Source organism: Ranitomeya imitator, chromosome 6 (assembly GCF_032444005.1).
Source record: "Ranitomeya imitator isolate aRanImi1 chromosome 6, aRanImi1.pri, whole genome shotgun sequence".
Lineage (NCBI taxonomy): Eukaryota > Metazoa > Chordata > Amphibia > Anura > Dendrobatidae > Ranitomeya > Ranitomeya imitator.
The window spans coordinates 119943735-120232092 of NC_091287.1; the positions used below are offsets into that span (position 1 = coordinate 119943735).

Here is a 288358-nt window from a genome sequence, read left to right on the forward strand (position 1 = left end):
ATGCAAATGAATTACTAATCTGCAAAAGATGAGCGATAAAGATAAATATGTGCTTCGGATACATTGAGATTTTCAGTGTTTAAGACTAAATGTATGGATCCGTGATCAGAAATGATTAAACTGTTCACCTTGCCGGCACTAAGATTGCGCAAACGTCTCATTCCTGAAACCTCAGATTAGAAAACGAGTCGGGTGTGGGAGGGGTACGTGAATTAATTCACAAACTGAGATTCGGACATTAATCATTCCCTGAAGTTTACACTAGATAATCTTACACACCCAAAAAAGAAAAAAAAGAAGAATTTTGGTTTCGAAACATCTGGTAATCCAGATTCTGTATAGAAATGATATCCTAGCTGGTGTTAGATTGCCAGGTCCCTCAGTAGTTCTTATTCTAACTAAAGCAAAGTAAAATAAGGCCAACCTATTCAAATAAATATCTCAACTTAAATATAGATAAAAAAAAGTAAAATCTATGCAGATAATAAATACAACTTTATTAACTGATTGAAGAAAACAGAACTCTGTGACCCACCAATGTAATCCATGCCGGCTAGTGCAGAGCTGCACACAGTAGACAAATCCCAGACAACACAGAGAAGCTAATCTTACAAAATAGTCATGTAGTGCTTGCAGTCAATTGGTAATAGAACCGGCCCATACCGTAGGTCATTGTGGAGTACAGCAGCAATATTTAGCAATGACAGTTTTCATTACTGAATTTTGTATTCTACAAAGCGCTCAAAAGATTTATTTGCCCCCTCCATTTATCCGACAATTTTTTTTTTCTTGTTCTTACCATTTTCCACAATTTAAGTGGAAGCCTATTAAATTGCATTTTTGTTCGTGTTCATTTTTGGTAAGCAACTGCAAAGTATTGCAGTTCTACCAAGCAGTGGTGGCCTAACAAGATAAGAAAATTACATGAACGGAATAAAGGAAAATCTGTGCCGTAAAGAAAAAAAAAAAAAAACTATATATTTATATATCTCAGTCCAGTATTGATTTCTATTATTCCACAGCTATATTTTGTTAACTTGGGAAATATCAAAACAATGTGTTAATTTTTTTTTTTTTAGGAAAATAAAGAAAGGGCGAAAAAAAAGTTTCTGTCTCTGCTGCCCCACAATCACTGAGAAAGTAAAATGCAGAGGCAAATTTACAGAACTCAGAGGTTGTCTGTGCAATCTTCAAGATGCTTCATTTTCTGTAGGGGAGGTTGGAGATGTAGGGGATGGCATGTCAGGTTTACGGGAGATTCTCTCCAGCTCAGCTTGAACATCTGTTAAAACCGGCTTCTGGCCTAAAAGACAAGATTAAATAGGTTTCAGCACATGAAGTCTACCGAATCTACTCAAACCTGGGAGGTTGTCCAATCTGTCCAATATCATCTTACCGTGGCACTCATTGAACTAGATGGAGAGGTTGAACCTGCCAGAGACAGTTTGAGATTTCTGTCCGTCAGTGCAAAAGCTATATGCTACAAACCAGCACAGCTACAGATATGTGCAGAGTTGTTTTATTTTTTACACTTTGTTTTCATTGAATTCAAAAATTTTGTCTTACATACATACATACATACATACATACATACAACAATGCAGAAGTTATTCAAAGCATATACCGAATTTTTCACTTTATAAGAAGCTCCGGATTATAAGACGCACCCAAAATTTTGAAGTAAAATAGGAATTTTTTTTTACTAATATAGTGGTGCTTCTTATAATCCATGCGTCTTATTGCTTACCGGGGGTGGTGGCTGCGGTGAAGCGGGGACCCAGAATCGCTTCTGGAGGAGGCAAGAGTGGGGTGATGCTGCAGGCCGCAAGCTGGGATGAAGGGGTGTTTGGCAGTGCTTTCCCCCAAATTTGGGGGGGGGAGGAAAGTGCGTCTTATAATCCGAAAAATACAGTATATCAAAATCTCTATATTGGAAATTGCATTGGAGGGGAAAGGGAAGCATGATAGAAACAGGTACGGTTTTTACCCATTAGACACTCAGCATATGTGCCCAACGTTAACCTCAGAACCCACCGACACCATAGTACATCCCCATCACCGAGCAGTGTCTCTCCGTAGCGGATTGTCCAAAGACAGCGCTATACAGGTGTCTCCCCCAGTAGTAGCTGCTCCTGATACCAGACCGTTGGCCGAAAACAAGTCTCAATGTCACTCCAGATGTGTTGGGGAAGCAGAGAGATGAAGCTTTCTCAAGTTTCAAAAAAAAGTCCTGTACCCTTCCCTCCTTTTGCAAAGAGGCCTCAACCCAGTCCATCTGAAGCAAAAATGACAGTTTTTCCAGAAAGATTTTGAAGGGAGGGGCATGGACGTGGGTCCATGTCTGCAAAATGGCCTTAGTACCAGCCGCCGCCACCACCAAGTGCAATAGTTTACGGGCCCGTGGAGAGCAGGTGTATGTATCTGATTTTAAGTATCCAAATATGGCCCATAAGGGTTCCTCAGGAGCAAAATTTGTCAGATGTGTAGTGTAAAATTGCCGTATTTCTCTCCCAAAATGGCCTAATGACTGGGCATGTCCACACGCAACGAAACAAGTTGGCTTCTGGGGAATGGCATTTAAACACCTGGAAGTTGTGTACAGCCCTATTCTATGACCCCTCTGTGGGTATATGTTGAGTTCTAGAATAAAGACGGAGAGCAGTCACTACTGGTACCAGCACTACTTTGCTTTTGACTGCGGCATTCATGCAATTAAAAAAGATAAAAAAATAAAAATAACCTGGAAATACTAGCCCCTAATGATGAAGAATTACTACAACCTCATGACTCTGCACATGAATCTTCTTGTCCTCACAAAATCAGAGAAAAACACATGCCGAATACAAAAACAATCTTGTGGCAAAACCCGACTCAAGTTTCACCTATTTCAGCTTCTTCCAGGGCAGACGCTCTACAGTCCCATCAACCATTATCTACCAAGCCACATCCAATGCCTTCTTTTAACTCTTCAACATGACTTCCTGTATAATAGTTAATGGGCACACCTACGTGTACAAGCTATTAAGCCAAGAGAAGACATTCGATGTGGCTTAGTATATGACGGCTTATAACACTGTAGAGGTTATGCCTCAGAAGAAGCCAAAATAAGTGAAACTTGAGTCAAGCTTTGTCATGAGATGGATTGTTTTTTCGAATTCTACAAGGGTTTTTTTTGCCTCTGAGACTTTGTAATTATAATACTTTAATGTGTGGAGCACCAAGGCTACCGCGGTTCGTCACCACTGGAGGTAAAATACCTACACTTTTGTAGTATAGTATGAAGTGGTGCAGTTTCCCATGGTATACAGATCACGAAGTACCGTCACTGTCTTACAACTTCAGAGAGTTTGTCTGGGATTCTGGCCATCTGTTATGGGAACCTTTTGTTTTTGCAACACAAATAGTTCTGGTTTGCCAGGTATTTTCTGGTCTATTATCCACCCCTTATATCCATTGTCATCATAATCTATATAGAGATTTTTTTTTTCCAGCTGAGCCATTAGCTACACCTTACATACAGATGTCACACAAATTTATTTTGATACACTAAAAAGTGGGAGTACCTGTTTTTTTGGTAGATGTTGGCAGACTATTACCTCCTGAATTGCCTGCAGGGTTGCCTGTACCACCTGGCCCAGGTGACCCAGTCTTCTTACTTAACAAGCTGTTAAAGAAATTTGCAAGTACACCTTCGCTTGTTGTTCCAGCTGGGATGAAAATAAATGAAATGGTTAATGCTAACATTTCAGTGGCAATTGTGTGCTGATAGTAGAGATCGGCATGTCCGGTACCTTTCATATTGGGATCAATTTTCTTTGTACCAGCAGGCACTGGTGACACGCTGGCAACATTAGAAGTTCCTGATCTACTGGGTGTCCTTGGAGAGCCACCAGGTACCCGGGGAGATGCATCCTGCAGGACATTGACGGAGGAGTTAGCAGAGACTCAAGCAGTTTTATTAAACAGCAGGTCAATGGTACTTACTGTACATACTAACTATATATATTTATTTAGAGAGAGAGCATCTGCATATGAGAATCTTCTCTTCAGTTTGAACAGATTACTGTCTCTACTATAATCAAACCTTCTCTTCCTTGATTGACATCCTAGTGGAGGTAGACATTTTGGGGTGCAAAAGACTTTTAGCTAACTTGTGCGCAAAAAAAGGACTGAGAACAAGTAGATAATGAGATCACATAGAAAGGTGACCTTTTGTGAGCTATTCAAATAGTACAGTGCTGTGGTTTTGTGACTGAGGGGCTGTGTGGTCCAGAGCCAAGGGGGCTTAGCCTAGCAGCAAGGATGCTGGATGACTACCCCTGGAGGGTACAGTTTTGTGATGGTAGCAGATGCCACACAGTGCTGCGCCATAGAGAAAGCGGTCATTTTTACGTGGGTCCTACCACATAGTGGGCTTATACAATTTGAACCAAAAGGTGCACTAAGAACCTCATGTTCATTTCTACGAATTAACAGCTACATATCAATAGAAATTGAGGATGTTTGGCCATGACTTTTTTTTGTATTTGTGGCACAAAGCATATTTTAGCTTTTATCGTTTTTCTACATGCCATTACAAACGTGGCAGTGACAAATTGGTATATTCCATACCATCAGATATTAAAATAGCTCTACTTACTGGACGGCCTGCAGAACTTGGTGGTTGTTTTGCCAGTTGTGACTAGAAGGAAACACTACATTAGAGGGAATGTCATAATGGTAAAAAAAAACAATACGTAAAGCCCACACGGATCAATATAAAATGATTGTGGACACATACATTGTCTCCTTGTTTCCTGCGGAAAGCCAGACAGACACTCACCTGCTGCTTCATAAGGAATACTTGGTCATCCTCTGCAACAATCTCTTTCTCATGAACAAACTGAAGGATGAAAAAAAAGATGCAATATAAGTACAGTATGGAGCAAACATCTTTATATTTATTGCAAAGAAATAAACAATATTAACCCCTCACTTTACTCCTTAAGACACATGCCTGTGAAGGAGAGGGTCAGACGTTAAACCCACTCCCCATAAGCTAGAAGCAACCGGAGTTACCTCTGATCGCAGTTCTTAATCTCTTACATGGCATTGTCAATCATTGACAGCGGCATTAAAACCACACAATCCTGCTTGGGCATCCATATGACTGCAGCAGTGCTGTGGCGTCAGTAAGCCAAACCTCCTACTCCTCAATTTCCCTGACTTCTGATCCCACAGCACTGGTCACTACTGAGCATGTACAGAGGGTACGGAAAGTATTCAGACACCTTTACATTTTTCACTTTATTTAATTGCAGCCATTTGGTAAACTCAAAAAAGTTCATTTTTTTTTTTCATTAATGTACACTCTGCACCCCATCTTGACTGAAAAAAACAAATGTAGACATTTTTGCATATTTATTAAAAAAAAGAAACTGAAACAGAGTGAAAAATTTAACCCCTTAATCCCATATGACGTACTATCCCGTTGAGGTGACCTGGGACTTAATTCCCAGGGATGGGATAACACGTCAATCAGCTGCGCTCACGGGGGGGGGGGGGGGAAGCGCAGCCGATCGCCGCCGGGTGTCGGCTGATTATTACAGCTGACATCTGGCACTATGTGCCAGGAGCTGTCATGGACCACTCCCGACACATTTACCCCCGGAACACTGTGATCAGACAATCGCAGCGTTCCGGCGGCATAGGGAAGCATCGCACAGGGAGGGGGCTCCCTGTGTGCTTACCCGAGACCCTCGGAACACGATGTGATCGCGTTGTTCAGAGGGTCTCCTACATCCTCCTCCCTGCAGGCCCCGGATCCAAAATGGCCGCGGGGGGGGGCCTTCCGGGTCCTGCAGGGAGGTGGCTTGCAAGCGCCTACTCAGAGCAAGCGACAGTAAGCCTCCTGCAGTGCCTGTCAGATGGCTGATATGACACAGTGCACTGCAAAGTGTCAGATCAGCGATCTGATAATATATAGTGTTAGTTATAGTGTATACATATATCTACAATATAATTATCTAAAGGTCACTTACGTCTTTCTGTCTGTCCTTCTGTCTGTCACGGATATTCATTGGTCGCGGCCTCTGTCTGTCATGGAAATCCAAGTCGCTGATTGGTCGTGGCTGTTTTGCCACGACCAATCAGCGACTGGCACAGTCCGGAAGAAAATGGCCGCTCCTTACTCCCCGCAGTCAGTGCCCGGCACCCACATACTCCCCTCCAGTCACCGCTCTCACAGGGTTAATGCCGGCTTTAACGGACCGCGTTATGCCGCAGGTAACGCACTCCGTAACCGCTGCTATTAACTCTGTGTGTCCAACTTTTTACTATTGATGCTGCCTATGCGGCATCAATAGTAAAATAATGTAATGTTAAAAATAATAAAAAAAATTAAAAACCTGCTATTCTCACCCTCCGTAGTCCGCAGAGCCGCTCGCGCCTGCCGCCATCTTCTGTTCCCGGCGATGCATTGCGAAATTACCCAGAAGACTTTGCAGTCTCGTGAGACCGCTAAGTCATCTGGGTAATTTCACAATGCATCCTGGGAACGGAAGATGGCGGCAGGCGCGAGCGTATCGCCGGAGCTTCGGTGGATCCCAGGGGGTGAGTATATAACTATTTTTTATTTTAATAGGGATATGGTGCCCACACTGCTGTATACTACGTGGGCTGTGTTAGATACCGCGTGGCTGCTATATACTACATAGGCAGTGTTATATACTATGTGGGCTGTGTGATATACTCCGTGGGCTGTGCAATATATTACGTGGCCACTGTTATATACTGCGTGGGCAGTGTTATATACTACCGTACGTGGCTGCTATATACTGCGTGGGCTGTGCTATATACTGCGTGGCCAGTGTTATATACTGCGTGGCTGCTATATACTGCGTGGGCTGTGTTATATAGTACGTGGCTGTATTATAGTATATAACAGTGCCTATGTAGTATATAACACAGCCACGTACTATATAACACAGCCCATGCAGTATATAGCAGCCACGTAGTATATAACACTGCCCACGCAGTATATAGCAGCCACGTAGTATATAACGCTGCCCACACAGTATATAACAGTGGCCACGTAATATATAGCACAGCCCACGCAGTACATAACACAGCCCACATAGTATAAAACAGTGCCTATGTAGTATATGTGGGCTGTGTTATGTACTGTGTGGGCTGCGTTATATACTACATGGCTGCTATATACTGCGTGGGCAGTGTTATATACTATGTGACTGCTACACGCACACACCCGTGTACTCAGGACGGCGCGGTGCCCTAAGGTAATATCCACTAATATACACTATTTTTCCCTGAAATCTGTTATAGTTCTGCACTTAGCACTTAGTCTCTATCAGCACTGTGCAGGGTCTGGAAATAACCCTGATGGTTAAAACAATTGTGTTCTTTGAATTTATTTGCACTTCAGCACTTTTTTGCATATATTGCACATCAATTTTGGAGTTTTTATTATTTTTTATTATTGTTTCCACATTGTGTCACTCAATTTTTCAGGGAACTAATATACCCCGATTGTGGGTAATATTTACAATGCACGGATATATAAATTATTATTATTGTGCGGTTGGGTATCCGTATATTCATTTTTATATGCCGTCCCATGCTGCACACTTTTTTGTATGATTGTTTTGTATTTTTATCGTATATTTTTTAACGGTAGGGTTTTATATATTGCATCGCTGCTTGAGAATTAAATAATAAAAGAATATATCTTGATCCAGTCTGGTCTTCGTGGTGCATCCTTTGGTTTGGCGATTGGTTTTGGTTCATGGCTCCTATATACTACGTGGCCTGTGCTATATACCATGTGGCTGCTACATACATACATAAATACATATTCTAGAATACTCGATGCGTTAGAATCGGGCCACCATCTAGTATATATTTTACTTTATAACTAACCAACACTATATAGTATATATAGTGTTAGTTATAAAGTAAAAAAAAAAAAATATTTACATGTGTAAAAAAAAAAATCGTAAATAAAGGAAGAAAAAAAAATATTGTTCCAATGAATACACAAAACACAAAACAAAAAGTACACATTTAGTATTGAGGCATCCGTAACGACCCGACCTATAAAACTGTCCCACTAGTTAACCCCTTCAGTGAACACCGTAAAAAAAAATAAATAAATAAAAAAAAAAGGCAAAAAAATAACGCATTGGTATCATACCGCCAAACAAAAAGTGGAATAACACGCGATCAAAAAGACGGATATAAATAACCATGAGAAATAGAATGAACAGCGCTCCATCCGGGTGTAGAAATCTTTGAAAAGAGGTTTATTGAGCCATAGTACAGCAACGTTTCGACCGATAAACGGTCTTTGTCATACTATGGCTCAATAAACCTCTTTTCAAAGATTTCTACACCCGGATGGAGCGCTGGTCATTCTATTTCTCTTGGTTTACTATATCCGGGACGGTTCCCTGGATGTGAACGGGCGCCCCAGGACTGTGAGTGCTGTCAGCCTTTTGCTTTTTGTACTGGATACAAATAACCATGGTACCGCTGAAAATGTCATCTTGTCCCGCAAAAAACGAGCCGCCATACAGCATTATCAGTGAAAAAAAAAAAAAGTTATAGTCCTCAGAATAAAGCGATGCAAAAATAATTATTTTTTATATAAAAGAGTTTTTATCATATAGTCGCGCCAAAACATAAAAAAATGATATAGATGAGGTATTGCTGTAATCGTACTGACCCGAAGAATAAATCTGCTTTATCAATTTTACCAAACGTGGAATGGTATAAACGAACGGATCCAACGAGCAATTGTGGACTTGAAGGCGGGGAGCCCCTTTTGCCACCCTTCCGAGACGATGAACAGAGAATCAGCCTGACGAAGAGAGACCGTTCTGGCGACAAATTCGGATAGCCCTGACCACATCCAACTTGTGAAGAGATTTCTCCAAGGAATGAACCGGGGAAGGGCACAAGGAAGGGAGGACAATATCCTCATTGATGTGAAAAGCCGAAACCATCTTTGGTAGAAAGGAAAAAACTGGACGAAGAACCACTTTGTCCTGATGCAGGACCAGAAAGGGAGAACGACAGGATAATGCCGCCAGCTCCGACACTCTATTAATGGAGGTGATGGCGACCAAAAAGGCTACCTTCCAGGATAGAAACGAGAAGGAAATGTCCTGAATCGGTTCAAAGGGCGCACGCTGGAGGGCGTCCAAAACGAGGTTGAGGTCCCAAGGCTCGCCAAGAGGACGATAAGGGGGAGCTATATGAGCGACCCCCTGGATGAAGGTCCGCACCTGAGGCAGGGAGGCCAGGTCTCTGAAAAAGAATGGACAGAGCGGAAATCTGACCCTTCAAGGTGCTAAGGGAAAGACCCGAATCTAGACCCGCTTGAAGGAAACGGAGAAGAGATGGAAGGGAAAAGGTCATAGGAAACAGATTGTTGTCCTGACACCACCGGAAAAAGGCCTTCCAACACCTGTGATAAATACGCGAGGAAGCCGGTTTTCTCGCCCTTATCATAGTCTGGATGACGCTATGAGAAAAACCCGCGTCTTTCAGGACCGCGGCCTCAACGGCCATACCGTTAAATTCAGAGACTGAGAATTCGGGTAGAAGAGGGGCCCCTGCAAAAGAAGGTCCGGACGATCCAGAAGCCTCCACGGAACGTCCGATAGCATGTTCACCAGTTTCGTATACCAGGCCATGCGAGGCCAATCTGGAGCTACCAAGAGTACAGGGACCCCTTCTGGCTTGATCTTTTTTACGACCCTTGGGATCAAGGGGAGGGGTGGGAACAGATAGGGCATCTGGAACTGAGTCCACGGGATCACGAGTGCGTCGCATCCGACGGCCATTGGATCCCGAGATCTGGAGACGTACTGGGGAACCTTGTGGTTTGCCCGGGAGGCCATCAAGTCGATGTCTGGGACGCCCCACCGCTGGCAAGTCTGGCTGAAGATTGAGGGGAGAAGAGACCACTCGCCCGCCACGATGCCCTGGTGACTGAGAAAGTCGGCTTCCCAATTGTCCACCCCTGGGATGTGGACGGCTGACAGAGGGAACGTGATTCTCCGCCCAACACAGAATTTTTGCTACTTCCGCCATGACTTCTGTGCTGCGAGTCCCTCCCTGATGGTTTATGTAAGCCGCGGCCGTGGCGTTGTCCGACTGAATGCGGACCGGTTTCCCTGAAAGGAGAGACTCCCAGCGGATGAGGGCTAGGAAGATTGCTCTGATTTCCAAGAGGTTGATAGGGAGGCGCGCCTCCTGAGCAGTCCAGCGGCCCTGGGCCGTGAGGTGGAGAAAAACTGCTCCCCAACCTTGGAGACTGGCGTCGGTGGTGATCACCTGCCAGCGGGTAGGGAGAAATGACCTCCCGCGCAGAATGGAGGTGGACAGCGTCCACCAAGAGAGACTGTTTCACTCTGGGGGAGAGGCGAAACGGGCGATCCAAGGAAAGTGGATTCCTGTCCCAGGCCGACAGAAGGGCCAGCTGGAGGGGACGAGAGTGGAACTGGGCATAGGGGACCGCTTCCATGGAGGCGACCATCTTTCCCAGAACCCTCATGGCAAGGCGGAGAGACGGAGGATTCGGGCTCTTTAGTGCCCTGACCCCGCGACGGAGAGAAAGGAACTTCTCTTTGGGAAGAAAGACCTGAGCCTGAGAGGTGTCGAATTCCATGCCAAGGAACTCCAGCCGCTGAGATGGAATCAGGGAAGACTTCTGGTAATTGATTATCCAGCCGAGGCGAAGAAGCGTGTCCAGAGTAAGCTGGAGGCTCTGGCTGCAATCCCGACGGGACGGACCCTTGATCAAGAGGTCGTCGAGGTATGGGATTACCAGAATCCCCTTTGAACGTAGGATGGCCATGACAGCTGCCATGACCTTCGTAAAGACCCTGGGCGTAGACCCCAGACCAAAAGGGAGGGCCGTGAACTGATAGTGATGACCCTGGATCGCGAACCGGAGGAATCTCTGATGTCGTACGCAAATAGGGACGTGAAGGTACGCATCTCGGATATCCACGGAACAAAAACTCTCCCGTTTCCATGGACGCGATCACCGAGCGTAGAGATTCCATCCTGAAACGGCAAATCTGAATATGGCGGTTCAGCCGCTTGGAGATCCAAAATTGGACGGAGAGAACCGGCCTTTTTTGGAAACACGAACAGGTTTGAGTAAAAACCCAAAAACCTCTCACGATGAGGCACCGGAACTATGACTCCTGAGGCGAGGAGCGACTCGACGGTCTGGAGAAGTCCTGAGAGGTGGGAGGGCTGTTTGAGAGGACGAGAGAGCAGGAAACGTCTTCCTGGGGGCGAAGAAAATTCTATCTTGTAGCCCGAAGTGACGATCTCCCTGACCCAGGCATCGTCGACTACCGATAGCCACACCTCTGAGAACAGGAGAAGTCGGCCTCCCACCCTGGAGGGATTTCCAGGTGGGGCGACTCGTCATTTATTAGAGGACCTGTGGCCCCGAGATCCAGATGGTCTTGCGGGGTGGCTCTTAGCTCTCCAGCGCGGTGGAGGCCTGAAAGAAGGTTTTCTTCGGACTCCTTGCGAGGAAGAACGGTCCTGGTTGGGGTTTCCTGAGGAGGCGAAGGACCGAAAGGGACAAAAGGACTGGGGGCCCCTCCGGTTGAAGGGACGTTTCGGCTTGGATTGGGGTAAGGAGGTACTCTTACCACCCGTAGCGTCCGAGATCATTTGATCCAACTGCGTGCCAAAGAGTCTAGAACCCTGGAAGGGCAGACCAGTGAGAGATTTTTTAGAAGCGGGGTCAGCGTTCCATGCCTCTAGCCAGAGAATCCGGCGAATGGCCACAATGTTGCTGTTAGCCCTGGTGGAGCAGGCCGCTGCATCAAGGGAGGCATTCATGAGGTATTTTCCCGCAAGAGAAATCTGATCCGCCAAATCAGACAGTTCCTCAGCAGGAGCAGAGGCCAAAATGCCCCTGCGCAGGGTTTTGGCCCAGGCTGACACAGCCTTGGCTACCCAGGATGAGGCAAAACTAGGGCAGAGGGAGGCTCCGGAAGCCTCAAATGCAGATTTGCCTGTCCGTGGGATCCTTAAGGGAAGCCGCGTCCGGGATAGACAGAACAATCTGCAAGGATAGCCTGGAGACGGGCGGGTCGACCTTAGGAGACTCGGACCATTTGGAAACAAGGTCGGAGTGAAAAGGGTATAACACGTCAAGCAGTTTCCTGCCAGGGAAACGCTTGCCAGGGTTTTCCCAGTGTGCAGAGGTAGTATTGTCAAACTCCCTGTGATTAGGAAAAAAGCTAGAGGGACATTTAATCCGTTTAAACGCAACGGAGACGTCCTGAGAGCTCGCTTCATCCTCCTTAAGATCAAGCGTCTGAATGATAGCCGAAATAAGGCTATCAACCATCTCCTGTGTTCTGGAAGTCTGATCTGCATCAGAGTCAGATTCCGACTGAGAGGATAGATCAAACCCGACGTCCACCTGCGAGGAGGGGGAACAGGCAGATAGAGGAATCCCGTCCAGGGGACTGGACGAGGATCTAGATAAGGTCCGTTTTCTGTCTCTTGTCTGGTCTGCCTCTGAGGGTCTAGGACAGGTGCGAGCGAATCGCTGTGTGAGGCGTTCGTGGCACTGGTGGCATTAGAGAGAAGCGGGATACGTTCAAGTGCCTGGACCAGGGACTGCGAAACCTTAGTCAGGTCAGACACTGATTGAGACATTGCAACAGCCCACTCCGGGGGATGGGGGGGGGGGGGTGCACTCATCCCGGGACCTAGGAGCTTCCTGATGGATGGACATGGTGGGAGGAATGCAGGACGGGCAGAAAGGTGAAGGCTGACCTGAGGCCCACTTTTTCTTACAGTGAGCGCAGGCGTAATGGATGGCCGTAGTGGCAAAGGCCGGGGTGGGCTCGGACATAGGTGGATATTACCTTGTCCTGGAGCGGAGAAGTACTGCCAGGAGGAGTTGAGCCCGAGAGAGCAGTAGCGCTGAGCCTGCCGAAAAAAAAAGCGACAGCGGCAGCAGGTGCCCGTGTTCCCCCAAAAATCTTCTGTCCCACGCAATAATGCCGGCCGCCACCAGAGGGTGCTCAAGCGCCAAAAAGAAAGTGAAGAAAAGCCTGGAGATGAAAAATAAAAACTCCTGGCCGCAATAATGCCGGCCGCCGCCAGAGGGCGCTCAAGCGCCAAAAAAGGAGAAAAGCCGGGAGAGAGTGAGACAGACAAAAAAGGAGGGAAAGAATGCCTGCGTTATGTGAAGCCTTTCGCCGCGGTTTAGCGTGTCCCAGCGCCTGAAAATGCAACCCTCTCTCCTATCACAGGGGAAGCAGGGTAAGCTATATGGAGATCGCTGCCAGGCAGGGTGAGGGGAGGAAGGGGGGCGGGGAAGCTTTGTTGATTGAAGATCCCTTAGGCTAGGTTCACATTGCGTTAATGGGTTAACGCTAACGGACAGCATTGCACGGCGAAAATGTCGCAATTAACGCCGTGCAACGGGTCCGTTAGGGCACCCATTGACAGCAATGTTATTTCTGCCTGTATTGCATCGCTAGCGTGTGCCATTTTCGGCACGCGCTAGCGATGTGCCGTTCTTTTGTGACGAACCTCGGACGCTGCATGCAGCGTCCGAGGCATGTCCGAAGTCCGGTCCTCACTAGCGCAGATCGGGGATCTGCGCTAGCGGGGACAGCGAACGCGGACCAAAAAGAAACATTGCGTTAGCGCAATCCGCTAGCGCTATGCGCTTAATGGATTGCCCTAACGCAATGTGAACCTAGCCTTACCTGGAGATGAGGAACCATCAGGATGTCTTGTAGACTAGAGGGTCCTGGAAGAAGTCCTCCTTCCCGTGCCACGAACTCTCCGGCGCAGAAGACGGGGGGAGAGGGTCACTGGCAGTGACCGCCGTCTTCCTCTCAGCCCACTCCGAGGAGAGGGATGAGGAGGGGAAACGGGCATTACCGACCACCGAGGAAGAAGGTCACCCTGAACACCCGAATGGGTGACAGGGGACAAGTCCTGCCCAGCGGGTCCGAGAGGGTGCGATGTGGGTGATACCACACTGCTCTCTCGGTCGCTCAAAGTGGGGAAAACAGGGTGAGAAAAACTGCATCCTGTTACCCTGAAGGAAAAATCTGAAAAAGAAAAGGAAAAGGTTAATAAACAAAACAAATCCCTGTAAAAGAAATGCGGATCTGGTGTGAGATCCAGGTCCGCCTCCTACAGACACTAAGCAAAAACTGAGTTGCCTGGTGCCTGTCGGAGGGTATATATTGCTGGGGAGGAGTTACTTCTTTATTTGCATAGTGCCAGCCTCCTAGTGACAACAGCATACACCCATGGTTACCTGTGTCCCCCAATGAAGGCGAGAAAGAAAAAGAATTTTTAGTTTCACGGCTCTGCGTTATAAACTGTAGTGAAACACTTGGGGGTTCAAAGTGCTCACCACACATCTAGACAAGTTCCTTAGGGGTGTATTTTCCAAAATGGTGTCACTTGTGGGGGGTTTCAATGTTTAGGCACATCAGGGGCTCTCCGAACGCGCATGGCATCCCATATCAATTCCAGTCAATTTTGCATTGAAAAGTCAAACAGCGCTCCTTCCCTTCCGAGCTCTGCCATGCGCCCAAACAGTGCTTTACCCCCACATATGGGGTATCGGCGTACTCTAGACAAATTGCACAACAACTTTTGGGGTGCAATTTTTCCCGTTACCCTTGGTAAAATAAAACAAATTGGAGCTGAAGTAAACTTTTTGTGAAAAAAAGTTAAATGTTCATTTTATTTTAACAACATTCCAAAAATTCCTGTGAAACACCCGAAGGGTTAATAAACTTCTTGAATCTGGTTTTGAGCACCTTGAGGGGTGCAGTTTCTAGAATGGTGTCACACTTGGGTATTTTCTATCATATAGACCCATCAAAGTGACTTCAAATGTAATGTGGTCCCAAAAAAAAAAAAAAAAAAAAAAAAGTGTTGTAAAAATGAGAAATTGCTGGTCAAATTTTAACCCTTATAACTCCCTAACAAAAAAATTTTGGTTCAAAAATTGTGCTGATGTAAAGTAGACATGTGGGAAATGTTACTTATTAAGTATTTTGTGTGATATATCTCTGCGATTTAAGGGCATAAAAAATTCAAAGTTTCAAAATTGCGAAATTTTCAAAATTTTCGCCAAATTTCGGGTTTTTTTTCACAAAAACGCAGGTAATATCAAAGAAATTTTACCACTATCATGAAGTACAATATGTCACGAGAAAATGTCAGAATCACCAGGATCCGTTGAAGCTTTCCAGAGTTATAAACTCATAAAGGGACAGTGGTCAGAATTGTAAAAATTGGCCCGGTCATTAACGTGCAAATCACCCTTGGGGGTTAAGGGGTTAAAGGGGTATGAATACATTCCGTACCCACTGTACATAAAGTGCAGCACAGAGTCATCTCCACAGCACTACTTCACTACTGAGCATGTACATAAAGTGCAGCACTGAATCATCTCCAGTAAAAGCCAAGATTCTTAGATCAGGAACAGGTCAGACATTTATAGGACATTTCATAACTTTCCCAAATTCTTATGAAAAAAAATATACTACAAAATTTGCATTGCACTACTGTACCCAATGTATTATATATCTTAGGAGTCGGTACATTTTATACAGACTACCAAAATGGACAAAGACTTCACAGCCATGGATTGCAGAGTGCCAGTGGCTTGCAGCGATAGTTGAGGGCCTGCTGAAAGTTCCCATCAATGCCATATTGGTACTCTTGAAAAGTTCAGTCTGAGGCCAGGCTTCATAGGAGTCTGTGATTAGTACTATGTACTCAATAATGAGTAAATGAAGAAGTGGAAACAAAACAGTTTTTTCACGAACATCTGAATTTTCTAAACCACCAATATGTACTCAAATTTAGGATCACCATAATCGTACTGATCTAGAAAATCATGTTGCCAGGTAGTTTTCAAGACAATAAAAAGCTAAGAAAACAGAACTTGAAAACCAGTTGCAAATTTCGAGGGTTTCACCTCGTTTATTAATTTTACCATTTAATATGTTTGAAAAAGATAATAGCGCTATTCTAAAATGACAATGCACCCTGTCTTCATACCATTATGTTGACTGAAAGAAAGAAAGAAAAAAAAGTTACGGCTCTTGAAAATAAAGGGACTTTTAAAAAGTATAATTGCAAGTTATTTTATTTTTTTTTCTTCTCAGTGCATCCAGCTTCACATACTGTAGCTGAATGGATAGTCATCTCCTTATCTGCTAAAACTGCAATTCCCAGCAGTACCCCCTGCTTCTGCTTGGTGCTGTAGACCCTGCTTCATGTGTGCTTCCTGGTAGAGATAGCCCATGTTGAGATCCATTTATATTTCTATGGATGAGGCAACTGTTGAATGTAGTAAATGTGACCCAGGTTTATTACTAATTAAAAGCTTCGCATTTTTGTTGGGGGTGAAAAAGGATCTTTGGTGGGGGGGAGGCGGGAATTCTGCCCTCCCTTTCCACCCTTGTTAGGTCACTGGTGTGCCAATGGGTTCCTATTGGAAATAGACGTGTAAATGTCCCTAGGCTGCCAAGTATGGAAACCTAAGGCCGGGGTCACACTAGAGTTTTACGTATGAGAGGCGCAATAATAATGCATTTCACACGGACCAATGATTCTCTATGGGGCAGCTCCTATCTGCCGTATATTTCACAGCCGTATTTTACGGGCGTAGAAAATCGTAGCATACTGCGTTTGTCAGTGTATTGCGCAAAAAAATCCGCCAAGGAAAGTCTATGGGGGTGAGAAATATACGGATTAATTAATCGCGGTGTACAGTAAAATCACACTGACAGGTTAGACTAGAATAGCTAAAATAAATGTCTACACATGGTATAGGAGATATATATATATATATACACACACACATATATACATACATACATATATATACACACACAGTACAAAGTTCGGACACACCTCATTTAAAGATTTTTCTGTATTATCATGACTGAAAATTGTACATTCACACTGAAGGCATCAAAAAAAAAAAAAATTATAATATATATATATATATATATATATATATATATATATATATATATATATATATATATATATATATATATATATATATATATATATATATATATACACACACTGTATTTATGTTTTCACGAATGTTTTTTTAAGAGAAAAAAGATTGCATCCTCGCGATGAATACGGATCACTGTTCAGGAACTTTTCTGCATATTACGCCTGTAAAAAACGGAGCGTATTTCCCTACGCTAAGTGTGACACCGGCCTAGTAGTCTACTTTACAAGCTTTGACCCTTTGCTGGACCTTAGAGGCAGTTGTAATACACTGCATACATAAATACAAAGAACATCCCACCTCCGGGAAACAAATAAAATAATAGAAAAGTTGCATACACTGGAAAAATTTTTAATCCAAAATAGTCCACACAGCTCCATAGACTCAGAAATAAAGTTAGAAAGACAAAAAAGACCAGAGGCCGGCAAGTCCAGTAATGGGCTGCTGTGGTTAAATGGAGCCAGGACATCACTGCTGTATCCTGACTCTACAGAACCAGAGTGATGTCACTATTGCTCCCATCTGAATTCACAAAAATGGTGACATCAGTTTCAGCATTATGGAAAATGGACATGTGAAAATTAGTATCACTGTGACAGCAAATAAGTCAGTTCTGATTCACTCCTGAAATATCAAAAGACTTACCGTCACTTCAAAATAGTAAACTGGTGTGGACAAGTGTGTAGCAAGAGTAGCCATCTCCATGCATAACAAATAAAGCTGCACTCTAACACTAAACCAAGTAAATATGAAATATATGAAATGTGAATTGCATTACTGATCTAGAAAACGGGAAAACACAAAGATACTTAGAGCATAATTTCGTAAATACATGCATGTCCAGCAGCCACAGATGGCTACGCTTAGTAAGCACCTGTACACACCAGTTTTCTGTTTGCTGTTTGGAATTGACGGTCAGTCTTGATTTTATACATAGGCTCTTTGACTAAGCACTCCACCCATCAGCTCGTGGTTGTTTTAATTCCAGCATGTATACACATAAAATGTAGGCTTCAGCCTAGGAGAGGATTCACATTAGGCAGGTTCCCAGCAAAGAAGGTCGCCTTGCCATGGCTGTTGGGCATGCATGAACTGATGAAATTGTGTGCCAAAAATCTTTGTTTTTCCTATTTTCTAGTGCATTAATTCAAATTTCATATATTTCATGTTTACATGCTGTAGCACTACAGAGAGCAAATGTAATTGTTAGTACTGATTCACTCCTTAAGGTACCGTCACACTAAGCGACGCTGCAGCGATACCGACAACGATCCGGATCGCTGCAGCGTCGCTGTTTGGTCGCTGGAGAGCTGTCACACAGACAGCTCTCCAGCGACCAACGATGCCGGTAACCAGGGTAAACATCGGGTTACTAAGCGCAGGGCCGCGCTTAGTAACCCGATGTTTACCCTGGTTACCATCGTTAAAGTAAAAAAAACAACCACTACATACTTACCTACCGCTGTCTGTCCTCGGCGCTCTGCTTCTCTGGTCTGGTTGTGAGCACAGCGGCCGGAAAGCAGAGCGGTGACGTCACCGCTCTGCTTTCCGGCTGCCCGGCGCTCACAGCCAGAGCAGAGAAGCAAAGCGCCGGGGACAGACAGCGGTAGGTAAGTATGTAGTGGTTGTTTTTTTACTTTAACGATGGTAACCAGGGTAAACATCGGGTTACTAAGCGCGGCCCTGGTTTACCCTGGTTACCAGCGAAGACATCGCTGAATCGGCGTCACACACGCCGATTCAGCGATGTCTGCGGGAGAGCCAGCGACGAAATAAAGTTCTGGCCTTTCTTCCCCGACCAGCGACATCACAGCAGGGGCCTGATCGCTGCTGCCTGTCACACTGGACGATATCGCTAGCCAGGACGCTGCAACGTCACGGATCGCTAGCGATATCGTCTAGTGTGACGGTACCTTTAGACCAGATTCACACATACATATAACTGCCAAGTTCAGGTCAAGAGACCGGTCATGCAGTCTGTACTCGGACAGTGAAAGACAGATGTGTGAATGATGCCTTACCCATGGAAGCTGACCACAATGTCAAAACCCATGTAATTGACATGTGCAACTGTACAGCATTATGCAAAACCTAAAATATAAGGAACACAAGACTTCGCTGTTAATTACCTTCCGCACTGGTGGCTTAGTGATAATATCTTCAAAAGTGTCATCAGGTTTTAGCGTTTGAAAATTTTCATGTAAAATTCCTATTTTTTTGTCATTGTCCCATCCTGCTGGACTGAAGAAACACATTTGAATGTCAGAACCTTAAAGACACTCCTTGGGTGGAAAAAAAAAAATATATATATACCTTACATATATTATCCCCCACACCTCAATAACCAGTACATACATTGCTGCCACAGACTCACACAATACACAAAATGGCAAACAAAAAAAATTGTGGGGAGGGGTAAATGATGCCAGAAATCCAGATATTAATAGACGGCAGTTGGTGAAGAGCAAACTTTTTTAGTTTTTTACAAAATAATGATTTCTGCAAATTTACATTTATATGCAGGTCTTTAGTGTTTACAGTCTTTCCAATATCCAGGTATTTTTATTTATATAATTTTTGAAGATTGAAGCATTGATTGGTTTCAGAAACCTGCAAATCTTAGATGCCTGGCACCTATAAAAAAAAAACCTGCATGCTCTCCTTTCTATCAGAATACAATTTCACAAGTCAGGTCATTGATGGTCCCAAGGCAATTTATATTTTATATAAAGTGGGGTAGGGATTTGAATTAAATATGATTTGGGCACTTACATAAATACTGCATCCTTTTCCACAACAACAGCAGGCATATTGAAAGGAAATCCGTATAATTGCTGAACAATATATTTATATACAAGGTCAATGTTTTTGTTCTCTTTTATGGATGTATAAATTAGTGCAGCACCATCTAAAAGGAGCAGGTCAAGGAATAAATGAGGGAAAAAGCAATAGTTCAGCCAAAATACAGCCATATGTGAAAGGAACAGTTTTCATGCTAACAATCTATAGCAGTGATGGCGAACCTATGGCACATGTGCCACGCAGAGCCCTCTCTGTGGGCAGGCATACCAGGCCTGCCGCCGCACACACTCCACTCCTTTCCGATGTTCAAATGTATTTACATCTTTTAGAAGCCAATACATTTAAAACCAGGGGTGGGGAACCTGCGGCCCTTGGTGACTTTTCATGCGGCCCGCGGGCAGGTCCCCAGAGTCCGCAATGCTCGATCTCTGTGCTGGCAGCCCCGTGTCTGTGTGCTGGGGGTTTCTGTGCCCGTAGCTCTGTGCCCCTCAGCTATGTTCCCCCTGTGATCTCTGTGCCCCAATATGATTTGTGCCCCCAAATATATGCCCCCGGCAGCTATGTGCCACCCTGTGATCTGTGCCCCCTAGCTATGTGCCCCATGATTTCTCTGCCCCCCAGCTATATGCCCCCCTGTGATTTGTGTCCCCCAGCTATGTGCCCCCTGTGATCTATGTGCCCCCTAGCTATGTGCCCCCTGTGATCTATGTGCCCCCTAGCTATGTGCCCCCTGATCTCTCTGCCCCCGTGATTTCTGTGCCCTCCAGCTATCTGCCCCCTGTGATTTGTGCCCTCCAGCTATATGCCCCTGTGATTTCTGTGCCCTCCAGCTATATGCCCCCCCCCCGTGATTTCTGTGCCCCCCAGCTATATGCCCCCCCATAATTTCTGTGCCCTCCAGCTATCTGCCCCCTGTGATTTATGTGCCCTCCAGCTATATGCCCCTGTGATTTCTGTGCCCTCCAGCTATATGCCCCCCCGTGATTTCTGTGCCCCCCAGCTATATGCCCCCCCGTGATTTCTGTGCCCCCAGCTATATGCCCTGTGATCTGTGCCCCCCAGCAATGTGCACCTCTGTGATCTGTGCCCCCTAGCTATGTGCACCCCTGTGATCTGTGCCCCCTAGCTATGTGCGACCCTGTGATACGTGGCTCCCAGCTTTGTGCCCCCCTGTGATCTATGTGCCCCCTGTGATCCCTTTGCCCCCCTATGTACTCCCCTGTAATATTTGTGCTCCCATGTGATCTCTGTCCCCCCCAGCTATGTGTCCCCATGTCATCCTCATGCCACCCTCCCCCGGTGATCTCTGTGCCTCCCTGGTGATGCTGTCAGCCCCAGGTTCAACATTGCTGCGTTTGTCACCGTATTGCGCAAAAAAAACGCCAATGAAAGTCTATGGAAGCCCCAAAAATACGGATTACACACGGACCAGCAGTGTGGCTTGCGAGGAATACGCAGCGGTGTTAGAGAGAAAAGCCGGCAATTCAGTGCGGTGTACAGTAAAATCACACTGACAGCTTACATTAGAATAGGTAGAATAAATGTGTACACATAGAATAGGTATATATATATATAGATAGATAGATAGATAGATAGATAGATAGATAGATAGATAGATAGATAGATAGATAGATAGATAGATAGATAGATAGATAGATATAGATAGAGAATATAGTAGCAACCAGTTCACCTGCAAGTGCAATGTCCATCCCACTGCACTTGCAAATCTACCACAGTCAATTATAGAACTCAAAACAGCTTTCTACAGGAAGGGTAAGGATTTATCCGCATTAAAGCACCGTTATATGCAGTGTGGAAAATAAGTATTTGATACATTACAGATTGCGTCAAGAGTTGTTGCCTTCTCACCAAGCTGCTTGCCTATTGTCCTGTAGCCCATCCCAGCCTTGTGCAGGTCTACAATTTTGTCCCTGGTGTCCTTTGACAGCGCTTTGGTCTTGGCCATGGTGGAGAGGTTGGAGTGTGATTGTGTGGACAGGTTTCTTTTATACAGGTAACAAGATCTAACAGATGCAATTAATACAGGTAATGAGTGCGGAGTAGGAGGTCTAACAGGTCTGTGAGAGCCAGAATTCTTGCTGGTTTGTAGGCAAATACTTATTTCATGCAATAAAATGCAATTTAATTATGTAAAAGTCATACAGTGTGATTTTCTGGTTTTTATTTTTAGATTCGGTCTCTCACGGTTGAAGTGCACCTATGATAAAAATTACAGATCTCTGTTCTTTGTAGATGGGAAAACTTGCAAAATCGGGAGTGTATCCAATACTTATTTTCCCCACTGTCCATGCCATTAAGTTTGCAATATAAAATCCTGATGACAGGTTCTCTTTAGGGTCATCTGTGAAGCGAAGCTCTGAATGTAAAAAGGATACATTGTAAACAAAACTTCCTGATATATGACTGAATAAAGTCAAAGTGCTCATCCGTGTAGTCATGTTCCTTTTCCAAAATACTAATAGCATCACACTGCAAAGGTAATGAAATTATTGAAATTAGCAATTCGCAGGGAAAATTACAGAGCCAAAATCATAACAGTAGAAAACCAGAAAAGAAAGTGTAATTCTACAAATAACATAATAGTTTGGAAAAACTTAACAAGAGCTTCTCTGGCACAACACCATTAGTGATACATATATATAAGCCTAAAGATTGAGGGGTTATATGATCGTCTGGAGTCCAACCTCTGGGACCCCCATGGATGCCAAAGTCCCCCGTATGAATGGAGCAGTAGTGAGCATGTGCGACCACACAGGGGATACTAGGCTCCATACCACTACCTCATTATCTACCTTATGGGACAACCCCTTTATAAAGGGCAGATTTTCTGAAAATTGTCTTAAAAGTAAATCCACCAGAATGAGCGCAACTTCAGTTTTCTAAAAATGAAACTAAAGAAGATCTGTGATTGGTTGCTATGGGAAACAAGGTTTTCTTTGAGACCGTTTCTTGAATCCTGGTGCGTTTCTGCTCCTCACGGTGACGATCTGCCCGATGGCTGGACGCACTAGTCCATAAGCTGCACACAGCCATACATCAGTGTATAACTATAAGCTGATAATGCACAGTACCATCTGATCACCACTACACTACTGGACCATTTCTCTAGTTTTACGTTTGCTCGGCATCATCATGTGTATATATATAAAAAAAAAAAAAAAAAAAAGTCAGTAAAATGGAGTGTCGCCCCTCAAAAATCAAAATAAACCACTTTATTGCAGTGATTGCCTCAATACGTCGTGCAACAAAATATTACGTTAAGGGCACCATCATTTCTATCCAGGCCTATTTCAGGAGTTTGTTTTTTTTTTTTGTTTTTTTTTAATTCTGTGGAAGCATGGTTGAAAAGCAATGCCTGACTTTCATTTGTTAATTTTCATAGAGTTATTTATTATTACTTTTGTCAGATTCAAGTTATTTCTGTGACCATTGTGGGTTTTTCTGACATGAAACGAGGGGTACCAACAATTTTGACCACGTGTGTAAGCAGAAAATTGCAGCTCAACAGTAACATTTACAGAAAATAGCTGAAAAAATGATCCATTGATCTAAATTTCTTGTGTCATTGGCTTCTATTAATCCTCCAGTTCTAGATCAAAACACATGAAACTAGTGTAGATAAATATATTAAAAAAAAACAGCGAGTTATCAAAAAGTCCCAGGTCAGTAATTTTATTATACCCAAGATATTATCTAAAAAATACTGCAGTACGAGAAAGGTAAATGAAGCCGGCCCTTCCATTAGATTATGGCAGTGTAGATGGTAAGCAATAATTCACCAATGCCTCAGGGCCTGCAGAACTGGTGCCTAAAGTGCCATCCCAGCAACTGACCTTTGTGCAAACAACTACTACAGGAATGCCAAGGTTATGGGTAAGAGTGTCTTCTCCTAGGGGCAAAATCACACTTTCATCCAGATCATCCTGTGAGGATGTATTCCTTCTTTGAGGAGAAGCAGGGAACTCATCTCCAGGCTCTACATACTCCTGGAAACTTCTAACCACTGGCGAAACAAAAAAAAAATATATTAAATTTGGAGAAACTATTTGGACTTGGTGCAGAACATTTTTAGACATTTCACAAATTACTGAAACTCACAAAATGTGATTTTCTAAAGTCATGAGCTGGGACCCGAACCAATGATTAGAATGCAGGACAGGGTCTTTTCAGCTTTAAAGGGAACCCAATAGGTCCCACGAGACACCAAAAACTGCTACCATCATCTTTCACAGTTGTATTCTTGCATTTTAATCAAGTATGTGGTGTGAGAAAACCGTGCCGCAAAAACATTGACATTGCAGGATATGATAATTAGCCAGGACTAGTCTGCCGAAGCATCTATTGCCCTGGACAAGTACTGGCATCACGATCGGTAATCAGGCCCACTTGGCATGATTGACGTCTCCTTCGCGGTCCCTGTCAGAGCTTCAGTGCAGCATGTTGTGCCCTTGTGTGAAATCGCCTGCACTAAAGCTGTGAAGGAGGAGATGTCAATCATGCCGAGGGAACACTAAAATCCTGACGGCAGTTTGGGGAACTTTGAAGGTGAGTTAGTGTGTCCCCCATTACATTATGTGACATCCTAATGCACCGACCGCACTCATCTTCGGAAATATATGAACGTCCCAACAGTGAGTGATAAAGGGAAGCTTCATTTAATATTAATAATCCATCACACTGTAAAATAACTCTACACTTACTTTTCTCTTCCATCTCTTTTATTTCCTCCGGGGGAATCTTCAGCTTGTCCACGTGTTCCCGGGTAACACTAGCCCATTTGTGAAGGGAATCCAAGGCTAACCACGGCCGTGACATGTCTACAACCAACATTACTAATGTGTCCTTAACACTACTGGCATCCATCGCAAACTTCAATAACCCTTTGTGGTACAGATCACCATCCAAGATCCACACATTACATCTGGTCTGATCTAGAATAAGAGACAAGCAGTTACTACACGGACCATGCGACACCATGAAATACACTGTGATGTACCCGAAGAACAAAACAAAATCTCAGAAAGCAATTCTAACGACTTCTCAGATAATCCTTCCAACGTCAATGTGTAGTTTACAGCGGATCATCTTTCGATCTACATTAGATTACTCATGATCATGTATTACACTTCAAAGCTGCAATCACAATTCTGCTCACCTTCTAGAATATATAATGGAGTGAATGGATCCATTTTATCAGCCATCTGAATGTTATAAAGTATCTAGCATATAAGCAAAACATTTTAAAGCACAAATCATAAGGGAAAGTGGTACCCCGGCATTCAGCCTGCAAGGAGCGCTGGGAAATGTTTAGCCCCAAAGCTGCAGATGTATTCACCTCCAAATTAGAAGAATACAATGCATTTACAAAACTTTGTGTAGATTAAAAGGTGTTATTAATTACTAAATAAACCCTTACAAATATCGAGACTAAGCTGCCTAGAATAAAAAAAAAATTAAAAAAAAGTCAATTACCTACTGGACTGGCAGCACTGGGTCTCCACCAGCTGTGACACAACATTATGTCACGTGATCACTGTGACCTCTGATCGGCTGCAGCCTTCACTAGTCCATCAGAGTGCACATTGTTATGTCATGTGACCCCTGCAGCCAATCAGCTCTGATGGAAAAGCGAAGGCTGCAGTGGTCACATGACATTACAAGGTCACGTGAAGAAAGGGGAGCAGAGTTCTTACATCAGAAGAATGACAACTCTCTGGGAGATAGTCTGCACAAACTATTCATAATGGTTTGTTTGGTAGCGGACAGGCCCTTTAATTGTAAATGCAAATTGTATAACTGTGTTCAAAGGTAAATATAAAAGTGAAACGGACAGACCAATTCAACACACCTTGGCGTGCAGTATACGTGACAAGACTAGTGGGACTAAGGTAAAAAAAAATAAATAAATAAAAAATCACGACATTTTCCAAATAAAAAAAAAAAAAAAATACATAATAGGCTGTCTGTAACTAGATCGAACTATTAAAGAAGCACAATATTTAACCCACGTGTAAGAAAAATAAGTCATGTAGTATCAATAAAATCTACAGCTCACATCACACACAAATAGAAAAGAAACAAAGGAGAGAAAGGAGAAAAGTATGATGAGCCTTATACAACGGCTAGTAAACACCACTCTGCTTTATTTAGGCCTCTAGTACAACAGAGCCGTCATTGAAGTGGCTGTACTGAATTAGAAAAACATGGCTGCACTTTCCAAAAACCAGTAGCAATCCTGTCCACACGCCGTGTATGGTACTGGATCTGAGCCCAAAACACGTCAATGTCCTTCAGCTGCATTACCAGACACTACAAACTGTACATAGGTCTGGGGCTGTTTTTTTTTTTTTTTTTTTAATTAAAAAAAAAGGTTTTATAAAATATATCCATCTTATTATTTATATTAGGTGTTAATTTACAATTATGTATCCCCTTTAAAGGGAAGCCTTCATCAGAAATAAGCGATCGTTAACAAATCAGTTTTCTTTGTTAACTATTTATTTTTTATTTTTTTTGGCAATGTTTTTTTCCTACATTGGTCTATAATAAAAAATAGGAATCTTGTAATTTTCACACTGTCCCCTGGTGCTTTATTAGATTATCTTTCTGATTCATGAAAAAACACATATACATTAGCAGAAATTCGCAGACTGACATCTTTTGTATTAAAGCATCAAATAAGCATATGCAAAGGTCATTGTGAAGGGAGGGGTGCAGGTGAGCTGTGACATCACCTATTGGGATTGGTGGATCCAGTGTTCTCCTCTGTGTATAGAGGTGTTATCAATCATTGTAATCCTGCTTCTGATGAGGAACTTTACTAAAAAAAAAAAAAAACTCTAAAAAGATAGCAAGGAGTTTAACAAGAAAATTCCAGTAACTAGTGCAAAAATTACTACCGTATATACTAGAGTATAAGCCGACCCGAGTATAAGCCGACCCCACTAATTTTGCCACAAAAAAACTGGGAAAACTTATTGACTCGAGTATAAGCCTAGGGTAGGAAATGCAGCAGCTACCGGTGAATTTCAAAAATAAAAATAGATGCTCCATACCATTCATTATTGCCCCATAGATGCTCCATATAAAGCTGTGCCACATAATGCTCTGCACCGTTCATTATTGCCCCATAGAAAGCTGTGCCATATAAAGCTGTGCCATATAGTGCTCTGCACCGTTCATTATTGCCCCATAGATGTGCCATATAAAGCTGTGCCATATAGTGCTCTGCACCGTTCATTATTGCCCCATAGATGTGCCATATAAAGCTGTGCCATATAGTGCTCTGCACCGTTCATTATTGCCCCATGGCTGTGCCATATAGTGCTCTGCACCGTTCATTCTTGCCCCATAGCTGTGCCATATAGTGCTCTGCACCGTTCAGTATTGCCCCATAGCTGCGCCATATAGTGCTCTGCACCGTTCATTATTGCCCCATAGCTGCCATATAGTGCTCTGCGCCGTTCATTATTGCCCCATAGCTGCCATATAGTGCTCTGCACCGTTCATTCCTGCCCCATAGCTGCCATATAGTGCTCTGCGCCGTTCATTATTGCCCCATAGCTGCCATATAGTGCTCTGCGCCGTTCAGTATTGCCCCATAGCTGTGCCATATAGTGCTCTGCACCGTTCATTATTGCCCCATAGCTGCCATATAGTGCTCTGAACCGTTCAGTATTGCCCCATAGCTGTGCCATAGAAAGCTCTGCCATTACTGCTGTTGCTGCTGCAATAAATAAAAAAAAAAAGCCATACTCACCTCTCTTGCTTGCAGCTCCCAGCGTCCGGTCCCGGCGTCTCTCCGCACTGACTGATCAGGCAGAGGGCGCCACGCACACTATATGCGTCATCGGGCCCTCTGACCTGAACAGTCAGAGCGGAGAGACGCCGGGAAGATGGAGCGGCGCCCGGCGTGTGGAACGGGGACAGGTGAATATGACATACTTACCTGCTCCCGGCGTCCCGCTCCCTCTGCCTGTCACACGGTCCTCGGTGCCGCAGCCTCTTCCTGTCAGCGGTCACCGGCACCGCTGATTAGAGAAATGAATATGCGGCTCCACCCCTATGGGAGGTGGAGCCGCGTATTCATTTCTCTAATGAGCGGTCCCACGTGACCGCTGAAGAGGAGAAGAACTGCAGCACCGAAGACCGTGTGACGGCAGGGGGAGCGCCAGGACTAGGTGAGTATGCCTCAGCGCCCTCCCCCCCTTCACCCGCCGACCACCGTGACTCGAGTATAAGCCGAGAGGGGCACTTTCAGCCCAAAATTTTGGGCTGAAAATCTCGGCTTATACTCGAGTATATACGGTATTTAAAAAAAAAAAAAAAATCAGGATATGAAAAATAATCATTGGCAAAATGAAAGAAAAAAAATTGCTTCACTAAGGCAAACTGTTAATAGATATAAGTCAGAGTGCTATTAAAAAAAAAAAAAATCAATAAAAAACATAGTCCTCTTAATAAAAACGTTCGCATAGCTCAAAGCAAGGAGAATCCACTTATTATTGTATATTCCGTCCTACTTTTACATCACATCTACGGTACTTGCCATCTCTGTCTTCATCGTGAACATTAATGTACAGGTACTCCATTCCTCTTCCTTTCTTGTATTCCTCAATTCCCTGGAGTTTTCCTATCAAGCTTGTCTTGCCAGCTCCATCCTCACCTATTTAAAAGAAGAAAAAAAAGTTGATTTACTCTTTGGTTACTAAAACACACACAAAAAATAAAAACTAAAATAAAAATCTCACCAGTTGCAGACTGCATACACCTTTACTCACCAAGTAGCAGCACATTCTTCCCAGATGGCAGCTTGGAGCGAGAGCGTGTGGAGACTTCACTTAGGATGGACGACCTGCAGAGATACAGATGTGATGATATAACATAGGGGCTACGTACAACCACTGATCTGAGAATCCGGAGTTCTATAGTGAAGGTTATATGCATATGAGCATCAAAGGCTTAGCGAAAGGGTTATTCACGGGGATTTCAGGGAACTCAGACGCCTACATTTTACATGGACAGTAGACTTAAATTAATAAAACGAAGAAAAAAAAAACCACCACCTGACGACCCCTCAACACTGCCCATGCGAGGTCACATGTAGGAAACAAACTAACCTGTGGACAATAGTTGGCTTTCTAAGGCTAGGTATAAACTTGTCTCGCTCAGTAAATGGAAAGGGTCCTGGTGAAGCTAGTCAGTTTTTAGACTGCCAATCCATTTGTCCCCGGTGAGTTAAGCAGTGGCTAGGGTCTGGCGGAGGCTCTCGGAGCGCAGGAAGTGAGCGCTCCCATGCATGGAGGCGTCAGGAGAGATCGGTGCCGACTAAACAATGGCCGAATGTTCATTCAATGGACAGCTATTTACTACATAAGGATCCCCTTATATTCAGAAATATACAAACAGCAAAACAAATCTTATAACAAGCAGGGATTGTAGAAATAGTGAGAAACTGAAGCAACTGCAGCCTAGCCTCTTGATCAATGACCTTGTATTTTGCAGATAGCTGTTTTTTGCTGTCTCAGTGTAACCACTATACGGAGTTCCAGAAATACGTTCCCCTTGAGGCCGAGTCCACACAGCATATTCTGCCGCATTAACATCTGATCTTACTGTGGATTTTACGGCTTCTCTAAATTGGGCTGAATCTGGGAAAATCCACAGCAGAAGTGGTCATACGTTGGAGTTTTAAACCTGCCCCAGAAGTCAATTAATATGTTAAAGAAAACAAATCTGGCTATGAATGAGCTCTGAGGTGTGCCCCAATGAATGTCCTGTGTGGACATGCTCTTACACAGGGTACACAGTGTTTGGATCAATCCCATGACAGCTGCAAAAGGGGTTAGAAAAAACCCACAATATTCTAACAATTATAGAGTGCAAATGTAGACAAGACGATCTTAACATGCTCAGTGTTGAGGGCCGTCTATCTTGGAGCACAAGTGCTGAGCTAAGTGGCTGCCTAGAGCAGTGACTTATGCCACTGATGTGACCTCACAACTGTAGTGAAATCACCGAGATAATACAAGTGGTGGGGATCCGGCACTGGTGCCAGGGAGGCAGAGTACCTGCTGAGTCGCTGGGTCATGCTGAGCTACGCAAGATCCAGAAATAGTGAAGAGCGGTGACATCAGTCTCACTGCGCGCAGCATGAGCCAGATTCGGGGAACGTCGCGCAAAACGCTGAACTATGCAGACCGGCATGGGAATTTTTTTTTTTTTTTTACTAAATTGGTGAACGAGGGACAGTGTCTTGTTTTCATTTCTTTTTAGGTTTCCATTTGTCGACTACATCTGATTCCCTGAGCTATGGCAGACCTGTATGGTAATTTTTAAAATAAATTGGTGAACTAGAAAAAAAGTGTGGGGGAGTGTTGATGTAAATATATATATATACATACACACACACACACACACACACACACACACACACACACACACACACACACATACACTTTATTACTGGGTTAGTTAGTAATGGGGGTCTTTGACACCTCTCCATTACTAACACCAGGGCGTAATGCCAGCTGTGTTTTCAGACAATTCACAGTCAACATTAACCCCAAGCCCCATTACCCCAATTGCAAAATGTGATGTGATGTACCAATTCTGGGGCACTTGCAGGTTGGTATTTTTAGGCTGGAAAGGGCCCGATAACCATGGACCTTCCCAGACTGATAATATCAGCTGACAGCTGTCTGGTTTACTTTTGCTGGATACCAAAAATAGGGAGAGGGGCGCTCATTTTTTTCAATTTATTTGGTCAATGCATGTACAATAAGCTCCACACATGGCATTAATTATATATCTCAGATGTCCATTTATCTATCATCTATACCTTTGAAGAACCTTAACACCTAAAAGATTGTCACTTCTATTCCAGTACATGTCACATGGATGACACAGACAGTACACACACACACACAAAGAAAAAAAAAAAAACCACACAGATAGTAAAAATGGACAGTCTCAAGCGTTCTTTTTTTAAGCTACTTTTTTCTACTTTCAGGACTTGTGTGAAAATCTGATGTAGTTTAGGTACAATTTATGTAACAATATGGAAAATTCTGAAGGTTCTCAAGCTCCACTGCACAATAAAAATCCGATCCCGTTAAAGTCATGAGCTGGAACCACATTTTACTTACCGTAAACTGATTTGTCCAGTGGTGCTCCCTTTCGCAACGGGTGGTAACTAGTGATGAGCAAGTACGGTACTTGAGCTCGGGTTTTCCCAAGCACGCTCGGGTGACCTCCGAGTATTTGTTAGTGTTCGGAGATTTAGTTTTCCTCACCTCAGCTGAATGATTTACGGCTGTTAGCCAGCTTGATTACATGTGGAGATTCCCTAGCAACCAGTCAACCCCCACATGTAATCAAGCTGGCTAACAGCTGTTAATCATTCAGCTGAAGTGATGAAAACTAAATCTCCGAACATTAACAAATACTCGGAGGTCACCCGAGCGTGCTCAGGAAAAACCCGAACAAGAATACTCGTTCATCACTAGTGGCAACACGTGGTGATGTCATATCTGCAAAGATTAGTGCACAATTGCGAGGTACAGCGGCTTGTGACAGTATTCACCCCCTATTGGCATTCTTCAAGTTTGCTACCTCACAACCTAGAATTTCAGTTTTTTGAGGGTTGCCAGTGGGGCAATAGGGTGGGGTGCGGTGGCAAGTGGGGTAAAAGGCTTAGGATTGATGTCCACCGTTTTACGGCCAAGGCATTCTAATGCCCAGTAAAGGCTTAGTAGACAGCTTTGAGCTGATACCCTTTCCAAGCTAGAAACATCAGTCCCCAGCTGTCTGCTTTCCCTCAGCTTGTTATAAAAAATTTGGGGGACACCACGTCTTTTAAAAAATTATATATCTCTTCTATAAAAAGTTGTTTTCAACCACATAATATGAGGTGTCTGTACTCAGAAGAAATTGCATAACAACTCTTGGGGTCCATTTTCTACTTCTATCCCTGTGAAAATGAAAAATTGGGGTCCAAAAACATTTGTGCGAAAATATATATTTTTTCACATTTTCATAGATCAATGTTGGAAAATTCTGTGAAGCACCTATAGGTTCAAGGTGCTCACCACGTCTAGATAAATCCTTGAGGTGCCTAGTTTCAAAAATGGGGTCACAGTGGGCTTCCACTGTTTAGGCACATCAGACGACATAACATCCACTAATGATTCCAGCAAATTTGGCATTCAAAAAGACAAATGGTGCTCCTTCCCTTCCGAGCCCTGCCATGTGCACAAACAGTAGTTTCCCCCCTCATATGGGATATTTGTACACTCAGGAGATAATGCACAACAAATTGCATGGTGCCTTTCTCCTGTAATTCATATTAAGATAAAAGATTTGGGGATAAATTAACATTTTTGTGAAGAAAAAAAAAAAAAAAAAAAAAAAAAGTAAAATGTTCATTTTTTTCCCGATACATTCCATTAATTCCTGGGAAGCACTTGAAGGGTTAGTTAATAAACTTCTTAGCCCCTCTCTGACACGAGACGTACTATCCCATTGAGGTGACTAGGACTGTATGACCATCGATGGGAAAGTACGTCATTTGTGATCAGCCGCGATCTTCGGGGGGGGGGGGGCTAGTTGTCAGCTGATTACCACAGAAGACCTCCGGCACTATATGCCAGCAGCGGTCACGGACCACTCCCGGCACTTTAACCCCCAGAACACTGCGATCAAACCAGATCACAGCGTTCCAGTGGCATAGGGAAGCATCGCACAGGGATGGGGGCTCCTTGCGTGCTTCCCTGAGACCCACAGAACAATGAGATGTTATCGCCTTGTTCTGAGGGCCTCCTCCATGCAGGCCCCCGTATCCAAGACGGCCGCATGGTCCTTCAGGGAGGAGGCTTCCCAGTGCCTCATGAGAGCAGGCACCGGCAAGCCTCCTGAGCTGCCTGTCAGTGCTCTGCAAAGTGTCAGATCACTGATCTTACGTTATATAGCAATGTCCCACCCTGGAACAAAGTAAAAAAAAATAAATACAAAAATTAGTGTAAAATATTTTTTTTAAATTCCAAAATAAATTAAAAAAAAAAATAATAATATTATAATTATATATATATATCCAATAAATTTCTTTAGTAAATAAAAATAAATGTACACACATTTGGTATCCCCGCATCCCTAACATCCTGTAAAACTGTCCTGTTATGAAAGGCAATTCAGAATCACAATGGACATGGAGGTCAGAGCACATACAGTGAACTGACAATAACCCAAAATAATAGAACGAGCTCTGAGACGTGGGAACTCTGCAGACCGCAATCCCTAAGCCTATCAAACCACACTAAAGGTAGCCGTGGAGCGCTCCTGACCAGAACCTAGGCGCCTCGTCACAGCCTGAGAAACTAGCTAATCCTGAAGATAGAAAAATAAGCCTACCTTGCCTCAGAGAAATTCCCCAAAGGAAAAGGCAGCCCCCCACATATAATGACTGTGAGTAAGATGAAAACACAAACATAGAGATGAAACAGATTTAGCAAAGTGAGGCCCGACTAGCTGAACAGAACGAGGATAGGGAAGATAACTTTGCGGTCAGCACAAAAACCTATAAAAAACCACGCAGAGGGGACAAAAAGACCCTCCGCACCGACTAACGGTACGGAGGTGGTCCCTCTGCGTCTCAGAGCTTCCAGCAGGCGAGAAAAACCAATAAAGCAAGCTGGACAGAAAAATAGCAACAAAATAACATAAGCAAAACTTAGCTTTGCAGAGCAGCAGGCCACAGGAATGATCCAGGGAAAAAACAAGTCCCACACTGAAACATTGACAGGAAGCATAGATCAAAGCATCAGGTGGAGTTAAGTAGAGAAGAAGCTAACGAGCTCACCAGATCACCTGAGGGAGGAAACTCAGAAGCTGCAGTACCACTTTTGACCACAGGAGTGAACTCTGCCACAGAATTCACAACACTGTCCCACTAGTTAACCCCTTCAGTGAACACAAAAAAAACACAGCAAAAAACAATGCTTTATCATACCGCCAAACAAAAAGTGGAATAACGCGCGATCAAAAAGACGGATATAAATGAACATGGTACCGCTGAAAATGTCATCTTGTCCTGTAAAAAATGAGCTGCCATACAGCATCAGCGAAAAAATTAAAAAAAAGGTATAGCTCTCAGAATAAAGCGATGCAAAAACAATTTTTTTTATATAAAATAGTTTTTATTGTATAAAAGCACCTAAAACATAAAAAAAAATTATATAAATGAGGTATCGCTATAATCGTACTGACCCGAAGAATAAAACTGCTTTATCAATTTTACCACACACGGAACGGTATAAACGCCTCCACCAAAAGAAAATCATGAATTGCTGGGTTTTGTTCATTCTGCCTCCCAAAAATCGTAATAAAAAGCAATCAAAACACGTTATGTGCCCGAAAATTGTGCCAATAAAAACCTCAACTCGTCCTGCAAAAAACAAGACCTCACATGACTGTGGACCAAAATATGGAAAAATTATAGCTCTCAAAATGTGGTGATGCAAAAACTATTTTTTGCAATAAAAAGCGTCTTTTAGCGTTTGACAGCTGCCAAACATAAAAACCTGATATAAAAAACCCCTATAAATAGTAAATCAAACCCCCCCATTATCACCTCCTTAGTTAGGGAAAAATAATAAAATAAAAAAAGTATCTATTTCCATTTTCCCACTAGGGTTAGGGTTGGGGCTAAAGTTAGGGTTGGGATTATGTTTACAACTGGGATTAGGGTTAGGGGTGTGTTGGGGTTAGGGTTTCAGTTAAAATTGGGGGGTTTCCACTGTTTGGGCACATCAGGGGCTCTCCAAATGCAACATGGGGTCCGATCTCAATTCCAGCCAATTCTGCGTCGAAAAAGTAAAAAACAGTGCTCCTTCCCTTCCGAGCTGTCCCGTGTGCCCAAACAGGGGTTTACCCCATATATGGGGTATCAGCGTACTCAGGACAAATTGGACAACAACTTTTGTAGTCCAATTTCTCCTGTTACCCTTGAGAAAATAAAAATTTGGGGGCTAAACCGGTTTTTACGTACCGGTAATAGGATTTTACAGAGTCCACGACAGCACCCATACGAGAGAGGGGATCCGCCCACCATCTGGACAGGAACCTACGGGATTTAAAGGGGCGGTCCCCCTCACCACTCCAGTTTGTGTTTCAGAGTATAAGGGACACCGCCATTGAGTTAGTACACAATCATAAATACTTAAACATTATGAAATACCATCACCTTCTAAAGAGTGATTTTTTAACAAGCACACTTTCCCCAAAGGGTGCAGAAACCAGTGATTAACTACGGGGGGGAATGTGCGGGTGCTGTCGTGGACTCTGTAAAATCCTATTACCGGTACGTAAAAACCGGTTTTCCTATCGCCACGACAGCACCCATACGAGAGACTTTCAAAGACTAATCACCTGGGAGGGACTACAGCACTAAGTACTGAACGGCCAAAGTCTAAATTGGCCTTACATGATAGATCAAGACGGTAATGATTATAAAAGGTGGAAGGAGATGACCACGTTGCCGCCTTACATATCACGTCTATGGAGACGTCCGTTCTCTCCGCCCAGGATGAGGCCATGGCTCGGGTGGAGTGGGCCTTGATGCCTTCTGGTGGAATTTGACCTTTGGCAGTATAGGCAAGACATATCGCATCTCTGATCCATCTGGCAATAGAGCCTTTTGTAACACTCGCCCCCTTCCTTGGGTTCTGAAAGGAGACAAACAGAGCCCTACTCTGCCTCCAAGGTTCTGTTTTGTGCAGGTATTCTAATACTGCTCTTCTAACGTCTAGCATATGACATTTCTGCTCCTCTGCCGAAACTGGATTATCACAAAATGATGGTAAATATATTTCCTGACTTCTATGGAATTTAGAAGCTAACTTTGGCAGATATGCTGGATCCGGTTTTAAAACTAACCTATCCTGAAAGACCATTAGATAAGGAGGGTCTACCGACAAGGCTTGCATATCACTCACTCTTCTAGCAGAAGTCAAGGCCACTAGCAGAGCCGACTTTAAAGTTAAATTTTTAATAGAGACAGAATCTAATGGCTCAAAGGGGGGTTCTGTTAAAGCATCCAAAACCAAATTTAGATCCCATGGCGGTAATCTAACAATATGAATGGGGTTACTACGTTCCATAGCTCTCATGAATCTAGATACCCATCTATTTCCTGCCACATTGCTATTATATAATGCCCCCAGGGCAGATACCTGAACTCTAAGGGTATTTACCGCCAAACCCAATTCTCGGCCTTTCTGCATGAATTCCAGAATAGCCGGAATTGGAATTTTATCCGTAAAGGGCTGTTGATAAAAAGGCAAGGAATTTTTTCCAGATCTTACAGTAAATTTTAGTAGTGACTTCTTTCCGGCTACTTAAAAGGGTAGATATTAAAGCGTCAGAAAAACCCCTCCTTTTTAATAATTCCCTCTCAAATTCCATGCCGTCAAATGCAGAGATTCCACATTCGGATAACGAAATGGGCCCTGAGAAAGAAGTTCCGGACTCACAGGCAACACCCAGGGGTCAGTTACGGACATTGCCCTGAGTAAGGAGAACCATGCCCTTCTGGGCCAGAAGGGGGCAATTAGGATTACTCTCGCCCCCTCCTTCCTGATCTTCCTGAGAACTAGAGGGATCAGACATAGTGGTGGAAATGCGTAGGCTAGAGGGAAATCCCAATGAATCTGAAGGGAGTCCACTACAGAAGGTTTGTCCGCTACCCGAAGGGATGCAAACTTCCTGGTTTGTCTGTTTTCCCTCGTAGCAAACAGATCTATGACGGGTAATCCCCAGAGACCCACTATCTGTTTGAAAACTAGCCGATTTAGGACCCATTCTCCCTGACGCAGAGAATGACGGCTGAGGTAATCTGCCTCTATGTTGTGTTCCCCTCGTATGTGAACCGCTGAAAGAGAATGAAAATGAGCTTCGGCTATGTTGAATATGTCTGCGGTGGTGATCATCAGAGACTTTGACCTCGTTCCTCCCTGATGGTTGAGATATGCCACCACTGTCGTGTTGTCCGAATGAACTCTTACATGCGAGCCCCGCAGGAACGGTAGCCATCTGAGCAGGGTATTTTTTATTGCCATAAGCTCCTTCCAATTTGAGGATTTTTGGGCCTCTAAGAGAGACCATTGCCCTTGAGCCCAAACATCTCCTATGTGAGCTCCCCATCCTATTGGACTGGCATCGGTTGTGACCGTGTTGTCTGGAACTATTTCCCAATGTACCCCTTTTGCCAGATGTTTCATATTTAGCCACCATTCTAGACTCTTTAGAGTGGAGGTAGATAGCTTGAGTCTTCCGCTTAAGTGACCTTGAAGACTCCTCTCTGTATCCAGGACCTGGGCTTGCAATATCCGAGTGTGGAATTGAGCCCACTGAACGGCCGGTATGCATGATGTTAACGATCCCAATAGGGACATTGCGTCTCTTGAGGTCAGATCTGGTTTTTTTTATCACAGCCCTGACTTTGTGTATAATCTTCTGCTTCTTTTCCTCCGGAAGAAAACACAGCTGATCCTCTGAATTTAGCAAAATACCCAGGAAAGTCTGATTTGTTGATGGCTTTAGTTTTGACTTCTCTAGGTTGACCAGCCAACCTAGGTCCTGTAGAGAAGATATTATACAGTTTAGGCGATCTTTACACTGGACAAACGAATTACCCACTACTAGGAAGTCATCCAAGTAGGGTATAACTAATGTATCCTGTTCTCTGATAGGAGCCATTACTTCCGCAATGACTTTAGTAAACACCCTTGGCGCCATAGATAATCCAAATGGCATTGCCGTAAACTGAAAGTGCCTGACCTGATTGTTTAAGCGCACCGCCATTCCGAGGAACCGTTGGTGATCTTCGTAAATGGGTAGATGGTAGTACGCATCTTTTAGATCCAGGACTGTCATATAACACCTGGGAAAAAGAAGTTTAGTCGCCGATTTAATTGATTCCATTTTAAAAGGCATGGTATTGTAGAAATTTGTTCAGTTTCCGTAAATTTATGATGGTTTGAAAGGAACCATCAGGTTTGGAGATTAAAAATAAAGGGGAATAGAACCCTTCCCCCTCCTGCTCTTTTGGAACCTCTACAATAACTTCCTTCTGTCTCAGTGTCTGAATCTCTTTTTCCAGGGCCTTCTGTTGGTCTAAGGAACCAGGGGCAGTCAATATATAATAATCTGAAGGTTTCTCCCGGAACTCTAATCTTAATCCTGACCTAATTATACCCAGGATCCAATTACTGGAAGTTATTCTGGCCCACTGAGTATAGAAATGTCTTAGTCTGCCCCCTACAGGAAGATGTGAATTAACGATAGTTTTGCCTACGTCTTGAGGGAGATGATGTATTGAAGTCTGAACTTCTCTTCTTCGGCTCTGACGCCTCCCAACTTCGGGCTGAGTAAGGTCTCCGGTACGGGAAGCGTCTCTTGAAGGTATTCCTAAAGGTAGGATTGAACATTTTAGGAAAACCTCTATTCCTATCCTCAGCCTTAGCTAGGATGTCATCTAGCACCGGGCCAAATAGGTACTCACCCCTACATGGAATGGTACATAGTTTAGATCTAGCCTGTGCGTCTCCTTTCCAGGTCTTAAGCCATAAAGCCCGCCGGGCAGCATTTGAGAGTCCTGCTGATCTGGCTGCAAGTTTCAAGGAATCCACCGAGGCATCCGCCAAATACGCCACACCATCCCGAATCTGGGACAGTGAATCCAGCAACTTATCACGAGGTACTTTAGTTTTAAGCTGCTCCTCCAGCTGGGCTACCCAGACCATAACTGATCTGGCTGTGCAGGTACCTGCGATTGCTGGTTTAAAAAGCACCTGACGATGCTTCCCAAACTTTTTTAAGGAACATGTCTGCTTTTCTATCCGAAGGGTCTTTTAGAAGACCTACATCCTCCAGTGGTAAGGTGCCTGATTTAGATGTGGATGCCACAGCCGCATCCACTTTAGGTATTTTCACCCACTCCGCTAGGGCCTTATCATCAAAAGGGTATCTCCTCTTTGCTGATGATGGTAGGAAACCCTTATCCTGTTTGTCCCACTCACGTTTAATAAGGTCCTTCACCGTATCTACCACAGGAAACGATTTACGGCTTCTCTGGCACAACCCTGCAAACATTAAGTCCTGGGTTGACCTTGGCTCTTTGTTCTCTACAACCCCCATGGTTGTGCGAACTGCCTTAACCAATACATCCATTCCATCCACTGAAAAACAAGGTCTCCCTTCTTCGTCCGAAGAGGACCGTGACAATGAACGAGAGCATTCACCTTCCTGCAACGACGGACTGGATCCTGGTGATACTTCCCTGGATCTCTCATGCCGACTGCTTCTAAGGGAACAATCAATTTCCTCCCTTATAACTGCTCTGAGATCTGATGCACGAAGGGGAGCCTCCTCTTCTAAGGTCTGGCAATTACAAGTTTGGCAGAGCCTTTTTTGATAACTATCAGGTAAGGGCACTGCACATAGGGCACATTGCCTGTGCTTAGATTTAGCTGATTTCTTAGCCTAAATCAAAGCACAATGACAAACAGACTATATCAGCCACCAGGTGATTTTCTTCATGACACTCACCAAGGCTGAACTGAGCAGTACCGGTCTCTGAGGGGAATCCGCATGTGACGTTGGGGCACCCGCATGCTGCTGCCCCCGTACCACGCTGCTTCTGCTTCTGGAGCGGCTGCTGTCGCTCTTCTTGCGCTGGTCAGGCACCTCCACCTGAAGGTGCTCTGTGTCCGCAACCGAGGACATCTTTGCCGCACGTTGCTATGCAGCCTCTGCTGCTTAATACCAGCAGCCGCGCTTCCTTCCCCAGCCTCCCCCGGAAGTCCTACCTTCCACTTCCGGGTCATCAGTATGAAGGGACGCTGAGCCGGCTTCGCGCTCACGCGACCCAGAGCGGCACTGCCCGACCCCTGGGATCGCATCCATACGGCCAAACGAGGAGGGTCTGAAAAAGAACACCCCCGACGCTGCTTCCAGAGTCCCCGATTCTGCCGTTCTCATGGATACCGCGCAGAGGCCTGGTGGACCTGGGTAAGAGACATCCTGCAGGTTCCTACCATCCGGACAGGAACCCAAACTGGAGTGGTGAGGGGGACCGCCCCTTTAAATCCTGTAGGTTCCTGTCCAGATGGTGGGCGGATCCCCTCTCTCGTATGGGTGCTGTCGTGGCGATAGGAAAAAAATTATTTTTTATTTTCACAGCTCTGCATTATAAACTTTGGTGAAACACTTTGGGGTTCAAAGTTCTCACAACACATCTAGATAAGTTCCTTGGGGGGGTCCAAAATAATTACACTTTTTTTATTTACTGTTTAGGTACATCAGGGGCTCTGCAAATGGAACATGATACCCGAAGACCATTCCATCAAAGTCTGCATTCCAAAACGTCACTACCCTTCCGAGCTCTGCCGTGTGCCCAAACAGTGGTACCCCCCACACATGGGGTATCAGCATGCTCAGGACATATTGGACAACAACCTTTGTGGTCCAATGTTGCCTGTTATCCTTGGAAAAATGCAAAATTGGGGGCTAAAAAATCATTTGTGGAAAAAAATGATTTTTTATTTTCATGGCTCTACATTATAAACTTATGCGAAGCACTTGGGGGTTTAAAGTGCTCACCACACCTCTAGATAAGTTCCTTAGGGGGGTCTACTTTCCAAAATGGTGTCACTTGTTTAGGCACATCAGGGGCTCTCCAAACGCAACATGGTGTCCGATCTCAATTCCAGCCAATTTTGCACTGAAAAGTCAAACAGCACTCCTTCGCTTCCGAGCTCTCCCATGCGCCCAAACTGTGGTTTACCTCCACATATGGAGTATCGGGGAACTCATGCGAAATTGCACAACAACTTTTGGGGTCCAATTTCTCCTGTTACCCTTGGGAAAATAAAACAAATTGGATTTGAAGTAATTTTTTTGTGAAAAAAAGTTAAATGTTAATTTAAAAAAAAAAAAAGAAAATAAAAAAACATTCCAAAAATTCATGTGAAGCACCAGAAGGGTTAATAGACTTTTTGAATGTGGTTTTGAGCACCTTGAAGGGTGCAGTTTTCAGAATGGTGTCACTTTTGGGTATTTTCTATCATATAGACCCCTCAAAGTGACTTCAAATGTGATGTGGTCCCTAAAAAAATGGTGTTGTAGGTGTTGTAAAAATGAGAAATTGCTGGTCAACTTTTAACCCTTATGACTTCCTAACAAAAAAAAAAATTTGGGTTCCAAAATTGTGTTGATGTAAAGTAGACATGTGGGAAACATTACTTTTGTGTGACATATCTGTGTGATTTAAGGGCATAAAAATTCAAAGTTGGAAAATTGCGAAATTTCCATTTTTTTCACAAATAAACGCAAGCCATATCAAAGAAATGTTACCACTGTCATGAAGTACAATATGTCACGAGAAAATGTCAGAATCAACGGAAGCGCTCCAGAGTTATAACCTCGTAAAGGGACAGTGGTCAGACTCGCGGGCAGGGTCCTCTCTCCTCCTGTACCAGTTGTGACTTGTATTGTTCAAGATTATTGTACCTGTCTTTATTATGTATAACTCTCCTCACATGTAAAGCACCATGGAATAAATGGCGCTATAATAATAAATAATAATAATTGTAAAAATTGGCCCGGTCATTAATGTGCAAACCACCCTAGGGGGTAAAGGGGTTAAACGTGGTTCTAAGGAGTGCAGTTTTTAGAACTTTTGGGTATTTTCTGTCATATAGGCCCCCTCAATCATTTTAAATGTGATGTCGTCCCCAAAAAAAAAAAAAAAAAAATGGTTTTGTAAATTTTGTTGGAATGATGAGAAAATGCTGGTCAATTTTTAACTTAACTTCCTGACAAAAAGAAGTTTAAAAAATGATGCAGATGTGAAGTAGACATGTTGCACATGGTATTAACTATTTTGTGTGAAATGACTGGTTTTACCGCATAAGGATTAAAAGTTTTAAAATTACAAAATTGTAACACAATTTAGGATATTTTCACAAACACACGCAAATTATATCGAACAAATGTTACCACTATCATGAAGTCCAATATGTCACGAGAAAACAATCTCAGTGAGATCCATAGAAGCGTTCCAGAGTTATTACCTCATAAAGGGACAGTGGTCAGAATTGTAAAAATTTACCTAGTCATAAATGTGAAAACAGGCTCGGGGTGAAGAGATTAATGGTGTTACAGCCTCTGTGGCCTTTCAGTGAGGCTATGTGCACACGTTGCGGATTCGTGTGCGGATTTTTCACAAATCCACAGGTAAAACGCACTGCGATTACCTGCGGATTTTGTGCGGATTCCACCTGCGGATTTCTATTATGGAGCAGGTGTAAACCGCTGCAGAATCCACACAAAGAATTGACATGCTGCGGAAAAAAACGTTTACATGGTACTGTACACCTCATGGAAAACTGCTGCGGATCTGCAGCAAAATCCTCAACGTGTGCACATAGCCTAACGGTGTGCCTATACTCCAAAAGTTTATGATGGCTAGCACTCAACTGAGGTGAGGGTGACGGTGCTAGTGAAGGGAACCAATAGTTCCAAAGTCACTGAATATAAAGATCACTGCACACGTACAAAAGAAAGGTATGCTTGCAAGTGGAAGTTTATTTATAGTGGTTATGAGGTCAAGCGACTGGTAAATTTTGACGTTTCGGCCAATACATAGCCTTGGTCACAACGTCGCTGCAAAAAAACATAAAGATACAACTATTTACAATATAATATTTACAAAAGACAATGAAAACATATTATGTACACTATATACAAGATGGAAACTAAAGGGTATGGATGATAATCATGTACAGAGAAATGACTCTGAGACTAAGTAGCGAAGTGTGCTAAATTGTGGTGAATTATTACCAAGGGTTGTACATAAAACAAGGGGACCAACGTTTAGGCTTCCTTCTGGTTCGACATAACCTTACACCTCTTGAAAAACAAGCACTTGCCTCACTCAAGGACAATAACCACATTATAATTAAACCTGCGGACAAAGGTGGGGCCACCGTAGTGATGAACAAAAATCAATACACAGCTGAGATTAAGAGACAACTGGCAGACACCACCACGTATAAGAAAATCCAATCGGACCCAGTGTACAACATTCGGAGAAAGATAGATACTATCTTGACCAAACACTCACAACTACAAACCATTGACGCCAAAACCAAAACATTTCTAAAGGTACCTTCACACATAACGATATTGTTAACGATATCGTTGTTATTTGTGACGTAGCAACGATATCGTTAATGAAATCGTTATGTGTGACAGCGACCAACGATCAGGCCCCTGCTGGGAGATCGTTGGTCGCTGAATAAAGTCCAGAACTTTATTTCGTCGCTGGATCTCCCGCGGACATCGCTGGATCGGCGTGTGTGACACCGATCCAGCGATGTCTTCACTGGTAACCAGGGTAAACATCGGGTAACTAAGCGCAGGGCCGCGCTTAGTAACCCGATGTTTACCCTGGTTACCATGCTAAAAGTAAAAAAAAACAAACACTACATACTTACCTACAGCCGTCCGTCCTCCAGCGCTGCGCTCTGCTCTCCTCCTGTACTGTCTGTGAGCCGGAAAGCAGAGCGGTGACGTCACCGCTCTGCTTTCCGGCTCCCAGACAGTACAGGAGGAGAGCAGAGAAGCAGAGCGCAGCGCTGGAGGACGGACGGCTGTAGGTAAGTATGTAGTGTTTTTTTTTTTTTACTTTTAGCATGGTAACCAGGGTAAACATCGGGTTACTAAGCGCGGCCCTGCGCTTAGTTACCCGATGTTTACCCTGGTTACCGGCATCGTTGGTCGCTGGAGAGCGGTCTGTGTGACAGCTCTCCAGCGACCAAACAGCGACGCTGCAGCGATCCGAATCGTTGTCGGTATCGCTGCAGCGTCGCTAAATGTGAAGGGGCCTTTATAAACAACTATCCGGTAACTCCGGTTTTATACATTCTCCCAAAAATCCATAAAAATCTACAGAATCCCCCTGGACGCCCCATCGTGGCATCCACGGACTCCATCCTTAATCCCATATCCATTTATCTTGAAAAAATACTCACGCCCTATACCCACAAAACTAAATCCTTCATTCTGGACACAAGTGATTTCCTTAGAAAGATTCAGGACATCAACACAGTCCCAACCAATAGCATTCTATGTACCTTCGACGTCAACAGTTTATACACCTCAATCACACACGACACGGGCATAGAGGCTGTTTCCCTAACCTTATCTGAAGCGGGAGTGGACACACGCTCATAAGATCTCTGCCTCGAACTACTTAATCTAGTACTCAGAGAAAACTATTTTCTCTTTGAGGATGACTTCTATGTTCAAGTATGCGGAACCGCCATGGGTTCGAACGTAGCGCCCGCATATGCAAATCTGTATATGGACCGTTTCGAAAGAGATTTCATTTATCCCAATATACTATTCCAACAGTATGCTCGTCAATGGTATCGTTACATAGACGATATTTTCTGTATTTGGCAGGGTGACCACAGCTCCTTAACCGCCTTCTATAATACTATCAATGAAATCAGACCGGAGCTCAAATTCTCCATTTCGTACCACACGGAAGCCATCACATTTTTGGACACCAAAGTATGTAAGGATATTCATGGTTCCCTTACCACTGACATTTACACCAAATCTACCGATCGGAATAACCTTTTACTGTATAATAGTTGTCATCCCAAATCTACCAGAAACAGTCTCCCTCGTTCCCAATTTAAAAGAGAATTTAAAAAATTTAAAATACATAGACCAAGGCTATGTATTGGCCGAAACGTCAAAATTTACCAGTCGCTTGACCTCATAACCACTATAAATAAACTTCCACTTGCAAGCATACCTTTCTCTTGTACGTGTGCAGTGATCTTTATATTCGGTGTGCCTATACTGACAGACCATGGGAGAGATTGCACACAGGTGGACTTCCTTTCAGTAAGCATGTGGCTTATGAAGGGAATTTTTTGGACCAGAAGTTTTTAGGGGCTTCATAACAAAAGGGGTGAATACATATGCACATGCCAATCTTTTATTACTTAATCCCATAAATTTAATTTTTGCCTATATTTTTCTCACTTCACGTCACCAACTTACCGTAGACTATTTAGTGCTGGGGGGGAGAAAATCACACACAAATCGCATTACACAAATATTCAAACACAGGTTGCAATGTAACAAAATAGGTAAAAAGCAGAGGGGGGGGTGGATACTGTTGCAAGCCATTGTATCAAATTCATTAGTATAGAATATGTGCAGTTGTCTGGATGTGTGTGGACACAATGGCCCCGATTCATCAAGACTGGAGTTGTTCGCGCCGCTCCTGGCGGAGGGCCGGGCTGGAGCGAGACACTCCCAATGTCATCAGCGCCATTCATCTCCAGATGTAGAAGTGAGCGCCGCCGGACAACCCCTTTCATGTTTATGGCCAGCTTTACACTTCATCAATCTACCAACCATCTCATGTGTGCACAAAACACTGTATGACCTGATTGCACAGGAGTTCTGCTTAAATCCGAACATAGCATATTGGAGACAATGGCAAGTCAACTGGCCACCATAAAATACGCTTCAGATGTTAATATGGGGGAACATTTACCCTGTGAATAATACAATACCCATGTATCTGTTGGGGAATATTAACAACACCGCTCAATCTCAATGACAAAATTTGTAGACATAAAATTAAAGCCTCCCATACACATTAGAATAAATGCTGTCCAGCCTACAGCTACCTAATGTGTATAGGGGCCTTATAGAGAATCTGTCAGCACAATCGCACCCCCCAAACTATCTAAATAGTCATGAAAGGGTACCGTCACACAGTGCCATTTTGATCGCTACGACGGTACGATTCGTGACGTTCCAGCGATATCGTTACGCTATCGCTGTGTCTGACACGCAGCAGCGATCAGGGATCCTGCTGAGAATCGCACGTCGTAGCAGATCGTTTGGAACTTTCTTTCGTCGCTGGATCTCCCGCTGTCATCGCTAGATCGGTGTGTGTGACACCGATCTAGCGATGCGTTCGCTTGTAACCAGGGTAAACATCGGGTTACTAAGCGCAGGACCGCGCTTAGTAACCCGATGTTTACCCTGGTTACCAGCGTAAATATAAAAAAAAAACACCAAACACTACATACTTACATTCCGGTGTCCGTCAGGTCCCTTGCCGTCTGCTTCCCGCACTCACTGACTGCCGGCCGTAAAGTGAAAGCAGAGCACAGCGGTGCTCTTTACAGCCGGCAGTCAGTGAGTGCGGGAAGCAGACGGCAAGGGACGGACACCGGAATGTAAGTATTTACTGTTTGGTTTTTTTTTTACGCTGGTAACCAGGGTAAACATCGGGTTACTAAGCGCGGTCCTGCGCTTAGTAACCCGGTTTACCCTGGTTACCCGAGGACCTCGGCATCGTTGGTCGCTGGAGAGCTGTCTGTGTGACAGCTCTCCAGCGACCACACTACGACTTACCAACGATCACGGCCAGGTCGTATCGCTGGTCGTGATCGTTGGTAAATCGTATAGTGTGACGGTACCCTTACTCTGAAAGCAAGCCAACCATGACTACACAACTCGTGAGTTGTCGCTCAAGCAGAGTGAGGTGGGATTGGGCAGGAACGAGCCATAAGAGGCAGGAGCTTTGGAAGCACTTCAGCCTCATTTGCATGTTGATTAAGAGCAATTTGTCAGTCAGGGGCCAAATGATTGAATAAATAAAGTCATGGATGCCATTATCTGTCAGAGAGCAGCATGGCTACATACATAATTTGATGAGATAGCAGTGGATTGTTCCCACTAAAGAGGAGCGGATCCCTTCACACAACCCTGATCCGTCCATGGTCCGGGTCAGTAGTCTCTGGCCATGAACAGGAGATGCGCGAATTTCCTTACCACTCCACCACCGAATCTCAGGCTTGGCTTATTAGCCGGACTGGGGAGACGTCACCTGTGCTCTGCACACCGCACGTATCACATCACAGCAGGGAACCTTGAAGCTCAGGTTATTAGCACAGCTCCTGTCCACAGCCAGAGAGCACTGCCCTGGACCGAGCATGTGCTAAGTGATCTGCTCATCTCTAGTTCTGACAGATTCCATTTAAAGAGAACCTGTCACCAGGTTTGGCTGACACGAGTTACAGCCATCACTTTTCAGGGCGGATATTCTGCATTCTATAATGCTGTATATCTGCCCCCTACCCAACCTGCAAAAGAAAAATAACTTTTATTATAATAACCTGCGGGGTGGTCTGGTCCGATGGGTGACGCTCTTCTTGGTCCGGCATCTCTTCTTCTTGAGATGCCGCCCTCCTGCTTGCTTCATGTGGATGACGCGTCTCCTCGACCCAGCGCTCCAGCACACTCGTACTTCTCTGACCTGTTGAGGGCAGAGCAAAGTACTGCAGTGCGCAGGTGCCAGGAAAGGTCAGAGAGGCCCGCAGCACGAGCACTGGAGTACTGTGCTCTTGCCTCGACAGGGCAGAGAAGTACACCTGTGCAGGGGCGTGGTACAGAGGAGACTGTATGGTTGACGAAGAGACACATCATCCACACAAAGTAGGAACACGGGAATCGTAACATAGGAGGCGCCGGACCAAGACCAGAGATGCCCATCGGACCACAGGCAAGTATAAGAAGTTATTTTTCTTCTCTTGCAGGTCGGGTTGGGGCCTATATACAGCATTATAGAATACTGTACATAAGCCCTGAAAGGTGATGTGGCCATATCTCATATTGGCCAAACCTAGTGACAGGTTCCCTTTAAGGGACTGTGGGCCTTGAACCTGCCATTATTTTATCCCATGTACTATATATTGTAAAACCAGTTTTGTATTGTAGAGTGAATTAATGATCTTCTCTGATGCCTAGAAGTATAAATATGGCGGTGACTGGGGCCTTCTATAGTTCCCAGCTTCCAAAGCAACCCTGGTGCGCTCTGCCTTACTAATAGACCTTTATGATCACATCTTATCGCTTTACATGTGTGCAGTGGGCACGGCCTATGGCGGGTGAGCTGGGTGCAGTGGGCACGGCCTATGGCGGGTGAGCTGGGTGCAGTGGGCACGGCCTATGGCGGGTGAGCTGGGTGCAGTGGGCACGGCCTATGGCGGGTGAGCTGGGTGCAGTGGGCACGGCCTATGGTGGGTGAGCTTGGTGCAGTGGGCACAGCCTATGGTGGGTGAGCTGGGTGCAGTGGGCAGGGCCTATGGTGGGTGAGCTGGGTGCAGTAGGCACGGCCTATGGTGGGTGAGCTGGGTGCAGCCCTCATTATCTGTGATGGCAGAGTCCTGAGCAGATACTGGCGGAAAGGCTGCAACTCCAGGCAATTAATAATTAGTAAATGACAGTGGAGGATGTTGCACGGGGATCTTGCCCCACAGTACACGGATTTCTGGAGTGCGCCGTATCCTTGAACTAGTTGGCTGTCTTATGTCCTGTTCACATTGCGGTTCTTGAGCTGGGTAAGTTCCTGATGTACAGACATAAGGCGCAGACAGACAGCCATAGTTGGCATGTGAGGGTCGCATCGCAGTCCTCGGACTGATGGTCGCCTCTCCTGACCTTGCCAGCTGCAGAGTAGTAACATCCCACTGTCAGGAGAGGAGCTGGGCCAGGCCGTGCACTGTGACGAGGAACATGGGCGTCTGTCTGCGCCCTGTCTCCTGTCAGGAAACCTCGCCTGATACATATAGTTCACAAAAAGAATCCAACACAACACTGTTTTACTAACTCTCCCAGGATCCAGAGTCTCTGCACTATCCCAGCCTCTGTTACTTGGCTGCAGCGGTGATATATCATCAACACTGCAGCCAATCAGCTGGGCTCAGCGAATGGCTGCAGTGCAGTCAGGGATATCAGTGCTGCAGCCAAACAGCGAGCTCAGGGGCTCTGCCATGTGCACAGCATAAGCTGCTCAGGGATAACGCTGCAGCCAGTCAGTGAGCTCAGACGCTGTGCTTACTGACCGGCTGCAGCGCCGTACACCTGACTGGGGAATGGATAACCCTCCGTGTGTGTACATCAGCCATGTCCCCGGCACACTATAGCGTGGAACATCCTCCCGGTCACTAATCACTGGTGACTGCCTGCGGGAGCAGCCATTGTTCTGTGGGCTGCAGCCATCGCCCAGTGTGTGGTCAGGACTCTGCCGCCGCCGGTAATGAGCTCCTCACAGCACGGGCCGCGCATGCGCACACAGCTCACACACAGGTACACTGCGCCGCGCCCACTCCCACACACAGGTAGCGCGGCCTCGCGTCACCACGCCCGTGCAGTCATCTGTCACCTAGCGCGTCTGGCCCCGCCCGCAAAGGGTCAACACTGGGCATCTTCACTGCACCGCGATGTTGAATTTGGACGAAAGCCCGAACCACGAAAGGGTTAATGAGCCGCGAGCCCTCCCCGCAGTGTCACGGGCGCCTTCTAACGGTCCCGGCCTCGGCTAATGAATGAGCGGCGCGGCTGTGCACGAGGCTCCCTGCCCCCACCCCACACAACACTGACCAGAGGTTCTGCCCGTCCTCGTCCTCACTGGCCGCCGCCCCGCTGTGGCTGTTCCCATAGCCAGCATTGAAGCTGGAGGATGGAGACGAGTAAGAGGCGGCTCTCCCCGCTGCCATCCCAGTACTCCTCTTTACTATGGCAGCTTTCAGTATGGTTATAAGGACAGCTTGTCCCCCCTCTCTTGGTTTTGGTCCCGGCCACCCTTCCGCTTGACAGACAAGGCGCGGTCCCTGGGAAGAAGAAACAGGAGCCGTGGAGAGGGGGGAAGCGAGAGGACGGCGGGAGACAGGAGGAGGGGCGGAGCCAGGGCTCGGCGGAGGTGACGTAGTGGCGGGGATTGGCTCCACCCCCTGATGTGACAGATACAGACAGTCAGACTCCAGTCCTCAGTGTACCTGCTGTGTGATCACGCTCCACAGTGTGAGGCTGCGTCCTGTCAGCGTCCCCCCGTGTGTGCTAGCGAGGGCAGGGCGTACTGCGGGGACATCGGCCCAATACACGACAGCAAGGAACCATGAATAGTCAGAAAAAGTGACCAATTAAAAATAACGCACACAATGTAAAGAGCCTTTCAGGCTGTAGTCACACATAGCATGAGCTATTAGTATGCGTCACTATTAATTCCACATTTACACACATTATCATCACTGGGGCTCACACTCTAGATTCCCTATCAGTGAGTATTGGAATGTGGGAGGAAACCGGAGAACCTGGAGGAAACCCACGCAAACACGGGGAGAACATACAAACTCCTTACAGATGTTGTCCTTGGTGGGATTAGAACCCAGGACCCCGGGGAGAACATACAAACTCCTTACAGATGTTGTCCTTGGTGGGATTAGAACCCAGGACCCCAGCGCTGCACGGCTGCCGTGCTATCCACTGAGCCACCCTGCTGCCGTTATTAGAGACTGTTAGTTTTCTGCTAGAAATTAAAGGGGTTGTCTAGGACTATATTATTTTTATACTATGAACCAAAATACTCACAGGCAGGTAGTCGGGGTAACTAGTCAGGATCTACTTACTGCTCAGGGAGGTCACTGACTGCTCCCTCCGGCTATGCTGTGTCTCCACATCACAGCCAGCTGTTCTTCCAGGCTACCCTCGACTGAGCGCGACTGCCGGCGTCTCACAGGAAACGAGCCAACTGTCACTATGGCGTGATCAGTCACGCAGCGTCGACAGAGCTGAGGGAAGAGAAGGACCCACTCTGACAACATGACATCAGCGGAAGCCACAGAACGCCGGCAGGAGCGGTCAGTGAGAGCTCTGCCAGTAGAGACCAGCGCCAGGCAGAACAGGCAGGTAGTTAGCAAGCGTTGTTGTAGCCTCTTTACTAAACATGGTATTTAATTGCTTAATTTCCTATTCAGATGCCTAGGGAAATTAGCACAAAAAAATACCTGAAAAAACAACATCTTGTATTGAATATACAGTATTTCTGTTGACTCCACTGTGGCGTAGAATATAAGGGTACGAGTACTATCCATGAAAAATATAAACCAGAGGCCTCATTTTTTTCTGTGTTTCTCAAGGATAGTACAAGTACCCATTATAATCTATGCCAGGAATGGCTATGGAGGACACCTGTGTAAAAAAAATACTGAGAATTCTCCTCTTCCATTCACCTTTGGCTTCAAAAACTAGAAAACGCAGCCTAACACTAGGCCAAAGCCAATTGTCCTAAACTACAAACTACACATTTAAAGGGAACCCACAAAATGGAAGATGAGCTAAGCCCACCAGCATTATTCTGTAATGCTGTAGATAAGCCCCTGATGTATCCTAAAAGATGAGAAAAAGAGGTTAGATTATACTCACCTGGTGGGGCGGTCCAATCCAATGGGTGTCGCGGTCCGGGGCCTCCCATTTTCATAGGATGACGTCCTCTTGTATTCACACTGCGGCTCCGCCACAGGCGTACTTTGCCCTGTTGAGGGCAGAGCAAAGTACTGCAGTGCACAGGCGCCGGGCCTCTCTTACTTTTACCTTTAGCACAGCAGTACTTTGCTCCTCCCTCAACAGGGCAGACAAAGTACGCCTGCGCCGGAGCCGCAGCGTGAAGAGAAGAGGACGCTATCGTAAGAAGATAGGAGGCCCCCGGACCGCGACACCCATCGGACTGGGACCGCCCCTGGGTGAGTCTAATATAACCTCTTTTTCTCATCTTTCAGGATACATCGGGGGCTTATCTACAGCATTACAGAATGCTGTAGATAAAACCCTGATGCTGTTGGGCTTAGTTCATCTTCGATTTTGGGGGTGACAGGTTCCCTTTAATATGCATCAAAATTAATCATCGATAAAGACAACTAAAAAGCGCTTGATATCATAAAGAATGAACTCATGTAAAAACGACTTGCTGTGCTTATGTTAAAAAAAAAAAAATGAACGTCTTCTTTCAGTAACAGGCAGCACCAGCAGAAGTGATGGCACAGGCTCGAAAAAGTCTGGACACCACAAGGCCCAGCACAGAACAATATAATTACCCTTCTGAAAAATCGCCAAGCGGTCCTTGTGGGGTCGGATCACATCACTGCACTCTGATGAGGACAATTTCATCGTCCGATTGCACCAATCAGAGCTAGCCCTGGTGACTCCGTGCTTGCCTGTTACAGCACCGATCATAGGCTGCACATCAGTGTTTCAGGCAATTTCATTGCCTTAAACATTAAAATCATGTTATGGGGGTGGATGAAACGTGTTGTGATGGTAGTTGTGGGGGTTGACGACGAGCCCAGATACCCTGCAGTTAGAAACAGCAAGCACCTTAATGCGATCACTGCGACTGCGGTCGCTATGCCTCATTTTAGCATTGACGAATCCATACATTCAAGGTGTTGAAATCTTACCCTTGCATGACGTACTGGGTACATTCAAGGTTGGGAAGGTGCTAAAGGGGTGTTTTCAGGTTTAAGCCAATCACAGGTTCAGTTGGACCCCAAGATGACCCCAACTTTGACCGAATTTTCAAAGTTCAGCCGGTCATTGACCACTTCATCAACAAGTTTGCTGAGGTGTACAACCCCCAAAGGGAGAATTGTGTGGATGAGTCCCTAATCCAGTGGTCCCCAACTCCAGGCCGCCAACAGTGCAGGTTTTCAGGATTTCCTTAGTATTGCACAGGGGTTGGAATAATCACCTGTGCAGATGATCACATTACCACCGATGCAATACTAAAGAAATCCTGAAAACCTGCACTGTTGGCGGCCCTCGAGGCCTGGAGTTGGGGACCCCTGCCCTAATCCTTTTCAAGGGGAGCCTCAAATTCTGACAGTACCTGCCAGTAAGAGGGCCAGATACGGAATTAAACTCTACAAGCTGTGCAAGAGTACCTCAGAGTACACCCACAGGTTTAGAGTTTATGAAGGGAAGGAAACTTGGATTGAACCCCCTGAATGCCCCGTGTCCTGGGAGTGAGTGGGAAAATTGTATGGGATTTGGTGCACCCACTGCTGGACCAAGGTTATCACCTCTACGTAGATACGTTTTATACAAGCATCCCACTATTCAAGTCCCTCTCGGCGGAAGCTACCGCAGCATGTCCCCAAAAATCAGAGAGGCCTCCTTAAGATGCTAATTAGGCAGCTGCTTAGGGTGAGACCTCCAATAAGGGGCTTGTAGCATTTTGCATACTACGTGTCTTGGGGGACACTCGCTTGGCACGGGATTCAAGCCCTTCCTGCAGGGAAAAGGGGTACAGTAAGCACCCTCACCCAGAGGTGAGGCATGTGGGTAGCCAGACCCTCCCATCTCTCATAGCTACCCGCAACCCGGACCCAGGTGCACTAAACGACATCTTTAGTGCTCACATGCACTAAAGACAAAATACTCCGGGTTGCACCGCAGGGAGCATCCATCCATGTGACACATTCCTCCCATTAACCACGCAACCACCAGTCACACCACATATTCCCCCCCTCTGTTCAAACCTGTGGGGTTGAACACTTGTCCTAAACCGACCAGAGTCCCTTCTCAGTCGTCCCTGACAGTCAAACCGTCTGTCTAAGTCAGGGCCTGTTACTGAATCCTTTCGTCGGCATTCGTCAACCATTTCCGTCACATCCTTTGATAAAGATGACCCCCTGTCATTTCGTCTGCTGGACAAAAGGCAGGGAGCCAGCACACCGAGGAAATACAGGAAGCACGGATCTCCGTCCTGACGTGACGTGAAGAATATCCCAAAAACGAAAAGATGATCCAGCTTCCAAATAAAATATAAAAGTTTAATCCAACATATTAAAATAAGGAGACAACTCCTGGGACGGCATCATACACATAGTAAGGCGAGCGACGCGTTTCGACCAAGCGGTCTTTATCACAGCTCTGATAAAGACCGCTTGGTCGAAACGCGTCGCTCGCCTTACTATGTGTATGATGCCATCCCAGGAGTTGTCTCCTTATTTTAATATGTTGGATTAAACTTTTATATTTTATTTGGAAGCTGGATCATCTTTTCGTTTTTTGGGCATTTCGTCTGCTACAGGATCTCCCGCTTAGGTCACTGAGCCCTGAGCTAACTGAGGAGTCACTATTTCTAGCTCTTCCATCTGGCCACCTTTGGTTCTCCCTCTGTTGGTGATCTCCCCTATTGTCTTTCTTCGGAGAGCAGTTCTTCCCTTTATCTCTATATCCTCTGTTAGCTTGAGGACTTCCAGTCTTTAGAGAACTTCTTCGTCTCTCTCTATACCGCAAGTTGAAGGTGGTGGCAATCTGTTTGCCAATTCCCGCAGCTCTATATTGATCTACTCCCTCTTACGTCTTAGCTACTCTATCTGTTTCAGGTATACCACGCGATACCCCAGGAGCATTCGGATATTCCCAAGGCTCTCCATGGATCCAACGACCAGGAATGGAACCATCCCATCTTCACCCACGACCTGGACTTCATCATCAGCCGGACTGCTCACTCTCATAACACCGGACCTATTCACCATCTGCTGCATCACCTTCCCAAATCTTCCGATGACTTTCCTCACCAGACCTCTGGGCACTTGCACGATGTCTTCTACAATACCCAACTGACTTTGAGCTTCTCTCGCTAGCTCCAGACGTCGAGCGGCTTCCTCATTCTTCAACGTGATCATTTGTTTTATGCATTGTAGATGCATCTCTCTCAGGACAGCCACCCGCTTCACTGTGACTTCCCTAGTCGACAGTATGACCAGTTGATGAGTCTCAGGTGCCCAGTGCACCCTACACGCTTCGACCTCCTTTTTAAAAGCTTCATGCACCTCCTCACTTTCACACGCTTCTTGCATGTCTTCGGGTACGTCTATTACGCACTTGAAAATCGAAGTCTCACCTTCCTGGTCATATCGTTGGATCTCCTCATCCTTAGCGTCAGTGCAGTTTTCCAAGACCTCAATGTCCTTTGTTCGGCCATCTGCGTGGCACTTCCCTTGCTGGAGTTCTTCCTCCGTGGAGGCCCCTTCTTTGGTCAGCCTCTCCAGCTCACACTCCATATTTTTCAACATGGCCTTGTTCATGTTTTGACACGCTGATAGGTGACCTCTGAGCTCAGAGACTTCCTTCTCTAGGTCACCCACTCTGTGCTCAATTGCTTGCCTCAGGACCCTTTCTCGTTCGACTGTTTCTTTAAGCAGCTCTATGTTATGGTCCTGCTCTCTTTTGGCTAGCACATGTCGCACCACCAGTTCTTTAATTAAAGTTTCAGATGGGGTCTCTTGCTCACCCACACTCTGCCTCTTCAGGGTTCCACCTGTTTCTGCACCCACATCTATGGTCTCTGCAGGGCTCTCTGTTTACTCTTAGGTACCTCTTGACTCTTGGTAACTTCAGAGTTCTCCATCTCTTCAGCATCAGGTACTCTGTGGAGCCTTCATCATACTGAGCCACTTCACCCTTTCCGGGCATTGCAGATGTGGGTCTACTAAAGGTCTGTTCTAACCCCAGCCCGTCACCAACTACCTCAGTGCTAGGGTTTGTCAGAGATAAAGTGACCTCCTCATCAAGGACAATAACGTGATCTGCACCTGACCGTGTCTCCTCATCATCCCTCTTCTCAGAGGGTGTAACCTGTCCCGCCTTTCTGCGCCCCCCGCGACGAGATGAAGATCTGTGATTTTTACTCAGCTCCTCCTTACTGCATTCTTTTTCCCTTGCGCTCGAGTCACAGTCTGAATAGGAGTCACCCCCTTTCACTCTGTCATCCTGGAACAGCAATTCCCCACTTAAACAAGTGTCAGACCCACACTTTCTTCCAGTCACCCGGAACTCTGGACTATCTACCTTAGGTGTCGCTATCTCCTTTTCACACATCACACGATCTGGAATCACTACAGCCGCCTGTTGTGGTGGGGCTCCCTTAGGGTCATTCTGGATCCTTTTTGAGCAATCAGGCACTCCCCTTTCCTCCCACAAGTCCCAAAACCTTTCAAAGTCCTGGCTTATTACTACAGAAAATGGCAAGTCTGGGACTACAGGTACATCATGGCTGGAAAAAATAGTGGGCGTCTCAATGATTACCCTGGACACCTGATAATTCCTAGCGACCCCATGAACGCAGTGGACTTCCATCTTCCTTCCGGGAATCAGATAGACAGGGAGTGTGGCGCTCACCAGCGTCACCAGGCTCCCTGAGTCCAGAAGTCCAGTCACGCACACTCCATTGACTTCTACAGAACAGCTCTGTGACATCTTGTCAGATGGAAAGTCAGTACAATATTCTGGACATGCGCTGTTCAAACACTGAACCCGGCAACAGTTCATCATTGAATTCACCGCCGGCCCTTTTTGGGCCACCACCCCTATTTGGGTCGCCACCCCCTTTTGGGTTACCGCCCCTTTGTGGACCATTTTCTCCTTTAGGGCCACCACCCATTTTAGGGACTCCACCCCCTTTTGGGCAACTGCCCCTTTTTGGCCAACCATAATTATTTGGGGTCACTGCTCCGTTTTGGGACTCCATCCCACTCTGGGGTACACCCCGTGGACACCCCCACGGTACTCTCAGGCCCCAACTGTACCACAGTATATGTCTCTTTAGGTCGGCACTGGCCCTTTAAGAGTCTGCACGACCTGGTCCAGCAATGTCTTTTCCGACACCTCACCAGTTCCTACTGGTGCTACCACAGCTCCCGCTGCAGACACAAACCACCGACAGCGGCTGCTGCAGAACCTCTTGCTGCAACTGCACTGCATGTAACCACCGCAGACTTCGTGGACCCGCCGATCCACAGCAAACTTTGTAACCTCGCCGAGTTACCGCCAGACGCCTTCAGTCTTCATGGCCCCGCCGAGCCACAGCAAGTTGATCAGAGAAGAAAAAAAACACATGGACCTGCCAGTCCACAGCAAACACCTGCACACCTGCTTTATAAGAAAAACAGTCTCTCACTGCCCCTGGTCAGCACAGCACAGACTCCTGTCTGTTACACACCCGGCTTTACAGCCCAAACATAGTTTCTCACTGACCCCGGTCAATATCACACGGACTCCTGTTCGTTACCTGTTGGTGACGGCCACACAGGTTCCTGGAACCCTCTTCTCCTCGAAGGTATCCCACAAACAACAGTTCTCACTGACCCCGGTCAGTATTAAGGTACCTTCACACTGAGCAACTTTACAACGAGAACGACAACGATCCGTGACGTTGCAGCGTCCTGGATAGCGATCTCGTTGTGTTTGACACGCAGCAGCGATCAGGATCCCGCTGTGACATCTCTGGTCGTAGCTAGAAGTCCAGAACTTAATTTGGTCGTCAGGTCGGCGTGATTCGCCATGTTTGACAGCAAAAGCAACGATGCCAGCAATGTTTTTACATGGAGCTAACAACCAGAGAGAACGATAAGTACGTCACTGGATCGCTCCTACATCATTCTGGTGTTGCCGTGTTTGACGTCTCTACAGCGACCTAAACAGCGACGCTGCAGCGATCGGCTCGTTGTCTATATTGCTGCAGCGTCGCTGAGTGTGACGGTACCTTAACTCATGGTTGTAAGACCGTCCACTCCTCTGGTTCAGACCAGCCAGCGCTGCAACATGTGCTTTTTGGACCGTTGCTCGCAGTCTAGCACCAATTGTAGCATTTCGCATACTACGTGTCTTGGGGGACACTCGCTTGGCACGGGATTCAAGCACTTCCTGCAGGGAAAAGGGGTATGTACAGTAAGCACCCTCACCCAGAGGTGAGGCATGTGGGTAGCCAGACCCTCCCATCTCTCATAGCTAGCCGCAACCCGGACCCAGGTGCACTAAACGACATCTTTAGTGCTCACATGCACTAAAGACAAAATACTCCGGGTTGCATCGCAGGGAGCATTCATCCCTGTGACACATACCTCCCATTAACCACGCGACCACCAGTCACACCACAGGGCTCCACACAAATGAAGTAACGGCATGCTCAGGAGAAATTGCACAACAATTTTTGGGTGCCATTTTCTCCTGGTACTCTTGTGAAAATAAAAATAATTGGGGCTAAAAGAACATTTTTGTGGAAAAAATATGATTTTTTTTATTTACACAGCTCATCGTTATAAATTTCTGTGAATCACCTGAGGGTTGAACGTGCTCACCACACACCTAGATAAGTTCCTTAAGAGCTCTAGTTTCCAAAATAGGGTCACTTGTGGGGGATTTCCCCTGTTTAGGCACGAGAGGCTCTCCAAATGCGACATTGTGACCGCTCACGATTCCAGCCAATTTTGCACTCAGAAAGTCAAACAGTGCTCCTTCCCTTCCGAACTCTGCCATGCGCCCAAACAGTAGTCTTTCCCTTCATACGGGGTATCGGAGTACTCAGGAGAAATTGCACAATGGTTGTTGTCCATTTTCTCCTGTTAGAACAACTCAGCACAGACGGCGACAACCGTGGCACACGCTGCAAACACGTTTCCTACAGCGGGGCTCCAGGTGCGCCGAACGTCTGTGGAGAAAATCTAATCTACCCGAAGATTTCATCCATTATAAGTTCATGCTAAAAACATACAACTCTGCCCTTCACCTCTCCAAACAAACCTATTTCAACACCCTCATCACCTCACTGTCAAATAACCCTAAACGTCTCTTTGACACTTTCCAGTCCCTACTCAACCCAAGAGTGCAGGCCCCAACCACGGATCTCCACACTGACGATCTGGCCAATTACTTCAAAGAAAAAATTGACCACATTCGACAGGAAATCATCTCCCAATCTCTTCATACCATGCACTGTCCTACCTCCCTCACTGCATCTAGTTCACTCTCTGACTTTGAACCAGTTACAGAAGAAGAAGTAATCAGGCTCCTTGCATCTTCTCGCCCAACCACTTGCACCAGTGACCCCATTCCGTCACATCTCCTCCAGTCCCTTTCCCCGGCTGTCACCTCTCACCTAACAAAAATATTCAACCTTTCTCTCACTTCCGGTATTTTTCCCTCCTCATTTAAGCATGCCATCATACATCCATTACTTAAAAAACCATCCCTCGACTAAAACTGTGCCGCTAACTATAGACCTGTCTCTAATCTTCCATTCATCTCTAAACTCCTCGAACGCCTGGTCCACTCCCGTCTTATTCGCTATCTCTCAGATAACTCTCTTCTCGACCCTCTTCAAGAGAGTAGAACAATAGTAGTGGACAGTATAAAATCAACCGGGCAAAATTTATAGACTCAATAAAAATAGTGCGTTTGTGCCCAAGGTGCCGGATAAAATGCACGTAAAGAACCGTCCCCACTAAGTAAATGAATGGCAGACCATTCGGTTATGAATACAACAGGAAAACCTACGTATGGAAATCAGTGTATAAATAAATACAGATAAAGTACCAATGAAAAAAGGCCAAAAATTATTATAATGAATGTGATAATAGAAAATAATAATAAGGAGACGAAGTCAAACGGTGACAATCAAATAAAATGCCTTTATTAAAAAATTAATTAATATGAGTATACATATTTATTTGGGCAATAGTTGGCAACAATATGTGCCTGTAACTGGAGGAGAATTAATACAAAAAATATATAATAATAATAGTAAAATATATAACAGAAACGGACGCCACAGGAGGTGAGGTAAGTATAAAAGATAATTAGATACCCCAAAATGTCTGGCTCTGCATAGATGGTACGAGGTAGAATGTGTATATAAAAAAAATATATATATATATATATATATATAAAAATATATATATAAAAATATATGTGTATAGGAAAAGTATATATGTATATACAGTGGGGCAAAAAAGTATTTAGTCAGTCAGCAATAGTGCAAGTTCCACCACTTAAAAAGATGAGAGGCGTCTGTAATTTACATTATAGGTAGACCTCAACTATGGGAGACAAACTGAGAAAAAAAATCCAGAAAATCACATTGTCTGTTTTTTTTAACATTTTATTTGCATATTATGGTGGAAAATAAGTATTTGGTCAGAAACAAACAATCAAGATTTCTGGCTCTCACAGACCTGTAACTTCTTATTTAAGAGTCTCCTCTTTCCTCCACTCATTACCTGTAGTAATGGCACCTGTTTAAACTTGTTATCAGTATAAAAAGACACCTGTGCACACCCTCAAACAGTCTGACTCCAAACTCCACTGTGGTGAAGACCAAAGAGCTGTCAAAGGACACCAGAAACAAAATTGTAGCCCTGCACCAGGCTGGGAAGACTGAATCTGCAATAGCCAACCAGCTTGGAGTGAAGAAATTAACAGTGGGAGCAATAATTAGAAAATGGAAGACATACAAGACCACTGATAATCTCCCTCGATCTGGGGCTCCACGCAAAATCCCACCCCGTGGGGTCAGAATGATCACAAGAACGGTGAGCAAAAATCCCAGAACCACGCGGGGGGACCTAGTGAATGAACTGCAGAGAGCTGGGACCAATGTAACAAGGCCTACAATAAGTAACACACTACGTCACCATGGACTCAGATCCTGCAGTGCCAGACGTGTCCCACTGCTTAAGCCAGTACATGTCCGGGCCCGTCTGAAGTTTGCTAGAGAGCATTTGGATGATCCAGAGGAGTTTTGGGAGAATGTCCTTTGGTCTGATGAAACCAAACTGGAACTGTTTGGTAGAAACACAACTTGTCGTGTTTGGAGGAAAAAGAATACTGAGTTGCATCCATCAAACACCATACCTACTGTAAAGCATGGTGGTGGAAACATCATGCTTTGGGGCTGTTTCTCTGCAAAGGGTCCAGGACGACTGATCCGGGTACATGAAAGAATGAATGGGGCCATGTATCGTGAGATTTTGAGTGCAAACCTCCTTCCATCAGCAAGGGCATTGAAGATGAAACGTGGCTGGGTCTTTCAACATGACAATGATCCAAAGCACACCGCCAGGGCAACGAAGGAGTGGCTTCGTAAGAAGCATTTCAAGGTCCTGGAGTGGCCTAGCCAGTCTCCAGATCTCAACCCTATAGAAAACCTTTGGAGGGAGTTGAAAGTCCGTGTTGCCAAGCGAAAAGCCAAAAACATCACTGCTCTAGAGGAGATCTGCATGGAGGAATGGGCCAACATACCAACAACAGTGTGTGGCAACCTTGTGAAGACTTACAGAAACGTTTGACCTCTGTCATTGCCAACAAAGGATATATTACAAAGTATTGAGATGAAATTTTGTTTCTGACCAAATACTTATTTTCCACCATAATATGCAAATAAAATGTTAAAAAAACAGACAATGTGATTTTCTGGATTTTTTTTTCTCAGTTTGTCTCCCATAGTTGAGGTCTACCTATGATGTAATTTACAGACGCCTCTCATCTTTTTAAGTGGTGGAACTTGCACTATTGCTGACTGACTAAATACTTTTTTGCCCCACTGTATATATGTGAAAAGTATACCAACAATTGTGCAAAAATCCAAAAAAGGAAAAAATTAAAAAAGTGTGAAAAAATATGTGTTCAAAATAATAAATAACCAATGTATGTGAAATAAAACAAAAATTTATGTGTTCAAAATAATAATTAACCAATGTATGTGAAATAAAATAAACAACAATAAATAAGGTGAATATGTGTATATATTGATGTGAAGATAACAAATGGTGTGGTATAAGAACAATGGTGGTACACTACAATAAATAAATAAGGTGCACAAACAGGTATACAAGATCAGAAAAGCCGGTAAAACCAACACATGCGGTAAATATGCCGGAATATACCGTAATGGCAAAAACAATCAAGTCTGCATCACCAGAATGTACGAGAGTAAGGTGCAATGTGCATATGTGCAGAGTAAATGGCGTATATACCTGGGAACGCCAGAGCCATAGACTGAGGAAGCAAAGCACAGACCGTGGAGTACCAAAAAGCGAGACACCAATAGCAACAAATAGCAAATTACCTCCTCCTGAAGCCGCCCGATCCTCCAGGTACAGCGCACCCCGACGCGCGTTTCGGACTGTGTCCTTCATCAGGGGGTGATGTACAGGAGGAACCGGAGGTGTATTTATATCATGGGGGATACCGCCGATGAAAGGAGCTGAAGCTCAGTGGCGCATGTGCCACCCAGAGACCCGGAAGTGCACGAAAAAAACGTCATGCGACGTTTCATCGGCGCATATTTACCGCATGTGTTGGTTTTACCGGCTTTTCTGATCTTGTATACCTGTTTGTGCACCTTATTTATTTATTGTAGTGTACCAGCATTGTTCTTATACCACACCATTTGTAATCTTCACATCAATATATACACATATTCACCTTATTTATTGTTTTTTATTTTATTTCACATACATTGGTTAATTATTATTTTGAACACATATATTTTTGTTTTATTTCACATACATTGGTTATTTATTATTTTGAACACATATATTTTTTCACACTTTTTAAATTTTTTCCTTTTTTGGATTTTTGCACAATTATTGGTATACTTTTCACATATATATATACATATATACTTTTCCTATACACATATATTTTTATATATATATTTTTATATATATATTTTTTTTTATATACACATTCTACCTCGTACCATCTATGCAGAGCCAGACATTTTGGGGTATCTAATTATCTTTTATACTTACCTCACCTCCTGTGGTGTCCGTTTCTGTTATATATTTTACTATTATTATTATTATATATTTTTTGTATTAATTCTCCTCCAGTTACAGGCACATATTGTTGTTGCCAACTATTGCCCAAATAAATATGTATACTCATATTAATTAATTTTTTAATAAAGGCATTTTATTTGATTGTCACTGTTTGACTTCGTCTCATTATTATTTTCTATTATCACTTTCATTATAATAATTTTTGGCCTTTTTTCATTGGTACTTTATCTGTATTTATTTATACACTGATTTCCATACGTAGGTTTTTTTGTTGTATTCATAACTGAATGGTCTGCCATTCATTTACTTAGTGGGGATGGTTCTTTACGTGCATTTTATCCGGCACCTTGGGCACAAACGCACTATTTTTATTGAGTCTATAAATTTTGCCCGGTTGATTTTATACTGTCCACTACTATTGTTCTACTAATTCTCTGTGTTTTGCACAGGCCTGTTCTTGTTCCTTAGTATGGATTTCAAAACTAGAGAGATGTCTTGGAAAGGCCAAATTAACAAAGTCTTTGGTAACAACAGTACTAATATGTCTACACCAAATGGTTCACAGTTTGATCATCTGTTTAAATCCATCAAAAATTTGACCTATAGAAGAACTCGCACATGGTGGAATCAGGCTTTTTTAGATAATTACATTCAGAAACAACTGATCCCCAGGGGCCTCAGGATCCAAGTTAGGCTACGTTCACATTAGCGTTGTGCGCCGCTGCGTCGGCGACGCAACGCACAATGCACGCTAAAACGCACGCAAAAACGCTGCGTTTTGCGACGCATGCGTCGTTTTTTGCCGAAATTTGGACGCAAGAAAAATGCAACTTGTTGCGTTTTCTTGGTCCGACGCTTGCGGCAAAAAAGACGCATGCGTCGCACAACGCAGCACAAAAAGACACATGCGTCCCCCATGTTAAATATAGGGGCGCATGACGCATGCGTCGCCGCTGCGTCGCCCGACGCAAACACGACGCAAAACGGGAAACGCTAGTGTGAACGTAGCCTTACACCTGCATTTTTGGTAAATGATGATGATTTTATCAAAGACTGGGAGAAAATCTGTAATGATACCTCCAAAAAATTGATGGAGCTTTTGATCAAATTCCATCTGAACACCATATCGGAGATTGATAACACCTTAGACGCCACATATGGGGATGCTAAGACTACACTGTCTACAGAACAGTTGAATTCAATTGACACTCAGCTGGACAAACTTATTACTCAGTGGGCCAAAGACATACAAACAAACCAAGCTAGCAAGCTTGCTCGTGATCAAAAGGACTTCAACCAGGGAAGAATATATAAATGACGCAAACAACCATCTAGAGATGATACACACGACCTTGGTGGAAGCCGGACTCCCTCTGTATCATCAAATCCCTCGATGAGCGATATGTCTGACACTTTGTCTTCTGCCTCACGTTTGAACCCTACGAGCTTTACTCCTAAACGAAAACGTAATCTACGCTTTCCACCGTCTAAGGCTACGTTCACATTAGCGTCGCGTCGCTGTTGCGTCGGCGACGCACGCAAAAACGCGCGCGTTTTGCGATGCGTGCTTCGTTTTTTGCCGAAATCGGACGCAAGAAAAATGCAACTTGTAGCGTTTTCTTGCGTCCGACGCTAGCGTCTAAAACGACGCACGTGTCGGAAAACGCGTGCAAAAAGACGCACGCGTCCCCTATGTTAAACATAGGGGCGCGTCGCCGCTGCGTCGCCGCTGGACGCGACGCTAATGTGAACGTAGCCTAAGAGATCCTTCAGATATTCTCCAGAGAATTATAGGAGTAACCTTAAGGTAATTAATTTGAGCACACATGCTATCTCACCTGTAGAAAACGATTTATTATGTAAGGGCCTTATGTTTTGTCCAACTGCATACTTTGACCAGTTTCAGGCTATTAAGGATTTACATCTCTTCGCCCGGAAACTCATCTTTAAGCGTCACTTTCATGATGAAACTCTCCTTAAATTATTTCCAACAGAAGCAGAACAAGAGACGCTAGCTATTCTTGAGGAATTGAAACGTGATCATGATACTCCCCCAGGAGGTAAGATTCCCCCATCCATTAAACCCAGGTCCAAAAAATTTCCTCCATTGTCGTCCTGCCCCACTGTTGAAATATTTGTCAGGACCGTTAGCAGAGATTTCGAGAGCATTCCTCGCTATCCGGAGGCCACTAACCTGACTAGAGATGAGAATCTTGCTCTCAAAAGACTCCAGGGACTGCAGGATGTGGTTTACAAACCAGCAGATAAGGGTGGGAATGTGGTAATCTGGCCGAAATCTCTATATGAGACCGAAGCCTTTCGCCAACTACACGATACTTCTTGCTATAGAAGATTGACATACAATCCCCTCATCAAATTTCAAACAGAATTACTCACCATCCTGAAGAAGGCTAAGGATGATAAATTTATTACTAATGAAGTATTCAACATTCTACAAATACAAGAGCCTTCCATTCCCACCCTTTACTTGCTGCCCAAAGTCCACAAAAATCGGACAACCCCTCCTGGCAGACCGATTATCTCCGGTTGTGTAAATTATTTGGAGAATGTCAACAAGTTCGTTGAATTTGAACTTCAGCCGTTAGTGGAAACACTACCTTCATTTATTAAGGATACAAATGACTTCCTTAAGAAAATTGATGGTTTGCACATTGGCACAGACACCCTTTTGGTTACATGTGTTATAGAATCCCTGTATACCAATATCCGCCATGAGGATGGTCTAAGGGCAGTTCATTTTTTCTTGCAGTCTTCTACAGTGTCTACTCACATTAGTACCATGGTTGAACAGTTATTGGCCTTCACCTTAACACATAATTTTTTTCTTTTTAAAGGGTCCCTCTACCTGCAGCTCCAGGGGACAGCAATTGGTGCTTCTTTCGCACCTGCATATGCTAATCTCTTCCTGGGGCTGTGGGAGAGGGACCTTTTCCTGTCAGATCAGTCACCGTCAATGGACCTTGTCCTCTTTTGGGCACGGTACATTGACGACATTTTTCTGATCTGGCAGGGGTCCATGGAAACCCTTAATGAATTTTTACTTTCTTTGACTCAAAACCCGTATAACATTCGCCTGACTCACCAGTGCAATAGGGACCAAATTGATTTTTTGGATGTTAGGGTCTACAGGGGAACTGATGATTGTCTCCAGACTGATCTATATCGTAAGACGACATCAGTAAATTCCTTTTTACATGCGTCCTCATCACACCCACCAGCAATGATACACTCGATTCCCATAGGTCAATTTCTAAGACTTCGTAGGATTTGCTCCACCAACGAAGATTTCATTAAACAAGCTGCTGATCTCAGATTGAGGTTCTTGGAAAGAGGTTACAGTCATCGCTCAATTAAGAGAGCATACAATCGTGCCAAGAATACCACCCGACATCAGGCTCTCTATTCCTCGAGATCCAGTACACCAAATCAAACAGTCAGATTTATTACACAATATAATGGACAATCTGAACTGATGATGAAATACTTGAGAAAATCATGGCCTATTTTGCAAGCGGACCCTGTACTATCCCAGTATATTGGGATAAAACCCAGTATGACTTTTAAAAGGGCAACCAATCTTGGCGATAAACTAGTAAAAAGCCATTATGTTAACGAACCACGTTCTTTCCTATCCGATTTTAAACCGCCAATGGGATGTCGCCCTTGTGGAAAGTGCGTAGCGTGCCCGAATGTGGAGAGGGCCCAGAGTTTTACTAGTTCTGATGGCCTTAATACCTTTCAAATTATGTCCTCTATTACCTGCACCACCAAGGCGGTGATCTACTATGCTACTTGCCCGTGCTCTCTGATTTATGTTGGCTTAACCACTCGCCACCTTAAAGTCAGAGTTCGCGAACATGTCCTTGGCATTATTGCCGCTAAGGACACCGAAGATTTATCTATGCTTAAGACCCTTCCTAAGCACTTTAGGATACATCATGGATCTGATGCTTCTTTACTACGGGTCATTGGTATTTATGTGATTAAACCCTCTCCTAGGGGTGGGAAGGTAAGTATACCATTGGCGAGATTAGAATCCAAATGGATTTGGACCCTTAAAACAGTTTCTCCATTAGGCCTCAATGAGAACTTTAACTTTGCTGCTTTTTTGTGAACCTTTTGGTGGTTTTTATTCCATTTTTTATTCTCTTGTAGTTGAACCGGTTTCATTTTATGTGCATTTTTGCACTCATTTTTATTTTATTATCTATTTATTATATATATTTTTATTTATATTTTTTATTATTATTATTTTTCATTACATTTATCATTTTTCCTTTTTTCTGTGTATGCATATACATATATATACTGTATATATATAATTGATTCAAAATATTTTCCTTTACATTTTAGTATGATCCTTGTGATATTATGTATGTATTATATATGTATTGATTTTAACAGCGTTATTTTTACTCTTCTTGTCTAGTTGATCCTTTGTGATGATTCGATATTCCACTCACCTTGTTATTATGTTGCTCATCCTGGACCTCCTGGTGCATTTCTACCGATCCATCTGATATTCCCTCTGATGCATCCATGCGACATTACATCACTTCCAGGACTATTATGGCGCCATATTGTTTATTTAACTCATCACCTTTATGTCCTTTCTATGTCTTGTTTTTTCATTTATTATCATTATTTCTATTGATTCATTATTTACTTTTTTCATATATATTTTTCTGTTGTTTCGATGTTATTATTAAGTTTTGTCCTTGTCGCCTATATATGTGTATGTAATTTTGTTTGTGCTACATCGGCATATATGCAGCCCCTCTATGTCATCACAATCTTGATAATATTTGATATTTAATCATACCTGTAATAATTTGACGCTGGTACTCTTCAGACATTAGTTACTTTACATACCTTTTCATTGTCCCATGATTGGCTGCACTCGCTGTGCGCGTGCGCCGCCTGTGGCCCGCTGGCTGTGCGTCCTGTGTGTGTGTCATCATGGCAGCTTTTCTCTGCATGATGTCATGGCACGGGCTCCGCACGCCTCCGTGTCCTCCTGGCGGCGCATGCCGCTATGCGCCTGCTCCACTCATCGGCATTTTGGATACGTACGCTATTTGATGATTTGGTGCCGTCGCTGTGCGCATGCGCGGCCTGGGTCCCTCCAGTGGCGCGGCTGGCGTCATGGTTGCCTTGGCAGCCACCAGGTCGCATGATGTTTTTTTCGTGCACTTCCGGGTCTCTGGGTGGCGCATGCGCCACTGAGCTTCAGGTCCTTTCATCGGCGGTATCCCCCATGATATAAATACACCTCCGGTTCCTCCTGTACATCACCCCCTGACGAAGGACACAGTCCGAAACGCGTGTCGGGGTGCGCTGTACCTGGAGGATCGGGCGGCTTCAGGAGGAGGTAATTTGCTATTTGTTGCTATTGGTGTCTCGCTTTTTGGTACTCCACGGTCTGTGCTTTGCTTCCTCAGTCTATGGCTCTGGCGTTCCCAGGTATATACGCCATTTACTCTGCACATATGCACATTGCACCTTACTCTCGTACATTCTGGTGATGCAGACTTGATTGTTTTTGCCATTACGGTATATTCCGGCATATTTACCGCATGTGTTGGTTTTACCGGCTTTTCTGATCTTGTATACCTGTTTGTGCACCTTATTTATTTATTGTAGTGTACCAGCATTGTTCTTATACCACACCATTTGTTATCTTCACATCAATATATACACATATTCACCTTATTGTTTTTTATTTTATTTCACATACATTGGTTAATTATTATTTTGAACACATATATTTTTGTTTTATTTCACATACATTGGTTATTTATTATTTTGAACACATATATTTTTTCACACTTTTTTAATTTTTTCCTTTTTTGGATTTTTGCACAATTATTGGTATACTTTTCACATATATATATACATATATACTTTTCCTATACACATATATTTTTATATGTATATTTTTATATATATATTTTTTTTATATACACATTCTACCTCGTACCATCTATGCAGAGCCAGACATTTTGGGGTATCTAATTATCTTTTATACTTACCTCACCTCCTGTGGCGTCCGTTTCTGTTATATATTTTACTATTATTATTATATATTTTTTGTATTAATTCTCCTCCAGTTACAGGCACATATTGTTGTTGCCAACTATTGCCCAAATAAATATGTATACTCATATTAATTATTTTTTTAATAAAGGCATTTTATTTGATTGTCACCGTTTGACTTCGTCTCCTTATTATTATTTTCTATTATCACATTCATTATAATAATTTTTGGCCTTTTTTCATTGGTACTTTATCTGTATTTATTTATACACTGATTTCCATACGTAGGTTTTCCTGTTGTATTCGACCCTCTTCAATCTGGTTTCCGCTCTTTACACTCTACTGAAACTGCCCTCACTAAAGTCTCTAATGACCTACTAACAGCTAAATCTAATGGTCACTACTCCATGCTAATTCTCTTGGATCTCTCCGCAGCATTCGATACTGTGGATCATCAGCTCCTCCTCAATATGCTCCGCTCCATCGGCCACAAGGACACCGTTCTCTCCTGGTTCTCCTCCTATCTCTCTGACCGCTCCTTCACTCTATCTTTTGCTGGTTCCTCCTCTCACCTTCCCCTTACTGTTGGGGTTCCTCAAGGATCAGTCCTAGGCCCCCTTCTCGTCTCTTTGTATACTGCCCCTATTGGACAAACAATCAGTAGATTTGGTTTCCAGTACCATCTCTATGCTGACGACACCCAATTATACACCTCTTCTCCTGTTATCACGCCGACCTTTTTAGAAAACACCAGTGATTGTCTTACCGCTGTCTCTAACATCATGTCCTCCCTCTATCTGAAACTGAACCTGTCAAAAACTGAACTCCTCGTGTTTTCTCCCTCTATTAACCTACCTTTGCCTGACATTGCCATCTCCGTGTGCGGTTCCACCATTACTCCAAAGCAACATGCCTGCTGCCTTGGGGTCATCCTTGATTCCGAGCTTTCATTCACCCCCCACTTCCGATCACTGGCTCGCTCTTCTTATCTGCATCTCAAAAACATTTCTAGAATTCGCCCTTTTCTTACTTTCGACTCTGCAAAAACTCTTACTGTTTCACTTATTCATTCTCGTCTGGACTATTGTAACTCTCTACTAATCGGCCTCCCTCTTACCAAACTCTCCCCGCTCCAATCTGTGCTGAATGCTGCAGCCAGGATCATATTCCTCACCAACCGTTACACCGATGCCTCTTCCTTGTGCCAGTCATTACACTGGCTACCCATCCACTCCAGAATCCATTACAAAACTACTACCCTCATCCACAAAGCACTCCATGGCTCAGCACCACCCTACATCTCCCCTCTGGTCTCAGTCTACCACCCTACCTGTGCCCTCCGCTCCGCTAATGACCTCAGGTTAGCATCCTCAATAATCAGAACCTCCCACTCCCGTCTCCAAGACTTTACACGTGCTGCACCGATTCTTTGGAATGCATTACCTAGGTTAATATGATTAATCCCCAATCCCCACAGTTTTAAGCGTGCCCTAAAAACTCATTTGTTCAGATTGGCCTACCGCCTCAACACATTAACCTAACGATCCCTGTGTGGTCTATCATAAAAAAAAAAAAAAAAAAAACAATCAGGTTCCTCGTATCATGTTCTCATACACTTTATACAGTTAATAGCCCTCTGTGTCTGTACTGTTACATACTTAGGCAGTTAACTGGTTCATGCAGCTTTACATGAACACCCGAGCCCTACACTATGGCTTGTTCGAATAAAGCAATTGTTACCATCCACCTCTCGTGTCTCCCCTTTTCCTCATAGTTTGTAAGCTTGCGAGCAGGGCCCTCATTCCTCCTGGTTTCTGTTTTGAACTGTGATTTCTGTTATGCTGTAATGTCTATTGTCTGTACAAGTCCCCTCTATAATTTGTAAAGCGCTGCGGAATATGTTGGCGCTATATAAATAAAATTATTATTATTATTTATTATTACCCTTGTGAAAATAAAAAATTTGGTCTAAAAATAAAATTTTTGTGGAAAAAAAATGTGATTTTTTTTTTTCACGGCTCAACGTTATAAATTTCCGTGAAGCATCGGGGGGTTCAAGGTGCTCAGCACACATCTAGATAAGTTCCTTGAAGGGTCTAGTTTAAAAAATGGGGTCACTTTGGGATGTTTCCACTGTTTAGGCACATCAAGGGCTCTACAAACGCAACATGTCATCCGCACTTGATTCCAGCCAATTTTGCATTCAAAAAGTCAAACAATTCTCCTTCCCTTTCGAGCCCAGCCATGTGCTCAAACAGTCGTTTTCGCCCACATATGGGCTATCTCCATACTCAGGAGAAGTTGGACAGCAAATTTTGGGGTCCATTTTCTCCTGCTACCGTTGTGAAGATAAAAATAATTGGGGTCTAAAGTAAATTTTTTTGTGAAAAAAGTAAAATGTTCATTTTTGCTTCCACATTGCTTCAGTTCCTGTGAGGCACCTGAAGGGTTAATAAACTTCTTGTATGTGGTTTGAGGCTATGTTCACACATAGTGTCCTGTCCCCGCGAGTTCTCCCGCAGCGGATTTGATAAATCTGCAGGGCAAACCCGCTGCGGTTATCCCTGCAAATTTATCGCGGTTTGTCCTGCGGGTTCCGCTGCAGGATTTTACCCCTACTATTGATGCTGCATATGCAGCAATATGCACTATCAATAGTAATGTTAAAAATAATAAAATCATGATATACTCACCCTCTGACGTCCCGATCTCCTCGGCGCTGCAGGCGGCGGTCCGATTCCAAAGATGCTGTGCGAGAAGGACCTTCGTGACGTCACGGTCATGTGACCGCGACGTCACCACAGGTCCTGCTCGCATAGCAAACCTGAGACCGGACGGCCGCGTGCAGCGCTGAGACTTCAGAGGTGAGTATATCATGATTTTTTATTTTATTTACCGTATATACTCGAGTATAAGCCGACCCCCCTAATTTTGCCACAAAAAAACTGGGAAAACTTATTGACTCGAGTATAAGCCTAGGGTGGAAAATGCAGCAGCTACTCGAAAATTTCAAAAATAAAAATAGATGCTCCATACCGTTCATTATTGCCCCATAGATGCTCCATATACAACTGTGCTATATAGAATGCTCCGCACCGTTCGTTATGGCCTCATAGATGCTCCTTATAAAGCTGTGCCATATATATATTGCTCTGCACCGTTGATTATGGCCCCATAGATGCTCCTTATAAAGCTGTGCCCCATATACGGTATATTGCTCTGCACCGTTCATTATGGCCCCATAGATGCTCCTTATAAAGCTGTGCCATATATAATGCTCTGCACCGTTCTTTATGGCCCCATAGATGTGCCATATAAAGCTGTGCCATATATAATGCTCTGCACCGTACGTTTTGGCCCCATAGATGCTCCTTATAAAGCTGTGCCATATATAATGCTCTGCACCGTTCTTTTTGGCCCCATAGATGCTCCTTATATAATGCTGTGCCATATAGAATGCTGCTGGTGCTGCCATAAAAAAAAAAATCACATACTCACCTCTCTTGCTCAGAACGCCAGCGCTTTCAATATTTACCTGCTCCTCGTGCGGCTCCGTCTCCAGCACTGACGCTCAGCAGAGGGCGCGCACTGACTACGTCACAGCGCCCTCTAACCTGAGCGTCACTGCTAGAGGACGCTGCAGATGGAGCCGCACCGGAGCGAGGAGCAGGTAAATATCGTGCAGCGCCTTGCTCTCCCCTTACCTGCTCCTGGCGCGGTCCCTACAGTCCCTGGCTTCCCCGGCGCTGCAGCTTCTTCCTGTAATTGAGCGGTCACAGTTACCGATCATTTACAGCAATGAATATGCGGCTCCGCCCCTATGGGAGGTGGAGCCGCCTATTCATTTCTGTAATAAGCGGTGCCATGTGACCACTCAGTACAGGAAGAATCTGCAGCGCCGGGGAAGCCAGGGACTGCAGGGATCGCGCCGCAGCAGGTAAGTATAATTACACAGCCCCCGCTCCCCCTCCCCTGCTGACCTCCCGGTATATGACTCGAGTATAAGCCGAGAGGGGGACTTTCAGCCCCAAAAAGTGGGCTGAAAATCTCGGCTTATACTCGAGTATATACGGTATTTATTTTTTTTACTCAAATATGATTCCCGGGGCCTGGAGGACCGTCTCCTCTCCTCCACCCCGGGTACCACCCGCACATTATCCGCTTACTTCCCGCATGGTGGGCACAGCCCCATGCGGGAAGTAAGCGGATCAATGCATTTCTATGGGTGCAGAATCGCTGCGATTCTGCACAAAGAAGTGACATGCTGCGGGTTGTAAACTGTTGCGTTCCCGCGCGGTTTTTCCCGCAGCATGTGCACAGCGGTTGCGGTTTCCATAGGGTTTACATGTTACTGTAAACGCTATGGAAACTGCTGCGGACCCGCAGCTGCAAAATCGCCGCACCTGGAGGGGTGCAGTTTTTACAATTTTGTCACTTTTGGGTATTTTTTGTGATATAGGCCCCTCAAAGTCACATCAAATATGATGCGGTAAATTTTGTGGGAAAAAGTAGAAATCGCTGGTCAACTCTCTTATAACTTCCTAACAAAAAATGATGTTTGAAAAATTGGCCTGTTGTAAAGTAGATATGTGGGAAATGTTATTTATTAACTATTTTGTGTGACATATCTTTCTGATTTAAGGGCATAAGAATTAAAACTTTAAAAATTGTTAAATGTTCTACATTTTTGCCAAATTTCCATTTTTTTCCCCACAAATAAACTCATATCGAACAAAATTTTACCACGACCATGAAGTAGAATAGGTTACGAAAAAAAACAGTTCCAGAATCACAGGGATATGTTGAAGCGTTCCAGAGTTATTTCCACAGAAAGTAACACTGGTCATAATTGTAAAATTTGGCCTTGGCAAAAAGGTGAAAACTGGCTTGGGGGTAAAGGGATTAAAGAACACCATGCCAGTCTTTTCCTTTCTTCTTCTACTTGAAAAACTTGGAGGGTATGCTAGCGTCTAAAAGGTGTGTGCACATACCCTTGGGACTATGCCTGGACTTGTTTTTTTATTCATCTCTAATTAATTGCAAAAGAAGTAACACACACAAAAGTGACAAAATCGAAAACAATAATCAAGTAACGAAACATTAATATAAGCTACTGAGAGAAATAGGAAAGGCTCTTGCTGTGCACTGCAGTACACCAACCCGACGAACAAGGCAACAGGAACAAGAGGTAACTGAAAGTACCAGGCATACAAACATTCACCCTCATATAACAGAGGAATGCATCGGGGACTTGAAGATGGGGGAAAAAACAAAATAATAGGAGGGAAGGAAATTATCACTCTTAGGCCAGGATCACACTTGCGAGAAACTCGCATGAGTCTTGCGTCTCAATACCCGGCTCTGCCGTTGGCACTCGGAACCGGACTGTGCGGCTGCATGTATTTCTATGCAGCTGAGTGCTCTGGTCCAACTGCCGGTGGCAGTGCCGGGTATTGAGATGAGAGACTCATGCGAGTTTCTGCAAGTGTGATCCAGGCCTTACAAACCATGTAACAATTACAGATAACTCCTCCAATACTCCTCATATTAACACCTCTCTACTAAGCCATGCAGCATAAGGTAGCTCTGACGATGTGTTTGAATCAGGACTCAGATTATGTAGGCAGGGTCGGTTTTAGACAAAGTGGGGCCCTGAGCAAAAGTTTAAAGTGGGGTCCCAAATGCTGACATATTGCACTATCACGTAGAAACATTTCTGTTGTATTTACTAGCGCTAAGTTCAGGCCCGTAAACAAGCCTGATCGACAATATTGAAGTAATTTGACTCTTGTTTCCCGGCCTCTTTAGGGTAGGTGCACACGTTCAGTAATTGGCAGCGCTTTCGACGCAGCTCATGTCCGCTGCGTCCAAAGGGCTGCAGGCTTTCGAACGTAGGTGAATCCACATGTGTTCATTGAACCGTGCAGATTCACGGCATCCCATACATTGTACGGGTGAAATTTATGCGGTCTGGAGACGCACCACATTTCTATCTCCGCGATTGAGCTGCGGGCATCTGTGCACACAGAGTGGCCATGGGATTTCTTGAAATCACATCCACTATGTAACATTAGGATGCTGCACAAGGATGCAGCGTCCAACCCGCATTGTTTACTGACCATGTGCACCTACCCTTACTCCAGCTGAGGAAGAATGATTGATATAGCTAGTCCTCGATACAGTATAATTCATGTCCCATATAGTACATATGATAAAATGCACTCCCTATGTCCTTGATAGAGTATAATGCAGCCCCTTCAGTGTATACTGCAGCCTCCTCATAGTATCCTGTAGCACCATCACAGAGTATAATACAGTCCCCTCATAGAGTATAATGTAGCCCCCCTCAGAGTATAATGCAGCCCCCTAAGAGTATAATGCAGCCCTACAAACAGTATAATGCAGCCCTCCACGCACACAGTATCATGGTGCATGGTGTATACTGCAGCACCATCATAGAGTATAATACAGCCCCCCTCAGAGTATAATGCAGCCCAAAAACACAGTATAATGCAGCCCCTTCAGAGTACAATACAGTTGTTATGAAAGGCAATTCAGAATCACAATGGACATGGAGGTCAGAGCACATACAGTGAACTGACAATAACCCAAAATAATAGAACGAGCTCTGAGACGTGGGAACTCTGCAGACCGCAATCCCTAAGCCTATCAAACCACACTAAAGGTAGCCGTGGAGCGCTCCTGACCAGAACCTAGGCGCCTCGTCACAGCCTGAGAAACTAGCTAATCCTGAAGATAGAAAAATAAACCTACCTTGCCTCAGAGAAATTCCCCAAAGGAAAAGGCAGCCCCCCACATATAATGACTGTGAGTAAGATGAAAACACAAACATAGAGATGAAACAGATTTAGCAAAGTGAGGCCCGACTAGCTGAACAGAACGAGGATAGGGAAGATAACTTTGCGGTCAGCACAAAAACCTATAAAAAACCACGCAGAGGGGACCAAAAAGACCCTCCGCACCGACTAACAGTACGGAGGTGGTCCCTCTGCGTCTCAGAGCTTCCAGCAGGCGAGAAAAACCAATAAAGCAAGCTGGACAGAAAAATAGCAACAAAATAACATAAGCAAAACTTAGCTTTGCAGAGCAGCAGGCCACAGGAATGATCCAGGGAAAAAACAAGTCCCACACTGAAACATTGACAGGAAGCATAGATCAAAGAATCAGGTGGAGTTAAGTAGAGAAGAAGCTAATGAGCTCACCAGATCACCTGAGGGAGGAAACTCAGAAGCTGCAGTACCACTTTCCTCCACAAACGGAAGATCCCAGAGAGAATCAGCCGAAGTACCACTTGTGACCACAGGAGTGAACTCTGCCACAGAATTCACAACAGTACCCCCCCCTTGAGGAGGGGTCACCGAACCCTCACCAGAGCCCCCAGGCCGACCAGGATGAGCCACATGAAAGGCACGAACAAGATCGGGAGCATGGACATCAGAGGCAAAAACCCAGGAATTATCCTCCTGAGCATAACCCTTCCATTTAACCAGATACTGGAGTTTCCGTCTTGAAACACGAGAATCCAAAATCTTCTCCACAATATACTCCAATTCCCCCTCCACCAAAACCGGGGCAGGAGGCTCAACAGATGGAACCATAGGTGCCACGTATCTCCGCAACAATGACCTATGGAATACGTTATGTATGGAAAAAGAATCTGGAAGGGTCAGACGAAAAGACACAGGATTAAGAACCTCAGAAATCCTATACGGACCAATAAAACGAGGTTTAAACTTAGGAGAGGAAACCTTCATAGGAATATGACGAGAAGATAACCAAACCAGATCCCCAACACGAAGTCGGGGACCCACACGGCGTCTGCGATTAGCGAAAAGTTGAGCCTTCTCCTTGGACAAGGTCAAATTGTCCACTACCTGAGTCCAAATCTGCTGCAACCTGTCCACCACAGTATCCACACCAGGACAGTCCGAAGACTCAACCTGTCCAGAAGAGAAACGAGGATGGAACCCAGAATTGCAGAAAAACGGTGAAACCAAGGTAGCCGAGCTGGCCCGATTATTAAGGGCGAACTCAGCCAAAGGCAAAAAGGACACCCAGTCATCCTGATCAGCAGAAACAAAGCACCTCAGATATGTTTCCAAGGTCTGATTGGTTCGCTCGGTCTGGCTATTAGTCTGAGGATGGAAAGCCGAGGAAAAAGACAAGTCAATGCCCATCCTACCACAAAAGGCTCGCCAAAACCTCGAAACAAACTGGGAACCTCTGTCAGAAACAATATTCTCTGGAATGCCATGCAAACGAACCACATGCTGGAAGAACAAAGGCACCAAATCAGAGGAGGAAGGTAATTTAGACAAGGGTACCAGATGGACCATCTTAGAAAAGCGATCACAGACCACCCAAATGACTGACATCTTTTGAGAAACGGGAAGGTCAGAAATAAAATCCATAGAGATATGTGTCCAAGGCCTCTTCGGGACCGGCAAGGGCAAAAGCAACCCACTGGCACGAGAACAGCAGGGCTTAGCCCGAGCACAAATCCCACAGGACTGCACAAAAGTACGCACATCCCGCGACAGAGAGGGCCACCAAAAGGATCTAGCCACTAACTCTCTGGTACCAAAGATTCCAGGATGACCAGCCAACACCGAACAATGAAGTTCAGAGATAACTCTATTCGTCCACCTATCAGGGACAAACAGTTTCTCCGCTGGGCAACGATCAGGTTTATTAGCCTGAAATTTTTGCAGCTTTTTCAGAGATGTCGGCTGAGTCCAATCATGGATGGCTTGGACCTTAACAGGATCCATCTCGATAGTAGAAGGGGAAAAGATGAACCCCAAAAATGAAACCTTCTGCACACCAAAGAGACACTTTGATCCCTTCACAAACAAAGAATTAGCACGCAGGACCTGAAAAACCGTTCTGACCTGCTTCACATGAGACTCCCAATCATCCGAGAAGATCAAAATGTCATCCAAGTACACAATCAGGAATTTATCCAGGTACTCTCGGAAGATGTCATGCATAAAGGACTGAAACACTGATGGAGCATTGGCAAGTCCGAACGGCATCACAAGATACTCAAAATTACCCTCGGGCGTATTAAATGCAGTTTTCCATTCATCACCTTGCTTAATTCGCACCAGATTATACGCACCACGAAGATCTATCTTTGTGAACCAACTAGCCCCCTTAATCCGAGCAAACAGATCAGATAACAATGGCAAGGGGTACTGAAATTTAACCGTGATCTTATTAAGAAGGCGGTAATCTATACAAGGTCTCAGCGAACCATCCTTCTTGGCTACAAAAAAGAACCCTGCTCCTAATGGCGACGATGACGGGCGAATATGCCCATTCTCCAGGGATTCCTTCACATAACTGCGCATAGCGGTGTGCTCAGGCACGGATAAATTAAACAGTCGACCTTTTGGGAATTTACTACCAGGAATCAAATTGATAGCACAATCACAATCCCTATGCGGAGGTAGGGTATTGGACTTGGGCTCATCAAATACATCCCGGTAATCAGACAAGAACTCTGGGACCTCAGAAGGAGTGGATGACGAAATTGACAGAAATGGAACATCACCATGTACCCCCTGACAACCCCAGCTGGACACCGACATGGATTTCCAATCTAATACTGGATTATGGGCTTGTAGCCATGGCAACCCCAACACGACCACATCATGCAGATTATGCAACACCAGAAAGCGAATAACCTCCTGATGTGCAGGAGCCATGCACATGGTCAGCTGGGTCCAGTATTGAGGCTTATTCTTGGCCAAAGGCGTAGCATCAATTCCTCTCAATGGAATAAGTCCACAAAATAAGAAAAAAGCAACACATCCGCACCGCTGTAATTCGTTAGACCCTCACAAGACTCCTTCACTGCACTGTGCTGCCGTAGATAGCCTCACATATAGCATCACATGCCGGGGTGCTCCTCTGGTAACAGTCCATATAAAATTCCACAAAAAATAAGAAAAAAAAGAAGAGAAAAGAGCGCACTCACCGGTAGTGAAACGTCAGGTTTATTCGGACATATACATAGAAAACGCAGGGAGGGAGGGTAGTGAATGCACCCGGACGACGGCCGTTTCGTGCTCAATACACTTCAACTGGACCAGTTGAAGTGTATTGAGCACGAAACGGCCGTCGTCCGGGTGCATTCACTACCCTCCCTCCCTGCGTTTTCTATGTATATGTCCGAATAAACCTGACGTTTCCCTACCGGTGAGAGCGCTCTTTTCTCTTCTTTTTTTTCTTATTTTTTGTGGAACTGTCAATGGAATAGGACACTGCAAGGGCTCCAAGAAAAACCCACAACGCTTAGCATATTCCAAGTCCATCAAATTCATGGCAGCGCCTGAATCCACAAATGCCATGACAAAATATGATGACAAAGAGCAGATCAAGGTAACGGACAGAAGAAATTTTGACTGTACAGTACCAATGGTGGCAGACCTAGCGAACCGCTTAGTGCGCTTAGGACAATCAGAGATAGCATGAGTGGAATCACCACAGTAGAAACACAGACCATTCAGACGTCTATGTTCTTGCCGTTCAACTCTGGTCAAGGTCCTATCACACTGCATAGGCTCAGGTTTAAGCTCAGGTAATACCGCCAAATGGTGCACAGGTTTACGCTCACGCAAGCGTCGACCGATCTGAATGGCCAAAGACATAGACTCATTCAAACCAGCAGGTATAGGAAATCCCACCATGACATCCTTAAGGGCTTCAGAGAGACCCTTTCTGAACATAGCTGCCAGCGCAGATTCATTCCATTGAGTGAGCACTGACCACTTTCTAAATTTCTGACAATATACCTCTATCTCATCCTGAGCCTGACAAAGAGCCAGCAAATTTTTTTCTGCCTGATCCACTGAATTAGGCTCATCGTACAGCAACCCAAGCGCCAGGAAAAACGCATCGATATTACTCAATGCAGGATCTCCTGATGCAAGAGAAAACGCCCAGTCCTGAGGGTCGCCGCGCAAAAAAGAAATGACGATCCTAACCTGTTGAATTGGGTCACCAGAAGAGCGAGGTTTCAAAGCCAGAAATAGTTTACAATTATTTTTGAAACTCAGAAATTTAGTTCTATCTCCAAAAAACAAATCTGGAATAGGAATTCTCGGTTCAAGCAAAGAATTCTGGACCACAAAATCTTGAATATTTTGAACTCTTGCCGTGAGCTGATCCACACATGAAGACAGACCTTTAATGTCCATTGCTACACCTGTATCCTGAACCACCCAAATGTCTAGGGGAAAAAAAAGACAAAACACAGTGCAAAGAAAAAAAAATGGTCTCAGAACTTCTTTTTTCCCTCTATTGAGAATCATTAGCACTTTTGGCTTCCTGTACTGTTATGAAAGGCAATTCAGAATCACAATGGACATGGAGGTCAGAGCACATACAGTGAACTGACAATAACCCAAAATAATAGAACGAGCTCTGAGACGTGGGAACTCTGCAGACCGCAATCCCTAAGCCTATCAAACCACACTAAAGGTAGCCGTGGAGCGCTCCTGACCAGAACCTAGGCGCCTCGTCACAGCCTGAGAAACTAGCTAATCCTGAAGATAGAAAAATAAGCCTACCTTGCCTCAGAGAAATTCCCCAAAGGAAAAGGCAGCCCCCCACATATAATGACTGTGAGTAAGATGAAAACACAAACATAGAGATGAAACAGATTTAGCAAAGTGAGGCCCGACTAGCTGAACAGAACGAGGATAGGGAAGATAACTTTGCGGTCAGCACAAAAACCTATAAAAAACCACGCAGAGGGGACCAAAAAGACCCTCCGCACCGACTAACGGTACGGAGGTGGTCCCTCTGCGTCTCAGAGCTTCCAGCAGGCGAGAAAAAACAATAAAGCAAGCTGGACAGAAAAATAGCAACAAAATAACATAAGCAAAACTTAGCTTTGCAGAGCAGCAGGCCACAGGAATGATCCAGGGAAAAAACAAGTCCCACACTGAAACATTGACAGGAAGCATAGATCAAAGCATCAGGTGGAGTTAAGTAGAGAAGAAGCTAATGAGCTCACCAGATCACCTGAGGGAGGAAACTCAGAAGTTGCAGTACCACTTTCCTCCACAAACGGAAGATCCCAGAGAGAATCAGCCGAAGTACCACTTGTGACCACAGGAGTGAACTCTGCCACAGAATTCACAACATACAGTCCCATAAGAGTATAATATAGCCACCTAAGAGTATAATGCAGCACCCTCAGAGTATAATGTAGCCCCCTAAGAGTATACTGCAGCCCCCTAAGAGTATAATTCAGCCCCCTAAGATTATAATGCAGCCCCACACACAGTATAATGCAGCCCCACACACCGTATAGTACAGCCCCACACACCGTATAGTACAGCCCCCACACATACACAGTATAGTGCAGCCCCAACACATACACAGTATAATGCAGCCCCAACACATACACAGTATAATGCAGCCCCCACACACAGTATAATGCAGCAGACACACAACACAGTATAGTGCAGCAGACACAGACAATACTTCTCATTCCCTCACTGCTCTGGCTTCTGCAGAGCGTCTCTATCTCATCAGCTCCCCTGCTGGGACATGCAAATATTTAAAGTGGGGTCCCAAATGACAGACTCTCGTATCTTTCATCCTGCCACTGACATTTCTGGATTGTGAGTCATGGGGAAAGCAAAATAATTGTCAATGGATCTATGGGAAAAGGTAGTTGAACTGTATAAAACAGGAAATGGATGCAAAAAGATATCCAAGGAATTGATAATGCCAGTCAGCAGCGTTCAAACTCTGATTAACAAATGGAAAATCAGGGGCTCTGTAAAAACAAAACCACGGTCAGGTAAACCAACAAAAATGTCGTCCACAACTGCCAGGAAAATTGTTCGGGATGCAAAGAAAAACCCACAAATAATATCAGCTGAAATATAGGACTCTCTGTAAACTAGAGGTGAGGCTGTTTCAAGATGCACAATAAGGAGACACTAGAATAAAAATGGGCTGCATGGTTGAGTTACCAGAGGAAAGCCATTACTGCACAACTGTCACAAAGTATCTCGCATACAGTACACAAAACAGTACAGAGACAAGCCTCAAAACTTCTGGAAAAAGGTAATTTGAATTTAATAAACGTTTAGTTTGGAGAGAGGTCAACAAGGCCTATGAAGAAAGAAACATTCCATTTTCAGGACCACAGTGAAATTCAGTGACTTCTTTAGGCCGAGTCCACATGTTGCAGCTGTGTTGCTTTTTTATTGGCCACATTTGCAGCAAAACGTATTGTTTTACAATTATTCTTTTAAATTCCTTTTATTGCAAACAAGAAGAAACCACGACATTGCTTCAAGGTGTGAATACAGTCTTAGAAGAACCCATATTACTCAAATGTTTGGCAAGTTGATTGATTTTATATAGTTGTGACTGAAAGAAAAATCTGAAAACGTTGATGGAAGGGGTTGTCCAGTGAAAGATATGACCCATCCTATGGATAGGTGATAATTTACTGATTCGTGGGGTCCAGCTTCTGGGCTCCGCAAAGATTGGCATAATGGGTAATTTTCATTTAGCATGGGGTGCTTCTATCCCTGTTACAAAATGTAGCAGCAGGTCTAATGCTGTCGGTAACAGCTTTTCGGCAGCCCCATAGGGAATTAATGCAGCGGTGGTCGAGCTTGCGCCACGACCTCTCGTAAAACGGGGGGAAAAAGTGCCCTTTTCTGCAGATCGCTGTGGGTCACAGTTGTAGGACCCCCACATATCAATGTTGTCACCTATCTCTTTGATATGTAATAACTTGTTTTCATCAGACAATGCCTTAAAGAGTGTCCCAAATCCTTTTGTCCATTTAGTGCATTTTGGTCATCATTCTGCATCGGTATTCACACCTCTTACATATTTTGGGCTCACTCCTGGTTTTGGCTAATGAATACTGATGGTGCCAGTAGTCTCCTCAACTGAATAATAGTGCCAGCAGAGTGTTTCCTTTCAGTCTAACTAAAATGAAATGCTAAAATTCTGGCTACCTGCATCATCCACAGGGGTGAAGAAATAAGCCTATGCAGTAAGCTTTCCCTAGTGGTGATCGTTATCGAGGTTCTACTATATTGTATAGGGGCCTCCTAACAAATCTCATGCCAAGCACTTCATGGTCCTGAACTGAACTTACAAAGCTCATTCCATAGCACAGGAACATTTCACAAACTACCACCACCAATCTGTTTCAAATTTGTCTCAGATCATTTTGCCCTATACTGCTGTTATCCAAAAAGGAACTGATATCCTAGAGATACCAGCTGGTGGAGCTCAAGGCCTGTGTGGATCTTAAATCCTGTTTTGCTTCAGTTCTGGTTCTCCATCAGTTGGATCCTAATAGGTATTTTTTACCCATAACTAATGCCTTTTCCATTGAAGTATAGCTAAAAAAAAGTATTTACGTTTTATGTACAGGTGAAACTTAAATGACAATGAGAGAGATTTGCAGTTGCATAATATTTTATTACAAAGTTATCATGATAAGGAAACATAATCACACTATTCAATTCTTACGCAGTATACTTTTTTCCCTTTAAAATATCATTACAAAAAGCCTCAGTTGGTTATTTGCTGTTCAAGGCACAACTAATTCATGTCAAACTAAGTGCCAGATTTCATCCATTTAGCACTAATCTCTGATAAGCCAGTATAATAGATTAGTCGCCTTTGCAGTAAGGTGTGGGAAGATTTCAGTAAAGTGAGTGTTGTGCAAATCCTGAAGACTTAAGGTACCGTTACACTAAGCGACGCTCCAGCGATATAGACAACGATCCGACCTAAACTAGATCGCTGGAGCGTCGCTGTTAGGTCGCTGTACAGGCGTCAAACACAGCTACTCCAGAACGATGCAGGAGCGATCCAGTGACGTAACGGCGACTCAGTTATCGTTCTCGCTGGTTGTTAGCTCCATGTAAAAACATTGCAGGCATCGTTGCTTTTGCTGTCAAACATGACGAATCACGCCGACCTGACGACCAAATAAAGTTCTGACCTTCTAGCTCCGACCAGCGATGTCACAGCAGGATCCTGATCGCTGCTGCGTGTCAAACACAACGAGATCGCTATCCAGGACGCTGCAACGTCACGGATCGTTGTCGTTCTCGTTGTAAAGTTGCTCAGTGTAAAGGTACCTTAAAAGAATCTTCCTCCTGTCAAATACAGACATGGAGCTTCACACAAAGCCCAATTACCAGGTTACAGAGAACGACTTGTTCAGTGGGAAAACATCAGTATAATCAATTAAATTCTATTAAGGCCTCTTTCGTACGTCCTGATAATTTTGGTACCGGAGAAATCCGTACCGGAGGTGTCCGTGTGTCCACGTAGCACATCAGTGTGGCACACGGGCGGCAGCCGTGTGCCGCCCTTGTGCCGACTGAGGACCACACGGACCGTGCAGGAGACAGTTAAGCACTGTCCACCCTGCGTGTGGTGCTGAAGCCGGCATTCATTCTTTCTCCCCAGCAGCGTTCGCTGGAGAGAAGGAATGGAAAATCAAGGTTATTTTTTTTGTGCAACCAGATATGGCTGCAGAACAGACTACAGCGTGAGCTGCACTTACACACAGAGAGCTTGCAGACAGCCGTGAGCAGCGCTGCAAGGCTGCAGAAAGGCTTCTCTATCTACTCCTATATATTGTGTGCACACAATCTAGCTGGATACGGATGGAAACACACTAATAGGAGAAATCAGCAAAAATGTGCAGCAGCACTAAAGCAAAAAAGGACAATTGAACAATATGAGGCAGTGACGCACGCTGAGCGGACTACAACCAGATGTGTCCATTGGCCCATTGGGTAAATGTTGTGGAGCCGGGTACAGATCTTGAGAGTGGCGCTGTATGTGTTCTGCCAACCAGTCCACGGATTGCAGGAATCCAGTCTGTACACATTGACTCCTCCTCATACTCCAGTTCCTCTGAATCAGCACTGCAGGAGCCGTCACAGTCTACCTCCACATGAACCCGTGAACGCTTACCTGTTACGACCGATATGAGCACAAATGTGGCCAAAAGTCAACAGGCCATATTGAAATTAACTTCTTTGGGGAATCGAAGCCACACAGTGCAGGAGCTCTGGAATGCCATCAAGCAGGAGAGCAACGTGTGGTTTGTGCCAGCGAATCTCCAGCCAGACATGGTAGTGTGTGACAATGGCCGAAATCTGGTGGCAGCTCTGGGCCTAGGCAACCTCACTAACATCCCATGTCTGGCACATGTGCTCAACTTGGTCGTGCAGAGTTTTTTGAGGGACTATCCGGATCTTGATGCACTGCTGCACAAGGTCCGCCTAGAGTGCGCTCACTTGCGGCGTTCCAGCATGTCTAGATCGCGCATTGCAGCTCTGCAGCGCCGATTCCGCCTTCCGGAACATCGCATCATATGTGATTGGACAAACATTTAACCCAAAGGCATTTAACCCCTTAAAAACATCAGCTACTTATTCAAATCTGTGAAAATGGGCCATTTGCCCACTTTGATGCCAGTTCTGGTGCCCAGAACCCCTTTGGGCCAGGCTGGAGGGACCTGGGTTTGATGCAGGGCATCACTATCTGTATATTTTAAGTGTCAGATCAGTGGCCCAAAGGCATTTAACCCCTTAAAAACATCAGTTACTTATTCAAATCTGTGAAAATGGGCTGTTTGCCCACTTTGATGCCAGTTCTGGTGCCCAGAACCCATTTGGGCTAGGCTGGAGGGACCTGGTTTTGATGTGGTGCTCCCTGTTCTTTATGGATGCATTGTGGTATCAGTGGCCCAAAGGCATTTAACCCCTTAGAAACATTGGTTACTTATTCAAATGTGTGAAAATGGACTGTTTGCCCAGTTTGATGCCAGTTTTGGTGACCAGAACCCATTTGGGCCAGACTGGAGGGTCCAGGGTTTGATGCAGGGCATCTATATCTGTGTATTTTAAGTGTCAGATCAGTTGCCCAAAGGGATTTAACCCTTGAAAACATTAGTTACTTATTCAAATGTGTGAAAATGTGTTACGACCGCTGCACATACTTACCCGGCTTCTCCCATCCCTCGGCGCACTCGCGATCCTTTCCCGTGCCGCTCTGCTTCCTCCTTCGCCGGCTCTCGGCGTCCGGTCTCTCTGCGCATGCGCGGTCGCGTCTCCTCCGTTGCACAGCCTTCTGGGAGGTCGCGACTCGGTGGCTCCGCCCCAACATGGCGGCGCCCATCGGGTATTTCTTCCCGGCGTCTTTCCAGGCAAGACGCCTTTGCTTTGTAGGTGCACTGTCTGCTGTCAGTGTCCCTATGCCCTAGGCTCCCCTATACCAGTATCTTTTCCCTGCTTAGTGTTCGCTTTGTTTCAGTGTTGTGTCCTGCCTAGTCCCGTGTTCATGCTGTGTCCTGCCAAGCTCCGTGTTCCTGTTGTGTCCTGCCAAGTTCTGTGTTCCTGCTGTGTCCTGCCAAGTTCCGTGTTCCTGCTGTGTCCTGCCAAGTTCCGTGTACCTGCTGTGTCCTGCAAAGTTCCGTGTTCCTGCTGTGTGCTACCAAGTTCCGTGTACCTGCTGTGTCCAGCCAAGTTCCGTGTTCCTGCTGTCTCCTGCCAAGTTCCGTGTTCCTGCTGTGTCCTATCAAGTTCCGTGTACCTGCCGTCTCCTGCCAAGTCCTGTGGTCCTGCCGTGTCCTACATCGTCTCGTGTTCCTGTCATTATCAGTTAAGTCCTGTTTTCCTATTATTCCCCGCCATTCTAATAGCTCTGTAGTCTCTGTCTTTATCTTGGGTCGTCCCTTTAGCTCTAGCTGTTGTGTCTCCATTCCCCCGAGGTCCTGCTCCTAACACTCCCTGTATAGGGGGTGATTCCATCTGGTCCGCTCGACCCCAGGGGCTCTAGAGTCACGACCCAGAGGGTACACTCTCGGATTTTTGTCCGAATCCCTACAAAATGGGCTGTTTGCCCACTTTGATGCCAGTTCTGATGCCCAGAATCCATTTGGGCCAGGCTGGATGGACCTGTTTTTGATGTGGGGCTCCATGTTCTATATGTATGCACTGTGGTATCAGTGGCCCAAAGGCATTTAACCCTTTAAAAACATTAGTTACTTATTCAAATCTGTGAAAATTAGCTGTTTGTCCACTATGATGCCAGTTTTGGTGCCCAGAACCCTTTGGGCCAGGCTGGAGGGACCTGGGTTTGATGCAGGGCATCAATATCTGTGTATTTTAAGTGTCAGATCAGTGGCCCAAAGGCATTTAACCCCTTAAAAACATCACTTATTCAAATCTGTGAAAATGAGCTGTTTGCCCACTTTGATGCCAGTTCTGGTGCTCAGAACCCATTTGGGCCAGGCTGGAGGGACCTGGTTTTGATGCGGGGCATCACTGTCTGTGTATTTTTTGTATCAGATCAGTGGCCTAAAGTCATTTAACCCCTTAAAAACATCAGTTACTTATTCAAATGGCTAAAATTGACTGTCCACTTTGATGCCAGTTCTGATGCCCAGAACCCATTTGGGCCAGGCTGGAGATACCTGGTTTTGATGTAGGGCGCCCTGTTCTATATGTCTGCAGTGTGAGCTCAGTGGCCCAAAGGCATTTAACCCTTTCTGAAACGCTCTTTGGTGCCCACTTTGAAGCCCATTATTGTGCCAGTTTTCGTAGCCGTTTTTAAGTGTATTCACATCAGGGCACCTCACTGCATTGTCTTTTATTATTGTGATGCTTATTTTTTTGTTGTTAAACCTATAAAAAACAGAAAAGAAAAAATTGCCAAGTAAGAAACCAACTTCAGCATCATCACTAGGAGGGGACTAGAATGGAGGGGTGTTGAGGACCTCACTACAGCGACTCCATTCTAGTCATGAACCGTCTGACTGGAGTCTGCGGTGAGACCCTCAGAAAACCACCTCCATTGTGGAACAGCCTCCGGCAGCCTCCGCACCGCGCTGCTGCCTGGTACCATGTCATTGTCGGCACTGGAACAGCGGACAGCCCAACACGGGAAACGGACTTCAGAAAAATGGCGGAGCACGGAAGTGACGTTCTGGAGACGGAAACGCAGAATTTCTCCGTGTGCAAAGGGGAGAGCAGTGCGCAGGCGCAGATTGACAGCTGGGGTCCGCTCGGCGGGTAGTCTCACCGGTAAGTTATGGTTATGTCAGGGGGTGGACCGAGGAGGGGGTGTGAGGAGGGCGCTCCTTAGTACCGGGAAGGCCGGGGTGACAGCTGCGTGCTGTATTACTGCGCCGTGTGTCGGTGCCTCTCCCAGCAGTGCTGTCTTCTCACCGCTCCCCTGTTACACACTGAGGGCTGCCCGTGCCATCTGTCTGTGCTCACTGTTAGTACCAACTGCCCTCTGTGAGTAACTTCAGGTGTGGGGAGAGTCGCCCCAGACTCCCGAGGGACAGGTGCTTGTCATCCAAAAGACCTTGATGCTCCACTCTGAGGGCGAGCGACCGCTTCTCTCCGGCGTCTGAGGGCGAGCGACCGCTTCTCTCCGGCGTGTGAAGGCGAGCGACCGCTTCTCTCCGGCGTGTGAAGGCGAGCGACCGCTTCTCTCCGGCGTGTGAGGACGAGCGACCGCTTCTCTCCGGCGTGTGAGGACGAGCGACCGCTTCTCTCCGGCGTGTGAGGACGAGCGGCCGCTTCTCTCCGGCGTGTGAAGGCGAGCGACCGCTTCTCTCCGGCGTGTGAAGGCGAGCGACCGCTTCTCTCCGGCGTGTGAGGACGAGCGGCCGCTTCTCTCCGGCGTGTGAGGACGAGCGACCGCTTCTCTCCGGCGTGTGAGGACGAGCGACCGCTTCTCTCCGGCGTGTGAGGACGAGCGGCCGCTTCTCTCCGGCGTGTGAAGGCGAGCGACCGCTTCTCTCCGGCGTGTGAGGACGAGCGGCCGCTTCTCTCCGGCGTGTGAAGGCGAGCGACCGCTTCTCTCCGGCGTGTGAGGACGATCGACCGCTTCTCTCCGGCGTGTGAGGGCGAGGGACCGCTTCTCTCCGGCGTGTGAGGACGAGCGACCGCTTCTCTCCGGCGTGTGAGGACGAGCGACCGCTTCTCTCCGGCGTGTGAGGACGAGCGACCGCTTCTCTCCGGCGTCTGAGGGCGAGCGACCGCTTCTCTCCGGCGTCTGAGGGCGAGGGACCGCTTCTCTCCGGCGTCTGAGGGCGAGCGGCCGCTTCTCTCCGGCGTCTGAGGGCGAGCGACCGCTTCTCTCCGGCGTCTGAGGGCGAGGGACCGCTTCTCTCCGGCGTCTGAGGGCGAGGGACCGCTTCTCTCCGGCGTCTGAGGGCGAGGGACCGCTTCTCTCCGGCGTCTGAGGGCGAGGGACCGCTTCTCTCCGGCGTCTGAGGGCGAGGGACCGCTTCTCTCCGGCGTCTGAGGGCGAGGGACCGCTTCTCTCCGGCGTCTGAGGGCGAGGGACCGCTTCTCTCCGGCGTCTGAGGGCGAGGGACCGCTTCTCTCCGGCGTCTGAGGGCGAGGGACCGCTTCTCTCCGGCGTCTGAGGGCGAGGGACCGCTTCTCTCCGGCGTCTGAGGGCGAGGGACCGCTTCTCTCCGGCGTCTGAGGGCGAGGGACCGCTTCTCTCCGGCGTCTGAGGGCGAGGGACCGCTTCTCTCCGGCGTCTGAGGGCGAGGGACCGCTTCTCTCCGGCGTCTGAGGGCGAGGGACCGCTTCTCTCCGGCGTCTGAGGGCGAGGGACCGCTTCTCTCCGGCGTCTGAGGGCGAGGGACCGCTTCTCTCCGGCGTGTGAAGGCGAGCGACCGCTTCTCTCCGGCGTGTGAAGGCGAGCGACCGCTTCTCTCCGGCGTGTGAGGACGATCGACCGCTTCTCTCCGGCGTGTGAGGGCGAGGGACCGCTTCTCTCCGGCGTGTGAGGACGATCGACCGCTTCTCTCCGGCGTGTGAGGGCGAGGGACCGCTTCTCTCCGGCGTGTGAGGGCGAGCGACCGCTTCTCTCCGGCGTGTGAGGGCGAGCGACCGCTTCTCTCCGGCGTGTGAGGGCGAGCGACCGCTTCTCTCCGGCGTGTGAGGGCGAGGGACCGCTTCTCTCCGGCGTCTGAGGGCGAGCGGCCGCTTCTCTCCGGCGTCTGAGGGCGAGCGACCGCTTCTCTCCGGCGTCTGAGGGCGAGGGACCGCTTCTCTCCGGCGTCTGAGGGCGAGGGACCGCTTCTCTCCGGCGTCTGAGGGCGAGGGACCGCTTCTCTCCGGCGTCTGAGGGCGAGGGACCGCTTCTCTCCGGCGTCTGAGGGCGAGGGACCGCTTCTCTCCGGCGTCTGAGGGCGAGGGACCGCTTCTCTCCGGCGTCTGAGGGCGAGGGACCGCTTCTCTCCGGCGTCTGAGGGCGAGGGACCGCTTCTCTCCGGCGTCTGAGGGCGAGGGACCGCTTCTCTCCGGCGTCTGAGGGCGAGGGACCGCTTCTCTCCGGCGTCTGAGGGCGAGGGACCGCTTCTCTCCGGCGTCTGAGGGCGAGGGACCGCTTCTCTCCGGCGTCTGAGGGCGAGGGACCGCTTCTCTCCGGCGTCTGAGGGCGAGGGACCGCTTCTCTCCGGCGTCTGAGGGCGAGGGACCGCTTCTCTCCGGCGTCTGAGGGCGAGGGACCGCTTCTCTCCGGCGTCTGAGGGCGAGGGACCGCTTCTCTCCGGCGTCTGAGGGCGAGGGACCGCTTCTCTCCGGCGTCTGAGGGCGAGGGACCGCTTCTCTCCGGCGTCTGAGGGCGAGGGACCGCTTCTCTCCGGCGTCTGAGGGCGAGGGACCGCTTCTCTCCGGCGTCTGAGGGCGAGGGACCGCTTCTCTCCGGCGTCTGAGGGCAAGCGATGCTCGCTGCCCTCCACCCATCTCCTGATGCTTCCCAGGTCATTGCTTTCTGCTCCCACCGCAGCACACACGTAATGCCCGGTCAGATGATCCGTGATCACAGCAGTGACCCCGTGATTGGGCATTTGCCATGTATTTAGGTGGAACCACGTAACCTTTGGATCAGTGAGGAGCGTATCGCTATTAATCGGGGGAGGTCCCACTCCTCACACCTTTATCCTGTCCATTGTGGCATAAACCATCTGAAGTGGATGAAACCCTGTGTCTCAGTCTCTCCATGAGCAATCTATGGGGGTTTCAGGACAGAGACCCCATTTTTAGGTCATTGTGCACTTTTGATGACTTGTTGAATGACATGGAGCCTTCTGTTTGAAGATGGTGGCGATAGTCACATTTTCAGAATTTGCAGTAGAATTAGGAGCGTTGTGTCTTACCGTTTTCTTCTTCATTTCCAGGTTGGGAGAGCACAGTTTAATGCTAATCAGAATTCAGAGATTACTTGAAGGACAAAACTGATAATCTGGAATCTGAAGAATGGCTGCAGATAAAGCCGGAGGTAAATGATTTTTTTTTCGTACCTTCCAATAGTTTACACGGTTACATGAGGTTGTTTTCTTTTGCCAAGAGAAGTACCGCTTTTGTGTACAGTTTAACCTGAGAGCAGCTCACAGACGTGCATTGATTTCCATACATTCACACTGAGATATTGCACTGCGGAAAGTGACTGAGCCCCAACTCAGAGAGGGTCTCCTAAAAGTCTGAAACTTTGGACCTTCGCCAAGTCGGTGACTGTGGTCATTCTGAAAATGCTAATATTTGTTTTTTTAACCCCCTCCTCTCGGAACACTTGTCCATAGTCACCCGTTGATTTGCGTGTACAGGGTGACCTGCTGTCTCTGCAGGTGATCACTCGTGCCAATCACTGGGTGTGTCAGTCACCTGCTGTTCATACTGAGATTTTAGTTAATTGGTGGAAAGATTCTGTGCCGTTAATACACATGAGCACTCCTACAATGCAAACTGAAAATGGTAGGAAGCAATAAACCATGTGTGTCATATGTAGATAAATTATTTATCGCTTCATTGGGGGGTCACAGGTAACCGTGGTAGTATGCTGCTGTCACTAGGAGGCTGACACTATGCAGAAAAAAGGAAAATATCTCCTCCTCCACAGTATGCACCCACCAACTGGCACAAAGCTCATCAGTTTAAGCTTAGTGTCTGTAGGAGGCAGACCTGGATCTGATCTGTCTTTTCCTTTTCAGGTCACCTGTTGTGTTTTTATTAATCTTTTCACCCTTTTCTTCCAGGTTTACCTTTTACAGAGTAACAAAGTGTCATTTCTCACCCTATTCTCCTGCAATTGTGCGACCGAGAGAGCAGTGTTTTGTCACCCACATTGCCCACTCTCGGTCCCACAAGGCAGGACCTAATCCCCTGTCACCTCACGGTGCTTCAGGGTGATTCCCAGTGGCCAGTCCTAGCCTTTTCCCCACCCTACAACCTCTCCTCGGACCAGGCTGGGAGGAAGATGGGGGTCACCGCCGGTGGTCTTCCCCCATCTTGTAAGGGGTTGACACCATTTTCTGCACCGACTGGATCCACGACGGTGGAGGAAGGAGGATTCCATATCCCAGTGACTCGTATCCTTATCCCAGTGTCCTCCCCGTTGTCCTTTTTACAAACCTTCCGTGTCCTCCCTGTGGTACCTACGTTCAGGCCCTGACCCAGCAGGCACCGATGCACCGTGAGATTCATCAGCTCTCTCTCAAAATTTAGTCTCTGCTTTTGGCCTTCTCTCGGGGCAGCCACCATCTTGTTTTATAAGCCATGTCCCCTTCCAGCCGATCAGCGCGCGCCTTATGGTGAGCGCGCTGTTCTTTATCCAATGAGAGCTCTCTTCTCCTCCCTCACTGAGTCACACCCCCGCCATGCGCGTCACTGTGCGAGTTATAATCGCCCACTTTTCAAGCCTATCACAGGGCCTCTTCCTTCAGCAAAGTCCAAGCCCTTGGCGGGATGGCCAATCAGCAGGCGGGGGCGGGACCCTTGCACGTACACTCCCCAACTCGTACAACTGCCGGCTTACCTACAAGCACCAGTCCCTGTTTCTTTCCCCACCTCCAGCTCTCATCAGACAGCCGGCACCCAGCTCTGATTCGCATAACAGCCAACGGATCCAGGGGACACAGCATGCAGCTACAACTGTACCGTCACTGATTTCATGACTGATCCTACCCTCTTTCTTTCTCCTCGGGATTAACCCTTCACAGTAGTACCTTCATTTAACCCCTTTCTGCGATTGGATGAATAGTACGTCTGATGGCAGAACCCCCGCTTTGATGTGGGCTCCGTCAGTGAGCCCGCATCAAAGCCAGGATATGTCAGCTGTTTTGAACAGCTGACATGTGCCCGCAATAGGCACGGGTGGAATCACGATTCACCCCCACCTATTAACTAGTTAAATACCGCTGTCAAACTCTGACAGCGGCATTTAACAAGCGCTTCCGGCCATCGGGCTGGAAATATGCGCACCGGTGACCCCCGTCACGTGATTGGATGTCTTCGGCGCGTCGGCACAACAACCAGAAGCCTCCTTGACACCTCTATGGTTGATGTTGCCGGATTCCTATGAGCGCCACCCTGTGGTCGGCTCTCATAGCAATGCTGTAATTCTACTACATAGGGGCAATCTGAGCATCGCCTCTAGGTAGAAGAGCCAATCAAGTTGTGCCAGCTTCTAGTCTCTCATGGAGGCTATTGAAGCATGGCAAAATAAAAAAAAAAAAAAATTAAAATATGACAAAAAAATACAAATATAAAAGTTCAAATCACCCCCCTTTCGCCCTATGCAAAATAAAGCAATAAAAATAAAATGAAACCTACATATATTTGATATTATCGCCGCTTTCAGAATCGCCTGATCTATGAATAACAATAAAGGATTAACCTGATCGCTAAATGGGGTAGCGATGTAAAAATAATTCAAAACGCCAGAATTAAATTTTTTTTGGTCATCGTGACATTGCTTTAAAATGCAATAATGGGTGATCAACAGATTGTATCTGCACCAACATGGTATCATTAAAAATGTCAGCTCGGCATGCAAAAAATAAGCTCTCACCCAACCCCAGATCACGAAAAATGGAGACGCTACTGGTATCGGAAAATTGCACAATATTTTTTTTTTAAGCAAAGTTTGGAATTTCTTTTCACCACTTAGATAAAAAAGAACCTTAACATGTTTGTTGTCTATGAATTCGTAATGACCTGGAGAATCTTAACGGCAGGTCAGTTTTAGCATTTAGTGAAACTAGCAAAAAAGCCAGTGTTGGATTGCACTTTTTTGTAATTTCACCGCACTTGAAATTTGTTTCCCGTTTTCTAGTACACAGCAAGGAAAAACCAATGGTGTTGTTCAAATATACAACTCGTCCCGCAAATAATAAGCCCTCACATGATCATACTGATGGAAAAGTAAAAAAGTTATGGCTCCGAGAAGGAGGGAAGCGAAAAACAAAAACGAAAATACCCCGGGTCATGAAGGGGTTAAAGGAGGCTCCTTTTCTATTTTACGGTTCGCCTGTGCCCTCTGTAAAATAGGTGGCTTTCAGGCTAGTCTTCTTTTGCCAGACTTGCAGCCTTTTCTATCATCCCCGCATCATAGGATCTCTCTGCTGCCCGGGACGAGAGCACAGCCCCTCCCCAGGAGTGGGCTGTTGCTAGGTCACAATCTTTTTTTTTTTTTTTTTTTTTTTTTTTCCTGACCTGACCACAGTGTCTCAGTCCTTGATCCATGTTCTAGGGCGCATACCAACTTGTCCACTGCCACCAGTGCTCCGAACGCCTCCCACTGTGATTTGCATACACCTAAAAACATCACACTCAGAAGGGCAGATCAAGAACAGCGTCCAGGACGTTGGCCCACTCCAGCTCTTTGTCCAGTGCTCCGGGTCCATCTAGATTCTTTAGGATGCCTTTGTTATCTCTCGCATCTTCCGAGGTGGCTTTGGAGTCCAACCCTAGTCAGTCTCCGATCGGGGAACTCCAAGACTACAAGATACGATTGACAATTTTCATATGTCTGTTAACCATACCCTTAATATTAGGGACGATGAGGTCTGCTCTCAGGGCCTCGCCGTCAAGAAGAAAAGACATCCTTCCCGGACGTTTTCCAACCACAAGGAATTTTAGCCAATCTTCGTCAAACATTGGGAACATCTAGAGAAACCTTTCCCCTGTAGGAAACATCTGTATATTTAACTGGGTAGAACTCCTGCGACAAGGTATTTTATCGGCAACACCTTCTGAGTGCTAACTTACCTTGTAGGTTATATCACGCACGCTGACAAAAATTTTCTGACAGTATTTTTGGATGCTGCCAGTTGCTCCACTATGGTTACCATCAATATCTTTGCCATACGGAGGAGTCTTTGGCTGAGGGCCTGGAATCTGTCCCTTACCAATCTCCCTTTCCAGGGTTCTAGGCTGTTTTAGGTCCAGGTTGGTCCAGATAATCTCAGACACTACTGGCGGTAAGAGCACTTTCCGTCCTCAGCCTAACCCAAGATACCCCTTCACCAGGGGGCACTCTCTCAGGTTTTCTTCCTTTCATCCTTTTCTTTCCCCTCCTGGGCCTCCTCCCATCCGGATCTTTCTTCCACCCACAGTGAGAAGAGAAGGCTGTCCTGCAAGCCAGCTTCTCACTGATGTCAAAGGTCAATCCGCCTCCCATTTAGGATTCTCCCAGAGTGGAAGGCCAGTTTTCTCTTCTTCAGAGAGAGTGTTACCTCAGGTTGCAAGATCGAGTTTTCTTCCCCACCGGGCAGAAGTTCTTTTCCACTCCCGTCCACCAAGGTACCCGGCCCAGGTCACAGGCTTCTTCAATCTATTTCCTCCCTCCTTCATACAGGGGTATGTTTATCTGTTCCCTCTCGTGAACACTTTTCAAGGTTTTATTCCAACCTCTTTATGGTTCTCAAGAAGAACAGCTCCTTTCGTCCAATTCTGGATCTCGACCGGTTGAACCGTCGAGTCCGCCTCTGTTACTCCCAGATGGAGTCCCTATGCTTGGTTATCGCCTCTATGGAACTGAGAAGTTTTCTCTGCTCAGTGGACACTCAAGGTGCTTACCTGTATATCCCGATTTGCAACCCACTCCAGAGTTTTCTCCGGTTTTGTGATTCAGGAGTAGCTCTACCAATTCATATCCCTTCCTTTTTGAACTGGCCTCTGCCCCCAGGGTGGTTAAGAAGGCTATGGCAACCGTCAGAGCCCTTCTTCATTCCTATGCAATGCTTATCCATTACGTGAACGATCTGTTGTTCAAGGGTCCGTTCTACCGCTCAATTTTCATCGCCAGAGTCTTCAATCTTCTCTGACACTCTTGCCCATTTTGGTTGCATAGCCAAAGTCTTCCCTGATACTGTCTCTCTGCCTGGTGTTCTTGGGCATGCTGTCCGACACAGCTCGTGCCAAGGGCCTTCTTACAGAAGAAAGGTTCTCATCTCTCTGCCTAATGATCCGTTCCCTGAGAAGGTGCTCTCCACATCCCTGCGACTCTGCATGAGAGTACTGTGAAAGATGATTGCAACCATGGAAGCTGTACCCTTTACTTAGTTCCATGCTCATTTCTTTCAATGGGCTCTCCTGTCAGCTTAGGACAAGAAGTTCTCTTCTCTGTGCCCTCCCATTCGGCTACCACTCCGGGTGTGACAGTCTCTGACATGGGGGACCCTCGCTGTCCTACACAGAAAATATTTCCATACTATCCACTGGACACCACGTTCCAGCTAGATTCTGGGTACGGACAATTGGGCCACCGACTTTAAACAGATCTGTCAGAGATGAGGCACCCCAGACATCAATCTGATGGCGTCTCGGACAAATCACAAGGTGTGTTGTTTCATAGCCTGGTCCCGCAAACCTCTGGGCATCGGGTACGATGATAAGGTCATTCCATACTCTCAATTTCAACTGTCCTTTTTCTTTCCCTCCTCTTCCGCTGATTCTGGTAATTCCGGATTGGCCCAGAAGGGCCTGGCACATGGAGTTAGTATACCTCCTCGTGGACGTCCCCTGGAGGCTTACAGACCATCAAGACCTCTCACAGGACCCTCCCTTCCATCAGAGTACTCGGTCTCTGAATTTAATGGCACGGCTACTTAGGCTGCCATTCTGAGGGAGGTCGGGTTTTTCCCCATCTGTAGTCTGGCCTTGATTCTGGTCTCCACACTTTCTGTTCCTTTCTAGTGAAATCTCGCCTCTCGTCCCCAGGTCAAGACCTTCCTTCAGGGCTTTGTTCGTCTGGTGCCCCTATATTGTCCACTGGTAGAGCCATGGGATCTTAAACTCATATTAGGCATTCTTTAGAAACCTTTTTTCGAACCCATTCATGACATTACGTTATCCTTTCATGGAAGGTTGCATTTTTTGATAAACCACCCATCGCCTGCTGGATTCGCTTGTCGATCCGGGAGGTTTATCTTGCCGTGGACTGACATCCCCCTCAGGGTGTAAGGGCTCACTCCACCTGGGTGGGGGCTTCCTGGGCCATTCGCCACTAGGCCTCTGCTTATTAGATTGGCAAGTCTGCGACCTGGTCGTCTTTGCACACTTGTGCAAGGTTCTACAAGGTTAATACCCGTGCCTGGGCTGAGGCTGGCTTGGGCAGAATGGTGTTGCAGGAGGCGGTCGCCTGCCATCTGACTTAATTTGTTCTACTTATTTTGTTTCCCGCCCTCAGGACTGCTTTAGGACGTCCCATGGTTACCTGTGCCCCCAATGAAGAGATAAAGAAAGGGGGATTTTTGGTACTCACCGTAAATTCTCTTTCTTGGAGCCTTCATTGGGGGGACACAGCACCCTCCCTAGTTTTGTGCTTTGTTTGGGCCTACATGCCTTTTTTTTGTAGGGTTTGTACATAGTTTTTCTGTAATTGTAATTCTCCTACTGCTTTACTACTAAATGACGAGCTTTGTGCCAGTCGGTGGGTATATACCGTGGAAGAGAAGCTATTTTCCTTTTTATGCATAGTCAGCCTCCTAGTAACAGCAGCATGCACCCATGGTTACCTGTGTCCCCCAACAAAGGCTCCAAGAAAGTTTATGGTGAGTACCAAATCCCTCTTTTTTTTTTTTAAAGCCTGAAAGACCTGTTTAATGATTTATCGGCCATTAAACGAAAGAATGTCATCTTTGGCGTTTGAGTGGAATATAAAATATATGCATACACATAACTCGATTGAGAACTTTATTTTCTTGGCTTTTCTTAGTTATAACTTGTTGGTTTTAAATTGCCTTTAGATCAGAGCACAGAAAAGAATGAGGGTTCTGCAAATTGCTCTGGTGTCTCCGATCAAGAAAAGGAGCTTTCCAGGAGTTCTTTCCAGACATTCACGGTAATTTAATTTTTTGCCCTGTAGTTCAGAGGAATGCATGCTGCTCTTCTTGGTTACTTTAGATAGTGACTTTGCATGCAGTCTGCAAAGCTGGTCAATTTTTGTGTATCAGACAACTTTTATGAGACACTTGCCCAATGGTAAAAATACAGATATAAAGATAGAAATTGTTTACTTAGTATTAAAAGGTCACATTCAGAAAAACATTCAAATGTCATATTTTCCTTTGTTTTAATTGGTCCTTGGATGTCTGTGTAGACTGCTCGCCTATGGAATGAGTGTGATAAGATATTTTACACAGTGCGGTTATTTCAAAATATCACCCCTCCAAAAATGTGGTGTGTGACTAAATCCCTAGTGTTGGTTCATGTAGGGGGTGAAGTTGGAGCCCCCTTGCCACCCCTTGCTCTCTAACCTTCTGCCACCGAGCACTGATCAGTTGTTGAGCACTCGATTTTCAACACTTTTTTTTTTTTTTGTGCATCCTGCAGGCGCCGAGCTCTGCTCAGTGATGCAATTCACTGATCCACACTTGTACTCGCTGTTTTCCTGGAGTTTCTTTCCTTCTGTCTATTCCCCCCCCTTCTCCTTTGCACAACCTCCTTGCGTGCATCTTGCAGCAGCCGTGTACTGATCATTAACACAAATCACTGATTATCACTCGTGTTTGCGCTTTTCCAGGACTTTTGTACCATTCCATGCGTGCGTACTGCAACTTCTGATCAGACGCACATCGCTGATTTGTTCCCCTTCTCACTTTTGGCAAGGTCTTTTTTTTTTTTTTTCCTTCCCTTTTTGCGTTACATCCATGGGTGCATCCTACAGCCATTGAGCGCTTGTCGAATATCACCGAAGAGCCTTTGGTGGTTGTTTTTGTTTTTTGAATAAAAAAATTGATAAAAAAATAATTTAGATTAGTTGCTAGGTTTAGATTAAGGACAGTAAAAATATATCGTACTAATCAGCCTATACCACAGTATTTTATACCGATTTTAGTCGGGGTTAGTGTCAGATAGCAAACCGGAAAAAAGCACACAAAAAAATGTTTGTTAGTTGATAGGACTAGTTTTGGGACAGTAAAAATATACCGTAGTATTCATTGTCTATTACAGTATATTTTTTACAGAATTTAGTCAGGGCTAGTGTCAACGCGTAAAAAAATATCGCTGATCAGTGACATCGGTTGTGTTTGTTTTTTTTTGTGTGAAAAAATTGATAACTATTTAGATTAGTTGATAGGACTAGATTAGGGATAATAAAAATATACTGTAGTAGTGTCTACTACAGTATTTACTGAATATAGTCAGGGCTAGCGTCAGATAGTTGCGGATGCTCAGTATTTTAATTGATGTCAGTATAGTAAGTTATTTTGTTTTATCAAATTTTTATATTTTTATTTTGTTCTTACTAGATTCTTTTATTCTCCCTTTATTTTTTCACGCAGATGCCCCAGGACTGAAAATTAACCAGTGCCCGCCATTACTAATCCCATGCGGACCTCCCCCCCCCCCCCCCCCCTGAAGATTGAGCCACAGATTTATGATTTTGTGGCGGAATCAAAACTTGACACCACTGGCCTCACAGAAATTGACTTTTTCACAGTCTTTTTCTGTGAGGATTTTGTAAACCTCGTGGCTACCCAGAAAAATTTGTACGCCTAGCATCTTTTGGCACTAACCGGCCTTTCATCATTTTCTAACAGGCCCCTGCAGACACAGTAGAAATGATGACGTTTTGGGGTCTGGTCCTTCACATGGGGTTAGTGGAAAGCCAGAACTTTGGCAATACTAGAGTACTGATGTTTTGTATAATACTCCACTGTTCCGCATTGCCATGACTCGTAAACGATTTGAGGCCATCCACAAGTTTTTGCATTACATCGGTAATGCACACTGTCTTCCCTGAGATGATGACCCTAAGTTTGACCAACATTTCAAAGTTTGGCAGGTCATTGAGCGCTTCAGCAGCAAGTTTGCTGAGGTGTACTTGCCCCAAAGGGACATCTGCGTGGATGAGTCCCTAATACATTTCAAGGAGAGGCGCAAATTCCGGTAATACCTGCCCAGTAAGTGCGCCAGTTACGAAATTAAGCTGTACAAACTGTGTCAGAGTACCTCAGAGTATACCCACAGGTTTAGAGTTTATGAAGGGAAGGACACCTGGATTGAACCCTTTGAATGTCCCCCTGTCCTAGGAGTGTGTGGAATTTAGTGCACCCACTGCTGGATCAAGGTTATCACCTCTACGTAGATGCGTTTTATACCAGCATCCCACTCTTCAAGTCACTTTCTGCGTGAGCTACCACATCCTGCGGTACTGTCCACAAAAATCCGCGAGGCCTCCCTAAGACACTAATTGAGCAGCTGCTCAGAAAAGGCGAGAGCAGAGCACAATGTAGTGACCACATGCTGTTGGTCAAGTACAAGGACAGAGATGTCTTTTTCTTGACCACCGCTGTACGAGGTTCCTCTACACATGTCCACAAACCATGCTACACCTGCCCTGGCAAACCTGGCCTGTGCATAAAAGAATTCTTCAGACCCTACCACGCATCCATGGACTACTAAATTAATTTCTGACTTGCACAACTCACGTATGCCAACCTGATGCACTCTACACTACTCACGCATTCCACTGCATTATAAAATTCACATACCAGGATACACTAGATTAATTCCAATATAGTGTCACCTGGTGGGGGGTTTCACTGTTTAGGCACATCAGGGACTATCCAAATGCAACATGACACCCACTGACCATTCTATCAAAGTCTGCATTCCAAAACTGTCACTCTTTCCCCCTTCCCGTCCGAGCACTGCCGTGCGCCCAAACAGTAGTTTTCCTCCTCACTTGGGTATCAACATACTCTAGAGAAATTGCACAACAGTTTTTGAGGTTTATTTTTCTCCTGTTACCCTTGTGAATATAAAAAAAATAAGTTGGGTCTAAAAATCTAATTTTTGTCTTAAAAAAGAAGTAGCTTTTTTATTTTTACTACTCCATTTTATGTGAAGCACCTAGGGGTTTAAGGTGCTCACCACACATCTAGATAAGTTTCTTGAGGTGTCTAGTTTGCAAAATAGGGTCACTTTTGGGGGGTTTCCACTGCTTAGGCACATCAGGGGCTCTCTAAACGCGACATGGTGTCCACTCTTTATTCCAGGCAATCAGTGCTGTAGAGTCAAGGAAAATGAGGCATCTGAGGTTTGGCTTTTTTTCGTGACATATTGTACCGTACTTCTTGATAGTGGAAAAAATTCTTCGATATGCTTTGTGAAAAAATCTGAAATTTGGTGAAAAACTCTGCAATTTTCAAACTTTTAATTTTTATGCCCTTAAATCAGAGAGATTTGTCACACAAAATAGTTAATAAATAACATTGCCCACATGTCTACCTTACATCAGTGCAATTTTTGAACCATATTTTATTTTATTTTTTTATTAGGAAGTTATGAGGATAAACTTTGACCAGTGATTTTCTAATTTTTTTCCAGCAAAATTTACAAATCCATTTTTTCTTTAGGGATCACCTCACATTTGAAGTGACTTTGAGGGGCCTGAATGACAAAAAATACCCAAAAGTAACACTATTCTAAAAACTGCACCCCTCTTGGTACTTAGAACCACATTCAAGAAGTTTATTATCCCTTCAGGTGCTTCACATGAACTGAAGCAATGTGGAATGAAAATGTTTAGACCCAATTTGTTTTTCATTTTCACAAGGTTAACAGGATGGACCCCAAAACTTGTTGTGCAATTTCTCCTGAGTGCGCTGATACCCATATGTTGAGGGGCCAACTGTTTGGACGTGGGATTTGGAAGGGAAGGGGCGCCATTTGACTTGAATGCAAAATTGCCTGCAGGGCTTTGGAGTCAGAGTATGTGCCCATTTTGATGAAGTCGTGTTAAAATGTACCCTCTCCTAAAATATATAATTAATTGTATACAGTAGTTCAATGTTTTATGTACTCTAAATGTTTTCATAAGAATTTGGGAAAGTTATGAAATGTCCAATAAATGTCTGGTCTGTTCAAAGGATCTCGACTTTCAGTGGCGATAAATCTATGCTGCATGTCATGTACATATTCAGAAGGGGTTAAAAATGATTTTTTTTCTCTATTTATAATGGAGCTATTTTGTGTATGCCAGGCTGGAAACTATCAAGCTTGTCTTCAGCATCTTGGTGACCTAAAAGAAATTAACAAAGATGATTACAAGATCATGCTGAATATGGCAGTCGCTGAGTTTTATAAAAGCGACCAGAGCTCAACAGACAATTTAAAACAGACACTAAACCATCTAAGAAATGAGGTAAGAAAGCAATTCCAGTTCATCATTATGCAATATATATAGCAATGTGAACCGAGCACCGATGTCTAAATACAGCCATAATATACGATGCAAAGCTGTAGTGTCCTGGCTGCTTTCTATCACCGTGGTTTCTGCAAGCAAGTGATCATCGGGTTTCTGCAAGCAAGTGATTATTGGGGTGCTTTGTGTTGACAGCCCCCACTAATCTGATATTGATCATCTATCATAAGGTTTAAGCAATCAGTATCAAAGTCATGGACCATCCTTTATAACTTGACTTCAGGTGATACAAATGTTTAAGAATTGCGTTGGGTTTCTCTGACTGCTGCAACTAGAGGATTGTTGTATCAAATTAATACTAATTTGGACTTTAGGTGTTTGACCATTTTATAACCATTACTTATAGGTTCATGCAGCTGTTGATGAGATGGACAACTTAGATGATGTGGAAAACAGCATGCTGTATTACAACCAGGCGGTCATTCTGTATTATCTGCGTCAGCACATGGAAGCCATTGCCATCGGAGAAAAGCTTTATCAGTTCATCGAGCCCTTTGGTGAGTTTAGGACTCTTGATAGTTTATGTGAAAGTCTGTGTAGATTTGCATTTTTCCTAAGTTTCTTTGCATCCTTATTATCATGGACTTCATTCATTAATCCCTCTTTCATTAACGTGTTATTCACTGGAGAAGTGTTCAGACGCATTTACCCTAGCCAATCAGGGCCATTAAATGACCACCGATCAGCTACATGTAAACAGATCAGCTGTCATTTAATATCTTGCTGAGACGGGCTGAATCCATTTCCATGTTCATAGAACGATCGTTAACACAATCGTCCTGTCATTGTTCTTGGCAGCTCGTGTCCTGTTTATACAGCACAGGTGCTGCCAAGAATGATGGTTTATAATGAAGTTTAAATATCATTTCTACCAATAGACGAGTATTTTCCTCCTTTAACGGGTGACGGGCAGCCTGTTTACACTGGCCGACTGTCAGGAAACAAGCATCCTAGGAACGCTCATTCCCGAGAATAAGGCAATGTGAATGCACCCTTAGATGAGGTTTTGCTTACACTGTCCTCTAAGATGTGTGATTCTCCCAGTGCGCCAAGAGGATCTCTTCATTTGGTTTTCACAGTGACATAAACTGACACAAATTGCTTTATGAATATTTTGTTTTCTCCCATGTAATGAGTTTGTGCATGAAGAGTTCAGCCTCTGCCTCTTTTTACTCCTTTGACATCCTTTGAATGAACCAGTGAAATGTGTGCTGTTGTCGACTACTTTCACGGCCATTACACAGCTTGAGCTCCATGCAGTGTAACAATAGGGTGGCGTCAGGCATGTAGGTCTGTGTTTAATAGATCCTCTTATTCTTGATGATTTGGGGATCAAGTAGGAATCTTAATAGACAACAGACTGATCAGACAATTATTTTTATCTATTCCCTGGCCTGGACATTATTTTATGCCACAATCCCCCATGGCAGCATACATTGTCAGGATGCGTTATTTTGTTAGTTTTCATGAGGTTCTATGACTAAAAGCGCACTCCACTGCATTAAATGGTATTTTCATGCATCTTCCACAGCATATACTATAAATGTCTGATAGAGGTGGTTCCCACCTCTGCGACCCACTCTTGTTTCTAGAATCGGGTCATCTGACTCAGATTCTGCCTGGTGTATCAGATATTTATGGCATATTCTGTGGAGTCATACATATAATACATACTGATTTTTTTTTTCCATCTGCTTCATTCACATATGTCTGTACATTGAGAATTACTCCGTTTGTATTGAGAAAGCTGCTGACAGATCAGCTATAAGATTTCAACATGAATGCGCTATATTTTGAAACTGTAAAGCAGATTTCACAATATAAAATGCATACATTCTTAGATAGATCTCTTGCTGGAACTGATGACACTAGTATACTTACTTTGAAAACCCACTTAACCTGATTGACAGCTCCTCACTGTCTCTTCTCCCTGCGGCCGAGTTCACATTGCTCAGGACAAGCTGCAGCTATCAAGTCAGGCTGGATGGTTGGTATACTCAATACATTCGAGCTCTTGATGAGTCCATGTGAGCAAAGCTTAGTTTTAACTGTCAAGAATGATTATATAGCTATTCTTACATGGATTTTCTAAGTAAGTACTCCAGACTCACCAGACCTAAGGTATCTTTTGAATAATGTGTGCATTGTGAAATCCAGAGACAGATCCACTCTAACCTCCCATATTTTTTTCTGTTTTGAGCTGGGTTTGAAGGGCAACCTGACATGTTAAACATGCATCTGCAAGCGTCATGTTCCAGTGTAGGATTTGCTGAGTTGAAGAAGGAACCCGAGAATTGGTCAAGGATAATATCAGACAGATTAGATACGGAAAAATACCTTTATTAAAGTGTCTATGTGGTGGCACAGAAGATTGACACACAATTATAACAGTAAGTAGCTCATTAAACATAGCAGCATAATGTAAGGCAGAAAAAACATGATTGGGGAGTCCTCTATCCAAAATGCATGAACACTAGTAATTAATGCTAGATAGCTTGGTAAAATACATAATTATCAGTCATAAATATAATACACTGGTGTCCTCTAACATAAAGATTATATAGAGGAGAAATATAGGAGATGAAACACGTCAGGAAATTGGACCATAAAAGACAATGACAATAACTTTTATAATGGATAAATAGGATTAATCAAGTATACCAATGACAATGTGGTTAGCTGTTAGTGGTGAGGTGCTGAAACCCCAACGCACGTTTCGTACTCCGCCTTCGTCAAGGGATGCTGCTATGTTTAATAATTTCTTGATGTGTGTTTGACTTGCTACTAACTCTTAGATTTGTGTTTGAGTACCTTTTGTGCCACCACATGCCCATAGACACTTTAATAAAGGTATTTTTATGTTTCTAATCTGTCTGATATTATCCTTGACCAATTTTCCAGTTCAGTCCGCTGATGTATTTCTATGCACTATTTTTTAATAGGTTCATATAAGTACAATTAATTTATAATTATACGCCTAATGTCTCTCTTTTCCTTACTCAATTGGTGTAATGATTGAAGGGTTTGTATGGTCTTCTGATAAGTCTGCAGTCACTCTGAATCCTGACGGCATGCACCAGTATTGCCTGAGTAGTCCGTCTCATGACTGTATGCAATTTTGCTGCAGGTGGTTACATGAGGACTAGGCTTGCCTTAATTCACTTGTATTGAGAGAAGCCAAACACTTCTAGTGGGATTGTGTGCAAATTGCCTACTTGCTATCACATGACTGCCTGCTCTCACTGGAAATACCTGTGAATCCTGACAGTGTTCGCACCACACAGTCAGGATTTTCAAGTCTGCTGCCACGCAGAGGGACTACAGACTTATATCAGAAGACTAGGCAACCTTTAATGTAGAGTTTTGTGGATAAAGTTCATTGTAGCATGTTATTTATTTATTTCTTTATCGCCTCTCATTGGGGGACACAGGAACCATGGTGTATGCTGCTGCCACTAGGAGGCTGACACTATGCAAATAAAAAAGTTAGCTCCTCCTCTGCAGTGTACACCCCACCGACTGGCATTATACTCTTCAGTTTAGCTTAGTGTCAGTAGGAGGTGGACACGGGTCTTTCATTAGACCCTTATCTACCTCAATGTGCGTCGTTTTCTTTCAGTTTTCCTCGGAGGGATACAGGGTGAACAGTCACACCTGTATTCCCACAAGCGGACTATGAGTACGGTGTGTACTGCCACCCCGTATCCTCACAGATCCCTCACCAGGACCAAGATCCTGGCACACCAGCGTGCTCAGAAGTCCGGTCCTGGCTCCGTCCCCCACCCACTCGCCCACCAGAGCCTGTCGGTTGGAGGAGACGAGGACGTCCATCAGCCCTGGATGTCTCACCCTCTTTTAAGGTTAGTACGGCGTGGGATGTTTTTTAGGTGAGTATTTCCCCTATCCCATCCCAGATCCTTGTTAGGGGGGGGATTCTTGTTAAGGGCTCCCAGACGGTGACCCTCTCTTACCCGGTCATCGCCTGTAACCTTGCGGCGCGGTCGATATTTTATCAGTGATCCTGGAGCTCCAGCATTTTCCCCATTCTGAGCAGGCTGCGGCGCCTGTTTTCTGGCCGCAGCGCTCTCACCCGTGACCAGCATCTTCTTTCTTGACAGCTCTTGGCTGCTGTTCGCTCCTTTCCGCTGCAGTTTTTCACTGGGCACAGTCCTCAGCGCAGCAGCCCTGCAGTCTATCGCGCTGCTTATCGCTGCAGCGCATTGCTCCGGCGCCGCAGGAGGTGGATCTGCGGCGCCCTTCAGCGGCGCAGCCTAGCAGGCTGCGGCGCCTGTGCCGCCAGCCTCCCGTCGCGGCGCATTGCTCCGGCGCCGCAGGAGGTGGATCTGCGGCGCCCTTCAGCGGCGCAGCCTACCAGGCTGCGGCGCCTGTGCCGCCAGCCTCCCGTCGCGGCGCATAGCTCCGGCGCTCTATACCGGCGCCGCGGCTCGTTTCCCGGCCGCCGGTTCCTAATTTAAGCCCCGGCTTCGGCCGGGGCCTACTTCCGGTCTTCGGATCTGTCTCTTCCGCTTCTGCGGGCGGGCTTTTTTCCCGCCCGACATACTATGACCTGCCCACCGGCGCCTCTGCGTCTAGCTCCGCCCCCTTCCTCATGGGACACTCGTCTGGTGTGAGCATCGCTTCACACCACAGCAGCAGCCCTTGCAGTGCCTCACGCAGCGCGCCACGCTCCTTCGCCCGCATCTTCTGTGAGCTCAGCACCAGGGGATTTCTCCACCAAGGACAAGTGGGACATCTTCCAGGACCGGGTCCGTGAGTAGCTGCACTGCAGTCTGACACCCCCCTCTGCCCACTGTCCCCTAACCAACTGGCATCTTCAGGGTCCCTCAAAATGTCTTCCTCTAAAGGGGGCCGCTCTCGCCCCCCTACTTCTTCTTCATCTACTACCTTAGTCACGTACTTTGCATGTTCGTCCTGTAACAGCAAACTTCCCTCAGGTCAGTCCTCCCCGCTGTCAGTCCTGCAGCAACCCGATTGCTCCCACCGCCCAGGATCCCCCGGCTGTTCCGCCCGAGAGTGATCCCCCCATCCCAGGCTGGGCCGCTTCTCTGTCACAATCGGTGGCCGATTTAACACGGGTGTCTCAAACCCTGGTGTCCGCGCTGGATCGGTTACCCCTGCAGACCCCTGCAGTGGCCAGCGGGTCGCAGGAACCGCCGCCCGAGCCCTCCTTGATTAGCCACAAAAGGTCCAGACAGGAACGTCGGTCTGAGTCCTCTTCGCGTTCCATCTCGCCGCACGGCCCTCCCCCGCGGTTGGTGTCGCACCGTTCCTCCTCCCCTGAGTCAGGCGAGGCTTTATCTGATGCGCCCTCAGAGGAGATGTCGGAGTTGGATCCTAGCCAAATCGCCACCATGAGTGAGTCGGTCCAGAACCTCATTCGGGCTATAAACCAAACCTGTGGCATTAAGGATCCCTCTACGGAACCCGCAGATCAGGCGGTTTTGTTTAGACGGGCCAAACCACCTTCAAAATTTTTTGCCCCTCATCCTGAATTCGAGGAAATCCTGGCCAGAGAGAGAGAGAATCCGACCAGACGTTTTCAGAGGGGAAAACGCCTGGGGGTGTTATATCCTTTTTCACCAGATCTTACCGCCAATTGGACGGTCTCTCCCTCGGTGGATCCACCTGTGTCCAGGCTGTCCACCAACACGGTGCTCCCACTGTCCGGCGGAGCGTCTCTGAAGGATTCTAACGACAGAGTTATAGAATCCTTCGCAAAATCTGCCTTCGAAGCGGCTTCAGCAGCGCTATGCCCGGCCTTTGCTTCCACTTGGGCCTCAAAATCCATCTCAAAATGGGCCAAGGATCTGCGGCGAGGTATCCTGGACGGGGCTCCTCCCGCGCAATTAGCGGAACTTGCCAACCAGATTTCCCACGCTGGTGAATACCTGGTTTCCGCCTCCCTGGATGTCGCCTCTTGTGCGGCTCAGGCTTCCAGCAATGCCGTTGCCATCCGCCGGACCGTTTGGCTCAAGGCCTGGCAGGCGGACTTGTCCTCCAAAAAGTCCCTCACTAGTCTGCCCTTCCAGGGCTCTCGTCTCTTTGGTTCCCAGCTGGACCAGATCATTAAGGACGCCACTGGGGGCACAAGTTCCCTTCTCCCCCAGGCTAAACCTCGTCGCCCTCCTCCTAGACGGCAGTTTCGCTCGTTCCGGCCTTTTCGTCGCTTCGCTGCATCAAACTCCTTTTCCCAGCAGCAACAGAGGCCACAGGCACGTCAAGAGAAGAAGGCGGTGTCCTTCAGGCCCACTCCGTCCTGGCGTCCTCGCTATTCCCAGGGTAGATCGTCCAGGCCCAGGACTGGAAGATCCACTTCCGCATGACTCTCGGCAAGACTCCAGCCCAACTCCCAGGTTGGGGGGCCGTCTTCTCCGTGTCAGGGAAGTTGTGTCTTCGGGATACAAAATAGAGTTCGCCTCCCGACCCAGAGATCGTTTCTTCCAATCTCGTCCTCCAAAAGATCCCGCTTTGGTTCCGGGCTTCTTCGCAGCCATCGCTTCTCTGCTCAAATCCGGGGTAATCGTTCCCGTCCCAGAAAAGGAACGGTACACGGGTTTCTACTCGAACCTCTTTGTGGTACCGAAAAAAGACGGCAAGGTTCGTCCCATTCTGGACCTCAAATTGTTGAACAGGAGGGTTCGCCTGAGACACTTCAGGATGGAATCCCTTCGTTCAGTAATTGCTTCCATGGAGGCTCAGGAATTTCTATGCTCTATAGATATCCAGGACGCCTACCTACATGTTCCAATATTTCCCGGACATCACCGTTTCCTGCGCTTCGCAGTGCAACAAGATCATTTTCAGTTCGTCGCCCTGCCGTTCGGTCTCGCAACCGCGCCAAGGGTGTTCACGAAAATCATGGCGGCGCTGATGGCCATTTTGAGAGTCAGAGGCTTGGTTCTGTTTCCATACCTCGACGACATCCTCATCAAGGCTCCGTCCTTTGCTCAGGCCCACGAAAGCTTGTCCATTGTTCTCGACACCTTATCCCGTTTCGGATGGCTGGTCAACCGGAAGAAGTCCTGCCTTATTCCTTCTCAGCGCATCATCTTTCTGGGCATGCTATTCGACACTCGTCAGTCCAGAGTCTTCCTTCCCAAGGACAAGAGATCCACCCTTTGTCGGGACATTCTCTTGCTCCAGGGTCCTCGGCCTCCCTCCCTCCGATCGGCCATGAAGGTTCTGGGGAGGATGGTAGCTACCTTGGAAGCGATTCCCTTCGCCCAATTCCATTCTCGACCCCTTCAGCAAGCCATTCTGTCTCAGTGGGACAGGTCGGTCTTCTCCCTGGATCGGCCGATCAGACTCTCCTTTCGGGTCAAGCGGTCTCTCAACTGGTGGCTGACGTCTCCTCTCATCTCCCAGGGCAGGTCCTTCCTTCCGGTTCACTGGCAGGTGGTGACAACGGATGCCAGCCTGATCGGCTGGGGTGCGGTTTTTCGCCACCTGACGGTTCAGGGCCGTTGGTCGCTGCAGGAGTCCGCGCTGCCGATCAACGTCCTCGAAATTCGGGCCATCTTTCTGTCCCTCCGCCATTGGGAAAGGATCCTCAGGGGCCTTCCAGTCCGGATCCAGACGGACAATGCCACGGCTGTGGCATATGTCAACCATCAGGGGGGGACTCGGAGCTCCTTGGCCCTTGCCGAGGTGTCCAAGATCCTCCTTTGGGCAGAGGCAACGGTTCCGGTGATATCCGCGGTGCATATCCCCGGCGTAGAAAACTGGGCCGCCGACTTCCTCAGCCGCGAGGGTCTCGCGGCAGGGGAATGGTCCCTGCATCCGGAGGTCTTCCATCAGATTTGTCTTCGATGGGGAACTCCGGATGTGGATCTCACGGCGTCTCGGATCAACAGGAAGGTTCCACAATTCATCTCCAGGTCACGCGATCCTCTCGCAGTGGGCGTCGATGCTCTGGCCATTCCTTGGTCACAGTTCGAGCTGCCCTATCTGTTCCCACCCCTTCCATTACTTCCCAAACTGTTGAAGAAGATCAAAGCGGAAGGGGTGCCGGTCATCCTGATCGCCCCGGATTGGCCCAGGAGAGCTTGGTTCGCGGAGCTCGTCAACCTTCTCGCGGACGCTCCCTGGTGCCTTCCAGACAGGCCCGATCTGCTGTCCCAGGGTCCGATCTGCCACCCGAATTCTCGGTCGCTCAGTTTAACGGCGTGGCTGTTGAGACCGCGGTTCTAAGAGCGTCCGGCCTTTCGGACCGGGTGATTCACACCATGATTCAGGCTCGGAAGCCTTCGTCTTCCAGGATCTACTACCGCACCTGGAAGGCCTACTTCCGTTGGTGCGAGTCCAACCGCGTGCCGCCTATGGTTTTTTCCCTGCCTTCTCTTTTGGCCTTCCTTCAGGCAGGACTGGATTCGGGCCTGGCTCTTAGTTCCCTGAAGGGTCAGGTCTCTGCGCTTTCCATCCTCTTTCAGAAGACCTTGGCCTCTCGGCCACAGATTAAGACCTTCTTTCAGGGGGTAGCCCACGCCGTCCCGCCGTACAGGGCCCCTGTGGAGGCATGGGACCTAAACCTGGTACTGGACGTTTTGAAGGTTTCTCCCTTTGAACCTCTTAGGGAGATTCCTCTATCAGTTTTATCTTGGAAGGTGGCCTTTCTTGTGGCCATCACGTCCATTCGCCGCGTTTCCGAGCTGGCGGCACTGTCTTGCCGCCCTCCGTTTTTGGTCATTCACCAGGACAAGGTGGTCTTCCGACGTCCACCTTCTTTTCTTCCTAAGGTGGTTTCCACCTTCCACCTCAACGAGGACATCGTTCTACCTTCCTTTTGTCCAGCTCCGACCCATCCTCTGGAGCGATCGTTGAACAAGCTGGACCTAGTCAGGGCAGTGAGGATTTATCTGGATAGAACATCCTCTTTCCGGAAGACGGATTCATTTTTCGTCATTCCTGATGGCATGCGCAGAGGCCAGCCGGCTTCTAAAGCGACTATTGCTCGCTGAATCAGAACGGCAATTTTGGAGGCTTACCGGGTCAAGAACAGAGTGCCCCCTCCTGGGATTAAGGCTCACTCTACCCGGGCAGTCGGCGCCTCCTGGGCGGTGCACCACAGGGCTTCCGCCCTACAGCTTTGCAAAGCGGCAACTTGGTCTTCCATCCACACGTTCGCCAAATTTTACAAGGTCCATACCTACGCATTGGCGGACGCCAGCCTAGGCAGAAGGATCCTGCAGGCGGCAGTGGTGAGTCCTCTGACCTGATGGAAGTCTGTTTTCCCGCCCTTGGGACTGCTTTGGGACGTCCCATGGTTCCTGTGTCCCCCAATGAGAGGCGATAAAGAAAACAGGATTTTTGGTTGCTTACCGTAAAATCTGTTTCTTGAAGCCTCCATTGGGGGACACAGCTCCCTCCCAATGTTTTCTGTTGTTATCTGTTCTATGACTGTTCTCACGTTACAGTTCTCAAGTTTGTGGTTATGGTTTTTCAACCTTGTTTCATTATCTCCTACTGCTTTCTCACTAACTGAAGAGTATAATGCCAGTCGGTGGGGTGTACACTGCAGAGGAGGAGCTAACTTTTTTATTTGCATAGTGTCAGCCTCCTAGTGGCAGCAGCATACACCATGGTTCCTGTGTCCCCCAATGGAGGCTTCAAGAAACAGATTTTACGGTAAGCAACCAAAAATCCTGTTTTAAGCACTATAGATAGCACTATAGATACCTTTGTAACTGTTTTTGTATTGTCCTTTTTCTTCAAAAATTCGTTATTCTGTTGGTCTGCACTAAAAGGAAATAATCTGGCTCTCATATGGAATACGAGAGGGAGGAAGGCATCTATGTTCTCAGTTAGGGCAGTAAAAATAGGTTGTCGATGAGGTGGAAATATCCCTAGGAATGTAATATGAATGAACATGAATTAGTGACGACAGCAGCACGTTGGACGCCAGACTCAGATCTAGCATGTATTACAATGAATGAAGGAATGATGATTGCAGCTTAAAAGCATTAGTCGCTCTAATTTTTATTACTTAAAGCAATAGTACACGTGAAAATAAGCAACTTTGTCATGTATGTCATCGGAGAAATCTGCTTTTTTTTTGTCTGACATCATTCATCAGTCTATACCAAAATTCTCAGTTTTGATGTAAATTCTGTATTCAGTGAAGACTTTCCCATTACTGAGATAGGAGATGGCTGCTGGTGCTGATTAGATTCTGTTCCCCATCCCACTATAAACCCAACATCCCATAGAGAACCATTTTCAGAGCGGGTAAAGAATAACAGAGTATAACATTTGTAGAAGGGGGAGAGGAAGGGAAAAAAAGGGTTAACAATTAAAGGGAATCTGTCGCCAGAAAAAATGCTATTAACCTGAAGATATGGAGATAATCTACAGGTAAATGGCGTTATTAGCCTGCCTGGTTTCCGCAGTTAAACACTGCGTGGAGAAAATAAACTCTATTCTCCCTGACAACGTTCGGGTTTATTTACTGCAGTGGCACCAGCGCTGGTTCTGCCACCACTCTGATTACACAGAGCAGCGGCTGTAACTGCGCCCCGGGCCCTGACTGACAGCCGGCCCCAATGCAGAGCGATTGTCAGGGCCAAGGGTGCGGATACAGCTGCCACTCTGTATACTCAGGGCGATGACTGAATCCACACTATCGCCACTCCAGTGACTGAAACTGGGCCCTGGCCCTTACTGACAGTTAGCCCCAATGTCTTTCAGGGCCAGAGGTGTGGTTACATTCATGCGTCAACGCTGGTTGTCTCCGCTCTGAAATACAGAGTGGCTGTGGTAACCATGCATCTGGCATTAGGGCCTGCTGTCAGTCCAAGATACAGAGCGGCTGTGGTACCATGCACCTGGCATTAGGGCCTGCTGTCAGTCCAAAATTCAGAGCGGCAGCGCTAACCGTGCACCTCGCATTAGGGCCTACTGTCAGTCCGAATTACAGAGCGGCAGCGGTAACAGTGCACCTGGCATTAGGGCCTGCTGTCAGTCCAAAATTCAGAGCGGCTGCGGTAACCGTGCACCTGGCATTAGGGCCTGCTGTCAGTCCGAAATACAGAGCGGCAGCGGTAACCGTGCACCTGGCATTAGGGCCTACTGTCAGTCAGAAATACAGAGCGGCTGCAGTAATCATGTACCTGGCATTAGAGCCTGCTGTCAGTCTGAAATACAAATCCTCTGGGCTAACCGTGCACCTGGCATTAGGGCCTGCTTTCAGTCTGAAATACAGATCCTCTGGGCTAACCGTGCACCTGGCATTAGGGCCTGCTTTCAGTCCGAAATACAGAGCGGCTGGGGTAACCGTGCACCTGACATTAGGGTCTGCTGTCAGTCCGAAATACAGAGCGGCTGTGGTAACCATGCACCTGGCATTAGAGCCTGCTGTCAGTCCGAAATTCAGAGCATCTGCGGTAACCATGTACCTGGCATTAGAGCCTGCTGTTAGTCCGAAATACAGAGCATCTGCGGTAACCGTGCACCTGGCATTAGGGCCTACTGTCAGTCCGAAATAGAGCGGCTGCGGTAACCGTGCACCTGGCATTAGGGCCTGCTGTCAGTCCGAAATACAGAGCGGCTGCGGTAACCATGCACCTGGCATTAGGGCCCTACTGTCAGTCAGGGCCAGAGGTGCGGTTTCAGTCATGCACCGGCGCTGGTTGTGACCACTTCGATGTACAGTGCGGTGGCTATAACCGTGCGCCCAGTCAGTCAGAGCAGGGCATCGTTAGAGCCGCCGCTCTGTATTCTCTGTGGTGAATGAACCTGTGGCGCCACTGCCCCGTGACTGACACAAACACTGCCGGGTTAGAATAAAGTTAATTTTCTCCTCACCCCCAAAATTGAAGATGAGCTAAGCCCACTGGCATCAGGAGCTTATCTACAGCATTCTGTTAAGCTGTATATAAGACCCCGATGTATCCTGAAAGATGAGAAAAAGAGGATAGATTATACTCACCTGGGCGGGCGGTCCGATCCGATGGGCGTCTCGGTCCGGGGCCTCCCATCTTCTTACGATGACGTCCTCTTCTTGTATTCACGCTCCGGCGCAGGCATACTTTGTCTGCCCTGTTGAGGGCAGAGCAAAGTACGCCTGCCCCAGAGCCGCAGCGTGAAGACAAGAAGAGGACGTCATCATAAGAAGATGGGAGGCGCTGGACCGGACCGAGACGCCCATTGGATCGGACCGCCCGCCCAGGTGAGTATAATCTATCCTCTTTTTCTCATCTTTCGGGATACATCGGAGGCTTATCTACAGCATTACAGAATGCTGTAGATAAGCCCCTGATGCCGGTGGCCTTAGCTCATCTTCGATTTTGGGGGTGACAGGTTCCCTTTAAGTGCAGACTCTGAGCAGAATAACACTATTAACCTCTTTCCAACCAGATTATATTGTTTATCCTTGATTGTAGTTCTCCCATAGATGTAGGTCTTGTGTCTAACCAATGACATGCAAGAATTTTACGTGGTCCATCTTCAAGTACTCTGATTTCACTCCATTCACCCTTTCTATGTAGGCGATGACCTGATTCCAAAATGGGCCTATCTGTCTACATTTCCACATCATGTCTTCCCCTGACCTACAGAGAATCTCATCAGCACCAGCTGCCATCTCCTATCTCAGTAATGAGAAATTTTTCACTGAACACAGACTTTAACTCAGAATTAAGAATTTTATAATGACTGAAAATTCTGGCACAGAAAGAAGCTGAGTCCTCTGATGAGATATATTGCACAGTTGCTCAGTTTCATGAGTATTATTGATTTATGTAATAAAAATTAAAACGACAATTACACTTTTAATACAATCATTTAAAGATAACCAATAACGAAAGAAAAAAAGAGAATCTATGTTAGGCTACGTTCACACTAGCGTTGTGCGCCGCTGCGTCGGCGACGCACAACGCACCGAAAAACGCACGCAAAAACGCTGCGTTTTTCGACACGTGCGTCGTTTTTTGACGAAAATCGGACGCAAGAAAAATGCAACTTGTTGCGTTTTCTTGGTCCGACGCTAGCGTCAAAAAAGACGCACGTGTCGGAAAACGCAACAAGCAAAAACGCATGCGTTCCCCATGTTAAACATAGGGGCGCATGATGCGTGCGTCGCCGCTGCGTCGCCCGACGCTAGCGCGACGCACACTAGCCGAACGCTAGTGTGAACGTAGCCTTAAAAGGGTATTCCCATCTCCAAGATTCTGTCCCAATGTGTAGTGATGAGCGAGTATACTCGTTGCTCGGGTTTTCCTGAGCACGTTCGGGTGACCACCGAGTATTTGTTAGTGTTCGGAGATTTAGTTTTCATCGAGGCAGCTGAATGATTTACAGCTACTAGCCAGCCTGAGTACATGTGGGGGTTGCCTGGTTGCTAGGGAATCCTCACATGTAATCAAGCTGGCTAGTAGCTGTAAATCATTCAGCTGAGACAATGAAAACCTAATCTCCGAACACTAACAAATACTCGGAGGTCACCCGAGTGTGCTTGGGAAAACCCGAGCAACGAGTACACTCTCTCATCACTAATAATTAGTAGTGTAGTTCTTCTGATTTGCTATATCGCTTACTCCATGTGCAGGCATTGTAGTAGTTTAAGTATCCATGGTTATGACCACTCACAGTGTCAGTTGTTAGTGGTCGTGACTATGGATACCTAAGGTACTGCAATGCCCTGCACAAGGGGTAAGGAAGATGGCAAATCAAAAGAACTATGCTACATTTCAAATTGGAGGTATTTGCGAATATTCTTATTATTACACCTACTACATATTGGGATAGGATCTTGGAGATGGGAATATCTTGTTAAGGTGTGTGTATAACCATTAATTCCATGTTCCTGTGGGGCTTGATAGTAGTCTAGTCGTGGTCTATCTTATTGACTGACAGACATCTGTGTGAATACTCGAAGGAGTTTCCTTCTATTATTTCAATAAGAGCTGATCTGCAATACTTAGATGGCATTCTGCTCCATATTCTGTTTTATCTGGCCGTGCTGCAAACACCTGATCGGTAGTGACGAGCGCCAGTGCTCGTTACTCGAGTTTGCCTAGGGTGCTCGGGTATGCACCGAGTATCGCGGGTGATCAAGTAACATGTTCGAGCCCATGTGGCCTCATATTTCACGCCTGTTATCCACAAAACATGCGAGGATTGCCTGAGAAACATGGGGATTCCCCACTTTTTGTGGCTGTCTTAACAACCGCTGGCCACAAGGACTAGGACATGTCACTCTAGCACCCGCGATACTCGGTGCGAACCCGAGCACCTTAGGCAAACTCAAGTAACGAGCACTGGCGCTCATCACTGCTGGTCGGTCGAGATGCCAGGTGTCTGACCCCACTGATAAGATATTGATGACTAGTCTTAAAGGCTCCTGCAGATGATCCTATTAATGGTCTGACTGTGATCAGATTGCTTGATTTCTCTCTAGCCTGTCCGAAGAAAGCCATTGCATGCCCGAGTTTCATCTGATATTCGCATATCGCTCGGCCATGCAAGTCAGTGAGTGCGTGGAATCTCCGGTGATATCTTTGTCCAGTCTGATTTCCATGAACTGACAGAATGGAGAAGATAAAGAAATGTTTTTTTTTCTATCTTCTCATCTTAGAGAATCGGATCACGCTATGATCACACTCAGATCTGAGTGTGGTGTGCATAATGAACCGATTCTCTAAATACTGTCATCTGCTCCTGCCCTTAGGATAAGTCTTCAGTTTCAACGTGTTGGAAAACCTCTTTACACTCGGTGGCTGTCAATCATTGAGTAAGACCGCCTAAGTGCACAGTAACCTTACCTTACATTATACCGAATCGTTTCCCAGTAAACTGTATATTAATCCGCTCAGCTTTCTAACCTGCTGCCTGCAGCTCTCGGGTCGTGTGTGTCACAGGTGCCCTTCAAACTCTGGATAGGTAAGTGTTTCATTTGCTTAGAAAAAGTAACAAATATGTCTACTGCATGTTATATAGACCTATACAGAAAAAGCCAGTCGGCTATTGTGTTTTCATTGTTTGTAGAAGAGGGCACAAGGGATTATGAAACAAGTCTCCCCTTATCCACAGGTTAGGTAAGAACGCTGGGACCTGCACGATAATCTGAATTTTTATCCCTGCCAGAATGAATCGGCAGTACACATGATTGACCATTGCCCCATGCACTCCCTATGGGGTTGCTGAGTGCTGCCCTATTTTTATATTTTTTATTTATATATATTATATTTTATATTTTTATATTTTTTTTCCATGGGGCGGCCCCAAAATAATGAATACAAAAATAGGGAAAAAGGAAAAAATGCCATGACTAAGACCTGATGGTCGAAACGCGTCGGCGTTGACCACCTGGGACCCCCATCTCTTTTTTGCAAATGTTTGCATTTTAAAGTGTTTTCAATAAATTGACTTTTTAGAAGATCCATGCTGGAGATTATTTTTTCTTTTTCAAAATAATGAATGGAGCAGTGGTCAGGCATCTAACCTGCTGCACCATTTTTAATGGGGAGTTAAAGTTCCTTGTCAAGGACTAAAAATTCCCCATTCTGCCGGTTAGTGTGGGTTCCAGCGCTCAGACCCCCGCCATGGATAGATGATAACTTGTTTTATTAGGGCAGCCCCATTAAACAGCATGCTGCGATCTTCAGGTACCAGGCCCACCACTGTGACGGTATGTTCTTGGCCTTCATATCGGGATCGTTGTAATGTTGCGATCACCATGGTCACTGGTGGCAGGTCCTAATATCCTTTATACCAAGATATACATCAACAGGAATAATGTTTTTTGTGTGATCCGTTTCCTATTGGTTTTGTCAGTCTTCAACCCTTTCTATTTTGTCTACACCATATTTTCCATCATGCTTTCTTGCCACTAATATTTTAGGTAGGTCTCTGAGAATGCCCAGAACATCGCCCCAAAGCTGTAAAGGACCATTTACACCATGCAGACGAGGTGAAGACTCATTTTACATTTTGATGTTTTTTTCCTCCCTTCCCTCTAAGGTCCGGTGGAAACTGTAAACCGATCAGGATCGCATGTCGTTACACATCCAGTGGGAAACATTCTCTTCTCTGAAAGAATGCACATTCATCTATCCATACTAGCAAGATTTGAGGCTGCTAAACGTTTTCTATAGTATAGATTCTTAAGTCTAAGATACTTGTTATGGGAATATTTTTTTCTAAAGTTTATTGGTAGATTATTATTTGTTCATGGAAAACTCGAGGGAATCTGTCAATTGATTCATGATTCTCAAACTGTGGTCATCACGAATCCAATTATAGCTGGGCATGTTCTTATCTGAATCGCACCATCATTTCAGAGAAAACATAGCGGCATAGATCCAGCCAAGGAGGTAAGGAAGAGACAAGACTAGCCCGGCACTTCTCCTGTTCGGTTTCTTCCCATGCCGCTCCATGTGATTGACAGGTCTCTGGTTATGTACATACATAGGAGAAACCTGTCCGTCAACTAGAGTGGCGCTGGGAGAATCTGGTTGGGCATGGTGACGGCCTAGTCTCATCTCTTCCTATTGTGCAACCAGGCGCTGGTTCGGTATGCCGCGGTTTGGACATCATTAATTGACTGATGTGTTCCCTTTAAAGGGGTGTTTGTATGTCATAACATCACTCAGCTATGGCACAGTTAGTGTGCAATAATGGGACAAGAAGCCTTTTGGGTTTTTTTTTTTTTTTTGTTTTTTTTTTTTTTAGTGTGGAGTATCTTTCACCCCCATCCAGAAAATATGGCATTTATTCCTTTCTGTATGGAAATTCCTGAAATGAAAGTGTCAATTGGCAGAACGTATTAAGGCAGCTGCTGTGACCAGCTTAAAATCTTGCTAATATGATAAATGTGTAAACTGTGGGTGCATGCATATATATTGCCTTTTATGACTTGTAAAGAACTATTTAGTAAGTATGAAACCTTACAGAGGTTTACAACTCATGAGAAGGCCTTTAATGGGCTTTTTCTAGTTTTAGCTTCTAATTTTGAAAATACAAAACAACTGCAGATGAGTTAGGGCTTCCAATATGTTGTTCTGGGAGACGCTAATGGCTCGTAGTCCATACATGGTTGCCTTGTCTAGCTGGGAGACATTGGCTTTTTAAAGCACCACTCCAGGGTTTTTGTTTTTTCTTTTCTTCAGCGCTGGAGTGGCACTTTAAATGTAAGCTCTCTGCCCCCGTTCTTATACTTACCTTCCAATGGCTTCACCTTTTACCGATGCCGGTCAGGTCCCACTGCACCATCTTGTTCCGTAACTTCTATCTAGCTCAGGGGTGTCAAACTGCATTCCTCGAGGGCTGCAAACAGGTCATGTTTTCAGGATTTCCTTGTACTGCACAGGTGATAATTTAATGAGCTACACACATAATGATTGCAGCACCTTGTGCAATGCTAAGGAAATCTTGGAAGACCCGCATGGTTTGCGGCCCTCGAGGAATGCAGTTTGACACTAGCTGGAAGTCACAAGCTACTTCTCAAGAGCTCAGTGCAAATCTGATAGCCAGAACAAGGCTGTCACAGAGATGTATTGAAAAGTGACCTCCAGTGCGCTCCATGAAACACTTGTGCTGCCGGCAGGAACAATGCTGGAAAAGATTGAAGGCGACAGGTGAGTATAAGACAGGAGGCAGGAGCATTACACATAAAGCGCCACTCCAGTGGTACAATAGGAAAAAAAAAGCGCTGGAGTGGTGTTTTACATGTGCTATTATCATAGGAGCCAGCGTAATATCAGGTGCCACTTTAAATTCAGCTTTGTCCATACTCTTAATAGGTAATATAAGAGCACATAGGTCACCTGGAAAAGACAATTCATACAACTGAGAACTACAGTGAGCTGCATGTTTGTTTGTGGATGAATGAATATCAATGAAACGCCCACTATTTATATATTTAAATTTGTATAAACTAGATTGTGGCCCGATTCTAACGCATCGGGTATTCTAGAATATGCATGTCCCCGTAGTATATGGACAATGATGATTCCAGAATTCGCGGCAGACTGTGCCCGTCGCTGATTGGTCGAGGCAACCTTTATGACATCATCGTCGCCATGGCAACCATTATGACATCATCGTCGCTGTGTCCGTTGCTGATTGGTCGAGGCAACCTTTATGACATCGTCGCCATGGCAACCATTATGGCATCATTGTCGCTGTGCCCATCGCTGATTGGTCGAGGCAACCTTTATGACATCATTGTCGCCATGGCAACCATTATGACATCGTCGCTGTGCCCATTGCTGATTGGTCGAGGCCTGGCGGCCTCGACCAATCAGACGCGGGATGTCTGCGTCCTTTATGACATCACCGTCGCTGTGCCCGTCGCTGATTGGTCGAGGCCTGGCGGCCTCGACCAATCAGAGACGCGGGATTTCCAAGACAGACAGACAGACAGACAGACGGACGGAAAAACCCTTAGACAATTATATATATAGATTAACATCATGCACATGTTTGTATGTATATGTATGGGGATGTGTGTATGTATGTACAATATATATATATATATATATATATATATATATATATATATATATATATATATATATATATATATATATATATATATATATATATATATATATATATATATATATATATACATATACATATACATACATACATTTATTTACAGGTGCTTCTAACAAAATTAGAATATCATCAAAAAGTTAATTTCAGTTCTTCAATACAAAAAGTGACACTCCTACATTATATAGTCATTACAAACAGAGTGATCTATTTCAAGTGTTTATTTGTTAATGTTGATGATTATGGCTTACAGCCAATGAAAACCCAAAAGTCATTATCTCAGTAAATTAGAATACTTTATAACACCAGCTTGAAAAATGATTTTAAAATCTGAAATGTTGGCCTACTGAAATGTATGTTCAGTAAATGCACTCATTACTTGGTTGAGGCTTCTTTTTGCGTCAATTACTGCAACAATGCGGTGTGGCATGGAGGCGATCAGCCTGTGGCACTTCTTAGGTGTTATGGAAGCCCAGGCTGCTTTGATAGCAGCCTTCAGCTCTTCTGCATTGTGGGGTCTCATGTCTCATCTTCTTCTTGACAATACCCCATAGATTCTCTATGGGGTTAAGGTCAGGCGAGTTTGCTGGCCAATCAAGCACCGTGATACTGTTGTTTTTAAACCAGGTATTGGTATTTTTGGCAGTGTGGACAGGTGCCAATTCTTGGTGGAGAATGAAGTTCCCATCTCCAAAAAGCTTGTTGGCAGAGGGAAGCATGAAGGACTCTAAAATTCCCCGATAGATGGCTGCGCTGACTTTTGTCTTGGTAAAACATAGTGGACCTACACCAGCAGATGACATGACTCCCCAAACCATCACGGATTGTGGAAACTTCACACTAGACCTCATGCAGCTTGGATTGTGGCCTCTCCACTCTTCCTCCAGACTCTGGAACCTTGATTTCCAAATGAAATGCAACATTTACTTTCATCTGAAAACAACACCTTGGACCACTGAGCATCAGTCCAGTTCTTTTTCTCCTTGGCCCAGGTAAGACGCTTCTGGCGTTGTCTATTGGTCATGAGTGACTTGACACAAGGAATGTGACACTTGTAGCCCATGTCCTGGATACGTCTGTGAGTGGTGGCTCTTGAAGCAATGACTCCAGCAGCAGTCCACTCCTTGTGAATCTCCCCCAAACTTTTGAATGGCCTTTTTCTTAACAATCCTTTCCAGGCTGCGGTTATCCCGGTTGCTGGTGCACCTTTTTCTACCACACTTTTTCCTTCCACTCCACTTTCCATTAATATGCTTGGATACAGCACTCTGTGAACAGCCAGCTTCTTTAGCAATGACCTTTTGTGGCTTACTCTCCTTGTGGAGTGTGTCAGTGACTGCCTTCTGGACATCTGTTAAATCAGCAGTCTTCCCCATGATTATAGAGCTACTTAAACAGACTAAGGGACCTTTTTATATGCTTAGAAAGCCTTTGCGGGTGTTTTTTTTTTTTTTTGTTTTGTTTTTTTGTTTTTTAATCTAATTTACTGAGATAATGACTTTTGGGTTTTCATTGGATGTAAGCCGTAATCATCAACATTAACAGAAATAAACACTTGAACTAGATCACTCTGTTTGCAATGACTCTATATAATATATGCGTTTCACTTTTTGTATTGAACTGAAATAAATTAAATTTTTGATGATATTCTAATTTTGTGAGAAGCCCCTGTAAAGAATATATACGTATACACATTTTTTTTTTATTTCGTTTTTTCTTTCTATGAGACTAAAATCAGATGTTAATGTACCGTATATACTCGAGTATAAGCCGACCCGAGTATAAGCCGACCCCCCTAATTTTGCCACAAAAAACTGGGAAAGCTTATTGACTCGAGTATAAGCCTAGGGTGGAAATGCAGCATTTACCGGTGAATTTCAAAAATAAAAATAGATCATTATTTCCCCATAGCTGTGCCATATAGTGCTCTGCACCGTTCATATTTCCCCATAGCTCTGCCATATAGTGGTCTGCACTGTTCATACTGCCCCATAGCTGTGCCATATAGTGCTCTGCACCGTTCATACTGCCCCATAGCTGTGCCATATAGTGCTCTGCACCGTTCATACTGCCCCATAGCTGTGCCATATAGTGCTCTGCACCGTTCATACTGCCCCATAGCTGTGCCATATAGTGCTCTGCACCGTTCATACTGCCCCATAGCTGTGCCATATAGTGCTCTGCACCGTTCATACTGTCCCATAGCTGTGCCATATAGTGCTCTGCACCGTTCATACTTCCCCATAGCTGTGCCACATAGTGCTCTGCACCGTTCATTATTTCCCCATAGCTGTGCCATATAGTGCTCTGCACCGTTCATACTGCCCCATAGCTGTGCCATATAGTGCTCTGCACCGTTCATATTTCCCCATAGCTGTGCCATATAGTGCTCTGCACCGTTCACACTGCCCCATAGCTGTGCCATATAGTGCTCTGCACAGTTCATACTGCCCCATAGCTGTGCCATATAGTGCTCTGCACCGTTCATACTGCCCCATAGCTGTGCCATATAGTGCTCTGCACCGTTCATACTGCCCCATAGCTGTGCCACATAGTGCTCTGCACCGTTCATTATTTCCCCATAGCTGTGCCATATAGTGCTCTGCACCGTTCATACTGCCCCATAGCTGTGCCATATAGTGCTCTGCACCGTTCATATTTCCCCATAGCTGTGCCATATAGTGCTCTGCACCGTTCATATTTCCCCATAGATGCTCCACATAAATCTGTGCTGCTGCTGCCGCTGCAATAATAAGAAAAAAGCCATACTCACCTCTCTTGATTGCAGCTCCCAGCGTCTCGTTCTGGCGTCCGGTCCCGGCGTCTCTCCGCTCTGACTGATCAGGCAGAGGGCGCCGCGCACACTATATGCGTCATCGCGCCCTCTGACCTGCACAGTCAGTGCAGATAGACGCCGGGAAGATGGAGCGGCGCCCGGCGGCTGAAACGGGGACAGGTAAATATGACATACTTACCTGGTCCTGGCGTCCGGCTCCTTCTCCCGCACAGCTGTCTTCGGTGCCGCAGCTTCTTCCTCTATCAGCGGTCACCGGCACCGCTGATTAGAGAAATTAATACGCGGCTCCACCCCTATGGGAGGTGGAGCCGCCTATTAATTTCTCTAATGAGCGGTCCCATGTGACCGCTGAAGAGGGGAAGAAGCTGCAGCACAGAAGACCGTGAGACGGCAGGGGGAGCGCCAGGATCGCTGGAAGCAGGTAAGTATGCCTCAGCGCCCTCTCCCCCTCACCCTGCCACCCACCTTGACTCGAGTATAAGCCGAGAGGGGCACTTTCAGCCGAAAAATTTGGGCTGAAAATCTCGGCTTATACTCAAGTATATACGGTAATTAAACTAACAAAAGAAACACCTCCTGCAAATCTTTTCCCTTCCCCTCTTAACCCCTTCACCCCAAAGCCTGTTTTCACCTAAGTGACAGGGCCAATTTTTACAATTCTGACCACTGTCACTTTATGAGGTCATAACTCTGAAACGCTTCAACGGATCCTGGTGATTCTGACACTGTTTTCTCGTGACATATTGTACTTCATGATAGTGGTAAAACTTCTTCGATATGACTTGCATTTATTTGTGAAAAAAACAAAAATTTGTCGGAAATTATGAAAATTTAGAAATTTTCAAACTCTTAGTTTTTATGCCCTTAAATTAGAGAGTTATATCACATAATATAGTTAATAAACAACATTTCCCACATGTCTGCTTTACATCAGCACAATTTTGGAAACATAATTTTTTTTTGTTAGGACGTTATAAGGGTTAAAAGTTGACCAGCGATTTCTCATTTTTGCAACAAAATTTGCAAAACCATTTTTTTACGGACCAACTCACACTTGAAGTGACTTTAAGGGGTCTATATGACAGAAAATGCCCAAAAGTGACACCATTCTAAAAACTGCACCCCTCAAGGTACTCAAAACCACATTCAAAAAGTTTATTAACCCTTCAGGTGCTTCACAGGAATTTTTTGAATGTTTAAAAAAATTGAACATTTAACTTTTTTTTCACAAAATTTTTACTTCAGGTCCAATTTGTTTCATTTTACCAAGGGTAACAGGAGAAATTGGACCACAAAAATCGTTGTACAATTTGTCCTGAGTACGCCGATACCCCATATTTGGGGGTAAACCACTGTTTGGGCACATGGCAGAGCTCGGAAGGGAAGGAGCGCCATTTGACTTTTCAATGCAAGATTTGCTGGAATTGAGATCGGAGCCCATGTCACGATTGGAGAGCCCCTGATGTGCCTAAACAGTGGAAACCCCCACAAGTGACACCATTTTGGAAAGTAGACCCCCTAAGGAACTAATCTAGATGTGTGGTGAGCACTTTGAACCTCCAAGTGCTTCACAGAAGTTTATAATGTAGAGCCGTAAAAAAAAATTTATATTAATTTTCACAAAAATGATCTTTTTGCCCCAAATTTTTTATTTTCCCAAGGGTAACAGGATAAATTGGACCCCAAAAGTTGTTATGCAATTTGTCCTGAGTACGTCGATACTTCATATATGGGGATAAACCACTGTTTGAGCGCATGGCAGAGCTCGGAAGGGAAAGAGTGCCATTTGACTTTTCAATGCAAAATTGGCTGGAATTGAGATCGGACGCCATGTCGCATTTGGAGAGCCCCTGACGTGCCTTAACAGTGGAAACCCCCCACAAGTGACCCCATTTTGGAAAGAAGACCCCCTAAGGAACTTATCTAGATGTGTGGTGAGCACTTTTAACCCCCAATTGTTTCACTAAAGTTTAGAATGTAGCATTGTGAAAATTAAAAAATCATTTTTTTTTTCCACAAAATGATGTTTTAGCCCGCAATTTTTTTTTTCCCAAGGGTAACAGGAGAAATTGGACCACAAATGTTATTGTCCAATTTGTCCTGAGTACGCTGATACCCCACATGTGGGGGGGAACCACTGTTTGGGTGCACGGCAGAGCTCGGAAGGGAAGGAGCGCCATTTGAAATGCAGACTTAGATGGATTGGTCTGCAGGCGTCATGTTGCATTTGCAGAGCCCCTGATGTACCTAAACAGTAGAAACCCCCCACAAGTGACCCCATATTGGAAACTAGACCCCCCAAGGAACTTATCTAGATGTGTTGTGAGAGCTTTGAACCTACAAGTGTTTCACTACAGTTTATAACGCAGAGCCGTGAAAATAAAAAATATTTTTTTCCATGAAAATGATATTTTATCCCCTATGTTTTTATTTTCCCAAGGGTAACAGGACAAATTGGACCCCAAAAGTTGTTGTCCAACTTGTCCTGAGAACGCTGATACCCCATATGTTGGGGGGAACCACTGTTTGGGCACACAGGAGAACTCTGAAGGGAAGGAGCCCTGTTTTACTTTTTCAAAGCAGAATTGGCTGGAATTGAGATCGGACGCCATGTCGCGTTTGGAGAGCCCCTGATGTGCCTAAACAGTGGAAACCCCCAGTTATAACTGAAGCCCTAGCCCTAGCCCTAACCCTAGCACTAACCCTAGCCCTAATGGGAAAATGGAAATAAATACATTTTTTTACATTTTATTATTTTTCCCAAACTAAGGGGGTGATGAAGGGGGGTTTGATTTACTTTTATAGCGTTTTTTTGGCGGATTTTTATGATTGGCAGCCGTCACACACTAAAAGACGCTTTTTATTGCAAAAAATAGTTTTTGCATCACCACATTTTGAGAGCTATAATTTATCCATATTTTGGCCCACAGAGTCATATGAGGTCTTGTTTTTTGCGGGACGAGTTGACGTTTTTATTGGTAACATTTTCGGGCAGATGACATTTTTTGATCGCTTTTTATTCCGATTTTTGGGAGGCGGAATGAACAAAAACCAGCAATTCCTGAATTTCTTTTAGGGGGGGGGCGTTTATACCGTTCCACGTGTGGTAAAATGGATAAAGCAGTTTTATTCTTCAGGTCAGTACGATTACAGCGATACCTCATTTATGTAATTTTTTTTATGTTTTGGCGCTTTTACACAATAAAAACTATTTTATATAAAAAAATAATTGTTTTTGCATCTCATTATTCTGAGAGCTATAACTTTTTTATTTTTCTGCTTATGATGCTGTATGGCAGCTTTTTTTTGCGGGACAAGATGACGTTTTCAGCGGTACCATGGTTATTTATATCCGTCGTTTTGATCGCGTGTTATTCCACTTTTTGTTCGCCTGTATGATAATAAAGCAATGTTTTTTGCCTTTTTTTTTTTTGCGGTGTTCACTGAAGGGGTTAACTAGTGGGATAGTTTTATAGACCGGGTCGTTACGGACGCGGCGATACCAAATATGTGTACATTTATTGTTTTTTTTTTTTTTTTTTTACATAAATAAATGGATTTATTGGGAAATGTTTTTTTTTTTTTTTAATTTGGGGATTTTTTTTTTTTTTCTTTTTTACACATTCTATTTTTTTTTTGAACTTTCTAACATTGTCCCAGGGTGGGACATCTCTGTATTTAGATCAGATCGTTGATCTGACACTGTGCATAGCACAGTGTCAGATCAACGATCTGACATGCAGTTTAGCTGGCTTTCCAGCGCCTGCTCTTAGCAGGCGCCGGCTAGCCAGGTCACTTCATGACCCCGGAAGGAGTCCAGCGGCCATCTTGGATCCGGGGACTCCTTCCGGGTCACCGGAGCAACGCGATCTCATTGCGTTGCTCCGGTGGGAGAGCGCAGGGAGCCCCCGTCCCTGCGCGATCCCCCTCTATGCCGCTGTCACTGACAGCGGCATCAGAGGGGTTAAATGCCCGCGATCGGCGATAGCGCCGATCGTGGGCATTGCTGCGGGGTGTCAGCTGTCATATACAGCTGACACCCGCACCCGATCACCGCGGCGCTCAGCGCGAGACCGCGGTGATCGGTGCGCCGTACTAGTACTGCTGCTGGCACAAATGCAGTGCCGGCAGCGCAGTACTAGTACGGCGCATGGCGCGAAGGGGTTAATCTAGACCTGATGTTCCACCAGTGCTCTCAGTCTTTGCTTACAGTAGGCCGCACATTACTGCTGTGATCCTGTGCTGTTTGCATGTAAACAAAACTAAGAGCATTGCTGCATCATTGGGGAAAGCATAAATGAGTGGTTTTGCCTTTTTTTTTTTTTCTTTCTAAAATCGACAGCTGCTTTTAAAACAATAGGAGTTTGATAACTTTTTAAGCCCTTAAAGCACCATTCCCTCGTTGTTTTTTTCTCCATGCTGAAGTGTTGCTTTAAATGAAAGCCCCCTGCCCCCGGTCATATACTCTCCTTCCGGCGGCTACACCTCTTAAGGTACCTTCACACATAACGATATTGTTAACGATATCGTTGCTATTTGTGACGTAGCAACGATATCGTTAATGAAATCGTTATGTGTGACAGCGACCAACGATCAGGCCCCTGCTGGGAGATCGTTGGTCGCTGAGGAAAGTCCAGAACTTTATTTCGTCGCTGGACTCCCTGGAGACATCGCTGGATCGGCGTGTGTGACACCGATCCAGCGATGTCTTCACTGGTAACCAGGGTAAACATCGGGTAACTAAGCGCAGGGCCGCGCTTAGTAACCCGATGTTTACCCTGGTTACCATGCTAAAAGTAAAAAAAAACAAACACTAGATACTTACCTACCGCTGTCTGTCCTCCAGCGCTGTGCTCTGCACTCCTCCTGTACTGTCTGTGAGCACAGCGGCCGGAAAGCAGAGCGGTGACGTCACCGCTCTGCTTTCCGGCTCGCAGCCAGTACAGGAGGAGAGCAGAGAAGCAGAGCGCAGCGCTGGAGGACAGACGGCTGTAGGTAAGTATGTAGTGTTTGTTTTTTTTTACTTTTAGCATGGTAACCAGGGTAAACATCGGGTTACTAAGCGCGGCCCTGCGCTTAGTTACCCGATGTTTACCCTGGTTACCGGCATCGTTGGTCGCTGGAGAGCGGTCTGTGTGACAGCTCTCCAGCGACCAAACAGCGACGCTGCAGCGATCCGGATCGTTGTCGGTATCGCTGCAGCGTCGCTAAATGTGAAGGGGCCTTTACTGACAGCACTTCAGTCCTGTGGTGTCATATTGTGACAGTAGTTTCAGAACAAAGCTCTCATAGCCTTGTATTGAAAAGTGACCTCTGACGCGCTCCAGCAGACAATGGAGCAGCCGGCGTGTTACTTTTTGCTAGAAACTGATTGGAGCGATGCTGGAAAAGAATGAAGGTGATGACAGGTGAGTAATGAGACATTGGGTAGAGGACTTACATTTAAAGCTCCACTCCAACTGTGCAAAAACGCTGGAGTGGTGCTTTAATGTTGGACATTACTCCTTTTTGTAACTGTGAAATGAGCAGGCAACCTACTACTTCTTACCACTCATCACCCCATAAATAAATAAAACAAAGAAAAATGTTTTGCCATTAGGTTTTTTTTTTTGTAAAAGTAAAAACCAACATAGTATCAACAAGAGACGTCAACTCATTCACAAAGAACAAGATCTCACCCAGCTCTGTCGGTGGAAGAGTGTAAAATTACAGCTTTTATGTTGATGCAAAAACATAACTTTTTGTGTTTTTTAGTGTACATAAGTACAAAGACACAGGTTTTCCTTCTATGTAAATCTAGTATCGCTGTAGTAGTATTAATTCAGAAAATAAAGCAGTCCTCACTTTTACTGCACAGTGAAAAGTGTGAAAAAAAATTGTTGAATTTGTGTTCTCTCATAAGTCAGAATAAAAATAAAGTATCAAGAACTCCAAATGGTACCATTTTAAACATGAGCTCATCCTGCAAAAAAACAAGCTGTCGTACAAAAAAGTTGAGAGGGGGAGGTTTTCCACGTTACTGATGGCTCAAAGGTCCTGGAAAAGCGATATGGTTTCCCAAAACCAGTCCAGGAAAATCCATGAATCCAAAGCCAAATGGACTCATGCATGCCCTCTGAGCAGTGTACCCAAACCACCCCCTTTTAAGGTTTGCACGTATGCCGTAGCCCCAGAGTAGGCACAGATTTCAATGTATAAAACAAAAGTCTCATAAAACAATTCTTAATCGTCTCCGGCCGCTTCTCCTGCTCTGTAATGTGCTGCCCAGACATTCTTCATATGTCTTGTCACAATGTATCTTCTTAAAGGATGAAGTATTAGGACATGTGCACACCACATCTTTCTCAGGTGGATTCCGCCTGAAATAGCTCTAAAAAAGGAATACAAAATAATGAGCGTAATGCGCAACAATGTCGTAATGTCTTTAGTAATTTCTTTAAGCTGCTTCAGGCTTTGAAAAACTAAATGCGTCTGAAAGAGGTGACTGTCCCATCCTTCTGGTGGCTTCAGCTTGGAAGCTGCCACTATTTTATCTAGAAATCTGACCGTAATCTTTGTACAGTAGTCTTCAACTCCAGAACATAAACCCTCCACACATTTTCCAAAGTTCATAATAAAAAAAAATTAAAACAGACACACACACCCTTTGTCACACCCTTTGTCACACCCTTTGTCACACCCTTTGTCACACCCTTTGTCACACCCTTTGTCACACCCTTTGTCACACCCTTTGTCACACCCTTTGTCACACCCTTTGTCACACCCTTTGTCACACCCATGCTCTGACACACACACTCTTAGCCTGGTTTCACATTTGCGTCTGACGCAGCGTTTCATCTGCACAAATCCGCATGCGTCCTGCATACATATCTTTAACATGGTCTACGCAGGGACATACGTCCGCCTGCGGATGCGAACACATGCGTTGTTTCTCGGTGTGTGGCGGGGTCCGGCGAACACAACATGTTGCATTTTTGGAAGCATCAAAAATTCGCCAAATATGCGCATGCGGATGAGTGCGTTACTGTCTATGGGAACGCATGCGTTCGATGCGCTTGCGTACTTCGGACTGCACATGTCCAGGAGCCGATTAAGACACGCCCTCCAGGAAATATCAAACGCATGCCCATAAAAACATGAACGCAGGCAAAAAAATGCATACAAACACATGCACACACATGCCGTCATTCGTAAGCTGATGCGGATAAAAAAAACGCTGCGTTAGCATGTGTTTGTGCATATGTTTGCGGATGATACGCTGCGCACATAGACGCAAATGTGAAACTAGCCACACACACTCTCTCTCTCTCTCACACACACACACACACACACACACACACACACACACACACACACACACACACACACACACACACACACACACTCACATACACACTTTTGCTGCTGCTTTGCCTTGTCCGTTCTCCTTATAACCTGACCTCCTCTACTGGCATTTGCTTCAGAGCGCTGTGTGACAACAAATATGGCTGCCTTTACAACTCCCACAAGGATTGTCGCCCTGCTGTCCCCGAGTTCTGACAATAAACTTGCTTCGTTCTATTAGATATAACTTTTTGGCCAAATTTTGTTGCCTAACATATTTTAAAGACACTTAAGACCCTAAGATAAACCAACTCCATGTTACACCAATTCATACATTTGAGTACAAAAGTACTCTTATACGTATGTGTGTCTGTCACCGGGGGCATATACTCGCACCGCTCACTAATGCAGGATTACAGTATAGGAGGACATTGTTGTATTTCTTGCGGACGTAGACAGCTGTCTGCGCAATATTGCATTTTACTGACTTCACACAATTGTTACTGCTCCTAACTTGGCTTGTATGACTGTTTGACCTGTTGGTAAGCTCTTACAGGTTTATCTTTAAAAAAAAAATATTCTCAAACGAAACTTATCAGGGTTACACTTAGGCCATGTTCACACAGTGCGTTTTTTACCGCGGAACCGCGGCGGTTTTGCCGCTGCGGTTCCGCAGCTGTTTTCCATGCAGGGTACAGTACACTGTACCCTATGGAAAACAGGACACACTGTGCACATGGTCCGGAAATTGTAAAAAAAAAGACGCGCTGAATAGCTCCCGGAAAAAAGAAGGAGCATGTCAATTCTTTTTCCGGAGCCGCAGCGGTTCTGCACCCATAGACCTCCATTGTGAGGTCCAAACCGCAGTAAAACCCGCAGATCAAAAATATATCTGCGGGTTTTACTGCGGTTTGATGTGCAGAACCGCTGCAGCAGGAAGTGCGGGGGAGCGGGCGGAAGTGCGTGGGCGGAGTGTGGCTGCCCCCCCCGTGTTCCGATCCCGCCCCCCGTGCTCCGATGCCCCCCCCCAGTGCTCCGATGCCCCCCCCAGTGCTCTGATGCCCCCCCCGTGCCCTAATCGCCCCCCCTTATACTCACCCGGCGTCCCGGTGTCCGTCCGGCCGTCTTCTCCCTGGGCGCCGCCATCTTGCAAAATGGCGGGCGCATGCGCAGTGCGCCCGCCGAATCTGCCGGCCGGCAGATTCGTTCCAAAGTGCATTTTGATCACTGAGATAGGTTATATCTCAGTGATCAAAATAAAAAAATAGTAAATGACACCCCCCCCCCTTTGTCACCCCCATAGGTAGGGACAATAAAAAAAATAAAGAATTTTTTTTTTTTTTTTTCACTAAGGTTAGAATAGGGGTAGGGTTAGGGTTAGGGTTAGGGGTAGGGTTAGGGGTAGGGGTAGGGTTAGGGTTAGGGGTAGGGTTAGGGGTAGGGTATTTTCAGCCATTTTAACCCTAAAAAAATTCCTAGAAAACACACAGACTCTGGCTAGAAAACTGCATCAAAAAAACGCATCAAAAACGGACCAAAAAAGGACCAAAAAAAGGACCTGCGTTTTCTGCCAAGAGCTGCAGTTTTTTAAAAAACAGTCAGGAAAAAAAAAGGATGGAAATCCTGAACGTGTGAACATACCCTTAGTATGATTTGTGGGTTGCCCACACTTCAGTCTTCAGGATTTACTGTACGGTTCTTGAATCAAACTTGACCAAATCCTATCGAAATTAATTTTCTTCTGACCTCTTCCATTTTGTTTGGCTGATGTTAGATGGACTTGGCAAAAGTGGTGGTATAACATTAGTAGCCTCTTATTGAAGTCTGTGAGGGGGAAAGGCTCCTTCCTCAGCCAATTATTTCCTAGACATGATCGTGAGAATGATGGTGACCTATCATTTAGAGATCTTTATATGTACAGTGAAAACTGCTTGACCTTGGAAGAGGATGGACTTCAAATGATAGATGGCCAGTATGCAGATTCTATGGTTCATCGTCAAACGTATTTGGCTGAGATTACGCAGCCAGTGTCTGATACTTGCTGCCCGTTCCACAGGCAGCTTGTATCCGCTGTCAGATTCCCTTTAAAATCTGATGTGGATGAAAGGCTGATCTTCTCAAAGAGATGGTCTTATAGAGAGGTTTCACTGTATCATTTTTCATGGAATGTGAGAGAAAACCGGGTTGAAGGAGAAGAGGAGACTAATAAGAATTTCATAGATTTTATGTTTTTTCATTGTTCTTTAGTTGCACAAGTCTATCAGCTTAACAATTTTCTTTTTTATATACGTGTTTGTGTTTTTTTTCTATTTATATTTCAGAAGAGAAATTTGCACATGCGGTATGCTTTTTGCTGGTTGACCTCTACCTTCTAACTTACCAAACAGAAAAGGCATTACACCTTCTGGTGGTACTGGAAAAAATGATCTTGCAGGGCAACAATAATAATAAAAATGGTAAAAATAATGAGGTGAGTCTAAACGCCAGTTCCACTTTACAATTCTACTACGCGATCACGATGGAGTCACAAAGCCATAGATGGAGCCAAAGACTACAGTATTCAATCGGCATCCAAAACATTAAAGGGAATATGTCAGCATAACATGACTGTTCAGACCAAGTTCTGGTGCTCTGTCCACTCTTGGCATGGCCAAATATACAGTGGGTGCGGAAAGTTTTCATACCCCTTTAAATTTTTCACTCTTTGTTTCATTACAGCCATTTGGTAAATTCAAAAAAGTTCATTTTTTTCTCTTTAATGTACACTCTGCACCCCATCTTGACTGAAGAAGAAAAAAAAAAAACAGAAATGCAGTAATTTTTGCAAATTTATTACATAAAAGAACAAATGAAATATCACATGGTCAATAAGTATTCAGACCCTTTGCTCATTGAGTAGAAGCACCCTTTTGAGCTAGTACAGCCATGAGTCGTCTTGGGAATGACGCAACAAGTTTCTCACACCTGATTCGGGGATCCTCTGCCATTCTTCCTTGCAGATCCTCTCCAGTTCCGTCAGGTTGGATGGTGAACGTTGAACAGCCATTTTCAGGTTTCTCCAGAGATGCTCAATTGGGTTTAGGTCAGGGCTCTGGCTGGGCCACTCAAGAATGGTCACAGAGTTGTTCTGAAGCCACTCCTTTGTTATTTCAGCTGTGTGCTTAGGGTTATTGTCTTGTTGGAAGGTGAACTTCGGCCAAGTCTGAGGTCCAGAGCGCTCTGGAAGAGGTTTTCATCCAGGATATCTCTGTACTTGGCGGCATTCATGTTTCCTTCAATGGCAACCCGTCGTCCTGGCCCTGCAGCTGAAAAACACACCCATAGCATGATGCTGCCACTACCATGTTTTACTGTTGGGATTATATTGGGCAGGGGATGAGCAGTGCCTGGTTTTCTCCACACATAACGCTTAGAATTATGACCAAAAAGGTCTATGTTTGTCTCATCAGACCACAGAATCTTATTTCTCATAGTCTGGGAGTCTTTCATGTGGTGGTTTTTTTTTTTTTTCTTTTAGCAAACACTATGCGGGCTTTAATACGTCTTGCACTGAGGAGAGGCTTCTGTCAGGCCACTCTGCCATAAAAACTTGACTGGTGGAACTTTCTCCCATCTCCCTACTGCATCTCTGGAGCTCAGCCACAGTGATCTTGGCGTTCTTCTTTACCGCTCTCACCAAGGCTCTTCTCCCACAATTGCTCAGTTTAAAACTTCTGGTGGTCCCAAACTTCTTCCATTTAAGGATTATGGAGGCCACTGTGCTCTTAGGAACCTTGAGTACTGCAGAAATTCTGTTGTTACCTTGGCCACATTTGTGCCTTGCCACAATTCTGTCTCTGAGCTCCTTGGCCAGTTCCTTTGACCTCATGATTCTCATTTGGTCTGACATGCACTGTGAGCTGTGAGGTCTTATATAGACAGGTGTGTGCCTTTCCAAATCAAGTCCTATCAGTTTAATTGAACACAGCTGGACTCCAATGAAGGAGGAGAACCATCTCAAGGAGGATCACAAGGAAATGGACAGCATGTGACTTAAATATGTGTCCGAGCAAAGGGTCTGAATACTTATGACCATGTGATATTTCAGTTTTTCTTTTTTAAATTTCTACATTTGTTTTTTTCAGTCAAGATGGGGTGCAGAGTGTACATTAATGAGAAAAAAAATGAACTTTCTCCTACGCCTCTTTGGGGGACACAGGACCATGGGTGTTATGCTGCTGCCACTAGGAGGACACTAAGTCAACAAAAAGATTAACTCCTCCTCTGCAGTATACACCCCTTCACTGGCTACAATTTCAACCAGTTCTTGCTTAGTGTCTGTAGGAGGCACTTGGGTCTTTTTTTCAGACCCCAACTTTCTTGTTTTAATTTTTAGAGCCTCTCTTCCCATCCTTCGCTGCCTCTTGGGTGGCTAAGGCTATGGTTGCTTGGGCCGAGACGCTTTCCACGACCATGCAAGCTAGCGACTTACCCCCAGAAGCGATCAACCTGGCTAACCAGATAGCCCAGGTCGGGGACCTCGTAGTCAACGGCTCAATAGACGCAGCCAATTGCGCTGCACAGGCAGCCGCGAATGCAATCTCCATTAGAAGAGCCCTGTGGCTCAGGGATTGGCGAGCACCCCCCCCCCCCCCACGCACTTCTTCCAGTCTTGCCCCCCCAAAATCAAAGACAACAGCTCTTCTCCAGGCCATATGGGCACTTCAAAGGGACGGAGTCATCATGCCGGTTCCCCAAGACCAAAGGTTCAAAGGGTTCTACTCGAACCTATTCGTGGTTCCAAAGAAGGACGGATCGCTCCGTCCGATCCTGGACCTGAAGCTGCTAAACAAATTTGTAAAAATCCGTCACTTCAGAATGGAATCCCTCCGGTCTGTGGTCGCGTCCATGGAAAAAGGAGAATTCCTGGCGTCCATAGACATCAAAGATGCTTACCTCCACATCCCAATTTTTCCTCCGCATCAACAGTTCCTCCGCTTCGCATGTCGCGGAGAACACTTCCAATTTGTGGCTTTGCCTTTCGGTCTCGCCACCGCCCCCAGAGTCTTCACGAAGTTCATGGCGGCTGCCATGGCCATTCTTCATTCCAGGGGAGTGGTGGTAGTTCTGTACCTGGACGACCTACTGATAAAAGGTCCTTCTTACCCAGCCTGCGAAGAGTCCGTTGTTCTCACGGTGGATACTCTTTATCGCCTGGGTTGGAAGATAAACTTCGAAAAATCCTCTCCGATTCCGGCCCAACGGATCTTCTTTCTTGGGATGACTCTGGACACTTCTCGCGGTCTGGTCATCCTCCCTCAAGACAAGGCCTTGGCCTTGCAGCAAGGAGCTCAGAGTCTTTCCCGTCCAGTTTCCCACTTCATCCGATTCAGCATGCGCATTCTCGGGAAGATGGTAGCAGCCATGGAAGAGGTTCCATTTGCGCAATTTCACCTCCGTCCCCTTCAGCATGCGCTACTGTCGGCATGGGACGGCAATCCGTCCTCCCTCGATCGCCGCTTCATCCTGCCCCCACAGGTCAGGAAGACCCCCTGGTGGTGGACGTTAAAGTCCTCCCTAACCCAGGGAAGGTCTCTTCTCCCCGTGCGGTGGCTGGTGGTGACCACCGATGCCAGCCTCATAGGCTGGGGGGCGGTTTTCCATCATCACACAGCTCAGGGGCGGTGGTCCACTCGAGAGTCTCGCCTTCCCATCAATCTCCTGGAGATACGAGCTATCAGACTAGCATTGTTCCAGTTTCCCCACCTTCTGGCGGGTCACCCAGTCAGAATCCAGTCCGACAACGCCACGGCCGTGGCGTACATCAACCGTCAAGGGGGAACCCGCAGCAAGACGGCTATGCTCGAGGTGTCCCACATCCTGCACTGGGCGGAATCCAACCATTCGCCCATCTCAGCGATCCACATTCCAGGTGTGGAGAATTGGGCGGCGGACTTCCTCAGCCGCCAGGGTCTCGCCTCGGGCGAGTGGTCCCTTCACCCAGAGGTTTTCTTGCAGATTTGTCGTCGCTGGGGGACCCCGGATGTGGATCTCATGGCATCCAGGTTGAACAACAAGGTTCCACAGTTCTTTGCACGGTCACTCGACCCACGGGCCATCGGAGTAGACGCCCTGGTCCTGCCTTGGCGTCAATTCCGCCTCCCGTACATTTTCCCCCCTCTTCCCCTACTGCCGAGGGTCATCAAGAAGATCAGAGCAGAGGCGGTACCAGTGATCCTCGTTGCGCCGGGCTGGCCGCGCCGCGCCGCGGATGGTACGCGGAACTGGTTCAGCTGGTCGCCGACGTCCCCTGGCGTCTTCCAGATCGCGTGGATCTTCTCTCACAGGGCCCGATTTACCACCAGAACTCAGGGGCCCTGTCTTTGACGGCCTGGCCGTTGAATCCTGGATTCTAGGCCAAGCGGGTTTCACTCCAAAGGTGTCTTCCACCATGGTCAGGGCTAGGAAACCAGTATCCATGCGCAGTTACCACCGTACCTGGCGTATTTTCTTCTCATGGTGCGACGCACAGGGGCGATCTCCCCTGGTGTTTTCTATCCCTGCCATATTGGATTTTCTCCAATCTGGACTAGAGTCGGGACTTGCTCTTAGCTCTCTAAAGGGTCAGGTTTCAGCATTGTCAGTCCTTTTCCAGCGAAAGATTGCCAATAGATTGCCGGTGAAGACTTTTTTTCCAGGGAGTTTTCCGTGTGGCGCCTCCCTACAAAATGCCCTTGGATCCGTGGGATCTTAATTTAGTTCTCGGAGCCCTTCAGGAGTCTCCCTTCGAACCGCTACAGGACGTTTCCCTGACCTTCCTCTCCTGGAAGGTAGTTTTCCTATTGGCCATTACGTCCATCAGGCGGGTTTCGGAGTTGGCTGCACTCTCCTGCCGCCCTCCGTTTCTAATTTTTCATCCGGACAAGGCGGTATTGAGGACCTCTCCCGCTTTTCTGCCCAAGGTCATTTCTTCTTTCCACCTCAATGAGGAGATTGTTCTGCCTTTGTTCTGTCCGGCACCAGTCCACCGCATTGAAAAGGCTCTGCACACTCTTGATGTAGTAAGGGCTCTTCGTCAGTATGTCTCGCGGACGGCTCCCTTCCGCACGTCGGATGTCCTGTTTGTACTTCCAGAGGGACCACGGATGGGTTCTCCCGCTTCCAAAGCTACTCTAGCCAAATGGATTCGGTCGGCTATTCAAGAATCCTATCGTGCCAAAGGTGTTCCTATCCCAGCAGGGATCAAGGCCCATTCTACTCGGTCGGTGGGCGCCTCGTGGGCCATTCGGCACCATGCGTCAGCACAGCAGGTCTGCAAGGCTGCGACATGGTCCAGTTTGCTCACTTTTACCAAACATTACCACATTCATTCTCTCTCTTCTGCAGATGCCGCCCTTGGCAGGCGCATTCTGCAAGCGGCAGTTCTTTAGCCGTAAGCCAGTGGTACATGGGGTATTAGCATATTGCTCCCCACCCAGGGACTGCTTTTGTACGCCCCATGGTCCTGTGTCCCCCAATGAGGCGTAGGAGAAAAGGAGATTTTTGTGTACTCACCGTAAAATCTTTTTCTCCGAGCCACTCATTGCGGGACACAGCACCCACCCTGTTAGCCTGTTTGGCTTGTTGTTACTTCTTGGTTTTTGACCTAGTTTGTCATTTGTTCATGCTCCTACTGCTTTACTACCGAACTGGTTGAAATTGTAGCCAGTGAAGGGGTGTATACTGCAGAGGAGGAGTTAATCTTTTTGTTTACTTCGTGTCCTCCTAGTGGCAGCAGCATAACACCCATGGTCCTGTGTCCCCAATGAGTGGCTCGGAGAAAAAGATTTTACGGTGAGTACACAAAAATCTCCTTCTTCTGAATTTACCAAATGGTTGCAATGAAGCAAAGAGTGAAAAATTTAAAGGGGTCTGAATACTTTCCGTACCCACTTTAAGTTCACCTCCCACCTACTTGTTTTCCATCCATCTCTACCCTTTTCTGGCTATGTAAAGCCAGAGCTATCAATCAAAGGGGAGGGGGTCAAGCAAAACAAGTAGGTGAGAAGGTGCACTGAATGGTTTGGCCACGTTAAGGGTGTGATGATAGACTTCCTTTAACTTTGGACTCGGTTTGAGCTTTTTTATGACCACATCCATCTTTGAAGTAAGAAAACAACCGTATAATCTACTTTTTCTATTGTTTCCGACTGTTCCTTTGCTGAGCTAATCTTATAAATGTGCCACTGCTGTGTACTGTGTAATGTCTGTGTCTGATGGTGCAGGAACATGGTCTGATCATATCACATCTCCTGGACAGGGGGTGGGTGGAAGAAAAAATACTATACAGACATTACAGCCAGGGGTGAACCTAGCCTCTCTGCTGCCTGAGGCGAACGGAAAAATGGCGCCCCCCCCACAGTCCCTGCCTCACTGCCTGTGCACACACATCCCTCCACCGGACCCGGTAATCGCCTCTCGCAGTGGCATACCGGCAGAGGTGTATCTAGGGTTTCTGGCACCAGGGACAAGAATTCATTTTGGTGCCCCCCCTCCACCAAGGACATATGCGATTTGCACACTTAGTCATGTACCCACGAGCTCCTCTCCCTAATGCTCTCAATGTTCAGTGAAAAACTGAGAGAAGCAGAAGAGAAGCTCGTTGTCACAGGACCATAAGTATGAAAATCGCATATGAGTGAAGTGTCCATGTGACGACTACTGGAACCTGCAGAGCTGAATCCTGACATCGCAGCTTCTGAATTCTCACAACGCATGCACTGCACACTACTAGGATTCTCCCTTGCTGGTGGACGGTCATGTCAGCACAAGCATGTGATTTGTATACTTCTGACCACATTCCGCCTAGACGTGCCCGGCCTCGCTTAGTTCATTTTCAATGACTGAGACTACACATGTCTAGTCAGCACGTGACCGCATGTATGTAAATCACCAGCACGAGAGAATCCTGACAGCGTGCAGTTCGCACTGTGAGAACTCAGAAGTCTGCAGTCACAAAGAATGACTGCAGACTCATTACAAACCTGGACAACCCCTTTAAAGCTCCTAACATAAATAAAAACATGAGAATTAATTAGTATCACAAATAACATTTACATCCAGGTACCTTATAGATGGCGTTGACTCTGGAGCCGTTCTTCTTTTCTTCATCTTGTCCAGACCCCATGATGAGTTTTCTCAGCCACAGCCGTCTCTGCAGACTTCCATCTTTTCCGCTCTTTTGCAGAAAATCTCCACAAGACGCCCTTAAAGATACAAGTGTCATTATAATGCTCCGGAATAAAAAATTGCCCCTCACTATATTGTCTGTACAAAATATGACCCCCACACTGTCCCTCTTACGGTACATGCTCTTCACACTGACCTCTCCTTTCTATACCGGCCCCCTCTTCACACTGTCCTCTCACTGTGTCCCCCCTATAGGGCCTAGTATTTATACTCCATATTTATACTCCATCCTCCCACCCTGTGTGCATGGCTCCCCCATCCTTCTCCCCTGCGTTCACGGCTCCCCCATCCTTCTCCTCTGCATGCATGGCTCCACCATCCTTCTCCCCTGCGTGCATGGCTCCCCCATCCTTCTCCCCTGCGTTCATGGCTCCCCCATCCTTCTCCCCTGCGTTCATGGCTCCCCCATCCTTCTCCCCTGCGCTCATGGCTCCCCCATCCTTCTCCCCTGCGTTCACGGCTCCCCCATCCTTCTCCTCTGCGTTCACAGCTCCCCCATCCTCCTCTCCTGCGTTCACGGCTCCCCCATCCTCCTCTCCTGCGTTCATGGCTCCCCCATCCTTCTCCCCTGCGTTCACGGCTCCCCCATCCTTCTCCCCAATGTTCACGGCTCCCCCCATCCTTCTCCCCCGCGTTCATTGCTCCTCCATCCTTCTCCCCTGCGTTCATTGCTCCCCCATCCTTCTCCCCTGCGTGCATGGCTCCCCCATCCTTCTCCCCTGCGTGCTTGGCTCACCCATCCTTCTCCCCTGCGTGCATGCCTCCCCTATCCTCCCACCCTGCGTGCATGGCTCCCCCATCCTTTTTTCCTGTCATACCCACCTCTCACCGCGCGGCACAAAACAGAACTTCCTGGCATCTCTTCTGCAGCGTCTTCCTTCCTGTCTTCAGCGGTCACATGATAGCGCTAATTAAGGTCATGAATATGCGCATATTCATGACCTTAAATGAGCGGTACCATGTGACCGCTGAAAACCGGACGCGCTGCCGGCGCTGAGACACAGTTGCAGCCACCGCTGGAGGAAGGTGAGTATTACGTCTTCAGGGAGGGGGGCGGGAAGGAGGGAGGGAGGAGGGGGGGGCACTTGACCACGGAGTTTTATAAAAAAAAAAAAACAAACAAAAAACAAAAAAACCTAGCAGCGCAAATCCAGTTACTACGGAATCTGCCGCCCCCTCTCTTCTGCCGCCTGAGCCAAAGGGCTCAAATCGCCTAATGGAAGCAGCGTCCCTGATTACAGCACAGGATCGCAAATAATTTTCTTAGAAGTAAAACATTTTCTAAAAAGTCAGTGAGATGTCTCATCTTGCAAAAAGAATCAGCTGTGCTGTCTTGTCTGTATACTCTTTTGCTTCCTCCTGTTCAGAGACTGAATGTCATGTCAGGACCTGTAGGTTATGTGACAATGTCACGTGACAATAAAACATTCATATAGCAGTTTTTTTTCATATTGGGCTTAGTGATGAGCGAATATACTCGTTACTTGAGATTTCCTGAGCATGGTCGGGTGTCCCCCGAGTATTTTTTAGGGCTCGGAGATTGTTTTCCTCACCTCAGCTGAATGATTTACATCTGTTAGCTTAAGTACATGTGGGGATTAAAAAAAAGGGAAGAAGCCAGCACTGCTTATGGTCAGAACGCAATAACTGAAGTGCAATTGCACATAAATTCTAACTGTATTTCAAATATGAGACATTTAGCAAACAATTGATCAATTCTTTGAGCTACCCCGCCACTTCACGGCATTCTCATAATGGGGCAGTCCTAATCTACGTATTTTATTTACGTTGTGCCATTATGGCCTCCTGAATGTATAAAGAGTATTAAAAAAAAAAAAAAAAGACCACATTACATGCGAACTGTACCTGGAGCATTTTCAGAATCACTCCCTTGGTGCCAGGAAAGGCAAGCGCAGGTAAAGGCCGATCAGGTCCAGTGCAGACATTTCAGATCTGGCTTCCACACTGCCAAACCCGCACCAAAGATGAAGGGTGAGACAGGCTGAGACACAGGTGCACAATTCTGCTTCTCTGCACTAGCGCCGGCCGTAAAGCACAGCGGTGACGTCACCGCTGTGCTTTCCGGCCGGCGCTTACACAGTGCAGAGAAGCAGAGCGCCGGAGGACAGACACTGGAATGTAAGTATGTAGTGTTTGGTTTTTTTTACGTTTACGCTGGTAACCAGGGTAAACATCGGGTTACTAAGCGCGGCCCTGCGCTTAGTAACCCGATGTTTACCCTGGTTACCATGGGACTTCGCATAGTTGGTCGCTGGAGAGCTGTCTGTGTGACAGCTCTCCAGCGACCACACAGCGACGCTGCAGCGATCGGGATCGTTGTCTAGATCACTGCAGCGTCGCTAAATGTGACGGTACCTTAACACGCTGGGGAAGCAGACAGCTGCGAGCCATAGGTGGGGGAACCCTGCCATAGAGCCTCAACTGCTGCTCAAACCCAGAGTGAGGGGGCACTGTACAGCTGAATGCTATTGTAGAACGTTTCCCTGATTTAGAATCATAAAACATTTGTATTATTTTTTTATATTTGCAGACAAACAATAACAGCACCAACAAAGAAGCCCTGAACATGAAGTCTGAGGGAGGCGCTCAGCTCGAACCTGCAAAGTCCAAAATTCATCAGGTAAAAGCATCACGTTTCATAAAAGGCAACATTAGGATTGAGAACTTATGGATACATGTCAGAATATAGCATAACTCTGGGCAGTAATATAAACCGCCTACTAATAACCCCGGAGACATGTGCGGGTGCTCGGTGCTGTTACCTGCTCTTACCGCTTTTATGTCCTGCTCTCACCTTCAGTGCAAAGTACGGGCGTACATTCAGATGAAGTCTCTGAAAGCCTGCAAAAGGGAGATCAAGTCTGTCATGAACACATCTGGAAATGTGAGTAAATTATATGCTGAACACTTCCAGAGTTTGGTACTACGATGACTAAAAAGTAAATGGAATTAGTAATCAATTCTCATATGTACCATATATACTCGAGCAGGGCCGGGCTAGCAATTCTGGCAAATGCCAGAAGGGCCTGTCTGGTCGTGGCCTGCCTTGTCTGCTACGTTGCTAGCAGAATCTGTCTTCTCAAGACACCCTTACTGTTAAGAGTTGTGACGGAGCACAAAGTTGGTGACTCATTCACTTACCCTAGCAGGCCATTGGTGTCATTAGAAATATTGGTTTTGTCAGAAATCTTGATTTCCTCTATCCAGGGTAATATTAGTAATATATTCCCATCTGGTGCTTGGGGATGGGGAGAAAATAGGCCTGTGATTTCAAATGCTATGGCTGAATTTCAGCCTCAGTCCGTACCTGTACTCTAGTATAAGCCGACCAAAGTATAAGCCGAGGCACCTACTTTTGCCACGGTAAACTGGGTAAGCTTATTGACTCGAGCATAAGCCAGGTATGCATTGTCCCCTCATCCCTGTCCTGCTATGCATGGCTCCCCCTTCCTTGTCCTGGTAGGAATGCCTCCCTATCCCTGTCTGCATGCTTCCCCCTTCCCTGTCCTGGTATGAATGCCTCCCCTGCCCCTCTATGCACGCCTCCCTCCCCCGTTCTGTCCCTGTATGCATGCCTCAGCCTTCCCTGTCCATGTATGCATGCATCCCAGTTCCGTCCCTGTATGCATGCCTCCCAGTTCCGTCCCTGTATGCATGCCTCCCAGTTCCGTCCCTGTATGCATGCCTCAGTCTTCCCTGTCCTGGTATGAATGCCTGCCAGTTCCATCCCTGTATGCATGCCTCCCAGTTCCGTCCCTGTATGCATGCCTCCCAGTTCCGTCCCTGTATGCATGCCTCAGTCTTCCCTGTCCTGGTATGAATGCCTGCCAGTTCCGTCCCTGTATGCATGCCTCCCAGTTCCGTCCCTGTATGCATGCCTCCGCTTTACCTGTCCTGGTATGAATGCCTCCCCTGTTCCATCCCTGTATGCATGCCTCCCTCCCCCGTTCCATCCCTGTATGCATGCCTCCCTCCCCCGTTCCGTCCCTATATGCATGCCTCCCAGTTCCGTCCCTGTATGCATGCCTCAGCCTTCCCTGTCCTGGTATGCATGCCTCCCCCGTTCCTTCCCTGTGTATGCATGCCTTCCCCTTTCAGTCCCTGTATGAATGCCTCCCCCTTTCCGTCCCTGTATGCATGCCTCCCCTTGTTCCTTCCCTGTTATGCATGCCTCCCCCTTCCCTGTCCTGCTATGAATGCCTCCCAGTTCCGTCCCTGTCTGCATTCTCCTTATCCCCTATACCTGTGTGCATGTTTCCTATTGAAAAAAAACAAAACATCTTACTCGCCTATCTGCGCGCCCTCGGTGCTGGCACTGCATCTCGTTCCGGCCTGCGGCGTCTGCCTACGGCTCTTTCTGCCGAGTGATCACTGGCACCGCTCATTAAGGTAATGAATATGCACTCCACTCCTATGGGAGTGGAGACGCGTCCGTATTCATTACCTTAATGAGCAGGGCACCGTGACCGCTTTTTCAGGAAGAGCTGCAGGCAGGCGCCGCAGGCCGGAACGAGATGCAGTGCCAGCACCGAGGGCGCGCAGGTAGGTGAGTATGATGTGTGCGCCGGCTTCTGGCACCCGCTGCTCCGCCGTCCCCCTACCCCGCTGGCTTTCTGTAGCGTAACTCGTGTATAAGCTGACAATGTGCTGACAAACTCTGCTTACACACTTGTATATACGGTACATATTTATTAGGGAAAGGAGATGTAAGAATGTTTCTTGGCTTCATGCACAGCAAAACAAACAAAACTTCACGGTAGGGTATTTTTTTGTTATAGCTAGAAGTGGATTCAGAAGGAATGTGAAATATAAAGAAAGGACGGACCTGCGGGGGTTGTGCACAACAGTCTCAATGAAGGACTCTCTGGAGCCTATCACTTAATATTAAGCAACCGTGTGATATCTCATCAGAGGAATCTGCTTCTTTCTCTGCCAGAATTGATCCGTCATTGAGATTCTCAATTCTGAGGTAAGATCTGTATTCATTGAAGACCCTTTCCCATTACTGATAGGAGGGAGCTCCTACCTCCCATCTACAGAGAATCTCCTCAGTAGCAGCCGCCATCTCTTATCTCCGTAATGGGAAAGTCTTCACTGAACACAGAATTGACATCAAAACTGAGAATTTTATAATGACGGTCCTGGTTATGGGGGACTTTAACTACCCGGATATTAACTGGGAAACAGAAACCTGTGAAACCCATAAAGGCAACAGGTTTCTGCTAATAACCAAGAAAAATTATCTTTCACAATTGGTGCAGAATCCAACCAGAGGAGCAGCACTTTTAGACCTAATACTATCTAATAGACCTGACAGAATAACAAATCTGCAGGTGGTCGGGCATTTAGGAAATAGCGACCACAATATTGTGCAGTTTCACCTGTCTTTCACTAGGGGGACTTGTCAGGGAGTCACAAAAACATTGAACTTTAGGAAGGCAAAGTTTGAACAGCTTAGAGATGCCCTTAATCTGGTAGACTGGGACAATATCCTCAGAAATGAGAATACAGATAATAAATGGGAAATGTTTAAGAACATCCTAAATAGGCAGTGTAAGCGGTTTATACCTTGTGGGAATAAAAGGACTAGAAATAGGAAAAACCCAATGTGGCTAAACAAAGAAGTAAGACAGGCAATTAACAGTAAAAAGAAAGCATTTGCACTACTAAAGCAGGATGGCACCATTGAAGCTCTAAAAAACTATAGGGAGAAAAATACTTTATCTAAAAAACTAATTAAAGCTGCCAAAAAGGAAACAGAGAAGCACATTGCTAAGGAGAGTAAAACTAATCCCAAACTGTTCTTCAACTATATCAATAGTAAAAGAATAAAAACTGAAAATGTAGGCCCCTTAAAAAATAGTGAGGAAAGAATGGTTGTAGATGACGAGGAAAAAGCTAACATATTAAACACCTTCTTCTCCACGGTATTCACGGTGGAAAATGAAATGCTAGGTGAAATCCCAAGAAACAATGAAAACCCTATATTAAGGGTCACCAATCTAACCCAAGAAGAGGTGCGAAACCGGCTAAATAAGATTAAAATAGATAAATCTCCGGGTCCGGATGGCATACACCCACGAGTACTAAGAGAACTAAGTAATGTAATAGATAAACCATTATTTCTTATTTTTAGTGACTCTATAGCGACAGGGTCTGTTCCGCAGGACTGGCGCATAGCAAATGTGGTGCCAATATTCAAAAAGGGCTCTAAAAGTGAACCTGGAAATTATAGGCCAGTAAGTCTAACCTCTATTGTTGGTAAAATATTTGAAGGGTTTCTGAGGGATGTTATTCTGGATTATCTCAATGAGAATAACTGTTTAACTCCATATCAGCATGGGTTTATGAGAAATCGCTCCTGTCAAACCAATCTAATCAGTTTTTATGAAGAGGTAAGCTATAGGCTGGACCACGGTGAGTCATTGGACGTGGTATATCTCGATTTTTCCAAAGCGTTTGATACCGTGCCGCACAAGAGGTTGGTACACAAAATGAGAATGCTTGGTCTGGGGGAAAATGTGTGTAAATGGGTTAGTAACTGGCTTAGTGATAGAAAGCAGAGGGTGGTTATAAATGGTATAGTCTCTAACTGGGTCGCTGTGACCAGTGGGGTACCGCAGGGGTCAGTATTGGGACCTGTTCTCTTCAACATATTCATTAATGATCTGGTAGAAGGTTTACACAGTAAAATATCGATATTTGCAGATGATACAAAACTATGTAAAGCAGTTAATACAAGAGAAGATAGTATTCTGCTACAGATGGATCTGGATAAGTTGGAAACTTGGGCTGAAAGGTGGCAGATGAGGTTTAACAATGATAAATGTAAGGTTATACACATGGGAAGAGGGAATCAATATCACCATTACACACTGAACGGGAAACCACTGGGTAAATCTGACAGGGAGAAGGACTTGGGGATCCTAGTTAATGATAAACTTACCTGGAGCAGCCAGTGCCAGGCAGCAGCTGCCAAGGCAAACAGGATCATGGGGTGCATAAAAAGAGGTCTGGATACACATGATGAGAGCATTATACTGCCTCTGTACAAATCCCTAGTTAGACCGCACATGGAGTACTGTGTCCAGTTTTGGGCACCGGTGCTCAGGAAGGATATAATGGAACTAGAGAGAGTACAAAGGAGGGCAACAAAATTAATAAAGGGGATGGGAGAACTACAATACCCAGATAGATTAGCGAAATTAGGATTATTTAGTCTAGAAAAAAGACGACTGAGGGGCGATCTAATAACCATGTATAAGTATATAAGGGGACAATACAAATATCTCGCTGAGGATCTGTTTATACCAAGGAAGGTGACGGGCACAAGGGGGCATTCTTTGCGTCTGGAGGAGAGAAGGTTTTTCCACCAACATAGAAGAGGATTCTTTACTGTTAGGGCAGTGAGAATCTGGAATTGCTTGCCTGAGGAGGTGGTGATGGCGAACTCAGTCGAGGGGTTCAAGAGAGGCCTTGATGTCTTCCTGGAGCAGAACAATATTGTATCATACAATTATTAGGTTCTGTAGAAGGACGTAGATCTGGGGATTTATTATGATGGAATATAGGCTGAACTGGATGGACAAATGTCTTTTTTCGGCCTTACTAACTATGTTACTATGTTACTAATTCTGGCAGAGAAAGAAGCAGATTTCTATGATAAGATGTATAATAAAGTTACTTATTTTCATGTGCAGTATGAAGTAAAAATTAAGTCACAATTTAACCCCTTCAGAACATTTGGCGTATCTATATACATCATGGAATGGAAGGACTTCCCGACCAATGAGGTATATATACGTCAAGGCGCCGCCGCGTGTTAAGCTAGCATGATAGATGACACCCGACTCACTGCCAGGAGGGATGTCCACACTGCCTCCAGAAGTTTAACCCCCTAAATGCCGTGATCAGTATTGATCGCAGTGTTTAGAAGGCAGAGAGGGAGGGGGCTCCAGGTTAACAGGCTATGGCAAGCCCATTAGGCCATGCACAGAGCATGATCTAAGGGGCTTGTTTCAGAGCACAATCACAGAATACAATCAAAAAGACGACGTGACCAAAAATGACACCAATTAAAAGCTAACTTGTCTTGCAAAAAGCAAGCCATCACATCACTTAAGGCAGAAATATGGAAATATTATTGCGCTCAAAATATAGCGATACAAAAACAATTTTTTTTTTTAAAGAAGCATCTTTTAGTATGTGACAGCAGCAAACATGAAAAACTATGTAAATCTAGTATCCTCGTAATTGCAGCGACCCCCAAATATAATGTTATCTAATCACTTATTCCGCACGAGGAAGTGCGTAAAATATAAATGAAACTAATTCTCCTACTGCTGTTGATTTGTTCGTTTTGCCTCCCAAAGACTGTAGTAAGGCTTGGCGCACATTTATCATGCACTCTGAGCTCTTACACCGGGGTTTCCAAGTAAATCTCTGAAATATGATTCAGGTGGAACCTCCAGCGGAAAATTCCGTATAGTGAGGCAGATGGAGGCACTGTGGACACAGTCTTACCTGTGATCCGACGGTGTCTTTCTTTTTAGGATTGCATAAAAGTGCCGTCAGCCACAGTTTTGTGCACTTCTGAAAAAACTGCCACGGCTGAACAGAGGCCAGAGGGAGTCCAGAGTAACTCTGCTGCCCCATTATAGTGAATGGATCCCCCGGGGGTTTCATCTGAATTATGTCATTCGAAGATTTAGCTGGAAACCCCAAAGTAAGTGCTCAGCTTAGAGCTCTGGATAAATGTAATCCCAAATTTTATGTAAAGTGTTCCCAATAAAAGCTTCAACTCAATCCACAAAAAAAGCAAGTCCCCACTCAGGTCTGTCATCTGTTAACAGAAATATAGGGGGCTACCTCCTTACTGGTAGCACAAAGCCTCGGGAAAAGTACTATTGCTCCTCGCCCCTCAAAAGAAATGTAGCTAATTCTGGACTCCCAAATGCCCCTCGCTACTCTAAGCCATGTTGTGCCTAAACCACATTTAGCGCCCACATGTTTGGCACTTCTGTACTGATGAGAGAGCCTGCTTGATTTACAGATGCGTGTCTCCAGAAGCATGAGCTGGGCATAATGTACTGGGCAATACAATGGCAGTTTGCAATTTTCACTGGGCACCATCCACTACTGATTGTTTCTGGAAAACACCCATGAGGTCATGGTAAAATTAATTACCTAGTGGTAAGAATGTAATTATTCTTACTTTACTATCCAATGGTATAGGCTATGTGCCCACGTGGCAGATTTTTCTGCTCAGTTTTTGAAAAAGTCGCAGGTAAAACGCACTGCGTTTTACCTGCTAATTTCCAGCATTTCTTGTACGGATGTCACCTGCGTTTTAACATCTGCGGATTCCTATTGAGGAGCAGGTGTAAAACGCTGCGGAATCCGCACAAAGAATTGACATGCTGCAGAAAATAAACCGCAGCGTGTCCGTGCGGTATTTTCCGCAGCATATGCACTGCGGATTTTGTTTTCCATTGGTTTACATGGTACTGTAAACCAGATGGAAAGCTGCTGCGAATCCACAGCGTCCAATCCTCTGCGGATCCGCAGGCAAATCGTGTTCACATACCCGTAAATTTCTGTGAGGCACATATGGTGTCAACATGCTCACTGCACCCCTAGATTAATTTATTGAGAGGTGTAGTTTATAAAATAGGGTCACTTATGGGGTTTCTGCTGTTTTCGCTTTTTCGGGACTCTGCCAATGTGACATGGCACCCTCAAGCCATTCCAGTAAACTATCGCACTTCTTCCCTTCTGAGCTTTTCACTGTGCCTCAAAAGTAGTTTTCGACCATATATGGGGTATCCGTGTACTCATGAGAAATAGCACCACATATTTTGGGGTCCACTTTCTCCTGCTAGCCTCATGAAAATGACTAAAATAACGTTTTTGTGAAAAAAAAAAAATTCCGTTTTCACAGTTCAACGTTGTCAAATTCTGTGAAGCACCTGTGGGTTCAAGGGGCTCACCACATGTCTAGATAAATTCCTCGATGGGTCTAGTTTCCAAAACGGGGTTAATTGTGACGGTTTTCACTGTTTAAGCACATCAGGGGCTCTCTAAACATGACATGACACATCAACGTCTGTGTTCTAAAACGTCACTCCTTCCTTTCCCGAGCCCTTCCGTGCTCCCAAACAGTAGTTTTCCCCAAAGTATAGAGTATCGGCACACTCAGTAGAAATCGCACAACTAACTTTGGGATTCATTTTCTACTGCTATTCTTGTGAAAATGAAATAATTGCGGTTAAAAAATTTTGGTGGGAAAAATTTTCATAGCTCTAAGTTATAAACTTCTGTGAAGCACATGAGGGTTCAAGGTGCTCACCACACATCTAGATAAATTCATTGATGGGTCTAATTTCCAAAATGGGGTCACTTGTGGGGAGTTTACACTATTCAGTCACATCAGGGGCACTGCATACCTGACATGGCATCCGCTGTCCATTCCAGACAATTTTGTGCTCTAAAATTTAAACTGCGCTCGTTCCCTTCCGAGCCCTGCCAGCTCCCAAACAGTGGTTTACCCGCATATATGGGGTATCGGTGTTCTCATGATGGAGTTCCACATCGTATCATTCTTGCTGATCAGATGATTAAAGGGGCAGCGACGCTCACGAACCCTTTCTTTATTTATCAAGCACAATGTTCAATTTATTAGATCATTTTTTGTTTGATTAGGTTTTGGAGCTTTATGTGGCCTTGAATGGGCCAGAGCTACTGGAAGCTGCGGTACTAGACGTAGCCACTACAGATACATGTGGCTGTGCCTGGTAAATGATTAGGCGCTCCAGTACCTGGCATAGCCACTAGAGAATGTATGGATCGGTGTTCGGGAAATAAGTTGTTACTGGAGCCCCATAAATTTACTGATCTTTTGGAATACCAGGAACATCAGTAAGCCAAAGGCTGATGGGCTGCTTCACTTTAACTTCCATCGGATGTCCATGGGAAGTGTGAGCAAAGCATCCCATTAACTGCAGCGCTCACATTGCATATAAATCTCATGTAAGCATTAGGGGACCCTGTGCCGATATCACCGGTGTTGGAGGTGAGTATAACTTGTTTTTTTGTTTTTTTATTACTTGGGGGACTACAGTATTAAAGGAAGGTATGCTTAGTTGAACAACCCCTTTTAAAGTTTAATTTATATTTCATTTCATTGAGTTTGTTTAGAAACCTTCTCTTATATTTTTGCTTCTTTTTAGTCTGCACCCTCATTGTTCTTAAAAAGTAATTTTGAGTACCTCAGAGGCAACTATCGAAAAGCTGTGAAATTACTGAACTCTTCAAATATTTCGGAACATCCAGGTTTCATGAAAACTGGTAAGTAGTTTATGTATTTGTTTGACCATAGTGTTTAGTGGCACATGGGAGGTACATACTAATAATTCTCTTCACATCAGTATTCCTATCTTGTATCCATAGACTATACCATATATACACAATGAGAGACACCTCTGAGACCCTTGCCAGTGTCTAGATATGTTTTCTGTGGCCCTGACCCCACAAGTTGTCACTGCTGGTTGCTAATTTTCATAGCGCGTCCATAGAACCTAGTAATGATTAGCTGACCCAGTAATACATAGTTCCCTCTGAAGTCAATTGACTGACTGTAATGTACAGGGGAGAACTGCTGCCTTTTGTATGGTGGGGAGAGCCTTCACCGCGTGTAGCCTGTATGGCGGGGAGAGCTTTCACCAGGTGTAGCCTGTATGGCGGGGAGAGCCTTCACCGCATGTAGCCTGTATGGCAGGGAGAGCTTTCACCAGGTGTAGCCTGTATGGCGGAGAGGGCCTTCACCGCGTGTAGCCTGTATGGCGCTGAGAGCCTTCACCGCGTGTAGCCTTTATGGCGCTGAGAGCCTTCACCGCGTGTAGCCTGTATGGCGCTGAGAGCCTTCACCGCGTGTAGCCTGTATGGCGCTGAGAGCCTTCACCGCGTGTAGCCTGTATGGCGGGGAGAGCCTTCACCGCGTGTAGCCTGTATGGCGCTGAGAGCCTTCACCGCGTGTAGCCTGTATGGCGCTGAGAGCCTTCACCGCGTGTAGCCTGTATGGCGCTGAGAGCCTTCACCGCGTGTAGCCTGTATGGCGGGGAGAGCCTTCACCGCGTGTAGCCTGTATGGCGGGGAGAGCCTTCACCGCGTGTAGCCTGGATGGCGCTGAGAGCCTTCACCGCGTGTAGCCTGTATGGCGCTGAGAGCCTTCACCGCGTGTAGCCTGTATGGCGCTGAGAGCCTTCACCGCGTGTAGCCTGTATGGCGCTGAGAGCCTTCACTGCGTGTAGCCTGTATGGCGCTGAGAGCCTTCACCGCGTGTAGCCTGTATGGCGGGGAGAGCCTTCACCAGGTGTAGCCTGTATGGCGGGGAGAGCCTTCACCAGGTGTAGCCTGTATGGCGGGGAGAGCCTTCACCGCGTGTAGCCTGTATGGCGGGGAGAGCCTTCACCGCGTGAAGCCTGTATGGCGGGGAGAGCCTTCACCAGGTGTAGTCTGTATGGCGGGGAGAGCCTTCACCAGGTGTAGTCTGTATGGCGGGGAGAGCCTTCACCAGGTGTAGTCTGTACGGTGGGGAGAGTCTTCACCGCGTGTAGCCTGTATGGCGGGGAGAGCCTTCACCGCGTGTAGCCTGTATGGCGGGGAGAGCCTTCACCAGGTGTAGCCTGTATGGCGGGGAGAGCCTTCACCAGGTGTAGCCTGTATGGCGGGGAGAGCCTTCACCAGGTGTAGCCTGTATGGCGGGGAGAGCCTTCACCAGGTGTAGTCTGTATGGCGGGGAGAGCCTTCACCAGGTGTAGTCTGTATGGTGGGGAGAGTCTTCACCACGTGTAGCCTGTATGGCGGGGAGAGCCTTCACCGCGTGTAGCCTGTATGGCGGGGAGAGCCTTCACCAGGTGTAGCCTGTATGGCGGGGAGAGCAGCTGCGTATAGCCTGTATGGCGGGGAGAGCCTTCACCAGGTGTAGCCTGTATGGCGGGGAGAGCCTTCACCAGGTGTAGTCTGTATGGCGGGGAGAGCCTTCACCAGGTGTAGTCTGTATGGTGGGGAGAGTCTTCACCACGTGTAGCCTGTATGGCGGGGAGAGCCTTCACCTGGTGTAGCCTGTATGGCGGGGAGACCCTTCACCGCGTGTAGCCTGTATGGCGGGGAGAGCCTTCACCGCGTGTAGCCTGTATGGCGGGGAGAGCCTTCACCGCGTGTAGCCTGTATGGCGGGGAGAGCCTTCACCGCGTGTAGCCTGTATGGCGGGGTGAGCCTTCACCGGGTGTAGCCTGTATGGCGGGGAGAGCCTTCACCGCGTGTAGCCTGTATGGCGGGGAGACCCTTCACCGCGTGTAGCCTGTATGGTGGGGAGAGCCTTCACCGCATGTAGCCTGTATGGTGGGGAGAGCAGCTGCGTGTAGCAGACACCTCCTGTCCAGACACCTCGGCTAGGAAAGTTTTACCCCACTCCTCTCCAGCAAATACTTTGCTATCCTATATTTACTACATGTTCTCTTTACCTTCTTTTCTGGCATACAGATGATCTAATGACCGAAAAACATTTCACCCCAGTCCGTTATGCCTTGCACAATCTGTGAATAAAGACGTTTTTGCATCTTTAGTTCTGCAATGATTCCGGTTAGGAATGGATCCCCAATCCTGCGCTGTTTACAACTAGTCCAAAAAGAGCCGTGATTTACCTTTAAACCGTTTACCCCATATAACCACCAAAGGAGTACAAATTGGTTTTTGCTACCTGCTGGGTAATACATTTCTGAGCATTTCATTGCTTTGGTAGCTAGTGCCCGCATTGCAACACTGCAGTGTGTATTGAAAGTCTTGACCTTGGTGGAATCGCCATGTAAACTGGATGTTTTTGCATTGAAGTGCACTTCTCATGATATTTTAAATGCAGTTTCCATTGGGCCTTGTCTATAGTTAGCTGACTGGTTCTCGGAAACTGCGTTCTTAAAGAGACGGCGCAGTTTTTGCATGACTTCTGTAATTGTTTGTATTCTTTTTCTGTTGGGATCGATATTAACTCGCCATCAGCTAACATTATTCTTTGAGACGGTGAACGAGCTGCAATGTACTTTAATAGCTACATTTCCACATCATTGATTTCCATTCTCTCCTCTTATAAGAGTAATGCTCGGCAGTTTCAGAGCTTCCTGAGGGCGACGTTCTCATGGGCGTCTTATGAGTTTTGCATTTAGGACTCCTTTTCTCCCCCCCATCACTACATTCCCACCATATTGTCTGCCACACTCTGCACTTCTTTATTAGTCCTGTTCGTACTTCCATGCAGTTCAGTCCCGTTTTCTTTTGAAAAAACATTTCAAACCAATGAAAATATAGTATTAATATAGCACTGATATAGATTTGTACAACTAAAGTAAATGGCAGCAGGATCAAACTTTATAGGTATTCTAAACTAGCAATATCCATTTTTTTTCCGCATCATATTAATTACTGTGGTTTCCTCACTGAAAAGCTGCATATTGGCTCCATTGAATTCCAATAGGGTCACTATTCAGCCGAAATATTAAGTGAAAACTATCATCAGAAAATGGTCTACTGTTTAAATTGGGCTTTATTGTAAAGTGTGTTATGCTTTTTTATTTTGGCAGTGTTTTTTTTCCCTAAAGAACATAATCTTATTTAAAAATATAAATTAGAAATCTTGCAATTTTAACACCGGCCACTGTGGCTATTTTAGACTCTAACTTTCAGTTTTTTTACGAAAATTCATATGTACATTAGCAGCAATAGACTGACTAATACTTTTATATTGAAGCATCTAATGAGTGTGTGCAAATGTTGTTGCGATGGAAGGGGTAGGGTGTCAGCTCTGAATTTGTCGCTTGTGATTGTTGGATTCTACGTTACCAGCTGTGCATAGATGTTACCAGTCATTGTAATCCTGCCTGTAATGATGAGATGCCTTGCTGAAAACTGTTCTTAATAGGACAGGAAGTTAGTCTAAAATGGCCCCAGTGACCTGTGTGAAAATAGCAGGATTATTACTTTTATTTTTATGTAAAAATTGTGATATGAACGTTTTTTTTTTTTTTTTTTTTTATACAAATAATTAGAAGAAAAATCATGTAACCCAAAACTCTAGTTTCAACAATAGGGTATTTTCTGATGATGGCTTACCATTAAAGCGTTATTCCCATGTCCAATAGCCTATCCCAATATGCAGTAGGTGTAATAATTGTAATATTAGCAACTAATGAGCCCCCTATAGTATGAGCACCCATATAGCCTTTCTATATACAGTGAGAGCCATATGTACAGAATGAGCCTCCACACAGCTTCCTATATACAGTATAGCCTCCCACATAGCCCGCTGTATACAGTGAGCCCTCACATAGCCACCCTATATGCAGTATAAGCCTCCACATAGCCCGCTGTACAGTGTGAGCCCCCACATAGCCCCCTATATACAGTATAGCCTCTTGCATAGCCCGCTGTATACAGTGAGCCTCCACATAGCCACCCTATATGCAGTATGAGCCTCCCACATAGCCCGCTGTATAGTGAGCCTCCACACAGCTTTTTATATACGGTATAGCATCCCACATAGCCCGCTGTTTAGTGTGAGCCCCCACATAGCCCCGTATATACAGTATAGCCTCCCACATAGCCCACTGTATACAGTGTGAGCCCCCACACAGCTTCCTATATACAGTATAGCCTCCCACATAGCCTGCTGTATACAGTGTGAGCCCTCACATAGCCCCCTATATACAGTACAGCCTCCCACATAGCCTACTGTATACAGTGTGAGCCCCCACACAGCTTCCTATATACAGTATAGCCTCCCACATAGCCTGCTGTATACAGTGTGAGCTCCCACAGAGCCCCCCTATATGCAGTATAGCCTCCCACATAGCCCGCTGTATACAGTGTGAGCCCCCACATAGCCCCCTATATACAGTATAGCCTCCCACATTGCCCCTATATACAGGCACACTTCCCCTACACACACGTTACTCTGCTTGCTCCAGCATCCGAGGATGCTGACAGCGGGCAAGGGCAGGTGCACCTCCTGGGCCACTGTTTTATCCTTTCCGCTGTCATGGGCCAGATTGGACCAGCCGGAGGGCCGGATGTGGCTTTCAGGGCTCTGCTGTACGCCATTGATACAGGATTCCCATAGGTGATGGATGCATTACTCCAGACGCTGCCATGTTCTTTTCTGGGATATGATTACTGCGCTTTTTGTCTGTAGCTATTTACATGTAATCTATGTGTAGCTTCTGTTCTCATGTTTTGTCTTTTCAATTTTAGGTGAATGTGTTCGCTGTATGTTTTGGAACAATCTCGGGTGCATCCATTTTGCTATGGGAAAACACAATTTAGGACTCTTCTATTTCAAAAAGGCTATCCAGGAAAACGATAACGCTTGTGCCCAGTTATCAACCCCAGACCAAGGTGACAGCCGGCCTATGTTCTTCATGTAATCTTATTGCTGGAATGAGTCTTTGTCCACATTAGGGTTTCTCCTACGGTTCTGTCCATTAATATTTGTAATAAACAATTTGAACAATCAATAGATAATTACTGTAGAATATAGGGGCTAGGTAATAAGCAGTATAGATCGGAGGTGGAGATGACTGTCATGAACGTTGTTTCTCCATATGGAAATGCTTATTGTATAGCTGAATAGTGTAACATGCCATGCTGTGCCGTAACAGAAAAACCGTGTGATGGCAATGACATGTTGGGAAAAAATATCCAGGTGTCACAATTCCTGTAGAACTTTTCTGGACTTTATACTTTTTCATAGAAAACCTGTTCACATGCATGTTTTATTAAATACATATACAGTTAGGGCCAGAAATATTTGGACAGTGACACAATTTTCGCGAGTTGGGCTCTGCATGCCACCACATTGGATTTGAAATGAAACCTCTACAACAGAATTCAAGTGCAGATTGTAACGTTTAATTTGAAGGGTTGAACAAAAATATCTGATAGAAAATGTAGGAATTGTACACATTTCTTTACAAACACTCCACATTTTAGGAGGTCAAAAGTAATTGGACAAATAAACATAACCCAAACAAAATATTTTTATTTTCAATATTTTGTTGCAAATCCTTTGGAGGCAATCACTGCCTTAAGTCTGGAACCCATGGACATCACCAAACGCTGGGTTTCCTCCTTCTTAATGCTTTGCCAGGCCTTTACAGCCGCAGCCTTCAGGTCTTGCTTGTTTGTGGGTCTTTCCGTCTTAAGTCTGGATTTGAGCAAGTGAAATGCATGCTCAATTGGGTTTAGATCTGGAGATTGACTTGGCCATTGCAGAATGTTCCACTTTTTGGCACTCATGAACTCCTGGGTAGCTTTGGATGTATGCTTGGGGTCATTGTCCATCTGTACTATGAAGCGCCGTCCAATCAACTTTGCAGCATTTGGCTGAATCTGGGCTGAAAGTATATCCCGGTACACTTCAGAATTCATCCGGCTACTCTTGTCTGCTCTTATGTCATCAATAAACACAAGTGACCCAGTGCCATTGAAAGCCATGCATGCCCATGCCATCACGTTGCCTCCACCATGTTTTACAGAGGATGTGGTGTGCCTTGGATCATGTGCCGTTCCCTTTCTTCTCCAAACTTATACAGTATAAAAATCCGAACATAATATGCAGTGGATACGGAAAGTATTCAGACCCCTTTACATTTTTCACTCTTTGTTTCATTGCAGCCATTTGGTAAATTCCAAAAAGTTCATTTTTTCTCATTAATGTACACTCTGCGCTCCATCTTGACTGAAAAACAGAAATGTACACATTTTTGCAAATTTATTAAAAAAGAAAAACTTAAATATCACATGTACATAAGTATTCAGACCATTTGCTCCGTATTCAGTAGAAGCACCCTTTTGAGCTAGTACAGCCATGAGTCTTCTTGGGAATTATGCAACAAGTTTTTCACACCTAGATTTGGGGATCCTCTGCCATTCTTCCGTGCAGATTCTCTCCAGTTCTGTCAGGTTGAATGGTGAACATTGGTGGACAGCCATTTTCACGTCTCTCCAGAGATGGTCAATTGGGTTTAGGTCAAGGCTCTGGATGGGCCAGTCAAGAATGGTCACATAGTTGTTCTGAAACCACTCTTTTGTTATTTTAGCAGTGTGCTTAGGGTCATTGTCTTGTTGGAAGGTGAACCTTCTGCCATGTCTGAGGTGCTGAGCACTCTAGAAGATGTTTTCATCCAGGATATCTCTGTACTTGGGCACATTTATGTTTCCTTCAATGGCAACCAGTCATCCTGCCCCTGCAGCTGAAAAACACCCCCATAGCATGATGCTGCCACCACCATGTTTCACTGTTGGGATTGTATTGGGCAGGTGATGAGCAGTGCCTGGATTTCTCCACACATACCACTTAGAATTATAACCAAAAAGGTCTATCTTCGTCTCATCAGACCAGAGAATCGGATTTCTCATACTCTGGGAGTCCTTCATTTGTTTTTTAGCAAACTCTATGTAGGCTTTCATATGTCTTGCACCGAGGAGAGGCTTCCGTCGGGCCACTCTGCCATAAAGGCCCGACTGGTGGAGGGCTGCAGTGATAGATGACTTTGTGGAACTTTCTCCCATCTCCCTACTGCATCTCTGGAGCTCAGCCAAGGCTGTCACCAAGGCTCTTCTCCCACGATTGCTCAGTTTTGGCTGGTCGGCCAGGTCTAGGAAGACTTCTGGTGGTCCCAAACTTCTTCCATTTACGGATTATGGAGGCCACTGTGCTCTTAGGAACCTTGAGTACTGCAGAAATTCTTCTGTAACCTTGGTCAGATCTGTGCCTTGCCACAATTCTGGCTCTGAGCTCCTTGGTCTGTTCCTTTGACCTCATGATTCTCATTTGGTCTGACATGCACTGTGAGCTGTGAGGTCTTACATAGACAGGTGTGTGCCTTTCCAAATCAAGTCCTATCAGTTTAATTAACAGCTGGACACCAATGAAGGAGCAGAACCATCTCGAGGAGGATCACAAGGAAATTACAGCATGTGACTAAAATATGAGTGTCTGAGCAAAGTGTCTGAATACTTATGACCATGTGATGTTTCAGTTTTTCTTTTTTTTTTTTTTTTTAAATTTCAAAAATTTCTACATTTGTTTTTTTTTGTTTTTTTAGTCCAGATGGGGTGCAGAATGAACATTAATGTGAAAAAAATGAACTTTTTTGAATTTACCAAATGGCTGCAATGAAACAGTGAAAAATTTAAAGGGGTCTGAATACTTTCCGTACCCACTGTACATATTCATAAATCAGGAGCGTCTTAGTCCATCACACCTCCTCATCAAGATCAGTGTGAACAGCGCCGGCCTTGATAAATCGGACCCTGTGTTTTTTGCCCTACATCAGTTATTTTTCCTATTTTTATTTTTGTTTAACCTGATAGTGATCAATGGCCTTAAATCTACAGCTCTTGGTTATGTACTCTCACAGGCATTATAAATTTATTGTGCAAGGGTAAACCTCAGTGCTCAATGTGCAGTGAATAGAAACATAGAACAAGCAGTCGGCACATACAATGCTTCTTTATAATGATAGAAATATTTCCAAGTGTACATGATGCTTTTAAATGGAAAATCCACCAGTGTTCTCACCATAGTGGGTTCAGTGCATTGGTGATGTGTACTGGCTAAACCCAAGCCATATTCAGCAGAGATGCTGCATTGATGGAGAAAGCCATGCCTGTTGTAACGTTCCTGTGCGAACGCTGTCTCCCCACCTCCCCCCATCAGTGGGTGTATGCCGAATATGTAGAAACAGATGAATGAGTGGCCCTTTTAAGTCCCGTAAAGCTTTTCTTTATTGAAACAAGGTAAAACATGTGTGTGGAGGAGCTGGCCACAGATAGGACACGGTCTGTTTCACTTCCCGCGTCCGTGTGTTAGCATCTGATAGAGATATAACAGAGGTGATCGACGCCAACCGCTTGTCACCTATAGACGGTGTCCCAATCTAAAAGACAAACTAGTTAGAAATCAGATAACCACGATATAAAAAAAATTGGTTAAACTATATGAAAATATATATATGAAGCCAGGAGGAACCTAATAAATCTAAAATATAACCTTTATTTGTCTCCTTTTAAAATAATTTCTAATGGATAGAACAATAAAAAAGTGCATATAGTGCTCAAAACAACCAGTGCTCAGTAAAAAATGGTTTGATCTCACCACATCAGCCGTTTTTTCAGGAGCGTCCTCATGTACATTTGCAGGGAAGGGAAAAGTAGAAAATGACTATGCTACCCGGTCGTGCCCCTGTACTGCTCCCGTCCTGACAAGGACAGTCCCCAAGTCAGGCTAAGTTTTGTACCCACCATAAACAAATAACTTTCCCTATGCGTTTCCTCTCCCATAGGGGAGATTCCTCAGGGGAACAGAAAAATCGGGGGTATACATATAATACGATGTACTATTTAGAGATGTTGAGCCCCTGCATTGGCAGGTGGCTCCTATGTGTCCAGTGCACCTGGCTTCCAGTGTGGACTATGGTATGGTATTAAACTATATGAGAATATAATTTAATTACAGACGTGGTTCCTCAACGTATTGCAAGTTCCATTTGAATGGAAATCACATAAGTTTTGGGGCGATCATGCACCTTGTTACCAAATTTATATCTTGTAAAATCCAATTTGTATATATTATAGTATGTCCCTGTGGCAGGTTTTATATAGGGAAAACAATCAGACCATTATATGTGAGATTTCAGCCTAGGTATGATTGTAATCAGTATAATTGTGCTGACCTGACACTGTCTGTAGTTTACTGTGCACAATCCTGCTGACAGGTCCCTTTAAAGAAGCTGGTGGAAAGCATGCCAAGACACATGAAAGCTGTGATTAAAAATCGTGGTTATTCCACAAAATATTGATTTCTGAACTCTTCCTGAGTTAAAACATTGGTATTGTTGTTTCTAAATGATTATGAACTTGTTTTCTGTGCATTATTTGAAGTTTGAAAGCACTGGGTTGTTGTTGTTTTTTTTTTTTTATTTTGACCATTTCTCCTTTTCAGAAAAGAAAATGCAAAATTTATTGCATGGAAATTCAGAGTCATGTTGTCAGAAGTTTATAGAATAAAAGAACAGTTTACATGTTACTCAAAAATGTACCTATGAAGAGAAAAATCAGATAAACTGAACATTTAGCAGTGGTCTCTTAATTTTTGCCAGAGCTGTATAAGTGTAAGCTGGCAGCATGGCTGAGCCGCTGGTCTGATCTGTCCGATGCTGCCGGCAGGGTCAGCTCTGCCTCTGCAGCATCAGAGGAATGCCTCTGCACGGACGCTGACCGGATCCGGCCAGTTTCTGAGCAGTGCTTGCAAGCGCTCTAGAAAAGAGCCTGAGCTCGTTGCCTAGGAAACTGGCCACCTCTGATAAACTGTATAAATGGCCAGTAACTAGGCATCAAGCGGTAAATAATAAAGCTAAAAATCCCTTCCTTCTTGAGAACTTAATGTTTTTAATAAGAGGTAAATTGTAAAGTTTCTTGTTTTTACTGCACTTTGCAGTTTTGCCTTTTTTATGATTATGATAAAAGACCTTTTCGGTGTCATTTACAAGTATTGTTCTTGTATTTTACAGGGAGGAAGTTTTCAGGCAGACCGATGTGCACGCTGTTGACCAACAAACGCTACGAGCTGCTGTATAACTGTGGCATTCAGCTCCTGCACATCGGCAGGCCGCTGGCAGCCTTTGAGTGTTTGATCGAAGCTGTTCAGGTTTATCACTCCAACCCGCGGCTCTGGCTGAGGTTAGCGGAGTGCTGCATAGCTGCCAATAAAGGGGTAGGTGACCAAGTCATACCTCTGCTCTGAGATCAACGAAATGTACACTTGTACTTACACTTTTACATTTTTCCTCTTATTTTCTTCGAACTCCTGAACACCTAGAAAAGGAAGAAAATGCCTTTTTTTCTTTAGTCTCTCTTTATTTTTATACCTCTACTATATATCCTACTTTAGTTTGTGATACTCCAGTGTGCCGTCACCTCCTATCCCCAGTGGCACCTTTTCTCTTCTTTGTCTGAAATTCCTGTGACCTCTGGATGTTCCGTTACAACATAAGGCATTTCATGGTGAACTTCGTTATCCAAGGATTATGTAAATGGCAGCAATGTCCGTTTTATATCCCGAAATCCTAAAAAATTCATTCTCAGGATGCTCTTTTGTGATAGTCTTAAGAAATTAAAATATATGAATCCTCCTTTATATTGAGTTATGTAAAAGTAGTGCTGATGTAAATAGAGAAGATACAAGACGTTACATGTTATTGCTACCCCATGTAAGAGCAGCATAACATAGGGACAGCGACTCTAATTCTAGTGATGTGTCTTTTACTGGGCTGCTTGCTGCAGTATTGAAAAAAAAAAAACAACAACACTGTTATAGCTTTAGATTTAGCAGTTCTCTGAACACTGAGCCCACACCACTCATTGGCAGCTTTCTGCCTACGCACAGTGTGCACAGAAAGCTGCCAATCCGTGGTGGAAATGGGGTTATACAGAGCTCATTAATGTGGAGGGCTGCTTGCAAACAGGTTTTTTTTTTTAGTTCTCTAGTGATAATCTCTGCTGATAAAACAGTGATTTAATATAATTACTGCAAGCAGCCCAGTAAGAGACATAGCTGGAATCAGAGTCTCGCGATATACCTTATATTACTCTCTGAATTGTGGCAAAAGCCTGGTGACAGATTGTGTTTAAGGAAATCTAGGAATGATTCTATTTTTCGGAGAAGCTACTATTCTGCCTGTCACTTATATTTATTACTAGATGGTGGCCCAATTCTAACGTATCAGGTATTCTAGAATATGTATAGTGGTGTATAACACAGCCCACGTAGTATATAGCACAGCCCACGTAGTATATAGCACGGCCCACGCAGTATATAGCACGGCCCACGCAGTGTATAGCACGGCCCACGCAGTGTATAGCACGGCCCATGCAGTGTGTGTAGCACGGCCCACGCAGTGTATAGCACGGCCCACGCAGTGTATAGCACGGCCCACGCAGTGTGTGTAGCACGGCCCACGCAGTGTGTGTAGCACGGCCCACGCAGTGTGTGTAGCACGGCCCACGCAGTGTGTGTAGCACGGCCCACGCAGTGTGTGTAGCACGGCCCACGCAGTGTGTGTAGCACGGCCCACGCAGTGTGTGTAGCACGGCCCACGCAGTGTGTGTAGCACGGCCCACGTAGTATATAGCAATGTGGGCACCATATCCCTGTTAAAAAAAAATAGAATAAAAATAGTTATATACTCACCTTCTGGCAGCCCCCGGATCCAGCCCAGGCATTTAGCAATGCTCCTCGCGACGCTTCGGTCCCAAGAATGCATTGCGGCAATAACACATGATGATGTAGCGGTCTCGCGAGACCGCTATGTCATCTCCGGTCATTGCTGCTATGCATTCTTGTGACCGGAGCCGCGCGAGGAGTGGGAAAGGTGCTGGAAGGTGAGAATATAATGATTTTTTAAATTTTTTTAAATTATTTTTAACATTAGATCTTTTTACTATTGATGCTGCATATGCAGCATCAATAGTAAAAAGTTGGTCACACAGGGTTAATAGCAGTGTTAACGGACTGTGTTATGCCACGGTGTAAAGCAGTCTGTTTACACGGACGGGGAGTAGGGAGGGGGCACTGACTGGAGGGGAGTAGGGAAGGGATTTTCGTGACAGACAAACAGACGAAAGTCACCCTTAGACAATTATATAGATAGATGCCTCCGAGATGTGCTTCCTGGATTACAGCCAGCAGGGGGCGCACATGTATCAGTCTTCTTCCCTGACAGACAAGACACTCTCAGCTCGGAGCCTACACATAGTCTTCATCGATACAGGAAACCCCATTATCTTTCTTTTTAATATGTATTTCATTGTTTTGTAGAAAAGACAATAATATGCTGTGAAATCACAACTATAGTATTATACCCCAATATCCGCATTTTGATCATCTCTCCTCATTTACTGTTTTTCATCTACATCTGTTCCTTTTATATGTGCTGTAGTGAATGCACAGATTTTTTTTCCTTTCCCTCTTCATACAATTACATACGATAGTTCTGAGAGGACTTTGCTAACATGTAGCCAAGATAACCGGCACATACCTACATCCAAAAATGTCGTCTTTGATGCTGTATAACTGTTCTTCTTAAATCCCGCAGTGCAGGTAATGGGTGGGCTGTAGTGGTGGTCCTATGACTTACTTGTTCCTCTTTTTAAACATGTAGGCAAATAAGGCCACATTGACATTTGTGATGGTCCTAATAATAATATGGGCCCGGGAACTGACAGGCAGGTAGTTGCTTACTACTAGTGCCTGCCGCTGGTCTCTGCTGGACCTGAGCATGCACAGACCACTCTTTTCAACAATTTAGCACCTTCTGCTGACATGTCGCCAGAGCAGCAGCTTCTCTTCCACTTTGCTCTGTTGACAGGGTGTGACTGCTGATGTCATGCTGATTGATAGACTGCTTGAGAAGAGCCATCTGACAATCAGCATGACGCTGGCAGTCATGTCCCATCAACAGCGGAGCCCGAAAGATTAATAGCCGTCTGATGATATGAAGCAGTTGAATCGCAGGCAGGAGCGGTCAGTGACATCTTTGAGCCAGCTGGGTAAAACAGGCAGCTAGTAACCTTTGTCGACAACTGCCTGTTTGTTTGTAGGCCCGTAGTAAAAAGAATAGGACAAACCTTTTTATTTTTCAAAATCATTTGTTGCATAGCAGGTGCAAATAGAAGCAGGGGGACCCGCTGATTGTTAAGGGATCTCTCTGGATTTCTGTTGTCAGTCTTAAAAACTTAAAAAAAAGTTTTGCCTGCTGCTCCTTTCCTCCTCCATACCATTTTAATAATGAACAAGTGCTGAAACCCACATGGACCTGGAATAATCGGTGTGACCCTGATCATTACATTTATGCATCAGATCTTTTTTAGATATGAATTCAGTTTCTCTCCTAAAAGCAGAACAGACAAATGGAATATCAAAATGTGCGAACGCTACCGTTCTGTCCTATTAGGAATTCTGGGCATTTTAGTCCAGCCGTAGACACATGTATAGGTAGACTGCATCTGTCGGCAGTTTTAAGGCTTACAGGTAGTTGAAAAGAGGACGGGTCACCAAGTTAGAAATGGCTAGTCTTTATTCCTTGTGCTCCTCTAAGTATGCCATTTTGTTTTTTTTTAAATCCGTCATATGGTTTCAGAGATACAGGCTTTTTTTTTTACTGCAAAGTGTTATAGTCATCACTAAGGGGGCAACGCTCAATAGGAAGTAATGCAGAGCAGCCTACAGACATCTCTCTGGAACTGTATGGCAGATTTAAATGGGACCTGTCACCTTGGAAAATGCTATTTACCTACAGGTATGGAGTTAATCTACAGGTAAATAGCCTCGCCATGCTGCCTCGCCTCTTTACTGAAAGTGCAGCTGTTGGAAGAAAATGAACTTTTTTCCTTCCTGGAGCCGCCAGCTTTCAGTCACAGGGGAGGGTGTGGAATGATGACAGTCGCACTCACAGCACCGCTCACTATATGCACTTTTATTGTCAGCCGGGTCTGCAGTACATCTGTGCAGTGTGAGCTGTCAGTGACCGTGCTGCAGTAATAGTACTCTCTTCCCGAGGCTATGCCCAGACCTGGTGGGTTTACTGCACCACAACAGGCTGAGCTGATCACAGTTTGCGATGGTTTTTCCAAACTTCCAACTTGCAGAAGAAAAAATCATACACTTTCTGCAGGAGTATGGGCAAATCCTGCAGGGTATGGGCCCTACCATGTTCTAATACTGCGGCATGCTCTTGCTGTATGTACTCTTAATATGTAGGCACCTATTTATAAATATAACAGTTTATCATTTTACATAATTATCTTGTAGGTTAGCAATTTTCGTTTTCTTTCAGACACCTGAACAGGAAACAAAAGGTCTTCCAAGCAAGAAGGGCATCGTACAATCTGTAGTGGGCCAGGGTTATCACCGGAAGATAGTGCTAGCGTCACAATCCGTTCAGAATCTCTTGTACAAGTAAGATTGTTTTTAATTTTTTAAGCTTCTAGGTTGTCAATGTGAACAATTGTTCTTTCATAGAAATTGCATATAGGCTGCGGTTATACTGAGCAGGTTAACGGAGAACCACCCCCCTGTTGTTTTTTTTTTGTGTGTGGTCAGAGGTAACCATCCCAAGCGCTCACTAGAAGTCTATGAAAAATATTTAGAATTGAGATTCCTCAGTTATTGATACCTTTTAATGGCTAACTGAAAAGATGGTAACAAATTGCAAGCTTTCGAGACTACACCTGTCTCTTCATCAGGCAAAGACTAAAAGCTTTTAGTCTTTGCCTGATGAAGAGACCTGTATAGTCTCGAAAGCTTGCAATTTGTTACCATCTTTTCAGTTAGCCATTAAAAGGTATCAACCACTGAGGACTCTCAATCTACTATATAATTGTCTAAGGGTCACTTCCGTCTTTCTGTCTGTCTGTCACGGATATTCATTGGTCGCGGCCTCTGTCATGGAAATCCAAATCGCTAATTGGTCGTGGCCACGACCAATCAGTGACTGGCACAGTCCAGCGGAAAAATGGCCAATCCTTCCTCCCCGCAGTCAGTGCCCACTCCGTACTCCCCTCCAGTCAGTGCTCACACAGGGTTAATGGCAGCGTTGACCGCAGTGTAACGCACTCGGTTAATGCTGCTATTAACCCTGTGTGACCAACTTTTTACTATTCATGCTGCCTATGCCGCATCAATAGTAAAAAGATCTAATGTTAAAAATAATAATAATAAAAAAAATAGTTATATACTCACCGTCCGTCAGATCAGGAACAGGCCTTTCCCGCTCCTCGCGACGCCCCGGTGACCGCTCCATGCATTGCGGTCTCGCGAGACCGCTAAGTCATCATCTCGCGAGACCGCTACGTCATCATCTCGCGAGACCGCAATGCACTCTTCAGACCGGAGGACGCGAGGAACGTCGGTAACCGCTTCGATCCGGGGGCCAACGGAGGATGAGTATATAACTATTTTTTATTTTAATTCTTCTTTTTTTTTTTAACAGGGATATGGTGCCCACATTGCTATATATTGCATGGGCTGTGCAATATACTACACGGGCTGTTATATACTGCGTGGGCTGGGCAATATACTACGTGGCTGTGCAGTGTGCTGCGCGGGCTGTGCAGTGTGCTGCGCGGACATGCATATTCTAGAATACCAGATGCGTTAAAATCGGGCCACCATCTAGTTCTAAATATTTTTCTATCTACTGGCTAACACTGTACCAAGATACAGTATATATCTTTCCTGTATAAGTCTATGGCGATAGATTTACATTGAGTTGTGGCTTCCGGCTATCCCAGCGAACACTGGAGCAATCCGGCAGGTCACAAACTGTAGATGATCGGAGCGGCGCAGGGAACAGATAAAGATGGACCCTGGTAAGTGTCATACTAGGGCTAGGGAATTTACATTAGTGGCACCACTCCCAAGGTATAGTTTTGATAATGTCCAAAAAAAATAACTAATGATGAAGACTAGTAAACCTGCTGTCATGTACTGGATAAAAATCTATTAGAAAAATCCACTCCACATTAGTGTTGGTCTTTTGGGGAGAATTTACTGTGTAGGTGTATAAAAAAAAAAAAAAAATCAGAAACAAAAAAAATTGCATTTATTTATTGACTGCTTATAATTTACTTTCGTATTGTAACCTTATAATTTTTGTTTTCTGTGTGTTAGCGATGGGGAATCTTCAGCCATTCCAGTAGCTAGTATGGAGTTTGCAGCGATTTGCTTAAGAAATGCTTTGCTTCTGTTGCCTGAAGACCAACAAGATGGTAACAAAGAAAATGGTGCAAAGAATATCAGTCAGATGGGCAACACAGACTCCAGTGGGGAGAGCACGGAGGCATGCAGGTAACGGCTACCAACTTTATTCTGTAAGTTCAGTTGTAACAAATTTTGCAGTGAATCTTTTAATGGCATGTGAACACGGTCAGTAATTGGCAGCTCATTGGACGCCGCCCATCTCTGCTGCATCCAAAGCTCTACCGGCTATTGATCGCAGGTGATTCCGCATGTGTTCATTGAACCATCTGTAATCACTGCGCCCAATACATTGTACAGGTGAGATTTGTCTAGCGGAGGCTTGCGTCTCCCCAAGATAAATAAACATGCTGCCGTCTGGAAAGACATGCTGCATGTCCGTCTCCGCAGGTATTTGTGGATGCTTAATGGGCATGAGATTTCTTGAAATCCCATCCTCTATGCTGTAACATCTAGACGATGCAGGTTGGATGCTGCACAAGTATCCAGCCTGCAGCGTTTATTGATCGTCTGCACATACCCTAAGAAATCCAACAAAAAAAATATATATATTTTTTTTTTTACTTTATTTCATTGTCACATCCATAGCATTTTTTCTGTCAAAGTAGCATTATGAGGGCTTGTTTTGTTTTTTTTAAAAGGACCAGTTGTATTCATCAGTATCGCATTTTAAGCTATATAAAGTTGATCGCCTAACTTTTATTAACGCTTTATGGGGAGAAATAAGAAAAAAAAATCCATGTGCATGACAGCGTGGCAAACACTGCTTCTGATCGGCAGTTAAACCATCCCCGCTGGTCAGAGAGCCGCGGTTCCCACGCTGTCAAGACAGCATGAGCACTCAGCTGTGATTTGTGGTATAAAGTTTACCTCCAGTCACTGGTGTCAGCTGATGGGACCACAGCTCCCATCATCTGACGCTTGCTGCCGCTAATAACAGCGGGAGCAGGAGCTGCTGATGGGAGTATTCATCAGCCGCTCCTGCGCAGTAAATAGATACTGTATATACTCGAGTATAAGCCGAGATTTTCAGCCCATTTTTTGGGGCTGAAAGTTCCCCTCTCGGCTTATACTCGAGTCATACCCGGGGGTCGGCACGGGAGGGGGAGCGGGGCTGTGTAATTATACTTACCTGCTCCCGGCGCAGTCCCTGCAGTCCCTGCTTCTTCCAGCGCTGCATCTTCTTCCTGTATTGAGTGGTCACATGGCACCGCTCATATACAGTAATGAATATGCGGCTCCACCCCCCATAGAGGTGGAGCTGCATATTCATTACTGTATATGAGCGGTGACGCTGCCTGCTCAATACAGGAGGAAGATGCAGCGCCGGGGAAGAAGCAGGGACGCAGCGCCAGAACCAGGTAAGTATACGGGGAGGGGGAGCGCTGCGCTGCGCGATAGTCACCTGCTCCTCGGTCCGGGTGTCGCTCTGTCTTCAGCAGTAATGCTCAGGTCAGAGGGCGCGGTGACGTAGTCAGTGCGCGCCCTCTGCTGAGCGTCAGTGCCGAAGACTAAGCCGCACGAGGAGCAGGTGACAGTGCCGGGGTCCTGAGCGAAGACAGGTGAGTATGTGATTTTTTTTTTTTTTTTCCTTTATGGCAGCCACAGCATATGGGGCAAGTGACTGCAGAGCATCTTATGGGGCCATACTTGTGCAGCACTATTTGGGACAAGTGGCTGTGCAGAGCATCTTATGGGGCCATACTTGTGCAGCATTATATGGGGCAAGTAGCTGTGCAGAGCATCTTATGGGGCCATACTTGTGCAGCATTATATGGGGCAAGTGGCTGTGCAGAGCATCTTATGGGGCCATACTTGTGCAGCATTATAAGGGGCAAGTGGCTGTGCGGAGCATCTGTATGGGGCCATAACGCTTGCGCAGCACTATATGGGGCAAGTGGCTGTACGGAGCACTATAATGGGGCCATAACACTTGTGCAGCATTATATGGGGCAAGAAGCTGTGTGGAGCATCTGTATGGGGCCATAACACTTGTGCAGCACTATATAGGGCAAATATCTCTATGGAGCATCTTATGAGGCCCTTATTACCCTTTATGCAGGATTATATGGGACATATTTTAATATGGAGCATCTAATGGGGCCCATCAAACTTTATGGAGCATTATATGGGGCTCCTGATTCAATATGGATATTCAAAAACACTTAACCTTCTGATGTCTCAATTAATTTTACTTTTATTGGTATCTATTTTTGCTTTTGAAATTTACCGGTAGCTGCTGCATTTCCCACCCTAGGCTTATACTCGAGTCATTAAGTTTTCCCAGTTTTTTGTGGCAAAATTAGGGGGGTCGGCTTATACTCGGGTCGGCTTATACTCGAGTATATACGGTAATTAAAAAAAAGGGCTGCAACCCTCAGCTGTCAGCTTCAGCAAGGCTAGTTATCGAGAATAGAGGGGTCCCTACACCATATTTTTCAATTACCGTATATACTCGAGTATAAGAACACCCGAGTATAAGCTGATTTCCCCCCTAATTTTGACAAAAAAAACTGGGAAACTTAATGACTCAAGTATAAGCCTAGGGTGGGAAATGCAGCAGCTACCGGTAAATTTCAAAAGCAAAAAATAGATACCAATAAAAGTAAAATTAATTGAAACATCAGTAGGTTAAGTGTTTTTGAATATCCATATTGAAGCAGGAGCCCCATATAATGCTCCATACAGTTTATGATGGCTCCATAAGATGCTCTATATTAAAATATGCCCCATATAATGCTGCACAAATGTTGATTATGGCCCCATAAGATGCTCCATACAGACATTTGCCCCATAAAATGCTGCACATGGCCCCATAAGATGCTCCATACAGATATTTGCCCCATATAGTGCTGCACATGGCCCCATACAGATATTTGTCCCATGTAATGCTACACATGGCCCCATAAGATGCTCCATACAGATATTTGCCCCATGTAATGCTGCATATGGCCCCATACAGATATTTGCCCCATATGCTGTTGCTGCGATTAAAAAAAATAAAAGATTCACATACTCACCTCTCTTTGCTATATTCACCTGCTCCGTGTTCCAGCGCCGGCCGCCACTGTGTCTTCCCGTCCTCTGCACCGACGTTCAGGCAGAGGGCGGCGCGCACTAATCGTGTCATCGCGCCCTCTGACCTGAGCGTCACTGCAGAGGACGCGGAAGATGCAGCGGCGCTGACGGTGGAACGGGGAGCAGGTGAATATCGCGCTGCGTTATACTCACCTGCTCCTGGCGCCGGCAGCTTCTTCCTGTAGTGAGCGGTCACATGGTACTGCTCATTACAGTAATGAATATGCGGCTCCACCCTTATGGGAGTGGGGTCCATATTCATTACTGTAATGAGCGGTACCATGTGACCGCTCACTACAGGAAGAAGCTGCCGAGGAAAAGACGTGCAGGGACCGCACCAGGAGCAGGTGAGTATTATTACACAGCTCTGCTCCCCCTCCCCTGCCGACCCCTGGGTATGACTCGAGTATAAGCCGAGAGGGTTACTTTCAGCCCAAAAAAGTGGGCTGAAAATCTCGGATTATACTCGAGTATATACGGTATTTAAATAATTAAAACGGCGTAGGTTCCCTCTTATTTTTGACAACCAGCTTTGCTAAAGCAGAGAGCTGGGGGCTGGTATTCTCAGGCTGGAAAGGGGCCATGGATATTGGCCCCCCCAGCCTAAAAATAGCAGCTACAGCTGCCCAGACGTTTTTATTTAGGCTAGGGTCACATTGCGTTAGTGCAACCCGTTTAGCGCTAGCGGGTTGCGCTAACGCAATGTTTTTACTGTGGCCGCATCCCGGGGTCGCGGTAACGTCCCCGCTCTCACAGATCCCAAGCAGCGTCCGCGGCGCGCCAGGAAACACCGGCGCGTCGCTAGCGCGTGCCGAACATGGCACGCGCTAGTGCTGCGCGTTCCCATTGCCGTGAATGGGCGCGCTAACGGACGCGTTGCACGGCGTTAATTTCGCCGTGCAACGCTGTCCTTTAAGCGCGTTCCCATAACGCAATGGGAACCCAGCCTTATTTATTTACAGCGCAAGAGTCGGCTAATGAATACACCCATCAACAGCTGGTATTAGCGGCAGCAAGTAAGCTTTATACCTCCAATCACAGCTGAGCGCTCACGCTGACAGCGTGGGAACCGCGGCTCTCTGACTGGCGGGGATGATTTCGCCGCAGATCAGAAGCGGTGTTTGCCATGCTGTCATGCACATGACAGCAGTGCAAACACTGGATGTTCGGGCCCCCATTCAACTAAATGGCGTCCGACTACTGTTCTGGTACCCGAACTTTTTGTAACTGTTCGGCCGAACGCGCCGGACCTAAACATCCAGGTGTCCGCCCCTCTCTAGTGATAACAAATGGTGGTTTAACCCATCCAGATAAAGTTTGCAGTGCATGTGCTGAGAAGCATTTTCCGAAAGACGATTTCTGCTGCATCAATAGAAATGAATTGCTAATGTTTTGCATATTGTTAATGGCCACATGGATTTGGAGAAACCCTGCGGTCAGTAGAAGGCAACTGTTAGCAAATCCTAATGATGAAAGCCCCTGCAGTGCTTAAAAAGTGGTATAAAAGCGGATACCACTTGGACAGATGTGGAGCACTTTGTGACCGCAGCCAAAAGGTTTGCCGTAATATTCATCTGCTGCTGTGCCAACGATTCTGAATGGTCACGCTCATTTTTATTTGATGAAACAGGAAAACTTTAAATGGCAAATTGTGGAGCCCTAAAATACAATATTTTTTTGCATTTTTCTTTCAGCAATAAAAACCATGAAGGTGATAAATTTCTTCCTGCTCCACCTTCTGCACCACTGAAGCGGCAAGAACTAGAAAATCTAAGGTATTAACTTGTAATTCTTCTTTAATTACTAGTCTCTTTCATATACTTACCTGTCACTGCAGACTAGTCGCTTTCATATACTTACCTGTCACTGCAGACTACATCCGTGACTCTGAGGATTTTGGGTTACTGCATGTGGCAGACTCGTTGCAGAAATGTTTGTGACCTGAAATTCTGCACGATTCATCTGAGTGGATTTGTTTCTGCAGAATCTGAATAGATTTCTGCAGGTCTCATTCAGATGAGTACAGGTCCTTCTCAAAAAATTAGCATATAGTGTTAAATTTCATTATTTACCATAATGTAATGATTACAATTAAACTTTCATATATTATAGATTCATTATCCACCAACTGAAATTTGTCAGGTCTTTTATTGTTTTAATACTGATGATTTTGGCATACAACTCCTGATAACCCAAAAAACCTGTCTCAATAAATTAGCATATCAAGAAAAGGTTCTCTAAACGACCTATTACCCTAATCTTCTGAATCAACTAATTAACTCTAAACACATGCAAAAGATACCTGAGGCTTTTATAAACTCCCTGCCTGGTTCATTACTCAAAACCCCCATCATGGGTAAGACTAGCGACCTGACAGATGTCAAGAAGGCCATCATTGACACCCTCAAGCAAGAGGGTAAGACCCAGAAAGAAATTTCTCAACAAATAGGCTGTTCCCAGAGTGCTGTATCAAGGCACCTCAATGGTAAGTCTGTTGGAAGGAAACAATGTGGCAGAAAACGCTGTACAACGAGAAGAGGAGACCGGACCCTGAGGAAGATTGTGGAGAAGGACCGATTCCAGACCTTGGGGAACCTGAGGAAGCAGTGGACTGAGTCTGGTGTGGAAACATCCAGAGCCACCGTGCACAGGCGTGTGCAGGAAATGGGCTACAGGTGCCGCATTCCCCAGGTAAAGCCAATTTTGAGCTACAGAGAAGCAGCACTGGACTGTTGCTAAGTGGTCCCAAGTACTTTTTTCTGATGAAAGCAAATTTTGCATGTCATTCGGAAATCAAGGTGCCAGAGTCTGGAGGAAGACTGGGGAGAAGGAAATGCCAAAATGCCTGAAGTCCAGTGTCAAGTACCCACAGTCAGTGATGGTGTGGGGTGCCATGTCAGCTGCTGGTGTTGGTCCACTGTGTTTCATCAAGGGCAGGGTCAATGCAGCTAGCTATCAGGAGATTTTGGAGCACTTCATGCTTCCATCGGCTGAAATGCTTTATGGAGATGAAGATTTCATTTTTCAGCACGACCTGGCACCTGCTCACAGTGCCAAAACCACTGGTAAATGGTTTACTGACCATGGTATTACTGTGCTCAATTGGCCTGCCAACTCTCCTGACCTGAACCCCATAGAGAATCTGTGGGATATTGTGAAGAGAAAGTTGAGAGACGCAAGACCCAACACTCTGGATGAGCTTAAGGCCGCTATTGAAGCATCCTGGGCCTCCATAACATCTCAGCAGTGTCACAGGCTGATTGCCTCCATGCCACGCCGCATTGAAGCAGTCATTTCTGCCAAAGGATTCCCGACCAAGTATTGAGTGCATAACTGAACATTATTATTTGTTGGTTTTTTTGTTTGTTATTAAAAAACACTTTTATTTGATTGGATGGGTGAAATATGCTAATTTATTGAGACAGGTTTTTGGGGTTATCAGGAGTTGTATGCCAAAATCATCAGTATTAAAACAATAAAAGACCTGACAAATTTCAGTTGGTGGATAATGAATCTATAATATATGAAAGTTTAATTGTAATCATTACATTATGGTAAATAATGAAATTTAACACTATATGCTAATTTTTTGAGAAGGACCTGTAGCAGAGAAAGTTCTGCAACAAACCTGCCACTTACAGTCCAATCTTTCTGTATACTCCACTCTCCGAGCTATGAGCGTGTTCAGACATCAGCTGTGCCGTTCTGCCTCCTGAGCGAGCTTTTCAGCAATATGTGGGTTCTCTGCACCTGGACCCCTACCAATCTGCATGAAATTTACGGACCTTCAAAAATATATATTAAAAATAATAGTAGCAAAGCTGTAGTCACGCTTTTTAAGGCCATGTTCCCATGTGCAAAAATGCAGCAGTTTTTTTTCTTGCAGGTTTCCACCGCAAATTAGTCAATAGCAATCTGGTTTGGCTCTTCAGTTTTTAATGCATTTTTGCCTTTTATTGATGTTTTTCAATGCATTTTTTTATGAAAATGCTAGAATTCTGTACTTACAATTGCGTTTTTTACATGCATTTTTTCAGGTTTTGATAGAATCTTAAAGAGAGTCAGCAAAAATGCATAGTTTGTGTCTTCAAATGCACAATGGACCCAATCGTTCATGAAACATCCACTTTGATTGAACTGTTAAAGGCAGCAAATTATTTGCACAAGAAAAAGCAGCAGAAAAAAGTCTTTACACTGCGTAGTCCTCTGTTGCTAGGAAATTAAAAGTTTAATAATAATCATTGTTCAAATCAAATATAACAGAAACCATGGAAAGTCTACTTCTAAAGCAGATAGATGAAGCTGCAACCCATAATGAGGTCCTGGTTATGGGGGACTTTAACTACCCGGATATTAACTGGGAAACAGAAACCTGTGAAACCCATAAAGGCAACAGGTTTCTGCTAATAACCAAGAAAAATTATCTTTCACAATTGGTGCAGAATCCAACCAGAGGAGCAGCACTTTTAGACCTAATACTATCTAATAGACCTGACAGAATAACAAATCTGCAGGTGGTTGGGCATTTAGGAAATAGCGACCACAATATTGTGCAGTTTCACCTGTCTTTCACTAGGGGGACTTGTCAGGGAGTCACAAAAACACTGAACTTTAGGAAGGCAAAGTTTGACCAGCTTAGAGATGCCCTTAATCTGGTAGACTGGGACAATATCCTCAGAAATAAGAATACAGATAATAAATGGGAAATGTTTAAGAACATCCTAAATAGGCAGTGTAAGCGGTTTATACCTTGTGGGAATAAAAGGACTAGAAATAGGAAAAACCCAATGTGGCTAAACAAAGAAGTAAGACAGGCAATTAACAGTAAAAAGAAAGCATTTGCACTACTAAAGCAGGATGGCACCATTGAAGCTCTAAAAAACTATAGGGAGAAAAATACTTTATCTAAAAAACTAATTAAAGCTGCCAAAAAGGAAACAGAGAAGCACATTGCTAAGGAGAGTAAAACTAATCCCAAACTGTTCTTCAACTATATCAATAGTAAAAGAATAAAAACTGAAAATGTAGGCCCCTTAAAAAATAGTGAGGAAAGAATGGTTGTAGATGACGAGGAAAAAGCTAACATATTAAACACCTTCTTCTCCACGGTATTCACGGTGGAAAATGAAATGCTAGGTGAAATCCCAAGAAACAATGAAAACCCTATATTAAGGGTCACCAATCTAACCCAAGAAGAGGTGCGAAACCGGCTAAATAAGATTAAAATAGATAAATCTCCGGGTCCGGATGGCATACACCCACGAGTACTAAGAGAACTAAGTAATGTAATAGATAAACCATTATTTCTTATTTTTAGTGACTCTATAGCGACAGGGTCTGTTCTGCAGGATTGGCGCATAGCAAATGTGGTGCCAATATTCAAAAAGGGCTCTAAAAGTGAACCTGGAAATTATAGGCCAGTAAGTCTAACCTCTATTGTTGGTAAAATATTTGAAGGGTTTCTGAGGGATGTTATTCTGGATTATCTCAATGAGAATAACTGTTTAACTCCATATCAGCATGGGTTGATGAGAAATCGCTCCTGTCAAACCAATCTAATCAGTTTTTATGAAGAGGTAAGCTATAGGCTGGACCACGGTGAGTCATTGGACGTGGTATATCTCGATTTTTCCAAAGCGTTTGATACCGTGCCGCACAAGAGGTTGGTACACAAAATGAGAATGCTTGGTCTGGGGGAAATTGTGTGTAAATGGGTTAGTAACTGGCTTAGTGATAGAAAGCAGAGGGTGGTTATAAATGGTATAGTCTCTAACTGGGTCACTGTGACCAGTGGGGTACCGCAGGGGTCAGTATTGGGACCTGTTCTCTTCAACATATTCATTAATGATCTGATAGAAGGTTTACACAGTAAAATATCGATATTAGCAGATGATACAAAACTATGTAAAGCAGTTAATACAAGAGAAGATAGTATTCTGCTACAGATGGATCTGGATAAGTTGGAAACTTGGGCTGAAAGGTGGCAGATGAGGTTTAACAATGATAAATGTAAGGTTATACACATGGGAAGAAGGAATCAATGTCACCATTACACACTGAATGGGAAACCACTGGGTAAATCTGACAGGGAGAAGGACTTGGGGATCCTAGTTAATGATAAACTTACCTGGAGCAGCCAGTGCCAGGCAGCAGCTGCCAAGGCAAACAGGATCATGGGGTGCATTAAAAGAGGTCTGGATACACATGATGAGAGCATTATACTGCCTCTGTACAAATCCCTAGTTAGACCGCACATGGAGTACTGTGTCCAGTTTTGGGCACCGGTGCTCAGGAAGGATATAATGGAACTAGAGAGAGTACAAAGGAGGGCAACAAAATTAATAAAGGGGATGGGAGAACTACAATACCCAGATAGATTAGCGAAATTAGGATTATTTAGTCTAGAAAAAAGACGACTGAGGGGCGATCTAATAACCATGTATAAGTATATAAGGGGACAATACAAATATCTCGCTGAGGATCTGTTTATACCAAGGAAGGTGACGGGCACAAGGGGGCATTCTTTGCGTCTGGAGGAGAGAAGGTTTTTCCACCAACATAGAAGAGGATTCTTTACTGTTAGGGCAGTGAGAATCTGGAATTGCTTGCCTGAGGAGGTGGTGATGGCGAACTCAGTCGAGGGGTTCAAGAGAGGCCTGGATGTCTTCCTGGAGCAGAACAATATTGTATCATACAATTATGTTCTGTAGAAGGACGTAGATCTGGGGATTTATTATGATGGAATATAGGCTGAACTGGATGGACAAATGTCTTTTTTCGGCCTTACTAACTATGTTACTATGTTACTATTGTGATTCCTTACCTTTATAAATTCTGTGCTTGCTGTGAGTCGTATGTTCAGATGCTATAATCAAGTCCTGGTCTAATTTGTACAGCTTGTGCAGATATAGTTTATTATAATGTGAAGTTGGGCAAATTGCGGCCCGCAGCCCACATCCGTCCCGCCGGTTGCTCCTTTCTAGCCTCAGACCGATACAGCTGAAGGGCTGGAAACTGACCCATTGACCGCACCAAGTTCTGTTGACCCATTCCTTGTAAAAAAAAAAAAAAAAAAAGAAATCATGCTCAAGTTAATTGGAATTCTGTTTTATACAAAGACCTAGTAGGGATTCCACATAGGTGCCTGAGTACTGTTTCATACAAAGGATTTTTTATGTGTTAACTAAGAATGAGAAGAATGAGAGCTGCTCTACTGCACCCAGCAGCAGCCACCACATATTGATTGGAGCTGCTCTGCTGCACCCAGCAGCAGCCACCACATATTGAATGGAGCTGCGCTCTACAGCAGCCACCACATATTGAATGGAGCTGCGCTCTACAGCAGCCACCACATATTGAATGGAGCTGCGCTCTACAGCAGCCACCACATATTGAATGGAGCTGCGCTCTACAGCAGCCACCACATATTGAATGGAGCTGCGCTCTACAGCAGCCACCACATATTGAATGGAGCTGCGCTCTGCAGCAGCCACCACATATTGAATGGAGCTGCGCTCTACAGCAGCCACCACATATTGAATGGAGCGGTACCTGGCTGCAGCCACCACATAGAGTATGGAACTTCACTCTACAGCAGCCACCATATATTGAATGAAGCTGCACTCTGCAGCACCTTGCAGAAGTCACCACATTTTGAATGGAGCTGCGCTCTGCAGCAGCCACCACATATTGAATGGAGCTGCGCTCTGCAGCAGCCACCACATATTGAATGGAGCTGCGCTCTACAGCAGCCACCACATATTGAATGGAGCTGCGCTCTACAGCAGCCACCACATATTGAATGGAGCTGCGCTCTGCAGCAGCCACCACATATTGAATGGAGCTGCGCTCTGCAGCAGCCACCACATATTGAATGGAGCTGCGCTCTGCAGCAGCCACCACATATTGAATGGAGCTGCTCTGCTGCACCCAGCAGCAGCCACCACATATTGAATGGAGCTGCTCTGCTGCACTCAGGAGCAGCCACCACATATTAAATGGAGCTGCTCTGCTGCACCCAGGAGCAGCCACCACATATTGAATGGAGCGGTACCTGGCTGCAGCCACCACATAGAGTATGGAACTTCACTCTACAGCAGCCACCATATATTGAATGAAGCTGCACTCTGCAGCACCTTGCAGAAGTCACCACATTTTGAATGGAGCTGCGCTCTGCAGCAGCCACCACATATTGAATGGAGCTGCGCTCTGCAGCAGCCACCACATATTGAATGGAGCTGCGCTCTACAGCAGCCACCACATATTGAATGGAGCTGCGCTCTACAGCAGCCACCACATATTGAATGGAGCTGCGCTCTGCAGCAACCACCACATATTGAATGGAGCTGCGCTCTGCAGCAGCCACCACATATTGAATGGAGCTGCGCTCTGCAGCAGCCACCACATATTGAATGGAGCTGCGCTCTGCAGCAGCCACCACATATTGAATGGAGCTGCGCTCTGCAGCAGCCACCACATATTGAATGGAGCTGCTCTGCTGCACCCAGCAGCAGCCACCACATATTGAATGGAGCTGCTCTGCTGCACTCAGGAGCAGCCACCACATATTAAATGGAGCTGCTCTGCTGCACCCAGGAGCAGCCACCACATATTGAATGGAGCGGTACCTGGCTGCAGCCACCACATAGAGTATGGAACTTCACTCTACAACAGCCACCACATATTGAATGGAACTGTGCTCTGCTACACCCTGCAGAAGTCACCACATATTGAATGGAGCTGCGCTCTGCAGCAGCCACCACATATTGAATGGAGCTGCGCTCTGCAGCAGCCACCACATATTGAATGGAGCTGCGCTCTGCAGCAACCACCACATATTGAATGGAGCTGCGCTCTGCAGCAGCCACCACATATTGAATGGAGCTGCGCTCTGCAGCAGCCACCACATATTGAATGGAGCTGCGCTCTGCAGCAGCCACCACATATTGAATGGAGCTGCGCTCTGCAGCAGCCACCACATATTGAATGGAGCTGCGCTCTGCAGCAGCCACCACATATTGAATGGAGCTGCGCTCTGCAGCAGCCACCACATATTGAATGGAGCTGCGCTCTGCAGCAGCCACCACATATTGAATGGAGCTGCGCTCTGCAGCAGCCACCACATATTGAATGGAGCTGCTCTGCTGCACCCAGCAGCAGCCACCACATATTGAATGGAGCTGCTCTGCTGCACTCAGGAGCAGCCACCACATATTAAATGGAGCTGCGCTCTGCAGCTTTGTTCAGTGTTTACCTCCTGCAGTCGCCGCTTCTACCGTCTGATTGGTGAGTGTGTCCAGCCTCGGATTCCCACCAATGTCATATTGATAGCCTATCCTACGGATATCCTATTAACCTTTTGCAGCTTGCCCATGAGAATACTTGTTATGGATCTATTTTCTAGTACCTCTCTTTTTATATAAGTGGCTTTAGTATATGCACGGTTTGATCCATCCTTTCGTGCCTTTGAAATTGTAATATTTTTGTAGATCTGCCATTAGGTAATGTGTTTGTACTCTAGATGCCTCCGCACTCTTAGCGGGACAGAATAATTGACCTGTCTGTGCAGGGCGGCTGCGGCGTGGGCTGTTGTTACAGTGGGGGTTACTATGTGCACACTGAACGTGACCCGGGATGCCGTGGATTTACTGGTGTGTCCCTCCATCGCCGCACCATTACAGTATGGTGCCTGTGGGGCCCTGGTGCAGCAGAAGGAAGTATTCCCACATGGATGGTCCCCGCCTCAGTAGCTGCAGAGCTTTTTCATTCCTCTTGGGCAACGGTTCAATAAGTCTGTGCATCACCTGGCTGCACTTTGAGATTCCATACGTTTCCAAGTGTGAGAACAAGCAAGTCTTGTTTGAATAGGTCATGACCAAGTGATCTGATCATGGCAGCCATGGGGCGATGAAGGGGGAATATTTTGTTAGTAAGTGGAAGTTCAGTGTAATCCTTTTCTTGCCTGGGAGGCCCCTGGTGCTGCAGATTTATGCAGAAAGCTGTAGGCTCCTGTTGGGGAAATTGCTCTTCCATGGATAGAAGTTCTCGTCTCTGGCTTTGAGAAGATCAGCCCTCTGCTTTGTTACACCGATGCATGTCCAGATGTTTACAACATCACAAAGCTGATTAAAATAATATCACATGAACTCACTTTGTTGTAAAGGTAAAATAAATATTTTATTAATGATAAATTTATTATGCACACTTTATGTAAAGGAGTTAAGGGTTTCCTGGCCTGTAATAAGCAGCCAATGCTGCCTGCTTTACGCCTAAATCTAGAAGTACCAGTGCACATTGCTGTCACAGGTACCTGCTAGGTCAGGGGTGAGGTACATGTCGCCCTTGGGTGCTCAGACTGCGGCCCCTAGCCCTCGTCCTCCACCCCTGTACTATGTGCTGGCCACTGCCTGCAAAGCTTGTATATGTGTTGTGTTGCCTATATTGACTTCATTAAGAGACCTGTAAATCAATACGCAATGAGCGCCCCCTGGTGGCAGCAAACATTTTATATTGTACCAATGGAAGAAACTTAGACATATTTTGAAGCAGAGCAGCAAAGTTTTTGATGAATGTACAATATGAGAATCCTATTCCCCTTTAATTATAATTTTAATGAATAATTATTTGTCAGCTAGAATTTATGTAGCAACCAACATATTCTGCAGCAATTACAGTCCCCACTATGGTGGGTGTTTCATCGAATTTTCTAAGCTTATTTATCAGCTCCTCTTACTGCTTGTATTTCATTCCTCCACTTGTGTATCCAGATGTCATTCGTGCTCCATTGCCTTATTGGTCAGATCCTCAAAGGCAATCAGTCACCAGGTTTTTATGAACATCGCCCCCCCCCCCCCCTCCCCCATCTGTGGACAAGATGATGTAGGGGAAGAAACCCTGATTCCTGTAATGTCACTTACTGGGATGGGATGCTTGTTACAGTTTTTATAAAATTGCTGTTTTCTATAATGCAGATCCACCCGTTCTCTGGATGCTGAGCCCTGTATAACCCCGCCCACAGTGCTGATTGGCAGCTTTGTGTGTACACTGTGCATAGGCAGAAAGCTGCCAATCACTGGTAAATGGCAGGGTTATATAGAGTGCATGAATATGGAGGACTACATGGAAGAAAGTTTATTCAAATTGAAAATTGGCTGATTAAAACAATGATTTTATGAAAACTACAGCGTCCAGTAAGTGACACATTGCTGGAATCAGGGTCTCTATCTCTACATCATGCTTCTCTTAGACTAGGTGGCAAAAACCTGCTGACACATTAACTTAAACCTATTAACAACGCAGCTAGGTTTAGTGATTAAGCTTGTTTTTTTATTATTATTTTATTTCCTTCTCCTGCCAAGAGCCATTATCTTTTTATTTTTATTATTTTTCACTTATTTTTTACCACTTAGCTATATGAGTTTGTTTTCTGTGGAACTAGTTTTTTTTTTTTTTAGTGACAACATTAATGCAATAAAGCGTGTAATATACTGAAAAAACAACATGTTGCAGTACACACTATGAATGGCTGTCTTCTATGAAGCCTATGGCTGTGCTTCCGAGGCACGATGGCAGCAGCTGTTACTCATGGCCACCCTGCAAACCCATCGTGGGAGGCCCTATGGGCGCCTGAGCTGTCGCCCCTCTGGGATTGGGCACTTTAGTGCCAAGCGATTGTGGGTGACAGGTGCTTAAACAGAAGTGATCCCTGCCGGCGGGTGCTGGCTGTACAGTATGTCCGGCACTTGCCGTGGTGGACCAGGCCCGATCATACACTTGCGCCCTCCCAATAACATATTCTCGTTTCCTTTTGAAGGGGATGTGTCACCAGAAAATTACTTAAATCTGTTTTGTATGTTATCCCTTTAATGACAGCCAATACGTCTTTTCACTGACCTGAGATATAAGAGAATAGCCTCCCCATACAGGTGACAATCCAGCAGCTGTTGGCTGTACACTATAGCTGTCAACTTGCTGCATTGGCCACGATCAGAGTTTGCACCGTCCATATCTGTTTAACCCCTTAGATGCTGCTGTCAATAGTGACTACATCATATAAATGGTTAACAGAGTGTGGGGGCTTCCTCTTTATCCCAATTATTGCCCTGAGATCATGATTTTGTGGTCCTGATGTTTGCCATGGCAATTCATGACCAAATAGCGGCCTTAGTCTGACGGCTGTAGTAATCTGTTCAGGAGTTAGCGGCATTTAGGTGGTAAAAATACACATTTTCATTTTTGTCATGCTACTTTGCATTAATTCCGGAAAAGCAACTGAATGGTTAATAAACTACCTGACAGCAGTTTTCAATATGTCAGGGGGTATCAATTTGGGGGATAGGCCTCTAAAAGCACTTCAAACCTGGATAAGTCCCTAAAAAAATAAATTTTGTAAATTTCCTTGAAAAGATGAAAAATTACTGCTACATTTGTAAACCTCCTAAAATGCTAGCGAAATGAAATAACATTTTACAAATGGTGCTGATGTAAAGCAGACATGTGGGAAATGTTATTTATTACTGTGTTGCTGTGGTATAACTATCTGGATTAAAGGGATAATCATTCAAAGTTTGAAAATTGCTAATTTTTTAACATTTTTCTCAAATTTCTAATATTTTTTATAAATAAACACAAAACATATCAACCTAACTTTACCATTATCATAAAGTATAATGTGTCACGAAAAAACATTCTCAAAATCTGTGGGATTTGTTGAAGCGTTCCAGAGTTATTACCACACTAGATGATGGCCCGATTCGAACGCATCGGGTATTCTAGAATATGTATGTCCATGTAGTATATTGCCCAGTCACGTTGTAGATTGTCCAGCCACGTAGTATATTGTCCAGCCACGTAGTAGATTGCCCACTTACATTGTATATTGCCCAGTGACATAGTATACAGCACAGAGCCACGTAGTATATTGCACAGCCCATGTAGTATATTTCTCAGCCACGTATGACACAGGTTAAAAAAAATAAAAAATAAACATATACTCACCTTCCGCAGGTGCGTTGTAGCACTGTCGCCTGTGTGGGGTGCATGCGGCATATTCCGGTCCCAGGGTGTGCTGACGTCGCGGTCACGTGACCGTGACGTCATGGCAGGTCCTTCTGTCAGACCATCCGTGCGACCGGAACGTGCCGGTTGCATCGCGAGGAGCGGGAAAGGCGGCGTAGGTGAGTATATAATCTTTTTTTTATTATTATTATTTTTAACATTCGATGTTTTTATTATTGGCGCTGCATAGGCTGCGTCAATAGTAAAAAAAACTTGGTCACACAGGGTTAATAGCAGCGGTAGCGGACAGCATTACACCGCGGCATAACGCGGTCCGTTACCGCTGCCATGCGGGCGCCGGGCAGTGAGTGGGGGGGGGGGAGTAAGGAGCGGCCATTTTCTTCCGGACTGTGCGCGTCGCTGATTGGTCGCAGGAGCCATGACAGGCAGCTGCCGAGACCAATCAGCGAACGAATAACCGTTACAGACAGACAGACAGACAGACATAAGGACAGACGGAAGTGACCCTTAGACAATTATATAGTAGATAAAGTGACACTGGTCAGATTTAAAAACTTGGCTCCGTCACTAAGGGGTTAAATGTATTTTTTGCTACATTTTTCTAATGTGTGTGTGTGTGTATATATATATATATATATATATATATATATATATATATATATATATATATATATATATATATATATATATATATAATCATTACTTCCTGTACATTGCATGGACGTAAAAGGGGGCCGTTGACCATAAAAGCCTGTTTTCCACAATTGGTCATTTCCCGATGACCTGTCTCTTGCTGTATTGTAGAAGCCGTGCTGGTAATCTGGCTCTGTGTGATCGCAGGCTCATTGCTTTGTTTGCCGGCCACAGTCCCATGTAACCTAGCAGCACTGCGTAATACACACTGCGTTCCCTCTCTGGCATGTCAGCAGGGGTAAAGCTGACGAACATTCAAAGGATTTTCCCTTTTGATACCTCAAGTGGATTTTTTTCCCCCCTTGTGATCCACTTTTCTTCATCCTCCCCTTCCTCTATTAACCCTTCTTACCCTCTGCTAGATTGGGAAGAAAATGGGATTCCGGAGAAATGTGCGTAAACGACCGCCGTCAATTCAGATTCAAATCAGCATCCACAATACATTTTTCATCCAGTCGTGAACTTTTCTTCCAGCCTCCTGCCTGAAATCTTTCCGGAAGCCTTATCAATCCCCTTTCCCTCCAACATGGAATTAATACTTATTTGCATCATCAAACACATGCCGGACTCTGCCGTGCGCTCTTTCCTTACTGGCTCATACATTTTCAGTGACTGATATTTCCCAAGTCCGGCTTTTTCCACATGGATAGCTCTAATTCAGGGGCCCAGAAGACATGTAATAGACTCTCGTTTCATATGGTGACGCTAATCGTGTGCCCTGTGATTCTAGGGCCTTGTCTAGGATTGATCTGCTGCTGCGTGTCACTGGTTCTGCCATAGAAGCTGCGGTACACGGGAGATCAGAGGAAGGATACTTTTATTATAATTATTACTTATATTGTAGGCCGGTCGGATGTAAGAAATGTATTTCTCTTAGATTTCGATATTCCATATACCGTAATTGAGTGATTATAACTGTATGCAATGATTTACGCTTTACCTCTTCACTTACAATGAAAAAGCTTAAATGCCTGCCACTCCACACATTTTAATTTTTTTCCCGATTGATAATGGAAACATGATTAACATGAGATTTATTCAGCAACACCAAAGGTGTAGTTGCATATACCATGTTTCTGTGTTTCCTAGTAAGAATTTCTTTCCAAGGACTTTACAAAGGAAATTTCATTATGTGTAAAGGAAAGGCCATATAATCATTACAATAAGAAAAGGTTCTTTACAGTCCGTGTACACTAGCCAGGCGGCGTCAGTCAAAGCACATCAGATACTGGTTTATTGTTTAGCAGTCACTTAGTCGCTGGTTTACACAGACAAACCGTGCTTCAGAGGCGCCCTGGACAGTCAATAATAGATCACTCCGTCTCGGCAGCACAGGTGCTGTTTACACAAGATGATGTGCTGTAAAGAATGTCAGCATATAAGAATAGGCTAGATCATTATTAGTGATGAGCAAACATGCTCGAATAAGGTGTTATCCAATCATACTCGGGTGCTAACACAGTGTCTTCCACATTCTCGAAAAATATATTCGAGTTCCTGTGCCTGCATGTCTCGTGGCTGTTAGACAGATGCAACACATGAAGGGATTGTCTAACAAACAAGCAATCCCTGCATGTGTTGCAGCTATTCAACAGCCTCGAGACATGCAGGTGCGCGGACTCTAACATATTTTTCGAGCATGTCGAAGACACTCGGTTTACACTCAAACATGCTCGGATAACACCTTATCCAGGCTCCTTCGCTCATCACCTTTGAAACTGAAAGGGAGAAGATACAGGTTAGATAAATATTAGAAAAAACTTTTTGACAGTAAGGGTGATCAGTGGGTCAGGCTGCCTTCAATGGAAGTCTTCAAACAGAGGCTGGACAGACATCTGTCTGAGAAGGTTAACCGAGTCCTGCATGGTGCAGGGGGTTGCCACAATGACCCTGGAGGATCCTCCCAACTCCAACATTCTATGATTCTATGATTACTAATCATTACTGCCAAATGGCGTTGAGATTATAATTATTCAAGAAATGCATAATAGTTTGTACTTGATGGACCAGTCTCTTATTTCATCCTATGCAACCTGTGGCCTCTAAGATAGGAAAGATGCCTTATGAAAATCTAAACTTTTTTTTTTATTCTCATACCTAATGTGTTACAAATCTGATCTGAAAAGGAATGGCTTAAAATGACAGAGTAATAAACTCTTGTGAAAATTTTATCTTCCAGTCTGTCCCCAATGAACACCTGAAATTCTGGTTATTTAGGTGTTGATGGGGTATACAGTGGGTTGGAAAGTATTCAGACTCATTTACATTTTTCACTTTGTTTCATTGCAGCCATTTGGTAAATTAAAAAAGTGAATTATTTTTTCTCATTAATGTACACTCTGCACCCCATCTTGACTGAAAACCCCCCAGAAATGTAGACATTTTTGCAAATTTTATTAAAAAAGGAAAAAATTGATATATCACATGGTCATAAGTATTCAGACCTTTTACTCACACACTCGTATTTGTCACATGCTATCCATTTCCTTGTGATCCTTCTTGAGATGGTTCTACTCCTTCACTGGAGTCCAGCTGTGTTTAAACTGATAGGACTTGATTTGGAAAGGCGCACACCTGTCTATATAAGACCTCACAGCTCACAGTGCATGTCAAACCAAATGAGAATCATGAGGTCAAAGGAACTGGCCAAGGAGCTCAGAGACAGAATTGTGGCAAGGCACAGATCTGGCCAAGATTACAACAGAATTTCTGCAGTACTCGAGGTTCCTAAGAGCACAGTGGCCTCCATAATCCTTAAATGGAAGAAGTTTGGGACCACCAGAAGTCTTCCTAGACCCGGCCATCCAGACAAACTGAGCAATCATGGGAGAAGAGCCTTGGTGAGAGAGGTAAAGAAGAACCCCAAGATCACTGTGGCTGAGCTCCAGAGATGCAGTAGAGCGATGGAAGAAAGTTCCACAAAGTCAACTATCACTGCAGCCCTCCACCAGTCAGGCCTTTATGGCTGAGAGGCCCGACAGAAGCCTCTCCTCAGTGCAAGACATATGAAAGCTCGCATAGAGTTTGCTAAAACAAATACACAAAAGACTCCCAGACTATGAGAAATAAGATTCTCTGGTCTGATGAGACGATGACAGACCTTTTTGGTGATAAATCTAAGCGGTATGTGTGGAGAAAACCAGGCACTGTTCATCACATGCCCAATACAATCCCAACAGTGAAACGTGGTAGCATCATGCTATGGGTTTTTTTTTCAGCTGCAGGGTGACTGGTTGCCATTGAAAGAAATATGAATCCGGCCAAGTACAGAGATATCCTGGATGAAAACCTCTTCCAGAGTGCTCTGGACCTCAGACTTGGCAGAAGGTTCACCTTCCAACAAGACAATGACCCTAAGCACACAGCTAAAATAACAAAGGAGTGGTTTCAGAACAACTCTGTGACCATTGTTGACTGGCCCAGCCAGAGCCCTGACCTAAACCCGATTGAGCATCTCTGGAGAGACCTGAAAATGACTGTCTACCAACGTTCACCATCCAACCTGACGGAAATGGAGAGGATCTGCAAGGAAAATGGCAGAGGATCCTCAAATCCAGGTGTGAAAAACCTTGTTGCATCATTCCCAAGAAGACTCATGGCTGTACTAGCTCAAAAGGTGTTTCTACTGAATACTGAGCAAAGAGTCTGAATACTTATGACCATGTGATATTTCAGTTTTTCTTTTTTAATAAATTTTCAAAAATTTCTACATTTGTTTTTCAGTCAGGATGGGGTGCAGAGTGTACATTAATGAGAAATGAACTTTTTTGAATTTATCAAATGGCTGCAATGAAGCAAAGAGTGAAAAATGTAAAGGGTCTGAATACTTTCCGTACCCACTGTATAACCATTTTGTATTAGTACTTCAATGCTTGTTTTTATTTTATTTATTTTTTCCAATGCATATAGTTCTATACGAAAATGTGTCACTATCTGCAGTGTCCTTGCCACCAGATTAATAAGTCATATGCAGTCATAAGATGGGCACTAAGGGCATTGGCAGAACTTTTTTATTTTTAATTTAGGGTGGTTTCACATTTGCGTTTTTTTTTTTTTTGCGTTTTTGCGGTAAAAAACGCATGCGTTTTTTTTCCCCTATATTTAACATTAAAAACGCTTGCGTTTTTGTATGCGTTTTGATGCGTTTTTGCAACACATGCGTTTTTTTCTGCATGCGTTGTGTTGCAGAAATGCAACATGTAGTATTTTTAGGAGCTTCTTTTTTTTTGCCGCAAAAAAACGCATGCGTTTTTTTGCGGCAAAAAATGCATTGCTGTCTATGTAAACGCATGCGTTTTTAGCCACATGCGTTTGCATGCTGTGATCTGCTTTACGGCCGGCGCTGACAGTCAGTGCAGGGAAGCTGACGGCAGGGGACATGACAGACATCAGAATATATGTAGTGTTTTTTTTTTTTTTTTACTTTTACAATGGTAACCAGGGTAAATATCGGGTTACTAAGCGCGGCCCCCGAGCTTAGTAACCTGATATTTACCCTGGTTACAAGTGAATACATAGCACATACAGCTCTGGCAAACATTGAGAGACCACCACATCAAATCCCTGTCATGGGCAGCCCAAACTCCAGACCTGAACCCCATTGAAAACCTTTGGAATGTGATCAAGAGGATGATGGATAGTCACAAGCCATCAAACAAAGAAGAACTGCTTACATTTTTGTACCAAGATTAGTGTGAAAGACTGGTGGAAAGCATGCCAAGACGCATGAAAGCTGTGATTAAAAATCATGGTTATTCCACAAAATATTGATTTCTGAACTCTTCCTGAGTTAAAACATTAGTATTGTTGTTTGTAAATGATTATGAACTTGTTTTCTTTGCATTATTTGAGATCTGAAAGCAATGTTTTGGGTTTTTTTTTCACCATTTCTCCATTTCAGAAAAAAAATACAAAATGTATTGCTTGGAAATTCAGAGACATGCTGTCAAAAGTTTCTAGAATGAAAGAACAATTTACATGTTACTCAAAAATATACCTATAAAGAGAACAATCAGACAAACTGAACATTTGTGGTCTCTTAATTTTTGCCAGAGCTGTATATATGGGATTTTTGTGATACAGAATAAGGTGCTTTGTTTTTAGGACTGACAATGAAAAGTTCTAGGCAGTCGAGGAAGCGCAAGGTTTAGGATGAAGCGATTTGTCAGTGTTGCTTGTGCTTCGTGGTCTTCTGCTCCAGAAATCTGTCTCACTTGGTTAAGCAAACACTTAACTGATCTGACATTTCATCTTGGAAATGCTGTTACATAGAATTAGCGGCAGTCTTTCTGTGACACGTGGCACAGTTCTCTCATGAAGAGTTTTCTGTACATCTGTGTGGTCCTAGAAAAGCGGACTGGTGGGCAAACGTTACGTTCTAAAACTAAACGTTATATTTTGCTGGATGCATTGGCAGATGGTCCAGACTCCGGGTGCTGGGAGTTGCTGTAGAGCAGATATGCCCCGCTTAGGTGGTTCCTGTAGGTCCACATCTTAGAAGCCACAATGGCAGTTATTCCTCAGGACCTGTAGCACATGTAGGGCCGGTAGTGTTGCCGCGGTCGTCTCCTTCACAGCTCGTACTGGAATGAACTCTCTTCATTACTGAAAAGCTTTTGTGTGTGTACAGATTGGATGTGACATCTGGGAAGGGACACAACGGTATTTGCACGAATGGGCTTCAGGACCTGTTTTGCAGCATAATTAAAGTGTGTGCCTCCTGGGAATACAGGAATAAAGACGCCCCAGGCCTTGCCATGAAATATATGACTTACTGCTAGACCAAGAGTGGGCTTGACAGTTACCAGAAGATTGCTGCTGTAATAGCCCACCTACCTTCAGGAGAGTCATGTTCAGTGTTCTCACGACTCTCCTGGCCAGCTCCACGTGAAGCCTACAAAACATGATCCCCATAGCTTCCTAAAAGCCACCTCCACAGCCTCATATTTCATCCAAAGCCTTGTTTCTTTCCTACAAAGGAAAGTGCTACTCTGGAAGAAGAAAAAAAATGCATCCATGCATTTGTACTACCCATCACTACTGTATTTATACTTCTTTTTTTTATAAAAGCGTTAATGTGCAAAATGTGAACTTGCGTCTTCACCTGTGGGACCTTTGAGGCAAATGTTCTAATAATTTAATTGAGATTAGCATAATTAAAAAAACCATCCCAGCTGTATACTGCAATGAGGTTTTTAAGAGAATGAGGTATACCTGCAGATATAGTGTTAATTGGCATAGTGAGCAGTGACTGTAACAGCCCCCTGCACCGCCCTGATGACTGGAAGAGAGCGGCTGAAGCGAGAATAAAAATGCATTTTCTTCCTTCAGCCGCTGCATCAGTAAAGCAGCCAGACATGATGTACAACTTTTTTGCTACAGATTACCACTATATCTGTAGTTAAATAGCGTTTTTGGAGGTGACTACGGTAGTTACTTTTTAAGAAAATTTTTTCATTCTAAGCTTTTCCAAAATTGCTACATTCAAACCCATTGTAGGATAACGTTTTGAAAGAATTAATTTGAGTGCTACTGTCCCCTTAAAGGGTAATCTAGGCATATTATACCGATGACCCATTCACAGGACAGGTAATCAATACCAGAACGGCTGGGGGTCTGACACCCGCCAGGCCCACCAATGAGCTGTTATTAACAAAGGCCGGATGTAAATATTGAATGGAGCTGAACAGCACAACCAAAAACTGTAGCTCAGCGGCACTTCTCGTAAATAGGGAGCGGCAAGAACACACTGTCCTCTTCGGCTCCATTCATTGTTTACATCCGGACACTGCCATAGCTAGTGACAGCTGATCTATGGGGGTGCCGGACCCCCACTGATCTGATTGATGACGTGTCCAAACGATAGGTCATCAATATTATATGCCCAGACAACCCCTGCCAAAGCATTCAACTATGCAGCTTTAGGCGGTCGCGTGCTGTAAAGTGCTACATGCCCTGCTCTGAGCATTCGGGGAACACATTGGCGCTTTTTACAGACTACCGTAGAAGGTAATAACACAGCACATGTTAGTTATGTCACTTTAAGATTAGTGCTGCTTTCAATCTCACACTTCCAAAATATTCTCAAATATTGAGTATTTGTAAGGATCACACATACTTTTCAAGGGTGTGATTGGCTTAACCATCTTTCGGTCTGGACATGGCATTGAAATTATTTTGTCTTGTTTGCTATCTTTGTTACTGTCTAAAGCTAATACTGGGAAACCTTCAAGAAGCTTCATTTTTTCCATTTTTGTTTTATGCTGTTTGCGTTCATGTAAACTGCGTTTTGTTTTTGATTTTGGCTTTCTTTTTTTTTTCCTTTATTTTTGTTTCTCAAAATAAGAAAGCTGCACATAAAATAGAATCTGCCTTTGGAATGAATCACAGTCCTTCAATTAGTGCTGGATCCAGTAAATGAAGGGCTGCTTGTTGGGCGAGTCCAGTGCAGAAGTCACTGGCTTAACTTAATATGCTCATATCCTGTTATGTGATTGTTTGAAGGGGGTAAATGTGTGGCTCGGATTTCCTTGCAGGAATGTTTTCTGTGTGATCCAGGAAGAGGACGTGGTAAATCTCAGGTCTTATCACCTTGGGCTCTGCACAAGGCATTTGTTTCTCACATGTTCCTAAGTCAGCAGTGCGCTCACAAAACAATTTATTTATTAGGTGCCAACATGCGCCACAGCAGAGCATTGTGGGGGCACCGGACAAGCATGTGGGATGTATAAATGTACAATGTGGAGTTGTGTGGGGTGGACCAAAAAATCCTTCACATAGAAGTCACATTTAATATGTTAGTGGAAGAGTAGTCATGTACATAGGTTGTTAGTGGTGAGTAATCCTCCAGAACATATCGCTGGAGGACCTCTGAAATGTTTCCTTTACTTTGGCAAGGGAGGCCGCTCAGTTTGGTTACTCGTCAGCTTCCTGCAGACCACAGATTGACACTAGATTTCATTAGTGAAGAGTCGCTAAATGATCGGGGAATTTGTTGCTGGATTATTTTATATTCCTGCCTTAAATGTGTTTGTGAGACACCATAAATCTACTTGGGAATCAATGAAGTAAAGAATCCTGAGTTCTGCTGGTCGTTTTTCTCTGGATCATGACATATATCAGGGGTGTGCAAGCTTTTATTGAGAGGACCACATTGAAGATTTGCAGTACCCTGGTCTAACTTCTTTATCAGCAGTCAATGACCGCTGGACCGGAGCCCTGTGAACCTTCCTTCTCCTACCGGTCACCACTTATGATTAGTAGGCGCAGAATGACATCATGCCACAATGTGATGACATCATCCCCGGCCTAATAACCAGAGGAGGTGCTGAGAAGGTCAGCTGATAGGAGGAGGTTCTTGTAGCTTTGTTCTGGTGGTCACAGATTACCAAAGTGGCAAATGGACCAAGGTTCTGTGAATTTTTTTTAGCTCAATTCTAGTAATCAGTGGTGTTATCATGAGACGATTCTCTTATGAAAAGTGTATATCTAAAATAATGTCTGATTGGTGTAGCTCCCATTTTTAGGACTTCCATCTATTGAGACAGTGCTGATCATCTTCTCCCCGATTCAGTACTCTCGAAAGGAGAACAAGCACATTTCTCTGCCATTGTCATCGGTGTTGTGATAACAGCTTGAGAGAAAAGACGACTCATGGTTCTGTGCTTCTCTTACCGAGATTAAGATGAAAGATCCCTGATTCAGTAATATAAAGAATCAATTTTTATTCCTCAACACGTTTCCATGCTTGACTGGCTTTTTTCTCAAGTGTAAAAACCAACTGTACCAGCGTTTCTCAAGCCCCATAAACTACAACGCAGAGGTCCAAACGGGTTGTGACAGAGATGTCACACTCAAATACACGAGAGACCAAATTAAGAAGCTTGAACGTCTTCGGCCAACCTTGATATTTATTGAAGCAATGCAATTGTAGAAATTTCCCTTATCAAATATTCGATGCATCTTTTCATCAGGTCCAGATGTTTACCATGGCACACTGAGGTCATGTGGTGATAAGCTGGGTCTCACAGGCACAGTTACTGAGTCATGGACAGTCTCAAGCAGTGCAGTGTATGAGACCAGTGATCAAACTGAGAATTATACGTCACACAATGAGATTAACATAAATGTAAAAAAAAAAGCAGACACGTATCACTAAAATCCATTACGCCACAGAAAACGCACCGTTTGCGATAAAGCAAAAATAAACCAAAAAAAGTACACATAATTGGTACCCGCTTAATAAAACTGGCCCGTTATTTATTTCATATGGCAAACACCGTAAAAAAAAATAGTAACTAAAAATACCGGCAAATTTTTTTAAAAAATTTCCATCATACTGACTCACAAAAAAAGGGATTAAAGTCGTATGTAAAAAAAAAATAAAAAAAAAATGTATAAATGAAAACTCCAAACCCTCCCACAAAAAACAAGCCCTATAATGGCTCATTTGGCAAAAAAAAAAAGTTACAGCTCTCAGAATATGGCCATGCAAAAACAAGTTCATTTTTATAAACTATTGTTTTTAGTGTGTATTAAAAAAAAAATAGCAAAACATAAAACAAACACCTCATCTGGTATCGCTATAACCACACCGACCAGGAGAATAGATCCGCTGTATCACTTATACCGCATGGTGAACCGCACAAAAATAAGAGTAAATTCCATGTAGATTTCTCTGTGTAAATTCCCCAAACCTGCGATTCAGACAAACCCCCTGATAGACCACTAACTTATGAGGCAGATGGAGTCACTTTAACCCCTTCAAGACGAGCCCTTTTTCATTTATGCATTTGTTTTTCGCTCCCCTTCTTCCCAGAGCCATAACTTTTTAATTTTTCCATCAATATGGCCATGTTAGGGCTTGTTTTTTGCAGTACAAGTTGTACTTTTGAAAGATGTCATTGCTTTTACCATATCATGTACTCAAAAACAGGAAAAAACTGTGGTGAAATTGCAAAAAAAAAAAGTGCAATTCCACAACGTTTTTTGGATTTTTTTTTTACCATGTTCACCAAATGCTAAAACTGACCTGTCATTTTGATTCTCCGGGTCATTAAGAGTTCATAGACACCAAACATGCCTAGGTTATTTTTTATTCAAGTGGTGAAGAAAAAATCCAGTTAAAAAAAAAATAAAATAAAAAAAAAAAAGCATAATTTTCCGAGACCCGTAGCGTCTCCATTTTTTTGTGATCTCATGTTGGGGGAGGGCTTATTTTTTGCTCGCCGAGCTGACTTTTTTAATGATACCATTTTGGTGCAGATACAATCTTTTGATCGCCCGTTATCGCATTTTAATGCAATGTTGTCGCGCCCAAAAATCTGTAATTCTGGCGTTTTTACTTTTTTTTTCTCGTTAAGCCGTTTAGCGATCGGGTTAATTTTTTATATATATATATTGATCGGGCAATTCTGAATGCGGCAACACCAAATATGTGTATGTTTGTTTGAGTTTTTTTTTATTGCTTTATTTTGTATGGGGTGAAGGGGGTGATGTAAACTTTTTATATTAGGCGCTGCCATAACCCGATCGGCTCTGCTACATATAGGCGATGATCAGATCACCTGTAGCAGAATTGCTGACATGCTATGAGCCCCGACCACCGGGTGGTGCTCATAGCAAGCTGGCAATGACAACCATAGAGGTCTGAAGGAGACCACTGCCAACCCATCGGTGACCCGCGATCATGTGACGGGGTCACGATCGGTGGATTTCCATTGTGATTGCCGGAAGCGCATGTTTAATGCAGCTGTCAGCGTTTGACAGCAGCATTTAAGAGGTTAACAGCCGCAGGTGGATCGTGATTCCGCCCGCGGCTGTTCCGGACACGTCAGCTGTTCAAAACAGCTTACATGTGCAGGGAAAGCGCCGGAGCCACCATCAAAGGGGAAGACACAACATGCGCCGTACTAGTATGGCGCATGTCGTGAAGGGGTTAAACTAGTCTGTGTTCCGATGGTGTCCCTTCATTTTTGGCACCTTTTTAGCGCATAAGTGTGGATGACCACAGATCTGTGAATTCCTAAAAAGATGGATACCACCGGTGCAAACGCCAAACGGACTCCAAAATGTCTCCATCTGCCTCATTATGCTGGGTGGTTATGTTGGGACTTTAGTCTGAATCACATTTTTGTGTTATTTACATGGAAACCCTGATGATGTAAGTGCTCAGCGTCGAACACAAGAATGTGATCCAGCTTTATTCTGGAAGTGATAAAAAAATATTATGTACCCCAAAATGTTAAAAATAAAAACCCCATTCAGATCTGTCACTGTAAATATTGGGGTTCCCACATTACTGCTAGAACAAAGACTCTGGAAAAGCGACACGGCACCCACCGCTTCAAATAAAATCCGGTGAATTCTGTGCTCCCAAATCCAAATGCCCCCTCCTTCTGAGCCCCACTGTACCTAAAACCACAGTTGGGGGCCACATGTTTGGCATTATTGTAGTGGGGAGAGAGCACTTAACAATTTACTGGGTGCTTGTCACCAGAAGCACAAGCTGGGCGCAATGTATGGGGGTGCTACAATGTATGGGAGCCCTACACTGTATGGAGGCACAATGTATTGGCACTAAAGTGGTAGATTTGTAATGCTCCAAAAAAAATAAATAAATAAAGCACTGCATGGTTGTTACAGAATAGCCAGTACAGCCATAGATTACGGTAATTCATTTGAGAAGTGCAATTTCTACAATGGGGTCACTTTTGACTTGCAGAACCTTTGGTAAGTTTGTGCCACTACATAGAAAATGATATCTGGTATGAAACGACAGTGCTGCAGTGAAAAGTATTAGGAGAAACAGATCTGCAGCTGATTATGAATAAACAGGAGATTGCTTTCTGACTGCTGCAGACTCCAGTTAACCTGTAGGATTTTTGATATGCAAATGAGGCTGAAGAGCTATTGTAGATCTGCTGCCTCTGTCACTCCAGCTCTAGTCCCTTCACTGCGCTGCAGGCTACTGCTTGACTGACAGCCTGTATGCTGGGTAACTTCAAGCTATGCCGAGTCAAGCAATAGGCGGCACTGGGCAGAGAATAGAGCTGGAGTGACAGAGGCTTCAGATCTACAATATCTCTTCAGCCTCATTTGCATATCAATTAGATTTCTCAGTAACGGAAGAACAGACCAGCCATGTAAAGATATTGCTGGACCTGTCTTTGAAAGAGCTACATGTTCATATAAATAGTTTTGGTGAAATCCGGCTGACAATTCCCTCGATCATGATGTGTCTTACATGCTTGAACAATAATTTCTCAACTTTTTGGTGGAATCTGAATGTTTTGTTTTAATGCTTAATGTAGTTTCTTTACCGTGTCCCCTTCTCCCTCCACAGGTGTTCTGTCCTTGCCTGTAGTGCCTACGTTGCTTTGGCTCTAGGTGATAATCTTATGGCCCTAAACCATGCAGAAAAACTCCTCCAGCAGCCCAGACTCTCTGGATCTTTGAAGTAAGTTATTTTCCTGAGAGAATATATTTCACACCTGACTTTCCTAATAGGCCAATGTTCTCAGATGCATGTGGCTACCATTTCTGATAGAGAACATTGGGCTTCTGGCTATAATCTTCTGCAACTAAATAGCGTAAACCTTTGTGAAGAACAAGTACAATGGGTACAGAAAGTATTCAGACCCCTTTACATTTTTCACTCTTTGCTTTATTGCAGCCATTTGGTAAATTCAAGAAAGTTCATTTTTTTCTCATTAATGTACACTCTGCACCCTATGTTGGCTGAACAAAAAACCCAGAAATGTAGAAATTTTTACAAATTAATTAACCCCTTCATGACCCAGCCTATTTTGACCTTAAAGACCTTGCCGTTTTTTGCAATTCTGACCAGTGTCCCTTTATGAGGTAATAACTCAGGAACGCTTCAACGGATCCTAGCGGTTCTGAGATTGTTTTTTCGTGACATATTGGGCTTCATGTTAGTGGTAAATTTAGGTCAATAAATTCTGCGTTTATTTGTGATAAAAACGGAAATTTGGCGAAAATTTTGAAAATTTCGCAATTTTTACATTTTGAATTTTTATTCTGTTAAACCAGAGAGATATGTGACACAAAATAGTTAATAAATAACATTTCCCACATGTTTACTTTACATCAGCACAATTTTGGAAACAAAATTTTTTTTTGTTAGGAAGTTATAAGGGTTAAAATTTGACCAGCGATTTGTCATTTTTACAACGAAATTTACAAAACCATTTTTTTTAGGGACCACCTCACATTTGAAGTCAGTTTGAGGGGTCTATATGGCTGAAAATACCCAAAAGTGACACCATTCTAAAAACTGCACCCCTCAAGGTACTCAAAACCACATTCAAGAAGTTTATTAACCCTTCAGGTGCTTCACAGCAGCAGAAGCAACATGGAAGGAAAAAATGAACATTTAACTTTTTAGTCACAAAAATTATCTTTTAGCAACAATTTTTTTATTTTCCCAATGGTAAAAGGAGAAACTGAACCACGAAAGTTGTTGTCCAATTTGTCCTGAGTACGCTGATACCTCATATGTGGGGGTAAACCACTGTTTGGGCGCACGGCAGGGCTTGGAAGGGAAGGAGCGCCATTTGACTTTTTGAATCAAAAATTGGCTCCACTCTTTAGCGGACACCGTCACGTTTGGAGAGCTCCTGTGTGCCTAAACATTGGCGCTCCCCCACAAGTGACCCCATTTTGGAAACTAGACCCCCCAAGGAACTTATTTAGATGCCTAGTGAGCACTTTAAACCCTCAGGTGCTTCACAAATTGATCTGTAAAAATGAAAAAGTACTTTTTTTTCACAAAAAAATTCTTTTCGCCTCAATTTTTTCATTTTCACATGGGCAGTAGGGTAAAATGGATCATAAAATTTGTTGGGCAATTTCTCCCGAGTACGTCGATACCTCATATGTGGGGGTAAACCACTGTTTGGGCGCTCGGCAGGGCTCGGAAGGGAAGGCGCGCCATTTGACTTTTTGAATGGAAAATTAGCTCCAATTGTTAGCGGACACCATGTCGCGTTTGGAGAGCCCCTGTGTGCCTAAACATTGGAGCTCCCCCACAAGTGACCCCATTTTGGAAACTAGACCCCCCCAAGGAACTTATCTAGATGCATATTGAGCACTCTAAACCCCCAGGTGCTTCACAGAAGTTTATAACGCAGAGCCATGAAAATAAAAAATAATTTTTCTTTCCTCAAAAATGATTTTTTAGCCTGGAATTTCCTATTTTGCCAAGGATAATAGGAGAAATTGGACCCCAAATATTGTTGTCCTGTTTGTCCTGAGTACGCAGATACCCAATATGTGGGGGTAAACCACTGTTTGGGCGCACGGCAGGGCTCGGAAGGGATGGCACGCCATTTGGCTTTTTAAATGGAAAATTAGCTCCAATCATTAGCGGACACCATGTCACGTTTGGAGAGCCCCTGTGTGCCTAAACATTGGAGATCCCCCAGAAATGACACCATTTTGGAAACTAGACCCCCAAAGGAACTAATCTAGATGTGTGGTGAGGACTTTGAACCCCCAAGTGCTTCACAGAAGTTTATAACGCAGAGCCATGAAAAAAAAAAAAATTATTTTCTCAAAAATGATCTTTTAGCCTGCAATTTTTTATTTTCCCAAGGGTAACAGGAGAAATTTGACCTCAAAAGTTGTTGTCCAGTTTCTCCTGAGTACGCTGATACCCCATATGTGGGGGTAAATCACTGTTTGGGCACATGCCGGGGCTCGGAAGTGAAGTAGTGACGTTTTGAAATGCAGACTTTGATGGAATGCTCTGTGGGCGTCACGTTGCGTTTGCAGAGCCCCTGATGTGGCTTAACAGTAGAAACCCCCCACAAGTGACCCCATTTTGGAAACTAGACCCCCAAAGGAACTTATCTAGATGTGTGGTGAGCACTTTGAACCCCCAAGTGCTTCATAGAAGTTTATAATGCAGAGCCGTGAAAATAATAAATACGTTTTCTTTCCTCAAAAATAATTATTTAGCCCAGAATTTTTTATTTTCCCAAGGGTTACAGAAGAAACTGGACCCCAAAAGTTGTTGTCCAGTTTCTCCTGAGTACGCTGATACCCCATATGTGGGGGTAAACCACTGTTTGGGCACATGCCGAGGCTCGGAAGTGAAGTAGTGACGTTTTGAAATGCAGACTTTGATGGAATGCTCTGTGGGCGTCACGTTGCGTTTGCAGAGCCCCTGATGTGGCTTAACAGTAGAAACCCCCCACAAGTGACCGCATTTTGGAAACTAGACCCCGAAAGGAACTTATCTAGATGTGTGGTGAGCACTTTGAACCCCCAAGCGCTTCATAGAAGTTTATAATGCAGAGCCGTGAAAATAATAAATACGTTTTCTTTCCTCAAAAATAATTATTTAGCCCAGAATTTTTTATTTTCCCAAGGGTTACAGGAGAAATTGGACCCCATAAGTTGTTGTCCAGTTTCTCCTGAGTACGCTGATACCCCATGAGTGGGGGTAAACCACTGTTTGGGCACACGTCGGGGCTCAGAAGGGAAGTAGTGACTTTTGAAATGCAGACTTTGATGGAATGGTCTGCGGGTGTCACGTTGCGTTTGCAGAGCCCCTGGTGTGCCTAAACAGTAGAAACCCCCACAAGTGACCCCATTTTAGAAATTAGACCCCCCAAGGAACTTATCTAGATATGTGGTGAGCACTTTGAACCCCCAAGTGCTTCACAGACGTTTACAACGCAGAGCCGTGAAAATAAAAAATCATTTTTCTTTCCTCAAAAATTATGTTTTAGCAAGCATTTTTTTTGATTCACAAGGGTAACAGGAGAAATTGGACCCCAGTAATTGTTGCGCAGTTTGTCCTGAGTATGCTGGTACCCCATATGTGGGGGTAAACCACTGTTTGGGCACACGTCAGGGCTCGGAAGTGAGGGAGCACCATTTGACTTTTTGAATACGAGATTGGCTGGAATCAATGGTGGCGCCATGTTGCGTTTGGAGACCCCTGATGTGCCTAAACAGTGGTAACCCCTCAATTCTACCTCCAACACTAACCCCAACACACCCCTAACCCTAATCCCAACTGTAGCCATAACCCTAAACACAACCCTAACCGCAACACACCCCTAACCACAACCCTAACCCCAACACACCCCTAACCATAACCACAACCCTAATTCCAACCCTAACCCTAAGGCTATGTGCCCACGTTGCGGATTCGTGTGAGATATTTTCGCACCATTTTTGAAAAATCCGCGGGTAAAAGGCACTGCGTTTTACCTGCGGATTTTCCGCGGATTTCCAGTGTTTTTTGTGCGGATTTCACCTGCGGATTCCTATTGAGGAACAGGTGTAAAACGCTGCGGAATCCGCACAAAGAATTGACATGCTGCGGAAAATACAACGCAGCGTTTCCGCGCGGTATTTTCCGCACCATGGGCACAGCGGATTTGGTTTTTCATATGTTTACATGGTACTGTAAACCTGATTGAACACTGCTGCGGATCCGCAGCCAAATCCGCACCGTGTGCACATAGCCTAATTCTAAAGGTATGTGCACACGCTGCGGAAAACGCTGCGGATCCGCAGCAGTTTCCCATGAGTTTACAGTTCAATGTAAACCTACGGGAAACAAAAATCGCTGTGCCCATGCTGCGGAAAAACTGCACGGAAACGCAGCGGTTTACATTCCGCAGCATGTCACTTCTTTGTGCGGATTCCGCAGCGGTTTTACAACTGCTCAAATAGAAAATCGCAGTTGTAAAACCGCAGTGAAATGCGCAGAAAAACCGTGGTAAATCCGCCATAAATCCGCAGCGGTTTAGCACTGCGGATTTATCAAATCCGCAGCGGAAAAATTTGCAGAGGACCAGAATACGTGTGCACATACCGAAACCCTAACCCTACCCCTAACCCTAACCCTACCCCTAGCCCTAACCCTAACCCTACCCCTAACCCTAACCCTATTCTAACATTAGTGGATAAAAAAAAATTTCTTTATTTTTTTATTGTCCCTACCTATGGGGGTGACAAAGGGGGGGGGTCATTTATTATTTTTTTTATTTTGATCACTGAGATATAATCTATCTCAGTGATCAAAATGCACTTTGGAACGAATCTGCCGGCCGGCAGATTCGGCGGGCGCACTGCGCACGCGCCCGCCATTTTGGAAGATGGCGGCGCCCATGGAGAAGACGGACGGGACCCCGGCTGGATCGGTAAGTATGATGGGGGGGGGGGATCGGAGCACGGGGGGGGGAATCGGAGTGCGGGAGGGGTGGAACGGAGCACGGGGGGCGTGGAACAGAGCACGGGGGGGCTGGAATGGAGCACGGGGGGGTGGAACGGAGCACCGGGGGGGGGGGGGGGGTGGATCGGAGTGCAGGGGGGGTGATTGGAGCACGGGGGGGTGATTGGAGCACGGGGGGGTGCGGACAAGAGCACGGGGGGGAGCGGAGCACTGGACGGAGGGGAGCCGGAGCAGTGTACCGGCCAGATCGGAGGGCTGGGGGGGCGATCGGTGGGGTGGGGTGGGGGCACACTAGTATTTCCAGCCATGGCCGATGATATTTCAGCATCGGCCATGGCTGGATTGTAATATTTCACCCGTTATAATGGGTGAAATATTACAAATCGCTCTGATTGGCAGTTTCACTTTCAACAGCCAATCAGAGCGATCGTAGCCACGAGGGGGTGAAGCCACCCCCCCTGGGCTAAACTACCACTCCCCCTGTCCCTGCAGATCGGGTGAAATGGGAGTTAACCCTTTCACCCGATCTGCAGGGACGCGATCTTTCCATGACGCCGCATAGGCGTCATGGGTCGGATTGGCACCGACTTTCATGACGCCTACGTGGCGTCATGGGTCGGGAAGGGGTTAAAGAAAAACTGAAAGGGGGCGTGGCCTAGCGAGTAATGTGAGCGGACGTGCGACGGATCTCTCTCCCCGCACCGCTCCCAAAACTCACCTTTGAAGGCGCCGCCGAATGCCGAAAACCGGGCAGAGAGGCCCCCCAAGTCCCCGGCGAGAGGGAGAAAGCACCGGAGACAACGAGCGGTGAGGAGCGGAGATGCCACGCCGAAAACAGTCGGCGCCTGCAGCCGGCGCGAAAACCCAAGATGGTGCCGTGGCAGAGGAGGAGGCGGCCAGAGCCAGCGCTTCATACCGCCGGAGGCTGGAGGTAATAGCCCGGCTGGAGCGATTTGCCCGCACGGAGGAGGGGGGAGCCCTGCTGCTGGGTCCAGAGGGGCTTGGTGAGGAGGAAGCCCTGTTGAGGCAGAAAAGTGGAGGGGAAGTTAGCCCCAGTGAAGTGGAGGTGCAACGTGCCCCAGGGAGGGCGCAGGGAGTGCACAGTGCAGAAAATGTGACACCTGCTGCTAGCCCTGTGCAGACTAATGATTCTGATGAGGTGCAGCAGCCAAGTATGGGGGAACCAACGCTGCAGGACATTTTCTCTGTCGTTATACACTGCAAATCTGCTTTGGCCGTGCTGAATCTAAGGGTGGATGATCTGACCGTTGAAATGAAGTCCCTTAACTCTGCTATGCGCAAAGTGGAAAAAAGAGTGGAGGTGGTGGAGGAGCGTGTGGGCAGTGTGGAGGACCAGACAAACGAACTGTTTAAAAGAGAAAAGAAATATATTCAACGAATCGCAGAGTTAGAATTCAAGACAGATGATTTGGAAAATCGATCTCGGAGAAACAATTTAAGAATAATCGGGGTGCCGGAGAAGGTGGAGGGAAACAATCCCACTGAATATATTGAGGCATGGCTTAAGAACTCGGTGGGAGGAGCAGACCTTACCAACCATTTCTCGGTGGAGAGGGCTCATCGAGTCCCCACTCGTCCTCTGCCGCCTGGCTCTGCCCCTCGAGCTATATTGGCAAAAATTTTGGACTACCGGGATCGGGAAACCCTACTGAGGAAGGCTAGGCTCAGTGATGGCCTGAGCATAAACGGAAATCGGATCTCCATTTATCCGGACTACTCGGCATCGGTGCAGAAACTTAGAATGAAGTTTGGTGAAGTCAAGCGGCGGCTCCGTGAACTGGACCTAAAATACTCAATGCTCTACCCGGCCAAGCTCAGGGTGGTGGCGCTGGACTGTGTTCAATTTTTTCAAAGTCCGGAGGAGGCGATGCAATGGCTGGACACTAACGCCAAGAAAATTGGCACTGATCAGAACCGTTGAGACTGATTCTGAAGATTTATAACTCTACTGGTTCTGCCTCTCTTTGGGGGAGGGGTCCTTTTTGAATGTGACTGGTGTAGTTGGTCTGATTGCACCTAACGGTTACAGTATTGTGTTCGGCAGCGCAATGAATAATTCATATTGGTCGCGGTGGGAGGGGGAGAGATGGACGGTAAAGGACCTAGTTCTAGGGTATATCAAGTGCTCTCAGTTCTCATATAGAGAAAGAAAGTTCGGAGTATCTGAGTTATTTTGAGTTTCAGATGGGGAAGGTTGGTTTAGTTGTTGGGGTGGGGGGTGGGAAGGGGGGGGGAGGAGGGCATTGGTGGAGACCTGGGAGAGACGATTCTCATCTTATGTCTTTCTTTAAGGAAATGGGAGGGAATGTTAATATTATAAGTTGGAATGTTAGGGGGCTAGCGGATGCTACTAAGCGTGCGGCAATATTTCAGTACCTATTGAAACAGAGGCCCTCGGTGATATGTCTGCAAGAAACTCATTTAGTGGAGGAAAAAGTTGATATGTTACAGAAAAAATGGGTGCGCAGGGCGTATCACTCGACGTTCTCTAATTATGCAAGGGGGGTGTCTGTTTTGATCCATACAAGTACTCCATTTGAGGAAATTGAGGTAAAAACTGATAAAGATGGTCAGTATGTCCTTTTAGTGTGTAAAATTTTTAACCGTTTGATTTGCATTGTTTCACTATATATACCCCCGCCGTATTCTGGTAAGAAAATTCAAGAGATTTTGGAGCATATGAGAGGGTGGGTCGGGGTTCCCCTTCTGGTGGTGGGAGATGTGAACAACATTGCTGACGACCACTGGGATAAGAGTAATCACGCTCCGCTACGCAGGGATGGGAACGGCACTCCTTTTGGGAACTATCTTAGAGAAATAGGCTGGATTGACTTATGGCGGGTTCGCAATGCTCATACATATTCTTATTCCTGTTACTCGACCACGTATGGTTCTATGTCCCGTATCGATGTCGCCTTGGGTAATGATGGGATGAACGAACTGTTAAGTGGGGTGGAATATAATCCCAGGATTCTATCAGATCATAGTCCAGTTCAGGTCTCATTAAAGCTATCAGAACAGGTTGGATCACGGAAGATGGGATGGAAGGTTCACCCCTCCTGGTTACAACTTTTGGACATGGAAAGGGTGGGGGCTGAGATAGAGGAGTTTTTTTAAGATTAACGATGGTAGTGCGGAATGTCATGTAGTATGGGACACTATGAAGGCGTATTTAAGGGGCATTTTGTTTCGGGACATTTCACGACACAAGACAAGGACTAGAGTACATGATCAAGCTGTCCTGGAGGAACTGAAGGCAGCTGAGGCGGCATTGGGGGCCCATTGCACTAGGGAGTCTCAGAGTCGGATGAGGAAGGCTCAACAGGAGGTCAATCAATTATACTTGAGAAAGGCAGAGAGATTGCGGGCTTTTCAAAGAGCATCTTTCTATTCAGAGGGGGAAAAGGTGGGGCATTTACTTTCGGTAGTGGCGTCTGCACAGAGGGACTCCTCGCATGTCTACTCCATTAAGACGGAGGATGGAACATTGGTTACTCGGGGGGAGCAAATTCTGGAAGTGTTTAGGAAATTCTACGATAAATTATATACTTCTAGTGTGGAGAGGGGGGCTGAGGACATGACGGGCTATATGGAGGGGATTGACCTGCCTAGGTTGAGCAGAGAAGAATGTGAGGTGTTGGAGGAGCCGATTGGGGAGGAAGAATTGGGGGCCGCTTTGGCGGGGGTTGCTGGGGGTAAGGCTCCGGGGGCGGATGGTATTCCAGCCGAGGTTTATAAGGTACTGAAAGAAACTTCGTTGGCCAAATTGTCGGAGGTGTATAATAGATCATTGGAAAGAGGGGAGCTACCTTCATCAATGAGAGAGGCTATTGTTGTCGTTATCCCTAAGGCCGACAAGGACCCACAACTACCAGAATCCTATAGACCAATCTCACTTTTGACGGCCGACATTAAGATACTGGCAAAAGCTTTGGCAAATAGGTTGTCCAGGGTGATTGACAGACTGGTTCACCCGGATCAATCAGGCTTTATGCCCAACAAATCAACGGCACTCAATCTGAGAAGGTTATTTTTAAATTTGCAAATCCCTTCTGATAATGTCGGTAAACGGGTTGTGGTATCCTTAGACGCCCATAAGGCTTTTGATTGCGTGGAGTGGAGCGATCTGTGGTCAGTACTGGAACGAATGGGGTTTGGACCTAAATTTATTTCCTGGGTGCGGCTGTTGTACTCTTCTCCGGTGGCCAAAATTAGAGTGAATGACGCTCTCTCTGAGACCTTTTCTTTGTCTAGGGGTACTAGACAGGGCTGCCCTCTGTCCCCGCTGCTCTTTGCCTTGGCGGTGGAACCCCTCGCTGCGAAGATCAGAGGGTCCCGGGAGGTGAGGGGTTTTATGTACGGGGAGGCAGAAGAAAAAGTAGCGTTATACGCTGATGATATTCTGCTTTTCTTGGAGGATTCTGAGGAGACCCTGGTTAAGACGGAAGCCATTATTGAGGAATTCGGGAGTTACTCGGGCTTAAGGATCAATTGGGACAAATCGAATATGATGTTGATAGATGGGGATTGTGGTGACGGTGGTGGGGACTCTTTCACAAGGTTGAGGCTAGTTGATAAATTTAAATACTTGGGGATCCAGATCGCTCTCCCTTTGACTAGTTTTGAGGAACTGAAATTGGCACCTCTTCTGCGTAAGATACGTACTAAGGTCCAGGCGTGGAAAAAGTTACATTTATCAGTAATTGGCAGGATAAACCTGATAAAGATGATTGTGATGCCGCAGCTACTTTATGTGCTGCACAACTCCCCTATATGGATATCGCAGAATAGATTTCGGAGGATTAGATCTTTGTTTGGCGAGCTGATTTGGGGTGGAAAGAGCCCCAGATTTAAACAGGAAACTCTACAGAGACCAAAGACGGAGGGAGGGGTGGCATTGCCTAATCCGTGGTTGTATTTTTTGGCTTCACAGTGTCAGCATTTCAAGGGATGGGGTGACGTGTCAGGGGGGACGCAGGCACCCTGTAGCCTGAGATCATTGATTGGGATGAAGGTATTGAGTGAGGGCCTGGAGGGGGGGCATTTCCGTGAGAAAGGTTCTAAATTTTGTACAATTAGGCTCATTCACAAGGTTTGGGACAAAGTTAAGGGGATTAGGGGAGTGCGGGCACTTACTAGATTCTCACCCATTTGGAATAACTGTTTCCTACAAGAGTTTAGACAGATGGAGGGATTTCATATTTGGAGGGAGGCAGGCATCTCTCGGATGGGCCAGATTTTACACCAGGGCAGAATTAGAAACTTTGAGGCATTGCAGGAAGAGTTTTTACTCCCGGACTCTGAGATGTTTCAATACCGCCGTCTTTCTCACGCGTACCGGGCACAGTGTAGGAGAGGACCCGTGGAGATCCAGGTGGATCTTATGCTGGATTTTATCCTTGTATAGGGAGGCACGAAGGGGGTGATCTCGGGAATATATGAATTCCTTGTATTCTTTCTTGGAGGAGCACCCTATTAGAGCAAGGGTGAAATGGGAGGCTATAAAGGCACAGATGATTGGCCTCGGGGAGACCAAATCATCCGCCACCGCGGAGACACCATCACGTGTTTCTCAACGCAGTGATTCCAGAACACTGCCCCCATCCCTTATGGGAAATATGCAAATGCAAGTAAAGAAGCTGCGGAGACACCATCACGTGTTTCTCGACGCAAGCAATGAATAGCCAGGCCTTTCCCCGGGAAGGAACAACCACGGGAAGGGCAGCATCCTAAGAAGGAAAGCCACCTATGCCAAGCATGGTATCCATCCACAGACAGCTGTTTCGGGGTTTTTGCCCCTCATCAGTGTGGAGTAGGAATCTGGCTATTAGGAGCAGTGCCTAGTAAAAAGGCTATAAAGGCACAGATGATTGGCCTCGGGGAGACCAAATCATCCGCCACCGCGGAGACACCATCACGTGTTTCTCAACGCAGTGATTCCAGAACACTGCCCCCATCCCTTATGGGAAATATGCAAATGCAAGTAAAGACGCTGCGGAGACACCATCACGTGTTTCTCGACGCAAGCAATGAATAGCCAGGCCTTTCCCCGGGAAGGAACAACCACGGGAAGGGCAGCATCCTAAGAAGGAAAGCCACCTATGCCAAGCATGGTATCCATCCACAGACAGCTGTTTCGGGGTTTTTGCCCCTCATCAGTGTGGAGTAGGAATCTGGCTATTAGGAGCAGTGCCTAGTAAAAAGGCTATAAAGGCACAGATGATTGGCCTCGGGGAGACCAAATCATCCGCCACCGCGGAGACACCATCACGTGTTTCTCAACGCAGTGATTCCAGAACACTGCCCCCATCCCTTATGGGAAATATGCAAATGCAAGTAAAGAAGCTGCGGAGACACCATCACGTGTTTCTCGACGCAAGCAATGAATAGCCAGGCCTTTCCCCGGGAAGGAACAACCACGGGAAGGGCAGCATCCTAAGAAGGAAAGCCACCTATGCCAAGCATGGTATCCATCCACAGACAGCTGTTTCGGGGTTTTTGCCCCTCATCAGTGTGGAGTAGGAATCTGGCTATTAGGAGCAGTGCCTAGTAAAAAGGCTATAAAGGCACAGATGATTGGCCTCGGGGAGACCAAATCATCCGCCACCGCGGAGACACCATCACGTGTTTCTCAACGCAGTGATTCCAGGACACTGCCCCCATCCCTTATGGGAAATATGCAAATGCAAGTAAAGAAGCTGCGGAGACACCATCACGTGTTTCTCGACGCAAGCAATGAATAGCCAGCTGTCTGTGGATGGATACCATGCTTGGCATAGGTGGCTTTCCTTCTTAGGATGCTGCCCTTCCCGTGGTTGTTCCTTCCCGGGGAAAGGCCTGGCTATTCATTGCTTGCGTCGAGAAACACGTGATGGTGTCTCCGCAGCTTCTTTACTTGCATTTGCATATTTCCCATAAGGGATGGGGGCAGTGTTCTGGAATCACTGCGTTGAGAAACACGTGATGGTGTCTCCGCGGTGGCGGATGATTTGGTCTCCCCGAGGCCAATCATCTGTGCCTTTATAGCCTTTTTACTAGGCACTGCTCCTAATAGCCAGATTCCTACTCCACACTGATGAGGGGCAAAAACCCCGAAACAGCTGTCTGTGGATGGATACCATGCTTGGCATAGGTGGCTTTCCTTCTTAGGATGCTGCCCTTCCCGTGGTTGTTCCTTCCCGGGGAAAGGCCTGGCTATTCATTGCTTGCGTCGAGAAACACGTGATGGTGTCTCCGCAGCTTCTTTACTTGAAATGGGAGGCTGACCTGGGGGCGATGGATAATGACCACTGGGAACCAGTACTGGACTATGTGCCCAAGATATCAATGAGCGAGCCTGGGAGGCTGTCACAATTATTTGTCATTCATAGGGCTTATAGAACCCCGGACATGTTATTCAAAGCCGGATTGAGACCTAATTCAGAATGCCCTAGATGCTCGCAGTCCGAGGCGGGCATCCTTCATATGTTGTGGCAGTGCCCCAGGTTGTCCTCCTTCTGGGGTGGTGGTGCTGAATAAAGTGGGACTGGCATACAGTTGCACTGTGCCGCGGGATCCTTTGGTATGTGTTTTGGGCTATGTGGAGGAGATTGTAACTGATAAGTTGTATAAAATGGTTATTGCTAGACTGTTATTTATTGCGCGAAAGTTGATCGCCAAATTCTGGATTAGGGAAGAGCCACCAACAAGAAGAGACTTTATGAAGCAAGTGGACCATATTATTGCTTTGGAGAGGAGTATATACGCTAGGAGGAACAAGATGGACCTCTTTGATAGGTTGTGGAACCCGTGGCTTGAATCAATGTGATCTAAAGGCCTTTTGCCCCATTGGGAGTATTATTGACAAGTCATCTTCCTTTTCTTGTACTTTTATATATACTTTTGATATGGTGGGGGGGGGGGGCGGCTCTTGACAGGTCTCTAGAGGGTGGGGGGAAGGGGGGGTGGGAGTTTGGTTTGTGACTAAATAAGTTTTCTAAAAAAGTATTGTACATCTGTATATTGCTGATAACAAAGTATTCCTTTTTATTGTTTATGTACAATATTTATGGTTTAATAAAAAATATCTGATTTAAAAAAAAGAAAAACTGAAATATCACATGGTCATAAGTTTTGAGACCCTTTGCTCAGTATTGAGTAGAAGCACCCTTTTGAACTAGTACAGCCATGAGTCTTCTTGGGAATGGTGCAACAAGTTTTTCACACCTGGATTTGGAGATCCTCTGCCATTCTTCCGTGCAGATCCTCTCCAGTTCCGTCATGTTGGATGGTGGACAGCCGTTTTCAGGTCTCTCCAGAGATTCTCAATTGGGTTTTGGTCAGGGCTGTGGCTGGGCCAGTCAAGAATCGTCACAGAGTAATAGAACTGGAAATTATGGGAAAAAGGAATCAAACTCCGACTTCGTCTTGGAGGCTAAATACATTCCTATTAAAAAAAACAGAAAATATCTAACTAGCGAAGCAACACAATCTTTTTACATCAACGATAATTGAGCAGTTTCTGATGAAACTCTTTGATCTGCCCACAAAGCATATATGAGGGAGATATGCATAATGTAAAAATCCTTCTGGTGCAAATAGCTAACTATTAACCCGTTCATGACATGAGCAGTACATGTACTGCTCATATCGTGTCTCCCCCTTTGATGTGGGCTCCGGCGGTGAGCCCACATCAAAGTCGCGACATGTCAGCTGTTTTGTACAGCTGACATGTGCGCGCAATAGCGGCGGGTGAAATCGCTATTCACCCGCCGCTATTAACCTGTTAAATGCCGCTGTCAAACACAGACAGCGGCATTTAACTACCGCATCCGGCCGGGCGGCCGGATATGACGTCATCGCCGACCCCCGTCACATGATCGGGGGTCGGCGATGCATCAGGAAGGTAACCATAGAGGTCCTTGAGACCTCTATGGTTACTGATGCAGGTCTGCTGTGAGCGCCCCCCTGTGGTCGGCGCTCACAGCACACCTGCATTTCTGCTACATAGCAGCGATCTGATGATCGCTGCTATGTAGCAGAGCCGATCAGGCTATGCCAGCTTCTAGCCTCCCATGGAGGCTATTGAAGCATGGCACAAGTAAAAAAAAAAATTTTTTTAAAAATATGAAAAAAATATAAAAAATATAAAAGTTTAAATCACCCCCCTTTCGCCCCATCCTAAATAAAACAATTAAAAAAAAACCAAACCTACACGTATTTGGTATCGCCGTGTTCAGAATCGCCCGATCTATCAATTAAAAAAAAGCATTAACCTGATCGCTAAACGGCGTAGCGAGAAAAAAATCCGAAACGCCAGAATTACGTTTTTTGGTCGCCGCGACATTGCATTAAAATGCAATAACGGGCGAGCAAAAGAACGTATCTGCGCAAAAATGGTATCATTAAAAACATCAGCTCGGCACGCAAAAAATAAGCCCTCACCAGACCCCAGATCACGAAAAATGGAGACGCTACGGGTATCGGAAAATGGCTTTTTTTTTTTTTTTTTATCAAAGTTTGGAATTTTTTTTCACCACTTAGATAAAAAATAACCTAGTCATGTTAGGTGTCTATGAACTCGTAATGACCTAGATAATCATAATGGCAGGTTAGTTTTAGCATTTAGTGAACCTAGCAAAAAAGCCAAACAAAAAACAAGTGTGGGATTGCACTTTTTTTGCAATTTCACCGCACTTGGAATTTTTTTCCCGTTTTCTAGTAAAAGACATGGTAAAACCAATGGTGTCTTTCAAAAGTACAACTTGTCCCGCAAAAAATAAGCCCTCACATGACCATATTGACGGAAAAATAAAAAAGTTATGGCTCAGGGAAGGAGGGGAGCGAAAAACGAAAACGTAAAAATGAAAAAGGGCCGCGACTATATAAGAATAGACATCCCATAATAGGAAATAAACTTTTGGAGGCCAGGAACAAGCTTATGAAACTATTATTGTTTAAATATAAAAAAAATCTAAATATAATAATAATAATAATAATTTTTATTTATATAGCGCCAACATATTCCGCAGCGCTTTACAAATTAGAGGGGACTTGTACAGACAATAGACATTACAGCATAACAGAAATACAGTTCAAAACATATACCAGGAGGAATAAGGGCCCTGCTCGCAAGCTTACAAACTGAGGAAAAGGGGAGACACGAGAGGTGGATGGTAACAATTACTATAGTTATTCGGACCGGCCATAGTGTAAATGCTCGGGTGTTCATGTAAAGCTGCATGAACCAGTTAACTGCCTAAGTATGTAGCAGTACAAACACAGAGGGCTATTAACTGCCTAAAGTGAATGAGAACATAATGCGAGGAACCTGTTTTTTTGTTTTTTTTTTAAATAAGCCACACAGGGATCGTTAGGTTAATGCATTGAGGCGGTAGGCCAGTCTGAACAAATGAGTTTTTAGGGCACGCTTAAAACTGTGGGGATTGGGGATTAATCGTATTAACCTAGGTAGTGCATTCCAAAGAATCGGCGCAGCCCTTGTAAAGTCTTGGAGACGGGAGTGGGAGATTCTGATTATTGAGGATGCTAACCTGAGGTCATTAGCGGAGCGGAGGGCACGGGTAGGGTGGTAGACTGAGACCAGAGAGGAGATGTAGGGTGGTGCTGAGCCATGGAGTGCTTTGTGGATGAGGGTAGTAGTTTTGTACTGGATTCTGGAGTGGATGGGTAGCCAGTGTAATGACTGGCACAAGGTAGAGGCATCGGTGTAACGGTTGGTGTGGAATATGATCCTGGCAGCAGCATTCAGGACAGATTGGAGCGGGGAAAGTTTGGTAAGAGGGAGGCCGATTAGTAGAGAGTTACAATAGTCCAGACGAGAATGAATAAGTGAAACAGTAAGAGTTTTTGCAGAGTCGAAAGTAAGAAAAGGGCGAATTCTAGAAATGTTTTTGAGATGCAGGTAAGAAGAGCGAGCCAGTGATCGGATGTGGGGGGTGAATGAAAGGTCAGAATCAAGGATGACCCCAAGGCAGCGGGCATGTTGCTTTGGAGTAATGGTGGAACCGCACACGGAGATGGCAATGTCAGGCAAAGGTTGGTTAGTAGAGGGAGAAAACACGAGGAGTTCAGTTTTTGACAGGTTTAGTTTCAGATAGAGGGAGGACATGATGTTAGAGACAGCGGTAAGACAATCACTGGTGTTTTCTAATAAGGCAGGTGTGAGATCAGGAGAAGAAGTGTATAATTGGGTGTCGTCCGCATAGAGATGGTACTGGAAACCAAATCTACTGATTGTTTGTCCAATAGGGGCAAACAAATTCCAAAGAGAATTAAAGCTAATTTCTATGCACTAAGCGACCGAGCAGGTGCTTTACTAGCATGCAGAATAAAAAATATAACAGCTAAAAGTAGGATAGAACACTTAATCAATTTAAGAGGCACAAAGATGTGTGACCCCAATAAGATCGCCAACTGCTTTGTGGAAGAATTGTCACAGAGTTGTTCTGAAGCCTTCTGCCAAGTCTGAGGTCCAGAGTGCTCTGGAAGAGGTTTTCATCCAGGATATCTCTGTACGTGGCCACATTCATGTTTCCTTCAATGACAACCAGGTGTCCTGTCCCTGCAGCTGAAAAACACCCCCATAGCATGATGCTGCCACCACCATGTTTTACTGTTGGGATTGAATTGGGCAGGTGATGAGCAGTGCCTGGTTTTCTCCACACATACCGCTTAGCATTATCACCAAAAGGCCTATCTTCTTCTCATCAGACCAGAGAATCTTATTTCTCGTATTCTGGGAGTCCTTCATGTGTTTTCTCTATGCTGGCTTTCATATGTCTTGCACTGAGGAGAGGCTTCCGTCAGGCTACTCTGCCATAAAGGCCTGACTGGTGGAGGGCTGCAGTGATACCTGACTTTGTGGAACTTTCTCCCATCTCCCTACTGTGTCTCTGGAGCTCAGCCTCAGTGATCTTGGGGTTCTTCTTTAGCTCTCCCACCAAGGCTCTTCTCCCACGATTGCCCAGTTTGTCTGGATGGCCAGGTCTAGGAAGACTTCTGGTGGTCCCAAACTTCTTCCATTTAAGGATTATGGAGGCCACTGTGCTCTTAAAAACCTTGAGTACCTTAGAAGTTCTGCTGTAACCTTGGCCAGGTCTGTGCTTTGCTACAATTTTGTCTCTGAGCTCCTTGGCCAGTTCCGTTTACCTCATGAGTCTCATTTGGTCTAACATGCACTGTGAGCTGTGAGGTCACAAGTTTCTACATTTCTGTTTTTTTCAGTCAAGATGGGGTGCAGAATGAATAATAATGTGAAAAAAATAACTTTTTTGAATTTACCAAATGGCTGCAATGAAAGAGTGAAAAATTCAAAGGGGTCTGAATACTTTCCGTACCCACTGTTTGTCTAACCTTATTCCATATTTTATGCCTATCCGTTGAACCGTCTCTAGCCCCGCCTGCGATGTAGTAATTGAATATGAAGACCACCTATTTTCGGATGGTGGTTGGATGACCGGTTCCCACAAATGTGATTTGGAGGTTTGCTAGAGTTGATGAGGAGGATGGACAGACCTAAATCTGTATTTGGCTAGAGTGTTGATTTTCTATTTTGTTTGTTGACCAAGAAATTGACTTTAACCTGCATGTAAGGTGTATAGAGAGGGGAAAAAAGACCTTTGTTGTCGGACTGTCGTCTTGCAATCACAATATCGTATTCACATTTTAAGACTGAGAGAAAATGCAGTGATTATATCATAATTATAGGAGGGCTTTTCTCCACCCGACAAACAGTAGCACATGTTACGATGCTTTGATTTTCCCTCCCAGCCGTCTGTGTGATTTTTAACACCCCAACTGAAACAAATGTAATCATGTTCTGGCTCAAAATTTTCTTCTAGACACTTTTCATTTATTTTGAAAGGGAACTGTGTTTGAGGCCAATCTTGTGTTGCCATTTTTCTTTATGCTCTGTTTATTTTCTGTGCAGGTCAATTTAGTCTCAAGTTGTGGAAGTGTTATTCTAGTAGGGTAGAGAGCCTGTTACTGAAAGAGTTAAAGAAATGGAGGTGGTGGGAGTGTGGAGGGCTGGCAGAGTGACCCTTAAGTGTGAAGTGGTGAACCATAACTGGTAATTTCCTCACTTGGTTTTATGACTGTCCCACAGTGACAGCTTTGTTAGCAAATGATTGTTTTGCTTCAGCTTAAAGGACGGAGATTGTGAAATCTGTGCGTTATGGTAATAATTGCCCCTGTGAATGGCCATGGCTGCACTAATCTTGGCTTTGACAAATTGCTTTGGATAAATGTTGTATTTTGGCATTTTTCTTCCATGGATTTTGCACAGGAAAGTTTCTAACCCCGTTTACAGCGAGAAAATGACTTCACCAGCAGAAAAGAAATTCTGTTGTTCTGCAGTTTGAGGTCCCTAAAGTCATTTTGGGGGCTGGTCCTGCGCACCTATCTAAAGTACCAGGACAGACTGCAGTCATTGATATCTATATGTATCAGGTTTGGTTGGATGGTAACATTTAAGGTCACATAAGCTCCGAGGTCGGCTCTTGGGCTCTTTTTAATGCACCATATATTCAGAAACTGGACATATGGTACTGTGCAAAAGTTTTAGGCAGGTGTGGGAAAATGCTGCAAAGTTAAAATGCTTTCAAAAAAGTATTATTGGTTTATTTTTATAAACTGACAAGATGCAAAGTGAATGAACAAAAGAGAAATCTAAATCAAATCAATATTTGATGTGACCGCCCCTTACTTTACAATACAAAAGCATCAATACTTGTAGGCACACTTGCACACCGTTTTGAAGGAACTCTGCAGGGAGAATGTTCCAAACATATTGGAGAACTGACCACAGATCTGTGGAAGTAGGCTGGTGCAAATCCTTCTGTCTCTTCATGTAATCCCAGACAGACTTGATGTTGAGATCGGGGCTCAGAGGGGGATATTTCATCACTTCCAGGACTCATTGTTCTTCTTTACGCTGAAGTTGTTGATGACCTTGGTTGTGTGTTTGGGGTTATTGTCTTTCTGCAGAATAAATTTGAAGCCACTCAGAAGCCTCCCTAATGGTATTACATGATGGATAAGTATCTGCCTCTATTTCTCAGCATTGAGGACACCATTAATCCTGACCAAATCCCCTACTTTATGTGCTGAAATGCAGCTTCAAAGTTGCAAGGAACCTCTATCATGCTTCACTGTTGCTTGCAGACACTTATTTTTGTACTGCTTTACAGCCCTCAGACAATCCATCCTGTGTTATAGCCAAATACTTCGCATCTGACTCATCAGTCCAGAATAGGGCTTTTTGCCTGTAATTCTTTCATGACAATCATTTCTGGCCAGTCTTCTCTGATTAGTAGATAGAGGTATATCTGGATCCCACTGGTTGCTGCCATTTAAGAACTGCTGCTGGACATCTTCTGATTTCAAAGGGAATTAAGCAGGGCTGTGGAGTCGGTAAGCCAAACCTCAGACTCCTTAATTTCACTGCCTCACTACAGAGCATGTACATAAAGTGCAGCACAGATTCATCTCCACAGCACTGGTCACTACTGAGCATGTGCATAAAGTGCCGCACAGATTCATCTCCACAGCACTGGTCACTACTGAGCATGTGCATAAAGTGCCGCACATTCATCTCCACAGCACTGCCTCACTACTGAGCATGTGCATAAAGTGCAGCACAAATTCATCTCCACTGCACTGCCTCACTACTGAGCATGTACATAATGTACAGCACAAATTCATCTCCACAGCACGGCCTCACTACTGAGCATGTACATAAAGTGCCGCACAGATTCATCTCCACAGCACTGGTCACTACAGAGCATGTACATAAAGTGCCGCACAGATTCATCTCGACAGCACGGCCTCACTACTGAGCATGTGCATAAAGTGCAGCACAAATTCATCTCCACAGCACTGCCTCACTACTGAGCATGTACAGAAAGTGCCGCACAGATTCATTTCCACAGCACTGGTCACTACTGAGCATGTGCATAAAGTGCAGCACAAATTCATCTCCACAGCACTGCCTCACTACTGAGCATGTACATAAAGTGCAGCACAGATTCATCTCCACAGCACTGCCTCACTACTGAGCATGTGCATAAAGTGCAGCACAGATTCGTCTCCAGAGCACTGCCTCACTATTGAGCATGTGCATAAAGTACAGCACAGATTCATCTCCACATCACTGGTCACTACTGAGCATGTACATAAAGTGCAGCACAGATTCATCTCCACAGCACTGGTCACTACTGAGCATGTACATAAAGTGCAGCACAGATTCATCTCCACAGCACTGGTCACTACTGAGCATGTACATAAAGTGCAGCACAGATTCATCTCCACAGCACTGGTCACTACTGAGCATGTACATAAAGTGCAGCATAGATTCATCTCAACTAAAAGCCCAGATCCTTAGATCAGGAACCGAACAGACCTTTATTGGACATTTCATAACTTTCACAAATAATTTATGGCACAATCTGCATTGTACTACTGTACCAATTTATTATATATTTTAGGAGTCGGTCCATTTTATACCAACTCTGACTCCGCCAAAATGGCCACCGACTCTGACTCCACAGCCCTGGAAGTAAGCATGATGTGTCACATCATTAACACAAAATTTCTTTGGCCGACCAAGGTCTGTGGTTCTCAATGCTGCCCATTTCTTGGTGCATCTTCAAAGCAGCTTAAACAGCACATCTTGAAACCTCATCCTGCGCAGAAAACTGCCTTGTCACTTATCGCTGTATTGGTTTTGCCATGGTGTATGATCTGTGATATAAAATAGTCTTGCACAACCTCACAGATGAGCAGAATTTGGCTTTTCTCAGCCAGTTTTAAACCTAATATACAATTATTTGTTAATGACTATGAGCGAAAGTGCTATGATAACATGTTATCCGAGCATCTGGGAGTGCTCGTATATTATGCTAGAGTCCCTGCGGCTGCATGATTTGCGGCTGTTAGACAGCCTGAACACATGCGAGGATTGTGTAACAAACAGGCAAGCCTCACAAGTTCAGGCTGTCTAACAACGACAAGTCATGCAGCCGCAGGGACTCAAACATAATATACGAGCACTCCCAGATGCCTGGATAACACCCAAGTGTGCTCGGATAAGACGTTATCAGCGCTCGTTTTCCTCATCAGTATTAATGGCTGTTTCAACCGAAATATGGAAATTGTGATCATTATCGCCACTTTGGTTTGGTTATTTATTCACCTTCCTGTAATCCTACAAAATCTTGGAATTTGTGCAAGTGTACCTAAAAGAATTGCTGCTGTTTTTATGGCAAAGGAGGGTCACGTGAATTATTGATTTTGATTTGTGTTCATTTACATTGCATTGTGTCAATTGATAAAACTATTAACACTTGTCTATTTGAGATTACGCTTACTTTGCATCATTTTTCCACCACAGCCTAAAACTTTTGCATAATACTGTATTGTGTCATTTGACCTCCAGACATGTTTCCTTGGGGTAATAATCAGGAACTAATAGTCATCAATTAGAGTCCTGTTTTAAATGGGCATTTACATTATGCAGCGATGTATGTGGTCAGGTCATTAAATTAGGAATAGAAGCTTGCAGATATATTTTAAACAGAATTGAGTTAAAAATATTACATTAGAAATGTCGATCACAAGAAATGAAGAGATTGAGTATTTATGGAAAAGACTGCAGTAACCTTTCCAGTGTAATGTGAAATTAGAGAAGAGAAGAATCTTCAGCTGTTCCATCAAACATATTCATACGTCCTAACCAGAAGCTATATGGTGTATGAACTTCTGAATGGACAGCTTCCGGAGCATGGAGACACATATCCAGCGCAACTGAGAATGCTTACAAAAAGCCAAGAGGGCCTCTCTGCTGTAGTGGCAGCGCCATGAATTTGGCTGAGGCAAAGGGGGAGAAGCGAGTCCGTCCATGAGACATTCCAAAATACGTTCAAGTAGAATCATGGAATGGTGGAGTTGAAGGGACCTCCAGGGTCATCGTGTCCAACTCCCCGCTCAACGCAGGACTCTGCAAGCCAAGGCCTGTGGCATAGCCCTTCCAATCCTAATTTGTTGGGCAAGAGACCTTTTTGACTTGGCATATATTTGAATTTTATCGTCTTCCTCATGAAAATAAACAATTACAACTATTATTAAAATTACAGTAACATAAACAAGTTAATTTATTAAATGTCCTCATATACAGATAGTTTCCAACAAGGACATTAATGAAATAATAAGTGCAATAAAATGTTATTTCTCTGACCCCTGTGACACTAAAGGAGTTAAATCACCACGTTGGTTATATTTGGCGTTCATACAATATGGGTGTAAATTTCTGTGACCAGTTTGAGGGCCCAACCCTGACTTGTCTTTGTTTTCGCCCTTTCTTGCCAGGTTCTTGGGGCACTTGTATGCTGCCGAAGCACTTATCTCACTGGACAGGATCTCGGATGCCATCACTCACTTGAACCCAGAAAACGTCACAGATGTGTCCCTTGGGGTTTCATCCCATGAACAGGAGCAAGGTTAATGAAACCACACTTGACTAAAATCCTCCTTTTATCTGCTGCTCTGATGGAAGCAGTAATGCACACATGTGCTCACACACACACACATTTCCAGCCCCACTGCTTCATAATTTATTGGCCCAGTATGTTCAGACAGTCCGTGAATACTTAATGCAGTGACTCATTTATTTGTAGTCTAACCTTTCCAATGCTTCTGCTCGTTATGTGCTCTGCTAGGAGAAGACTGCAGACTAATTAGCCCTATTTTTGCCCGACGCCGAATCATAATGTACAGTATCCTAGTGTACTCCGAGGGTGGGCTACCGGAGGGGTTGCTTCCTTGGTACATGGTTATAATCTGCTCAACATCAACAATGAGAGATTTTATTAGTTTAATTTATGGCTATCCAAATCTTAGCTTTTAGCTCTTTTGATGAAACTAGCAAATATAATGAAATAGAAATCTAATAAAGCAATGTAAGAGTTCGGAGAATAGGTAAAAAAGGCATTTTGGTCTCTTTTTAACCTGACGGCTCTTGAGTTTTAATACAACCAGGAGTTTTTGTTCTTTATTTGCAAGAGGTTCTCCTGGGTATGACATCTTTTTCTCCGCTCTAATAAACACAAATGGGTTTAATTGGCTTTCTATGAAATTTACCCCGGAAAGTATGCATGCTTCATCATATGCGGGAATTGGTGTGAATGACTTCTCTATTCAGCTGCATCAAATGTTGTATATTAGGGCTATACAAGTAGTGGTAACAAAATCATACAAGTAATTGTCAAAAAAAAAAGGTCCCAGGCAAGCATGCAAGAAGTGAAAAAAAAAATAAAAACCTTTAAAGGGGTTATCTGGGACTTTTATATTGATGACCTATCCTCAGGATAGAGCGTCAATATCTGATCTGTGGGGGTGCAAGAAGCAGCACCTACCAGCTGTATTACATATTCATGAACAACTGTCTGGTTATTCACGTCTTTGTGCACGCTTGGATATGGTGGAAACTACAGATTGATCTGGATACTGGTGTGAATTACTCCAGGGGTTTGGGGAAATTACTCTGTTTTTGAGAATATCAGTGTGAATTATTTATTATTGGATGAATAAAAAATAAATATTAAACTTTTTTTTCCTCCCCCTTCTTCTTTGCATGTATATCAGTAAAAAGTAACACTTTTTGTGCCATAGAAAATAACTGGTTTACTAGTACTTGGATTCCTTCCAAATATTAATATTAAAGGGTATCGTGTTAGTAATCTATCCTTAGGAGAGGTAATCAGATCGCTATGGGTCTAACTCCCAGCCCTGCTACCGATGAGGTGTGTACAGCGCAGAACTGCACTGCTCCGTCACACGCCACAATGGGCGCTACTGGTTACTTCGGTTCAGCTCCCAACAGCAGCCACTAAGCAGTGGGATGTAATGGTGCAGATCTTCTCCTTACACCATGTATCCAGCCACTGCTGAGCGGGTAATGCGATCGGAGAAGGCCTTCAGGCCATCAATATCATTGAAGGAAAAACAAAAAAAAACATTTTAACAACGCATGACTTCTTGTTTTCTAATTCAATTTTGGAACTAACCCCATTTTTTTTTTTTTGTCTGACCTCATTTTTTTTCTTCTATTTTTGCAGCCTCTGATAAAGGAGATAATGAACCTATGGAATCTGGTAATCCATTTTGGTCAAGCATATTAAATAAATAAAAAATAAAAAAAGATTGGCACCAGTATACAGTGTTTAAAAGTTGTAGTTATTATTTATTTATTAATGCATTGGAAAAATTCAGTTCACCGTGAAAGCCGTAAAAAGGCCTCAAACTTATAACTACAATGGAATGACCCTTGTATAAGGCCAAGATCTTCCACATGGACGTGGTCAAATACAATAAATTGAGACTGGACGGAGTAATAATTACCCAAATTTGAAACGATAGTGTTGCAAAAAATGTTAGAGAACTTGTCACCAGAACAAAAGTGGTCAGGATTGGCTTTTTTCCCCCCTTAAATCGGCCATACAGTTCTACAGATATGGGCCTTTTTATTTAGTGCTAATTGTTATAATCTTTACCAAGGGACGTGGCTCACAGGATTCTCTGGGGGGGGTGGCTTTAGGCTGCTTTGCATAATTACCTTGTGAGCAACGCCCTCTTGGTAAAATAAATAAATGTAGCACTAAAAAAACAAAATTCCATCTCTCTAATATCGCTACGATCATGTGACGGATTTACAGAAAACTAAAATCCTCCTAATACTCCAGGGAGCTGCGGGAATAAAATAAGTGAAAACTGGCCGCACTTGAAATTAGCAATTTTCAAAATTTGAATGATTATCCCTTAAGAGTATGTGTCCACGGGCCGGATTACATCCGGATTAGCTGCGGATTGAACGCTGCATACAACTGCAGCGTTCAACCCACAGCATCCAGATGTTACAGCATAGTGGAGGGGATTTTATGAAATCCCGTCTCCACTATGCGTGCAAACACGAATCCGGCGGCCCTGTGTTTACGGACATGCGGCGCATCTTTTTAGATCGCAGCATGTCTGTTTACCTTGCGGCGACGCTCCGTCTCCACAGGGTAAATCACAGGGCCCTATATATGGGGTGCGGGGATTCCGGATGTGTGCAATGAACACATCCAGAATCACTGCACGTACAGAAGGGAGCGGTTCTTTGGGCGGAGTGGGGTTTCCGCTCCGTCCAAAGTGCCGTGAATCCGGGCAGTGGACACGTGCCCTTAGATGTTTCTGCCTGGAAATAAAACGCTCCAAAGTTTCACTGAATTAACAAAAAAATGCCCCATGCACAGGAACAGTGTCAAAAATCACACCAATATTTTTTTATTATTATTAACATGGATTTTTCAGCCAGAAAAAATCCATGTTAAAAATAAAAAAAGTGTGAATGTACCCTTAACCTGAATTTGGAAGATCTGCTTATACCCGCTCCCATGTTGCTGTCCATACTTATTTCTGACCAATCACGAAAGGAATAATTAAACATTACGGACCATCGATAATAGTTGTTAACCTTTGTTCTTTGCTGATCACTATACTGTATTTCATTGTTTCAGTGGGAAAGCAGACGCCACAGTGCTACCCCAGTTCAGTCACCTCGGCTAGGACCATGATGCTTTTTAACCTCGGGAGTGCGTACTGTTTACGGAGTGAATATGATAAAGCAAGAAAATGCCTTCACCAGGTAAGCACATTACCGGATGTCTTATCTCACTGCTCAGACACTACTGGAAATGCAGACGTTGCCAATATCCACCGTACAATGTGAGATCTTCATACATACTAGTTTCCTTTTGAGATTTGAATAAAGCGAGTGGATAGACACAAATATTTGCAGACGTCTGAGGAGGCAGATTACTACAGATCATGAAGGCCACTTACATCATTCCAGGAGATAGTCCTGTTATGTTTGCATTGGTAATAGGTATTCCCATAGATATGAAGGTTTTTTTTTTTCAGAATGGCTTTCTCTTCATTTGCACAATAGGGAACATAGAGAGCAATGGTCCCCTGCTTGGACCTCCCCTTCCACTCCGGGGACTCTGATCATGTAGTACGTGGTAATTGGTCTGTATCATGTAGAACGTGGTAATTGGTCTGTATCATCATGTAGAACGTGGTAATTGGTCTGTATCATGTAGAACGTGGTAATTGGTCTGTATCATCATGTAGAACGTGGTAATTGGTCTGTATCATGTAGAACGTGGTGATTGGTCTGTATCATGTAGTAGGTGGTAATTGGTCTGTATCATCATGTAGAACGTGGTAATTGGTCTGTATCATGTAGAACGTGGTGATTGGTCGGTATCATGTAGTACGTGGTAATTGGTCTGTATCATGTAGAACGTGGTAATTGGTCTGTATCATGTAGAACGTGGTAATTGGTCTGTATCATGTAGAACGTGGTAATTGGTCTGTATCATGTAGTAGGTGGTAATTGGTCTGCATCATCTAGTACGTGGTAATTGGTCTGTATCATGTAGTACGTGGTAATTGGTCTGCATCATGTAGTACGTGGTAATTGGTCTGTATCATGTAGAACGTGGTAATTGGTCTGTATCATGTAGAACGTGGTAATTGGTCTGTATCATGTAGAACGTGGTAATTGGTCTGCATCATGTAGTACGTGGTAATTGGTCTGCATCATGTAGAACGTGGTAATTGGTCTGTATCATGTAGTACGTGGTAATTGGTCTGTATCATCATGTAGAACGTGGTAATTGGTCTGTATCATCATGTAGAACGTGGTAATTGGTCTGTATCATCATGTAGAACGTGGTAATTGGTCTGTATCATGTAGTACGTGGTAATTGGTCTGTATCATGTAGTACGTGGTAATTGGTCTGCATCATGTAGAACGTGGTAATTGGTCTGTATCATGTAGTACGTGGTAATTGGTCTGTATCATGTAGAACGTGGTAATTGGTCTGTATCATGTAGTACGTGGTAATTGGTCTGTATCATGTAGAACGTGGTAATTGGTCTGTATCATGTAGTAGGTGGTGATTGGTCTGCATCATCTAGTACGTGGTAATTGGTCTGTATCATGTAGTACGTGGTAATTGGTCTGCATCATGTAGTACGTGGTAATTGGTCTGTATCATGTAGAACGTGGTAATTGGTCTGTATCATGTAGTAGGTGGTAATTGGTCTGCATCATCTAGTACGTGGTAATTGGTCTGTATCATGTAGTACGTGGTAATTGGTCTGCATCATGTAGTACGTGGTAATTGGTCTGTATCATGTAGAACGTGGTAATTGGTCTGTATCATGTAGAACGTGGTAATTGGTCTGTATCATCTAGTACGTGGTAATTGGTCTGTATCATGTAGTACGTGGTAATTGGTCTGTATCATGTAGAACGTGGTAATTGGTCTGCATCATGTAGTACGTGGTAATTGGTCTGCATCATGTAGAACGTGGTAATTGGTCTGTATCATGTAGTACGTGGTAATTGGTCTGTATCATCATGTAGAACGTGGTAATTGGTCTGTATCATGTAGTACGTGGTAATTGGTCTGTATCATGTAGTACGTGGTAATTGGTCTGTATCATGTAGTACGTGGTAATTGGTCTGCATCATGTAGAACGTGGTAATTGGTCTGTATCATGTAGAACGTGGTAATTGGTCTGCATCATGTAGTACGTGGTAATTGGTCTGTATCATGTAGTACGTGGTAATTGGTCTGCATCATGTAGAACGTGGTAATTGGTCTGTATCATGTAGTACGTGGTAATTGGTCTGTATCATGTAGAACGTGGTAATTGGTCTGTATCATGTAGTACGTGGTAATTGGTCTGTATCATGTAGAACGTGGTAATTGGTCTGTATCATGTCACTTGTGTGAGATTCTACTCCAGGCAGCTTTCATGTAATTGCTTTTCATGGGGTTGTAAAGTCGGAGGCCAATTTCGTCCCCCAAACACATGAGACCTATGTCGGCCAAATCTGCTGATATAGACGTGCTCAGATGACCGTCCATTGTGTATGAGGGCCTCCTGAACTTTCCCCGGCAGATATATTGGGAAGCTGGCTGCATTTACTTATACATGAACTGTGATCCATCATGAATTCTTTCCAGTTACACACAGACGCTGCTTCCCTGAACCGTTTGATTTCACCTATGTGCTAGTCGTAAATTAATATTCACATAGTTTCCGATGAAAAAAAAATTGTGTTACTAGCGCCCTGTAGTTCTCCACCAACTAATGTCCTGTGTTCAAACTGTTTGGGGAATCTGCCATTAGCACAGGGGTACTCTGTTTGGCGCGGCGCCCTCTTGCAAGGTTTACTAAACGTATTAATTTAGGTTCTGCGATGCTTCTTTCCAGCAGCCTCCATCTTATTGGCAGTATTGATTCCCCCTTTACCTCCTAAATTCACCCATTCTCTTGTAATTAAGGAAACATACAGTGTGTGGCACTTTTTGTACTTGGGCAGAGTTATAGGTCGGCAGGAACAGATCCGTTTTTTAAGGGCATTGGATCCCGAGTGTACTCACTATCGCGCCTTGTAATTATACATGCAAATTAAAGAAGAGCGTTTCATTAAGGTCTTGATTTATTTGTCCTCCGTACACTGGTTTCTCTGCGGGATCAGTTGTTTTTCCTTTGCGTGTGTTATAACGGTAGCTGATTATTTCAGCCAGGGAGGGCTAAGTGCTCTGAAGGGGTAATGTAGACGGTATCTGATGGTGTTGAGCCCACGGGGAGTTGTCACAGCAATTAGAGCTAGAAGAAGTAGTATTAAATCTCAAGATGAGCCTGGCCCCGGATCATCTTTCAGCTGCACATTCAGAAGAATGTATCCAGAGATTAGCCTCTTACCTTCTAATAATTCATTGGGTAATTGCTTTGACTTTTATGTTCTTACCATTACTTATTTTCCATTTTCAAGGCTGCATCCATGATCCATCCCAAGGAAATCCCACCAGAGGCAATACTTCTGGCAGTCTATCTAGAACTACAGAACGGTAATAATCCCCCTTTTGTGTGTGTTACGTAGAGTAGTAATTCGGGAAATGTCTGATTGCAGTTCTGTGGTGGAATCAAGCAATCACAAAGGTACCAGCAGCAATAAGGCCATGTTCCCCAAAAACATAGCATTCCACTACGCTAGCAAAGTGGATGAAATCTCATGCATATGTTGCTGGTTTTTTTTCCTTTCAGATTTGAAGCAGTTTCATATCTGCCCGTGTCAATTCCTTCAGCGTCTTTTGCAGCAATTTTCACCCGTTTTAATGAATGGGGAATATTGCATCAGAAAGGCGCTGAATTCTTTTCTGCCAACACATCAGTATTTGCAGCAGATTTTTTTTTTGCTGTAAAAGCGGAACGTGTGCACATAGCCTAATAATGGGAGCCTCAGTCATGTACAGTTTGTATATATCCGCCGTTCAGGCTAGCACTGGAGCCACACTTCATTCCCTAGTAACATACATCAGCCATGTGTGCATCTAACAATCCATTTCACGTTGCTCCATTGAGTTTGGCCATATTCTTCGATTTCTATCTGTTGGAGTAGGATCCCCGACATGACACTTATTAGCACATCCCGCAGCTTTCACAGTTGGTCAATGTATGTTCTTTCCCAGCAGTTCTACATACGCAGCAGCTCATGGTCTGTACTTCTGGCTCTTCATGTCTCTTCATACATGAAGGGAAATTTCAGGTTGAGAAAATGAATGACTTTGCACACAGTGAAGGCTATATACTTGTCCAATATACAATCTTTATCAATTCCCCATGGCATCTTAAGACCTCTGCTTCCTGCCATGCCAAATAAACCATTTTTTATTTCCTGTGGATATACATCTCCCCTGATCGTGTGATGATCATGTAGATGCTTTACTGTGCAAAGTAATAAGCTTTTGTGTTTCAGTCGTGCACAATCATTATATGACCAGGACAAAATTATTCCATTTATTGTTTGGAAGTAAACAATTTGGTTTCTTATTAAATGTCTGGAAGCAAAAATCAAGAAAAACTTGAAAAATTGATGCATATTAAAAGTCTAGTGGTTGTGCTGCATTCACTATGGTATAAATACACAGCTTACCGGTAGAGATCCGATCCATGGCCCTCGTCCGTGCTCTGTGGCTGTGGACATGAGCTCTACAAATTTCCTGGCCTGGGGCGACACATGATCTGTGCGGCACACAGGTGACAACGCACCAGCACAGCAATTCACAACATGAGCCTGGGATCCCGTGAGATCTGGTAATTCACACAGCTCTTTTCCACGGCCAGAGATCACTGATCATTGATGCTACTAATGATTTTCTCATGTCATGATATTGACGACCTATCCTTAGTATCCTTCCTCTGGCACCCCTGTCGATCAGCAGTTACCAATTCCGTCTGTGGCCGTATGTAATAGACAAATGAAAGTGCATGAAAATTGGCTGAGATACCACTAAGTAAACCTAAAATAAGTCTATATCCTATAGAAGGACTGGCTACACATATGGCACTTCCCAAATTCAAATGCACCTATAAATTACGGAAGCTGATGCCAAAATTCAAATATTTTAACCCCTCTGTGACCTTAGACGTACTATCCCGTCGAGGTGCCCTGGGCTTATCTGACCCTGGACGGGATAGTACGTCATAGCCGATCGGCCGCGCTCACGGGGGGAGCGCGGCCGATCGCGGCCGGGTGTCAGCTGCTTATCGCAGCTGACATCTGGCACTATGTGCCAGGAGCGGTCACGGACCGCCCCCGGCACATTAACCCCTGGCACACCGCGATCAAAGATGATCGCGATGTGCCGGCGGTGCAGGGAAGCACCGCGCAGGGAGGGGGCTCCCTGCGGGCTTCCCTGAGACCCCCGGAGCAACGCGATGTGATCGCGTTGCTGCGAGGGTCTCACCTCCCTCCCTGCTCCCTCCAGCCCCGGATCCAAGATGGCCGCGGATCCGGGTCCTGCAGGGAGGGAGGTGGCTTCACAGAGCCTGCTTAGAGCAGGCACTGTGAAGCATGCAGCGCTGCATGTCAGATCAGTGATCTGACAGAGTGCTGTGCAAACTGTCAGATCACTGATCTGTGATGTCCCCCCCTGGGACAAAGTAAAAAAGTTAAAAAAAAATTTTCCAAATGTGTAAAAAAAAAATAAAAAAAAATATTCCAAAATAATTAAAAAAAAATATATATATTATTCCCATAAATACATTTCTTCATCTAAATAAAAAAAAAAAACAATAAAAGTACACATATTTAGTATCGCCGCGTCCGTAACGACCTGACCTATAAAACTGTCCCACTAGTTAACCCCTTCAGTAAACACCGTAAGAAAAAAAAAAAAAGAGGCAAAAAACAACGCTTTATTATCATACCGCCGAACAAAAAGTGGAATAACACGCGATCAAAAGGACAGATATAAATAACCATGGTACCGCTGAAAGCGTCAAATTGTCCCGCAAAAAAAGAGCCGCCATACAGCATCATCAGCAAAAAAATAAAAAAGTTATAGTCCTGAGAATAAAGCGATGCAAAAATAATTATTTTTTCTGTAAAATAGTTTTTATCGTATAAAAGCGCCAAACCATAAAAAAATGATATAAATGAGGTATCGCTGTAATCGTACTGACCCGAAGAATAAAACTGATTTATCAATTTTACCAAACGCGGAACGGTATAAACGCCTCCCCCAATAGAAATTCATGAATAGCTGGCTTTTGGTCATTCTTCCTCACAAAAATCGGAATAAAAAGCGATCAAAAAATGTCACGTGCCCAAAAATGTTTTCAATAAAAACGTCAACTCGTCCCGCAAAAAACAAGACCTCACATGACTCTGTGGACCAAAATATGGAAAAATTATAGCTCTCAAAATGTGGTATTGCAAAAAATATTTTTTGCAATAAAAAGGGTCTTTCAGTGTGTGACGGCTGCCAATCATAAAAATCCGCTAAAAAACTCGCTATAAAAGTAAATCAAACCCCCCTTCATCACCCCCTTAGTTAGGGAAAAATAAAAAAAAATGTATTTATTTCCATTTTCCCATTAGGGCTAGGGTTAGGGCTAGGGTTAGGGCTAGGGCTAGGGTTAGGGCTAGGGTTAGGGCTAGGGTTAGGGCTAGGGTTAGGGCTAGGGTTAGGGCTAGGGTTAGGGCTAGGGCTAGGGTTAGGGCTAGGGTTGGGGCTACAGTTAGGGTTGGGGCTAAAGTTAGGGTTAGGGTTTAGATTACATTTACAGTTGGGAATAGGGTTGGGATTAGGGTTAGGGGTGTGTCAGGGTTAGAGGTGTGGTTAGGGTTACCGTTGGAATTAGGGTTAGGGGTGTGTTTAGATTAGGGTTTCAGTTATAATTGGGGGGTTTCCACTGTTTCGGCACATCAGGGGCTCTCCAAACACGACATGGCGTCCGATCTCAATTCCAGCCAATTCTGCGTTGAAAAAGTAAAACAGTGCTCCTTCCCTTCCGAGCTCTCCTGTGTGCCCAAACAGGGGTTTACCCCAACATATGGGGTATCAGCGTACTCAGGACAAATTGGACAACAACTTTTGTGGACCAATTTCTCCTGTTACCCTTGGGAAAATATAAAACTGGGGGCTAAAAAATAATTTTTGTGGGAAAACAAAAAGATTTTTTATTTTCACGGCTCTGCGTTATAAACTGTAGTGAAACACTTGGGGGTTCAAAGTTCTCACAACACATCTAGATAAGTTCATTGAGGGGTCTAGTTTCCAATATGGGGTCACTTGTGGGGGGTTTCTACTGTTTAGGTACATTAGGGGCTCTGCAAACGCAATGTGACGCCTGCAGACCAATCCATCTAAGTCTGCATTCCAAATGATGCTCCTTCCCTTCCGAGCCCTCCCATGCGCCCAAACGGTGGTTTCCCCCCACATTTCGGGTATCAGCGTACTCAGGACAAATTGGACAACAACATTTAGGGTCCAATTTCTCCTGCTAACCTTGGAAAAATACAAAACTGGGGGCTAAAATATAATTTTTGTGGAAAAAAAAATATTTTTTATTTGCATGGCTCTGCGTTATAAACTGTAGTGAAATACTTGGGGGTTCAAAGCTCTCACAACACATCAAGATGAGTTCCTTAGGGGGTCTACTTTCCAAAATGGTGTCACTTCTGGGGGGTTTCTACTGTTTAGGTACATCAGGGGCTCTGCAAACGCAATGTGACGCCTGCAGACCATTCCATCTAAGTCTGCATTCCAAATGGCGCTCCTTCCCTTCCGAGCCCTCCCATGCGCCCAAACGGTGGTTCCCCCCCACATATGGGGTATCAGCGTACTCAGGACAAATTGGACAACAACTTTTGGGGTCCAATTTCTCCTGTTACCCTAGGGAAAATACAAAACTGGGGGCTAAAAAATAATTTTTGTGGGAAAAAAATTTTGTTTTATTTTTATGGCTTTGCATTATAAACTTCTGTGAAGCACTTGGTGGGTCAAAGTGCTCACCACACATCCAGATAAGTTCCTTAGGGGGTCTACTTTCCAAAATGGTGTCACTTGTGGGGGGTTTCAATGTTTAGGCACATCAGTGGCTCTCCAAACGCAACATGGCGTCCCATCTCAATTCCTGTCAATTTTGCATTGAAAAGTCAAATAGCGCTCCTTCCCTTCCGAGCTCTCCCATGCGCCCAAACAGTGGTTTACTGCCACATATGGGGTATCAGCGTACTCAGGACAAATTGGACAACAACTTTTTGGGTCCAATTTCTCCTGTTACCCTTGGTAAAATAAAACAAATTGGAGCTGAAGTAAATTTTTTGTGTAAAAAAGTTAAATGTTCATTTTTATTTAAACATTCCAAAAATTCCTATTAAACACCTGAAGGGTTAATAAACTTCTTGAATGTGGTTTTGAGCACCTTGAGGGGTGCAGTTTTTAGAATGGTGTCACACTTGGGCATTTTCTATCATATAGACCCCTCAAAATGACTTCAAATGAGACGTGGTCCCTAAAAAAAAAATGGTGTTGTAAAAATGAGAAATTGCTGGTCAACTTTTAACCCTTATAACTCCCTAACAAAAAAAAAAATTGGTTCCAAAATTATGCTGATGTAAAGGAGACATGTGGGAAATGTTACTTATTAAGTATTTTGTGTGACATATCTCTGTGATTTAATTGCATAAAAATTCAAAGTTTGAAAATTGCGAAATTTTCAAAATTTTCGCCAAATTTCAGTTTTTTTCACAAATAAACGCAGGTACTATCAAAGAAATTTTACCACTATCATGAAGTACAATATGTCACGAGAAAACAATGTCAGAATCACCAGGATCCGTTGAAGCGTTTCGGAGTTATAACCTCATAAAGGGACAGTGGTCAGAATTGTAAAAATTGGCCTGGTCATTGACGTGCAAACCACCCTTGGGGGTAAAGGGGTTAAACAGAAATATCTTTATTCAATACATTTAATAAAAGCATATCACACTGGAGATACATAAGCATACAAAATAGTACCACCATATAAAGGTGACCAGTAACAGGAATGTATACACAATTTCCAAATATATATGGTTGTTAATTCAAACTGACACAGAGGCATATATAAAGAATCCTTATAACCAAAGACAAAAAAGTGTCACAGTTTAGGCGAGATGTGTTGTAATACAAAGGAGGTATAGAGAATATTTAGTACCATATTCATGGCTACATGCCTAATCTAAGTCCTTTTAAAGTTTACAAAGTTAGAGGGATAACGCCATAGTAGGACCAATATACAAAGCTATCTCAAGGGAACATATATATACACATTTGCCTCATATAAGCCTCAGTGCCAGCCCAAGTAAGTGAATAAGGGTTAATACATAACCTGTATATGCGGCACCTTCCCCGACGCGCGTTTCGCGTTCCGCTTCTTCTAAGGGGGTCTGTACAAAGATAGCTTTGTATATTGGTTATATTTTATTTACAAAAATGTTGCTTTAGCCTCAATTTTTTTTTTACTTTCACCAGGATAACAGGAGAAAATGGACCCCAACATTTGTTGTGCAATTTCTCTTGAGTATGCCAATCCCCATATGTAGGGGAAAACTACTGTTTAGACGCATGGCAGGACTTGGAAGGGAAGGAGCGCTATTTGACTTTTTGAACACAAAAATGGCTGGAATCAATAGCGACACCATATTGCATTTGGAGAGCCCCAGATGTCCCTAAACTGTATAAACACACACACACACACACACACGTGACAACATTTTGGAAACTACACCCCCTCAAGGATTTTATCCAGGGGTATATAGAGGATTTTTACCCCAAAGGTCCTAGACAGAATTTGATAACATAAGGTCGCCATATTGAATGTCGTCATTAGTGTTGAGCACAATGCTCGCTGCTCCAGTTTTGCATCGGGGTGCTCCAGTATGCACAAAGTATCGCTGGTGCTCGAGCAACCCCGATGCAAACTCAAGTAGTAGCATGGTTTTTAAAGACACCCCAAACTTAGGGTTGAAGTTGTGCTAATGGGAAAGAATGAAAGGAATAAAACATATAAAATAAAAAAATGGAATCTAACTAATGGGATGGCACTGGTGGATGACATACTGATTAATGGCTTTTGATCACTGTGATGGGGTCTATCAAAATTAATCAATAGGAAAAATCCCTGTTGTTTCTGGGTGCCCTGCACATATGTCCGCCATTCTTTTTCTTCAGGAAGAGGAGGCGGAGGGCCAGGGACCGGTGCTGGAGGGACTTGATGACCTCATCTCTCTCTCCCCTGACATATATATCTTGTCAGAAGAGAGATAAATGTTTTTAATATCTGGCACACTTTTTTTTATGTGATTATAGTTATTCATTGAATAGCGGCAATCACGTGATTGGCGAACGGAAAAATCGTGATCATGTTGTCTGGGTTTTCAGCTCTGGCTGCTGAAACCCTGTAGATTTTTCAAAGCTGGGGGACACTAAAGCCTTTTTCCCAATCACCGTTTTAAAAAGGCAATGAGGGAATAGAGCCCCTTAATGGCAGCCGTTTTAATGCATATCGGCAGTTGTTAAGGGGTTAAACTACCATGGAATTGCCAAGAGTTGCATAAACAAACAGGACCCATTTACTGAAACAGTCTTACTCTGTTTTCATTTCTGTAAAGGGCAACTGAACTTCCATTTATTTATTTTTTTTATAATTTTTTCCAGCAAAAATAATTTGGAAAATCCCTTTTTAGGGGATTTGTTTTCATTCCTGTAGAAACCAAAACTTGGTTTCCAAACCTTGGAATTTTACCAGTCTACCTGCCTGCCTTTAGCTGCATTGATATCAGAGTATAGTCATTTGGAGAACAGATGATGGCAGTGAAAGGGTCAACACCAGTGTCCTCTTCATACTGTGTGGCTGATCAGACCGAGCTCCTGCAGCAGCTTATCCCCAGAGTTAGTGAGATCCCTCCTGTCACATTATTGTCAGACCAATCTCTGTAATGTATGCGCCAATGGACCCTCCCTCATCGCCCCCTTTATACTGTGATGGGAACATTGGACTTTCTCCTGTTAGCCCGTTGTACGGATCACTGGGAGACGCAATGAGAACAGCACGTTTGTGGAAGTAAATGTAAAACTTCCATTGCAGGATACTGTACAGGGGCATGGATAGCTGAGTAAGCTCGCTGCAGGAGATTGGGGGCAGAATGCGTTCAGTGCCATCATGTGTACTCCACAGGGGTAGGTTTTGATATCCGTGCAGTTAAAGGCAGGCAAATAGATTGGGGAAAAGAAGCAGAGGTTTGGAAGCCCTACAAATCTTTTTTTGTACAAATTCCCTAATAAAGTGTTTTGCAACTTTTCATCCTGGACAAAATTTAAATATAAAAAAAAGTTTGGTTACTCTTTAAACTGTTCTGGTAAAATGATTGGTTGCTATGAACAACAAAGGCAATTTTTCACGTATTTATAACATTTGTGCTAGTTGCTAGAAAAGAGCACAAGTCACTATGCAGGACCTGGCGATTCAATGCATTGCCCAACCCACTGGTGTCAGTGGACGGTTTGTGATGTTTATACAGACTTCCCTTGGTAATACAGTGAAATGGTCTTCTTTATTTACACCCTTTTTAGCAGTATAGCTGTAAACTGTTGGGATAACCCAGCAAGTTGATGACTCCATCCAGTCATCCCTAAGGCTGGGTTCCCATTGCGTTATGGGACCGCATTTAACGGACAGCGTTGCACGGCGAAATTAACGCCGTGCAACGCGTCCGTTAACGCGCCCATTGAAGGCAATGGGAACGCGCTTCACTAGTGCGTGCCATGTTCGGCACGCGCCGGTGTTTCCTGGCGCGCCGCGGACGCTGCAAGCAGCGTCCGAGGCGCGCCCGTGGTCCGTTCCCCGCTCTCGCAGATCGGGGATCTGCGAGAGCGGGGACGTTACCGCGACCCCGACCGCAGCCCCATAGAAAACATTGCGTTAGCGCAATCCGCTAGCGCTAAACGGATTGCACTAACGCAATGTGACCCTAGCCTAAGAAAATGGTTTGCAAAAGCCCTTTAATGATAAGTGGCTTATTTGTATGGAGTCCTGAGCCATATATAATTTACAGCAAATGACAAAATCTAGAATTAGTGTTTTGAGGTGCGTGCATGGGGCGTTTGTGCCGCACTCGCTATTCTACGGAGTAGACTGAAGAATGGATGAATACGGTGAGTTGATCTTGAGTTGAATGGAACAAGGCCTACGCTAACCTCTCCTCTCTTTTAGGCAATACTCAGCTGGCTTTGCAGATCATCAAAAGAAACCAACTTCTGCCATCTGTAAAAATGATGACGGATCTTCGAAAGAAACCATTATTCCAGTCCATCCATCAGCCCATGCAGCCAATTCAGATGCCCACATTCACCACCGTTCAAAGGAAATGATATTTGCCTTTCATAAGACTGTCAGATGAAATGCTGCAAACATCTACCAGTTCATCAATAAACGGCATATTGGACTTTTCTGGCAAATCGTGGCATTTTTTTTATATAAATATATATTTATAGCAAAAAGAATCGAGTAAAGGGTTTATTACTTGCTGAGCCAAAATGTTCCCAGATCTATAATGTTTTTCATATATAATGCATAAATAAGTCAGTCATGGCAATAAAAACCTGACATTTGATGTCTGCACAAAGAATGTGGTTTTTAGGATTTAAATATAGGACTGGATCATATTACAAGGCAAAGTGAAAGATTGTATATCATACATTGATACATGTGGACACTAATGTTGGGAAAATACTGTATTCTTCACACTAAAAGACTCACTTCCCCCACCCCACCCCAAATTTTTGGGGAAAGTGGGGATGTGTCTTATAGGTCAAGCATAGGAAGGGGGGGTGCAGCGGCAAGAGTTGGGCAATACTGTGGTCCCTGGGCTGGGAGGAGGGAATGTTCGGCGGTGTGATGCTGCTAGTCCCAAACTGGTATGAGGAGGTGTTTTAACGGTGCGGGGGCTCTGCCGATATTTTGTGACAAGGAGCCCCGCACTTCCATGGTTTTAATGCAATGGACTCCAGGAAAATGGCCACTGGGGGCGGTTTATATGCAGATTGAGATCTTATCTCCAGAGTTCGAAATCTGTGCATGCTCCACCTCCAGCGACCATTTTCCAAAAGTCCACCGCATTGAAGCCATGGAAATGCGGGGGCTCCGGGCTTTCACAAAATGACAGCGGAGTCCCCGCTCCGCCAAACACCCCATTCTAACAGCCTGGGATGGGACTTGCAGCATCACCCCACAGCGTCGTATCTCTGAACACCTGTGACCCTGCACCACTGCCACACCCTCGCTGCTAAGCTGAGACAATTCAAGTCGTTTACAAAAGCAGGGCAGCAGGCTTCGGTCACCTTACCCCTTCTGAGTTTTCAATTAATTTCCACTTGAGTGGGGTAATTTATTCTTGACACCTCTTACTACTAGAAGGGCTTCATGATCCTTTGCAGCTATAACTTCTAGTTGCAATTATCCAATACTCGTTGATGCTGCTATACATATTTTAAATCCCCTTGCTGGTAACCTGAATTCAGACTGTAAGACAGCCCCCGTTTGACAAATTAATTTTTTTCCCATATTTTCCTCCTGAAAATATGTGGTGCGTCTTATGGTCCAGTGAGTCTTATACTCTGAAAAATGTGGTACATTCTTAATGCCCAGTCCTGCTAACTTGTTTCCAGTAGACCACCCTCTATCACTATCCACAGGATAGGTGATAACTTACTGATTGATTGGGGGTCCAACCACTGGTACCTGCACTTATCACCAGAACAGTGAACTTTTTTTTTACCTGGAAGAATGGAGCAGCGCACATGTTTGACTGCCTCTACATTTTTTCCTTGTGGGGCAGCCAAGTTCTGTGCTTGGCTTATTTCTGCCCCATGGCAGCTGGGCATCTGACCTGCCACTCCATTTTCTAATTGGATGCAAAAGTGTTTTGTCGTGGATAAAATTTTCCTGTTATGCCAATCGGTGCAGGTCCTGGCGATCGGAACCCCACAATCAGTAAATTATCACTTATCCTGTGGACAGTTGATAACTTGTTTTCACCAGACAACCCCTTTAAATGTGTAAAGTACAGTTAAATCTGTGCCTCATATTTTATACTGTATCTTCATTGTGGGAGGTCTGCAGCTGATGCTATTTGGGAACGTAGCCTAACTATAATTTCAATACTGGGCTGTTTTCATCATAGGCCCATAGGGATCGGTAATTTTGGCCAAAAAACCCCCACTGTTTTAACACTGTTTTTCGGGACACCAGAGCTATTTGATAGCAAAAAAAAACATGAATGCATTTAAAGCATACAACTACAGAAACCAAATTATTTTTTCATGGGGTTTTATTAAAAATTTTGCACAGCATTGGTTTTTCAGACTCTTCATACACGTGCCCCACAGGAACCATTGGTGTTTTCTGATGCCATCAGGATGCTGACACTAAGAATCCAAAAAAGGAAAAAAAACTACTCTTCCGCAGTCTATACTCACCCACTTCCAGCAAGCCCACACGTTTACACAGGTTTGGGATTCTCAGATCGGTTTCAACTTTTAGTTTATTAATTTTTTTCCCAACCTTTTTCTTCTTGGTTGGAAAACAAAGTGGGATAGTCCACTGTTGAGTAGAGTTATTACTATTATTATTATTTATTTATATAGCACCATTAATTCCATTAATTAATTATGATTAATTGGAGTTGAGCGATTATGTTCGGGTTCCCTCTTATTTGGCATGCTATAGCACTTGCTGAATAAGTTGCAGAGGCAACCCGGCTTCCTGGATTGCGCTAGCCGATCAGCTGATCAACGCCGCAGCTACATGTGTTGTGGCTGTGTCACAGCACATGCATGGAGAGCCCAACAAACAGGCTCTCCATGCATGTGTCGTAACTGTGACACAGCCGCGACACATGCGGCTGCGGCGTTGATCAGCTGATCGGCCTGTTCGATCCAGGAAGCCGGGTTCCCACTGCAGCTTATTCGGCAAGCGCTATAGCTTGCCGAATAAGAGGGAACCGAGCAAATTCACTCATCTTTACTGTTGAGTACAGCAGTTCACATAGCCAAAATAGACAATTAGGCTGCTAACTTCCTCAGTCACAAGTAGCTTTCAACTGGATGTCTTCCACTAGATTTGGCTATTGTGTGACACCCCAGACATGTTATCCAGAATTAATGACAGAGTTCCCCAATTTGTATCCAGGTTCTGCAATCCTCTTGTAATCGCCTCTGACCATCTCATAGTCCCACTTTGTCCTTACTTACCTCTCCCCACTCTTACCCTGTTCCACAAGAAAATTAAAAGGAATCTCTCAACTACTTTTTCGTATATAAGCTTCGGCCTCCGCCATCAGGGGCTTATCTACAGCATTCTGTAATGCTGTAGATAAGCCCCCGATGTAACCTGAAAGATAAGAAAAACAAATTAGATTATTCTCACCTGGGGGGCGGTTACCGTCCAATGGGGGTCGCGGTCCGGGTCTGGCGCCTCCCATCTTCATGAGATGATGTCCTCTTCCTTGCTTCCTGTCATGGCTCCTGTGCAAGGCGTACTTTATCTGTGCTTTTGAGGGCAGTGCAAAGGACTGCAGTGCGCAGGCGCTGGTCTTCTCAGACCTTTCCCGGCGCCTGCGCACTGCAGTACTTTGCTCAACCCTCAACAGGGTAGAGAATTGCGCCCGCGCAGGAGCCACGACAGACGGAAGGAAGAGGACGTCATCGCTTGAAGATGGGACCGCGACGCCCATCGGACCCGCCCCCCTCATCCCCCAGGTGAGTATAACTTGTTTTTTCTTACCTTTCAGGTTACATAGAGGGCTTATCTACAGCATTACAGAATGCTGTAGATAACCCCTAAAGGCGGTGGCCGCAGCTTATATGCGAAAAAGTAGGTGACAGATTCCCTTTAAGGTAGAAGAAATCCCAGTTATCCTTGTAGCTACGCAGATAAAAATAATCAGCTTTGTGGCAGACATTTTCTGGCACCTGCCACACTGGGCTGGCTCCTTACCCAGCTTGCCCTTTTGCACCCTAATTCAATCGTTGAATTTAACAGCAGGCCTGTGACTTCTCTAATCGTGTTGTCCAGACCATGATCAAGGCACAGAAGTCTTTATCTCGCATCTATCATCGCATCTAGAAGGTCTTTTTCCAGTTGTGCAAATCCCCAGCTAGGTTCCTCCAATGTTCTTTCCCATCTCGGGCGATTGGCTTGTTCCTTGGTTCATATAAAGAGTCTGCCCTTTCCATCTCTCTTCAGAAGGAAATCATTGTGTTACATAGTAACATAGTTAGTAAGGCCGAAAAAAGACATTTGTCCATCCAGTTCAGCCTATATTCCATCATAATAAATCCCCAGATCTACGTTCCTCTACGGAACCTAATAATTGTATGACACAATATTGTTCTGCTCCAGGAAGACATCCAGGCCTCTCTTGAACCCCTCGACTGAGTTCGCCATCACCACCTCCTCAGGCAAGCAATTCCAGATTCTCACTGCCCTAAGTGTTAATTTTGCTAAAGCTCTTAAGATCTGCGCTTTCCTTTTTTTTTTTTTTTCTATCCTCCACCAAAATAAAGTTCTCTTTACTCTAACTTGATAGGTGCACTATTTTTCACTGTATTTGAGGCCCTTTTTATTAAGCATTTTAGGGCTAGTGTACCTATTTTATTCTAATATCAGGTTTGATATACACTGCTCAAAAAAATAAAGGAAACACTTAACCCCTTAATGACAGCCAATACGTCTTTTGACTGACCTGAGATATAAGAGAATAGCCTCCCCATACAGGTGACAATCCAGTAGCTGTCAACTGTACACTATAGCTGACAACTTGCTGCATCGGCCACGATCAGTATTTGCACCGTGCAAATCTGTTTAACCCTTTAGATGCTGCTGTAAATAGTGACTGCATCATTATATATGGTTAACAGAGTGTGGGGGCTTCCTCTTTATCCAAACTGGTGCCTTCAGATCATGATTTTGTGGTCCTGATGTTTGCCATGGCAATTCATGGCCAAATAGCGGCCTTACAGTCTGACAGCTCTAGTAATCTGTTCAAAAGTTAGAGGCATTTAGGTGGTAAAAACACACATTTTCATCGTTGTCATACCACTTTGCATTAATTCCTGTAAAGCACCTGAAGGGTTAATAAACTACCTGACTGCAGTTTTCAATATGTCTAGGGGTGCTGTTTTTAAAATGGTATCACGTTTGGGGGTTTCCCAATATATGGGACCCCTAAAGTCACTTCAAACATGGATAAGTCCCTAAAAACATAAATTTTGTAAATTTCCTTGAAAAAATGAAAAATTGCTGCTACATTTTTAAACCTAAAATGCTAACAAAATAAAATAACATTTTACAAATGGTGCTGATGTAAAGCAGACATGAGGGAAATGTTATTTATTAATGGTTTGCTGTGGTATGACTATCTGGATTAAAGGGATAATCATTCAAATTTAGAAAATTGCTAATTTTTTTTTTACATTTTTCTCAATTTTTTTATTATTTTTTTTATAAATAAACACAAAACATATTGACCTAAATTTACCATTATCATAAAGTATAATGTGTCACGAAAAAACAATCTCGAAATCACAGGGATTTGTTGAAGCATTGCAGAGTTATTACCACATAAAGTGACTGGTCAGATTTCAAAAATTTGGCTCTGTCACTAAAGGTACCGTCACACATAACGATGCTTTTTGTGACGTAGCAACGATATCGTTAACGAAATCGTTATGCGTGACAGCGACCAACGATCAGGCCCCTGCTGGGAGATCGTTGGTCGCTGGGGAAAGTCCAGGACTTTATTTCGTCGCTGGATCTCCCGCTGACATCGCTGAATCAGCGATGTCTTCACTGGTAACCAGGGTAAACATCGGGTTACTAAGCGCAGGGCCGTGCTTAGTAACCCGATGTTTACCCTGGTTACCATTGTAAATGTAAAAAAAAAAACACTACATGCTTACATTCCGGTGTCTGGTCACGTCCCTCGTCTTCAGCTTCCCGCACTGACTGTGAGCGCTGGCCGTAAAGCAAAGCACCGCGGTGACGTCACCGCTGTGCTTTACGGCCGGCGCTCAGTGCGGGAAGCTGAAGGCGAGGGACGTGACCAGACACCGGAATGTAAGTATGTAGTGGGGTTTTTTTTTTTACTTTTACACTGGTAACCAGGGTAAACATCGAGTTACTAAGCACGGCCCTGCGCTTAGTAACCCGATGTTTACCCTGGTTACCCGGGGACTTCGGCATTGTTGGTCGCTGGAGAGCTGTCTGTGTGACAGCTCTCCAGCGACCAAACAGCGACGCTGCAGCGATCGACATCGTTGTCTGGATCGCTGCAGCGTCGCTTAATGTGACGGTACCTTAAGGGGTTAAACAACAGAATATAATTCCCAAGTAAATCAAACTTCTGTGATATCAAACTGTCCACTTAGGAAGCAACACTGACTATCAATTTCACATGCTGTTGGGCATATGGAATAGACAACAGATGGAAATTATTGTCAATTATCAAGACACGCTCAATAAAGGAGAGGTTCTGCAGGTGGGGACCACATCTCAGTACCAATGCTTTCTGGCTGATCTTTTGGTCACTTTTGAATGTTGGTTGTGCTTTCCCACTCGTGGTAGCATGATACGGACTCTACAACCCACACAAGTGGCTCAGGTAGTGCAGCTCATCCAGGATGACACATCATTGCGAACTGTAGCAAGAAAGTTTGCTGGGTCTGTCAGCGTAGTGTCCAGAGGCTGGAGGTGCTATCAGGAGACAGGCCAGTACACCAGGAGACGTGGAGGGGGCCGTAGGAGGGCAACAACCCTGCAGCAGGACCTCTACTTCAGCCTTTGTGCAAGGAGAAGCACTGCCAGAGTCCTGCAAAATGACCTCCAGCAGGCCACAAATGTGCATGTGTCTGCACAAACGGTTAGAAACAGACTCCATGAAGATGGTCTGAGTGCCTGACGTCCACAGATGGGGGGTGGTTGTGCTCACAGCCCAACACCGTGCAGGACGCTTGGCATTTGCCACAGAACACCAGGATTGGCAAATTCGCCACTGGCACCCTGTGCTCTTCACAGATGAAAGCAGGTTCACACTGAGCACATGTGACAGAGTCTGGAGACGCCGTGCAGAGCGATCTGCTGCCTGCAACATCCTTCAGCATGACCAGTTTGGCAGTGGGTCCGTAATGGTGTGGGGTGGCATTTCTTTGGAGGGCTGTACAGCCATCTGTGTGCTCACCAGAGGTAGCCTGACTGTAATTAGGTATCTGGATGAGATCCTCAGACACATTGTGAGACCATATGCAGGTGTAGTGGGCCCTGGGTGCCTTCTGATGCAGGACAATGCCAGACCTCATGTTGCTGGAGTGTCAGCATTTCCTGTATGATGAAGGCATTGAAGCTATGGACTGGCCTGCATATTCCCGAAACCTGAATCCAATTGAGCACATCTGGGAGACCATATCTCATTCCATCCACATTGCCACGTTGCACCAAAAACTGGCCAAGAGTTCACTGATGGCTTTTTTGTAAATTCTTTATGAATAAACACAGATACAAACCATAATTCATAGTTTGACAAGCAGTTTTAGGATTTCAGAAACTACATGTGTTACATGATGAGTAAACCGGTAAGCATAATAGAGAAAGGCAGGGGAAACAGAGGGGTAGGTTGAGGTTAGGGGTATTGTAGAATGGGAAAGGGAGCGAGAAAAAAACAAGAGGGGAAGGATAAGGGGAATTCAACCAACATAACATGAAATGGTACAATAAAAATTTAGCCTTAAACAAAAACCAGTGAATAGTATAAAAATATAACAAGTTACAACCCAGAACCTTTTAGGCATACTATGAAATGCGAAGTGAGTTAAGAACCCCCAATTGCTCGCATCTCCTTCCAAGGTGCCCATATATAGGTCATGACTGTTCATCTCCCAACTAGATAATTCCTCGAGTCTCGAAATTTGGTCTCCCTTGGACAGCCACTCAGCCATGGTTGGAGGGGAAACATCTTTCCAATGTAGTGTAATTAAATGTTTAGCAGCACTTAGCTGTAGTGGTAGAAGTCTATGTTTCTTGGGTCTGTAATTAATCGATGGGCAGGAAAGTAGAACTTCAGAAGCCAGTAGATTGGACTTAATCAATTTTAGTATTTTTAGAACCTTGTTGATCTCCCCCCAAAACTTTGACAATTTAGTACACTCCCAAAAAACATGAGTGTGATGGCCCAGAGAACTATGGCAGCGCCAACAGGAGCTATCTTCTAACAGGCCTAACTGAGTCAATCTGGCAGGAGTCAAGTGCCACCTAGTCAAAATCTTATAGGAGTTTTCTTGAAGTAGTATGCATCGAGAGAATCCCTGTGCATTAGCTAGAATGTTAGAGGTTTGCATCTCTGTAAAAGTAACTCCCATCTCTATTTCCCAGGAAAGAAGAAATGCAGGCTTGGATTGGGTGTTTGTGGAGTTGAGTTGATTGTAAACGGAGAGTTCACTGATGTTTTAAACCAGGTCTTGAAGGAGATCCCTCAGGAGACATCCGCCGCCTCATCGACGCATACCTAGGTGTTGTAGGGAGGTCATACAGGCACATGGAGGCCATGCACACACTACTGAGCATCATTTCCTTATCTTGAGGCATTTCTACTGAAGTAGGGTCAGCCTGTAATTTGATTTTCCACTTTGATTTTGAGTATCATTCCAAATCCAGACCTCCATAGGATATTAGTTGTGATTTACATTGATCCTTTTTATGTTTTATTATTCTCAACGCATTACACTATGCAATGAATAAAGAATTGCAACTGGAATATTTCGTTCAGTGACATCTAGGATGTGGTATTTTAGTGTTCCCTTTATTTTTTTTTAGCAGTATAATTGTCAAGCCACCTATGTGGAAATATTGTATGTATTCTGTATGGTTATTTGTGCTATCTTTTGCTCTATTGTGCCTTTACAACAATTGTTTTTATTCTTTTGAATAATTTGCAAATGCGCATTTTCATTCAGTCACTTGCATAATCGTCAATACTCTTCATTGAGTAGTTTTCATATCCATACATACAGCCATTTTCTGGTGCGCGCGCACTTTTGTCCTGCAATAGCTTACCGAATTCTTCCAGGTACTACGTTTTGCTCAAGCACACAGAGGGGCTGATGTAAGCAAGATTGGCGTTTTACATGTTGGTTTAAATAAAAAAAAAAAAAAACTAAAAGCTTCTGGAGTAAGACTTGCTTAATTCATTAAGAATCTAAAAATAAAATCCAGTAAATCACATTATGTAAAAATCATACACTGTGACTTTCTGGATTTTTTTTTTTTATAGACTCTCTCACGGTTGAAAGTGTACCTACAATAAAAATTACAGACCTCTCCATTCTTTGTAGGTGGGAAAACTTGCAAAATCGGCAGTGCATCAAATACTTATTTTCCCCACTGTTATTACCAGCTCCAGGTAGGGGTGTTTCTAACTTGATTTTAGTCACACCATGGTGTGTCGTTCATACTAATTTGAAGGCGTCCTTTACAGAGCCCTCTGACATGCCGAATCATTAAAAATCCATCAAAGTTGACTCTTTTTTTTTTTAATTACACCCTTTTGAGAATTTACAGGCTTTGTAACCATTTGGACCTTACTGGTATTTTCCACAAATAAACACACTGTGGATGAGAGAAACTTGCAAGTATGCCATTGAGGGCCCAATACATTGTACCCAGCTCGTGCTTCAGGAGACATGAACCCGTAAATTAAGTGAGTCCATCTTGAATGGTAACTGAGGTTTGGGGACACTGCAGGGCTCAGAGGTTATTTGGCTTTTGGTGTGTATATTTTGCATTTTTTGGGGGTGGGAGCCATGTCCCTTTCTAGAGCCTGTAAAGCTTCCTTTTTATTGGTACCATGGAGTACATAACCTTTTGAATCACATTTACGTCTCCGTTCACATTTCTCCTATGTGCTGCACTGAGAAACATAAGTCAGGGTCTCCTCGTATATGCAAAGAAAAATGTGACTCCGACATAAGCATTCACAGTAATGAGGTGCACAGAGTAACCGCCCCTTTGTCAAGCATCATAAGACTACTATCACCACGGTACACCCTCTGACATATTGAATGTCAGCAAGAATAACAAAGGCTTTTAGAAGACACGTATGTTGTCTATGGAAGTAAATATGGCAACTCCTATAACCACAAAGGGCATACCTGATGACTGGGTTAGGGAAACACTGCATTTAGGGCCACAGTCTGGCACATACAAAGACATCCATTAATTACATGGAACCATTGTTTTAAAAAAAATGTAATTAAAAAAATCACATTTCTGCTGCATTTTAGTTTGTAGTAGAACACCAAACAAACAATAAAACCACACTTTCGACCTTTGTCTGGAGAATAGGCCCCTGTGCCAACCTTAGACTATGAAGTGAAAAAATAGTGTTATGGGTCAGCATAGGGTTATATATTCACACAAATTGGCAAAAAAATCCCTAGTTAAAAGCCCTAATAAAACGTAACTTTTACTTGATTATTAACGGAAATCATCTAATATATAAAGCTGAATGTGTATGTCCGGGATTGGCATCTGCACCATCGCAGCTACAGCCATAAAATTTTGCACAGTCACACGTCTGGACCCCGAGTGCGTCATAGGCTATGTTGAGGTGAAGTTTTAACCCCGCGCGTTCCAATTCACCAAACAATTTTGCCCCTATCTACATAATGGGGCAAAAGTGAAAAGAAGAGTGTTGGAGGCAAATTGACAGCTGCCAGATGTGAAGAAAGGGGACTTAATGAATGGGAGCGATGGCGCCAAAGAGTATATACCGTACGGTTGCTAAGGTGGGGCCCCGACATGGGATACTCACTACACACGGGGATATGAACACACAAAACACACACTACCACGTGCTTGAACACATATACCACCCTCAGCACACATTTCACTACACATACACCAACCTCACCACATAAAAGTCGAAACACAAAAATCGCCGCTCAAAACTCACCACGCGCAAAATTCGCCGCATGCAAAACTAGGCTCACGCAAAACTCGCCACACGTGCAAAACTCACCTCATGGAAAACTCGCTACAGGCAAAACTTGCACACGTGGAAAAATTGCCACATGCACAAAAGTTGCAACACATGCAAAAGTTGCCTCACACAAAAATGCACATACTCAAAACGCACCACAAATAAAACTTGCCACGCGTAAAACTCCCCATGCACAACACTTGCTACACTAACCTGTCACATGCAACTCGACACACAAAAAGTTGCTACACGCATGTCGCCACACAAAACTCATCTCACAAAAGTCGCTACATGCATGTAGCCACATGCAACTCAACACACACAACTTGACACATGAAACTCGCCCTAACACACAAGTCTGGTATTATCCTTCAAAAATAAAAATCTGATTAATAAGCAAACTACAAGAGCAACAAATGTACCATATTGGAAATACGCCAGCTGTCAGTCACATGACCTGTCTATTATGTGTATGTGTGAGCTAATATATACTGCCAGGGGGGAGGGCTTCCTGTTGGCTGGGGATTTATCAGGCTGCCAATTTAGCTTACAAATACTGAGGTAAAAATACTGACCAAATAATGTGTGAACGAGGTCTAATACAGGAGGAGATGACACACAGATATATACTATATACAGGAGGAGATGACACAGATATATACTATATACAAGAGGAGATGACATACAAGTACATACTATATACAGGGGACATGACACAGGTATATACTATATACAGGAGGAGATGACACACATATATACTATAGGTATACAGGTGTATATACTATATAAAAGAGGAGATGACAAGTATATACAAGAGAAGATGACATACAGCAGGTATATACTATATACAAGAGGAGATGACACACATATACTATAGGTATACAGGTATATACTATATAAAAGAGAAGACACAAGTATATACAGGAGAAGATGACATACAGCAGGTATATACTATATACAGGAGATGACATACAGGTATATACTATATATATATGACATACAGGTATATACAGGAGGAAATGACACATAGGTATATACAAAATACAGGAGATGACATACAGTAGGTATATACTATTTACAGGGGAGATGACATACAGGTATATACTATATACAGGAGATGACATACAGGTATATACTATATATAAGGAAGATGACAAACGTATATACTGAGGGGAAAATGTGAGGTGAAAATGAAAAGGTGTGAGTGCAAAATGAGAGGAGTGAGGGAAAATAGTGGAGTGATCGGAAAATGACGGATGTGAGGTCAAAATGAAAAGTGTTAGGCTACTTTCACACTAGCATTTTTTGCAATGCGTCGTTTATGGCAAAAAACAAATCCTGCAAAGTTGTTTCCAGGATGCGTTTTTGCCCCATAGATTAACATTAGCGACGCATTGCCGCACGTCGCAACCGTCGTGCGACGGTTGCGCCGTGTTGTGGCGGACCGCCGGGAGCAAAAAACGTTAAATGTAACGTCTTTTGCTGCCGATGGACCACTTTTTCCGACCGCGCATGCGTGGCTGGAACTCCGCCCGCACCTCACAATGGGGCAGCGGATGCCCCGGAGAAATGCATCCGCTGCACCCGTTGTGCGACGCATCAAACGCTAGCGTCAGAATCTCGGCCCGACGCATTGCGACGGGGAGATTCCGACGCTAGTGTGAAAGTAGCCTTAGGGGGGAATGAGAGGAGTGATGGGGGAATGAGAAGAGTGAGGGGGAAAATAAGAGGAGTGAGGGGGAAAATGAGAGGTGTGAGGGAGAAAATGAGAGATGTGAGGGGGAAAGTGAGAGGCGTGATGGGAAAATAAGAGAATTGAGGTGCTATAACTAACCACAGATATTTACTATGCCAAGGCAACGCCGGGCTCTACAGCTAGTAAGCTATACAAACACAAAGAAGCATAAAGGGTATTAATCAGAAAGTCCTGTAGCTGGGTATATAATACATATAGGGAAGTGTACACTCTTGAAAGAATATATATATATATATATATATATATATATATATATATATATATATATGTACTACCGTTCAAAAGTTTAGAGACACTTACAAATTTCTTTTTATTTTTGAAAGAAAGGCAGTTTTTTTCTGATGAAGCTAACATTAAATGATTCAGAAATACACTCTATACATTGTTAGTGTGGTAAATGACTATTCTAGCTGCAAACGTCTGGTTTGTAATGCAATATCTTCATAGGTGTATAGAGGCCCATTTTCAACAGCCATCACTCCAGTGTTCTTATGGTAATTTGTGTTTGCTAACTGTGCAAGAAGGCTAATGGATGGTTAGAATACCCTTGAAAACCCTTGTGCAAGTATGTTAGCACAGCTGAAAACAGTTTGGCTGATTAGAGAAGCTATAAACCTGACCTTCCTTTGAGCTAGTTGAGAATCTGAAGCATTACATTTGTTGGTTCCTTTAAACTCTCAAAATGGCCAGAAAAAAAGGAACTTTCATGTGAAACTCGACAGTTTATTCTTGTTCTTAGAAATGAAGGCTATTCCATGTGAGAAATTGCCAAGAAACTGAAGATTTCCTACAATGGTGTGTAGTACTCCCTTCAGAGGAGAGCACAAACTGGCTCTAACCAGAGTAGAAAGAGAAGTGGGAGACCCCGCTGCACAACTGAGCAACAAGACAAGTACATTAGAGTCTGTAGTTTGAGAAATCGACGTCGCACAGGTCCTCAACTGGCAGCATCATTAAATAGTACACCCAAAACGCCAGTGTTAACATCTACAGTGAAGAGGCGACTCCGGGATGCTGGCCTTCAGGGCAGGGTGGCAAAGAAAAAGCCATATCTGACACTGGCTAATAAAAGGAAAAGATTAATATGGGCAAAAAAACACAGACATTGGACAGAGGAAGAGTGGAAAAAAGTGCTATGGACAGACGAATCCAAGTTTGAGGTGTTTGGATCACACAGAAGAACATTTATGAGATGCACAACAACTGAAAAGATGCTGGAAGGGTGTCTGACGCCATCTGTCAAGCATGGTGGAGGTAATGTGATGGTCTGGGGTTGCTTTGGTGCTGGTAAAGTGGGAGATTTGTACAAGGTAAAAGGGATATTGACTAAGAAAGGCTATCACTCCATTTTGCAATGTCATGCCATACCCTGTGGGCAGCGCTTGATTGGAGCCAATTTCATCCTACAACAGGACAATGACCCAAAGCACACCTCAAAATTATGCAAGAACTATTTAGGGAAGAAGCAGGCAGCTGGTATTCTATCTGTCATAGAGTGGTCAGCGCTGTCACCAGATCTCAACCCCATTGAGCTGTTGTGGGAGCAGCTTGACCGTATGGTATGCAAAAAGTGCCCATCAAGCCAAATCAACTTGTGGGAGGGGCTTCTGGAAGCATGGGGTGAAATTTCTCCAGATTACCCCAGCAAATTAACTGCTATAATGCCAAAGGTCTGCAAAGCTGTAATTGCTGCAAAGGGAGCATTCTTTGGCGAAAGCAAAGTTTGAAAGAGAAAATTATTATTTCAAATAAAAATCTTTTTTTCGAACCTTGTCAATATCTGGACTAGATTTTAAATTCATTTGGCAACTCATTTGATTAATAAAAGTATGAGTTTTCATGGAAAACACAAAATTGTCTGGGTGACCTTAAACGTTTGAACGGTAGTGTATATATACACACATACCTACATATACCTACATATACACAGGTGCAGCTCACAAAATTTGAATATCATCAAAAAGTCAATTTATTTCATTTCTTCAATACAAAAAGTGAAACTCATATAGTCATTACAAATAGAGTGATCTATTTCAAGTGTTTATTTCTGTTATTGTTGATGATTATGGCTTACAGCCAATAAAAACCCAAAAGTCATTATCTCAGCAAATTAGAATAATTAACAAAAAACACCTGCAAAGGCTTCCTAAGCATTTAAAAATGTCAAGTAGTCTGTTTTAGTAGGCTCCACAATCATGGGGAAGACTACTGACTTGACAGATGTCCAGAAGGAAGTCATTGACACACTCCACAAGGAGAGTAAGCCACAAAAGGTCATTGCTAAAGAAGCTGGCTGTTCACAGAGTGCTGTATCCAAGCATATTAATGGAAAGTTGAGTGGAAGGAAAAAAGTGTGGTAGAAAAAGGTGCACCAGCAACAGCGATAACTGCAGCTTTTAAAGGATTAAGAGAAGGCCATTCAAAAATTTGGGGGACATTCACAAGGAGTTGACAGCTGCTGGAGTCATTGCTTCAAGAGCCACCACACACAGACGTATCCAGGACATGGGCTACAAGTGTCACATTTCTTGTGTCAAGCCACTCATGACCAATAGACAACGCCAGAAGCGTCTTCCCTAAGCCAAGGAGAAAAAGACCTGGACTGTTGCCCAGTGGTCTGAGGCGTTGTTTTCAGATGAAATTTTGCATTTCATTTGGAAATCAAGGTTCCAGAGTCTGGAGGAAGAGTGGAGAGGCACACAATCCAAACTGCTTGAGGTCTAGTGTGAAGTTTCCACAATCAGTGATGGTTTGGGGAGCCATGTCATCTGCTGCTGTAGGTCCACTGTATTTTATCAAGACCAAAGTCAACACAGCCATCTACCAGGAAATTTTAGAGCACTTCTTGCTTCCCTCTGCTGAGAAGCTTTTTTGAGATGAATCTGGCATCTGTCCACACTGCCAAAAATACCAATACCTGGTTTAAAAAGAACATCATCACTGTGCTTGATTGGCCAGCAAATTCACCTGACTTTGTATTGTCAAGAGGAAGATGAGACACCGGACCCAAAAACACAGACGAGCTGAAGGCTGCTGTCAAAACAGTCTCAGCTTCCAATACACCTCAGCAGTGCTACAGGCTGATAGTCTCCAAGCCATGCTGCATTCATGCAGTAATTAAGGAAAAAGGAGCCCCGACCAAGTATTATTTGCATTTACTGAAAATACATTTTAGTAGGTCAACATTTCGGATTTTAAAATCATTTTTCAAGCTGGTGTTGTTGGGGGAGGATATGGAGTGACCCTTCATGGTTGACCAAGTGATTTCCGAATTAATCCACAGGGCGTTGCCGGCAAGTGAGAATGACCAGACGGAGACGTGTCTCTATTTGGGAGGATCGAGTAGATCTCTAATCCCGTTTATTATATCATCTCTTTTGTAGTTTTAGCAAGTTATACTTCAACCAATAGTATAAAATCACACTTGCAGCACTTAACCTATAAAAATGCAGGAAAACCGGAAACTACATAAATGACTGTGTCTTTGTGGCATAGAAAAAACAAAACAGCTTGTGCGTCAAGGTCTTACACAGCAATACACCCACGAGTCTCATATCTTATTCAGACTAGAACAATCTGGCTTTATAAAAGCTATGATCTTTAGCCTAGTTAAGTAACAATTTATCTCGTAAATAACAAGATGGAGTAGCCTCGCAAGCACAAAATGAAGCCCGCTTCACTCTTTCTTTATTTTAGTCCTTCACAATCCCCCCTAGATAAATGTTGTTAACTAATGTCCAGCATCAGAGGTACTATACAAAGCTATAAACTCGAGGGGTACTGGTCTTCACATGGCTGATGCCATGTTACCAGCAATGTCTGTTGCGGCGTACCCATCCCCCCTGTATGCTACAATATACGAATAACAATTTTTGATGACGGTGGTGGGGATCTTTTGAAGGTAGCCATGCGCTTGGCTTCAACATCTTCATTAGGTAATTTTTTGAGATCGGTGTATAGAAGAGCAGGCGTGGCAACGCTTTTAGTATCATCATTAGTTGTCCCAGTGCAGAATTTCCTAATACATATAGAAATACACCAAAGAACAAGTTTTAGTATTAAATACATAACAAAGATAAAGGCAGCGATGTGTAACAAACTTTGCAAAATTCCAGCTATCTAGCCCCCAATTCCTTTGAACCAATGGCTGAATTAAGAAAGGAGAAGGTGTCTGCCCACCAACTGTCTTTATTACGATCATTGTCTTTATTATATTGATCTCTGAGTCTTTGAATGTCTTCTAACTTTAACTTCATAGTGCTATTAGGATCTATATAATGACAGCAAGCAGGTCCAATAACCTGAAACATACCGTCTTGTGCTGCCGTTAAGTAATCCAGTACTATAGTATGTTGATTAGTGACTATGATAAGTTGGTTTTGGACTGGGAATTATCCAACAAATCTCTCAGTAATCTTTCATGATGTTGTATAAACTTATTATTCAAGGACTTTGGGGAATTTAGGCTGTCCCATGTAGTTACCAATAATAATATGGAAAGTTAAAAAAACCAAAACATTATGTCTCCTTTATTTGCTATTGGCTTGTTTAGCCAGCTTGCAGTGCGATGCGTGGATCCACGTTGGCCTTCCCTCCAGCTTTACTGACGTAGGAGTGATGAGGAGGACTTGATAAGGACCGTCATACAAGGGTTCCAGTCTGTGTTTTCTGACATGCCTTTTAACGACCACAAAATCACCAGGCTTCAAGTTGTGACAAGTGTCGGCTTCTGCTGAATCTGGAAGAAGAAACTAGAGCATGGGTGTTAGCAAAATTTTTACTAAGCTGAATAACATTGAACAGCAAGGTCAGTTTCTTCTGATAACTGCTGAGGCTGGAAATTTGCAACTGGGGGCCTGGCACCAAACAATATCTCATATGGGGACAGGCCATGTTTTGCAATAGGGGTAGTACAAATGTGGTACAGTACAATGGAGCTCTGGCCATGGAGCCGTAGTCTCCTGCATCATTTTGGTCAATTGTCCCTTCAGTGTGCAGTTCAGCCTCTCAACTTTCTCACTGGATTGTGCATGGTACGGAGTATGGAGGGCTACAGTGGATTCAAGCATTGTCAGAACCTCCTGATACACATGAGAATAAAAAGCCGGACCTTGGTCACTTTCAACGACTTCTGGAACACCATATCTGCATATGACTTCCATCACCAGTTTCTTTTCTGTAGTTTTTGCAGTCATGTTGGTAACGGGGGATGCTGAAAAACTCTCTGAATCTGCTGGCCCTCACGGAAACCTGGATTCAGGATTCTGACACTGTCTCTCCTGCTGCCATTACCCATGGTGGCTTACAATTCTCCCATTCCCCGAGACCAACAAACAGACCTGGTGGTGGAGTTGGCATACTCCTGTCCCCACAATGCACTTTCCAGGTCATCCCCTCAGTTCCATCACTTTCATTCCCTTCTTTTGAGGTCCACACAATCAGGCTCTTTCGTCCCCTCTCCCTCAGAGTAGCAGTCATATACCGGCCTCCAGGCTCACCCACCCACTTCCTGGGCCATTTCTCTGCCTGGCTGCCGCACTTCATGTCCTCAGAACTACCAACCCTTATCCTGGGAGACTTCAACATCCCCATTAACAGCCCCACTTCCACATCTGCATCCCAGCTTCTGTCACTAACCACTTCTCTCGGCCTCTCACAGCTCTCAACCTCTGAAACACACAAAGACGGTAACACCCTGGACCTGGTTTTTGCCCAGCTCTGCTCAATCTCCTACCTAGATAACTCACCGCTTCCCCTCTCTGACCACAACATTCTCTCCTTCACACTCGCATATCCTCGCTCACCCCAGCACCCTCCTACATACCATTCAGTCAGAAATCTACAAGCCATTAACCCTCTTACACTTTCAGACTCCCTACGCTCATCATTGTCCCCAATCTCTTCCTTTTCCTGTCCTGATCTGGCTGTACATCACTTCAATGACACTCTTAGAAGCACCCTTGACCAAGTAGCTCCCCTCACCCTCAGAACCTCCAAACACAGAATAAAAGAGCCCTGGCTCACATCGCAAACCCGATTTCTCCAGCGATGCTCTAGGTGTGCTGAACGCTTATGGAGGAAAACACGAACACCAGAAGACTTCATACACTTCAAATTTATGTTAAGGACCTATAACTTTGCCCTTCACTTCACTAAACAGACCTACTTTACCACTCTGATCTCCTCACTATCCAACAACCCCAAGAAACTTTTTGACACCTTTCACTCCCTCCTCAGGCCAAAAGCACAAGCCCCTATCACAGATATTTGTGCTGGTGACCTGGCCTCCCACTTTATAGAGAAAATAGACAATATCCGTCAGGAAATCCGCTCCCAACAACTAAGTTCAGTGACTCCCATCCCTCCCCTCATTGCCCCTGGCTCACTCTCCACATTCGATCCCATCACAGAAGAAGAAGTCTCCAAGCTCCTCTCCTCTTCTCATCCGACTACATGCCCTACCGACACATTCCCTCACATCTTCTCCAGTCTCTCTCTCCAGTTGTCACAAGTCACCTAACTACAATCTTTTTTTTTTTTTTTTTATCAAATATTTTTATTAAACAGTAAGAAAAATATAAGTAGATTACATTGCTGTAAACAGTACATACATATGTTCTGCATTTTCAACAAACTTTTTAATCCCAAACCAGCCTCCCTCCCCTCCCTTCCCCCCCACCCCCGGAGACCCACCAAGAACCACTCCGATCCTCCCAAACGTCTATCCTTAACCAAGAACAAGAAGGTGTCATGTCAGTACTGCTCCCACGGGGGCAGAGTACCCAAAAGCTAGAAAACAATCTCCAGATCACGTCGACTCGAGCCAAGGATTCCACAACTTGTTGAAAAGGTCCATCTTGTTTCTTTTAGAATAAATGCTCTTCTCCAATGCCACGATATAGTCCACTTGTGTCATGAAATCTCTTCTCGTTGGTGGCTCTACCCTTATCCAAAACTTAGCTATCAATTTTCGGGCAATAAACAGCAATCTCGCACAATCTCCTCCACGTAACCCAATATGCATACCAGAGGGTCCCGTGGTATCGTACATTTGTATGTAAAGGTACCTTCACACATAACGATATTGTTAACGATATCGTTGCTATTTATGACGTAGCAACGATATCGTTAATGAAATCGTTATGTGTGACAGCGACCAACGATCAGGCCCCTGCTGGGAGATCGTTGGTCGCTGAATAAAGTCCAGAACTTTATTTCGTCGCTGGACTCCCTGGAGACATCGCTGGATCGGCGTGTGTGACACCGATCCAGCGATGTCTTCACTGGTAACCAGGGTAAACATCGGGTAACTAAGCGCAGGGCCGCGCTTAGTAACCCGATGTTTACCCTGGTTACCATGCTAAAAGTAAAAAAAAACAAACAGTACATACTTACCTACAGCTGTCTGTCCTCCAGCGCTGTGCTCTGCTCTCCTCCTGTACTGTCTGTGAGCCGGAAAGCAGAGCGGTGACGTCACCGCTCTGCTTTCCGGCTCCCAGACAGTACAGGAGGAGTGCAGAGAAGCAGAGCGCAGCGCTGGAGGACAGACGGCTGTAGGTAAGTATGTACTGTTTGTTTTTTTTTACTTTTAGCATGGTAACCAGGGTAAACATCGGGTTACTAAGCGCGGCCCTGCGCTTAGTTACCCGATGTTTACCCTGGTTACCGGCATCGTTGGTCGCTGGAGAGCGGTCTGTGTGACAGCTCTCCAGCGACCAAACAGCGACGCTGCAGCGATTCGGATCGTTGTCGGTATCGCTGCAGCGTCGCTAAATGTGAAGGGGCCTTTAGTCCCACTTTATTTAGCACCACGATCCAAAACGAGGACAACCTGGGGCACTGCCACATCATATGGAGGATACCCGCCTCGGACTGCGAGCACCTAGGGCATTCGGAGTTAGGTCTTAGACCAGCTTTGTACAACATGTCCGGAGTTCTATAAGCCCTATGAATAACCAACAGCTGTGACAGCCTCCCAGGCTCACTCATCTAGAGATCCTGGGCACGTATTCCAATATTGAGTCCCACTGATCGCCGTCAATCGCCCCCAAGTCTGCCTCCCACTTCGCTCTGGCTCTGATAGGGTGCCCCTCTAAAAAGGAAAATAGAAGGAATTCATATATTACTGAGATCACCCCTTTCGTGCCTTCCCCCATGAGGATAAAATCTAGCATTAGATCCACCTGGATCTCCATAGGCCCCCTCTTACATTGTGCCCGATATGCATGAGAGATGCGGTTATATTGGTACAGTTCAGAGCTGGGCAGCCGAAATTCCTCCTGTAATGTTTCGAAGTTCTTAATTCTACCTTGGTGCAAGACTTGGCTTATCCGAGAGATTCCCGCTCTTTTCCAAACATGGAATCCCTCCATCTGTCTAAACTCCTGCAAAAGACAATTATTCCATATGGGCGAAAACATAGTAAGTGCCCTCACACCCCTAATTCCTTTAACTTTGTCCCAAACCTTATGGATAAGCCTAATAGTGCAGAATTTAGTACCCTTCTCTCGGAAATGCCCACCCTCCAAACCCTCAGTTAGTACCCTTGACCCAATCAATTTCCTCAGACTGCAGGGTGTCCGCTCCCAACCCGATTCCACACCCCATCCCCTAAAATGTTGACATTGTGAAGCCAAAAAGTATAACCATGGGTTAGGCAGTGCCACTCCCCTCTCCGTCTTTGGTCTTTGTAGAATTTCCTGTTTAAATCTAGGACTTTTCCCGCCCCAAATCAGCTCGCCAAACAAAGATCTAATCCTCCGAAATCTATTCTGCGATATCCATATAGGGGAGTTGTGCAGCACGTAGAGAAGTTGCGGCATCACAATCATCTTTATTAGATTTATTCTACCAATGACCGATAAGTGTAACTTTTTCCACGCCTGAACCTTAATACGTATCTTCCGTAATAGTGGCGCCAAATTTAGTTCCTCAAAACTCGTCAGAGGTAGCGCGATCTGAATCCCCAGATATTTAAATTTATCCACCAACCTCAACTTTGTATGAGATTCCCTCATTACACTATTCTCATAATCCCCATCTACTAACATCATATTGGACTTTTCCCAATTGATTCTCAGGCCAGAGTAGCTCCCAAATTCTTCAATAATGGCCTCCGCCCCTGTCAGGGACTCCCCCGAGTCCTCCAAGAAGAGCAAAATATCATCTGCGTATAACGCTACCTTTTCTTCCGAATCCCCGTACATAAATCCCCTCACCTCCCGGTAGCCTCTAATTTTCGCAGCAAGGGGTTCCACCGCCAGGGCAAAAAGCAGCGGGGACAAAGGACAGCCCTGTCTAGTTCCCCTAGACAAAGAGAAAGTCTCAGAGAGGACGCCATTCACCCTTACTTTCGCCACCGGGGAAGAGTACAACAGCCGCACCCATGAGATGAATCTAGGTCCAAACCCCAAACGTTCCAACACTGACCACAGATAACTCCACTCCACACAGTCAAAGGCCTTGTGGGCGTCCAAAGATGCCACAACCCGTTTGCCAACATTATCCGAAGGGATTTGTAGATTTAAGAACAACCTTCTCAGGTTGAGTGCCGTTGATTTGTTAGGCATGAAGCCTGACTTGTCAGGGTGTACCAATTTGTCTATCACCCTACTCAACCTATTTGCCAAGGCTTTTGCCAAAATCTTAATGTCAGCAGTCAAGAGTGAAATTGGTCTATAGGATTCTGGCATCAGTGGATCTTTGTCGGCCTTAGGGATAACCACCACTATAGCCTCTCTCATCGACAAAGGCAACTCCCCTCTTTCCAGCGAGCTATTATACACCCCCACCAGCCTGGCCAACAGAGTTTCTTTCAAGGTCTTATAAACTTCAGCTGGAATGCCATCCGATCCCGGAGCCTTACCCCCCGCAACACCCTCCAAAGCCACCCCCAATTCCTCCTCCCCAATCGGTTCCTCCAATAATTCACACTCCTCTCCACTCAACCGGGGCAGATCAATTTCTTCCAAGTACCTCGCCATATCCTCGGATCCCCTCTCCACACTGGACGTATATAATTTTACATAAAATTTCCTAAACACTTCCAGGATCTGCTCCCCCTGAGTAACCAACGTTCCCTCCTCCGTCTTAATAGAGTAGACATGTGAAGAGTCTCTTTTCGCGGACGCCACTACCGAGAGCAAGTGCCCCACCTTCTCCCCCTCCGAGTAGAAAGTCTCTCTCTGAAAGGCCCTCAACCTCTCCGCCTTTTTCAAAAATAACTGATCGACCTCCCTCTGAGCTGCCCTCATACGACTCTGAGATTCCCTAGTACGATGTTCCCCCAATGCCGCCTCTGCTGCTTTCAACTCCTCTAGAACGCCCTGATCCCTCTCTTTGGTCCTTGTCTTATGTCTTGAGACGTCCCTAAACAAAATTCCTCTTAAATACGCTTTCATGGTGTCCCACACTACATGGCATTCCGCGCTCCCTTCATTAATCTTGAAAAACTCCTCTATCTCTACCTCCACCTTTGCCATGTCCAAAATTTGTAGCCAGACTGGGTGAATTTTCCAACCCGCCCTCTTCAAACCATCCTGACCTGACAACTTTAGAGAGACCTGAACAGGGCTATGGTCTGATAAAATCCTGGGATTATATTCCACCCCGTTTAACAGTACGTTCATCTTATCGTTGCCCAAGGCGACATCAATTCTTGACATCGAGCCATATGTAGTCGAATAACAGGAGTAGGAATATGTGTTGGCATTGCGAACCCTCCATAAATCAATCCAACCAATTTCTCTGAGATAGTTACCAAAGGGAGTGTCATTACCGTCCCTGCGCTGTGATGCGTGGTTACTCTTATCCCAATGGTCATTTGCTATATTGTTTACATCACCCACCACCCGAAGGGGGATCCCATCCCAACCTCTTATAGCCTCCAATATGTCCTGGATCTTCCTTCCAGAGTATGGCGGAGGTATATACAATGATACTATGCACATTAAACGGTTAAAGATTTTACACACTAGCAAAACGTATTGACCATCCGTATCAATTTTAACCTCAACTTCCTCAAATGGGGTATTAGTGTGAATTAAGACTGACACTCCCCTTGCATAACTAGAGAACGTCGAATGATACGCCTTGCGCACCCACCGTTTCTGTAACATATCAACTTTTTCCTCCACTAGGTGGGTTTCTTGCAGGCAGATCACCGAGGGCCTCTGTTTCAGTAGATACTGAAATATTGCCGCGCGTTTAGTGGCGTCCGCTAACCCCCTAACATTCCAGCTTGTAATATTAACGTCCCCTCCCATTTTCTAGAGAAAAAATAATGAGTTAGAGCAGTCTCCTTCAGGTCTCCCCCGGCACCCCCCCCCACCCCCTCCCATCCCCCTTCCCCAACTTCCCCATCTAAACCTCAATAGAATTCAACTAGTTCAAACTTTCTTTCTCTGTATGAGAACTGAGAGCTCTTGATACAACCTAGAACTGAGCCCCTTGCAGTCCATCTCTCCCCCTCCCACCGCCAACAACATGAAATATTCTTTGCGCCGCCGAGCACACTGTTTCAAACTTTTGAGTGCATTCTGTCTAAAGAAACAAAACAAGTTCAAAAATCACCATCAGGGGGTATAATCAAGTAAGTGGCGAAGTCTCAGCGTCAGTCTCATCGGCTCCGATCCACGCCAATTTTCTTAGTATTGGTATCTAGCCAGTGCATTGCCTCCTCCGGGTTCTGAAAAAAATGAACACGGTCCAGCGCCACCACCCTGAGCTTAGCTGGGTATAACATCGAATATTTTAGGTCTAGGTCTCGGAGCCGCCTCTTGACCTCACCGAACCTCATTCTCAGTTTCTGCACCGATGCCGAATAGTCCGGATAGATGGAGATCCGATTTCCGTCTATGCTCAGTCCATCACTGATCCTGGCCTTCCTTAGTAGGGTTTCCCGATCCCGATAGTCCAAAATTTTTGCCAGCAGAGCTCGAGGGGGGGATCCAGGCGGCAGGGGCTGAGTGGGGACTCTATGGGCCCTTTCCACGAAGAAGTGGTTGGTAAGGTCTGCTCCTCCCACTGAGTTTTTGAGCCATGCCTCAATGTATTCCGTAAGATTATTCCCCTCCACCTTCTCCGGCACCCCAATTATTCTTAGATTGTTCCTACGGGAACGGTTTTCCAGGTCATCTGTTTTAAATTCCAGTTCTGCAATGCGCTGGATGTATCTCTTTTCTCTTTTCAACAGTTCATTTGTCTGATCTTCCACACTGCCCACACGCTCCTCCACCACCTCCACTCTTTTCTCCACTTTACGCATAGCAGAATTAAGGGACTTCATTTCAACTGTTAAATCGTCTACCCTTAGGTTCAGCGCAGCCAGGGCAGATTTGCAGTGTATAACGACTGAGAAAATGTCCTGCAGTGTAGGTTCCCCCACGTTTGATTGCTGCGCACCCTCAGATTCCTTAGCCTGCACTGGACTGGCGGCAGGTGACATGTAAGTTGTCTCGTGCATCTCCTGCATCTTCCCTGGAGAAAGCTGCTCCTCCACCACACTGAGGGTGTCTTCCCCTCCTCTCTTCTGCCTCTGCGGGACTTCCTCCTCATCTGGCCCCTCAGGGCCCAGCAGCAGGGCACCCCCCTCCTCCGTCCGAGCAAACCGCTCCAGCCGGGCGATTACCTCAAGCCTCCGGCGGTATGCGGTGCCGGCTCTGGCCGCCTCCTCCTCTGCCACGGCGCCATCTTGGATTTTCGCGCCAGCCGCGGGCGCCGACTGTCTTCTGCGCGGCATCGCCGCTCTTCTCCTCTCACTGCCTCCGGCACTCTCCTCCGTGCCCAGGGGTCCTGCGGAGCAACTCCGCCCGGTTTTTGGCGCTCGGCGGCGCCTTCAAGGGTGAGGATTTAGGAGCGGTGCGGGGAGAGAGATCCGTTGCACGTCCGCTCACATCGCTCGCTAGGCCACGCCCCCTCCTAACTACAATCTTTAATCTCTCCCTCTCCTCTGGCATTTTCCCCTCCTCCATCAAGCACTCTATCATTACTCCATTACTAAAGAAACCCACCCTCGACCCATCCTGCAGAAACTACAGACCGGTCTCCAATCTCCCCTTCATCTCTAAACTCTTGGAGCGCCTGATATACTCCCGCCTTACCCGTTACCTCTCCACTCACTCCCTCCTAGACCCTTCACAGTCCGGTTTCCGCCCCCTACATTCGACAGAAACTGCACTCATCAAAGTGACCAATGACCTTCTGACAGCAAAACGTAATGGTGACCACTCTCTGCTCATTCTTCTCGACCTTTCTGCAGCTTTTGACACTGTTGACCACCCTCTCCTTCTCTCTAGGCTCCAGTCACTAGGCATTAAGGACACTGCTCTCTCCTGGTTCTCCTCCTACCTTTCTGACCGCTCCTTCAGTGTTCTGTTCTCTGGCTCCACTTCATCTCCTCGTCCTCTCGCTGTCGGGGTACCTCAGGGCTCAGTCCTTGGCCCCCTTCTGTTCTCTCTTTACACGGCCCCAATTGGACAGACCATCAGCAGATTTGGCTTTCAGTACCATCTTTATGCCGACGACACACAACTATATACGTCATCCCCTGACCTTACCCCTGCTGTACTACAGAACGCCACTGACTGTCTGTCCGCAGTCTCCAACATCATGTCCGCTCTCTATCTGAAACTCAACCTCTCCAAAACTGAACTTCTTCTGCTCCCACCATCTACTAACCTCCCTAAATCTGAAAATTTCCCTCTCCGTGGGTTATGTTTGACTCCGATCTCTCCTTCACCTCCCATATACAATCTCTTGCCCGCTCGTGCCGCTTACACCTAAAGAACATTTCTAGAATCCGCCCTTTTCTCACCATGGAGACAGCTAAAGCCCTCACTGTCGCCCTGATCCACTCCCGCCTGGACTACTGTAACGCTCTATTAATTGGCCTCCCCCTCACTCGACTTTCCCCTCTCCAGTCCATCCTTAATGCAGCAGCCAGGGTCGTCCATCTGGCTAATCGTTACTCGGACGCGTCCGCTCTTCGCCAGTCGTTACACTGGCTACCCATTCATTACAGGATACAATTCAAAGTACTTGTTCTCACCCACAAAGCTCTCCACAGTTAGGCACCCCCTTACATCTCCTCCCTCATTTCTGTCTATCAGCCTAACAGACCACTGCGCTCTGCAAATGACTTTCGATTAACCTCTGCACTAATCCGTACCTCCCACTCTCGACTCCAAGACTTCTCCCGTGCTGCGCCAATCCTCTGGAATGCTCTACCCCAAGATATTAGGACCATCAATAATTTGCATAGTTTTAGGCGCTCGCTCAAAACACATTTGTTCAGAGCGGCCTATCACGTTCACTAATCAAAGTCATTTTATGTTTGTGTGTGTGTGTATCCCATTCACTATCCCCATCTATTCCCCAACCCCTGAAGATGGCTGGACCATGATTGTAAATACATCATTGTAAATACACACCTGTACTTTGCATCTCCCCCACCTCATTATAGATTGTAAGCTCTCACGAGCAGGGTCGTATTATTTTGCTTTAATTATTGTATTGTTAACGTTGTTACTTATGACTTTTGTGTTTGAAACTGTTAAACTGTAAAGCGCTGCGGAATATGTTGGCGCTATATAAATAAAGATTATTATTATTAACTGGAGAACATGTCGACAACCACCAGACAATATTCATACCTTCCAGACTTAGGCAACGTGATGTGGTCCACCTGGAGCCTTTGGAAAGGATAGTCGGGCTTAGCAAGGTGCTTCAGAGGTACACGTTGAAGTTGACCAGGATTGCAGGTCTGACAGATATTACATGCACGGTTGAGTGCTGTCAGGACTGTAGAAATACCTGGAGCCCAGTAGAATGTTTGCACCAGAGCAAGGGCCTGTTTTTTTCCTCGATGTGGGGGCCCATGTGCCCATGTGGCAATAGCAGGGTACATCCACTTAGGGATGCACACAAGTTGGTCCTTTTTCCAGAGACCATTGTCCATACGTTCTCCATCAGCCTTCTACTGCTTCACCTCTTGCTTTGGTGACATTCTCTGCATCGTCATTAAGTGGTCTCGCGGGGTCCAACAGAAAACCTCAGTCTGTCGCAGATCATCAGGTTCCTGTAGAGTCAGTGTTTCTTGTAACTGTTTATGCTGAGAGTGTGTGGTCACCATAGTTGGTTTGGTTGGTTCAACGGGCAGAAGAGCAGCGGCTTTTGCTTGCATATCCGCAAAGGCCTTGCCTATAGTCTGTGGACTGCTCCTAGGACCATGCGCCTTAACTTTGATAATGGCCACCTGAGTAGGTAATTTGATCAAATTCATGAGAGTTTTAAAAGCTTCAGCATTTTTCACTGGAATTCCGGCAGTAGTAATAAACCCTTGATTGGTCCATAAAGCCCCGAAGTCGTGAGCAATACCAAATGCATACCGTGAGTCTGTGTATATATTAGCCCGCCTGTCTTTGGCCAAAATACATCCAGTAGACAGAGCCTGAAGTTCCGCTTCTTGTGCTGACTGTGAGGGCAGGAGCGCAGCTGCGTGCACTACAGTGTCCTCTGTGGTAACAGCGTATCCGGTATGGAATCTACCAAACTCATCAGCATATCTTGAACCATCCGTGTATAACACCAGATCAGGATTTGGAAGTGGATTCTCACTGATATTTGGTGGAGTAGCTGTTTCTTCAGTCAGAAGTTGGGAAAAATCATGTTGGAGATATTCCTCATCACTGCCATCCTTCTTGGGGACCGGCAGTAAAGTAGCGGGGTTGATTGTAGTACAGCGATGCAACTTGACATAGTCAGGCAAAAGGAAGGAACACTGCAGTTGCAAATGTCATTGTACAGTCAAATGTCTTGACTGTTGGCGTGTCAGTATTGCCGCAATATCATGCGGGGCAAAAATGTGTGTCTCATGTGCAAGAATTATGTCTGCAGTCTTGTCAAGCAACGAGTGAGTGGCGTGAACTGCCCTCATGCAACTTGGTGATGCCCGGGCCATGGGGTCAAGGCAGGCTGAATAGTAGCCGACTGGTCGTTGCCTATTGCCATGTGACTGTGTGGGTACCCCTGCTGCGTGTCCTTCATTCTCAGACACATACAAATGGAACGGTCGAGTATAGTCTGGGATGCCCAAGGCAGGGGCAGAAGCAATAAGCTGCTTTAATTCAGAGAAGGCATGATAAAGGCTTTCCATACAAACCGGTGATCTTTCCTTATAGTTCATTATACCGTCTTTCAAGGCATTGTAGAGGGGTTGCATTATGCGGGATGCATCCAATATCCACTGACGACAATAAGTACATAGTCCAAGAAAACGCTGGAGTTCAGTTTCATCTTTTGGAAAAGGAAGGGAGCTGACAGCTATTTTTCTTTCTTCTGTGAGGTGTCTGACACCCTGAAGGAGACAGTGACCCAAAAATATTACTTGACCAAGGCAGAACTGAAGTTTCGATGCTTAAACCTGACAGTTCAGATCTGCCAGATACTTGAGGAGACTAACAGTGGCAGCAATGGCTTCCTGCTCCATCCGTGCACACAACAAAAGATCATCCACATACTGGAGCAGCGTGACATGGGGATGATCTAACTGCCAGGGTAAAAGACACTCGCCCATATTTTTTGCAAACTGATTGGGACTGTTTTGGGCCCCTTGTGGCATAACTGTCCACGTCAATTGTCGTCCCTGATAAGTGAATGCAAACAGAAACTGGCAATCTGGGTGTAATGGAATGCTGAAGAAGGCATTGGCAAGGTCGATGAATGTGAACCAAGCAGCATTCTGAGGTATCTGGGACAAAAGAGTATGTGGATTAGGCACCACTGGAGGTTCCAGAACAGTGGCTGCATTAACTGCCCGTAGATATTGTACCAGCCGGTACACAGGGGGTTGGCCGGGTGGGGTCTTTTTCTTAACGGGAAACAAGGGCGAGTTACATGGGGAAACACAGGGTACCAGGGCACCATTATCGAGTAACGTTTGTATTTGCCCCTTGAGGCCCCGCTCCTGATCATGTTTCAAAGGGTACTGATGGACTTTGGGAAAAGGGGCACCAGGTTTGAGAAACACTTTTACTGGTTCTACAGGCATTTTTTTCTATATCATCTGGCCCTTTTGACCAAAGTTTAGATGGTATCTGTGAGAGATATGGAGTGAGTCGATGATCCTCAGGAATCATCGGGGGAGCGTCTGGGTTTATCAGGGTCATCATAACTGTAGGGAGGGCATGTAAAATACAAATTTCCTTGCTATCTTCATCTGCATAAGGGTTACGTAACGTAAGAACCATCTGACCATCATCTTGGAATTGTATTCTGGAACGGAACTGTGATAATAAATCTGCCCCCAGTAAATTTACTGGACATGTGAGAGAGATTACGAACTGAGCAGTATCTTCAGGGAAAGGTCCCACAGGGATGGGTTTTGTATGTTTATTGGGTCTGCCATCTACTCCAATTAAAACAAGCTCTTGGTCTGAGAATTGAATAGGGATATCCGTAGGTACATCTGATGACTTGATTATGGAATTGGCTGCCCCATGAACTTAACAAGGGTGTCCCCGACAGGAAGCGTGACAGATGAGCATGCTCCAGGTTTGGTGGAGGACATTATGATGGCAGACCCTGGTTGGCCACCCCTTCAGTATGGGCGATTATCAGGATTTTGGGGCTGTCCGTAACTAGAGTATCCCCTAGGGTTCCCAGTATTCATGTTGCGACTGGAAGGGGGAACTTGAGGGTAGCATCTGTCAGCAGGGGTGTGACAATCTCTCTGAAAGTGACTGGGTCGGCCACAGCGCCAGCACTGCAAGCGAGAACTGGTGCGGCAGAGCTAGGAAGGGGGTTCCCAGACATAGGGCCGGAAGGGATATTGGAGTAGGGGACTGGATTTGTGTAAGGTGGGAGGGCAGAAACTGGAGTCTGTTTTGTGGGCCACTGATAAGGAACGAGCTGTGTGCTTGCAGCTGGGGTGGGGGGCTGGGGTTGGAACTGCTGCAGCTGCTGGTTTACCCTTTAATTTCCCTGCTGATGCAGAGCTGGCTAAATTCTTCTGAAAACTTTTTATTACTTTTAATGCATCGTCCGGAGTGGAATTCTCGATGTCAGGTTTAACTGACATTATTGCCTCTTTCAATTCGGGTTTAAGGCCGGACATCAAAGCTGCCACAAAAAGGTATGAATGGGCATTATTATACAGTGAAAACCCCATATCTTTAAACACTACCATAAGACACCCATAAATCTTCTCGGCAGTCTCCACCTTGTCCTGTGTGACATCTGTGAGGGAGGTAGCTTTGTCCGCTAGTCTATCTTGTGCCCAAATCTTTAAAGCATTACAGAAATCAACACCACTCTCATATGTTCACCCATCCAAATTCATATTATATGTTATGTCACCCTCAATAATAGGAAAATACCCCTCCCCAGCTTTTACTCGAAGTAAGTGTAATAGATCTCATCGGGGAGTGGAATAAATCTCTCGATTCGCTGCCATTTGTCTATAAAAGGCCATGGGGGAGGTTTCTGGATCGGGTAACTGGTTGCAAAGGGTGTTTATTTGGGATGGGGAAAAGGGGTTATACTTTGGCCTGTCAGGAGTAGCTTTCACATCATCTTCAAATTTGGATATTACTGACTCGGGGGCGGGAGGAGGTGGCGGTAGTATGGGCACAAGAGGCATCTGCTGCGGAAGCAGGGCAGGAGGCTCTGTTACAGTTAGAGATTGTATTGCCTGATGGGCCATTAGGCAGCTATCGAGGACAAATCGGACCTCCAATTTTATGGCCCTGCCCGTGAGGGCTCACAATCTACAAGTATATATGAATTAGATTCTTCCTGTATCATGGGTCCGCCTTTCTTTGAAATTGTTACGGCCAATCCTCCAGCATGGTGGAGTTGAATAGCCCTGGCAAATGCTCTATTATACCAGTTGTTGACTATGCTATGCACCATGCAGAAGCTGTGGCGTTGTCTTCTGTGCAAGACGATAAAGTTGCCGATGCACTATTGGCTGTATATTCTCATGTGGGGTTCCCCAGAGAGATGTTAACTGATCAGTGGACCCAATTCATTCTAATCTGATGGAAGGTCTCTGAAAGAAAATATAAATGCAGCATCTTGTAGCCGGCCCCTATCATCTTCAGACCAACGGACTATGTCAACGTTTTAATGGAATTCTAAAACAAATGCTCAAGATGCTGGTGGAGACTGAAGGGAAAAACTGAGAATGTTACCTTCCTCATGTCTTGTTTGCATACCAAGAGGTACATCTGGCCTCTGCAGGGTTCTTCCCATATGAACTCATTTATGGGAGAAGGGTCAGGGGGTCTCTTGATTTAATTAAGGACTGTTGGGAAGGTGAACCCAAAACTCCAAGAGTCTCTGTAGTGGAATATGTACTGCGACTGCGGGAGAGAATAAAGAAACTGAGCGACCTGGCTCATGAGAATATCACCCAAGCCCAAATGAATCAGAAGGTCTGGTATGACCTTAATACGAGACTGAGGGCCTATGATGAGGGACAGAAGTTTTGGGTATTGGTTCTTTTATTGCAGGAGAAGTGACGGACTGCATGGGAGGGATCGTTGACTGTATCTACAGTGGGTACGGAAACAAATTTTTCACTCTTTGTTTCATTGCAGCCATTTGTTAAATTAAAAAAAGTTAATTTTCACTTTAATGTACACTCTGCACACCTTCTTGACTGAAAAAAACAGCAATGTAGCAATTTTTGCAAACTTATTAAAAAGAAAAACTGAAATATCACATGGTCATAAGTATTCAGACCCTTTGCTCAGAATTGAGTAGAAGCACCCTTTTTGAGCTAGTAAAGCCATAAGTCTTCTTCAGAATGATGCAACAAGTTTTTCACACCTGGGATTTGGAGATCCTCTGCCACTCTTCCTTGCAGATCCTCTCTATTTCCATCTGGTTGGATGGTGAACGTTGATGGACAGCCATTTACAGGTCTTTCCAGAGAGGCTCAATTGGGTTTAGGTCAGGGCTCTTGCTGGGCCAGTCAAGAAGGGCCACAGAGTTGTTCTATAGCCACTCCTTTGTTATTTTAGCTGTGTGTTTAGGGTCGTTGTCTTGTTGGAAGGTGAACCTTCGGCCAAGTCAGAGGTCCAGAGCACTCTGGTAGAGGTTTTCATCCAGGATATCTCTGTACTTTGCCGCATTCATGTTTCCTTCAATGACAACTAGTCATCCTGTCCCTGCAGCTAAAAAACACTCACATATCATGATGCTGCCTCCACCATGTTTCACTGTTGGGATTGTATCGGGCAGGTGATGAGCAGTGCCTGGTTTTCCACACATACGCTTAGAATATATCACCAAAAAGGTCTATCTTTGTCTCATCAGACCAGTGAATCTTATTTCTCATAGTCTGGGAGTCCTTCATGTGTTTTTTTTTTTTTAGCAAACTCTATGAAGGCTTTCATATGTCTTGCACTGAGGAGAGGCTTCAGTCGGGCCACTCTGCCATAAAGGCATGACTGGTGGAGGGCTGCAGTGATAGTTGACTCTTGTGGAACTTTCTACCATCTCCCTACTGCATCTCTGGAGCTCAGCCACAGTGATTTGAGGGTTCCCAAACTTCCTCCATTTAAGGATTATGGAGGCCACTGTGCTCTTAGAGGCCTTGAGTACTGCAGAAATACTTTTGTAACCTTGGCCAGATCTGTGCATTGCCACAATTCTGTCTCTGAACTTCTTGGCCAGTTTCTTTGATCTCATGATTATCATTGGGTCTGACATGCACTGTGAGGTTTTATATAGACAGGTGTGTGCCTTTCCAATTTAAGTCTTATCTGTTTAATTAAACATAGCTGGACTCCAATGAAGGAGTAGAACCTTCTCAAAGGGGATCACAAAGAAATGGACAGCATGTGACTTACACTGAAATATCACGTGGTCATAAGTATTCAGACACTCATATTTTTCTTTTTTAATAAATATGCAAAAATTTCTACATTTCTGTTTTTTTCAGTCAAGATGGGGTCTAGAGTGTACATTAATGTGAAATAAATGAACTTTTTTTGAATTTACCAAATGGCTGAAGGAATCATATGGACCCAGCAAAAAATCTTTATTATTCTAAATTTAAAAATGCCACCAACCTGTGGCTGCACCAAGAAAAAAACAAAAAAGCAAACAAACAAAGAACACACCGTGAAAAAAACTAGGGTGGGGAGAAAAGACAATCCCTAGACAATACCTGGGTCGCCCCTACCTAGCAGCGGGGGTTGGCGCCCTATGGGAAACGTTATGGCGCCCCCGCTCCACGTCGGCTAACCCTAGGGTCCCTGATACACCCTAATAATCCAAAAGGGTCCCTCTACCCACACAATGGTGAACTAAAGGTACCCCTGAACACTGGACAATTAGCAACTAGATCTAGGGAAGCCTCAAACCCCACACCTGTGTATTAAAAGCAATATGAGAACATGTCAAGAGCTATTTGACGACCATGCTCTGCCATGGCCACGTATAATCCGTGATCTTTAAGGCAAAAGCATCACTCAGGCAGATAATACTGCTACTGCTCCTATCAGCACTGTGAAGGGTATGCACCTGTAAATTCCCCCCTATCACAAGCAAGTAACCGATCTGTGCCTCATGACCCCATGTACTTCAGGATACTAATAGCAGATCAAGGCATATACATAATCGATACTCATCATAAAGTGATGCGCCGTCAGCCCTCCGTTTCTTAATAGCCTCAACGCGTTTCGCCTCGCTGGCTCATCAGGAGGCTTGATTTCATGCTCATGTATCTCGATGGTGCAAGATGTATAAGAATTGCGATGTGCGTTACCTCAGTTATAAGCCGGGCCCGCCGGAACACCCATATCCATAGACTTCCTGTAGCGCTCCGGAAGTGACATGGGTGCTCGTTCCCGATTGGTAGAACGGAGGGCTCTCACTGCGGTTGCGCACGGTGGACCGCAAACTGCGTGTCATCCCGTGCCGCCGCTCAACGGTGGGTGTACGAGCATTTTGGGAAGAGAATCCACTGCGGCTGCGCATCTCTCCAGTGCGCCGCCCTGATTGATCAAGCGGAGCGCTCCTTCTGCGGTTGCGCAGCTTGGACCGCATCCTGCGTATCACCCAGTGTCAAAGCAGGTGGGCGTGTGCTAAACGAGAAGCGCCGCCCGTATGTATAGCTGCGGCTGCGCAAAACTGAAAAGCCCCCCTATAGTCCGTTTGCCCCGTTTTTTTTGGGGGGGAAGCACAGATCAGTGTGCGTTATTTGGTGAATCGAAATCCTCAGTTTTAGGGTCCGCCCATCCTAGAATTGAGTTTGGAGGGGATGGGTGTAATCTATGAGCTACATATAGTTTCTATGTTGTAAGCATCATTATTGCAATATATACAATACAGCGATGGGATTGGCAATCAGGTTGATCATTTTACCTCACCAAATATTTTTTGGTTGTACAATGCACTGATGATGTTGATGGGCATTTGCCGCAGTGTATTTTCCCACTCGTAGGTAGCGATGGGATAAGGAGTGAGGTTTGTGCCCGGGGGATGTGCGGCTGCTGTTGATTCTGCACGTACCCACCTCCTGGGAGAGTCCAAGCTGCGCAAGAGTTCTCCATGTTATTTATCAGAACTGCGTTGTTTAGAGATACGCAGACGCAGCTGTCTGATCTTCACATGCTAAGGTCGATGTTGCTGCACTGGGTGACACGCAGTATGCGGTCCACCGTGCACAAGTACAGGAAGAGCCATTGAGTGGGTACGAGCATCTTAGATGCAGTACGTTGGTGAAATCGGGAGATCAGCTGACCGCACCTGCTTCTTGGGCCGCAGGGGATATCTTTAATGCGGTTGCTTTTGCACCACATAGTACGCTAGTACACTCATGCTACTATAGGGGGGCTTTTCAGTTTTGCGCAGCCGCAGCTATACATACGGGCGGCGCTTCTCGTTTAGCACACGCCCACCTGCTTTGACACTGGGTGATACGCAGGATGCGGTCCAAGCTGCGCAACCGCAGAAGGAGCGCTCCGCTTGATCAATCAGGGCGGCGCACTGGAGAGATGCGCAGCCGCAGTGGATTCTCTTCCCAAAATGCTCGTACACCCACCGGAGCGCTACAGGAAGTCTATGGATATGGGTGTTCCGGCGGGCCCGGCTTATAACTGAGGTAACGCACATCGCAATTCTTATACATCTTGCACCATCGAGATACATGAGCATGAAATCGGGCCTCCTGATGAGCCAGTGAGGCGAAACGCGTTGAGGCTATTAAGAAATGGAGGGCTGACGGCGCATCACTTTATGATGAGTATTGATTATGTATATGCCTTGATCTGCTATTAGTATCCTGAAGTACATGGGGTCATGAGGCACAGATCGGTTACTTGCTTGTGATAGGGGGGAATTTACAGGTGCATACCCTTCACAGTGCTGATAGGAGCAGTAGCAGTATTATCTGCCTGAGTGATGCTTTTGCCTTAAAGATCACGGATTATACGTGGCCATGGCAGAGCATGGTCGTCAAATAGCTCTTGACATGTTCTCATATTGCTTTTAATACACAGGTGTGGGGTTTGAGGCTTCCCTAGATCTAGTTGCTAATTGTCTAGTGTTCAGGGGTACCTTTAGTTCACCATTGTGTGGGTAGAGGGACCCTTTTGGATTATTAGGGTGTATCAGGGACCCTAGGGTTAGCCGACGTGGAGCGGGGGCGCCATAACGTTTCCCATAGGGCGCCAACCCCCGCTGCTAGGTAGGGGCGACCCAGGTATTGTCTAGAGATTGTCTTTTCTCCCCACCCTAGTTTTTTTCACGGTGTGTTCTTTGTTTGTTTGCTTTTTTGTTTTTTTCTTGGTGCAGCCACAGGTTGGTGGCATTTTTAAATTTAGAATAATAAAGATTTTTTGCTGGGTCCATATGATTCCTTATGTAATAGATACCCATTTTTCTATATTTATTTGAGAGACTTACCAAATGGCTGCAATGAAATAAAGAGTGAAAAATGTATAGGTCCAAAAAGAGGTCAAAACCCCTAGAATTACTGTTAGGGCAGAAATATAGTCCCTTGGAGAGGACTGCTTTCTCATCAGTAGTTAGATTATATTCTGATAAGTTAAAAATGTTGGACATACATCCCTCATCTTTAGTTGCTTTGGACCTGTTTTTCCTCTCTTTTTTTCTCCAACCTCTTGATCCTTTATAGCATTTTTTCTTTTCCCGTTTTTTTGAAGAAAGAATTGATTTAGCTGGGTGCTCCTGAAAGCCCGGGGTAAAAAAAGGAACATTTTTTGTAACATTTGAGTTATCTAATATAATAGTATTACCAGTTTGGGAGGTTATGATAACAACTTTTTTGGCAATATTAGGATTCTCAGGTGTAACAATATCGGAAGATTGTGAGGGTATAAGCATACTAGGTGTTGTATCATGTATAGATAGATCTAGTAGTGAGATAGGGAAGGGGGGAAGAGTCAGGGGAAAAGGATATCACTCTTTTTTGGGTGATATAGATTTTTTGGATCTGGAAGAAGTCTGCTCTTTTGCTATATCTTTATCTACATTAATGTGATTGATTTGTATTTTAATTTTCTCAAGATGCTCCCTAGTTTCAAGCAGAGTCTGGGAATGGTTTAGAAAACTCTGGTTGAGGGTTTTGGAAGAGGTTTTGGGAGTACTCATACTTTCTGGTGGAGTAGTGGGAATAGAATTAATATCCATGTTTAGAGTCTGAACCTTGACCGAAAGAGATTGCGGGTCAGGGTGACTATTATTGGGTTTATGGGAGGATTCTGTGTGAGGTGTTATGTTATTATGATTTTTTGTTAAAACAGAATCTTCATAAGCAGGTACAGTAGTGTTATTGACATTTAAATTTTTGTTTTTAGATTTATAATCTTCCCTGTCCCTCTGTAGTTTTTTTGATTTTCTCACTATAGTATCACTCTCCGGAAATCCACCCATCGATGACCCCTCACGTGATCGCGGGTCACCAATGGGCTGGCATGACAACCAGAGGTCTCCTGCAGACCGCTATGGTTTTCACTACTGACTTGCTATGAGTGCCGCCCTCATAGCAAGTGAGTAATTCTGCTACATACAGGCAGTCTGATCATCGCCTATATGTAACAGAGTCGATTGGGTTATGGCATCTTCTAGTCTCCCATGGAGACTATTGAAGCATGCCAAAAGTAAAAAAAAAAAAAAAAAAGTTTTTAAAAATATAAAAAAATTAAAAATATATAAATTCTCTCTCTTCTACCACGGAAACCTTCAAAAGGAACCTGAAGACCCACCTCGTCCGACAAGCCTACAACCTGCAGTGATCCTCATTCTACTAAACCGCCGCATGACCAGCTCTACCCTCTACTAGTGTGTCCTCACCCATCCCATGTAGACTGTGAGCCTTCGTGGGCAGGGTCCTCTCTCCTCCTGTATTTTTGTGTGCCTTGTTTTACTCATGTTTATTGTACTTGTCTATATTTGCCCCGTTCACATGTGAAGCGCCATGGAATAAATGGAACTATAAAAATGTGTAATAATGATAATAATAATAATGTTCAAATCATCCCCCTTTTGCCTCATTCAAAATTAAACAATAAAAAAAAGCAAACATACACATATTTGGTATCGCCACATTCAGAATCGCTTGGACTATCAAGTAGTGAGAAAAAGTAAAAATGCCAGAATTACTTTTTTTTTCTTTGTCGCCGCAACATTGCATTAAAATGCAACAACGGGCAATCAAAAGATCATATCTGCACCAAAATGGCATCACTAAAAACGTCATGGTGGCATGCAAAAAATGAACCCTCAGCCAGCCTGAGATCACGAAAAATTGAGACGCTACGGGTATCAGAAAATGGCACACTTTTTTTTTTTTTTACAAAGTTTGTAATTTTTTTTCACGATTTAGATAAAAAAGAACTTATACATGTTTGGTGTTTATGAACTTGCAATGACCTGGAGAATCATAATGGCAGGTCAGTCTTAGCATTTAGTGAACATAGTAAAAAAGCAAAACAAAAAAACTGTGGGATTGTACTTTTTTTGCAATTGCAATTTTTTTTTTTGCAATTTCACCACACTTGGAATTTTGTTCCCGTTTTCCAGAACACGATATGTTAAAACCACTGGTGTCATTCAAAAGTACAGCTCATCCCGCAAAAAACAAGCCCTCACATGACCAAAAAATAAAAAAGTTATGGCTCTGGGAATAAGAGAAGCAAAAGATGAAACGCAAAAGCAAATATCTCTCTGGTCATGAAGGGGTTAAACAGTATGACCCACTACAATAAATCTGGTGCACTTTAAAACTGTCTAGTCTAAGTTTGATTAGAGTATTGACGCACAGTCTAATATATAAATCCTTAAAGAGGTTGACCTTTAAGAGCGAGTGCAGACACTGCGAGAATGGCGCCGGCACAGGAGGTGAATATAGGCTTTATTATGTTATCGACGCAGAACATTTAAGTTTAAGAAGAGGTTGTCCTAGTAGTGGATAACCCCTTTAAATATGGGAGCTTCCTTAGAGATTAACTGAAGACGTGTCTGGACTCATGAGAGCAATTATGAAATATTGCCATTCAAGTAATGCATGGATGATTCAAGATAGGAAGAGCTGCCATTTTCAAGGTTTTGTTCACATAGCATTTGATCCTATGTTCAGTGGCGCAGCCAGGGCTTATGTCCAAACTCCTGCAAAATTTGATTTTTGCCGTGTGCACTGATGAAGCCATTCACTATAATGATGCAGATAAAGTCACAGTGTGCTCTGTCATTTTCGTCCATATACACCTGTTGAAGATGGGCAGCAAGACTTGATAGACTACGTTTTGCTGCCAGCCTCAACTACGCCGAGTCGTCTGTCTGCAAAAAATGCCTGGAGCTGGAACAGTCATGTGAAACATTCCCACCTAGATTGTGATTGAATTCCACATAACTTGCCTCAAGGAGATAGATAAAAATAAGGAGGACACTGCTTATCTACAAGTGTCTCCTAGTCTTGGGTCAGTGGGTGGAGATAGCAAAGTGACCCATTAAACCACATTTAAACATGTAGATGAACATCAGACCCTGCTACATGAGAACTCAGAGCAAATAACACTATGTACCATGTAGATAAAATCCCTCTGTAGGCAAATAGTAGATATACCTGAGTAAATCTCAGGACAAGGAGGTCACAGCACAGCTCCTATAAAATGCCAGTCTGTAACCCATTCAGTCAAAAGCCTGTTTTCACATTCCTGACCAGCCCAATTTTTTCAATTCTGTATCACTTTATGAGGTAATAAATTTGGAACGCTGAAATGGATTTTGAGAAAGTTTTATCGTGACATATTGTACTTCATTATAATGGTAAAATTTGTTCAATATGACTTGCATTTATTTGTGAAAATATCGGAAATTTGGCAAAAATTTTAAAGATTTTGCAATTTTCAAACTTTTAATTTTTATGCCCTTAAATCGGAGAGAGTTGTGTCACAGAAAATAGTTAATAAATTATTATTGTACATTTTTATAGCGCCATTTATTCCATGGCGCTTTACATGTGAAAAGGGGGCAAATATAGACAAATACAACTAAACATGAGCAAAAAACAAGGCACACAGGTACATAAGGAGGGAGGACCCTGCCCGCGAGGGCTCACAGTCTGCCTGGGATGGGTGAGGATACACTAGGAGAGGGTAGAACTGGTTGTGCGGTGGTTCAGTAGGTTGAGGATCACTGTAGGCTGTAGGCTTGATGGAAGAGGTGGGTCTTCAGGTTCTTTTTGAATGTTTCTATGGTAGTCGAGAGTCTGATGTGTTGTGGTAGAGGGTTCCAGAGTATGGAACATTTCCCACGTCTACTTTACATCAGCATAATTTTGGAAACAATTTTTTTTAATTAGAAGTTATAAAGGTTGAAATTTGACCATCGATTTCTTATATTTACAACAAAATTTACAAAACCATTTTTTTAGGGACCACCTCACATTTGAAGTGACTTTGAGGGGCATATATGACAGACACCTCAATGAAGTTTATTAGTCCTTCAAATGCTTCACAGAAACTGAAGCAATGTGGAAGGAAAAAAATTAACATTTAAAGGGAACCTGTGACCTCAAATTGGCAGGATATTAAAATGATTTGTTACCGGTCCAATGGGTGGCGTATCCTCTTCATTTGTCCACCCCGTCCATCCCTGTTTTCTGCAATATTTTAGGGAATAAGAGTATGCTTGCGCCATAGTTGGCGCGTGCGCCATGCAGTCTTTGATGGCGGACGTGCAGTATGCTTTGCCCTACTGCGGGCAAAGCCGGAAAGCATTACTGCGCATGCGCCCGCGTACTATGTCCCGGAACACAGCGAATACAGTGAAGGAGCACTGCTTGACTTTTTGAACACAAAATTTTCTGGAATCATTAGCCAACACCATGTCACGTCTGGATAGCCCTTGATGTGCCGTAACATTGAGAATCCCCCAAAGTGATGCCATTTTGGAAACTAGACCCCTTAAGGAATGAAAAAACCCCGCAATTTGTGAATTGATGTTTTGCTTTTTATGCTGTTCTGCGTGTGGTAAATTGATAAGGCAGTTGTATTCTTTGGGTCAATACGAGTACAGCAATACCACATTTATATTTTTTTGTATGTTTGCCACTTTTACTCATAAACTATTAAAAAAAAAAGTATTTTTGCACCGCTTTATATTGAGAGCTATAACTTTTTTTATTTTTCCACTGATGGAGATGTATGGCAGCTTGATTTTTGCGAGACAAGATTACCTTTTCAGCTATACCATTTTTATATACATTCTTTTTTCATTGCGTTTTATTTTGTGTTCGGCTGTATGATGAAAAGGCATAGTTTTTCAAATTGTTTTCTAATGTGTTCACTGAATGGGTTAGCTAGTGGGACAGTTTTATAGGTCAGGTTGTTCTGGACGTGGCAATACCAAATATGTGCACTTTTTTTTCTACAAAAATATTTATTTATGGGTACAAAATATATATAATTCACAGCTCTGATAACAGTTATAAAGCATAGCAATGTATTACTGTGCTTTATAACTGTCAGTGCTGCACTGACACAAGTTAGGCTACTTTCACACTAGCGTCGGTACGGGGCATTTTGTGAAAGAAATGAACAACGGGGCAGTGGATGCAGTTTTTCAACGCATCCACTGCCCCATTGTAATGTCCGGGGAGGAGGGGGCGGAGTTTCGGCCGCGCATGCGCGGTTGAAAGTGGCGGACTCGACGCACAAAAAAAAGTTACATGTAACTTTTTTGTGCCGAGGGTCCGCCAAAACACGACGCATCTGTCGCACGACGGATGCGACGTGTGGCCATACGTCGCAATGCGTCGCTAATGCAAGTCTATGGACAAAAAACGCATCCTGCGGGCACATTTGCAGGATGTGTTTTTTCTCCAAAACGACGCATTGTGACGTACGCCTAACAACGCAAGTGTGAAAGTAGCCTAAGTTAGATCATGCACTACACATGATCGTTAATAACAAGATCGGGTCACCTTGGCAACAATTGGCCCTTCGTGATGACACTGCAAGTGCACCGATCGGAGGGCAGAGGGAGCCCCCTCCCTCTGCCTACTAAATGCTGCAATCAATATCGATCACAGCATTTAAAGGGATAAACTGTTGGGAGCAGTGCAGGCATCACTCCTAGAAGTGAATGCCAGGTGCCAGCTGTCATGTCAGCTGAACACCTGGTGGTGATGGCAGGACACAGCTCCAGTGCACACAAAATCACCAGAACATATCCATACGTCTATGGTCGCAAAGAGGTTATCTATTTATTTATTTTAAATAGGCTTATTTTTTTCTGTTTAGCTGTCCTAAACAAGCATGCATGCATGCTGTGGCGGTTATTGGTGACAAGAATGGGTTCAATTACATGACTGTTTCACTTTCCACGGACCTTGAGTGATAGCTGATGTTTTGTGGGAGCCATTTTACACCACTGTAGCGGATTGGAGGTTTTATTAACCCTTCAGGTGCTTCATTTGAATTAATGGAATATGGAAGAAAAAATTAACATTTAACTTTTTTTTTCGCAAAAATTTTACTTTAGACCCAAACATTTATATTTTCACAAGGGTAACAGAGCCCCTGATGTGCCAAAAGAGTGGAAAACCCCACACAAGTGACTTGATTTTGGAAACTAAACCCATCAAGAAACTTACATAGATGTGTGGCGAGCACCTCGAACCCCCTTGTGCTTCACAGAAGTTTATAACGTTGAGCTGTGAAAATTAAAAAAAACAACAACACATTTTTCCAACCAAAATTTTCTTTTAGGCCCAATTTTTTTTAATTTTCACAAGGGTAACAGGAGAAAGTGGTAGTTACTCACCGATAACGGTGTTTCTCTGAGCCCATGACGGCACCACGGAGAGAGGGGATCCGCCCACCAAGGACAGGAAACCTACAGATAAAAAGGCGGTACCTCTCTCCCGCATCAGTTGTTTACAGAGCATGAAGGGAATATCAGGTTAATAGTTTCAACATTACTAAGCCTTAATAGAGATACCGCGTGCTTATTGCTAAATATTTAACTACGAATTCATAACAGTGTGCACACCCACACGTGAAGGGAGGGAATGTACGGGTGTCGTCATGGGCTCAGAGAAACACCGTTATCGGTGAGTAACTACCATTTTCTCTGTCCCCCATGACGGCACCACGGAGAGAATTGCAGAGACTGTACATTAGGGAGGGACTACCGCTTCCAGAACCCTTTTACCAAACGTAAGGTCCGAAGAAGAAGTTAAGTCCAACCGATAGTGCTTAAAGAAAGTTGAGGGTGAAGACCAAGTAGCTGCTCTACATATCTGGTCAATTGAAGCACCGGCTCTTTCTGCCCAGGAAGCCGCCATTGCTCTAGTTGAATGAGCTTTAACCTCCCCTGGAACTGGCATCCCGCTTGAGGTATACGAGAGGTTGATGGCATCTCTGATCCATCTTGCCAGTGTACCCTTGGAGGCCTTTTTGAGGGCCCTGAAAACACACAAAAAGAGATCTATCCTCCCTACACTCCCTAGTGGCTTCCAGGTAATGGATAAGACACCTTCTAACATCCAATGTGTGTAATTTTTGTAGTTTTTTCTCCTTCGTTCTTGGGGTTTGGACAGAAGGAGGGAAGGGAGATCTCTTGGGATCTATGGAAGCGGGAAGCCACTTTTGGTAAATATGCCGGATCTGTTTTTAACACCACCCTGTCATCTAGGATTTGTGTGAAGGGTGGGCCGGCTGACAGGGCTTGTATGTCACTAACCCTACGGGCTGAAGTAAGGGCTACCAAAAGGGAGGTTTTAAAGGATAGGATCTTTAAGGGAAGTTCCTCTAGGGGCTCAAAGGGGGGTTTAGTTAGGGCTGTGAGGACTAAGTTCAGGTCCCACTGAGGGGCCCTTCGTACGGGTAAAGGTCTAGATCTTTCTGCTGCCTTAACAAATCTGGAAACCCAATGATTCCTTGCTAGGTTGTAGTTAAACAGTGCCCCCAGTGCTGCAATGTGAACCTTAAGTGTGCTCGTGGCTAGCCCTTTCTCTAGCCCATTTTGCAAGAACTCTAATACAGCTTTAAGCGGGATTCCTTCAGACATTTTAGAGCCTGAGGAAGAGAGGAATTTCTTCCAGATTTTACCATATTGCTTGGTGGTTGTTAGTTTCCTACTTTTCAGGAGGGTTGACACTAAACCTTGAGAAAAGCCTTTCTCTATCAATAACCCCCTTTCAAATTCCAAGCTGTCATATGTAGACTTGCTACCTGTGGATGTGTTACTGGTCCCTGGAATAGGAGATTGGGCAGATCTGGGAGTACCCAAAGATCTGTTACCGACATTCTCCTGACCCAAGAAAACCAAGTCCTTTTCGGCCAGAAGGGGGCTATTAATATTACTCGGGCCCTGTCCTCCCTTATCTTCCTCAGAACTGCTGGTATTCATGCGATTGGGGGAAACGCATAAGCCAGTCTGTGATTCCAAGGAATTAGGAAGGCGTCTAACGCCACCGGGTTCCCTACTGGGTTTATGGAACAAAAGGTGGTCACCTTTCGATTCAGATTGTTGGCAAAGAGATCTATAACAGGAGTTCCCCATTTCTCCGTGATCTGATTGAATATAGTTTGGTTCAGCTCCCATTCCCCTTGTCTTAGGCGGAACCGACTTAGGTAATCTGCCTTGAGATTGTCCACCCCTTTTATGTGAAGTGCCGACAAAGATGCTAAATTGTTCTTGGCCATCTGTAAGATTGAGTGTGTCACTTCCATCAGTGGTTGAGAGTGGGTGCCCCCCTGATGGTTCAGGTAGGCCACTACCACCCTGTTGTCTGAAAATATTCTTACATGATGTGAGCGAAGGGGGATCAGGAATTCTATAAGTGCGAATTTTACTGCCAGTAATTCCTTCATATTGGAGGATACTGCTTTTAAGTCGTCTGACCATGTCCCCTGAGCCACTAGATCGTCTAGGTGAGCCCCCCAACCTATGGGACTTGCGTCTGTGGTTACCACTTTTGATATTGGGACTACTCATGGAAGGCCGCGGCTCAGAAAGCTCTCCTTTGTCCACCAATCTAGTGAGAGGGTTGTGTTTGACTAGAAGGTGAACTGACTCTAAATTTCCTCCCAGAGAAATTTCCTCAACCAATATCTGCCACTTAAGTTCCCTCGTATGTGCCTGGGCCCATTGGACCGCAGAAATGCAGGCTGCCATAGACCCCAGGACATTGCTTCTCGGAGCGATATAGCGGGGAGTTCCCTTGCCCGAGACACTAGCCCCACCATTTTTTAGATTTTCCCTTGGGATAGGCGACATTCTTGGGAGATGGAATCTAGCGTAATGCCCAGATACTCCTGAATCTGACTCGGTGTTAACCTGGACACTTCTAGATTTAGGAGCCAACCCAAATTTTTTAAAGAGTCCAGAGTTGCCGATCACCAGGAAATCGTCTAAGTATGGGACGATTAGGGTGTTTTGCTTTCTCAGATCTGCCCTTACTTCCGCTATCAGTTTGGTGAATACCCTTGGGGCTATCGCGAGACCGAAAGGGAGAGCTGCAAAGTGAAAATGCCTTACGACCCCCTCGATCTCGATCGCCACTCTGAGAAATTTTTGGAAGTCTCTGTGAATGGGGACGTGGTAGTATGCTGTTATGAACTGGTGGTTAAGAGGCCACACTGAAATGACCTGGTGGCTAAAACGCAACATGGAACGAGCTCTGAGAAGGTGGTATCTCTACTGACCGCAGTCCCTAATCCTAACAACACAACTAGAAATAGCCGTGGGATGTTCCTGACACTCCCTAGACACCTCGTCACAGCCTAAGATATAACTACCCCTAAAGAAGGAAATAGAAAGCTATCTTGCCTCAGAGAAACCCCCAAAAGGAAAGATAGCCCCCCACAAATATTGACTGTGAAAGGAGAGGGAAATGACGAACACAGAAATTAAATTAGAATTCAGCAAAGGGGAGGCCAATACTAAACTAGATAGACAGAGAGCAAAGGATACTGTGCGATCAGTATTAAAAACTACAAAATCCACGCAGAGTTTACAAAAATGAACTCCACACCGACTCACGGTGTGGAGGGGCAAATCTGCTTTCCCAGAGCTTCCAGCTAGCCTAAATAAGACATAGTGACAAGCTGGACAAAAGAGACAAAATGCAAAGCAATAGAGTCCAAACAAATGGACAAACAAACTAGCAAAACTTATCTTTTGCAGACAAGGACTGGCCATATGAGAAATCCAAGGGAAGAATCAAATCCAACCAAGAACATTGACAGCAGGCATGGACTAAAGCCCAGAGCAGGTTTAAATAACAAACCCAGGCAAGGCGATTAGTGAAGGCAGCTGCCACAGCTACCTAATGGAGCAGCAGTTCCACTCGAAACCACCAGAGGGAGCCCAAGGGCAGAACTCGCAAACATACCATTAGCAACCACAAGAGGGAGCTCCAGAACGGAACTCACAACAGTACCCCCCCCCTTGAGGAGGGGTCACCGAACCCTCACCAGAGCTCCCAGGCCGATCAGGACGAGCCAAATGGAAAGCATGAATCAAATCGGGAGCATGAACATCGGCGGCAACAACCCAAGAATTATCCTCCTGGCCATAACCCTTCCACTTGACCAGATACTGAAGCTTCCGCCTCGAAAAACGAGAATCCAAAATCTTCTCTACCACATATTCCAATTCCCCTTCAACCAACACCGGAGCAGGAGGATCAACGGAGGGAACCATAGGTACCACATATCTCCGCAACAAGGATCTATGGAACACATTATGAATGGAAAAGGAAGCTGGAAGGGCCAAACGAAAAGACACTGGATTGATAATTTCAGAAATCTTATAAGGCCCAATAAAGCGAGGCTTGAACTTAGGGGAAGAAACCTTCATAGGAACATGACGAGAAGACAACCAGACCAAATCCCCAACACGAAGCCGGGGACCAACACACCGACGACGGTTAGCAAAACACTGAGCCTTCTCCTGAGACAACGTCAAATTGTCCACCACATGAGTCCAAATTTGCTGCAACCTGTCCACCACGGAATCCACACCAGGACAGTCAGAAGGCTCAAGCTGCCCTGAAGAAAAACGAGGATGAAAACCAAAGTTACAAAAAAAAGGCGAAACCAAGGTAGCCAAACTAGCCTGATTATTAAGGGCAAACTCAGCCAACGGCAAAAAGGTCACCCAATCATCCTGATCAGCAGACACGAAGCATCTCAAATAGGTTTCCAAGGTCTGATTGGTTCGCTCCATTTGGCCATTTGTCTGAGGATGGAATGCAGAAGAAAAAGACAAATCAATGCCCATTCTAGCACAAAAGGACCGCCAAAACCTAGAAACGAACTGGGAACCTCTGTCAGACACAATATTCTCCGGAATACCATGCAAACGAACCACATGCTGAAAAAATAATGGAACCAAATCAGAAGAGGAAGGCAACTTAGGCAACGGCACCAAATGGACCATCTTAGAAAACCGGTCACAAACCACCCAGATGACAGACATCTTCTGAGAAACAGGAAGATCAGAAATAAAATCCATGGAAATATGCGTCCATGGCCTCTCAGGAATAGGCAAAGGCAAAAGCAACCCGCTGGCACGGGAACAGCAAGGCTTAGCCCGAGCACAGGTCCCACAGGACTGCACAAACGAACGCACATCCCACGACAAGGAAGGCCACCAAAAGGACCTAGCCACCAAATCTCTGGTACCGAAAATCCAAGGGTGACCAGCCAACACCGAACCATGAACCTCAGAAATTACCCTACTAGTCCATCTATCAGGAACAAACAATTTCCCCACAGGACAGCGGTCAGGTTTATCAGCCTGAAACTCCTGAAGTACCCGCCGTAAATCAGGGGAGATGGCAGAAAGAATCACCCCCTCCTTGAGGATCCCAGCCGGCTCAAGAACTCCGGGAGAATCAGGCAAAAAACTCCTAGAAAGGGCATCAGCCTTCACATTCTTAGATCCAGGAATATACGAGACCACAAAATCAAAACGTGAGAAAAACAAAGACGACCGAGCCTGTCTAGGATTCAACCACTTAGCAGACTCGAGGTAAATCAGATTCTTGTGATCAGTCAAGACCACCACGCGATGCTTGGCTCCCTCAAGCCAATGTCGCCACTCCTCAAATGCCCACTTCATAGCCAACAACTCCGATTGCCGACATCATAATTACGCTCAGAGGACGAAAATTTTCTGGAGAAGAAGGCACATGGTTTCATCAAAGAGCCATCAGAATTTCTCTGAGACAAAACGGCCCCTGCCCCAATCTCAGAAGCATCAACCTCAACCTGAAAAGGGAGAGAAACATCTGGCTGACGCAACACAGGGGCAGAAGTAAAACGACGTTTAAGCTCCTGAAAGGCCTCAACAGCCGTAGAGGACCAATTCACCACATCAGCGCCCTTCCTCGTCAAATCGGTCAGAGGCTTCACCACACTAGAAAAATTAGCAATAAAGCGACGATAAAAATTGGCAAAGCCCAAAAATTTCTGAAGGCTCTTTACAGATGTAGGTTGAGTCCAATCATGAATGGCCTGGACTTTAACAGGGTCCATTTCAATAGCCGAGGGAGAAAAAATGAAACCCAAAAAAGAAACCATCTGAAGTCCAAAGAGGCACTTAGACCCCTTCATAAACAACGCATTAGAACGAAGGACCTGAAACACCATCCTAACCTGCTTCACATGAGACTCTCAATCATCGGAGAAAACCAAAATATCATCCAAATACACAATCATAAATTTATCCAGATAATTCCGGAAGATATCATGCATAAAGGACTGAAATACCGATGGAGCATTAGAGAGCCCGAATGGCATCACAAGATATTCAAAATGGCCTTCAGGCGTATTAAATGCTGTTTTCCATTCATCAACTTATTTAATACGCACAAGATTATATGCCCCTCGGAGGTCGATTTTAGTAAACCAACTAGCACCCTTAATCCGAGCAAACAAATCAGAAAGCAAAGGTAACGGATACTGGAATTTGACAGTGATCTTATTGAGAAGGCGATAATCTATACAGGGTCTCAAGGAGCCATCCTTCTTTGCAACAAAAAAAAATCCCGCTCCCAACGGTGACGAAGACGGGCGAATATGCCCTTTCTCCAAGGACTCCTTTACATAACTCCGCATAGTGGCATGCTCTGGCACAGACAGATTGAAATGTCGTCCCTTAGGGAACTTACAGCCAGGAATCAAATTAATGGCACAATCGCAGTCCCTATGAGGAGGCAGGGAACTGGACTTGGGCTCATCAAATACATCCTGGAAATCCGACAAAAACTCAGGAACTTCAGAAGAAGGGGACGAAGGAATATCACTATGTATCCCCTGACAACCCCAACCAGTCACAGACATAGATCTCCAATCCAGCACTGGATTATGTTCCTGTAACCATGGAAAACCCAGCACAACAACATCATGCAAATTATGCAACACCAAAAAACGAATATTTTCCTGATGTGCTGGAGCCATGCACATGGTTAACTGTGTCCAGTACTGAGGTTTATTCTTGGCCAATGGCGTAGCATCAATCCCCCTTAAGGGAATAGGACTCTGCAAAGGTTCCAAGGAAAAACCACAGCGCCTGGCAAACTCTAAGTCCATTAAGTTCAGGGCAGCGCCAGAATCCACAAATGCCATAACAGAAAAGGACGACAATGAGCATATCAGGGTAACAGACAAGAGAAATTTAGGCTGCACAGTACTAATGGTAACAGACCTAGGGACCCTCCTAGTACGCTTAGGGCTATCAGAAATAGCATGAGCTGAATCACCACAGTAAAAACACAGGCCATTCTGACGTTTGAATTTCTGCCTTTCTGCTCTAGTCAAAATCCTATCACATTGCATAGGCTCAGGACTTCGCTTAGAGGACACTGCCATATGATGCACCACCTTGCGCTCACGCAAGCGCCGATCAATCTGAATGGCTAGAGACATAGACTCGCTCAAACCGGCAGGCGTAGGAAAGCCCACCATTACATCTTTAAGGGTTTCAGAAAGACCTTTTCTGAAAATAGCAGCCAGCGCCTTTTCATTCCATTTAGTGAGCACAGACCATTTTCTAAATTTCTCGCAATATAACTCTGCCGCTTCCTGACCCTGACACAGGGCCAACAGTGTTTTCTCAGCATGCTCTACAGAGTTAGGCTCGTCATACAACAATCCGAGCGCCTGAAAAAATGCATCTACATTCAATAATGCCGGATTCCCTGTTTCAAGAGCAAATGCCCAGTCTTGAGGATCACCACGCAGTAAGGATATGATGATTTTCACTTGCTGAATGGGATCACCAGAAGAACGGGGTTTCAAAGCAAAAAACAAATTTTAAAGTTCAAAAACTTGGATCTGTCCCCAAAAAAACAAATCAGGAGTAAGAATTCTTGGCTCTAGAGCCGGAGTCTGAACAATATAATCTTGGATACTCTGGACTCTTGCAGCAAGTTGATCCACACGAGAAAACAAACCCTGAACCTCCATACCAGAGCATATATCCAGCACCACCCAGATATCAAGAGGAAAAAAAAGGCAGAACAGAGCACAGAACAAAAAATGGTTCAGAACTCTTTTTTTTTCCTTCTTTTGAGACGCATTCAATTCATTTTTGGCCTGCTGTACTGTTATGACCTGGTGGTTAAGAGGCCACACTGAAATGACCTGGTGGCTAAAACGCAACATGGAACGAGCTCTGAGAAGGTGGTATCTCTACTGACCGCAGTCCCTAATCCTAACAACACAACTAGAAATAGCCGTGGGATGTTCCTGACACTCCCTAGACACCTCGTCACAGCCTAAGATATAACTACCCCTAAAGAAGGAAATAGAAAGCTATCTTGCCTCAGAGAAACCCCCAAAAGGAAAGATAGCCCCCCACAAATATTGACTGTGAAAGGAGAGGGAAATGACGAACACAGAAATGAAATTAGAATTCAGCAAAGGGGAGACCAATACTAAACTAGATAGACAGAGAGCAAAGGATACTGTGCGATCAGTATTAAAAACTACAAAATCCACGCAGAGTTTACAAAAATGAACTCCACACCGACTCATGGTGTGGAGGGGCAAATCTGCTTTCCCAGAGCTTCCAGCTAGCCTAAATAAGACATAGTGACAAGCTGGACAAAAGAGACAAAATGCAAAGCAATAGAGTCCAAACAAATGGACAAACAAGCTAGCAAAACTTATCTTTTGCAGACAAGGACTGGCCATATGAGAAATCCAAGGGAAGAATCAAATCCAACCAAGAACATTGACAGCAGGCATGGACTAAAGCCCAGAGCAGGTTTAAATAACAAACCCAGGCAAGGCGATTAGTGAAGGCAGCTGCCACAGCTACCTAACGGAGCAGCAGTTCCACTTGAAACCACCGAAGGGAGCCCAAGGGCAGAACTCGCAAACATACCATTAGCAACCACAAGAGGGAGCTCCAGAACGGAACTCACAACAGCATGCGTCCTTTAGGACTAATACTACCATGAAACAACGCGGAAACAACATTTTGACTGCTGTTTTTATTGTTTCCATGTTGAATGGTTCCACTATCAGATGTTTGCTTAACTTTTTTAAATTGATAATTGTCCTGAAGGACCCGTCTGTTTTTTTCCTGAGAAAAAACGGGGAATAGAACCCTTTCCTTCTTTCTCGGGGAGGGACTTCCAGAAGAACCCCTTTGCTTAGCAATGTTGCGACTTCCTGTTTCAGAGCTATTCGCTGCTGCGGTGAAGCTCTCTGAGATGTTACCAGAAAAGATGGTTGAGGAAAAGTGAGGAATCTGAATTTCAGTCCCGATCTTATCAGTTCTAGAATCCAGGTACTGCTGGTTATCTTCTCCCAGGCTGAGAAAAAGAGGGACAATCTTCCTGAGGCGAAAGTTAATTGTGAGGGTTTTTTGGTATCGGTGGGGCTTTTGTTGAATATAAACCCCTTATTTTTGTTCTTTTTGTCTTCCCACCTATCCTGTGTTCTAGGGGGTTTTCTACGACTGAATCTCTTACTCCGAAAGGGACGTTTATAAGATGGATATGTCAGGATGGGGAAGGACTTCTTTTTGTCCCCTGCTTTCTCCAAAATATCATCCAGAGTGGAGCCAAATAGAAATTCTCCTTCACAGGGAATATTACAAAGTTTTGACTTTGTTTGAAGGTCTCCCGGCCAACACTTAAGCCAGAGAGCCCTTCTGGCCGCATTGGAGAAAACTGCCGATCGGGCCGTCAGCCTGATAGAATCTGCTGACGCATCGGCCAGGAAAGCGGCTGCCCCTTTCATTACTGGCAAGGTACTTAATATACTATTCTAGCTGGTCTAACCATATCATCAGAGAGCTGGAAGTACAGGCAGCGGCCACTGCTGGTTTCAGTCCCCCTCCGGCTGCCTCCCAGGAACTTTTTAGAAAAGCATCGGCTTTTTTGTCCATGGGGTCCTTTAACACCCCATATCCTCAAAAGGTAGGGCAAACTTTTTTGACGCCTTAGCAATAGCTAGGTCTAATTTGGGAGCTTTTTCCCAGAAGGAGCATGCTGGTTCCTCAAAAGGATATTTCCTTTTGGGAGTAAGCAAGGCCTTTCTTACAGGCTTTTTCCATTCTTTATTAATTAGAGCCTGTACTTTATCATTGAGAGGAAATACTCTTCTTCTGCTCAAGTCCCCCAAACATGTCGTCTTGGACTGTTTTTTTGGGATGAGAATCAGTTAGTCCCATGGTGCTTCTGACAGCTTTAACCAGGGAGTCTGTTTCTTCTAATGGGAAGCAACTACGCCCCCCCTCCCCTGGGAAGAGGATGATGATGAAGATGATGAGGAATTAGAAGAACTTGAACTAATTTCCCCGCTATCTGTGTCACTGGAGTCAGAAATAGGGGATTTGTGTCTAATTTTTTTTACGTTTTTTACTCTTGTGGAGAGATTTAAACGTATCCTCCACTTGAGTTTTAATCAATGTTTTGAGTTCTGTAGCGAACCCTGGGAGCCCCTCGCAGAGTGTTTGCTTTATGCAGGATTTACACAAATCTTTTTTCCCACGTGGAAGGTAAATCTTCTTTACAGAGGGTGCAGATTCTGTGTTTGGACTTCCCTGAGCTTTTCTTTCCCTAAGAAGACAAGCAAGAGAAAGAGTAGGCTCTATTAGCCAGAGCATTCACGGAGATCACTCACCACCTGGTGCCCCTCAGTACCGGCTGAGTACGGTCCATTTCCACTACGGGATGCTCCTTTGGTCCGGATGCAGCACTGGAATTCTTACTGTGCTAGGATCCCAACAGTGCCTCAGATCTGCGCTGCTGGCTGTGTGGGGTTCCTTTCCCCTGCTGCCTGCGTTTTTGCTGCTGCTGCTGCTGTTGTTCCGGCACAGGTGATCCCAGCAGATCAGGGTCACTCATAGCTGCAGGAGAGCACTGGCTGGACTCCATTAGGGCAACCAGCCAGTGAATCGACTCTCATTAAATACTAAGCGGCCGCATGCCCCTGCCGCGCGCGCGCGTGTGTGTCCGCCGGGACCATCATGCCTTGCGCACCTTACTGTGCGCATGCATGCGCGCGGCCCAGCATGCCCTGCACTGCCCCAGCATGCCGCGCGCCGCCCCAGCGTGCCGCACGCCGCCCCAGCGTGCCGCACGCCGCCCCAGCATGCCGCGCACCGCCCAGCATACAATGCGGCGCCCGCGCATGTGTGTTACCTTCCCGGAAGTCCGGCGCCTCTCAGCGAGGTTCAAGTGGCCCCCGCAACCGGGACTCACTGCTGTTTAAGGTGCGCGTTCTCGCGCCACGTTTCCACCCCTGGAGGGACCCCTCACGGTGGTTGCCGGCTCCCTGGTGCCCCTTCCTGGGAGC

At 45.0% G+C, this 288358-nt stretch overlaps 3 protein-coding genes across 4 annotated transcripts; 1 reads left to right on the forward strand and 2 right to left on the reverse strand.

The window, feature by feature from the left end:
* Positions 1–476: 476 nt before the first annotated feature.
* On the reverse strand, positions 477–49717 carry DYNC1LI1 (dynein cytoplasmic 1 light intermediate chain 1). Its single transcript, XM_069730032.1, has 13 exons — positions 49424–49717; positions 28666–28739; positions 28434–28550; positions 24586–24816; positions 23719–23888; positions 22261–22354; positions 19835–19970; positions 19192–19303; positions 4823–4882; positions 4640–4681; positions 3792–3912; positions 3564–3707; positions 477–1303 (listed from the first exon to the last, which is right to left on the reverse strand). The coding sequence occupies exons 1-13, from the start codon at positions 49537–49539 to the stop codon at positions 1191–1193; spliced, it is 1530 nt and encodes a 509-aa protein (XP_069586133.1). The 5' UTR covers positions 49540–49717; the 3' UTR covers positions 477–1190.
* Positions 49718–87547: 37830 nt separating this feature from the next.
* CNOT10 (CCR4-NOT transcription complex subunit 10) lies at positions 87548–234728 on the forward strand. Of its 2 annotated transcripts, XM_069730029.1 has the most exons (21): positions 87550–87626; positions 90752–90852; positions 97601–97695; positions 101845–102006; positions 102413–102563; positions 117923–117991; positions 133021–133169; positions 142458–142547; positions 142728–142811; positions 151156–151273; positions 156227–156370; positions 161548–161750; positions 165871–165992; positions 167706–167882; positions 172565–172645; positions 196924–197037; positions 219184–219314; positions 220932–220967; positions 222372–222499; positions 225713–225788; positions 234484–234728. In XM_069730029.1, the coding sequence occupies exons 2-21, from the start codon at positions 90831–90833 to the stop codon at positions 234639–234641; spliced, it is 2310 nt and encodes a 769-aa protein (XP_069586130.1). In that variant the 5' UTR covers positions 87550–87626; positions 90752–90830; the 3' UTR covers positions 234642–234728. The 2 variants fall into 2 exon arrangements, with proteins under 2 accessions (XP_069586131.1, XP_069586130.1); XM_069730030.1 differs by lacking the exon at positions 117923–117991 and having other exon boundaries at positions 87548–87626.
* Positions 87824–90421, reverse strand: LOC138643320 (serine/arginine repetitive matrix protein 1-like). Its single transcript, XM_069732249.1, has one exon. It carries the CDS (start codon positions 90419–90421, stop codon positions 87824–87826), a length of 2598 nt encoding a protein of 865 aa, XP_069588350.1.
* Positions 234729–288358: the final 53630 nt, after the last annotated feature.

What these genes read in the sequence shown, in the direction of transcription:
- LOC138643320 (XM_069732249.1), bottom strand. Translation starts at nt 90,421, where the DNA reads ATGCCCAATCACGGGGTCACTGCTGTGATCACGGATCATCTGACCGGG.
- DYNC1LI1 (XM_069730032.1), bottom strand. Translation starts at nt 49,539, where the DNA reads ATGGCAGCGGGGAGAGCCGCCTCTTACTCGTCTCCATCCTCCAGCTTC. An exon ending in TATTCCTTATGAAGCAGCAG is followed by an intron (nt 4,682 to 4,822) that starts GTGAGTGTCTGT and finishes GTTTCCTTCTAG; the next exon opens with TCACAACTGGCAAAACAACC. An exon ending in AATTGATCCCAATATGAAAG is followed by an intron (nt 3,708 to 3,791) that starts GTACCGGACATG and finishes TTTTCATCCCAG; the next exon opens with CTGGAACAACAAGCGAAGGT.
- CNOT10 (XM_069730029.1), top strand. Translation starts at nt 90,831, where the DNA reads ATGGCTGCAGATAAAGCCGGAG. An exon ending in GTTCTTTCCAGACATTCACG is followed by an intron (nt 97,696 to 101,844) that starts GTAATTTAATTT and finishes TGTGTATGCCAG; the next exon opens with GCTGGAAACTATCAAGCTTG. An exon ending in AGACTCTCTGGATCTTTGAA is followed by an intron (nt 197,038 to 219,183) that starts GTAAGTTATTTT and finishes CTTTCTTGCCAG; the next exon opens with GTTCTTGGGGCACTTGTATG.